General features: G+C 44.9%; 4 protein-coding genes across 6 annotated transcripts in view; 2 read left to right on the forward strand and 2 right to left on the reverse strand.

Moving 5' to 3' along the window:
- slc25a35 (solute carrier family 25 member 35) overlaps positions 1–728 on the reverse strand; it is a 31,816-nt gene extending 31,088 nt beyond the window's left edge. The window contains exon 1 of the mRNA XM_073048737.1: positions 306–728. Coding sequence (XP_072904838.1) covers positions 306–677 — 372 coding nt within the window. The 5' untranslated portion in view covers positions 678–728. The remainder of the gene's footprint in view (positions 1–305) is intronic.
- Positions 729–16,459: 15,731 nt separating this feature from the next.
- Positions 16,460–142,729, forward strand: LOC140729221 (arf-GAP domain and FG repeat-containing protein 1-like). 3 transcript variants are annotated; one of them, XM_073048738.1, is made up of 13 exons: positions 16,460–16,765; positions 41,176–41,269; positions 92,532–92,647; positions 96,042–96,195; positions 103,062–103,203; positions 105,217–105,339; positions 113,968–114,177; positions 123,799–123,943; positions 127,957–128,024; positions 128,302–128,382; positions 135,904–136,137; positions 139,689–139,783; positions 141,500–142,729. In XM_073048738.1, the coding sequence occupies exons 1-13, from the start codon at positions 16,599–16,601 to the stop codon at positions 141,557–141,559; spliced, it is 1,689 nt and encodes a 562-aa protein (XP_072904839.1). In that variant the 5' UTR covers positions 16,460–16,598; the 3' UTR covers positions 141,560–142,729. The 3 variants fall into 3 exon arrangements, with proteins under 3 accessions (XP_072904839.1, XP_072904840.1, XP_072904842.1); XM_073048739.1 differs by lacking the exon at positions 128,302–128,382; XM_073048741.1 differs by lacking the exon at positions 113,968–114,177.
- A 15,119-nt stretch (positions 142,730–157,848) lies between these two features.
- Positions 157,849–194,512, reverse strand: LOC140729223 (rhomboid-related protein 4-like). Its single transcript, XM_073048744.1, has 7 exons — positions 194,421–194,512; positions 186,148–186,475; positions 170,192–170,674; positions 168,263–168,392; positions 162,728–162,894; positions 160,984–161,150; positions 157,849–157,963 (listed from the first exon to the last, which is right to left on the reverse strand). The coding sequence occupies exons 3-6, from the start codon at positions 170,604–170,606 to the stop codon at positions 161,098–161,100; spliced, it is 765 nt and encodes a 254-aa protein (XP_072904845.1). The 5' UTR covers positions 170,607–170,674; positions 186,148–186,475; positions 194,421–194,512; the 3' UTR covers positions 157,849–157,963; positions 160,984–161,097.
- Positions 193,894–222,182, forward strand: part of LOC140729802 (insulin receptor substrate 1-like) — a 136,759-nt gene continuing 108,470 nt past the window's right edge. Inside the window, 6 exon segments of the mRNA XM_073050016.1 lie at positions 193,894–194,694; positions 214,402–214,610; positions 214,612–214,674; positions 214,677–215,297; positions 215,300–215,503; positions 215,505–216,705. Coding sequence (XP_072906117.1) covers positions 194,178–194,694; positions 214,402–214,610; positions 214,612–214,674; positions 214,677–215,297; positions 215,300–215,503; positions 215,505–216,705 — 2,815 coding nt within the window. The 5' untranslated portion in view covers positions 193,894–194,177.

Consider the following 222,182-nt stretch of genomic DNA (forward strand, 5'->3'; position numbering starts at 1 on the left):
GAGGATACTGGCCACAAGCTCCCACGGGCTGACCAAATGGGAGCATAGAACAAAGCGGGTCGCGCTGGTATGGACCATCGTCGGGTCGGTATGGACCGGTTGCCTCGCTGCAAGACTCAATGGGCAGTGGTTAACACCGCTGTTAACGGCATAATTATGGAGCCAGGGCCCCTCATCCATGCCTACTAAGTAACCTGAGCTGGTTCCATCTGCTCACGTTTGTCTATCCCTGTTTGTCCCTCCTATCTAAAGAAAAATCAGATCCAGTTTCAGAGCTCATAGTCCTTTATGACAAGGGCACTCACCATGTAGACGGGACTGGCCATAAGCGGCCCCAGTACTCCGGCCAGCGCTCCGGCCACCGTGCTCTTGACCGCGCTGACCCGGCCTCCTGTCTGGGTGTAGCCGGCGGACTCCAGCATGGCATAGGAACCCAGACGCACGCCGTTCATGCAGAACTGATAGAGGAGGCCGGGCATTAGCCCCTTTTGCAAGGCAAGCACGCCATCCGTTTTCCAGATGGTGTAAGTGGCGTGGAAGACGTTGCGGTAATGGACCATGTAGGAGCCCCGTCCCTTTAGCTCCCCCTGCAACTGCATTCTGGTCTTAACCACCTCTAAGGGGTTGGTAAAGATGCAAGCTCCGCAAGCGGCCAGCCCACCCAGGAGAAAATCCATCTTCCCCCCGGTGCTCAACCCGGCTCTGTGCCCCGGCAACCAGCCGCACCATGTATCGCACAGAAGCCCCGCCCACCTGCCCGCCAGCGGACCAATTGGCTGCGGCGGAGCTCCGAGATACTGATGCGACTGGTGCCTGGATCCCCAGGCGCCGCGCGGCTGTCCATCATCCCCGGTTGTCAAGGTGCCCGTAACCCCTGGACGTCGCGCGGCTGTCCATCATCCCCGGTTGTCAAGGTGCCTGGATTCCCCCGGGCGCCGCTCAGCTATCCATCATCCCCGGTTGTCAAGGTGCCCGCATCCCCCGGGCGCCGCTCAGCTGTCCATCATCCCCGGTTGTCAAGGTGCCCGCATCCCCCGGGCGCCGCGCGGCTCCCAATCACGTGCCGCTGTCAGTCACCCTCCCGCTTGTTTTTCCTTAGAACCATCTTAAACAGAGACTCGAGACTCTGTAGACGCTGGATACTGGAGCAACAAACGAGATGCCGGAAAACCAGCTTGCTAAAAACTTACAGGCTGGGTTTTGTCACCTACACCACTCTGCAGACAGACAATGTTCCCATCTCCAGGTCAATTGGTAGTCTAGACCAGACAGTAGTCCCATTTCCGGATCAGAGAATAGACCCTTCTTCACACACCAGATGTGACAGTGTTCCCATCTCCAGACCAGAAAATGTTCCCACCTTCCAACCAGATTGTGGTTCTATCTCCAAACCAGACAGCGGTCCCATCTGCAGTCCAGACAGTGGTTCCATCTCCATATGAGAGAGCGGGCCACACCTCCAGACACCGGACTAGATAGTGCTTACATTATCGTCAGAGCAGATAGTTGTCCCATCTCCAGGCCATACAGAGGGCTCACCTCCAGACTACAGAGTGTTTCCATCTCCAAATCAGACAGTGCTCCCATCTCCATATGAGAGAGCGGGACACACCTCCAGACAGCAGACGGGTCACTGGTCCCTTCTTCAGACCAGAAAGACGTTCCATCCCCAGACTCCAAACATGGTTCCTTCTCCAAATACACCTGCCTCCGTCTCCCAACCCCATACCCCCCTCCCCCCACCTGGCCGGAACTGCCCTTCATCCTTCACCCCTCCTAGCCCCACCAGTCTCCTCTGGCCTCAGTCTCACCCTTCCCTTCTCCTCTCCATTTTGGAGACGGGGCGTGAGCCCATGATCGGCTCCACTCGTCGAGGTAGACTGAAATCTTCAAGGCGAGTGTGTGTTCAGCGTCGTATACCAGTCTCCCGCTGGCTGCGTGTGACAGTCTCTCTGTATCTCTCTCTCTCTCTCTCTCTCTCTCTCTCTACATCTCACTCACTGCTCCCGAGGGAAAGTGTCTGCGTGTGACACTCTCTCTGTCTGTCTCTCTCTGTCTGTCTGTCTGTCTGTCTGTCTGTCTGTCCTCTCTCTCTCCTCTCTCTCTCTCTTCTCTCTCTCTCTCTCTCTCTCTCTCTCTATCTCTCTCTCTCTCTCTCTCTCTCTCTCTCTCTCTCTCTCTCTCTCCACATCTCACTCACTGCTCCAGAGGGAAATTGTCTGCGTGTGACAGTCTCTCTCTCTCTACATCTCACTCACTGCTCCCGAGGGAAAGTGTCTGCGTGTGACAGTCTCTCTCTCTCTCTCTACATCTCACTCACTGCTCCCGAGGGAAAGTGTCTGCGTGTGACAGTCTCTCTCTCTCTCTCTCTACATCTCACTCACTGCTCCCGAGGGAAAGTGTCTGCGTGTGACAGTCTCTCTCTCTCTCTCTACATCTCACTCACTGCTCCCGAGGGAAAGTGTCTGCGTGTGACAGTCTCTCTCTCTCTCTCTACATCTCACTCACTGCTCCAGAGGGAAACTGTCTGCGTGTGACAGTCTCTCTCTCTCTCTCTCTACATCTCACTCACTGCTCCCGAGGGAAAGTGTCTGCGTGTGACAGTCTCTCTCTCTCTCTCTCTACATCTCACTCACTGCTCCCGAGGGAAAGTGTCTGCGTGTGACAGTCTCTCTCTCTACATCTCACTCACTGCTCCAGAGGGAAACTGTCTGCGTGTGACAGTCTCTCTCTCTCTCTCTCTACATCTCACTCACTGCTCCCGAGGGAAATTGTCTGCGTGTGACAGTCTCTCTCTCTCTCTCTCTCTACATCTCACTCACTGCTCCCGAGGGAAAGTGTCTGCGTGTGACAGTCTCTCTCTCTCTCTCTACATCTCACTCACTGCTCCCGAGGGAAAGTGTCTGCGTGTGACAGTCTCTCTCTCTCTCTCTCTACATCTCACTCACTGCTCCCGAGGGAAAGTGTCTGCGTGTGACAGTCTCTCTCTCTCTCTCTCTCTCTCTCTCTCTCTCTCCACATCTCACTCACTGCTCCAGAGGGAAAGTGTCTGCGTGTGACAGTCTCTCTCTCTCTCTCTCTACATCTCACTCACTGCTCCCGAGGGAAAGTGTCTGCGTGTGACAGTCCTCTCTCTCTCTCTCTACATCTCACTCACTGCTCCCGAGGGAAAGTGTCTGCGTGTGACAGTCTCTCTCTCTCTCTCCACATCTCACTCACTGCTCCCGAGGGAAAGTGTCTGCGTGTGACAGTCTCTCTCTCTCTCTCTCTCTCTCTCTCTCTCTACATCTCACTCACTGCTCCCGAGGGAAAGTGTCTGCGTGTGACAGTCTCTCTCTCTCTCTCTACATCTCACTCACTGCTCCCGAGGGAAAGTGTCTGCGTGTGACAGTCTCTCTCTCTCTCTCTCTCTACATCTCACTCACTGCTCCCGAGGGAAATTGTCTGCGTGTGACAGTCTCTCTCTCTCTCTCTCTACATCTCACTCACTGCTCCCGAGGGAAATTGTCTGCGTGTGACAGTCTCTCTCTCTCTCTCTCTCTCTCTCCTCTCTCTCTCTCTCTCTACATCTCACTCATTGCTCCTGAGGGAAAGTGTCTGCGTGTGACAGTCTCTCTCTCTCTACATCTCACTCACTGCTCCCGAGGGAAAGTGTCTGTGTGTGACAGTCTCTCTCTCTCTCTCTACATCTCATTCACTGCTCCCGAGGGAAAGTGTCTGCGTGTGACTGTCTCTCTCTCTCTCTCTCTCTCTCTCTCTCTCTCTCTCTCTCTCTCTCTCTCTACATCTCACTCACTGCTCCCGAGGGAAAGTGTCTGCGTGTGACAGTCTCTCTCTCTACATCTCACTCACTGCTCCAGAGGGAAACTGTCTGCGTGTGACTGTCTCTCTCTCTCTCTCTCTCTCTCTCTCTCTCTCTCTCTCTCTCTCTCTACATCTCACTCACTGCTCCCGAGGGAAAGTGTCTGCGTGTGACTGTCTCTCTCTCTCTCTCTCTCTCTCTCTCTACATCTCACTCACTGCTCCCGAGGGAAAGTGTCTGCGTGTGACAGTCTCTCTCTCTACATCTCACTCACTGCTCCCGAGGGAAAGTGTTTGCGTGTGACAGTCTCTCTCTCTCTCTCTCTCTCTCTCTCTCTCTCTCTCTCTCTACATCTCACTCACTGCTCCCGAGGGAAAGTGTCTGCGTGTGACAGTCTCTCTCTCTACATCTCACTCACTGCTCCCGAGGGAAAGTGTTTGCGTGTGACAGTCTCTCTCTCTCTCTCTCTACATCTCACTCACTGCTCCCGAGGGAAAGTGTCTGTGTGTGACGGGCTCACTCACTCCGTCTCACTCACGGTTCCCGCTGTTCGTGACAGTCTCACTTGCTTGTCCCGGAGGAAGGTCCCTGAGTTCGAATCCATTCTTTCATTCTCTCTCACTCTCACTGTCTCCCCCTCTGCCTCTCTCTCTCCCCTCTCTCTCCCCCTCCCCTCTCTCTTGCCCCCTCTCTCTCCCTCTCTCTCTCCTTTCTCTCTCCCCTCTCTCTCCCTCTCTCTCTCCTTTCTCTCTCCCCTCTCTCCCCTCTCTCTCTCCTTTCTCTCCCCCTCTCTCCTTTCTCTCCCCCCCTCTCTCTCTCCCCCCCTCTCTCTCGCTCTCTCTCCCTCTCTCTCTCTCCCTCTCTCCATCCCTCTCTCTCTCTCTCTCCTTTCTCTCCCCCTCTCTCCTTTCTCTCCCCCCCCTCTCTCCCCCTCTCTCTCTCGCTCTCTCTCCCTCTCTCCATCCCCCCCCCCCCTCTCTCTCTCTCTCTCTCTCTCTCTCTCTCTCTCTCTCGACCTGATGAAGAATCGGAGTTGGCCAAACTATCACTGCTCATAAATGCTGCCTGACCTGCTGAGTTTTGTGATTGATTCAACAAGGGCCAGATCCTGTGCTGTAGTGTTCTACGGTCTGTGTTCTAGAATGGTTCCTTAAGGTTTTTATAGCAGGGGGTGGTAGTGGGGACAAGCTCCCACTAGCTATTAAATGCTCCCAATGCTGTGCACTTCAAATAGCCTCTGACAACCAAGTCCAGCTCCTGGCCTTCATGTGTGGTTTAGCTACTGAGCCCAACTGGACCGATTGTACCGACAGGAGATGGGGCAAAGGCAGGTTACTGGAGCCTTAAAACCAGTGGCTTCGGGCAGATGGGGCTTGTGAACCTTGGTTGGTAGCTTATCGGAAAACTCTGACCTCAAACTGGCACTGCCCTGCGTCTATACCCGCTCATGGGAAAGGCTTTGGGAGTAAGCCCCTAGGGAAAAATCCAGAGCTGGAGTCCCTATGGAAGTCCTACTTTGAGCTCAACACCTCCTGCTTTGCCGCGGGTGCCAGAGTGTATCGGTTTCTGCCCTTGCTTTGGACTCATCAGATGCGTGGAGAGGGTAAGCCCGCCACAGGGGAACAGCTCGCTCTCCATATCGTACCGCCCTGGCTTGTGTACCGGCTTGCATATCACGTACACAGCCTGGACGCAGCATCCATGGACGACCCTGACCAATGGAGGGCCTCGATGTTCCAGTGCGTGAGGTGGTCCATTGTGAGAAGGTTAGGATTATACAGGTTGGTTCAGGAACCAGAAGTTGCTGTTTTTGTACCTGATGGTGTGGGACTTCAGGCTTCTGTCCGATGGGAGCTGTGAGAAGATGGTGTGGTCCGGATGGTGGGGGTCTTTGATGGTGGATGCTGCCTTTTTGAGGTAGAGTCTCCTGTAGATACAACCGATGGTGCCAGGGATGTACTGGGCTAAATCCGCCACTTTCTTCATCTCCCTAATGTTCCAGTGCAATCGGATTCAGCTGTTTCCGCCGTGGAAAGGGAAATGTTGATTGTTTTCCTTCCACACGTGCTGACTGGTCTGCTTAGCATTTCCAGCATTTCTGTCTTTAATTTCAGATCTCCATTGTGTGTGTGTGTGTGTGTGTGTGTGTGTGTGTGTGTGTGTGTGTGTGTGTGTGTGTGTGTGTGTGTGTGTGTGTGTGTGTGTGTGTAGAATTTGTCTCAGTCCATAACATTGACTCTGTAGTCCCCTCCATAGATGCTGCCTGACCTGCTCATTTCCTCTAGCATTTTGTATGTGTTGCTCTGGATTTCCAGAGTGTGCACAATCGCTCTCGTTTCTGCCATCAGGATTATGGTCAGTGGTACAGGAGCCTCAGGACCCACACCACCAGGTTCAGGAACTGTTACTACCCCTCAACCGTCAGGCTCCTGAACCAAAGGGGATAACCACTCAATTTCACTTGCCCCACCACTGAAATGTTCCCACAGCCTATGGACTCACTTTCAAGGATTCTTCATCTCATGTTCTTCTTGCTTCTTCTTCTTCTTCTTCTTCTTCTTCTTCCTCTTCTTCTTCTTCTTCTTCTTCTTCTTCTTCTTCTTCTTCTTCTTCTTCTTCTTCTTCTTCTTATTATTATTATTATTATTATGATTACTATAATTATTACTATTCTTTTGTATTTGCACAGTTTGTTGTCTTTTGCACATTGGTTGTTTGTCTATCCTGTTGGGTAATGTCTTTTGTTTCTGTCTTCTGTTGTGTTTCTTGGATTTACTCTGTAGGCCTGCAAGGAAACGAATCTCAGGGTTGTAAAGCAACACACAGAAGATGCTGGAGGATCTCAGCAGGTCAGGCAGCATCTATGGAAATGAATGAACAGTCGATATTTTGGGTCCAGACTCTCCTTTAGGACTGGAAAGGAAGGGGGAAGATGCCAGGATAAAAAGGTGGAGGGAGGGAAAGGAGGCTGGCCGGAAGGTGATCTGGTGACATATATGTACATTGATAATACATTTACCTCAAACTTTTTGAACTTTTCTGGTCTACATTGCCCCCTATTGTTGCTCAGGTGTCAATGCAGAGACCTGATTTTAATTAGAAGCCTTATTGACCAGATTTTAATTTGTTCCTTTTTCAGGATCTGAGGGCCGGTGAAAAACCAACATTTATTATTCTTCCCAAATTGCCCTTGAACTGACCAAAAAACTGAACTGGAGTAGTTGTATACACAAGTGAAGTCAAATCAAGTTATTGTCATGTGTAAACTCAGATAACTCCATTATGGGCACTCGCTTCCCCAACACTGAGGACATCTTCAAAAGGCGATGCCTCAAAAAGGTGGTGTCCATCGGTAAGGACACGCTTCACCCAGGTCATGCCCTCTTCTCATTGTTACCATCAGGGAGGAGATACAGGAGTCTGAAGATGCACTCTCAATATTTCAGGAACAACTTCTTCACCTCTGCCATCAGATTTCTGAATGGACGTTGAACTCATGTACAAAACTGTATTACAAAAGTCTCAGGCACATACATAGCTGCAGTATCTAAAATTTTTGCACAGTACTGTAGTAATTTTATGTATTGCATAGTACTGCGGCTGCAAAACAAGTTTCGTGACATATGTGTGATGATAAACCTGACTCTGATATGGATCTCTATTGTGGACTGAGAGTGCTGAGGGGGCAGGGAGAGGGGAGGGAGTGGGAAGTCGCACAGAGCCATTCTGTAAATGATTAATAAACCAATTGAAATCAAATGACCTTGCCTGGAGTCTCAGGTCTGGGTGTGTCAGCACAACACCCTGCCCCCGTTACTCCTTCTCTGCCACCTGTCCCACACCCCTCCCATGGTGCTCCTCCCTCACCATTCCCAACATCCGTTACTCCCGACAGATTTACAAACTCGCTCTCCACCCCACATTGACAAATACAATACTGTGCAGAAGTCTTAGGCACCTTAGCTATATATATGCCTAAGACTTTAGCACAGTAATGTACACTACCTCGGTACTTTTTTGCCCTACTTATTGTGTGTGTGTGTGTGTGTGTGTGTGTGTGTGTGTGTGTGTGTGTGTGTGTGTGTGTGTGTGTGTGTGTGTGTGTGTGTGTGTGTGTGTGTGTGTGTGTGTGTGTGTGTGTGTGTGTGTGTGTGTGTGTGTGTGTGTGTGTGTACACACTGCAATTATATATATAATTGTAGCTTATAGTTTGTTCTATGGCGTATTACAATGTACTGCTGCTGCAAAACAACAAATTTCACAACATATGTCAGTGATACTAAACCTGATTCCGATTCTGACAAATATGTGAGGTACAATGCAAAACTTGTCTGCAAAAGCATCTCAAGGGTGTGGGTACAGACAAATTACGCATGAATTATGCAAGTTATATCACACAGTGAAACAAAATCCTGTGTACATGGGACCTTTGTGCAAAGAGTTAGTAACACTGTTGAAGGCAAGTCCGTGAAGGCGGCTCTGAAGAAACTCACACAAAATGCTGGAGGAACTCAGCAGGTCAGACGACATCTTTAGAAATGAATAAAGAGTCGATGTTTCGGGCCAAGACCCTTCTTGAGGACTGAAATGGAAGGGGGGAGATGCCAGAATCTGAAGAAACCTGTCTGAAGTGCTGGGTTATAGTCTGTAGTTTTGAAGGACTCTGGATCAAGGTCTCTTTCAGGGAGGGGGCTTTTGCATGGTGGGGAGGGTGGATGGGGGTTGGTGCTTCTGCTGGTGCAAGTGGAGAGTGGTTGATGCTCTTGCTGTTATTTGTGCGGGGGGGGTCTTTGGGGCTTCAGTGTTTCCATTTTTCATTCTATGGGTTTTCCTGTTTTATGGATGTCTGTGAAGAGTCAGAATTTCAGGCTGTATACTGTACGCATTCTCTAATATCAAATGAACTGTTGACCCTTTGAAGATCTTCAATGTATCCTGAATGCTTTTGCCAAGCCAAGTAGTGTTCTGGTTTGTGTATTGAATATACAAAAGACATGGGTCTTTCATATCACCTCTGCCCAACCAGCCATTTATCCAGCCCTCCATAAAAGTTATTAATGTCACCCTTGAAATTGTAGACCATTTTCCCTGCCTTGGAAGTGCTCTCTCCTCAAAAACAGACATTAAGTCGGTGATGCACTTAGGGCTGGAGTGCCCAGATCGGATTGCCTGGAGGTTTTAGAGGGTATCTGAGGATGAATTTTTACACCTGGAGTGGAGGGATTGAATCTGGAATGCTCAGCCAGAGGGTTGGAGGAGGTAGAGACTCTCACAATGTTTGAGAAGTATCTGGGCAAGCACTTGAATCACCAGGTATGGAAAGGTGCGGTCACAGTGTTTGTCTTCTCTATTTACACAGTTTGTTGCCTTTTGCACACTGGTTGTCCATCCTGTTGGGTGAGGTCTTTCACTGATTCTATTGTGTTTCTTGGATTTACTGTGAATGTCCCAGGAAAATGGATCTCATGGTTGTCTATGGTGACATATATGTATTTTGATGTGTTGGCATGTGGCCAAGTGGTTAAGGTGTTTGTTAGTGAACTTAAGGTCGCTAGTTTGAGCCTTGGCTGAGGCTTGTGTGTGGGTCTTTGAGCAAGGCACTTAACCGCACATTGCTCTGCGACGACACCAGTGCCAAGCTGTATGGGTCCTTCCCTTGGACAACATTGGTGGCGTGGGGAGAGGGGAGGACTTGTAGCTTGGGCAACTGCTGGTCTTCCATAACAAAAAAACCTTGCCCAGGCTTGTGCCCTAGAAACTTTCCAAGGTGCAAATCCATGGACTATCGAGAGTAACGGAGGCCTACACATACGTATTTTGATAATCAATTTACTTTGAACTTCACTCACCCCCAACTCTAAACAGATTCTGCAACCTATGGGCGCCCTTTCAAGAACTCTGTATCTTATGTTCTCAATATTTATTATTTAATTGTTTTTTTCCTTTTTGTATTTGCAGTATGTTGTCTTTCTAACATTGGTTTATCCATCCTGTTGGATGTGGTCTTCCATTGATTCTATTGTGTTTCTTGGATCTATTATGCCACCACCATCATTGTGACATCATTGTCATGTTCTGTGCCATATGACATCATCATTTTGTGCCGTATTGTGTGACGTGGTGATCGTAGTCTTTCCATGATCATGATTGTTCTTGGTAAATTTTTATACAGAAGCGGTTTGCCATTGCCTTCTTCAGGGCAGTGTCTTTACAAGACAGGTGACCCTAGCCAGTATCAACACTCTTCAGAGATTGTCTGCCTGGTGTCAGTGGTCGCATAACCAGGACTTGAGACATGCCTGCATGAGGATGAATCTCCGGGTGACGTGTATGGACTTTGATAATAAACTCACTTTGAACTTTGAAGATTCAAAGATTCAATGTATGTATGCAGTATACAACCTTGAAATTTGTCTTCCCCTCAGGCAGCCTCGAAACAAAGAAAACCATGGGACCCATTTAAACAAAAACATCAACCCTCTCCAACGGGTGGGGGAAAAATCACGCAAATGGCAACAAAACAAAAGCGCTGGCAAATGGGATGTTTTTATTTATTTATTTATTGAGATACAGTGCGGAATAGGCCTTCCTAGCCCTTTGAGCTGAGTCATTCAGCTATCCCCCGATTTAACCCGAGCCTAATCACGGGACAACTTGCACTGACCAATTACCAACCGGTACGTCTTAGCGCTGTGGGAGGAAACCAGAGCACTCGGGGGAAACCCATGCGGTCACGGGGAAAACACAGAAAATCCTTACAGACAGCGGTGGGAATTGAACCCAGGTCACTGGTACAGTAAAGCGTTGTGCTAACTACTACACTACCGTGGAACATAAAATCAAGGAGCTGATTATTGACTTCAGAAGAAGGAAACCAAAGGTCCGTGAGCCAGTCCGCATCGGAGGTGAAGTCAGTTAGCAACTTTAAATTCCTCAGTGTTATCCTTTCAGAGGATCTGTCCTGGGTCCAGCAAGTAAGTGCAATTATGACGATACTCTAAAATTGGCCTCACCAATGTCATAGATTCATAGAAACAGACCCTTCTGTGCCAAATCACTTAAGCTGCCTACTTCCATCGACCTCACCCGGACAATAGCTGTCCATACCCCGACTATCCATGTACCTACCCAAACTTCTCCTAAACATTGAAATCAAGCTCGCATGCACCACTTGCGCTGGCAACTCGTCCCACACTCTTAACATATGTTCCCCCCTCATGTTTTCCTTAAATTTTTCTCCTTCCACCCTTAAGGTCCAATCTCTATTTGTTGTCCCACCCAACCTCAGTGGAAAGCACCTGCTTGCATTTACTCTATATATACCCCTCATAATTTTGTATACCTCTATCAAATCAACCCTCAATCTTCTGTGTTCCAGCGAATGAAGTCCTCACCTATTCAGTCTTTCCTGATAACTCAGGTCCTCCAGTCCTGGGAACGTCCTTGTAAATTTTCTCTGTACTCTTTCCACTTTATTTACATCTCTTCTGTAGGTTGGTGACCAAAACTGCACACAATATTCCAAATTAGGCCTCACCAAAGTCTTAAACAACTTCAACATAACATCCCATCCCCTGTCCTCAATATGTTGATTAATGAAGGCCAATGTGCCAAAAAGGTCTCTTTGTGACCCTATGTAACTGTGACGCCACTTTCAAAGAATTATGGACCTGTATTCCTAGATCCCTTTGTTCTACCTCACTCCTCAGTGCCCCACCGTTCACTGTGTAAGTCCTACCCTGGATGGTCCCACCAAAGTGCAAAACCTGCACTAAATTCCATCTTCCATTTCTCAGTCTGTTTTCCCGGCTGCAGGCCATGGTAGTCTTCCTCACTGTCCACTCCACACCCAATCTTGGTATTTATTTAGGGATACAGCATGGAGTAGGCCCTCTGGTCCATTGAGCTGTGCTGCCCAGCAATCCCCCGTTTTAATCTGAGCGGAATCACGGGACAGTTTACAATGACTGGTTAACTCACCAACTGCTACGTCTTCGGACTTTGGGAAGAAACTGAAGCCCACGCGGTCAAGGGGAGAACGTGCAAACCCCATACTAGCAATGGCAAGAATTGTACCTGGGTTGTGCTAACCACTATATTACTGGTTTATTTTTAGAACCTTTCCTGAACAGCAGAACAACATTAGCTATCCTCCAGTCCTCTGGTACCTCACCTGTTGCTAAGGATGATTTAAATATCTCTGCCAGGGTCCCGGCAGTTTCTGCACTTGCCTTCTGTAGGGTCTGAGCGAACACCCTGGGGGTTTATTCTCCCCTAATTTGCCTCAGGACAGCAGATACTTCCTCCTCTGTAATTTGCACAGGGTCCGTGAAGTTGATGCCACTTTGCCTCATCTCTGTCCATCTCCTGAGTAACTACAGATGCAAAAAAAATTATTTAAGATCTCCCCCATTTCTTCTGGCTCCACACAAGGATGATCATTCTGATCTTCCAGAGGACCCATTTTGTCCTTTGCAAACCTTTTGCTCTTAATGTTTCTGTAGAATCTCTTAGAATTCCCCTCCACCTTGTCTGCTAGAGTAACTTCATGCCTTCTTTTAGCCCTCCTGATTTCTTTCCCAAGTGTTCTCCTGAATTTCTAATACTCCATAAGCACCTCATTTTGTTCCTGGCTGCCTATACTTGCTATGTACCTCTTTGTGTTTTTTAACCAGGACCTCAGTATCTCTTGAACACCAAGATTTCCTACACCTGTAATCGCTGCCTTTTATTCTAACTGGAACATGGAAGCTTCTGAAGGCCTCCCACTTACCAAGTGCACCTTTGCCAGAAAACAGCCTGTCCCAAGATGGAATTTGCCAGATTATTTCTGATACCATTGAATCTCAACCCACAGATCTATCTTTTTGCATATTTACTTGGAAACTAATGGCATTGTGATCACTGGATGCAAATTGTGTCCCTACACAAACTTTTGTCACCTGCCCTGTCTCATTCCCTAATAGCAGATCAAGTATCGCAGACTTTATTGCGGAGCACACTTGATGGGCCGAATGGCCTGCTTCTGCTCCTTTGTCTTGTGAACTTTCTCGCTGGGACTTCTACGTACTGACTAAGAAAGCTTATTCATACCCAACTGATATCATGGAAAAAAAATTAGGTTTAAACCCTTATCAGAAGGGTTTAATAACAACTATTTATGATATGATTATGAAAATACCAGTCAGGTATATCAGATAAAATTAAGAATGAATGAGAAAAAGAACTTCAGCCTTCCTTACCTACAGAGAAATGGGAGAAATTTTTTCAATTAGTTAACTCCTCCTCTATATGTGCTAAACATGCGTTGATTCAATTTAAGGTGGTACATAGGGCCCACATGTACAAAGGCAAGCTCGCTCGTTTTTGCTCTCATATAAATCCTGTCTATGATAGATGTCATTCAGAAGTAGCCTCTTTGACTCATATGTTCTGGTCTTGTCCTTTTTAATCCTCCTACTACATTCAATTATTTTCCCAAACTATATCTTGTTTAAATTTTAAAAAAATCAGAAGTGCCATTTTTGACCCTTCGGTTAAATTTGAAGAAACCTGGAGGCCATTTATTCAACACTTTCATATGACGTAACTCGACCTTTTCTGAATCCTTTTTATTACCCTTAAATATCTGGATAGGAGTGGAGTTATTGACATTACTGATTATATCCATCGTAATATAAAAGCCCAGCTTTGTTTAGTTTTTTAAAATTTCTAATTTGGGGTCTTTTTTTTGGTATGTTTTTTTCTATCATGTTAAATACATCATGAGTTTGGGAGGTTTAGTACATTCATGTTATCTACAGCTTATACTTGTATATGCTGTTTATTAACTATGTATTCCCAATCTCTCCATATTACTATTGTTATTATGTCTATGTTTGAAAATTAATAAAAAGATTTAAAAAGAAAGAAAGCAAGCTTACCTGAACATGTTTGACAAACTCTATCCCATCAAGTCCTTTCACTGTATGCAATGTGTGGAAAGTTAAAATCACTTACTATCACAACCTTATGTTTCTTGCCACAGTCTGTGAACTTTCTACAAATTTATTCCTCTAAATCCCTCAGACTGTTGGATGGTCTGTAATATAGCCCATTAATATGGTCGTACCTTCCTTATTCCTCACTTCCATCCATAATGTCTCACTAGATGAGTTCTCCAGTCTGTCCTGACTGAGCACTACCACAACATTTTCCCTGATTAGTAATGCCACCCCTCCTCCTTTAATTCATCCTGCTCTGGGTGGTGGGGTAGAGATGCATCTCTACCAAATGAGGTGCAAGGCGCTCCTTCCATTTGCTAGCCTGCAGATCACCCTTGGACAAGGTGTTAGACTCTCAAATCAGGTTCATGTGAAGCCATTGGAGCAGATGGTGGATGGCCCTACGAGCTGTGCCATTAATTTAACCCCAGCTTAATCATGGGATAATTTACAATGACCAGCTAACCTACCCAGTAAGTCCTTGGACTGTGGGAGGAAACCGGAACACCCAGGGAAAATCCAGGCATTCCATGGGGAGGACTACAGGGCCTCCTCACAGAGGATGCTGGGACTGAACTCCGAACTCTGGGAAGCCCTGAGCTGTAATGGCGCTGTGTTACCTACAGATGAAAAAGTGAGAGCTGTGAGAGAGCGGGGAGAGGCTGCAGTACATCATCTGTCTCAAGCAAAGAGGCCCCATTCTAACTGGCTGCATCACCGTCTGGTACAGAGGGGCCACTGCACAGGATCAAAATAAGCCGCAGAAAGTTGTAAACTCAGCCAGCTCCATTATGGGCACTAGCCTCCATAGTATTCAGGACATCTTCAAAAGTTAAAATTAAAGTTAAAGTCTGTCCCGGTTTCCGTGGCATGAAGTGACTGAGAGTACAAGACAAGACTCCCCCCCCCCCCCCCATATAGGACTCCAGTCTATAATGAAGTTAACCCCCAGTATTTTGCCAGTACCCATTTTCAGCTGGGTGGACTGGAACAATGTGTAGTTAAGTTCACTTTTTAAGTTCTAAGTTCTCTCTTCTCATTGCTACCATCAGGGAGGAGGTACAGAAGCCTAAAGGCACACACTCAACGATTCAGGAACAGCCATCGGAATGGACAATGATCCCATGAACACTACCTCATTACTTTTTGGCACTATGGTTACTTATTTAATTTTGGCACTATGGTTACTTATTTAATTTAACTTTTATATTTTTTTATTGTGATACAGTGAGGAACAGGCCCTTCCAGTTCTTTGAGCTGCACGGCCCAGTAACTCCCAGTAACTAGCTAGGGCTGATTTAACCCTAGCCTAATCACGTGAAAATTTACAATGACCAATTAATCTAACCACAGGTGCATTTTTGGACTGTGTGAGGAAACCCACGTGGTCACGGAGCGAACGTACAAACTCCTTACAGACAGTGCCGGGAATTGAACCTGGGTCTCTGGTACTGTAAAGCACTACGCTACCATAAAGCAGCAGCGAGAAGAGAACATGACCTGGGTGTTGCCTCTATGAATTACAGAGAAATGAACATGGATAAGTTTTTAGAACAATATGAAATACTATAAAAACTTACAAATTAACATGTTAATGTTAATGAAGAGAAATGCCATAGATAATCTGATAATTGAATGTTTTCAAGATAATGAAAAAGAATCAGAATCAGGTTTAATATCCTTATGTCCTGAAATTTGCTGCTCAGTGGTAGCAGTAAATTGCAAAACTTAATAATAAAACTGTAAATTACAGTAGATATATTAAAAAGTTAAATTAAATAAGTAGTGATTAAAAACAGTGAGGTAGTGTTCATGGGTTCAATGTCCATTTAGGAATCGGATAGCAGAGGGGAAGAAGCTGTTCCTGAAACACTGACTGTGTGCCTTCAGGCTCCTGAACCACCATCCTGATGGTAACAATGAGAAGAGGGCATGTCCTGGGTGATGGGGGTCCTTAATGATGGATGTAATGTTGAGACTTTATAAGGCACTGATGAGGCCTCACTTGGAGTATTGTGAGCAGTTTTGGCCACTTATCTTAGAAAGGATGTGCTGAAACTGGAGAGGATTCAAAGGAGGTTCACAAAAATTATTCCAGCATTGAATGGCTTGTCATATGAGAAGCATTTGATGACTCTGCGCCTGTATTCACTAGAATTTAGAAGAATGGGGGGAGCGACCTCATTGAAAACTATCGAATGGTGAAAGGCCTTGGTAGAGTGGATGTAGAGAGGATGTTTCCTACCCTGAAATGTATCTCAGCAACTATAGATTCAAAAGATTAAAAGTGCATTTATTATTAAAGAATGTATAAATTTTACATCCTTGAGATTTGTTTGCTTACTGGCAGCCACAAAGCAAGAAACCTGAAAGAACCCAATTTGAAAAATAAGGACCAATCCCCAATGGACACAGAAAAAGTGAAAAAAAACAAATCAAGCAAACAGTGTATAAATAAATATTTTGAAAATTATTAAAGAGAAATATTGTACATGAGCTTATAAATTAATATTTTCAAGGTTATGAAAGAGAAATTAACAATGAAAATCGAGTAACACTCTATTTTAAAATCTCCATGAAGTAGTGATTTTGCACCCACGTGGTGTGTATATTTCGAAGTGGCGGTCGCGGTTTTGACGGCTGCCGTCTGCCGCCGGCTCGCCGTAGACCCGCCCCCGGCCCATGATTGGCAGGTAATGGCGGCGGTGAGGAGACGCGGCTGAGGGGAGGAGGGAAGGAAAAGCTGATCGATCGCCCGAGTCGCCGCCGCTGCTTCTCTCTCTCTCTCCGCCTACGGGGCTCCGGCCGCCGGCATGTCGGCCACGGCTCGCCGAAAGCAGGAGGAGAAGCACCTGAGGCTGGTGCGCGAGCTGGGCGCGCGGACGCACAACCGGCAATGTTTCGAGTGCGAGCAGCGCGGGCCCACCTACATCGACATCACGGTCGGCAGCTTCGTGTGTACCTCCTGTTCGGGAATCCTGTGAGTAACCCCGGGAGTGGGGAGAGAGATCCCGGGCGTGGGGATGGGGGAGCAGGGTCCCGTCCCCCCCCCAGGGGTAGGGGTTGGGGAGTATGTGTGTCTCCCAGGGGGTTGGGGAGTATGTGTGTCTCTGGGGGGGGGGGGAGGTGGGCACCTACATCATGTTCCACATGTTTGGGCATCCTGTGAGTCCAGTGATGTAGGGTGGAGATCCCAGGAGGGTGTGAGCCAGGGCATGGGGAGGTGAGGGTGTCATTCTGTGAGTTGGGGGTGGGGTAGGTGTGTTATACTGTGTCATGGGTAGGGAATCCTGGGAGGAGGTGGAAGTGAGTCACAGGGTTAGAGTGAACAGGCTGTATCTGTTGGGTAGTAGGATTTTCAGGAACATCTGGCCAAATAACCAGAAGTGGGACACTGGATAGGACCTGGGGAGATTCAAGTGACAAGCGGAGCTGATAGCTTGCTAAACACCTGGTGGAAAGCATGTTGGGGCTAGGATTGTACACAGATTGGTTTATCGTACAAGTTGAAGTTTATTGTGATCTGACTGTACACACATACATCATTCCTCCAGACCACGATGCACCCACACAACATATATCACACCCGTCACATTATACAAAATATACAACATGTAATCAAATAAAATATATTTTAAAATGCACGTAGTGAAGCACAGCACAGGTAAACAGTAAACGGCTCACTGTCCTAGTGACGAGACCTCGGTGGTGGCAGGGTATTCATTAGTCTCACAGCCTGTGGGAGAAGCTCTTACCCAGTCTGGCAGTCCTAGCGCTGATGCTCCTGTACCCCCTTCCTGACGGTAGTGGGTCAAAGAGATTGTCTGAGAATATCGGGCCAGAGCGCGGCATATACTGAGGTTAGGCAACATCCCATGAGGGTTATGTGAATTGGAACGGGGTTGGGGGGGGGAGGAGAGGGAGTTCTCGTGGGTGACGTGCTTGTGTGAAGGATCAGCAGTGGATAAGAGTTGCAATCAATAAGAATGGGGGCAGTGTGATGGGACACCTTGGGGGTTTCTCCATCCATGGCAATCTCTCAGGATTGAGGATGATTTTGCACCCACATCAGTTTTGTAAGTTGACTGATGAGAAAAATGTTGCATCTGAATACTCCCACACAGATGTGGCGGGTGGGTGGGTGGTTTGTGTCTTTTGCAGAGTCTCTGTGCTCCTGAATAGACTTCCAGATATACTTCCTCCATTTCTGAGTGTCGTGGGCTTGCAGTTTAAGAGGGTGGCTCTGGGCACACCCTTTCATTTGTCGGCCTGATGATCTCTCACTGTTACAGAGCACAGAACAGGGGCTCTGTTTGGTGTCTGGCATGTGAATGGTAGAGCCTACTGACTAGCTTGGGCATCGATGCTGCGAATGTTGGCCTGGGAGAGGATACTGAACTTAGTTTGCTTATCCATCCACTGGACATGGATTGGAACAGCACAGGGCAGGCTCTTCGGCTCACGATGTTGAGTCAAACCAATAAAACTAGTAATTAAATGTCTTTCTAAGCTAATCCTTTGTGCCTACACAATGCCCATATCCTTCCATTCCCTAGCTATCTAAACACCTCTATTGTATTGGCTCCTTTGAGCCCAGCAGTGTATTCGTGTGTGTGTACTTAAAAAAAGAAAACTAGTTCCACACATCTCCTTTGACCTGACCCCCACTCGTCTGAAATTCATGCCTTCTTGTGTTAAAACATTTGGACTCTAGGAAAAAGATACTTGCTGTCTATCTATGACTCTCACAATCTTGTGAAATTCTTTCAGGTCTGTCCTCTGCCTCCACTACACCAGAGAAAGCAATCCAAGTTTGTCCAACCTCTTCTCATTGCACGTGCCTTCAAATCCTCTTCTGCATCCTCGCCAAAGCCTTCCTAAAACGGGGCGACCAGAACTGAATCAATTCTCCAGATGCAGCCTAACTAGAATTTCATAAAGCTGCAGCATAACTTCCTGACTTTTGAACTCAGTGCCCGGAGTGCTAAAGCAAGCGTGCCACATGTTGCCTTTACAGCCTGTGCAGTTGCTGTGGACTTGGGATCCCAAGATCCCTCTGTACATCAGCACTCTTAATGATTTTGCCTTTAACAACGTACTGGCCCTTTACAGTTGAAGGATTTTGTAGGGATTTTGTCATCAATGTCTTTCAGATAGTTGACTCCTGACATCTGGAAAGTGGTCTATGTTTTTCAGGAATATGCCGTAGCCCTTTGTAAGAGAAGCATAGTTAAAAAAAATCAAAATGCTTGAGGAGGAATTAAGTGTATCTGCATGAAATAGTGTTGTAGGAAAGCAGCATCCATCATTAGAGATCCTCACCACCCAGGACGTGCTCTTTTCTCACTGCTGTCATCAAGTAGAAAGTACAAGAGCCTTGGGTCTCACAGCACTAGCTTCAAAGACAGTTACTACCCCTCAACCATCAGGCGGTTAAACGAAAGGGGATAGCTACACTCACTTGTCCATCCATTGAGATGTTTCCACAACTTAAGGGCTCTTTATCTCATTATCTCATGTTCGCATTATTTATTGCTATTTATTTATATTTGCTTTCGCACAGTTGTCTTCTGCACTCTGTTTGATCTTTCATTGATACTTCTATAGTTTGTATTCTATAGATTTGCTGATTATGCCCACAGGGAAATGAATCTCAGGGTTGTATGTGGTGACATATATGTACTCTGATAATAACATTTACTTTGAACTTTGATCAGTGGGTCAAGCGACAGCTTTGAGGGAAATGGAGGCAAACATCTATTTCTCTCCATAGATCCACAGAGTTCCTCCAGTGTTGTCCAGCTTCCAGCATCTGCATTCTTCTGTTTCTTCATAGTTCATGGAGTGGGGTGGGGGGCATATTCGTGAAGGACCTTTGACTTGCAGATGTCAAGTGGCAGGAACATGCTGTCACCTGCTTCAGCGAATGAGTCAGTGACAGCTTGGAACTTGGTATTTAAACGTGGACAAACATGTGCATCTTCAAAGTTCAAAGTACATTTATTATCAAAGTATGTATACATTATACAATCTTGAGATTTGTCTCTTAACAGGCAACCATAAAACAAAAACCCCCAGAAAATTAAAAAAAAGAAGACGATCAAATACCAAATGTGCAGAGAAAAAGAATAACGTGAATAATAAATGCAAGTAACTAGCTTTTTAAACTGAAGTCCACAGAGTCTGTTCCTTGTCCCTTAGTGGAGCAGTGAGCTGAACAGGCCTGTCCTTCGCATCTGGTCCCACAATCTGGCCTGGTGCCTAAATCATCACCCAAATGTCAGGTTGAGTTGCCCGGAGCCTAGACCACATTCTCCATTCTGCAGCCCCACTGACGTTTGGCTGACTTTGACTATGTTTATCAGGAGATGACACCTCATTAGTTCTGAAGATTAACTTCACCCTTGCAGGAAGTTTCTTAAATGTGAAGTGCTGCGCTCTGACGATTGAACAGTGTTTGGGTAGTGACGCAGTCTTGCACCGCGTTTGACTCTTCTGTAGATCTGTCGGCTAGAATTTGATCATCTAGAAGCAAGCATAAGATGACGGATTTCTGTATGTGGGCAAAATTTGATGGGATGCTCTGCAGATGGATCACTATGGCAGGAATGATCTCTCCCCCTCGTTAGTGAGAGAAAGGGCCTGTTAAGATGTTGAAGTGTTGGGATGTTTTTTGTTGATGGTTTGGAGATCATGGCCTCTGGGGGCTTGCTACTGCTTGTGCATGGGGGGAGGGGGGCTTTGGGGGTTTTAATATTTCTGTCATTCATTCTTTGGGGTTTTTTCTCTGCTTTGTGGATCTCTGCAAAGAGCAAGGATATCAGATTGTATACTGTATACTTCCTCTGACATTAACTTGAACCTTTGAGTTGCTCCCAGTTGGAGTCAAAGGCTTTCATGAGGATGAAAAAAAACTAGATATTGTGATGATACTACTCTTGGAGTTGGTGTATAAGAAAGATTATGTTCACTGTGCCTCTAGACCATGGGTTCCCAACCTGGGGTCCATGGACTCCTTGCTTAATGGTATTAGTCCATGGCATAAAAAAAGGTTGGGAGCCCCTGCTCTAGATGAACAGAACCTACGCTGCTTTCAGGGAGGAAATTAGAGGACAAGGATTGAGGAAGACAGGTGATATCTTTACCTATGGCAGGCTGGAGAGAGATCCATCTTGTCATTACCACATTCAGAAGATGGTTTTGATTGTAGCATTGCAGGTATGTCCTCTTTTTGTGGAAGAGGGTCCAGTGATCTGTGATTGAAGATCTTTTCACTGCCAAGTCCAATAACTTCTTGATGATAACACACATGGACTCTACAGATGCTGGAAAACAAAAGGAACTCATACAAAATGCCAACGGAGCTCACCAGCTCAGGCAGCATCTATGGAAATAAATAAATGGTTGACGTTTCAGGCTGAGGTCCTTCTTCAATACTGAGAAAGAAGGGGGAAGGCACCAGAATAAAAAGATGGGTGGTGGGGAAGGGGTCTAGCTGGAAGGTGATAGGTGAAGCCAGGTAGTAGGAAATTTAAAGGGCTAGAGAAGATGGAACCCTGTAGGAGAGGAGAGTCGACCATAGGAGAAAGGGAAGGAGTGGGGTACCCAGGGGGAGTTAATAGGCAGGTGAGAAGCCAGAGTGGGGAATGGAAGAAGGAGGAGGTGGAGAGAAATTTTTGTACTGCAAGGAGAAATCAATATTCACGCCACCAAGTTGGAGGCTACCCAGATGGAATATACAGTATTGCTTCTTTACCCTGTGGGTTGCCTCATCTTCACAAAAGTGGAGGCCATGGACCGACATGTTGGAACGGAAATGGGAATTGGAATTAAAATGTTTGGCCACTGGGAAGTCCCACTTGTGGCAGATGGAATGGAGCTGTTTCTATGATGATGACATTTGTTCCTTAGGCTTTTTCTTTTGGTTGAAATAAAGTCAGGTGCCTGTGTGTGCTGAGGATGTTCCCAAACAGTTGTTATAACCTGTTTCGTCTATTTGGGTTTCTGTGCGTGCCATTTGAGCTGAAAAATGCAGCACGGATTTTCCAGAGACTAATGGACTTAAAAGGCTTAGATTTCCTTTTTGCTTATCTAGAAGCCATACTTGTCACCAGCACACTCAAAACCAAACACATCATATCTCCACACAATTTTTAAGTGCTTTGGCTAACATGGGCTTGATTATTCACTCTGCTGATGCCAGTTCGTGTTGTCTACTATTGACTTTCTCAGCCATCGCATCTTCACAGACAAACTTTCAGTCAAAAGTCGCCGCTATATTATGGACTTTCTACTGCCCCACGCTACCAAAGCACTGCAAGAGATTTTAGGTATGGTGAATTTCTAACACCGTTTCATTCCACAAGCTGCTGAACTTGTTCTCCCCTTGTTTAGTGCCCTAAATGGCAGTGTCCCCAATCACATGCTTGAGTGGTCAGTAGATGTGACCAGAGCATTTGCCATATCACCAAACGAGCTCTTTGTAATGTGACCCTACACATCTAGCCATCACTGCTAATGCCTCAGACTATGCAGTGGGTGCTGTGCATGAATAGTTGGTTGGAGACATGTGGCTGTCACTCCCCTTCTTCAGCCGGCAGCTCTGCTGCCCCCCCCCCCCCCCAGACCCCGAGAGGAAGTACAGCACGTTTGACAGCCAGCTTCTCTGTCTCTATCTGGCCATCCACCACTTTCATTTTCTACTGGAGGGTCGGCATTTCACAGTGTTCGTTGATAATAAACCCCTCGTGCACGCATTGGCCAAAAAAGCTTCATACTGTTGGTCTGCACAGCAGCAACGCCACTAAACCTACATTTTGAAATTCACAACTGACGTACAGCACATTGAAGGGAAAAGTAACGCTGTGGCTGATCGCCTCTCACGGCCTGCCGTTGATCCCATACGTATCAGTGTTGACTACGCTGGCATGACAGCCGATCAAGCTACCGACCCAGAGGTCCAGGCTTACAGGAAAGGAGTCACGGTTCGTAGACGTCAAGATCAGGGTTGCAAGAGTTTCTCGCTTGTGTGATGTCTTACTGGAGGCCCTCGCCCATAGTGTCAGCAAACTGGAGGCGGATTGTATTTAACTCCATTTGTGATGTCTCACATCTGGGTGGGAAGGCTTTATAGGAACTGGTTGCTTTAAAGTTTCTGTGGCGCAGCCTTGGGAAGGAGGTGCGAGACTGGCATGCAGCCTGTATTGTGTGTCAGAGGACAAAAATTAACCATCACATTCAGGCATCATTGGCTGCTTTCGAGGTCCCTGAGCGATGGTATGACAACATTCGTGTGGACCTTATTGGTTCTCTTTTCCCCCACCACCACTGCGGTTTCACGCGTCTCCTTATCATGGTGGACCATACCCATATCATCAAGTGGTCAGAGGTCGTCCCTCTAGTTTCAGCAATGGCAGTGGACATGTTTTGGGTGTTCATCAACACCTGGGTTGCTTGGCGGGGCCCCATCCGATATTTCTTCCGACTGTAGTCCCCATTTCATGTCTGACCACTGGGCTGCAATGGCCCAGAACCTCAGCATTAAATTGCATCACACCATGGTGTATCAAATCCATTGGCCAGAGCGAGCGGTTCCACTATTCCATAAAGGCTCACTGACGGAAGAGTGTTGGCACGATCGTCCACTAAGGGTCTTGCTGAAGCTCAGAACAGCTCCAAAAGAGGACCTGCAGTTCTCTGCAGCTGAGTTGGTGTACGGGTACTGCGTGATTTTATTCCTGATGCCACAACAACCTGGTGGGATTCTCAGCAGCGTTCTCCCCTCCTCAGTAAACTCAATTCTTTTACACCTATTCCTGCCTCCCATCGTGATATACAGCACTCTTGGGTTCCAGTTGACCTACATTCTACCTCATTTGTTTTTATCCACCATGATGTACATCAACCCCCTTATGATGGCCCATTCCATGGTTTCGAATGGGACGAAAAGGCTTGTAATGTAAATAGGAAGGGTAAACCTGAAGTATTTAAACTGATCCACCAAGACGTGGTGGTTCCGCTACCAAGAGCATCGTGACATGACTGTGTGCATGTCAGATACCCCTGAACAATCTAACGGCACCTGCTGTTGTTCCAACCAAGGCACCTAGGACCCTGGCTGGGCTGCTCGTAGGAGCTCCGGACAGACTGTCAATGCTAGTTTTGGTGAATTGGTAATGCAAAGGGTGACAGATGATACATACTGTTCATAATAGAAATTGTTCTGCATATTCACAAACACCGCCATTGAGTTCACTTTAAGAGGATATCTGACATAGTGATATCAGTGGAAGGTGACTGCTTTTTATTTGTTCATGATGGAAGTAAAGAACTGTGGCTTTCACATGTCTTATTCACAAAATCCTATACTGTTCTTGAATCTGGTTGCCTGAGATTTTATGCTCTTGTTTCTTTTCCCAGAAAACAGAAGATAGAAAAGAGAATGACTAAGGGATAGATGTCGAGAGGGAATATACACACAGTGGTTAGTACCAACCTGAGGGAAAGAAGGTGCCAAGGTGTGTAGTTTTCCAGTATTGGACCATTGGATATCCATATGGATATGCAACCTTGCACTCAGTGGCAGGAAGAGCAAAGAACTGATTGTGGACTTCAGAAAGGGTAGGAAGAGGGAACACACACCAGTCCTCATAGAGGGATCAGAAGTGGAGAGAGAGCAATTTTCAAGCTCCTGGGCATCAGTATCTCTTGAGGATCAACTTGGACCCAGTATTTGATGCAATTGCAAAAACAGGCATGACAGTGGCTATATTTCATTAGGAGTTTAAGAAGATTTGGTATGTCTCCCAAAAATACTCAAATTTCTACACATGTACTATGGAGAGCATTCTGACTGGCTGCATCACTGTCTGGGATGTGGGGCTACTGCACAGGGTTGAAGTAAGCTGCAGATAGTCGTAAACTCAGTCAGCTCCATCATGAGCACTAGCTTCTGTAGTATCCAGGACATCTTCAAGGAGTGGTGCCTCAAAAAGGCAGCATCCATCATTAATGACCCCCATCACCCAAGGCATGCCTTGTTCTCATTGATACCATCAGGAAGGAGGTACAGGAGCCTGAAGTCTCATACTGAATGATTCAGGAACAGCTTCTTTCCCTCTGCCATCCGATTTCTGCATGGACATTGAATGCATGAACACTACCTCACTTTTTCCCCTCTATTTTTGCACTACTAATTTAATGTACTATTTAACATGTATATATTTACTGTAATTGAGTCTTTTCTCTATTACATATTGCGTTGTGCTGCTGCAGCAAAGTTAACAAATTTCATGACATAACGCTGGTGATATTAAACCTGATTCTGATTCTAAATAGTAGGCAGGGTGTATATGCAACATTGGCTTTGTATGAATGTGGTTTATTTTTGTGATGTGTATGGGGGTAGAGTGAAAATCTTTGTTTTGCATGTTATCCATACTGACCATTTCATTATAACAGTGCACTGAGGTAATACAAGGGCAAACAATGACAGAACGCAGAGTAAGGTGTTGGAGGAAGTTCAGTACAGGTGAGTGTGTGTGTAGTGTGCAGCATTGCAGGGGATGTGTGAAAGGATCATATAATATCCAGGCAGTGTATACAGGGGAGTACTGAGATTGGAAACTCTGCAGTATACATGTGGAATGTGTGCACGTGAAGTGTACGGAGATTGTAAATGGGGAACATGGCGCAAATGCAGTGCAGTGATCAGGTGCAGAGAGCAAGGAGTGTACACAGTGTACAGAGGGGAGAAGTTATGCAAGGTAGAGTGCAAAGAGTGAGTATAATGGCTCAGTTTACAAAGTACCCAAGTGTATTTACAATGTGCACTGTGTATGTATAATGATTATACAATATACAGGTAAGAGCGATCTGGTGACAGTTCCCCACATTGCTTTTGCCCACAATTCTGATTCCCATTCTCGTTCCAACATGTCTGTCCATTGGCTCATCTTGGAATAAGAGGAGACCACCCTCAGGTTGGAGGAGTTGCACCTTGTATTCGATCAGGGAAGCATCCAAGCTGATGATATGAATGTCGATTTCTCCTTTCCCCCCCCCACCTTTTTATTCGGATGTCTACCCCTTTCCTTTCCAGTACGACGTGGCATGTAACAAACGACTGAACTAGAAGGAATAATTTTAAGATGGGAGGGGGAAGTTCAAAGAAGATTTGTAAGGCTATTTTTTTTACACGTTGTATGGTAGCCTGGAGTATTGTCCCGGGGATAGTGATGGAAGCAGAGGCTTTTAGATAGACATGTGAATATGCAAAATGGAAAGATATGGATCATGTGTAAACAGAAGGTATTCATTTAATTTGGTCTGAAGATCCTGTTCCTGTGCTGTGTCTTTTCGTGTTCTATGTACAAATAACTTTCTCCCCTCTTCCCAGCCCAAGTTCCATGGAATGTCTAAAAGTTTTCACTGAATCTAACTATATTTGTCAGCCCACAATCCTAGCATTCTCTGCTTTGGTAATGTTACGTAAATTTCAGATATAATGTGACATATATGTATGTAAAAATTGAAATTAAAAAGTAGTAGTTGTTTAATAGCAGTAGCAGTCCTGATGAAGGTTTTTGGCCTGAAATGTTGACTTTTTATTCATTTCCATAGATGCTGCCTGACCTTCTGAGTTCCTCCAGCACTTTGTCTGTGTTGTCATTGCAAAGAAAAGTAGTGAGGTAGAGTTCATGAGTTCAGTGTTCATTCAGGAATCAGATGGCAGAGGGGAAGAAGCTGTTCCTGAATTGCTGAATGTGTGCCTTCAGTTTCCTGTACATCCTTTCTGATGGTAGCAATGAGAATGGCTTAGGTGATGGGGCTCCTTAATGTTGGGCACTGTTCCTTGAAGATGTTCTGGATATTGCAAGTTCCCTCTGCAATTCAGTGAAGCAAATAGGTGCAGGGATTCCCAACTTGGGGTCCATGAACCCCTCGGTTAATGGTAAGGTCCATGGCATAGAAAAGGTAGGGAACCCCTGGTTTACGGTAAAGTCATGGAGGGACGCACTCAGGGTCTGTGAGCGAATGGGAACGGTGTAGTGGCATCTATAAATACTGAGTCCTTGCTTGCATAAGTATAGAGGTCCTAAATCTTGCATTAACTGTATAGTACATGCTGTATAAAGGCATTACTTCATGTAGGGAGTGAACATTGGAAGTGATTGCCCATGTCTGGTATGGCAAGTGCATGTCATGAAGTTAAGAGATTGTCTTCAACTCTTTCAATTCTCCCCTGAATGCCCCAGTATAGTGATATTTGGAGGGTATATTTTGAGCTTCATAGTAGGGCAGCGTATAAATGGGTATGGGGATTCCAGCAGTGGGTGGGGCAAATGAAGGGATTGAAGAGAGTTCTTCAGTTTTGTTTGTTCATTTGTTAAGTGCTGTGTTGTGTGACATGGGCAATCATAGTCCTTCTGTAACCAATGTAATTCTTGGCAAAGTTTTTGACAGAAGCGGTTTGCCATTGCCTTCTGGGCAGTATATATAGAAGACAGATGATCCAGCCATTATCAATACTCTTCAGAGATTGTCTGCCTGACATAAGTGATCACATCACCAGGACTTGTGATATGCACTAGTTGCTCCTATAACCATCCACCACCTGCTCCCATGGTGTCATGTGGCCCTGATCGGAGAGACTAAGCAGGTGCTACAACTTGCCCAAGGCTAGCAGAGGGAGGGAAAGCCTTACACTTTCTTTGGTAGAGACATATCTTCACCCCATCAGCCTTCCTTCAGCTTTCCATATCTATGTTGTCAGTCAGGTACCCAGTTCAACTCATTACCCAGCACTTTGTTCATTGCCTCTATGACTTGGTGATTCAAATGGTAACTTAAAAATTCCTTGAATTTTTCTGAGAATCTCTGCACTCGCTAATTTCTACAGATGTACTGTGGAGCGTATTCTAACTGGCTACATCACCATCTGGACTACAATTCTCTGTGTGGAATCTTTAATGTTTTATAAAGTTGTACTTTAACCTTCCTGGCTAATAAAGGGCAGCATTCCTTAGTCTTATTTACCCCTTTGTCTACCTTTGCTGCCACCTTTGTGTTTCATTGCCTTTAGTAAAGGGCATTTAGAACACTACACCATCTCAGACACATCTTACACATACCTTACTACCATTTTGTAATGGTTACGTTTACTGCTGAAGCTAAATCAGACCACAGTTCTTGGTTATATTTGTCAATGAACCTACTTCCACCGCTATAGATTTGCACTTATTGCATTTGTCCTCGCCTTCCACCTTCCCCTTTTTGATGTTGTAGTTATTAACTGTCCTTAGTGGAAACACTGCACTGAATTTTTCATTTTATATCAAAATACAACTTTTCTGTTGCTCTCTATAAGGAGTTCGTATGTTCTCCCTGTATCTGTATGAGTTCCCTCTAGGTGCTCTGGTTTGCTTCCACATAAGCAAAGAAGTGTGGATTAAGAAAGCTAATTGCATGCTGGCCTTTATAACAAGAGGAATTGAGTATAGGGGTAAAGAGGTCCTTCTGCAGCTGTACAGGGCCCTGGTGAGACCCCACCTGGAGTATTGTGTGCAGTTTTGGTCTCCAAATTTGAGGAAGGACATTCTTGCTATTGAGGGAGTGCAGCGTAGGTTCACAAGGTTAATTCCCGGAATGGTGGGACTGTCATATATTGAAAGATTGGGGTGACTAGGCTTGTATACACTGGAATTTAGAAGGATGAGAGGGGATCTGATTGAAACATATAAGATTATTAAGGGATTGGACACGCTGGAGGCAGGAAGCACATATGTTCCCACTGATGGGTGAGTCCAGAACTAGAGGCCACAGTTTAAGAATATGGGGTAGGCCATTTAAAACAGAGATGCGGAAAAACTTTTTCACCCAGAGAATGGTGGATATGTGGAATGCTCTGCCCCAGAAGGCAGTGGAGGCCAAGTCTCTGGATGCTTTCAAGAGAGAGTTAGATAGGGCTCTTATAGATAGCGGGGGTCAAGGGATATGGGGAAAGGGCAGGAACAGGGTACTGATTGTGTATGATCAGCCATGGTCACAGTGAATGGCGGTGCTGGCTAGAAGGGCCGAATGGCCTACTCCTGCACCTACTGTCTATTGTCTATTAATAGGTTAATTGGTCACATGGTTATAATTGGGCGGCATGGGCTCATTGGGCCAGAAAGGCCTGCTACTGTGCTTAATCTCTAAATAAATAAATAAATAAAATGAAAAATAAAACTATTTTATTAAATGAAAACAAAACTATAGAAAATAAATATTTAAAAAGGGTTCTAGAAGTAAGCCTAGCAAATATAGACCTGTCAGTTTGACATCAGTGGTGGGTAAATTAATGGAAAGTATTCTTAGAGATAGTATTTATAATTATCTGGATAGACAGGATCTGATTAGGAGTAGCCAGCATGGATTTGTGCATGGAAGGTCATGTTTGACAAACCTTATTGAATTTTTTGAAGAAGTTACGAGGAATGTTGACGAGGGTAAGGCAGTGGTTGTAGTCTATATGGACTTCAGCAAGGCCTTTGACAAAGTTCCACATGGAAGGTTAGTTAAGAAGGTTCAGTCGTTAGGTATTAGTGCTGGACTAATAAAATGGATTCAACAGTGGCTAGATGGGAGATGCCAGAGAGTAGTGGTGGATAATTGTTTATCGGGATGGAGGCCGGTGACTAGCGGGGTGCCTCAGGGATCTGTTTTGGGCCCAATGTTGTTTGTAATATACATAAATGATCTGGATGATGGGGTGGTAAATTGGATTAGTAAGTATGCCGATGATACTAAGGTAGGAGGTGTTGTGGATAATGAGGTGGGTTTTCAAAGCTTGCAGGGAGATTTATGCCGGTTAGAAGAATGGGCTGAATGTTGGCAGATGGAGTTTAATGCTGAGAAGTGTGAGGTTCTACATTTTGGCAGGAATAATCCAAATAGAACATACAGGGTAAATGGTAGGGCATTGAGGAATGCAGTGGAACAGAGAGATCTAGGAATAACAGTGCATAGTTCCCTGAAGGTGGAGTCTCATGTAGATAGGGTGGTGAAGAAGGCTTTTGGAAAGCTGGCCTTTATAAATCAGAGCATTGAGTACAGAAGTTGGGATGTAATGTTAAAATTGTACAAGGCATTGGTAAGGCCAAATTTGGAATATTGTGCACAGTTCTGGTCACTGAATTATAGGAAAGATATCAATAAATTAGAGAGAGTGCAGAGACGATTTACTAGGATGTTACCTGGGTTTCAGCACTTAAGTTACAGAGAAAGGTTGAACAAGTTAGGTCTCTATTCATTGGAGCGTAGAAGGTTGAGGGGGGATTTGATTGAAGTATTTAAAATGTTGAGAGGGATAGATAGAGTTGATGTGAATAGGCTGTTTCCATTGAGAGTAGGGGAGATTCAAACGAGAGGACATGATTTGAGAGTTAGGGGGCAAAAGTTTAAGGGAAACACGAGGGGGTATTTCTTTACTCAGAGAGTGATAGCTGTGTGGAATGAGCTTCCTGTAGAAGTAGTAGAGGCCAGTTCAGTTGTGTCATTTAAGGTAAAATTGGATAGGTATATGGACAGGAAAGGAGTGGAGGGTTATGGGCTGAGTGCGGGTAGGTGGGACTAGGTGAGATTAAGAGTTCGGCACGGACTAGGAGGGCCGAGATGGCCTGTTTCCGTGCTGTGATTGTTATATATGATTAAAACGTCTGTGGTTTGAAAGAACGCCGGAGTGAAAGCAGCAGTTTTACAACCTCTGTGACTGGATCTGTCAATCAGTATCGAGAAGCAACAAACCGCAGATGCCAGAAATCTGAAGCAAAAACAAATTGTATTGGTCCTTCACTGGTCAGGCAACATCTATGGAGGGAGAAAATGTTAATCTTTCAGACTTCTGACTTTTCATCAGAACTATGAAAAGACCATAAGACATAGGAACAGAATGAGACCATTTTGCCCATTGAGTCTGCTTGTGCCTTCATGTCTGATTTATTATCCCTTTCAACCCCATTCTCCTACTTTCTCCCCATAACCTTTGATACTCTTACTAATTAAGAACCTATCAACTCTGATTTAAATATACCCAATGACTTGGCCTACACATTGTGGCAATGAATTCCACAGACTGACCACTTTCTGGCTAAAGAAATCGCTCCACATCTCTATTCCAGGGGTTCCCAACCTTTTTTTTTTATGTACCATTGACCCTCTACCATTAACTGAGAGGTCTGTGGACCTCAGGTTGGGAACTCCAGCTCTATTCTGAGTCTGTGCCCTCTGGTCCTAGAGTCACTCACTATAGGAAACATCCTCTCCACGTCCATTCTAATATCAATTTCAGTATTCGATAGGTTTCAAGGAGAACCCCCCCCCCACCCCATTCTTCTAAACTCCAGCGACTGTACTTAGAGCCATCAAAGTTTCCTTGTGTGTTAACCCTTACATTCCATGATCACTTGTGAACCTCCTCTGGATCCTCTCCAATGCCAGCAGACAGTTTCTTAGATAAGGGGCCCAAAACTGTTCACAGTGCTCCAAACGCAGTCAGACCAATGCCTTATAAAGCCACAGAAAAATGAGAAATCAAACCTGTTTTAAGCAGTAGAGAGAAGGGGGAGGGCTGGAGAGACCATGGAAGAAAGAGAGCCTGAATGCTGTGTGTTGGTGGTGAGATAGAGAAGTGCAACAGTTTAGATATGGGAACTGAACTGGTGGCTAATGTTTAGTTAGATTATTGTCATATACATCAGAGTACAGTGCGATCTTCTGTAGCTTGAGGTAACGGGGAGCAATAGGGGCATTCAACTGCGTTAACATAGGTTTACAGTGTGATGCTGTTAGATGTGTGGGTAATGACCAAAGGAAAAATGCTGGAGTTGCTTAGTACTTTAGTGCAAGGGTGTTTACCAGGTGTGACAAAAATCAAACCTGCAAAAATAGTGAAAAGAATGCTGCCAATGTTTACAAAAAGCTATTTATCAGAAAACAAAATAACAACTTCAGTGCGTCCGGAGTGAACTCCTAGCAGCTCCTTGGCGTCACCAACATCTTGTACATAGCATCTTATCTCGTGTACTCAGTACTTTGATTTATGAAGACCAATGTACCAAATTTATCAGGTATACATAAAACCATACAGTGAAACCATACAGATTTGCGTTAACAACCAACAAATCTAAAGATGTTCTCATGGTAGTCCACAAGTATCGCTCACATTCCGGCATCGACATGCTTGATGCCCATAACATCTGAACACATAACAAAACAAGTCCTGTTCCTCTTTACCACCCTCCCTCTCAATCACACACACAGACGGTCCTCCCGTCTCCAAGCTTCGGCCATCAGGCTATCAATCAGAATCAGGTTTAATATCAGCGGCATGTGTCATGAAATTTGTAACTTTGTGGCAGCATACAAAGCAATCAATACATGATAATATAATAAAACTGTAAGTATATATGTATATTAATTAGTTAAGTTAAACAAGTAGTGAGGTAGTGTTCATGGGTTCAGTATTGGATGGGAGATGGGAAGATGTTCTTGAATCCCTGAGTGTGTGCCTTCAGGTTCCTGTACTTGCTCTGTGATGGTAGCAATGAGAACAAGGCGTAACCTGGGTGATAAGAATCCTTAATGATGCACCACTTCTTGAAGATATCTTGGATACTACAGTGGCTCTTGCCCATGACTAATTTGACATCATTCTGCAGCTTACTTCAATCCTGTGCAGTAGCCCCCCCCCCCCCCCCCAATACCAGATGGTAATGCAGCCAGTTAGAATGCTCCCTATCTCTGCTTATTCTGAATTTGGGTTTTATTTACTGCTTCCTGAGCTGAGTGGATGCTTTGCAAGTGTAGAGTACACTGTGCAGCTGAATTCTGAAAACACTTGCAACCAATGTCTGCAATGTACAGTTATCTCGGGAGGTAATTTAATTAGTTCACAATATGACTCAAAGTATTCAGCTTTTGATCACAGTGCTTTTTAAAACCGCATGTTGCTAACAATACTGGTAGGACAATTTCTGCTATTTACGATATGTCGGTGGTAATTTCCCTAATGAGCTTCTAGCATTGTCTGGCAGCTTCAATACAGTCATTTCTCCCCTTCGATGGTGTGCCATGTTGATAGACATTAATTGTCCGAAAATGATCAGTTGGGAGTAGGAAGTGTACCTTTCTTTTTCTTGATGAGTTAATTCGGAGAACAGTGTACAGAAGGGTATGGTCTGGGTGCAGGAAAATGGCAGTATGGCTCAACACAGACTAGATGGGTCAAATGGCCTGTTTCTGATGTACTTTTCTATGACTGAATGGTTCAGTCCCATCCATTGTTCAATTCCTCTCCCCATTCCTAACTCATCAACACTTCAGTCACAGTTTCTGTCTTATCCATGTTTCAATCACAGGATCGATTCTGATTTCAGTCTTTGACCTTTACTACCAATGCATTAGTCATTGAACTCTGGGTCGCTTTGATTTTGTCAGGAGAGTGATGTGATGTTTGTTTGTTGTGTGTTGCAGCTGAGAACGGGTAAAGTGTTTCTTGATTTATATCTGGCCCCCGTTCTCAGAATGGGTGAAAGACTTAAACTTGTGGACAAGGTTGTTCTTCCCTTGCTGCCAATGGCAATGAATTCCACAAATTCACCGCTGTCTGGCTAAAGAAATTCCTCCTCATCTCCGATCTGAAAGGATGCCCCTCTGTCCTGAGGCTGTGTCCGCTGGTCTTAGTTTATCAGTTAATGTTTTCATAGCCTTCAGCCTGATGGCATGAATATCGATTTCCCCCCACTTCTGTTTTAAAAAAAAAAATTCCCTCCCCCTTCCCTCTTCCTCTGTTCCCCACTCTGGTCTCTTACCTCTTCTCACCTGCCTGTCACCTCTCCCTGGATCCCCCTCACCCTTCCCTTTCTCCCACGGTCCACTCTCCTCTCCTATCAGATTCCTTCTTCTCCAGCCCTCTACCTTTCCCACCACCTGGCTTCACCTATCGCCTTTCAGCTGGTCCTCCTTCCCACCATTTAATTCTGGCGTCTTCCCTCTTCCTTTCTAGTCCTGAAGAACGGTCTTGCCCTGAACATGATTATTCATTTCCATCGATGCTGCCTGACCTGCTGAGTTCCTGCAGCAGTTTGTATGTGGTGGTTTGAATTCTGTTTCCTGGATTAGTAGCCCAAATATCAATACTGATATTCTGACAACTGAGCTCCCACTAATATTGATTTTGTTCTTCTTCCCCCTCTCATTCTCTTATTGTGTGTATTTTTTAAAATCTTTCTCTGGTTATTTTTTTCCACCCATTTTCCTTCACCTTCAAAGCTACATTTTTGCCTAGGCTTTTGATTACTGCCCCTTCCCCTACCTCAAGGAAGCAGAGTAGCACACTCTTGGGTTTGATGTCTTAAAAGTCCCAGAGAACCAGTTTCAATGGCTGAAGTTTGCATGTTGTGTTTGTGACTGCGTGTGTTTCCCCCCATGTGCTCTGATTTCCTCCCACATCCCAACCACGTGCAGGGTCAGTGGGCTAATCACTGTGCAATGCCCCCCACATCAGTTGTGTGGGTGGGGAGTGGAATCCAATGAGGACTTTGGAAGAATAAACTAGGGTTAATGTAAATGGATTGCTGATGGTCAGTGTGGACTCAGTGGACCAAGAGGTGTTCTAGATTTTCATTCTACTTCTGTGCAAAGATGAAAATCACCCTAGAGCAGGCGTTCCCAACAAAGGGTCCACGGTCCCTTCAGTTAATGGTATTGTTTCTTGGCAAAAAAAAAAGGATGGGAATTCCTGCTGTAGAGAATGTTAGCCACATTTTGCTACGTTTGAAGTGCTGTATTGATTTATGTAGAAGAAATGAATTCTCACTGCTATTCCTGATTGCACTGGTTATCCACTTGCATGTGGTTTGTAGCACAATGTCAGATGACTGGATGGTGAGTGGGAACTTCTTGTCGAACTTTCATCCTACCTTAGCCAAGAGTCACTATCACTCTTCTTGCATAGCCTTCAGATGAAGTACTACTCCATATGGATTTCCCAGGACAATGCACATCTCCACCTCTATTCCCCCTTCCCATGTATAGGTGATGGGGTTGGGGGAAATTAATTCGTTACCTTGTTGTTCACAGCTTTACCGTTTCTTGCCAGAGCTTGAAAGAGCAGGAAATATCTTTGACCATGTGTTGAGCACATGGTTCACTTGCAGGAGAGAGCTCAGCTAGCGCCTGGTTTCAATCACCCCGCCCTCTCTCCCAGACTCCATGTAATTCTGCCTCGTCCCACAGAGCAGCTGAGTTGGAAGTACCAAGGATCAATGTTCTCTGCGGTTTCCTGCCAAATAAACCGTGTATCTAATCACTCCGGATTGATGTAAAGGTGGATTTGATTGTGGAGTAGGTTATTCCAACAAACAGCCATGCATCATCAATTTAAAATAAAGTAATATCTGGCTCTTTTTATTAATAGTGCAATAGTTTTAGTAGTTTCACGAAAGTTAGGGAGTTGTAACAAATCTAGCCCAGACTTGGAATTGAAATTGGTTTATTAATGTCATATGTACCGAGGTGCAGTCCATCCATAAGATCTTTTCAAAGCATAGATACACCGAGGTAATACAAAGAAAAACAATGACAATGCCGAAAATAATGTTAGTTACAGAGAAAGTGCAGTGCAGGTTGATAATAAGGTTCAGAGGTTCATTTAATAACAGTATGTATACAGTATACAGCCTGAAATTAGCAGTCTTCACAGACATCCACAAAACATGAAGCCCTATAGAATGAATGATAAAAGCACTGAAGCCCCGAAACCACCTCCGCCTTCACACAAGCAGCTGAAAAAGCATCATCCATCCTCCCCCATGTAGCAGCACCATAGACACAGAGCATCATATCAACAATACTCACTGGAAAAACAGGGGTTAAACCTGGAAGTTCTTTGAGGATGTGATTGAAGGTAGAGCAGAGGATGTTGTATAAATCCATGTATACAGGCATTCAACGAAGGCTTGCATGGTAGACTCATCTAGAAAGTTAGGATACATAGAATCCTAACTCAGCTGATTGGACCCAAAATTGACTTGCCTGTAGACTGCAGAGGGTAGTGGTGGATGGACCTCTTGTGATTTGTGATCACTGATGTTCCTCTGGGAGCTCTATTGCTTGTCATCCCTATACGTGATTTAGATGAAATGTGATTGTGCGGGTGAGTAAGTTTGCAGACAGTTGGTGGTCCTATGATTTGCATAAAAGGTTACTCTGTAGTATCCAGGACATCTTCAAAGAGCAATCCTCCAAAACGTGGCGTTCATCATTAAGGACCCCCATCACCCAAGACGTGCCCTGTTCTCGTTGTTACTATCAGGAAGGAAGTACAAAAGCCTGAAGGTACACTCTCAGCAATTCAGGAACAGCTTTTTCCCTCTGCCATCCGATTTCTGAAAGGGCATTGAACCCATGATTACTATTTCACTACTTCTTTTATTTCTATTTTTGCACTGCTTATTTAATTTACTTATTTAATATGTATTCCTTAATTCATTTTTCCTCTATTATTATATACACTCAGACCCCGCTTAACGCTGAGGATGCATTCCTTGGAGGTGGAGTGCAATGCGTGGTCATTATAACATTACGTAAATGGACATGTGTGCCTGATTTAAAAAAAAGTCAAACTTGAGATATATTATTTTATGTATACACAGTAATTCGAGGAGTGACAAACACACAAATAGGCCTAACCTGTACATCAGTGGAGCAGCAACACATCACAGCAGCAGTGGAGGGAAGTGGGTGGTTGTTACATCTCAGAGAGGACCAGACTGTGGGTCCTCCTCTAACTTTGGCTTCTTCTAGTGTACATTAAGATTTGACTGCCTTCTCTTAAGTCTCTTCTTATGAAGCGGTTCTCAGTAGCAAAAAATCATGTCGTGAACACCTCTCTTTGCCTTATTGATTCTCTCCCAGTCAGGGTCACTATCGATGAACTGGTCCATGATTTGTGGTGATGCTAGAGCTGGATAATTTTGTGGTGAGGTTTCTTGCTGGTGTTTCCTGCTTTCCATCAGTGTCCTCAGATTCACTCAGGATGCGTTGCTCTGCCAATCTTCGAAGCTCTTCGTTATTGAGGCTCTCACTATCCATGCTAATGCTTTTCCTAGACATCTTAGATGTGTACACTCACTAGAAGTTGCAGGCCGTTTTCCAAACATTATGGGTGAAAGAAATGGAACAAATTGGTGAAGAAGCAATTGACTATCAGAGCATATGTAAAGCACTTTGATTGGCTGATTGAATGTTTACTGTAATAGTAGCAGCTCTTGAGAAGTTTTAAATGTTGTTTAGAAGGTATTTTTGTCATTTTCAAAATTTCAATAAAGAATTGAATAACTGCATTGTAATGAATCAGCGCTATGCTGGGTCTGAGTGCAAAGTAGCAAATTTCACAATTTATACCAGTGATATTAAATCTGATTCTGATTTAAATGATTCAGTGGGATATGTATCAGTTGTGGATAATGGGTGGAGAAGTCGAAGATGGAGTTAAATCCGGGCAAATGTGAGGTGGTGCACTTTGCAAAATCCAACATAAAGGGGTGTACAGTTTAAATGACAGATGCTTAACAGCATAGGTGAACAGAGGGATCTTGGGCTGGCATCCTAAAAGTGGCTGCAGCTTGATGGGATGGTAAACGAAGTGTATGGCATGCTGCCTTTGGTTGTTGAGGAGCCATGATTCAGAAGTGGAAAGGGTTTCTGGGTATCAGCATCTAAGTATCTTGGCCCAACATATTGATGCAGCTGCAAAGAAGGCATGGCTGTGGCTGTATTTAATTTGGAGTATGAGGAGACTTGGTATGTCACTAAAGACACTTGCAAATTTTGACAGATGTACCATGGAGAGCATCCTAACTGGCTGTATCACCATCTGGTATAGGGGTGGGGCTACTGTACAGGATCAAAATAAGCTGTAAAGAGACGTAAAATTAGTCAGCTCCATCATGGACACTAGTCTCCATAGTATCCAGGACACCTTCAAGGAGTTGTGCCTCAGAAAAGTGGCATCCATTATTAAGGACCTCCACCAGCAAGGACATGCCTTCTTCCCATTGTTACCATCAGCAAAGAGGTGCAGAAGTCTGAAGGCACACACTCAATGATTCAGGAACAGCTTCTTCCCCTCTGCCATCCACTTCTGAATGGATCTGAACTCATGAACAGTACCTCACTACTTTTTTACCCTTTTTTTTGCCCTACTAATTTAGTTTAACGTTTTAATATAAGTATATATTTACTGTAATCACAGTTATTGAGTATTACAATGTACTACTACCACATAACAACAACTTTCATAATGTATGCCAGTGGTATTAAACCTGATTCTGATATGCTGCAACTTTATAAAACTCTGGTTAGATTACATTTAGAATATTGTGTTGAATTCTGTTCAGGTAGGGAGGACGTGGGAACTTTGCAGAGGGGGCAGAGGCAGTTTGTCAGGATACTTCCTGGTTTGGAGGCCGCACTATCAGGAGAGGTTTGACTAACTGGGCAAGTTTTCTCTTGAGCAGTAGAGGCTGAGGGATTATTTGATGGACATTTATAAAATGACACAGGTTATAGATTAGAATAAATATCCAGTAGTTGGTAGATTAATTGGTCATTGTAAATTGTCCTGTGATTAGGCTAGGGTTAAATTCATTGCTGGGCAGAGTGGTGCGGCTCAGAGGGGCAAAAGAGCCTATCCTGCTTAGTGACTCAATAATTAAACAATATTTTTCGGGACTGAAATATCTAGAGGCATGTATTTGAGGTCAGTGGAGGGAACTGCAAAGGCATTTTTTACATTGATAGTGGTCTGGAATGCAGTGCCGGGATGGTGGTCGAGGCTTCTAACAAAGAGGCTTTTAAAAGACTCTTAGATAGCCACACACACAAGTATGCAGAGGAGGGAGGGATATGGTCAATGTGCGGGGAAGAGGGGTTAGATTAATTAAGTGTCATTTGTTGAATTAGTTCGACAGAACATTGTAGGCTGAAAGGCCTGTGCTGTACTGTTCTATGTTCTAAATACAAATTATACAAATTGATTTTACAAGAAAGAACAAAGAATAAAAAAAAGTTAATTGCAGAGCAAAGTGGTAATAGAGTGGCTATATTGAGGTAGTGGTGAGGATTGTGTTCTTTTGTTCAAGAACCAAGTGGTTGAAGGGAAGTACCTCAGCTGTTTTTGAACTTAGGGCTTCTGTACTTCCTGCCTGTGGTGTGACATTCAGCATCTTCTAATCATTTGGACCTGCCCAGAGTCCAGAGAATTTTGGGTAGCTGCACAAAGATATGGCCTAGATCTTTAAATGTTGCCCTCTTGAGACAGAGCCTCTGTAAATATCACCGATGGAGGGGAGGGATACCCATGATGTATGGGCAGAGTTCACTACTCTCTGCAGCTCTTTGTGTTCTTTTATGCGGAGTAGGAGTGCCACATACTGTAGATGCAAGGCCCATCTTTTAGAAAGGTGTTCAGAAATACATCTATTATCAAAGTGTTTTTATATCATACAACCTTGAGATTCGTCTTCTAACATGCAGCCACGAAACAAAGAAACCCAAAAGAACCTATAAAAAATAACAGTCAATAAGCCACTGCGCAGGGAGAAAAAAACAAAGCATACAAACAATAAACACAAACAAATAGAGTTCTGAACTGAAGTCCACAGACCCTTATTTTCATTCAGAGACGAGCCTAAACTGTCAACCATACATGGGGTTCAGTTGCTTCGACACGCTCTGGGACTTGGGCCCCACTGCCTCTGTTCAGCTTGTACCTGACCGTTCCAGTTTGGCTCAGTGCCTAAATCGATTGAACCTTGGGTCTTCCTTGTTCTTGGTGATGGACCTGCTACCTCACCTCACCTCGCTTCTGCCACATCCAGTTGGCTCTGAGTCCAAAGGGAAGTTACAGATTATTGTTTGTGATAATCAAAGAGCCCTACCCAAGTTTGTTAAAGATCCCTTTATTTTAAGAACAACCTGGGTATCTTGAGTTCAAAAATGAGGAGAGACCTTGCAATTGCAAGATGGATTCTTAACCTCATAATCTCTCTCGATTTGATCTTGTACTTTATTGTTTACCTGCACTGCACTTTCGCCATACCTTTTTTCTTGCTGTATTCTGCATTGCTATTGCTTTACTTGGTTCTACTTCAATACCCTGAGTAATGATTTGATCTGTATAAACTGTATGCAAGATAAGCTTTTTACTCTATTTTGGTATACGTGATAATAATAGACCAAACCAATAATGAACCCAATACCAGTTCATTTCAGTATCTTGGATAACCAGCAGCAAACCAGATTAACTGGTTGTACATGTATCCCAGCTCCTTGCTAGTTTTATTGCCTAAACAACAACATCATGGAGATTTGGCCATGAAATTTGGAGTTTGAAAGGCCATTATATCTTAAACACAAGTGTACATCTCAGGTGACATGGAAGTGTGTCAATAAGTTTTTGAATACCCTGGGCTTATTTAAAACACTTCCTCTCTCTACAAAAAGGGAAAAGAAGAACATGCTTGCAAGTACATATAGTCTTACATATGCTAAAATATCTTGCAACTGTGGAAATACTTCCAAAATGCTGCTTTAATAGAATCATAGAAAAGTACGGCACAGAAACAGGCCTTTTGGTCCATCCAGTCCGTGCCAAACCATTTAAACTGCCTCATCCCATTCATGTGCCCCGGGACCATAGATTTCCATACCCCTACCATACATGTACCTATCCACATTTCTCTTAAACATTGAAATCGAGCTCACATGCACCACTTGCGCTGGCAGCTCGTTCCACACTCTCACCACCATCTGAGTGAAGAAGTTTCCCCTCCTGTTCCCCTTAAACTTTTCAACTTTCACCCTTACCCATGACCTCTGGTTGTGTCCCACCCAGCCTCAGTGGAAAAACCCTGCTTGCATTTACCCAATCTATACCCCTCATACCCTATTTAATCTCTGAAGTGTTACCTCAGTTGGGCACAGTAAGATCCCACATGCAGTGTAAAATAATCAGATAAAGTATGACGCCAGCATGCTTTTGGAGGTGCCGATGCCGTATTCAGGCTCAGAGAGAGATTTTGATAGTGATTCTTATTGCAGATATATAGACTAACACACCATCAGCAGTGTTGGGAGACAGAACAAGAATTTAAACAGGATGTTTTCTAGAGCACAAGCTGAGAGTGGGAAAAGAGCAAAGATTGGACAGTTGTGAGGGTCTGTGTGTATTACTAAATGCAGTGTAAGGTGATTTTCAAAACTCTTGGAAACAGCTTTGGTGACCTTTTCTCCCATGAGCTGATTATGTAATACATTTCTTGAAAGGTCTTTTTTTTGTGTTTGTAGGAGAGGCCTCAATCCCCCTCACCGAGTGAAGTCCATCTCCATGACAACCTTTACTGAACAGGAAATTGAATTCCTTCAGTTGCATGGCAATGAGGTGAGCACAGAACGTGGTGGGAGACCTCTGCGATCATTTAACACGGCTGGGGGAGGGGCGTCATAGGTTTGTGATCATTAAAAACAGAAGAATGTAAATCTCCCCAGACTGGGTGAACCATTGCACAGTATCAAGGAATAATCAGTCCTCCTGGACCATGAAGGCAGGAGTTTCCACTGTTTCGACTCTCACCAAACATTAATCAAGGGCAGGACCTTGATTTTGGAATTCGCAGTTTGCTAATGAGCTGATCTTTCTCCCTCTGCAACATTGACCCAGTCTGCTCCCAGAGTTTGCCTTGATGTATGAAATGGCATAGTGAGTGAGGAACACAGGGAAAGCGGGAACTCATTCTCTGTCTCTACTTGCCTTGCTTGTTAGACTATTGCCAGTATAGTTCCAGCTTATGGATTTGTAGTGGCAAAAGCTAATCCAAAATCAAAACAGAACTAGCCTGCAACCGCCACGGGATTGATACACTTGAAGGACGCACCCTCAGCTGCAATGAAATGATTGCTCCAAAGAGTCAAATTCCTTAATTTGATCCTTTATTAGCAATTGGCGATATTAAGTGGTCATCAAAGTGGTCCCAAGCCACAAACTGCCATGAAATAAGTAAGCAAGAATGCATGACTTATTCCCTTTGGTTTTAGCTTGCACCCACTAATGTGACTAGTTACCACATAAATGTGTAACGCAGAATGCAAAGGAAATAGAGAACAGATACATGGCTCCTACAGGGTTGATTCACTGACCAGTGATAACCAATGGAGTATGTGCGTTCTCCCTGTGGATACATGCGTTTCCTCCCCTGTACCAAAGGTGTGCATGTTGGTAGGTTGATTAGCCACAATAAAATGCCCCTGTTGTGTACATGATTGGTAAAATCGGTTAATTATAAAGTCATTGATAAGTACAGCACAGAAACAATCCCTTCGGCCCATCTGATCCATGCCAAAACCATTTAAGCTGCCTACTTCCATCGACCTGCACCAGGACAATAGACCTCCATACCCCTACCATCTACATACCTATCTGGACCGCTTAAACATTGAACTTGAGCACACTTGCACCACTTGCTCTGGCAGCTCGTTGCACACTTTCACCACCCTCTGAGTGAAGAAGTTTCCTCTCACGTTCCCCTTACATTTTTCATCTTTCACCCTTAACTCATGACTTCTAGTTGCAGACCCACCTAACCTCAGTGGGGGAAAAAAATGCTTGCATTTACCCTATCGATACTCTGCCTCTATCAATCTACATTCCAGGGAATATAGTCCTAACCTATTCAATCTTAACTTATACTTCAGGTCCTCCAGACCTTGCATCATCCTTGTAAATTTTCTCTGTACCTTGTCAGCTTATTTACATCCTTCCTGTAGGTAGGTGACCAAAACTGCACACAATACCCCAAAATAGACCTCACCAGTGTCTTGTATAACTTCAACATAACATCCTATCTCTTGTACTCAGTACTTTGATTTGTAATGTGGAGAGATTAAAATGGAATAAATGTAAGATTAGTACTTTCGTCATGATCTTGGAGGTGTGATGTGTCTTTTTGACCATAAGACATGGGAGCAGATCCAGGATATTTGGCCCACTGAAACTGCTCCACCATTCATCATGGCTGATTTATTATCCCTCTCAACCCCATTCTCCTGCCTTCTCCCTATAACCTTTGACACCCTGACTAATTACAAAATATACCCAATGATTTGGCCTCCTCAACTGTCTGTCAGTGAATTCCACAGATTCATCACTCTCTGGCTAAAGAAGTTTCCCCTCATCTCTGTTCTAAAGAGATGTCCTTCTATGGCTGTGCCCTCTGGTCCTAGACTCGCTCACTATAGGAAACATTCTGTCCACGTCCACTCCATCTAGGCCTTTCGATATCTGATAGGTTTCAATTAAATACTTTTCTCCCCCCATCCCCCCATTCTCCTGAACTCCAGTGAGTACAGGCTCTGCTGTATTGCTTTCAGTCCTACATTTCAGGTTTTTCAATATTCACTGCAACCCAAATTTGGTTTTGGCCAGTGAGAAGTTCAAAGTACATTTATTATCAAAATATGTATACGTTATTCAACTTTGAGATCCATCTCCTAACAGGCAGCCACAAAACAAAGAAACCCAAAAAACATTTTAAAAAAGGCAGTCAAACACCCAATGTGCAGGGAGAAAAAACAAGATGATGTTGGAGTGGAAAATTTGCTTCCTGACATCCTCCTGAATGGATTGATGTCCCAGTGCTAAAATCGTGCAGCACAAAAAGTAGCTCATCAAATCCGCACTGACCATAAAGCAACCATTTACACTAATCCTGTGCTAATCCATTCTAATACCATGCCCCGAAGCTGTAGTTTCTTTCCAACTAATTTAACCTTCAATCAGATCACCTTCAATGAGGATAAGTAATTCTAATCCCTGTGAGGATGCCTTCACGGTTTTAATCGTGGTATTTTCCTACACTCTGCCTGTGAGTCCGGTCTATCCCTTATAGAGATGCAAGAGGAGACTATTTGGCCCATTACATCACATGTAATCATACCTTTGCACGTCAGGAGAGCACAGAGTTTGCGTGTTCTCCCTGTAACCACCTTCCTCCCACATCCCAAAGAGGCAAACTCCATTCAGTGTTGGAAATTGTGATTGATTCTGGAGCACGACCTGCTGTGGTACAGTGTTGATCCATTAGGAATAAGTGTTCCTCCGCCTCTCTTCGGAAGGCTCTCCTGGATGCTCTGAAGATGTTATCAAAATTCTGAGATTTATGTGATTGTTAGTGTTGTTCAAACTAACTGGAGTTCACACTGGTCTCCTTCAGTTTTCTGTGTTTCCTTTCTTGTTGCTGTTTCTCCGTGTGGGTAATATTTTTAGTTTTTTGTGTGAGAGAAGGGGTTGGAGTTTGATGTTCTAGTTGCTATTTTGTTGTAGTTTTTTTTGCGAGGAAAGGGTTTGCGAGTTTTTGTTTTTTTTAGTGTGGGTGGAGGTGATGTCTTTTTCAACGACTCCATGGTTTTCTTTGTTTTGTGGCTATCTGGAGAAGGCTAATCTCAGAGTTGCATAATGCATGCATACTTTGATAATAAACCGAACCTTTGAATAAATGTTGTTCCATTGGGAATAAATGGTTAGGCTTTAGATTGCCTTAATCTTTTTTTTCTTTAGAAAGACATTTTAATCCTTAGAGTTCACAGAGCTCCCTAAAAGGAATTGTAGATCTAAATTTTCTGCATTTCCTAAGTTCCTGTACAGAATATAAAAAATATTGGACTGGAATATAAAAGCAAGAATGTAATGCTGAGGCTTTATAAAACACAGGTGAGGCCTCACTTGGAGAATTGTGAGCATTTTTGGGCCCTTATCTAAGAAAGGATGTGCTGACATTGGAGAGGGTTCAAAGGAGGTTTGCAAAAATGATTCCTACATTAAGAGGCTCATCATATGAGGAGCGTTTGATGCCTCTGGGCCTGTACTCTCTGGAATTCAGGAGAATGATGGATGACCCCTTTGAAACCTATCGGATGTTGAAAGGCTTCAATAAAGTGGATGTGGAGAGGCTGTTTGGTATGGTGGGGGAGTCTTAAGACCAGAAGACACAGCTTCAGAATAGAGGGAGGTCCTTTTAGAACGAAAATGAGGAGGAACTTCTTTAGCCAGGGAGTGATGAATCTGTGGAATTCATTGCCATAGGTGGCTATGGAGGACAAGATTGCAAGATTCCTGATTTAGGGTATGAAGGGTTATGGGGAGAAGGTAGGACATTGGGGCTGAGAGAGAAAATGGATTAGCCATGATGAAATAGCGGAGCAGACTCAATGGGCCAAATGGGCAAATTTTGCTTCTATATCTTATGGTCTTAAATGTCCCACCACTTTAGGGTCTGTGGTCATAATTAAGTATTTGACATATTTATATCCAATTTATTTGTTCTTTTTACAATATAATGGTTTAAATTTCTTGAAAATATTATTTCATAAAGGTATATTTTGCAAGCTGTTAATCTTATTTGCAAGAAGACCCTACCTGTATATCACAGAACTATGGTCGATGGATAGCAAATGAGACTAAGCCAAAATCATTTCAGGACAGTTGGCATCTGCTCATTGCAAGAGTCCACCTCAAACAGGCAATTCTTATTTTCTGATAGCCGAATCTCCTTGTCTTGTTGAAGTGATACCAGTCTTGTATTCCACCCCCCCCCCCCCCCCCCCCAACCAAATGTCTGAATAAGCTGCAAAATTCTCTGGTCTTGGGCACAAAGGCTGAACCAAATTTATTGATTACACTGAAGTTGGTGGTTTAGAAACATCACCATTATTATATACCGTAGATTCTGGACTACAGAGCGCACCTGATTAAAAGCCGCTGGCTCTAATTTTAGAAATAAAATCAATTTTTTACTTGTACAGGCCGCACTGGATTTTAGGCCGCACCGGATTTTCGGCCGCAGGTGTCCCACGTTGTAATATGAGATATTTACACAGAAAGATATTACACGTGAGGATTTTTTAACTTTTAATTAAATCCATATGGTAACAAACAAATATATATTGCAAATGCTTTTTTTCGAACCGTGCCTGTAATACGGCTACTTTTAAATATACATACGTATCGGTAACACAAATTACGTTGCATATACTTTTTTACTGAACAGCACGAACAACATTCCAATATCTCCTAGCGACTGGTAAAAATATATATACTGCAGCCTACCAGGAAAAGTTATTGATCGCCTTTAACTTAAAAGCAGCGTTTTCGCTCGGGTCTGATGTGCTTGGGTCTGATGAGCTCGCGTAACGCGATCGGGTCTAATGTGCTCGGGTCTGATGTGCTCGGGTCTGATGAGCTCGCGTAACGCGATCGGGTCTAATCGGGTCTAATGTGCTCGGGTCTGATGAGCTCGCGTAACGCGATCGGGACTAATCGGGTCTAATGTGCTCGGGTCTGATGAGCTCGCGTAACGCGATCGGGTCTAATCGGGTCTAATGTGCTCGGGTCTGATGAGCTCGCGTAACGCGATCGGGTCTAATGTGCTCGGGTCTGATGTGCTCGGGTCTGATGAGCTCGCGTAACGCGATCGGGTCTAATCGGGTCTAATGTGCTCGGGTCTGATGTGCTCGGGTCTGATGAGCTCGCGTAACGCGATCGGGTCTAATCGGGTCTAATGTGCTCGGGTCTGATGAGCTCGCGTAACGCGATCGGGTCTAATCGGGTCTAATGTGCTCGGGTCTGATGTGCTCGCGTAATGCCCCCACCTTCCCGTTTATCGCAAACCGGTATCCCACAAGACGCGGCGAAACCGGGTGTGACGTCATAGCATCCCGGGATGTAGTACAGAAAACAAATATAGTTAAAACACTTCTAACTTTAACTAACAAATGAATTACTAAGCGAAAATATTATAAACTAAGTAACTGCCATAAAGGCAGCACAATGCTTTTCTTCGAGTGTTTTCCATGTTGATGAGGGTGAGTACAAATGACTGATTTACAATAATTTAATTGTGAAAGTGCGCTTGATTTATCGTACAATTTCATTGGACCTCTGTGAACTACTCATCAATTTTATTGGTCTACTGTTACGAGGCAAAATGTTTACGAGGCGGCATGAAAAAAAACCATGTATTAGCCGCTCTGGATTAAAGGCCGCAGAGTTCAAAGCTGTTCAAAATGTGGGGAAAAAGTAGCGGCTTATAATCCGGAATCTACGGTATATCATTCTGGACTCAGCACGTAATGCAGTTACGAAGAAAACATGGCAGTGCCTCTACTTCCTCAGGAGTCTGTGGAGTTTTGCACAACATCTAAAACTCTGATAAACCTCTATAGTTGTGTCATGGAGAATGTATTGCTGGCTGCATCACAGCCTGGTGTGGAAACACCAATGCTTTTGAATGGAAAATTCTGCCAAAGGTAGTGGGTTCAGCCTAGTGCATCAGGATAAAGCCCACCCAACTATTGAAAGCATCTACATGAAATGCTGTTTTAGGAAAGCAGCATCCATCATCAGAGATCCCCACCACCCAGGACATGCTCTCTTCTCACTGCTGCCATCAAGTAGAATGTACAAGAGCCTCTGAACACACTGTCAGGTTCAAGAACAGTTATTACCCCTCAACCATCAGGCTCTTGAACCAAAGGGGATAACTAAGCTCACTTGCCCCATCATTGAGATGTTTTCTGCAGCCAATGATCTCACTTTAAGGACTCTTTATCTGATTATCTCATGTTCTCGTTGTTTATTGTTATTTATTTCAATGGTTCAATTTAGTATAAGAAATTGTATATATTTAATTCTTTACTGAAATTCTTACTCTTCACAGGCATCCACAAAATATAAAAAAATGAATGACAGAAAACGTTAGAATCCCAAAAGCCCTCCCCTCTCCTCTCCCACATAATAGCAATAGCACAAGCAATCGCCCTCACCTTTACACAGTTTGTTGTCTTCTTCACTCTGGTTGATCTTTCATTGATCCTGTTATAGTTACCATTCTATAGATTTGCTGGGTATGCCTGCTGGAAATAGAATCTCAGGGTTGTGTATGGTGATATATTTTATGAGAAATTAATGAAGAAAACCAGGTAATTGTGAAGGGCTCACAGACTTTTTCTTGCATCTGTAAATGCGAGGCCTAGCTTTCAGCAAGGAGTTCTAAGTACATTTACTCTCAAAGTATGTATAAATTATATGACCTTGAGGTTCATCTCCTTAAGTAGCCACAAAACAAGAAACCCGAAAGAACCCAATTTTAGAAAAAAGACCAACACACAATGTGTAGATGGGAAAAAATCACAAATCACGCAAACCATAAAAGCAAGCAAAAGCATTCAGAATGAAAATGAGTCTATAGACACAAAGCCCACAATCTTAGCTTCAGTTCAGCACACAGTGGAGCAGATCGTCACAGAGCTTGCAGATACGAAGCAGTGTTGTATATGGTGACATGTATATACTCTGATAAAAATCTCCTTTGAACTTTTGAACTTTAATGACCATAAATTGCTGGAGGAACTCAGCAGGTCAGGCAACATCCGTGGAGAGAACTGGATGGTTGATGTTTCAGGTCAAGACCCTTTATTTGGGCTGCGAGGTAGAGGGGAGATTGCCGGTATAAAGATGGAACAGTAACTGGCACACGAAAGGTGAATCCAAATGATAGCAGGTGGAGAAGGGTAGAGTGGAAATAGAGGCAGAGGCTGGGAGGTGACCAAAGACTAAAGGCCATGGGGGAGGTGAATCATAGAACCAAATAAGGGAGAGGCAAATGGGATCAGTAGGGAGAAGGGGCCCAGTAGAAGGAGTGAGAGAGTGAGTGTGTGTGTGTGTGTGTGTGTGTCTGTCTGTCTGTGATGACCAGGACCCCATGGAAAACACCACTTCCTTCAGTGGTGTTCCATAGCATCCACACCAAGCTGACAGGGCCTCAGAGTTAAACATTGTAAACCTAAATGGCGACTGTAGCGTTGCTAGTTCTTCCTGAGTATTGCAGTGGGACAGTCCTCTTGAACTTTGTTCTGAAGGGCAGAGTAAGGTTTGAACACTCTTTAATGAATATGATAGCCATCTCTCGAGTGAGAGTATCCTCTTCTGGTTGGAGCAGCCTCATTTGAATTATTTGTGTCATTAACTGACTCTGTGGCTTTGGTATCGGATTCTGTAAGTGTACACCCAGGGTATGGTTTCACATTGTTGTGTTTGGGATTGTAATTTTAATACAGTATCAGGAACCCTCTGTCAAGTGGCTTCTGGTGACACATGCTCATTCACTTCGCCTGACTTCAACCATTTCTGAAGCTGTGGCCATCCTCTGGCAGGTCTGGAGGTAGGAGTTACTGATTTAATGCCTCTGTTTTCCTTTGCCTCCCTTTTTGTTTGTTTTGGGGATGGTGCTGTTGGTCCTGTGGGTCCAGTACTTAAATGCCCATCTCCAGCTCGGAACTGGTTGGCTTGTATCTGAAGTCAACCACACTGAGAGAGAAGGCTGAAAGGAGACTGGCTGGTGGGGTGAGAGTGGGGTTGTTGAGCAGAAAGCAGGAAAGTTTAAAAATGACAAGTAGAAAATTAGAGAGAGGATGTTTTGCTGTCTTTGGGAGGCTACAGGAAAGGTAAGAGGGAGTCCAACAATGTGTTATGGATATAACAGATGGATAGTGAACACACACGGGAGTAACATATTTGAGCTTAAAGGGGCAGGAACAATATTGGTTGCATGTATGCAGACAATAGAGAATCAGATTGATTATTACAGTTCAAAGTAAATTTTATTATAAAAATACATATGTCACTATATACAACCCTGAGATTCATTTTCCTGTGGGCATACTCAGCAAATCTATAGACTAGTAACTAAATAAGGATCAATGAAAGATCAACTTGAGTGCAGAAGACAACAGTGCAAACTTAAATAAAAAGCAATAAATAATGGGATCATAATGAGATAGAGTCCTTAAAGTGAGATCACTTGTTGTGGGAACATCTCAATGGATAGGCACATGAGTGTAGTTATCTTCAAAAGCCTGATGGTTGAGGGGTAGAAGCTGTTCCTGAACCTGGTGGTATGAGTCTTAAGGCTCTTGCACATTCTATCTGATGGCAGCCGTGAGAAAAGAGCATGGTCTGGGTGGTGAGAATCTCTGGAGGTTGCCTTCTTTGAGGCAGCATTACCAATGGAGAGTTGATGGTGCAAAGCTTCCACCTGTGGGACCATGACTGAAATTTGAATCCCATCTGGGCATAACTGCAGTAATAATTTTGGTGAATGTTGGATGCTCTTGGTGCCAGTAGTGGATCTTGCACTACAGACTCAGTATCATTATGTGCCATGCCATTTAACGTGGGAAATTGTGGTTTCATGACCATGATTGTTCTTGGCAGATTCTTCTACAGAAGCGGTTTTCTATTGCCTTCTTCTGGGCAGTGTCTTTACAAGACACCAGCCATTATCAATAGTCTTCAGAGATTGTTTGTCTGGTGTCAGTGGTCCCATAACCAGGACTTGTGATATGCACCAGCTGCTCTTACGACCATCCATCACCTGCTCCTGTGGCTTCACGTGATCCTGATTTGAGGGCTAAGCAGGTGCTACACCTTGCCCAAGGGTGACCTGCAGGGAAGGAATCCTTACACCTCTTTTGGTAGAGACATATTTCCACACCACCACTACATATTAGCCTTCACTAAATTGTATGCTGTTTACTCTTTTGACTATCACTTCTATTCTACTTTTTTTCCACTTTGCAGGAATTTGCAAGCAATCCTGACTTGACTAAGATCCTGATCCACCTCTTGATCTACAGCTTGCCAAGTCCCTTATGCATGCCACCATTGCCCAACTCTTGTGTTCCTCTTGCATTCTTATTGCACATGGGGGTCAGCTGTTAAGCCAGCTGATAACTTTCCATGTAACTGGTCACAATACACTTACCCCTCCCTCGAATAACCAGCTGTCTGTCTTTGTTCTTTAATGGACTTAAATCCGACAACTAATCCCTCCCTGTTCCTGATAAATTCTGTTGTTACACTTCCCCCTATACTTTGTTGAGTGAATGAGTGGCTTTTCAGTTCCTGCTGTGAAGCTGGAGAATAGCCCAGCGCTTGCTCAGTTAGTTTGGTTTGGCTGATGCGAGTGCTTATTGAGCCAACATTGGCAGTTCCAATGAAGTGAGTCTGGCTGAGAAGTGTGTATTAGGACTGCATAGATGGAGGCCTTCAGCTCATTCTCCCAACCTCCTCCTCATTCAATTTCCCTTGGAAAACCTTTTGAATCTGCATGAAGCACCCAATAGGATTCAGAATCAGAACAGGTTTAATATCACTGGCATATGTCGTGATATTTGTTGTTATGCGACAGCAGTATAATGTAATACGTAATAAACTGTAAATTACAGTAACTATGTATATTTGTGTGTTTGTATATAAATATACATGTGAATGTATATATGTTCATTCAGAAATCTGATGGCAGAGGGAAAGAAGCTGTTACTGAATCATTGAGTGTGTGCCTTCAGGCTCCTGTACCTTCTCCCTGATGCTAGTAATGAGAGGGGGACATGTCCTGGGTGATGGGAGTCCTCAACAATGGATGTTGCCTTCTTGAGGCATCGCTCCTTGAAGGTATCCTGGAAGCTGGGGAGGCTGGTGCCCAAGATGGAGCTGACTGAGGTCATATTGGTATTACACTATAAATCCCAACTAGTTGTTGAGTTGTTGACTTCACCTGCGAGTCGGCTGGTGTGGTATAGTGCGTCCGGTGCTCCCGGTGCGGCCTTTTATATATTGGTGAGACCCGATGCAGACTGGGAGACCGTTTCGCTGAACACCTACGCTCTATCCGCCAGAAAAAGCAGGATCTCCCATTGGCTACACATTTTAATTCCACGTCCCATTCCCATTCTGATATGTCTATCCATGGCCTCCCTTACTGTCAAGATGAAGCCACACTCAGGTTAGAGGAACAACACCTTATATTCCGTCTGGGTAGCCTCCAACTTGATGATATGAAGATTGATTTCTCTAACTTCCATTAATGCCCCTCCTCCCCTTCTTACCCCATCCCTAATTTATTTAGTTTCTCCTCCCTTTTTTTTCCCCTCTCTCTGCCCATCACTCTTTGCCTGTTCTCCATCTCCCTATGGTGCTCACCTCCCCCTTTCTTTCTTCCTAGGCCTACTGTCCCATGATCTCTTCTCCAGCTCTGTATGCCTTTTGCCAATCACCTTTCCAGCTCTTGACCCCACCCCCTCCTGTCTTCTCCTATCATTTTACATTTCCCCTTCCCCCTCCTACTTTCAAATCTCTTACTATCTTTTCTTTCAGTTAGTTCTGATGAAGGATCTCAGCCCGAAACGTCGACAGTGCTTCTTCCTATAGGTGCTGCTTGGCCTGCTGTGTTCCACCAGCATTTTGTGTGTGTTGTTTGAGCAGAATGGAGTTGGTTATTTGGCCCACTGAGTCTGCTGATCTTCCAGCACCTATTGTAATAATCCTAATCTAATCCCATTTCATTCTCCCCACTTTTCCACCAATTTGCTCCAGATCCTATCATTCCCTAACACCCTGGTAGCAATTTGCAGTGACTGATGAACTTACCAACCCACACATCTTTGGGGTGCGGGAGAAAACCAAGTGGAAGGGAAATATGCAATCTCCACCAGGTCAACAATGCATCCGGGTCTCTGAGGCCACGAGGCGGCAGTTCTGTCAGCAGCAACACTGTGCTGGCCACATATTTCCCTCAGCTGTTTTCACAATCACATTAATTTTTTTCCACTCTGATTATTAAATATTCAGCTAGTGGAAACTGTTTCCTTTCTTTTACTTCATGATATTATAAACAGCACTATCAAATATCTTCACATCACTTGGCTGTAATGAGAGCCCCAGCTTCTCCAGTCTGTCCGTGCACAATAAATCCTAATCCCAGTGGAAGGCATTGCCTATGCAGAGCTTTGGAGGGCAGGTCAGGCTTTGATTCATCTCAGCTGAAGGATCTCTGAAAATTCATTTCTGCTGCATCAGGGGAGTTGGCTTGTGTTGCTGGCCTACAGCTTGAACCCATGACTATTCTAACTCAGAACTGAGAAAGGCACCAAGTGAATCAAGCTGACAGTTGGATCCATCGTATCTGCAGATTCTGGAATCTGGAGCAGGAAACCAGTCTGCTGGAGGACCTCAGTGGGCTGAGCAGCATCTGCAGGAGGAAGCAAATTGCTGACATTTTGGGTTGATTGCAGGGGTGGCCAACCTATGGCATACATACTTTTCTTTGCATTCGGAATGAAGTGCTGCTCCTTGATTTTTTTAAAAACCCCAACCATAATTAAAAAGATGCATAATGATTATCTTTTCTGCCAAAAGAAGGGTAAATGACTTTTTACAAACCAAGAGTAGATGATGAGTATCTTTTTCCCAGGGTAGAAATGTCTAATACCAGGGGGGGACACATTGAGGGTGAGAGGGGGCAGGTTCAAAGGAGGTGTGAGGGGTAAGTTTTTTACTCAGAGTGGTGGATGCCTGGAATGTAGTGCTGGGTGTGGTGGCAGAGGCAAATACATCAGAGGCTTTTAAGAGATGTTTAGATAGGCACATGAATATGAGGAAGATGGAGGGATATGGACATTGTGTAGGTAGGAAGGATTTGTTTTTGGGCTCTTTTTGATTGACTTTATAGCTAGTTCGGCAAAACATTGCGGGTCAAAGGGCCTGTTCCTGTGCTGCATTGTTCTTTGTCTAAGAGCAGTTAGATGTTTTCACAGGAAACACTAAGCACCAGCTAGATAATTGCAAGAATATGACATTGGATGATACTTTGATCTGGTGTGCACATCATATTTGGGTAGTAAGTGGTTACAATAACAATACTATTTAGGAATGATGTTACTTATCAATTGTCCTTTCAAAATATTAATTTTTGAGCTGGTTATCTGCCAGTGACTAGTGGTGTTCCGCAGGAGTCGGTGTTTGTACCTGTGTCGGCTGCAGAAGGACTTGGATAGATTAAGAGAATGGGCAAGAAAATGGCAAATGAAATACAATGTTGGAAAATACATGGTCATGCACTTTGGTAGTAGAAATAAATGTGTAGACTATTTTCTAAACGGGGAGAAAATCCAAAAATCTGAGATGCAAAGGGACTTGGGAGACCTTTTGCAGAACACCCTAACTTGCAGGTAGAGTCAGTAGTAAAGAATGCAAATGCAATGTTAGCATTCATTTCAGAAGGTCTAAAATGCAAAAGGCTTTATAAGGCACTGGTGAGGCCTCACCTTGAGTATTGTGAACAGTTTTGGGCTCTTCACCTAAGTTGTGCTGGCTTTGGAGAGGCTCCAGAGGTGGTTCACAAGGATAATTCTGGAAATGAAAGGGTTGTAATATGAAGAATATTTGATAGCTCTGGGTCTGTACTTGCTGGAACTTAGAAGGATGATCTCATTGAAACCTTTCGAATGTTTTAAGGCCTAAGCAGATGGTGGGTGAGTCTTGGACAGGAGGATACAGCTTTAGGATAGAGCGATGTCCCTTCAAAACAGATGCGGAGAAATTTCTTTAGTCAGAAGGTGGTGAATTTATGGAATTTATTACTTCAGGCAGCTGTGGAGGCCGGGTTGTTGGGTGTATTTAAGGTAGAGCTTGATAGGTTCTTGATTGGAAATGCCGTCAAAAGTTACAGGGAGAAGACCGGGGAGTGGGGCTGAGGAGGGGGAAGAATGATTCACCATAATTGAATGGTGGAGCAGACTTGATGGGCCAAATGGCCTAATTCTGCTTCTGTGTTTTATGGTCTTATCTGAAATGCTGAATACCATCTGGCTCTGTTATACTTTTATTAATAGTAAAACAATAAATACATATATTTTTCTTGAAGTCCATAAATGCTACTTATCAATGATACTGTGTGTTCATGACATGCAAGAGAATCTTTTAGGTTATCGTCAATTTGCGTATACTTTCTCAAAAAGGTTCACCACACCCTGGTGTGAGGTTTCAACCTAAAATGTCACCAAATCCTTTCCTACTGCTGCTCCTCAACTTGTTTCCTATCTGACCACCCCTGTGCCTGCCTCTATTTCACCCAGATTGTTTGATTTCCTCAAACTTTTGGTCTTTTTCACCCCACCCTAATCTTTTGCTCTCACTCTCTGCCCTTCTGGTCGTTACATAATATCCTACTTCAAGTCTTCACAAGAGCAGTCATCTTTCTGTGAGCAGTTTAATAATATACAATCTAAAGCTGGACTAGGCCTAGTAAGATAATATTTCAGGGAGACAAGAATGTGTGGTTAGCTGTGGTAACTTCTTGCTTATCTTTACTTTACAAGTATTTAAGACCTCAGCTCCCACCTCTCTAAAGGGAAGAGTGTTCCAAATTTTATGACTCTATGAGAGAAAATATTTTTAAATTTGGCATGCTGTTTGGCAAAGTCATCATTAAGTGAAGTTCCTGTTCTGTGTATGTCTGCCTTAAAATGGCTGACCTTTTTTTTTCAAAGTGACCCATAGTTCTGAATTCCGTACAAGAAGAAGCATCTTCTCCACATCTGCATATTGTCTGCAAACTTGGTGACAAAGCCATCAATTCCATCATTCACATCATTGACATATAACATAAAAAAAAGAAGCAGTCCCAACTTCGACCCCTGTGGAACACCACTTGTCACTGGCAACCATGCAGAAAAGGCTCCCTTTATTCCCATTCTTTGCCTCCTGCTAATCTGCCAATGCTCTATCCATGCTGGTATCTTTCCTGTAATACATGGGTACTGGGTTAACTAAAGCAGCCTCGTGTGGCACCTTGTCAAAGACCTTCTGAAAATCCAAGTACACGACGTCCACTGATTCTCCTTTGTCTATCCTGCTTGTTCTCCTTTGCCATTACTTCCCTTCTCCTTCCATCTCTCTTATGGTCCACTCTCCTCTCCTATCAGATTCCTTCCTCTCCAGCCCTTGACCTATCCCACTCACCTAGTTTCACCTATCACCTAGCTAGCCTCCTTCCTCTCCTCCCACCTTTTTATTTTACTGTCTTTCCCCCTTTTTTCCCCACTCCAAAAGAAATGTCTTGGCCTGCAATGTCAACAAACATCTTTTCTATAGATGCTGCCTGACCTGCTGAGTTTATCCAGCATTTTCTGTGTGTTCCATTTCACCTTTGTAAACTCTGGCAGATACAAGCACCTCCACCACAGAGTTTTTCCCGTCCACTAACACACAGCCAGTATTGTTTAATATTTTACATTGCCAAACCTGTCTAGCTGAATTCCTTTTGAGGTCACCATGGGCTCCACGAGTTTCTGGATTCCAATTTAACCTAAAGAATAGTGCCAAGCTGAAAAGTCTATTTTTAAAATAAGAGGAAAATCCTGGGAAAAAATATTTGTTTTGTTGAAGCTTCTGATTTAAGGGATGTTAAGCTTGCATACTTGTTTAGGCAGGTTATGAGACAGTGCTCATGCAAAGTCAGTGCTGTGAATATTCAGTCAACAATGTAAGTGTTAACATCAGCAAATAGTGGTGGCATAATGATTGTAAAATGTCTTACAGGGCTCTGGAGAACTGTAATAAGATTGTAAGATATAGGAGCAGAATTGGAAAAAATTTAACTCTGAACAATAGAAACAATTAAGGCAAGGGATAGAACTTGTTAGGGAAACATTACGTATGACTATGAGATATAGGAGCCGAATTAGACCATTTGGCCCATTGAGTCTGCTCTGCCATTCCATCATGGCTGATCCATTTCTTTTCTCAGCCCCAATCTCCTGCCTTCTCCCCTATTCCTTCACGCCCTGACCAGTCAAGAATCTGTCAATCGCTGCCTTAAATGTACCGAACAATTTGGCCTCCACAGACATCTGTGTCAACAAATTCCACAGATTCATCACTCTCTGGCTAAAGAAATCCCTCCTCATCTCCGTTCTAAAAGGATGGTCCTCTATTCTGTGTCCTCTGGCGTTAGACTCCCCCCCCCCCCCCCCCCATAAGAAACATCCTCTCCACACATCTATCAAGGCCTTTCAACATCTGATAGTTTTCAATAAAGTCACCCTGCATTCTTCTGAATTCCAGTGAGTCGAGGCTCAGAGCCATCAAATGCTCTTCATATGAGGAGCCTTTCAATCCCAGATTCCTTTTCATGAATCTCCTTTGAACCCTCTCCGGTGTCAGCACATCCTTTCCAAGATGAGGTCCGCTTCAACAAGGCAAGTGGGAGTTGTCACTGTTGAGAAAGTGCTGGCCAAATGTACACTACTTTGGGATTCCAATTTGGTTGGTTAGTTGAGAATGATCCTTATAGTTTTCCGCCTCCTCCTCATTGTCTTGTCGTCCTCGTCCTTCTCTTCTCCCTCTTCACATCTGCTGGCTTCTGACCTCTCCAAACCCTTGAGCTTTTGCGAAGCAGCATTCTTTCATGTGTGTCACCCAGATGTTACGAGGGGAGGGGTGGGATAGGTGATGGTGGATGGAGGTTGATCCATTGCATATGTCTTTCCAGTGGCAAATATAGACTATAGGTTAAGGGAATTACCTCCCTATTTATTGATTTATTGAGATACAAGTCCTTCTGGCACTCTGAGCTGTGCTGCCCAGCAATCTCCTGATTCAATCTGAGCATACTCACAGGACGGTTTACAATGACCAATTAGCCTACCAACCAGTATGTCTTTGGACTGTGGGAAGAAACCGGAACACCTGGAGGAAACCCCAGTGGTCACAGGGAGAACGTACAAAGTCCTTACAGGTAGCAGTGGGAATTGAACTCCGGTTGCCTGTATTGTGAAGTGATGTGCTAACCACTACACTAGTATGACACAGTGGGTGGCGGGATGGAAATGTGTCTCTACCAAAGGAGGTGTAAGGTGCTCCTTCACTTTGCTGTCCTGCAGGCAACGTGTAGCACTTGCTTAGTCTCCCACTCTGATTAGGGGTGAAGCCATTGGAGCAGGTGGCTGATGGTGGTATGAGCAGTTGGTGTATATCATTAAGCCCTGGTTATGTGACCACTGATGCCATGTAGAAAATCTCTGAAGGGTGTTGGATAATGGCTGGGGTCATCAGTCTTGTGAAGACATGGCTGAGACAAAGGCGATGGCAAATCACTTCTATGCGAAAATTTTGCCAAGGACAATGATAATCAAAGACCATGATCACCCATGACATACGCTATGGCACATAATAATGTTTATAATGCAGGAGGGCATCTCACATTAAAGCAATTTCATTTGTCCCTTTTCCTCAGCCTCCTCCTCTTTTACCTCTTACCTCCCAGCTTCTCATATCATTTCCACCTCCCTCACCCTCCCACCTTGCCCCTCACCTCTTACCTCCCAGCTTCTCACGTCATCTCTACGTCCATCACCCACCCACCTTGCCACCTGCCAGCTTCTACTTCTCTCCCTCCCCTTTTGGCTTCTACACCCTTCCAATCCTGATGAAGAATCTTGACCCAAAATGTTGCCTGTTTATTTCCTTTGCATGTTGAGTTCCTCTAGCATTTTGTGTGTGTTTTCGACACTTCCAGCATCTGCAGGATCTCTTGTGTCCCATTTCTACGTTCAAGTTTATTATCATCTGACTGTTCATGTATGCACCCAAATGAAACCAGTGTTCCTGTGGACTATGGTGCACCCACAAAACAAACCAAAATATTACCATAAACAAGTTAATACAATATAATTCAAAATGCAGGCACAGGTAAGCAATCCTAGTGTCAAGACCTCGCTGGTGCCATGGTATTCATTAGTCCCACAGCCAGAGGGACGAAGCTGTCACCCAGTTACATGCATCTCTGCAACTCCTATGTCCATTAACTCTCTTTTGATCCCTGTACCACTTGCCCTCCAAAGGGAAGCTTTTCAGTAGCCAGTTAAACTGCTGGTACTTCATTGGGATGTGGGAGGGAACTGCAGCATCCTGACGGGAGAACTGTGTGATCACAGGGTGGACATGCAGTCTTCTCAATGTCAGGATGGGAATGGATGTGAATCACTGGAGAGGTGAGGTTGCAGCACCATGTCACTGACACTGCCAAACATCACTAGAAACTCTTAGGTCAGACTTGCTCAGGTGGGAGAAACAAATCCTTCCACTCTTCTGAAATTTTACATTAACCTGCCTTTAACGTGTAGTGTGGGTTAACTTTGTAATTTACTTTTTACCACATTGGTAGTTAATAGGCCACTGTAATCTGCCTAGTGTGTAGGTGAGTGATAATCTTTGTAGGTGAATAAACACAAGTGGGATTATTGTGGATGGATATTTGACAATCAGCAGGAACCAGTGGCTGAAGGGCCTGTTTCCATGTTGTTTGGCACACCATCTGGTTCAAGAATAGCTACTTCCCGCCATTTAATTCTTGAACTATTTGACGAAAACCTAATCACCACAAAAAGATCTAGTGCTTTTCTGGCGTATATGATGAATAAACACTTCTCAGGCTTCCAGCTGTGTAGAGTATTGATGGCTCTGATGGGTGACGTCACTGAAACACAGCAAATGTTGAAGGGTCTCGATAGAGTGGATGTGGAGAGGATGTTTCCTATGGAGGGGGGGAATCTAGGATCAGAGGGCACAGCCTTAGAGTAGAGTGACATCCTTTTAGAATGGAGATGAAGAGGAATTTCTTTAGCCAGAGAGTGGGGAACATGTGAATTCATTGCCACCAGTGTCTTATGATAGCCTTGTCATTGGGTATATTTAAGGCAGAGGTTTTATAGATTCTTGATTAGTTGGGGCTTGAAGGGATATGGGGAGAAGGCAGGTGATTGGTGCTGAGAGGGAAGTAGATCAGCCATGATGAAATCGCAGAGCAGACTCAATGGGCCAAATGGCCTATATCTTACGGTCTTAATTTGCTTTTCTTCTGAATATAGTGTATCTGATGCTATGTACCTGTGTACGTGACCATAAATTCAACCTCGACTCTCTAATTTCCCGAACTCCTGCCCTTTTGAGCCCTGTGTTCTCTGATTGTCCCCATGCGGTCTTGTCCTGCAAAGCAGGATCTGCTGATAACACAGGGTTGTCTTGAGACCATCTTGTCTTGATCGCTGAGCAGTGGCTGAAAGAAGGTCATAGTTAGGAGCTTAACATCTAACTAAGGATACACCATGTATTGAAAGGGCAGGCAGGTGGGCAGAGGGGTTGGGGTGGCGCTATTGGTAAAAAAAATGAAATCAGATCTTATAAAGAGATGACATAGGATTGGAAGATGTAGAATCCTTGTGGGTAGTGTTAAGAAACTGCAAGGCTGAAAAGACCCTGATGGGAGTTGTATTCAGGCCCCTGCACAGTAGCCAGGATGTGGTATATAAATTTCAATGGGAGATAGAAAAGACTTGTAAAAAGCCAATGTTACAATAGTTATGCGGGGATTTCAATATGGAGGTAGATTGGGAAACTCAGGTCAGTGCTGGATCACGAGAAGAAATTTGTAGAACGCCTTTGAGATGGCTTTTTAGAGTAGCTTGTGGTTGAACCCATGAGGCTAAAGGTAATTCTGGATTGGATGTTGTGTATTGAACCGATTTCATTAGGCAGCTTAAGGTGAAGGAACCCTTAAGAGACAGTGAACATATGACTGAATTCACGCTGCAGTTTAATACAGAGAAGATAATGTCATATATGTCATTATTACAGCTGAGTAAAGGGAATTACAAAGGCATGGGAGAGTAACTGGCCAAAGTTGATTGGAAGGTGCAGGGTAGATACATCCCAAAAATGAAGCAGTATTCTCAAGGGAGGATGGGGCAACTGTTGGGTAATAAGGGAAGTCAAAGACAGCATAAAAGCAAGAGAGAGGGCATACAATAGGGCCAAAATTAGTTGGAAGTTAGAGGATTCAGAAGCTTTAAAAATAAACAACAGAAGGCAACTAAAAAACCATAAAGAGAGAAAAGCTGAAATATGAAGGTAAACTAGCCAATAATATAAATTGGATGCCAAGAGTGAGAGTGGATATTGGACCACTGGAAAACGATGCTGGGGAGTAGTAATGGGGGACAAAGAAATGGTGAATGAACTTAATAAGTATTTTGCATCAGTCTTCACTGTGGAAGACTTCAGCAGTATGCTGGAAGTTCGGAAGTGTTAGGGGCAGAAGTGAGTCTCATTGCTAAGCAGGGGGTGTTTTTGGAAGCTGAAAGGTCCGAATGTAGTTAAGTCACCTGGACTAGATGGACTGCACCTCGGGGTTCTGAAAGGGGTAGCTGTTGAGATTGTGGGGGCATTTGTAATGATCTTTCAAGAATCACTGGGTTCTGGAGGACTGAAACATTACAAATGTGACTCCATTCTATTAGAAGGGAGGGAGGCAGAAGAAAGGAAATTATAGGCCAGTTAACCTGACCTCAGTGGTTGGGAAGATGTTAGTGTCCATTATTAAGGATGAGGTTTTGGGGTACTTGGAGGCAAATGATAAAATAGACCAAAGTCAGCATGGTTTCTTGAAGGGGAAATCTTGCCTCACAACTCTAGAATTCTTTGAGGAATTAACAGGTAGGATAGACAAAGGAGAGTCAGTGGATATTGTTTATTTGGATTTTCAGAAATCCTTTGACAAGGTGGCACACATGAGGCTGCTTGGTAAGGTAAGAGCCCATGGTATTAAAGGAAAGATACTAGCATGGATAGAGCAGTGATGATTGGCAGGAGTGGGAATAAAGGGGAGTCTGTTGGCTGCCCGTGACAAATGATGTTCAGCAGGGATCAGTATTGGATCAGCTTCTTTTAATGTTATATGTCAACGATTTGGATGACAGAATTGATGACTTTTTGTGGCCAAGTTTGCATATTATACCGAGATAGTTGGAGGGGCATGTAGTGTTGAGGAAGTAGGGAGGCTGTAGAAGGACTTGGACAGATTGGGAGAATGGGCAAAAAGTGGCAAATGGAGTACAGTGTTGGGAAGTGTATGGTCATGCACTTTGCTGGAGTGAATAAAGGCGTAAACTATTTTATATAATTCAGAAAATTCAGAAATCAGAGGTACAAAGAGACTTAGGAGCCCTTGTGCAGGATTCTCTTAAGGCTGGTACGGAAGGCAAATGCAATGGTAGTATTCATTTGGGAGGACTAGAATATGAAAGCAAGGATGTGCTGCTGAGTTTTTATAAGGCACTGGTAAGGCCTCACTTGGAGTATTATGAGTAGTTTATCTGGGAAAGGATATTCCTGGCATTGGAGGAGGTTCAGGGAAGGTTCACAAGAATGATTACTGGATAGTAAGATTAATATATGAGGAGTTTTTGATGGCTCTGTCCCTGTACTCATTGGAATTTAGAAGAAAGCTGGGGTGGTGGGGGTGGGGAGAGACCTCATTGAAACCTATCAAGTGTTGAAAGCACCAGAAAGAGTGGATGTGAAGCGGGTCGTAAAGTGGGGGAGTCTAGGACCAGGGAGTACAGCCTCAGAATAGAAGGACATCCATTTGGAACAAATGAGGAATTTCTTTAGCCAGAGGGTGGTGAATATGCTGAATTCATGCCAAGGATGGCTGAGGAGGCAGTCACTGAGTATCTTCAAAGCAAGTTTGTAGGTTCTTGGTTAGTAATGGTGTCAAAGGTTACTGGGAGAACGCAGAAGAGTGGTGTTGAATGGGATAATAAATTAGACATGATGGAATGGAGGAGTAGATTCAGTGGTCTGAGTGGCCTAATTCTGCTCCTATGTCTTATGGGCTTATCATCTTTTTAAGCCTGTAAGCAGATGTACTGGATATTTGCCACCATTTCTGGCTTTTTAAATGCCTGGCTTACCCATCCTCCAACTCCTTTGCACAGTGAGGCCCGTTGATCTGTTTTTCTTAACAACTGGTAGCACGATGTCCCACCTCCTGCTGCATTATTTACAACTGAATGCTGATACCTGGGTTTTGCACTTAACTTGCCAGAAGCCAGCCATATCAGGTTCTTTTGGTCTTTGCATACGATACCATAGCAGTTAGCTAAGGAATTTAAAGTTGCTAACCCACTGCTCCCCAATGAGATCTGGCTTGTGGACCTCCAGTTTCTCCTCCTGTAGTCAATATTCAGCTTCTTGGTTTTACTGACTTTGAGAGTGTAGCAACGGGTATAATTATAATTTTCAATAGACATTTGTACAGGTACATGGATAGTAAAGGTTTAGAGAGATTAAGGGTCAAACACCAGAAAGTGGGACTAGCTCAGAGATGCATCTTGAGTGGCACGGACAGGTTGGACTGAAGGGCCTGTTTCTGTGCTGTATGACTGACAGACTCGAGTTTAATATCAGTAATGTATGTCATGAAATTTAACTGTACACCCCTTCCACAGCACTGCAGTCAGTACGTTCTTCTGGGCTTGCTCAGGTCTTGAACCAGTGACCTAATGGGAGCGGTGTGCATCTGTCATCTTTAGCTTGCTGTGATTGATCCAGTTACGAACTGTTCCGTCTTCTCATTGCTGCCATCAGGAAGGAGTGCAGAGACCTAAAGGCACACAGTCAGGAACAGCTTCCATGAACACCATTCTTGTTCAGTGTTTTTCTTACATTGGACACATGAACAAAGACTTCAGCAAGTTCTAGGATTTCTGCAGGTCACTTGCTGTTACCATTGGGCTCTTTTTCACCTCCTTCACTATTGCATGTTGTCCTCTTGGTGTGATCTTTACAGGATGCCCACTTCTCAGGAGGAGCAACAGTACTCCATTTGTAGACATTTTCTTTTACTGTGGACTGATATACACTCGCGTCTTTATAAATGCTTTTGTTGCTTTTTCCAGCTTCATGCACCTCTACAATTCTTATAGAGATCTCTGAAGTTGGTTGATTGAGGCGTGGTGCACGTAAACAGATCTTTCTTGAGAAGAGCAGGCTCTGTCAATAACCTGACTTCGTGTGTCTTTTTTTTATAGGGCAGGTGCCCTACAACACACACCTCCAATCTCATCTCATTGATTGGAATACCTGACTCCAAATGGCTTTTGTAGAAGGCATTACCCCAAAGGTTCACTTACTTTTTTGAGCCTAGACTGTCATTGTTTATATCAGGGGTTACCAACCTTTTCTGCACCGTGGACTGGTTTAATATCGACAGTATTATTGCGGATCGGCTGATCGGGGGAGGTGGGGGAGAGTGTTAATCATGACTGGAATATAGGTGATAAGTTAACTATAAGTCACTTATAACTGGCTAATACACTCAATTTCATTTCTAAAAGGGTTTATCTAACGAATTTAATATTAAACACTGCATATTTTCTATGAACATATAAAATCATTGCACCACACCAGTGAGAGGTCAAGGTAAGGGCCGGACGACGGTCACAGTTCGGAGAGAGCGGCCGACCGAGCGAGGAGTGCGACAGGGCACGCACCCCTTGTAGGTAGGTAGGATCTATCGGCCAACAAAAGTTAGGCTCGAGGGATGACTTTCAGTAGATCGCAGCGAGGTAGCTGCTCTGCTACTTACGAAACCCTGAGCCCGAATTAGGTCATCTGTGAATATTTTAGCACCAGGTTCCCCACGAACATTCGGTGTGCTAAACTGGTTTAGAGGTGATGCCCATCTGTCCGCGCTCCAGGCCAGTAGCAACAGTACTTTTTGCTGGATGCGCAAGGTGGCTGGTTACCCGAGGCCAACCATTGATCCCTGGCACTAGGGTATCACTGCGTTTAGGCGACTGATGATCTCGCGTGCATTCAAGTTCAACAGTGGGTGTGACAGGGAATGAGGAAAGGTGCAGCTGACTCAAATCGTTTCATATTGACAAATTGTATCGTTTCCTCGTTGGGGACCACTGGTTTAAATGGTGTACTCAGCACTGAAGAGAAGTACAATTGTTTGAGAGTCCTTAGTTTAGGCAGATTGTGTTTGTATTATTGTGATTCGGAGGACGATCAGACCACATTTTATGAATAATTTATGCAAATAGCCAGGTATTTGCCAAAGGTTCAGAAACTTTTTCTTGCAACTGTGTGTTTATGTGTGTGTATTTTTTTTAACTGTATTTTGCAGTTTTTAATTATTGTATATTGCAATGTAGTGCTGCCACAGAACAACAAATTTCACGACATATGCCTGGCTTTGAAACCAGTTGAAACAGCTGGCTGGAATTAGCTGACTCACTGCAGACTGGTGTATAAGCTGCTGGCCTTGTGATCTCTGACTTCAGCACAGGAGAGGGAAACCGTGGAATGGGTGTGTCACAGTCGCAAAGAACAGCCTTTAAAAGAGGAAGCTCTGTTGAAACCTTTTACAGGAGAGGAAATTTTAGCTGATGCACATGTTGTATTTTGTGCACAGATTGGTCTCCTCCCTCTCTCATTTTCTAATGCAATTAATGATGTTGCAATTCCCAACCCCTGAACCACATCCATATATAACGTCAAGGGGTAAGGTGCACGTTGTCTGATTTAAATGCTGTTTAATAGTGAGTGTTTTTCTCTGGGATTGTGGCTATACAATGAGAGAAACGTTAAACCGGCTCAACACTGAACCCAGTACGGTTGGAAAGCGTGCAACGAGATTCGAACCTGGGACCACTCCCTTCAAAGTCTGGTACAGCTGCCACTACACCACTACCCGGCTGTCAGTTGTGGAAGTTGTAGACTTATACAGCATGGAAGCAGGACCCTGGTAACAGTACGCTTCATCAGCCTCATGGTAACAGTATAGCACTCAGGCTCTGCTAAAGAATACTACTTGGGTAGCCACTGTATTAGATACAGGAGCGGTCTGCTGCTGCTGTCACCCATCCACTTCACAGTTTGATGTGTTGTGCATTCAAAGATGTCATTTGGACATACTACTTTTGTAACATGTGTTTATTTGAGTTGAAGGCTCCTGTCAGCATGAATGTGTCTGGCCATTCTCTTCTGACCTCTCATTAACAAGCTTTTTTGCCCACAAAATTGATGCTTGCTGGATATTTTTTGTTCATTGCACCATTTGCTGTTACCTCCATAGCAGGGGTTCCCAACATTTTTTAAACTATGGACCCCTACCATTAACCATGGACCCCAGGTTGGGGACCCCTGCTCTAGAGACTTGTGTGTATGAAAATTGCAGATCAACAATTTCTGAGATACTCAAACCACCATGTTTGACACCAACAATCATTCCACAGTCAGCATCACTTAGTTTGCATTTCTTTCCTGTTCTGATGTTTGAACTGAACCTCTTCACCATGTCCGCATGCTTTTGTGTGTTGAGTTGCTGCCATGTGATTGGCTGATTAGATATTTGCATTAATGGGCTGGTGTGCAGGTATGCCTAAGATGGCCACTGAGTGTATGTACAGAGTGCATGGGCTTTGCTAACTTATCCACAGTTGCAGACAACTGTTTTTGACACCGTCTGGAATTTTGCCACAGCAAACCAGAATGTTAATACTTGGACAATTTTGCAAATCCTATTTAGAGATGCTCTGTCCCAGCCAGCAATAGTTGAGAATGTTTCAAACCATGTCTGCAGTAAAATCTTTTAAAAGGATGTAATTATTAACCCAGAATAAGCTCAGGATAAATTTATTAATATAGGCTTTATTGTTAAAAATGGCAAAACAAGATTTAAAATGCTTTCCCAGCCTTTTCTATTCCTGTGGGACAGTCCACCTCTGCAGGCATCCTTCTGTTGTGTGGGAACTCTGTTCGTGGCTGCTTTTCTGCTTTGCCAACAGTTCTTAAGAATTGGACCCTGCTGTAGCCTGGAGAGGAGCCGTACATTCATCCTGCTTTAATCTCCCCACATTCCCAGCTCTGTCTTTCAAAAGGGAGTGTTCTGTCTACTTAACATTCTGTGTGACCTCACTGTGTCAAAATATCAGAGCTAAGTACAACTATTGTCATGATTCCCGAAAACTACTGTCAATTTGTGTACTGTGAGCCCCCATGGACAGTCCTATGACAATGAAACCGGGCAATTTTTGTTGTATTATTTGATAGAAGCATACTAGTAAAGACTTGGGAAAGCTTCCTTAATCCTCTTAAAATAATCTCAAGGGGTACTTGATTTAACTGGTGTCTTCAGTGAGCATCTTGGTTCATGCTGTAGAGTGGAACTTAACAGCACTGTGTTCATTGGGGGATGACCTTATAGAGGTGTATAAAATGATGTGGGGGTATAGATCAGAATCAGGTTTAATATATTTCCATATGTTTGTGAAATTTATTGACTTGCTAGCGGCACAATGCAATACATAATGGAGAAAATAACATGATTTACAGTAAGTTTTCATGGGTTCAATGTCCATTCAGAAATCTGATGGCAGAGGGGAAGAAGCTGACTCACTGAGTGTGTGCCTTCAGGGTCCTGTACCTGATGGTAACAATGAGAAGTGGGCATGTCCTGGTTGATGGGGGTCCTTAATGATGGACACTGTCTTTTTGGGGCATTGCTCTTTGACGTTTTGGATACTACGGAGGTTAGTGCCCTTGATGGAGCTGACTGAGTTTATAACTCTCCGCAACTTACTTCGATCCTGTGTAGTAGCTGCGCTGAACCAGATGGTGATGCAGCCAGTTAGAATACTCTCCATAGTACATCTGTAGAATGGGTTGGTGTAAATTCAGTCTTCTCTCTGGGGCTGTGAATCAAGAACCAGAAGGCAAAGGTTTAAAGTGAGAGGGGAGAGACTTACAGGAACCTGATGGCACCTTTTACACCCGGATGGTAGTGGGTATATGGAGTGAGTTTGCCGAGGAGGTGGTTGAGGCGGGTGCAATAACAATAATGAAAAGGCAAGTGGATAGGAATGAACTTGTAGTCCATGAACCCCTTGGTTAATGGTAAGGATCCATAGCATTAAAAAAAAAATGGTTGGAAACCTCTGGTTTAGTGGGAAAATGTTGCCATCTTAGATGATTATCTTGGTCAGAATGGACAGGTTGAGCTGAAAGACCTTTTTCCATGCTTAGTGGCTCTAACCACCTAACTAAACCTGGATTTCCATATCTTTAGTGATCCCTGGAATCTTGAATCAAGATTTTGATGCTTGTTTTGCAAAATACTACTGAGTGCAAAGAACATGGGGGAGTTAAAAATATTGATACAAATGATCAATGATATCAGATTACATTGGAAAACTAAATTTTTCAGAAGTGTTGCTTCCTCAATTTTTTCTATTTATTCTAGACAGCTTGAAGCTGAACACATAATTTCAGGCTACTTGTATCACATAGGAATTTGGAGAAACGATAAGTTAACATATTGAATATAATGAGTTTAATTGCATAATGGTGCTGACACTTGGCAATAGTTCAACTAAGCTAAAAATGTTTCGATAATTTTCATTTGTATTCAGTTTCTGAGGCTTCTTGCTTAAGTGTCCAACAATAATCAGCCAGCATGGATGGATTCCAGTTACTCTGATACCGTTTTTCCGAACCTTTCACCATGCTTGTCACTGACAGCACCCAAGATTTGTGGGGAAGAAGTCTAAATGGGAATGCAGGAAATGAATCTTTAGTGACATGCTGCACTTTATGGTTTTGTATGCTTGAGGCATGTTGTCAGCCAGCTGTATGTAGTTTGATGCTCTGTAATTGCCAAGAAAATTTTCAAGAACATCTTTGAATATCTTCCATGCAATTTTCTCTGGTCCCACTAAAAGTTCTTCGAATTGCCTGTCTTTGATGACCTGTTTGATTTTTGGGCCAACAAAAATGCCTTCCTTAATCTTGGCATCAATTATTCTGGCTTGAATTATGAATTGAAAGAACAAATGTAGGCAATTTCACAAAATGATGCATGATAGGGAAATTTCATGGCGAATATTCATGATTGGCAGCCCAAAATTCGTAAGATGCACCCAAAAGTATTTAGGAAGCACAATCTTTGTTGTCTAGTGTTAATGGGAAGATCTTGCATTTATGTAATGGTTTATAGACTTTGCAACTTTTACATTGATTTTACAATGATATTGTTTTTAAAGGGTTACATTAAATTGTGGTTTGCTGTTTGGTGTTCTTCTTAGCTTCTAAAGGACAGTCTTGCCTAAACCACATTCTAGCTGGCCTCCTGATTTATATTCTTTTTCCTTTATGTTGCTGGACTAGTGATCTATGCACATGACAGATACATTTTGACCTAGCATTTGGCAAGCATTATTGCAACAGGCTCAATAAATCTGTGGAGTAAAAAGACTAGTTTCAGTAATATTGACTGTGCACCTAATAATTGCAGTAAAATCACATCTGAACACCGTTGTGCATATGCTAAAGGACATCTGTCCTGGATCAGTTTGGCCTCTATGGCTATATTCACAGGGTCATCTGTAAGTCAGCAAGGCAGGAAGCAAAAACAGTTGGGTTGCATTTACTTTGCTGAAACTCAATCCAAGGAAGGGATGGGACAGCCAGGTATGCATAACAAGATCCCATACACAACAGAAGTCATGATCTGAAATATTGACTGTATATTTCCCTCCACAAATGCTGTCTGACCTGTTGGGTTCCTCCAGCATTTTCCCCCCCCCAGCACCTGCAATCCCTTGCTTCTCATTCCTATTTTGACTTTGTGTCACAGAAAGAACACATGGGGGACAATGGGAGACCATTGAAAATTACCACCACTTCTGTACCAATCATCGATCCCCTATTTGTACTAATGCCACTTTATTTTCTCCGTGCCCTTGTCATGTCCCACCAGAGTCTACCACTCATTCACACACCAGGGCAAATTTGGCTGGCTAATTAACCTACCCATTGCCACCAAATACTGAAAGACCTTGGGAGAGTGTGTGTAGAAAGGAAGTTTCCATTACTTGAACAGTGTGGGATTTGAGGGCACAGCATCAGAATAAACAGACAGCCCTCTAAAACTGAGATAGGGAGGAATTTTTACAAAGTTCAAAGTAAATTTATTATCAAAGTACCAAGTGATTTAAAGCAGAGATTGATAAGTTCTTGATCATTATGGAGAGGGAGGAGGAGATTAAGAGTTACAAGGATAGGGAAGGGCAATAGGATTCAAAATCAGCCATAATTGAATGGTGGAACAGACTCGATGGGCCAAATTTTCCTCGAGAAATATTTATTCAGAGGAACAGCATAGAAAAGGCCCTTTCAGCCTTTCGAGCTGTGCAGCTAGCAACCTACCAATTAACCCTAGCCTAATCAAGGGACAATTTACAGTGACCAATTAACTGACTAACTGGTACATCTTTGGACTGAGAGGAAACTGGAGCACCCAGAGAAAATGTGCGTTCCGCAGTACAAACTCCTTACAGATGACATTGGAATCGAACACCAACATTCTGAGGTGTAATAGTATCATGCTATCAAAGTACCCACATCTTATGGTCTCTGGGATGTGGGAAGAAGCTGGTTACGTGGAGAAATGCATACTTCATGCACAGTCTATGCTGGAGGTTAACATTGAAACTGAACCACTAGAGATGTGAGACACATTTCTAGTGCAATATGTGCTGAACAGCTTATGTTTAAAATTGCAGCCTCCCAGTATGAACAGCTTTACTTTTGTGGGCAACTGTGCAGCATCCATCATCAGGCTAGAAACCTGTCAAGATGGCACTGTAGATAGAGGGAGGGAAGGTCTTGTGTGATTCAGAGTGCAGAGCTCTGACTCCATGCAGTGAAGTTATAAACAGGAGGTCTGTCATTGTGGAAATGCATGGCAGATTCCCTCCAAAATGGCAGTAACTTGTGAGTCTAAGGTTTCAGCAGTTAGAATTTTGCAGGCAGCTGTTCCACCTTGTCACAAGAGACACAGAAACTCGAGTTGGTGACTGCACTTAATAATGACGAAGTGTGTGACAGATGGGAAGTTCTTGTTTCACACATCTTCAATTTCTGCTTCAGGTTATTAGTGAAGATGTCTCAACAGGGCTCAAAGGACAAATTTAAATTTGGCCCCTTTTGGAGGTTAGCTTTAATCAGCTCAATATGCACACAACATTCATATATATAATGTGCTAAGTGATGGTAGGTGGTGAGGCTGTAGGGGACTCTTCTCTTGTTTGGGGAGCACCCTGCCCTGTCCCTATGGTGAACCAGTGTGGAAAAGGTGACTGGCCAGAGGTTTGGGAGGAATGATCTGAAAGCTATTTTACGCACCAAGAACCACATACCTCCAAGACTCGGCCTTCAGGCCCTTTAATGCAAAAACTGTGGGATCTAAAAATAGGAAATAAAAATAGGGGGGGGGGGGTATCTTTAGCAAGCAAGACATTTAACTTTTTGAGTTGTAACTGATACCTAGCAATCTCCTATCGTATTTATTTTGAGGACTGGACTATCAAAGCGTGATGTCCTGCTGAGGCTTTATGAAGTGTTGTCAGATCGCATTCGAAATATTATGAGTAATTTAGGCCCCAGTATCTGAGGAAAGATGTGTAGGCCCTGGAAGCTTAACGTATGAGGAGCGTTTGATATTTTGATTACAGGCCCAGAGTACAGGAGGCCATTCAAATCTTCTGGATACTGAAAGACTATTTAGAGTGGACATTGAGATGGACATGGAGTGGATGTTTCCATCAGTAAGAATCAGATCAAGTTTAATATCACTGGCATACTGAATTGAATTGAATTTCACTTTATTGTCATTTTGAAACCACATATGCAATGCAGTTTAAAAAATGAGACAACGTTTCTCCAGAATGATATCACAAAAGCACATGACAAACAGACTACACCAGAAAATCCACATAATGTTTGGCAATCCCCAGTCCAGAGTCTGGAGAGACTGCTGCGTATTAATATCGCGCTACCATCTTAGCACGTACCCCGGAAAGGAGCTCCAAATCCACCAGACAAAGACTACCCAGACACACCAAGTCAGGAGACCAACTCTACCACCCAGCAAACCAAAAACTAAAGCTACAAGACCTACACAAAAGCATATAGTTACATATAGTCATGAAATAGTCGCATATGTCGTGAAATTTGCTGTTTTGTGGCAGCAGTACATTGCAATACATAATAAAACTATAATTTACAATAAGAAGTACATTTAAAAAAGAAAATTAAGTTAAGTAAATAGAGGGGAAAATACTGACAAGTGTTCATGGGTTCAATATCCATTCAGAAATCTGATGGCGGAGGGGAAGAAGCTATTCCTGAAAAGTTGTGTGTGTTTCATCAGGCTCCCATATCACTTCCTTGTTGGTAGTAATGGGAAGAGGGCCTTAGGACCTGAGGGCACAGCCTCAGAATGAAGGAATGTCCCTTTAGAACAGAGGTGAGGAATTTCTTCATTGCCACAGAGGGGGGTGAAGGCCAAGTCTGAGCATATTTAAGGCAGAGATTAATAAGTTCTTAATTGGTAAGGGGGTTAAGAGTTACAGACAAGATCAGGTTTATTATCAGACATGTGTCATGAAATTTGCTGTTTTGTGGCAGTAGTGCAGTGCAAGACCTGTATAAAAAAAATTACTATGTTACAATTAAAAGAAATACATAATGGAAAAGAGGAATATTGAGATTAGGCTGAATGGCCTAATTCTGCTCCTTTATTGATATAGGAGCAGAATAGAGCAGGGGTATAGGTAGGGCTTTTCCCACTGAAGTTGAGTGGGACTACAACCAAAGGTCGTGGGTTAAGAGTGAAAGGTGAAAAGTTTAAGGGAAAATTGAGGGGAAAATCCTTCACTCAGAGGGTGCTGAGAGTATGGAATGAACTGCCAATGTACGTGATGAATGTGATTTTGATTTCAATGTTTAAGAGAAATTTGGATAGGTATGTGGATGGGAGGTGTATGGAGGGCTATGGTCCTGGTGCAGGTTGATGAGGCAAGGTAGTTTAAGTGGTTTGGCACGGACTGGGTGGGCCAAAGAACCTGTTTCTGTACTGTAGTTTTCTATGACGCTGAGTCTATAAATGTAATGGCAGAGAGAAGCTGCTCCTAAAATGTTGAGTATATGTCTTCAGGAATGATTGAATGGTGGAATACACTTGATGAACTGAATGGCCTAATTATGTTCCTATACCTTATGGTGTTTAAGTAATTTGAGCAAAGTGGCCGGGTAAAGTAAGAGGAGAAAGGGTAAATGTAATAAGGAGAATGTGAGGGGTGATTTTGAAAACATTTTCAAAATGTTTCAACCAAAGGCTTGTCTAGGAAAGTCTTGGAGACTGAGACCCTCCTTTATATGGTGATCTTGAGGATTTCCATTGGTTAGTCTGAAGAAAGTAGTTATCTTAGATATGGGAGATACGAGAGAACAGAATTCATGCAATTCCAGAGCACAAGCAGCATGGTAGGTTAATGTGTGTCAGAGTATTTGGGTTGAGGATTGTCGAGTGAGGGAAACCAGGCTGTGCAACTGGTGGAACGTGAGGTACCGCAGTGTGTGAACTTCGGATGGCACTTATATTGCTGAACATGGGGGTGGGGGGTTTACAATGAGGGACATAGGGGTGGATGGGTGTTTACTGAAGGAAAAGGGGGGTTCATAGAGTAGTGCATAGATTTGGAGGAGATTTACATTAAGAAGTGTGGCTCGAGGAGGTTTATCCAGAAGGGACATGGGATTAACACTGAGGGATGTGGGGGTAGAGGAGATTCACATTGGGGCGCAGAGAAGGTTCACTGAAGGATGTGGGACATGTACTGAATAACGCAGGATGGTGAGGGGTGGGGGAGATAGGTTTACATTGAAGTTCTTGTGGGAAGAGGGTGTTTTTACTGATCAGAGTTTGGAAATGGGTTTCCTCAGAGGAAGAAGCAAAGCAGGGTGTTTGAAGTAGAGCTGAGCAGATATTGAATTATATGGGTAAACAGGCATTAACTTTCATGAGGAATATAGAACTGCATCTTATATCTTTGCTTGTTTATGGTTGAATGGTAAATGTGAGTCTTATACCTCCTGACAAGAGCCCCTGTTTTTTTTTTATTCCATATTTTCTTGCAACCATAGAATGAGTTAATTTCAGTCCATTGACTCCATGCTTGCTGGCAGATCAGTTCCACTCACCTATTAATGTCCAATTGCAAATTTCTACAGATGGACCGTGGAGAGCATTCTAACTGGTATGGAGGGTGGGGGAGGGGGAGCTACGGCAGAGGATCATGGTAAGCTGCAGAGAGTTGTAAACTTGGTCAGCTGCATCATGGCCACTAGCCTCCCTAGTGTCCATGACATCTTCAAGGAATTTTCACCCCCCCCAATAGTTTTCATGTTTTATTGTTTTACATTGAATCACAGTAGATTTAATGTGGCTTTTTTTTATACTTATCAACAGAAAAAGACTTTTGTGTCAAAGTGAAAACAGATCTCTACAAAGTGATCTTAATTAATTACATATATAAACACAAAATAATTGATTGCATAAGTATTCACCCTCTTCAAGTCAGTATTTAGTAGATGCATCTTTGGCAGCAATTACAGCTTTGAGTCTATGTGGATAGGTCTCCATAAGCTTTGTACATCTGGACTGCAATTTTTCCCCATTCTTCTTTACAAAACTGCTCAAGCTTTGTCAGATTGCATGGTCCAAACCACAAATTCAATTGGATTGAGGTCTGCACTTTGATTTGGCCACTCCAGGGCACTAACTTTGATTTTAAGCCATTCCTGTGTAGCTTTGACTTTATGCTTGGGGCCATTGTCTTGCTGGAAAACAAATCTTCTCCTAAGTCACAGTTCTCTTGCAGACTGCATCAGATTTTCCTCCAGGATTTCCTTGTATTTTACTGCATTCATTTTACCCTCTACCTTCACAAGCATTTCAGGGCCTGCTACAGAGAAGTATCCCCACAGAATGATGCAGCCACCATCATGTTTCATAGTAGGGAAGACACATATGTTCAAGTGCTGTTCATAGACTTCAGTTCAGCATTCAACACAATCATCCCTTAGAAACTGATGGGAAAGCTGAGCCTACTGGGCCTGAACACCTCCCTCTGCAACTGGATACTAGATTTCCTGACTGGGAGACCTCAGTCAGTCCCGATCGGAGGCAGCATCTCCAACACCATCACTCTGAGCACAGGGTCCCCTCCAGGGCTGTGTGCTCAGTCCACTGCTGTTCACTCTGCTGATCCATGACCGTGGTGGGTCTCATCAGCAAGAACGATGAGTCAGCATACAGAGAGGAGGTGCAGTGGCTAACGGACTGGTGCAGAGCCAGCAACCTGTCTCCGAATGTGAACAAAACAAAAGAGATGGTTGTTGACTTCAGGAGGACATGGAGCAACCACTCTCCACTGAACATCGATGGCTCCTCAGTAGATATTGTTAATAGCACCAAATTTCTTGGTGTTCACCTGGCAGAGAATCTCACCTGGTCCCTCAACACCAGCTCCATAGCAAAGAAAACCCAGCAGCGTCTCTACTTTCTGCAAAGACTGAGGAAAGTCCATCTCCCACCCCCACATCCTCATCACATTCTTTGTATTGAGAGCATCCTGAGCAGCTGCATCACTGCCTGGTTTGGAAATTGCACCATCTTGGATTGCAAGACCCTGCAGTGGATAGTGAGGTCAGCTGAGAAGATCATCATGTTCTCTCTTCCCGCCCCTACAGACATTTACACTGCACGCTGCATCCGCAAACAGCATTATGAAGTACACCATGCACCCCTCATACAAACTCTTCTTCCTCCTGCCGTCTGGGAAAAGGCACTGAAGCATTCGGGCTCTCGCGACCAGACTATGTAACAATTTCTTCCCCCAAGCTATCGGACTCCTCAATACCCAGAGCCTGGACTGACATCAACTTACTGCCCTCTACTGTGCCTATTGTCTTGTTTATTATCTATTGTAATGCCTGCACTGTTTTTGTGCTCTTTATGCAGTCCTGGGTAGGTCTGTAGTCTAGTGTAGTTTTTTTTTCTGTGTTGTTTTTATGTAGTTCAGTGTAGTGTACTGTTTCATGTAGTACCATGGTCCTGAAAAACGTCTCATTTTTACTGTGTACTGTACCAGCAGTTATGGTCGGAATGACAATAAAAAGTGACTTGACTTGATGAGTTTTTGAGGTGTGGTATTTGGTTTATGCAAAATATAGTGTTTAGTCTGATGGCCAAGAAGCTTAATTTTGGTTTCATCAGACCATTGAACCTTCCAGCTGACTTCAGAGTCTCCCACGTGCCTTCTGGCAAACTCTAGCAGATACTTCATGTGTATTTTTTTCAACAGTGGCCACTCTCCCATAAAGCTGCCCTGGTGAAGCACCCGGGCAACAGTTGTTGTATGTACAGTCTCTCCCATCTCAGCCACTGAAGCTTGCAACTCCTCCAGAGTTGTCATTGGGCTCTTGGTGGCCTCTCTCACTAGTCCCCTTCTTGCATGGTCACTCAGTTTTTGAGGACGGCCTGCTCTTGGCAGATTTGCAGCTGTGCCATATTCTTTCCATTTCTTGATGATTGACTTAACTGTATTCCAAGGGATATCAGTGACTTGGAAATGTTCCTGTATCCATCTCATGACTTGTGCTTTTCAATAATGCTTTCGTGGAGTTGCTTAGTTCCTTTGTCTTCATGGTGTAGTTTTTGCCAGGACACTGACTCACCAGCAGTTGGACCTTCCAGATACAGGTGTATTTTTACTGGAATCCATTGAAATACCTTGACTGCACGCGGTGATCTCCATTTAACTAATTATGTGACTTCTAAAACCAATTGGCTGCACCTGTGATGATTTGGTGTGTCATATTAAAGGGGGTAAATACTTATGCAATCAATTATTTTGTGTTTTATATTTGTAATTAATTTAGATCACTTTGTAGAGCTTTGATTTCACTTTGACATGAAAGAGTCTATTTCCATTGATCAATGTCAAAAAAGCCAAATTAAATCCCCTGAGATTCAATTGTTGTAAAACAATAAAACATGATATAGTATATTGTATGTAGATATCATTATAGGATTATGAAAGGAGATTGGTAGGAACAGTTGTCCTACTGAAAGGACACTGAACTGGATTGCAAATGGGGAAACAGTGTTTATAGTGTAAATAAGCTGCTTGGTGAATTGTTTACACAAGAAGCTGGTCAGAGGATTTGTCCTGATGTGGATGTTATACCAACTGACCGCACAATGTCAACAGGAACAAAAAAACGAACAGGAGAACTGCATTTGAGCCCTTGAGTCACCTCTGCCATTTCACAGTATCAGGACTTCTGTCTCGATTAATTTCCCTGTCTTATCCCCATATTCCTTCACTCCTGTAATATCCAGAAACCTGTCGATATGTTTGATATTCTACATGTTGTCAACTTGTCTTTTGCCATTTGTGCAATGTTTTCTTTCATTCATTTGGGTGTTTTTTTTCTCGTAAATGATCACCATAATCAATAGCCTCTAGCTTCCCTTTGGACTTGGAGGCAATATAATGTGGTAGAACTGAGCCAAGGCAAAGCTGAGTCAAAGCAAATGGAGGCAAGGCAGCAGGCCTGTCACCAAGAGCGAGGAAAGATCTGAGGTTTGATCGATTTAAGCGCTAGGCTGAATCGAGGCACCGAGGTCCGGCATATCAGAGTAACTGAACCGGACGTTTGGAGAGTGGTTTAAGTGCCGGATCAGATTGAGAAGTTCAGGATGTCCAGGCTACAGGTGAGGGACAGTCCAGTTTAGCTCACTGCTCCGTGATGTTTACTCAGTTCTGCACTGAATTCCAGCCGTGGCTTTGTGTCTATACGGACTTCGGTTTAGAACTCTTATTTGCTTGCTTTTATTGTTTGTACAATTTTTTTCTCTGCACATTGGGTGTATGACTGTCTTCTTTTTTATAATGGGTTCTTTTGGGTTTCTTTGTATCCTGGCTGCAAGTATGACAATGAATCTCAAGGTTGTATATAGTATATATACTTTACATTAAACTTTTTGAACTTTGAACAGGTTCCATGGTGTTTCTTTGTTTTGTGGGTTCCTGCAGGAGGGCTCATCTCATGGTTATATTCTGTATACATACTTTGAATTGAATTGAATAAATGTACTTTGAATCTTTGACCTCTGTTTTGAGCTTCCATAGCATACTTTAGGAAGACATTTCTGAAAATGTAAAACTGAGGAAAGACATTAGAATGAGAATAAATTTACTCCTGACTTTGAGAGTGTAGACCTTAGCTCTGGACTCTTCAGTCAGGAGAGTATGCTTTCTGATCTATTCTGATAAACCCCATCAGAATTTTTAAGCATTCCAGCTATTGCCTCTGAACCTCAGAGTATAGAGGCCTAGCCTACTCAATTTCTGCTTGTCTGAGAAACCTGCTATCTCAGAGACCAGTCTACTGCATGTCCTCTTTAGCAAGTGTGTTATTCCTAGGTAAGGCTGAAATTGTACACCATACTGTGTCTGTGGTCTATCTTGTAGTCGAGGCCTACGTGATATATGCTTGTTGAACGTGGATGTCATCTGTCGACGACTTGTGTAAATAATCATCCAGGTCTCTTTGAACATCAGCATTACTGATCCCTTCACCACATACAAAGTTATTTAGCATATCATTTCTTCCTCTAGTGAAGTGGATCATCTTGCGTGTTACTACATCTCAGAACAGAACATATAACTGTTTGTAGGGCAGTTCGCCGAGCCTGGAGGTTAGGTCGCAAACGTTTAGTCACCAGTCAAGATGACATCATCAATGTGCAGTTGAGTTTTGTTTCTGCCGAGTGCTCACATTTATATTGGTCCGACACCTTGTTCTGATCGGTTGGCTGTCGTGCTGGCTGCTAATCCCAGCCAGCCGGATAGCTGAGTGATCTTCTTTGGCCCACAAGACTACATGAACATCAGCTAGCTGTAAGAAGACGTGATCCTCTGTCACTCATCTCAGTACATGAAGACGAAGTTCATCTGGAAAACTACAAAGCTTCTGACAGAATCACAAAACAAGAAATCAAGAGAATTCTTGGAAGCAGGCTTTGACAAACTTCTGTAGATGTGTAGTGGAGGGTATATTGACTGGCTGCATCACAGCCTGGTATGGAAACACCAGGGCCCATGAATGGAAAATCCTACAAAAAGGAGTGGATACAGCCCAGTACATCACGGGTAAAGTCCTCCCCACCATTGAGCACATCTACATGAAACTCTGTTGCAGGAAAGCTGCATCCATCATCAGGGATCCACCATAGTGGACATGTTCTCTTCTCACTGCTACCATTAGGAAGAAAGTACAGGAGCCTCAGGACTCACACCATCAGGTTCAGGAATAGTTACTATCCTTCAACCAGCAGGCTCTAGAACCAGAGAGGATAACTTCACTCAACTTTACTTGACTCATCATTGAAATGTTCCCACAATGTATGAACTCACTTTTAAGGAGTTCATGTTCTTGATATTTATGCTTATTCATTCATCATCATCATCATCATCATTATTATTATTATTATTATTATTATTATTATTATTATTATTATTATTATTATTATTATTATTATTATTATTATTATTATTATTATTATTATTATTATTATTATTATGATATTCTTTTGTATTTGCTCAGCTTGTTGTCTTTTGTACATTGGTTGTTTGTCCATCCTGAAGGGTGTGGTCTTACATTGATTCTATTGTGTTTCTTGTATTTACTGTGCATGGCTGCAAGAAAATGAATCACAGGGTTATATACGGTGACATATAATTACTTAGACCACAAGACATAGGAGCAAAATTAGACCATTTGGCCTATCAAGTCTTCACTGCCATTTTTGAACTTTGAACCTTCCCTTGCTGTTGAAATTATAATGTGCAGTGTGTAATACTTTGTCAGACCTGCTGGAGGCAGGAACAATGCGGTGAGGTACTGGACCAAGCTGAACACTCGGCACTTGTAGAGCCACTTCCTGTTGCTCCAGGAGAGCCTGACAATGGCACCAAAATATGAATAGACTTTACATAAAATCTGCAAGGTTGGGGTGGTGCATGAGGTAAGAAGCCAGTCTAGATATTGAGTCTTAAACCCAAAACATCAGCAGTCCACTTCCCTCAACAGATGCTGCCTGACCTGCAGTTCTTGTTTATCTCTAAATTCCAGTGTCTGCGATCTCACTGCATTTATTTCTTCGTGCTTGGTATTTCAGACGTTGATGTGAGCTGCAGTTTGTGGAAGGAGCTACCAATCTGTAGGAAAGGCAGAACCCTCTAGCTGTATTGCCCTATGCATAGCACTTGTCCAGCACAATCCTAAAGAATCAGAATCAGGTTTAACATCACTGGCATGTGTCATGAAATTTGTTAACTTTGCAGCAGCAGTACAATGCAGTAAATACTAGAAAAAAACTGAATTATAGTAAATATATTTAGTTAAATTAAATAAGTCGTGCAAAAAATAGAAATTTAAAACAACAGTGTGATAGTGTTGATGGGTTCAATGTTCATTCTGATGGCCAAGGGGAAGAATCTTTTGAGTGTGTGTGTTCAGGCTTCATTGCCTCCTCCGTCGTGGTAGCAATGAGAACAAGGCATGACCTGGCTGATGGGGATTCTTAATGATGGATGCCGCCTTTTTGAAGTATTGCACCTTGAAGATGTCCTGGATACTACGGAGGCTAGCGCCCATGATGGAGCTGACTAATTTTACAACTCTCTGCAGCGTTGCCACCCCCCCCCCCCATTCCAGATGGTGATGTAGCCAGTCTTTCCATGGTACATCTGTAGAAATTTGTGAGTGTCTTTGGTGACATACCAAATCTCCTCAGACTCCTAATGAAATATAGCCACTGTCATGCTGCCTTTGTAGTAGCATCGAATGGTAGTGCACTCACTGACTGTGTTAGCTACTTCACCTCCCAGTAAAGCAGCTGATCTTCTGATGTGGTATGACTTCTGTCAGAGAGGTAACATTACTACTGGAGAGTGTGAACCATTTCAATTCTACTTTCCATTCCCACATGTCAGTCCATGGCCTCCTCTACTGCCACTCAGGTCTCTAATCTGACAGCATTAACATCAATTTCTTGAACTTCTGGTAACTACCTCATCCCCTCTCTTTCACCATTCCCCATTCTTGTTTTCCTCTCTCACCTTCTCTTCTTACCTGCCCATCACCTCCCTCTGGTGCTCTTCCCCCTTCCCTTTCTTCCATGGTCTTCTGTCTTCTCCTATCAGATACCCCCTTCTCCAGCCCTTTATCTCTTTCACCTGCTACCTTGTACTACTTCTTCATTTTCCCTCCCACCTTCTAATTCTGATTTCTTCCCCTTCCTTTCCAGTCCTGATGAAGGGTCTCAGACCAAAATGTCCACTGTTTATTCTCGTCCATAGATGCTGCCTGTTCTGCTGAGTTCCTCCAGCACATTTTGTGTGTTGCTCTAGCTTTGCAGTACCTCTTGTGTTTGGAGATTGTGAATGTCATGTAAACAAAAACGGAGTGACCTTGGAGTTCAGGTAGACATTTCCCTGAAAGTAGTGTAAAGCACGCAAGCCTTCATCAGTCAGAGCACTGAGTGGAGAAGTTGGAGGTTATGTTGTACTTGCACAGAACATTCTGGTGAGGGCACATTTGGAATGTTGTGCTCAGTTTTGTAACAAAGCAAAGTGTAAGTCATGTACATACGTGCATAGGTGCAAAGAAGGAAATTCCCTGCAGCAGCATCGCAGAACATAATAACATCATATAAGTATTTAAAGACTCAAAGTACATTTATTATCAAAGTATGTATGCAGTACTATACAACTCTGAAATTCATCTTTCCCACAGAGAGTCACGGAGCAACAAACAACCGGAGGCTGAGTCCTCCACCTTAGAAAACATCCTCTCCACATCCACTCTGTTGAGGCTTTCCCCTCTCATTCTTCTGAATTCCAGTGAGTAGAGGCCCAGAGTCATCAAATACTCCTCGTATGACAAGCCTTTCAATCCCAGAATCATTTTCCTGATCCTCCTGTCATCCCACTCCAATGTCAGCAGATCCTTTCTTAGGTAAGGGGCTCAAAACTGCTCACAATACTCCAAGATAGGATATGGGCCAGATGTGAGCAAATGGGACTAGCTTGGATAGGCATTTGATCAACAGGGACCAGTTGGGACAAAGGGCCTGTTTCTGTGCTTTTTGACTTTTAAGTGCAGCTAATTTTGAAAGGACATAATGGGGGACAGGCTGGTGGGGTAAACTCTACTATGCAAACTGAGGGACAGAAGATGTGTAGAGAAGGTAGATTGGGAAGATTGTTAAGGATGTGGTACTTGAAGGCATTTGATAAAATAGGCCAAAGTCAGCATGATTTCCTCAAGGGAAAATTTTGCCTGACATATCTGTTGGAATTCTTTCGGAAACAATGAATAGGATAGACAATGGAGAATTGGTGGATGTTGTACTGTTGGAATTTAATGTAGTCAAGTGTGAGGTTTTGCACTTCAGTAGGGCCAGTCAGGGTAGGTCTTACACTGTGAACAGTAGGGCCCTGAGGAGTATGGTAGAACAAAGGGATCTGAGAATACACGTCCATAATTCATTAAAAGTGATGTCACAGATAAAGAGGGTCATTAAGAAATTTTTTGGCATATTTGCATAAATCAATGTATTGAGTACAAGAGATGGGATGTCATGTTGAAGTTATATAAGATGTTGGTGAGGCCTAACTTGGAGTATTGTGTGCAGTTTTAGTTACCTACCTACAGGAAAGAGGTAAACAAGTTTGAAAGGGTACAGAGAAATTTTACAAGGATGTTGCAAGGTCTAGAGGACCTGAGTTATAAGGTAAGATTGAATAGGTTTGGACTTCATTCCAAAGAAGATTGAGGGGAGATTTGATAGATGTATACAACATTATGAGGGGTATAGGTAAATGCAAACAGGCTTTTTTCCTACTGTTGTTGGGTGGGACTATACCCAGAGATCATGGGTTAAGGATGAAAGGTGAGAGGTTTAAGGGGAACATGAGGGGAAACTTCTTCACTTAAAGAGTCGTGAGAGCGTGTAATGAGCTGCCAGTACAAGTGGTGCATGCAAGTTTGATTTCAATGTTAAAGAGAAGTTTGGATAGGTATGTGTGTAGTAAGGATATGGATAGCTATGGTCCCGGTGCAGGTCGAAGGGAGTAGGCAGTTTAAATGGTTTTGCCATGGACTAGATAGACCAAAGGGCCTGTTTCTGTGCTGGACTTCTCTCTGACTCTACATGGATTTTCAGAAGGACTTTGGCAAGGTGCCAATCACGAGGCTGCTTAACAAGTTAAGATCCCATGGTATTACAGGAAAGGTACTGGCATGGATAGAGCATTGGCTGATTGGCAGAAGACAAAGATTGGGAACAAAAGGAGTCTTGTGATTGGCTAGTGTTTCACAGGGTGTGTTGATTCTACGTCTTTTTACATTATGTGTCAATGATTTGGGTGAAGGAATTGATGGCTTTGTGGCCAAGTTTGCGGATGATGCGAAGATAGGTGGAGGAGCAGGTAGTGTTGTGGAAGCAGAGATCCTGCAGAATGATTTAAACACATTAGGAGAATGGGCAAAGAAGTGATAGATGGAATACAGTGTTGGGAAGTGTATGGTCATGTACTTTGGTGGAAGAAATAAAAGAGTAGACTATGTTCTAAATGGAGAGAAAATTCAAAAATCTGAGATCTGCTTCCCTCAGTTGTTGCTGACTGAAAATCAGAGACATAAGCTAAAAATGATCTGCCCCCTCTTTGAAGAGGCTATGTAAATTCCATCTCATTCACTCTGCCTTGTGTAGCTGGATCCTGGACTTCCTGTCAGATCATTGTCAGGTGGTAAGAGTAGGCTCCCTCACCTCTGCCCCTCTGTCCTTCAACACAGGTGCCCCTCAGGGCTGTGTACTAAGCCCCCTCCTTTACTCTCTGTATAGCCATGATTGTCACTACCCACAGCTCCAATCTTCTAATTGCTGATGATACAACACTGATTGGCCTAATCTCAAATATTAATGAGGCAGCCTACAGAGAAGAAGTCACCACCCTAACACAGTGGTGTCATGAGAACAACCTCTCCCTCAATGTCGCAAAAACAAAGGAGCTGGTTGTAGGAGGAATGGAGACAGGCTAGCCCCTATTGACATCAATGGATCTGGGGTTGAGAGAGTGAGCAGCTTTAAGTTCCTCGACATTAACATCACTGAGGATCTCACGTGGTCTCTATGTACCGGCTGTGTGGTGAAAAAGGCACAATAACACCACTTTCACCACAGACAGTTGAAGAAGTTTGGTGTGGGCCCCCCAAATCCTAAGAACTTTCTATAGGGACACAATGCATCCTGACTGGTTGCATCACTGCCTGATATGGGAACTGTATTTCCCTCATCGCAGGTCTCTGCAGAGAGTGGTGTGGACAGCCCAGCGCATCTGTAGATGTGAACTTCCCACTATTCAGGACATTTATAAAGAAAGATATATAAAAAGAGCCCAAAGGATCATTGGGGATGCCAGTCACCCCAACCACAAATTGTTCCTGCTGTTACCATCTGGGTAACGGTACCACAGCCAGGACCAACAGGCTCCAGGACAGCTTCTTCTACCAGGCCATCAGACTGCTTAACTCGTGCTGACACAACTGTGTTTCTACGTTATGTTATATTGACTATCCTATTTATTATAAATTACTATAAATTGCACATTGCACATTTAGACGGAGACATAACGAAAAGATTTTTACTCCTCATGTATATGAAGGATGTAAATAATATTGTCAATTCAATTCATTGACCAAAGGGCTGTTCATTATGTGTCCTGATGTCTGTGTATCTGGCTTAAATGTAGATGTGATCTAATGGAACACTGTGAGAGTGTTTGCTAAATAAAAGCGAGTTGTTGATACAGGATTTCACAGGTGGAAATACAGAATGAACGAATGGAGAGATTCTGGTGTAGTAACCACATGAGATCATCATCTCGGGATAATTGTTTTGTGATATGTCTAAAATGGTACACTGTTAATTTAAACAAATCTGATTCTCCTCGGGACATTGAGGAACTTTACTTCACTGCGTTCATCCAGGGTTCTAAACCTATAGTTATATGCTCATATAGCATGGAAACAGGCCTTTCAGCCTTACCAAGATGCCCATTGGCCCATTGGCCCACATCCCTCTAAACCCCAGGTTCACAACCCCTGTTCTAAACCTTTCCTATCCGTGTATTTTTTAATGGTGTTATTGTATCTGCAATAGGTACCTGCTATTGTCCATCTTGTGGCAATTCGTTGTATACACTGACCAATCTTTGTGTGAAGAGGTGGCTCCTCAGGTTATTCTCCCCCCTCACCTTAAACCTATGTCCTCTAGTTTTTCATTCCCCAATGCTGGCAAAACAATTCCAAACTCTAGCCTCACATCCAACTCAAAGGAATTCGACATTTCAATCTTTATTGACCTTTAAGGATGTCCGAATCATGTGCTGATCACTTTGTGCTGTAGTGCTTCCTGTTTTCTCATTTTTTTTTTAACTTGCTTTCAGCCAGTTTGAACCAAAATTACTTTGTGCTGTTTGTAGTTTCTGGTCTGTGTACCTCAGCATTATTTCTATCCAGCTTTGCAAGGCTGGTGGGCATCAAGTTTCTCTCAAAGTCTGAAGCTAGCGGATCAGCCAACAATATGATCCAAAAGTGTAGTGAGCCACTGGAGATTTGAGCTTGGTCAGTTACTTTCTAGAGATGAATCCCAGTCTGTTTAGTCCTTATTTAATAGTCTACAGGTTCTTTCTAAATTTAGAAAGTAATGTTAGATTGGGTAAAGGAGAAGAATAAGGCCATGAGTTGGGCAGTGAGTGTACTTGTGGCTGTGTCACGTAGGATGCATGGGTGGGGATGAGTTTGTGGACTTTCTAAACATCAATTTGATTCGATTCAAGTTTAATTGCCATTCAACCATACTCATGAATACAGCCAAACGAGACAGTGTTAATCCGGGGTCCAAGTGCAAAACACAGTACCAACAGTCAAACACAGCGCAAAGCACACATAGCTCTTATAAGATAGAAAGATACAGTCACTCGATAAAAGAGTTCTAACTCAAGCCCTCCAATGCCACTGAAATCTAAAGAGAGCCTCAACAGAGATTGTCTTCTGCCAAGCAAGCAGTGGGGTGGGGAGGAGGTGTGCATCACAGACTCCAGCCTGGATGCCGCACCTCAGTACTCAGTCACAGGGTTGTACAGCATGGAAACAGTTCCTTCAGTCTACTGAATTCACGCTATCAAGCGCCCATTTACATCAATCCCATATTACTCCTAGGCCAGTCCAGACTCTTCACACCAGGGATATATTCAGGGCACAAGTTGGACTGTGGGGTCATTTGAAAATGTAATGACAGAGTGCAAGTGAAAGGTGGTTGACTGAGGAAATCAAAGGCCCAATGTCTGGTGTGTCACCTGGTGGCCAGAGATAGCTTGTGCTGGAGTTGAAAGACTGTCTGTGTGAGAGTATGGAGCGGGACTTGTTCTATGGTTGTTACTTGTGTTGTTCTGCTGAACAATGTGGGCATGCTCTGTTGACACCAAAATGTGTAGTGATACTTGGGAGTCATAGTCATAGAAAAGTACAGCACAGCACGTCAGGCAGCATCTGTGGAGGGGATTAAACAGTTGAAGTTTCTTACTTCCTCCAGCACTTTGTGTGTGTTGCTTATGAGGGATATTTTTTATACAAAGTGGTGGTTGCCTGGAGTGCAATGCTAGGGTTGTGACTGAAGCAGATGTGTTAATGGCTTTTAAGTGTCATTCAGGAACAGGTGGGGAATGCAGGGAAGTGGGTCATGTGCAGGCAGAAATGATTAGTTTAATTTGGCTTCATGGTCAGCATTGTGGGCCGAGGAGCTTGTTCCATATACTATTCCTAAAACGTGGAGCTTTAGCTGTCTGCTCTCTAGTCCACCATCCTACCTTTCTAATCCTGCTCCTGCAGCAGCTTGTGTAAAATTCCGGGCCTCCCTTATGCAAGACAGGAGGAGGTGAGAGAGACTGCGCCACATGGCGATTCATGGAAGCCAGGGTACAGAAGGACCTCCTGGATGATGACCTCCTCAAATGTTTAATCACTTTGCTCACTTACTGGTGACCATTGCCTGTCCATGGCATGATTTCAGGGCTTTTAACTTTCACGCTTGGCAGCCTGGGACAAGCTGAAAGTTGCACAACCTCATCCCGAGGAGTTAATGATCAAACACTTTAAAGACATCCCAGCAATGCACGCACTCCAAAATCACTTCAAGTCCTCACTGAACCAGAACTGATTCCTGCTAAATCTCTCTATTATTGTTGATTCATATCATTGCCCTTTGAGCAGTTACTCTTGAGGATGTAAATGGATACCCCTATGCAAACTGGCTGGTAAACAAGAATTGGAATGAGCATTTTGCTAAATGATTTCTTGGGCCTTTGCCTTGAGTGATTGCCATGATTCTGAAATCAAATTGAATGGGTCACAGTGAAGTACAGCACAGAAACAGGCCCTTCTATCCATCTAGTCCATGCCAAGCTATTTAAATTGCTTTCTCGCATCGACCTGCATACTCCTACAATCCATATACCTATCCAATCTTCTTTTAAATGTTGAAATTCAATTTGTGTGCATCACATGCACTGGCAGTTCATTCCACACTCATACCTCTCTGTGAGTGAAGAAGTTTCCCCTTAAACTTTGCACCTTTCACCCATATCCCATTGTACAGTGCAGGCAAAATGGCAGATATGCATTGGAATGCTTCTCCTGTAGGATGTGGGAATTCGTGGAACTTAATGGTTTCCTTGATGACTGCTTTATGGAGCTGGAGGTGGATGAACTAAGGATCATCCGGGAGGCAGAGCAATTGATAGATAGAGCTTTTGATTACACCCGAAGTGCAAAATTCGGGGAGTAATGGGTGAACACCAAGAGAGGTAAGTGGTCAAAGATATCAATGCAGGGTCTCCCTGTGGCCTTTTCCCTCAGCAACATGTATTCCCCTTTGGGTACTGCTGAGGGGGATGACCTATCTGGGGAAGGCAGCAGCAGCCAGACCAATAGCATTGTGTTGGCTCTGAACCTCAGAAGGGTAGGGTGAAGTCAGGTGTAACAATAGTCATAGGGGACTCGATAGTTAGGGGGATAGATAGGAGATTTTATGGCATTAAAAGAGAATCAAGGATAGTGTGTTGCCTCCCCTGTGCTAGGATCCAGGATGTCTCTGAACGGTTGCAGAGTATTTTTGAAGGGGAGGGTGAGCAGCTAGAGGTCTTTGTACATATTGGTACCAATGACATAGGCAGGAAAGGGGGAGAGGTCCTGCACAGTGAGCTTAGGTGCTTAGGAAGGAGGCTGAAGAGCAGGACCTCCAAATTGGTAATCTCTGGATTAGTCCTGGTGCCACGAGCTAGGGAAGGTCAGAACAGGAGGATGGTGCAGGGGGCAGTGTTTCTAGTTCTTGGATCATTGGAGCCTTTTCTGGGGAAGGGTGATCTTTTCAAGTGGGATGGGTTGCATCTGAACTGCAGGGGAACCAATATCCTGGGAGTGAGGTTTACCAATGCTGTTGGGGAGGGTTTAAACTAGATTTGCAGGGGAGTGGGAACTGAAGAGAAGAGGCAGAGGATGGTGCGGTTGGTGCACAAGCAGAAACAGCTAGTAGGGAGTTTGTAAGGAAACGATGTTAAGAGTGAAGATGCCCTTAGCCAGATGGTTTGAGATGTGTCTGTATTTTGCGTGGGTCAGTACGTGGAAATATGATGGTGTGGCCATTACAGAGACTTGAATGACTCTGGGCCAGGAATGGCTGATAAGTGGGCCAGGCTTTAGACGTTTCAAAAAGGACAGGGAGAGGCGGGGGAGTGGCATAGCTAATCATGCCTACAGTAAAGAAGGAAGTAATGGAGGAATTGTTTATTGAGTCATTGTGGGTGGAAGTCAGAAACAGGAAGGGGGCAGTAACTCTACTGGGTGTCTTTATAGATCCTGCCTTCCCCCCTCCCCAAAATAGTAACAGACATTGAGGAGCAGGTAGGGAGGTAGGTTCTGGAATGGTGCAATAATAATAGGGTTGTTTGTGATGGGTGATTTTAACTTTCCTAATATTGACTGGCATCTCCTTAGAGCAAGGGGTTTATAAGGGGTGGAGTTTGTTAGATGTGTTCAGGAAGTTTTCCTGATGCAATATGTAAATAAACCAACTAGAGGAGAGGCTGTACTTGATCTGGTATTGGGAAATGAACCTGGTTAGGTAGGAGGCAATTTTGGAGTAGTGGTCACAGCTCTATCTCCTTTACCATAACGCTGGAGAGGGATAGGAGCAAACAATTTGGGAGAACTTTTAATTGGGGGAATATGATGCTATTAAGCAGGAACTTGGGAACATAAACTGGGAGCAAATGTTCTCAGGTAAATGTACGGCAGAGATGTGGCAAATGTTCAGGGAACATTTGCATGGCATTTTGCATAGATATGTTCCATTGAGGCAGGGAAAGGATGGTAGGGTAAAAGAACCATGGTGTACAAAGGATGTAGAAAATCTAGTTAAGAAGAAAAGAACTTATGAAAGGTTCAAGAAACTAGGTACTGATAGAGCTCTAGAAAATTACAAGGTTGCTAGGAAGGAACTCAAGAATGAAATTAGGAGAGCTAGAAGGGGCCATGAGAAGGCCTTGGCGATCAGGATTGAGGAAAACCCCAAGGCATTTGACAAGCCTGTGAAGAGCAAGAGGATGAGCCATGTGAGAATAGGACCAGTCGGGAGCGATAGCAGAAATGTGCATGGAGCCGGAGGAGGTTGTGGAGATACTTAATACTTTGCTTCAGTATTCACCAGTGAAAAGTGCCTTGGCAATTGTTGGGATGACTAGAGGACTGCAATGCTTGAGCATATAGACATTAAGAAAGGATGTGCTGGAGCTTTTGAAAGGTATTAAGTTAGATGAGTTACTGGGACTGGTTGAGATATACACCAGGCTACTGTGGGAAGCAAGGAAGGAGATTGTTGAGCCTCTGGCGAATATCTTTGCATTATCAATAGGGACAGGAGAAGTACCAGAGGATTGGAAGGTTGGAAATGTTGTTCCTTTCTTCAAGAAAGGGAGTAGAAATAACCCAGGAAATTATAGACCATTGAGTCTTACTTCAGTGGTGGGCAAGTTGTTGCAGAAGATCCTGCGAGGCTGGATTTATGAGCATTTGGAGAGACATAATCTGATTAGGAATAGTCAGCATGGCTTTGTCAATGGCAGGTCATGGGTTATGAGCCTGATTGAATTCTTTGAGGATGTAACAAAACACATTGAAGGTAGAGCAGAGGATGTAGTGTATATGGATTTCAGTAAGGCATTTGATAAGGTTCCCCATGCCAATCTCATTTAGAACGTAAGGAAGCATGGGATCAAAGGAGACCTTGCTTTGTGGATCCAGAATTGGCTTGACCACAGAACGCAAAGGGTGGTTGTAGATGGTTCGTATTCTGCATGGAGGACAGTGACCAGTGGTGTTCCACAGGGATCTGTTCTGGGACCCCTCCTGTTTGTGATTTTATAAATGACCTGGATGAGGAAGTAGAAGGGTAGGTTTGTAAGTTTGCTGTTGACACAAAAGTTGGGGATGTTAGTATTGTTAAGAAGGCGTATGGTGTGATGACCTTCATCAGCCATGGGATTGAGTTCAAGAGCCGTGAGGTAATTCTAAGCACTTTCTAGGTAGGGTACATGATCAGCACAACATTGTGGGCTGAAGATCCTGTAATGTGTTGTACATTTCTATATTCTTAACCATGAACTCTGGTTGTAGTCCCACCCAACCTCAGTGGAAAAAGCCTGCTTGCATTTACCATATTTGCACCTCTCTTAATTTTATATACCTCTATCAAATCCCATATTTACATGCAACAAGTGACTTTATAGTCCATAACACTCAAAGGCCATTGGCAAGCCGAGGCGTAACATTATTCAGCTGCACCATGGCCCTCGGAAGGAGCTGTTTTTCAGTCTTGTTTTCTGGGCTAAAATGTTAGGAGATTGAACAGACGGTGAACGGGGTGGGATGGGTCTTTAGTGATGTATTGAGTGTGCCATAGGCATCGAGAGTTGTAGATTGTCTCCAGGTTTGGTTGAGTCCCAATGATGTGCTGATCTGTCCTAATCACCTATTGGATTGCTTTGTGATCTGGGTTGCTACAGCCAGAGTACCACACTGTCAGGATATTAGGATGCTCTCTACTGCAAATCTATAAAAGTTGGCCAGCAAAGTTTGGGGCAGATGAACTTTCCTTTAGCACCTTAGTGTAGTTGCTATTCTGCTTTCCCTGCTATTGAGGTTGCGTTGGTGGACCAAGAAAGCTCCTTGGTGATGTTCATCCCCAAAAACTTGAAAATGAAGAACCTTTCCACTACTTCACCACTTATGAATAGTGGGGATTGTTTGGAACCTTCTGCCTTCCTGAATCACAATCAGAATCAGGTTTAATAGCACAGGCATGCAGGTTTCCCCTGCAACCCTAAGGTAGAGCGTTCCAATGAAACCATTTGTAAACCAAAATGTCATAAATCAAAGAAGCAATTACCATTAATTTATATGGGAAAAATTTTTGACCGTTCCCAGACCCCAAAAAATAACCTACCAAATCAAAGCAAATAATACACAAAACCTAAAATAACACTAACATATAGTAAAAGCAGGAGTGATATGATAAATATACACCCTATATAAAGTAGAAATATTGTATGTATGGTGTAGTTTCACTTATCAAACTCGGGAAGACAGTGAGCCAAAATCAATTTGGAGAAAAGAATCTGCATGTACACGCATGCACAAACAACTGCCCGCACAGGGCTTCACAGTCATTGTTGTCTTTCTCAGGGTAAACACACGTATAAAGCGGACGTCTTTTTTTTGTAAAAGTGAAAATCCTCTTTGGTTAGTGAGAACAGGTACTAATGTAGGTCTTTCGTAACAGCGAGTTGTCATAAAGTGAACGTTCAAAAAATGGGGGCCACCTGTATTTGTAAAATTTAACAGTACAATGCAATACATGATAATCTAGAAAAGAACTGTGTATATATATATATGTATCTGTGTGTGTGTATATGTATGTATATATATATTTATATGAAATGTATCAAATAGATAAATAAATAGTGCAAAAACAGAAATAAAAATGTAGTGAGGTAGTGTGCATGGTTTTAATGTCCATTCAGAAATTGAATGACGGAGGGGAAAAGACTATTCTGGAATCTGCTTTCAGCCTTCTGTACCCCCTTCCTGATAGTAACAATGAGAAGAGGGCATGTCCTGGGTGGTGGGGGTCCTTAATGATGGATGCTAACTATTTGAGATGCTGCTCTTTGAAGATGTCCTGGATACTACGGAGGCTAGAGCCCATGATAAAGCTAACTGAGTTTAAAACTGCAGCTTACTTCCATCGTGTGCATTAGCCACCCTCTCTCCGCCACCCCCCCCCCCCCCCCCGCCCTCCATACCAGACACTGATGACAGATAGACAGATACCAGACAGTTAGAATGCTCTCCACGGTACATCTGTAGAAATTTTCAAGTGCTTTGGGTTACACAACAAATCTCCTCAAACTCCTAATGAAATATAGCTGCTGTTGTACCTTCTTTGTAACTGCAACAATAGGCTGAGAGCCAATTAGGTCCTTAAAGATATTAATACCCAGGAACTTGAAACTGCTCACTCTCTCCACTTCTGATCCCTCTATGATGACTGCTGTGTGTTCCTTCACCTTGCCCTTTCTGAAGTCTATTATCATTTATTCTGTCTTCTTGATGTTGAGTGATAGGTTGTGGCTTCTACACCAATCAGACAGTTTCAGCATCTCCTCTCTATGTGCACATTTGTTATTCTCTGCAAAGAAACAATGAAGTCTGCTGATCGAGAGCAGGAATCCTAGTTAATATGATGTGACATTTTGTGCATTGTATCTGCATAAAGATAGCTTAATTCCTCTGTTTGCTTCCTGTGCAGGTATGTAGGCAGATCTGGCTGGGCCTATTCGACTCCAGATCAGCAGTTATCCCGGATTACAGGGATCCTCAAAAAATCAAGGAATTCCTGCAGGATAAATATGAGAAGAAAAGATGGTGCGTAATTATATACTATATAGTTATTACAGTCAAGGTCATGCCAATAATTCCAGTTCCTGGCTAGGGTCACTCCTCTTTGCTGAGCTTGCTGCTGTTTAAATTGACCAATAAACCATGGAGCAGAATTAGGCCATTTAGCCCATCAAATCTGTTGTCCATTTCATCATGGCTGATCCATTTTCCCTCCAGCTACAATCTCCTTCCTCTTTCCCATATCCCTTCATGCCCTGACTAATCAAGAATCTACCAATTTCTGCCTTAGGTATACCCAATGACTTGGCCCCCACAGCCACCCGTGGCAATGAATTCCACAGAATCTCTACTCTCTGACTAAAGAAATTCCTCCTCATCTCTGTTCTAAAAGGACACCCCTCTATTCTGAGAATGTGTCCATTGGTCTTAGACTCCACCATAGGAAACATCCTCTCCACATCCACTCTATCGAAGCTTTTTAACATTCAATAGGTTTCAGTGATGTCACATCTCATTCTTCTGAATTCCAGTGAGTAGAGGCCCAGAGCCATCAAATTCTCCTTGTGTGACAATCCTTTCAATCCTGGAAACATTTTCGTCAGTCTCCTTTGAACCCTCTCCAATCTCTGCACAATTTAGCATTGGGTGAAATGTTATTGCCTATAGAAAAACCTACAAATGGATCTCAGCCATATGTTTTTGTATACCAGCAGGCTTTCCCTCGAGATCTGAGAGTGCTTCTTTTATCCTCAAGTAAATTTTTTTAATGAGTGCAGACAGTTATTTGACTGCAAGCTTCCTGTTTTTATCCAATTATAGGTATGCAGAGCGTACCTTCCAGCAGCCAGCACTGGAGAGTGAATGAGGATTAGGAACATAGGTTCTGGCAGATTCTCACTTTCACACCCTCTGTCACTGTCCTGAATATTTGGTCAGCTAATCACCTCAGTTCAGCACAGACCAGCAACTGAAGCTGAAGCCACTCTAACTAGACATACTTTTTGAGCATAATCAGAATGGTTTTACACTTTAACTGTAAGCATAAGAGATTCTGCAGATGCTGGAAATCCAGGGCAACACACACAAATGAGTTTAGGACCAGAGAACACCTTCTCAGAACAAAAGGATGTCCCTTTAGAACAGAGGAGGAATTTCTTTAGCCAGAGAGTAGTGAATCTATGGAATTCATTATTAAAATGACTGTGGAAGCCAAGTCATTGGGTATATTTAAAAGTGGAAGTTGATAAGTTCTTGGTTAGTCAGGGTGTTAAAGCTTACGGGGAGAAGACAGGAGAATGGGGTTGAGAGGGATAATAAATTAGCCATGATGGAATGGTGGAGCAGACTCAATGGGCCAAATAGCCTAATTCTTCTCCTATGCTTTATAGCCTTATGATGTTAAAATGCTGGGGGTACTCAGTAGGTCAATCAACATTGATAGAGAAAAAGGAGATTCTGAAACATGAATTTCTAGGCAATAGTGCCTAAAATGTCTCAAAGCACTTAGTATTTGAAGCACAGTCATTGGTTGTAATGTATAGAAACACATCAAGTGATCTTTGTACAGTAAAGCCAAGATAACAGTGATGAAATAAATAATGAAATAACCTGTTTCTGTTTACGATGGCCATTTCTGAGAGCTATTACTGATCATTCTTTGAATAGTGATATATTTACAAAAATGTCCTGTTGATGCTTTATCAAGGCACTGGTGAGGCCTCACTTGGACTATTGTGAGCAGTTTTGGGCCACTTGTCTAAGAAAGGATGTGCTGACATTAGAGAGGGTTCAGAGGAGATTAACAGAAATGATTGTGGAATTGAAACATTTATCATATGAGGAGTGTTTGATGGCTCTGGGCCTGTACTCACTCAAATGCAGAAGAATGAAGAGGGATCTCATTGAAACATATCAAAAGGCCTGGAAAGATAGGTGGAGCACTGCAGGAGAGGTGTGGGACAGCTGGCAGAGAAGGAATGCCAGGGCAGGAGAGGGTGTTGGCACGGGTGCAGATACACACAGCACTGAGATACCAGGCAGGGTCATTTGATTCCAAACAATTGGATTACTGATCATCATAGAATGTCTCTGTGGTGCTTCCCACTCCCTCCCCTCTCCTTTCCCCTTTTCCCAACCATGATTCCCCTCTCCCTGCCCCCTTCCCACTCTCAGTCCACAACAGAGACCCATATCAGAATCAGGTTTATCATTACTCGCATATGTCATGAATTTTATTTTGTGGCCGCGTTAGAGTGCAATACATAAAATTAACACAGTACTGTGCAAAAATCTTGGGCACCCTAGCTATATATGTGTGTCTAAGACTTTTGCACAGGACTGTATGAAGAAAAGATAACTAAGTAGTGCAAAAAATAGTGAGGTAGTGTTCATAGTTTATTGTCCATTCAGAAATTTGATGGCAGAGGGATAGGAGCTGTTCCTGAATTGTTGAGTGTCTGTACCTCCTCCCCAGTGGTAGTAACATGAAAAAAGCATAGTTTGAGCAGTGGGGGTCCGAAAGGATGGATGCTGCCTTTTTGAGGTATTGCCTTTTGAAGATGTCCTCGTGACTGGTTGTTATGTAATAGATTGTAGTAATTTGGAGTGAATAAATGTGTGAAACAAAAGAGAAGAAAATCAATACATACTAAGCATCTAATGTAATTCTGTTTTTAGATTCTCGTGCAACTACCTTGTTATTAGAACCATTTAAAGTTGAAATAGAACAGTACCATGGATTCCGGTTAACTGGGACACATTGGGACCAATTAGTGGCTACCCCAATTAGCTGAAGTTTCATGGAAATTATTAAAAAGGTATAAAAAAGACAAACTACTGTTTTAACTGAGCATTTAAATGAAATCCAGAGCAAATTAGAACACTACCAATATTGCTTAAGTACTATAAAATTGTGTATTGGTTCCTAATAGTTATTGACAGAGGAATTCATCCAGTGTACGCTGCCGTGTTCCTTTGATTGACTCTCACCAACCATCAGCAACAAAAATCACTGCTCTTTGAAGACAAAAACAGGCAACTGGTGTTATTTAAAACTGTTTGCTCTAAGTATGGTGTTGCGTCTAACAGCCACACAAGTGCACGCGACTGAACTAATTAGAAACAGTTCGGCAACAGTCTCCTGTCCTAGCTGAGTGGCATAGTACCCAAAATAAATGAAGGGAATCCTAGCTATTTTCCCGATTATTTTTTGTTCGTCAAATATTTGTCCCAAGTAAGAGGCTGCCCTGATTGGCTGATGTTCCAATCAAGTGGAATCCGCTGTATTTTCAACGTTGAGCAATTAAGGAGAGCTGGTACAAAAGAGCCACGGTCAGGCTTGAAGGGCACAACAGCCTACATCTGTTCCTGTTTTCTTGTGGTACGCTCTGGTGTTAGTTGGTTTTGTCTGTACTTACAGGTATATTTCTCCAGAGCGCGTAAAGGTGTCTGCAGCCACATCAGCCACCACCTCACTCAGCAGCAGGAGCAGCACGCCTGACATTAAGCCACTGAAGAGTCTGGTGGGAGAATCAACTCCGGCCCTGAACGTTACCAAAACCGTCGGCAGTCAGGTACAGGCGGTGTGGTGAACAGCATTGAAACTTCATAATTCAAGAGCAGCAGCAATTTAACTTGAAACACTAGAGTTTGCCAATGCTAGAAATCAGAAATTATTAGAACGAGGCATAGACAGTGCCCTTTTCCCAGGGCAGCAAAGGCTACTATGAGAGGGTGTAATTTTAAAGTGACTGGAGAAAAGTATGGGGGGCAGTGAGAATGGTAGAGATAGTTTTGTTTTTACCCAGAGTGGTGGAAGCATGAAATGTACTGCTGGGGTGATGGTAGAGGCAGATATATTAAGGACGTTCTGAGATAGCCCCGTGTGGGGAAGAAAACTGGAGACTATTGTGGGAGGGAAGTGTTAAATTGATCTTTATAAAAGGTTGGCACAACATCACGGACCAAAGAGCTTGCTCTGTGCTGTACTGTTCTGTGTTCTTCTAAATGCACAGTAGATCAGGCAGCATCTGTGGAGCGAGACATTGTTTGTGTTTCAGGTTGATTTTTAACAGGAGGAGAAAATGCCAGAAATCAAATGTGTTTGAGGTATGGTTTGTACTTCTCTGTTATCATTTCTATGACATGTCTTGAATGCTTTTCTGTTTTCATTTTGGTTTTGGTCTGTTGAAAATCTACCATTCTGTTGGACCTTACAGAGAGAGGGGGTATTTATTCAGGTGATCCTCCAATTTTCTACATCAACAAATTGGGTAAGGTAAAAACCTGTATATTGCATTGGAGGAAAGTTAGCGTAGCACTTACAAAGGGGATGAATACTTTCTCAACCTCACAATTTTGGTTTTTAATTGTTCTGTAAATTGTTGACAGGCTTTGGATTTTTTCTTTTGATTTGACATGATGCATCTTGTAGATTAGATAGATAGATAGATACTTTATTCATCCCCATGGGGAAATTCAACTTTTTTTCCAATGTCCCATACACTTGTTGTATCAAAACTAATTACATACAATACTTAACTCAGTAAAAAATATGATATGCATCTAAATCACTATCTCAAAGTATTAATAATAGCTTTTAAAAAGTTCTTAAGTTTTTAAGATTAGCTTAAAAACTCCTACTTCAATATGGTTCCGCTCAGGCCAGATGGGCCAAAGGGCCTGTTTCTGTGCTGTACTTTTCTATGACTCCAAAATACTTTAAATTTAGAAAATGAGACAGTAAAATGTAAAAATAGTTGTGTGGGGGCTGAATACTTTTTCAAGGCACTGAATATACTTACTGTAATTTATACTTTATCATTATGGATTGCTCTGTACTGCTGCCGTAAAACAATAAATTCCGAGACATACATAGTCCAGTGATATTAAAGCTGATTCTCATTCTATTCCCCCTTCCCACAAACACACACTCACTACTAAGTTCATCCGGCATGCTGTTGCTTCAGATTTCTGCATCTGCAGTCCCTTGTGTATAGATCTCTACACAAGTGTCTCACTAGGGTATTTCTTTCCTTGCACTGTCTCATAATTTCACCGTTTAACATAGGATCAGCTGAACCCCTGAAATTTTGTAACAGAGACCAAACCTCCTTTGTGTTTCTCTGTGTCAGAACACGGTTCTGTGGTGACAAGGAGTCCCAGAGAGATGGTAAAGGCTGGTTGAGTTCTCTGCAGATGAGTTGTGTAGATGTAGCAGATGGGTTCACCAGGAAACCACTCAGAAGCTGGAAAGCTGCAACTTAATGGGTATGAGCTTCAGGAGATGCTACCAGGATTTAGAAAATCCATTTAAATTGACCTAATATTTGCTTGTCTTGTAACAGGGAATAATAAGTATGGAAAATGTATTACAGTGAAGAGGATAACTAGTGATGGAGGCAAGAGTAGAAGGAGATAAATTATATACCAGGAATGGGAGTTTCACTGGAAAGATATTATAGTTACAGAGCCCTATAGAAACAGGCCCTAAAGCCCATGTAATCTATGCCAGACCATTTAAGCTGCTTAGTCCCATCAGCCTGCACCCAGACCATAGCCCTCAGTACCCTCCCATCTGTATACCTATCCAAGCTATTCTTAAATGTTGAAATCAAGCCCACATCCACCACTTCCTCTGGCAACTCATTCAATACCCACAAGACCCTCTGAGTGAAGAAAACATTCCAGCTTTCCCCCTTAACCCATGACATCTAGTTCTAGTCTCACCCAACCTCAGTGGAAAAAGCCTGATTGTATTTACCCCTCATCATTTTATATACCTCTATCAAATCTCCCCTCATTCTCCTACACTCTAGGGAATAAAATCCTGACCTTTCCCTGTAGCTCAGATCCTCAAGTCCCAACAACATCATTGTAAATTTTCTCTGCACTTTTTGAATCTTATTTCCATATTTTCTGTAGGTAGGTGACCAAAACTGCACACAATATCCAAATTAGGTCTCACCAACACAGTGGTTCCCAAAGCAGTAAGGCTGGTTAATAGCCACCCACTCACTCCACATATATCCTGTCAGTCACATTATGTACAGCCTAATGTCACTTTATTGTCATTTCAACCATAACTGCTGGTACAGTACTTAGTAAAAATGAGACAATGCTTTTCAGGACCATGGTGTTACATGACACAGTACAAAAACTAGACTGAACTACGTAAAAAAACAACACAGAGAAAGCTACACTAGACTACAGACCTACACTGCGTAAAATGCACAAAAACAATGCAGGCATTACAACAAATAATAAACAGGACAATAGGGCAAGGTGTCAGTCCAGGCTTTGGGTATTGAGGAGTCTGATAGCTTGGGGGAAGAAACTGTTACATAGTCTGGTCGTGAGAGCCCGAATGCTTCGGAGCCTTTTCCCAGATGGCAGGAGGGAGAAGAGTTTGTACGAGGGGTGCGTGGGGTCCTTCACAATGCTGTTTCCTTTGCGGATGCACCGTGTAGTGTAAATGGCCGTGATGGTGGGAAGAGAGACCCCGATGATCTTCTCAGCTGACCTCTCTATCCGCTGCAGGGTCTTGCGATCCGAGATGGTGCAATTTCCGAACCAGGCAGTGATGCAGCTGCTCAGGATGCTCTCAATACAACCCGTGTAGAATGTGATGAGGATGGGGGGGGGGGGGGGGGGGGTGTGGGTGGGTGGGAGATTAACTTTCCTCAGCCTTTGCAGAAAGTAGAGACGCTGCTGGGTTTTCTTTGCTATGGAGCTGGTGTTGAGGGACCAGGTGAGATTCTCCGCTAGGTGAACACCAAGAAATTTGGTGTTCTTAACAATCTCTACCAAGGAGCCGTCAATGTTCAGCGGGGTGTGGTTGCTCCATGCACTCCTGAAGTCAACAACCATCTCTTTTGTTCACATTAAGAGACAGGTTGTTGGCTCTGCAATCAATCGATCATTGTATATTTTATATATTGTGTGTGTGTGTGTGTGTGTGTGTGTGTGTGTGTGTGTGTGTGTGTGTGTGTGTGTGTGTGTGTGTGTGTGTGTGTGTGTGTGTGTGTGTGTGTGTGTGTGTGTGTGTGTGTGTGTGTGTGTGTGTGTGTGTGTGTGTGTGTGTGTGTGTGTGTGTGTGTGTGTGTGTGTGTGTATGTTACCTGGCGTGAGCGGGTGCCTCACACTGAAATACTAGTAAAGACCAACTGCAGAAGTATTGAGGCCATGATCACCCAGCGTCAGCTGCAGATGCTGGGGCACGTGATAAGGATGCCCCCATGTTGGCTACCCCACAGAGTGTTATATGGCCAGCTACATCATGGTCGACGCGCAGCTGGAGGGCCAAAGAAGCGCTATAAGGATCAGATGAAGAATGCTTTAAGGAAGTGGAAGATCAGACCCGAGGACCTGGAGGATGCTGCTGCTGACCGTACCACTTGGTGACAGCTGTGTAGGGACGGGGTTCGTATTCCGGAGATGGAAAGAACAACCAGAAGACGGCAGAAGAGAGACAGGAGAAATGCAGCCATGGTTGCCATCACTACCACCACTACCACATATAGTCGGCCCTCCTTATCCGCGAGGGATTGGTTCTGGGACCCCTCACGGATACCAAAATTCACAGATGCTCAAGTCCCTTATTTAACCTGTCTCAATGCGGTGGATCTTAGGATCCAGCTGAACCCCAGACCTTATTTAACTTGTCTCAGTGTGGTGGATGTTAGGACCAGGTGGCAGAACTCTGAATCCGCAATGTTTCTGTTCACAAAAATAATCACGATCACGATTGAAAATAAAGTGGAAATAATAAAGTGATCGGAAAGAGGTGAAACTCAATTGGTCATTGGAAAAGCGTTAGGCTACAGTTGGTCAACGATCGGAACAATTTTAAAGGATAAAGTGAGAAAGGCCCTGCCCCGATGAAAGCTACAATTATTACTAAGCAACGCAGTGGTTTAATTATTGGGTTTTGGGGTTTTGGGTTTTTGATCCTCCACATCAACCAGTCGCAGATGGAGAGTGCGCTCAAAAGTGCATCTGTCACTGGTTCCCGAGCCCGGCACTGAAACATACATTCTTAAGTGTTTTATATGCATAGAAAGGTAAAATATATACTATATATTAAGACAAATGTTTGACTAACTGACGCTAAATAATACTGGATGTACCTGTTCCGACTTACTTAGTAAGAGAACTTCAGATTTTTTTCGATCCCGATCCATGATAACCCACACACATCCTCCTAGGTACTGTAAATCATCTCTAGATTATTTATAATACCTAATACAGTGTAAATGCTATGTAAAATAGTTGTTATACTACATTGTTTAGGGAATAATGACAAGGAAAAAAAAGTCTGTACATGCTCGAACAACAAGTGCTGGAAGAGCATTTCTGGGTTTTCGCGATTCGCGCTTGGTTGAATTCGCACATGCGAAATTCGCGGATAAGGAGGGCCGACTGTAGACATGTCTCACCTGCAATAGAGCTTGTGGGTCCAGGATAGGACTGTATAGTTATCAAAGATCTCACCGTTAAAGGAGTGGACGTTGTCATCGGATTTCGATGGACAACCGAAGAAGATGTGTGGGGGGGGGGGAGGGGTGTGTGTGTAGTGGAGGGAAGAATCTATTTTTTTTATTATTGAGATCTTTATCTTTTGCATGTGTTTTTGTGCTTCTTCAAAATCAGAGTAACAATTATTTTGTTCCCCTTACACTTGTGTATAGGAAATGGGTGGCAGGGTGGAGAAACGTCTCTACCAAAGGTGCACCTTCCCTCTGCTAGCCTGCAGGTCACCCTTGGGCAAGGTGTAGAACCTGCTTAGCTCCCCCCCCCCCCCCACCGATCAGGGTCATGTGAAGTAGGTGGTGGATGGGTTGTATGAGCAGCCGGTGCATATCACAAGTCCTGGTTATGTGACCACTGATACCAGGTAGACAATCTCTGAAGAGTATTGATAATGGCTGGGGGGTCACCCGTCTTGTAAAGACACTGTCCAGAAGAAGCCAATGGCAAACCACTTCTGTAGAAAAATTTACCAAGAGCAATTATAGTCATGGAAAGGTCATGATCACCCACAGAATACAACACAACAAAGTTCAATATATATTTTATTATCAGAGTACATATATGTCACCACATACAACCACATACATCTTTCATCTTCCTATGGGCATACTCAGCAAATCTGAAGAATAGTAACTCTTCACAGGATCAGTGAAGGATCAACCAGAGTGCAGAAGACAACAAACTGTGTAAATGTAAATATAAATAAATAGTGATAAATAATGAGAACATGAGATAATGAGATAAAGAATCCTTAAGGCGAGATCATTGATTGTGGGAACATCTCAATGGATGGGCAAGTGAGTGTAGTTATCCTCTTTGTCAAGGGGTAAGGAGTAGTAACTATTATTGAACTTGGTGGTGTGAGTCCTGAGGCTCTTGTACCTTCTACCTGATGGCAACAATGAAAAGAGAGCGTGGCCTGGGTGGTGGGAATCTTTGATGATGGATGCTGCTTTTCCCTTGATGTACTTGGCTGAATACCTTTTGTTAAATTTTCCATTCAAAGGCATTGATATTTCCAAGCCAGACTGTGATGCAGCCAGTCCATTACACATCTATAGAATGTAGAAGGCACATGATGATGATGATGATGATGATAGGAAATAACATTAAACAATCTTGAATCTATGGAGAGAGAAAGCAGGATTAAATATTATAGGTCATTTAGCTGAAACATTAGTCCTGTTCCTTTCTCTGTAGATCTCGTTTCACCTGCTGATTTTTGCCAACATTTTGTGTTTTCAGCATTTGCAATTTTTTGTTGTGTTTCAATTATTCCTGAACTTTCTGGAATTTAGCTGTTGTTATAGCAAGGCAGGCTGTTTATATATCGAGTGGTGTAGAAACATTCATCAAATTAGTAATGAAGATTTAATAGTATTACATGGGACATCAATTTTTTTCCCCAAGTGTTGCTTCGTCAGAATTTTTTGTTTATGATAGACTGCTTGAAGTTGAGCACAAATACAATTTCAGACTAATTGTATCACGTAGGAATTTGGAGAAACAAGAAATTAACTTTTGTTGAATATAATGCATTTAATTGCATAATGGAGCCAATGCTTTACAATAGTTCAACTAAGCTAAAAATATTTTGTTGATGATTTTCATTTATACTCTGTGTCTGAGGCTTCTCGCTTAAGTGTCCAACAATAATCAGCCAGCATTGATGGATTCCAGTTACCTTGATACCGTTTCTCCATGACCGCAATGTCCTGGTGAAACCTTTCACCATGCTCGTCCTGGTGATTTTCATGATCAGCAGCCCAAAATCTTTAAAAATAAGTAAATAATCAAACAAACAAACAACCAAAAAGCAAAATCTTTGTTGTCCAGAACACCAGGAAAGTGCCATTGTTTCCAGACCATAAAGTACAGAGATATAATTGTTTGTTTTTCTGCCGCACAGCCTGTGAGTCAGCCACAGATGCAGCAGCCACAGCAGCAGCAAGCAAAGAAGTCACAGCTGGATCTTCTGGCCGATATTGGGGGTGACCCTTTTGCCACCCCTGCACCCCAGCAGGCTTTTGGTGCTTTCCCTGGCTTTGGAGGTAAGCTTGTAAAACTTTAATGTTCATTCCAAGGAAGTTGGCTTCACTGCTTAAGCCGGCATATAATTGCCTATCCCCAGTTACTTGTGAGGGTGGTGGGCTGCCATCTTGAACTGCTGCAGTCCTTGATGTGTGGGTATGCTGTTAGGGTGGGAGTGCAAGGATTTTGCCCAGCGATATGTTTCGATGTCAAGATGGTGTGTGGCATGGAGGACAACTTCCAAGTGCTGGTATGCGCCATGCCCTTGCCTCTTGTGCTTGTTTACAAGGTGCTGTCTCAGTATTCTTGGGGTGTTGCTTCAGTCTGTGCTGAAGATGGTACACACTGTTGTACACTGGTGATAGACTGAATGACTTGTTCCTGTTGATATACAAGAGCTAAAGCAGCTTCCTGTTTTCTGCAGTCCCATCATCACTACAAGGTATTGTTTTTATCCTGAAGGTGCTGACTGTACACTTCCACAGTCATAGACCAGTTTCTTGGACTGAGGACAGTAAGTGTTGGCTGACTATTATCTGCACAGGAACAATCTAAGCCAAATCTCCTTTAGTTGCCCGTGCACCTGAAGTGGATGACAGTTTAAAACTAAATCTTGCTCAGACCCAGCGTCCCTCCCATAGTCAAATAAGATGAACAAGCTGAGCAATTTACAAAATACTTCACTATAGATTGTGAATATCCTACTGAGTGCAGTTTTCAATTTTGGTCATGCAAGGTGTTTCACTTTGGTAAGTCTTATACAGTGAACAGTAGGGCATTGAGGAGTGTGGTAGAAGAAAGGGATTTGGGAAAACAGGCCCATAATTCATTGGAAGTCATATCATGGGTAGATGGGGTCACAAAGAAAGCTTTTAACACATTGGCCTTTATAAAACAATGTATTGAGTACAGGAGATGGGATATTACGTTGAAGTTGTATAGAACATCGATGAGGCCTAATTTTGAGTATTGTGTGCAGTTTTAGTTACATACCTACAGGAAAGATGTAAATAAGGTTGAAAGAGTACAGAGAAAATTTACGAGGATGTTGCCGGGTCTGGAGGACCAGAGTTGTAAGGAAAGATTGAGTAGGTTAGGACTTTATTCCCTAGAGCACAGTTTCTCAACCGGGGTTCTGTGAGAGGTCACTAGGGATTCTGCGAGCAGTCATAGTTTAAAAACACATAATTTTTTGAATTTTTCACTGTGCTGGCACTCGCAGTGGTGAGCAGTGACCAAGTAGCCCTGTTAGCAATCTCAGCCCAGTATGGTAGTGTGCAGTGGGACCATCTCTATTTGGTCGAGTCCATTCTCAATTTTGCTGCGAGATAGGGGCCGTTGATAATTGGTGAGCGCTGTATTGCACAGAGGGGAGGACGGTAGGCTGATTAGTGTGAAGTACGTTTTCCGAGCATTGAATGGACTCGTCCAACTTGGGCTGTGATATCAGCCTCTCCCTTCCGAATCACCTCCCCCAACTTCATAGTTCATAGAAAAATGAGACTGTTGTTTAATAACCCATGTCCTGTTTACATGGGTGACCCAACCAAGAGCTAAAGCATTAAGCCCTGACTCCAGCCAAGATGGCTCTCTGGGTCATTGAGGCACGCAAGCCTCCTAAAACTACTGCAAGGTTGTGTTCCTCTAGGATCTAGGTGATCTGGATTATCAACCGTCTGGATGATAATGTAAACTGTATCAGCAAATTTGGGGATAACATTAAGATTGGGGGTGTAGTAGACAATGAGGAAAACCATCAGATTGCAGTGAGATCTTAATTGCCTTTAGAACTACAAAGATTTTCAATCGACAGACTCTTTCCCTTCCACAAATCATTTTAATGTAGGGATTTGCTTTTTAAATAATATCACTGCCAAACATGAAACAGTCCCAACCATAGAAATGTGTCATGAATAATAGAGATTGCCAGTTTAGTATTTATAACTATCAAATGGAAAAAGGTTTAAGATTGTACTTTAAGGGTAAGTGTGGCATTGTTCCCTGCGATTACACCAGCCATTTCTTTTATCCAGTCCAGCAAGCTGTGCATACTGGTTTTCCGGCCTTCAATGCATTCGGTGGCAGTGGAGCTACAACTAACGTCGGAAGTTTCCCTTCAGCCAACCAAGCCCCGTTCCAGGCCCAGTCTACAACAGGTACGGTATCTGGTGATATTTATTGAGATTCTGCTACCTGGCTTCCCTGTAGAAGCGCCATAGAACTTGACAAGTGCTTTTACACCCGGATGGGGCGTCAATGCTAGAGAATTCTAAGTGTAGTGACCGATCGATCCCCTGGGGATTTCAGAAGAAATTTCTTTCGTGGAGAACGGCGAAAATATGAACATGGAGTAGCTGAAGCAAATGGAATTGACACACTGAGGGGGAACAGGGATAACCGCATGAGGCAGGACGTGTTGGAGGATGAGGCTGGTGTTGTTTATAAGATACTGGCATTAGCCTCTTTGGCCAAATCTCTGGTCTCTGTACACCGTGTTCCATGATGCATGCAGTCCCTTGGTCATACATAAATGTCTCCCCTCACTTCCCTCCACAGCCTTGCCATTTACAATTGCACACCTACTACCATGATGGTATTGGCTACAGATGTTGAGGTGTCAGAGATGAATTACAGCTGATGTTTCAGGTCAAGATGATAGTTTTTTCCCCTCTATAGATGATGCCTGACCCAAAGAGAGTAGCAGTCTCATCTTTATGGGGTGCAGCCTGTTGCCTTAGTGTACACTCAGATAATGGAGTGATTCTACATGCTAAGTATGCACGGGGTTCAATATAAGCATCTTGAAAATTATAGAGCAACACAGAAAATGGTGGAGGAACTCAGCAGGTCAGGCAGCATCTATTGAGGGGAATAAACAGTCATCGGGACTGAAAAGGAGGCAGAGTAAGAAGGTGGAGGGCAGAGGAGGAGTACATGCTGACAGGTGGTAGGTGGTGATGGGAAGGTGAGTGATTGGGGGAGGGGGAATGCAGTGAGAAGGGGAAGGTGGGTGGGTGTGGAAGGGAAAGAAGCCAGGAGAAGAGAAGGGAAGGAAGCCAGGTGAGGGGAAGGTGGATGTTTGGGGAAAGGGGGAATGAGATGAGAAGCTGAGGGAAGATGGGTATAAAAGGTAAAGGGCTGAGGAAGAAGGGATCTAACAGGAAAGAATGGACTATGAGAGAAAGGGAAGGAGGAGCGCATCAGAGGGAGATGATGGCCAGATGGGAAGAAGGGTAACCATAGTGGGAAATGGGGGGAAAATTGAGGAGGAAGGAGTGAGAAATAAGCAGATTATGAAATGAAAAAAAGCGAAATTTGGGGGGTGGGGAGTGGAAAGGAATTGCTAGGTTAAAAAAATTGATGTTCATGCTATCAGGTTGGAGTCTACCCAGGCGAGTATGAGATGTTGGTCCTCCAACTTGAGAATGACCTCATTATAGCTGTATGGGAGAACATGGACTGACATATTGGAATGGGAATGGAAAGTAGAATTAAAATGGGTGGCCACTGGGAAATCCCGCCTGTTGTGTTGGACAGGGCGAAAGTGATTGACGAGTTTTCTTTGTTAGACTTGGAGAATCTTTTCATTCGTGGATGTCTAGACTGATACGATGTGCCTGAATGTTGCTGTCACAAGAGCCGTTTGAAATGAAGCTTTAATTCTCTGAGGGATGCTTGATTTCCTGCACAAAGCAGAGAGTTGTGTGATGATACTGTAATGACCTAATTAGACAGGCTCATGGTCCACAACTATGGGCTGTGGTGCAGGTCAATAGGAACAGGCAGTTTAATTGGTTTGCATGGACTAGATGGGCTGAAGGGCCTGTTTCTGTGCTGTACTCTGACAGTAGTACATTGCAATATATAATGAAACTAAATTACAGTAATAAATACATATGTGTATAGATATAAAAATATATATATATATAGATATTTAAAAAAATATAGATATCTATATATAGAGAGAGATACGCACATACACACACGCACACTTGTATGGAGTTTACACATTCTCCCTTGGTGTAGGTTTCTTCAGGATGCTCTGGGTTCCTCCCACATCTGCAAGTCTTGTGGGTTGGTAGATTACATAACCTCTGTAATGTGTGGGTGAGTTGTAAATCTCAAAGTAGATTTATTATCAAAGTGTGTATACTTCACACAACCTTGAGATTCTTCTCCTTACAGGCAGCCATAAAACAAAGAAACCCAATAAAAAAAGACAGTCAAACACCCAATGTGCAGTAAAAGAAGACAAATCCTTCAGGAAAGTAAGTCCAGACACAAAACCGGGCATCACTGCAGCCAATTCAGGAGCAGGCCACAGCCCTCTCGCAGCAAAGACCAATATACTGTTTGCTTTCTTAATTAACTGTTGTTTCTTTGTGCTTACATTCTGCAACTGTTGGACCTTCACACCTAGGTTCTGCTCTTATCCACTTCCTGTTGATGTGGACAATCTCATAGTTTTCCCTCTACCGCCCTGTCCCTCTGACTTAGCCCATCCACTTCCTTCTGTAGGACGTGTGTTCCTCACAACTCACTTCCCCAGTAAGCTCAGTATACATCAGCAAACTTGGGGATCTTGCACACTGCCCTGTCATCTCATCCTGTACAGCTGAGTGCCAATATTGATACCGGTGACGGTCTGCCAACTTGAAATGGCTGGGTAATTCCTACACTCTGCTTTCTCTCCTTCAACCAGTCTGCTTGATACTGTGGGCTTATATTTTAATAGATCCAAAGAATGTACATCTCAGAAACGGACACTTCAGTCCACTCCCCATATTCTCAACAATTTCTTCCAGCTTCTACCGCTTTACCAACATGCTAGGGGCAATTTACAGAGCCGGATTAACCTGCACACCTTTAGGATGTTCAAAGTTCAAAGTAACTTTGTTATCAAAGTACATGCATGTCACCATATCAACACATGCAAAGTGCTGGAGGAACTCAGCAGGTCAGGCAGCATCTATGGATGTTTCGGACCAAGACCCTTCATCAGGACTGGAGAAAAAGGACCATGGGATCATAAGATGTAGAGGCAGACTCAGTGACTTGGCCTCCACAGCCCCCTTTGGCAATGAATTCCACAGATTCACTATTTTCTGACTAAAGAAATTCATCATTTCTGTTCTAAAAGGACATCCTTCTATTTTGAGCCTGTATTTTCTGGGGACTTAGACTCTCCCACCATAGGAGATATCCTCTCCACATCCACTCTATCAGGACCTTGCACCATTCAATAGATCTCAGTGAGGTAACCCCTCATTCTTCTGAATTCCAATAAGTAGAAGCCCAGAGCCATCAAACACTTATGGGGAGAATGTGCAAACTTCATGCACGCAGCACCAGAGGTCAGGTTTAACTGTGAGGCAATGGCTTTATTAGATGCATTATCATGTCACTCCATTGTTTTCTGTGAGCCATTTTGATAATGTCTTTTAATAATCCAGGTACACTAAATTTAGCACTTCTCCCTTGCTCGTTAACTGCTCAAAAGAGATCTATTAAACTTATCAGCACTGATCTACCTTCATAGAACCTGCTCATTAAGTGGTTTCCGAGATGAATTGTTACCATCAAAACAAAGTATGCAGATGCTGGAAGTCCAAAGCAACTCTTGTAAAATACTGGAGGAATTCAGCAGGTCAGGCAACATCTATGGAAATGAACAAACTGTTGACGTTTTGGGCCGGGACCCTTCTGACTGGAAAGGTAGTGGGGGAAAGATGCCAGAACAGAAAGGTGGGAGGAGGGGAAGGAGGCTCGCTGGAAGGTGGTAGGTGAAGCCAGGTGGGTGGGAAAGGTCAAGGCTGGAGCAGAAGGAATCTGATGGAGTGGAGAGTGGACAAAAGGAGAAAGGGAAGGAGGAGGGGACCCAGGGAAAGGTTTTTGGCATGAAATGTTGACTCTTCACTCTTTGCCATAGATGCTGCCTAACCTGCTGAGTTCCTCCAGCATTTTATTTGTGGTGCTATGAGTTATTACCAAGTTCTTAATAGATCCCAGAATTTTCTAGCACCTGTTGTTGTGGGAAGTGCTGGGCCAGTGTTGTTCTGCTCCCTTGGGGGGAGATGTCAATAGATTTTGTTATATGGAACAAGGCACCTTCTGAATTCAAAGTACCTGTTCTGTCTCTGATGCCTATAATTTTCAATGCCAGCTTCTTTGGATCTGCAAGGAATTAAGTTCTGAGTTCTGGGTGTATTAGAAATTATGTCAGAATGTCAAAGTCAGTATTGGGAAGTGTTGACCATTCATCAGCGGAACTAGGTTATATAACTCACTAGGCAACTTGTAATTAATCGAAGCTTGCACTTTGTTGTCTCTGCACAAATAACAACGTAAAATATGTTAACCCCAGGACCAACAACTTAAAGCCTGAATTCTACTGTTCCCTTTGTATCAATACTCACTCAGACCACTTTCCCAATTGTAACATTAAAATAGGAGATCTCTGTTGGCCGGATGAACAATCCTTTCTTCTCCCAGCCCCTGGCATGGGCGTTCTTCCTTGTTATGGTGGGTCTCTTGAGAGCATTATCGCTGATAGACTGGAAGCATCCACTTATATATTTGATTAGGAATAGTCAGCATGGCTTTGTCAAAGGCAGGTCATGCCTTACGAGCCTGATTGAATTTTTTGAGGATGTGACTAAGCACATTGATGGAGGTAGAGCCATAGATGTAGCCATAGCGAGGCATTTGATAAGGTACTCCATGCAAGGCTTATTGAGAAAGTAAGGAGGCATGGGATCCAAGGGGACCTTGCTTTGTGGATCCAGAACTGGCTTGCCCACAGAAGGCAAAGAGTGGTTGTAAATGGGTCATGTTATGCATGGAGGTGGGTGTGCCTCCGGGATCTGTTCTGGGACCCCTACTCTTCATGATTTTTATAAATGACCTGGATGAGGAAGTGGAGGAGTGAGTTAGTAAATTTGCTGCTGATACAAAGGTTGGGTGTGTTGTGGATAGTGTGGAGGGCTGTCAGAGGTTACAGCAGGACATTGATAGGATGTAAAACTGGGCTGAGAAGTGGGAGATGGAGTTCAACCCAAGTAAGTGTGAGGTGGTTCATTTTGGCAGAATATAGTATTAATGGTAAGACTCTTGGCAGTGTGGAGGATCAGTGGGTTCTTGGGGTCCGAGTCCATAGGACACTCAAAGCTGCTGCGCAGGTTGACATATGGTGCATTGGCCTTCATCATTCATGGGATTGAATTTAGGAGCTGAGAGGTAATGTTACAGTTATATAGGACCCTGGTCAGACCCCACTTAGAGTGCTGTGCTCAGTTCTGGTTGCCTCACTACAGGAAGAATGTGGAAACTGTAGAAAGGGTGCAGAAGAGATTTACAAGGATGTTGCCTGGAATGGGGGGCATGCCTTATGAGAACAGGTTGAATGAACTCGGCCATTTCTCCTTGGAGCGATGGAGGACAAGAAGTGACCTGATAGAGGTGTATAAGATGATGAGAAACATTGATCGTGTGGATAGTCACAGGCTTTTTCCCAGGGCTGAAATGGCTAACACGAGAAGGCACTGTTTTAAGGTGCTTAGAAGTAAGTACAGAGGAGATGTCAGGGGTAAGCTTATTATGCAGAGAATGGTGAGTGTGTGAAATGGGCTGCTGGTGACGGTGGTGGAGGCGGATATGATAGGGTCTTTTAAAAGACTCCTGGATATATACATGGAGCTTAGAAAAATAGAGGGCTGTGGGTAACCTTAGCTAATTTCTAAGGTAAGGGCATGTTTGGCACAGCTTTGTGGGCCAGAGGGCCTGTATTGTGCTGTAGGTTTTCTATATTTCTATGTCTGTATTCATTCCTTATCAATTCAAATATTGATTATTAGTATCATTGGCTATATGTTACCTGATTAACCTTTAACACCTTTTTATTGGCTCTGATCCAGAAGTGACAAATGGTAATTTATGGCTCTTTGTTCTCTTCAGTAACCAGCTGGAATCACTCCAGGCAGGCACAGACCACAACATTCACAAACCTGCATGTTATATAAATACCTCACAAATAACTTCTTATTTGGAAATTATCTCTAGTCCAGCAGATTACCTAAGCATAATTGTGTCTGCTTGAAAACACAGAATACCAAGCAACTTAATTTTATAAAATGGAGGATGTAAAACAGTTCCAGTAAATGGCAACCTCCATCTCCAAATCATGTCAGGAACAAAGGAAATTGATCTGTCTGCTTCCATTGTCCTTGACCCGTTCGAGTTTGATGCTTTCTTCTATATTTTAAGTCCGCCATGGCCAACAGGAAGTTTATTCACTTCCTTCTGCTTTCATTTTGTGTAAACATTTCCCTTCTCAGAATGGTTTTCATCTAGTTGAAGATAGTTTGAATGACTGATGAACTACCTTGTCCATACAGGAATCATTAGATTTTAAGGTTAGGGTCTACCAGTAAGATGGCGGCGCATTTGGTCGCAACGGCATCTATGGGGTCAACAAAAGGTGCTACTGTCGTATTTAAATGTATTTTAATAAATGCAAGATCCTGCTATACTTTAAGAACTTAAAAGTACTGCAGGTCTACCCCATCAGCGGGTTGCTTGCTGGCAGAGAAGGTGGTAGAAGACAAGCTCTGTCATGATCGTCTGCAGATTTTGGCAATGTTGGATGACTTGAGTTTGAACTCTTATATTGAGTGGCTGTATCTTTTCACCTTGTGTTTGCTATGTGTGCTTTGTGCTGTGTGTGACTGTTGGTATTGTGGTTTGCACATTGACTCCGGAGTAACACTGTCTCATTTGGCTGTACTTACGAGTATTCACGTATGAGTGAATGGCAATTAAGCTTGAAATGAAATGAATTGAATAGCTGTGCTACCCCGATGGTGTGTGCTAAAGGGCAGGGGCCACCTCAAAAGCAGGAGAAAGAAAAGGATCGGTGGGCAAAATGCCGGAGACAATGTACCAATATGAATCAGCGCAGTGGGTGAAATATTTAGCTTTGCTCTTTCATAATTGGTCAAAGGTTCAGTGTTTTGTCTCGTAATTTACTGAACTCTAAGCAGCTGGTTCTCAGTGTTCAATTTCTCAAAATTAGTTTCAACCTGATCCTTGCTGCTTTGCTTCTTCTCCCTCTAGATGAAGTAATATTACTTAAGTCAAGTCAGAATCAGAATCAGGTTTAATATCACCAACATGTCGTGAAATGTGTTAAACTTGCGGCAGCAGTACATTGCAGTACATGATAAATATAGGGGCAAAATGGAATCACAGTAAGTATAGATATGTATATCAAATAGTAGTTGAATTAAAATGAGTAGTGCAAAACCAGAAATTTTTTAATAAAGCAGTGAGGTAGTGTTTATGGGTTCAGTGTCCATTCAGAAATCAGATGGCAGAAGGAAAGAAGCTGTTCCTGAATCATTGAGTATTTGCCTTCAGGCTTCTGTCCCTCCTTCCTGATGGTAGCAATGAGAAGTGGGCATGTTCTGGTTGATGGGGGTCCTTAAAGATGGGTGCTGCCTTTGTGAAGCATCACTTCTAGAAGATGTCCTTGATGCTACGGAGGCTAATGCCTATGATGGAGCTGACTAATTTTACAACTCTCTGCTGCTTGCTTCAATCCTGTGCAGTAGCCCCCCCCACACCCCCATACCAGATGATGATACAGCCAGTCAGAATGATCTCCATGGAACATCTAGAGGTTTTTGAGTGTTTTAGGTGACAAACCAAATCTCTTCAAACTCCTAATGAAGTATAGCAGCTGTCTTGTCTTCTTTATAGCTGAGTTGATATGTTGGGACCAGGTTAGAAACTCAGAGGTGCAGACACCCAGAAACTTGAAATTGCTCAAGTTTATTATCCTTTAACTATATACATATATGCCATCAAAAGAGACAACGTTTCTCCAGAGCAGGGTGTAAAGCACATTTGTACATAAAACACACAATAACTTAAAGTAAGAATTAAATCTACAATGGAATTACGCACAGATAAACAAAGTGCATAAATTAAATATTGTAGTGTACAGTACAGGTTAACCGGTGACACTTGGAAAGCTATGCAGCGGGGAGTTCAGAAGCCTAATGGCCTGAGGGAAGAAGCTATATCCCATCCTGACCATTCTTGTCTTTTTTGCATTGGAATCGCCTGCCTGATGGTAGAAAGTCAAAGAGGATGCTGGATAGATGGATGGGTGGGATCCTTGATAATACTGAGGGTCCTGCGTACACAGTGCTCTTGATAAGTGTCCCCAGTGGATGTTAGGGAGACCCCTATGATCCTCTCGATCGTTCTCACAGTCCTTTGTAGGGACTTCCAGTCCGAAGCCCTGCTGCTGCCATTCCAGATGGAGATGCAATTTGTCAATGGTGCTCCTATAAAATTCAGTTATGATGGGGGAGGGAGGGAGCCTTACTTGCTTCAATCTCAGGAGAAACCACAAAACTGCAGACAGATACACGGCCCATGTATATCTGTCTTTTTAAGTCATGTATGTGAATTCATTATGTCCCCTACCCCCAGCTGCTGCTGAGGACCAGACCTTTGGTTAGCGTGAAGTCTGTGTCTAGCTATCCGTTAAGCTGCTGCTGAGGGCCAAGTTAGCACAGACCCAATTTGATTCCACACCGTTTCAAACTTGTAGTTTAGCTACAAGTATCAGAAGAATTAGAGTATCCAAACATTGCCAGGCTACACAAAGCCCCATGTAAACATTGTTTGGTTCTTGTGTCGATTTATTTTGTTTTTTCAGTTTTATTTCTGTTTAGTTTTTTTCCTCCCATTCCTTTTTTTTTCTCCATTTGCAACAGGTGGTTCGAGCGGCGCTAACTTTGCAAACTTTGATACCTTCCCAAAATCTTCCAGCACTAGTTTTGGAGTGTTCACTAGCCCTCCCGTCTCCTCTGTGCCCGCAAGTTCAACGGCTGTCAGCTCCGGTAAAAATGCCACTTCGCAAGCCGACAAATACGCAGCGTTGGCAGATTTAGAAAGCATCTTTAATGCCCCTAAATCCACTCCAGGTAAGCTACAGTGAAATGGCGGTTAAGGGAATGGGGTGAGAAATGACAAGACTTGTAGGTATTCTTCAGAATCAGTTTTAATATCACTGACATATGTCATGAAATTTGTTGTTATGCAGCAGCAATACATTGCAATACTATATAATAAAAATTATAAATTATAAGAAATATTTTTTAAAATTAATTTAAATAGCTAATGCAAAAGGAGAGCTTGAAGTAGTGTTCATGGGTTCAATGTTCATTCAGAAATCTGATGGCAGAGGGGAAGAAGCTGTTCCTAAAATGTTGAGTGTGTGTCTTCAGGCTCCTGTGCCGCCACCTCAGCGGTAGTAATGAGAAGAGGGTGTGTCCGGGGTAATGAGGGTTCTTAATAATGGGTGCTGTCTTTTTGAGGTATCACCTTTTGAAGATGTCCTTGATGCTGGCCAGGCTAATGCTCATGATGGAGTTGCCTGAGTTCCCAGCTTTCTGCACTTTTTTTCCTGATCCACTGTAGTGGGAGGGTAGTGCCGAGTTAAGATGCTCTCCACAGAACATGTGTAGAAATTTCCAAGAATCTTTGGTGTTGTACCAAGTCTACCCAAGCTGCTAAGTGCTCTTGTTCGCACTCTTTCTTGCTTGCTCTCCCTCATCCACTCCCCCTCTCTTGCGCTCTGTCTGTCTTACGCTCAAAAGTATAATCCAGTGCTCTTAAAGCCACTTGAGGCAGACATGACCTGTATTCACCATGGGGTGGGAGGTCTACCTTTGATCAGTACTCGAATCCAACATTGATAGTCCAGCAGCTTCTACTGTAGTTGTTTAGACCTGAGAGGTTTAAAAAAAGCGGGCAGTTCTGATCCATAATCCAGGCATAATCTACTTGGACCAGTTCAGTAGGTAACACCACCTCCCTTTGGTGTTAAACCAGGCAAGCAGGAATGCTACCTGGCATTAACAGCACAAATCTACTTTGCTGCACCAATTGCTTTTGGGACTGCCTGCGACCACCTGATGAAGGAAGCAATTGAAATAAAACAAGATAAAAAGCATCTTAACAAGGACAAAAGTCTCGTTGTAAGTAAGAACTCGAATTTGATTGTGAACAAGGTGGGACAGCAGAAACCTGATTGCCTGATTGGATGAAGACTAACCAATTAAGAGGGACGGGCGATAGATCACTGGACTAGGATTGCCCAGGCATCATCCCTGATGAAAATGGCAGAGTTTGTCATCGAAGCGTTAGTTAAAATTGATACCTGTACCTGGGTGGAAGCCCGAGAAGAGTTTATTCATCGTACATACCGGGAAAGTATTAGATTGTTTTTCACCAACTGGCATAATTCCAGATTGACAGGGCAGATGCTGGTAGCTGTGATTCCAACTGGTTTGGCTTTCAGATGATTTAGAGAGAGCTTTAGTCTGCATGAGGAGAGGTCTCTCTAAATCATCTCAAAGCCAAAACACAGTTGGAATCACAGAGGCTTTTCTCTTTGGAGTGAAGGAGTTTTGGTGGCAATTTGAGAGAGATTATGAAAGGTGTAAATAGAGTGGAGAGCCATTTCCTTTTTCCTAGGCGGCAATGGCTAATACCAGAGGACATCCATTTAAGGTGAGTGGAGGAAAGTTTAGGGGAGATGTCAGGAGTAGGTTTTTTTTACACACAGAGTGGTGAGGTCTGGAAAGCACTGCTGAAGATGGTGGTAGAGCATGATGCTTTAGGGACATGTAAGAGACTTCTCAATAGACAAACAGATGAATGAAAAATAGAGGCTGGTAGGCTGTGTGGGAGGGAAGGTTTAGAATCAAACCTTTTTTATGCCTTGGACCAATATCAAGGGGTCCATGGATCCCAGGTTGGGAACCCCTGGTTTACATTGACCGGGCAGTAGGTTAAAAGGTAAGCACAACACCATGGGCTGAAGAACCTGTATTGTACTCTACTGATCTGTGTTTTGATCTGAACTGTCCCTGCCCTGGGGGTGTGCCATGGGACAATATAGAGGACTGACTTTACTTCTCTAGGAAACAGAATAGTCATAAAATACTGTTAGTTTTTGCATGAATATCGATTTCTCCTTCTGGTGAACAAATTCTCCCCTCACCTTCCTCTATTCCCCACTCTGGCCTTTCACTTCTTCTCACCTGCGTATTCCTTCCCCCTGGGTCACCTATTCCAGTCAGGTTCTTTCTTCTTCAGCCTTTGAAATTACCCACCCACATGACTTAACCAATCACCTTCCAGCCAGCCTCTCTCCCCCCCCCCCCCCCCCCACACCACCTCAGTCCTGAAGAAGGGTCTCAGCCCGAAACTTCAACTGTTTATTCATTTCCATAGATGTTACCTGACCTCCTGAGTTCCTACAGCATTTTGTGTGTATTGCTCTGAATCTCCGGTATCTTCAGACTTTCTTGTGTTTGTGTGTGTTTTCTCACCTTCCTGTGAGCTGACTTTATTAAATTCATTTCAGTCAATTGAACTTTTCATATCCATACCCTGACCTTGATACTTTTAATTGGAGTAGTTCACTTCAGGCAACAGATAGGATTTCCCTTGCTATAGATAATTCTTCTATATACATCCTATTTCCCCACCTCACTCAACCTGCATCACCCGGTTTCTTCCTATTCCCCCCCACCACTCCTGTATTTGGTTCCATGCTCCACCTTCCTCTCCCATCTGATCCTACTTTTTGTTGCTGTCTGCAGCTCTTTGTTACCTTCACCTATTAACTCTGAGCCTCTGTTGCTATTTCCACTCTCCCTCCATCTGTCTGTCACCTCTACTCGCCTAGACCTTGCCCCACTCCCCTTCTTTCCTCTTTATACTCTTTCCCTCGACTTTTTCAGTATAATAAAAAGTCTAAATAAATAAAATAGTCTAGACCCATAATAGGGTGGCAGGGTGGAGATACATCTCTACCAAAGGAGGTGTGAGGTGCTCCTTCCCTCCACTGGCCTGCAGGTCACCATTGAGCAAGGTGTAGCACCCTGATCAGGGTCATGTGAAGCCATGGAAGCAGGAGCTATGAATGATCGCATGAGCAGCTGGTGCACATCACAAGTCCTGGTTATACGACCACTGACACCAGGCGCACAATCTCTGAAGAGTATTGATAATGGGGACACCCATCTTGGGGGAAAAGAAAATTGCCCAGAAGAAGGCAATGGCAAACCATTTCTGTAGAAAAATTTGCCAAGGGCAGTCATGGTCATGGAAGGACAATGATCACCCATTTCATACGACGTGACACAAAACAAGTGGACAGTTACTTTATTAGGTACACCTGTTCACCAGCTTGTTGTTATTGTAAATATCTAATCAGCAATTGTGGCAGTAACTCAATGCATAAAAGCATGCAGACAAAGTTTAGTTGTTGTTCAGACCAAACATCAGAATGGGGGAAGAAATGTGATCTAGGTGATTTTGACTGTGGAATGATTGTTGGTTCCAGGTGGTGTGGTTTAATTATCTCAGAAACTGTGATCTCCTGGGATTTTCACACATAATGGTCTAGAGCAGAAGTTCCCAACCTTTTTTTATGCTATGGACTCTTACCATTAACCAAGGGGTCCTCGACCCTCAGTTTGGGAATCCCTGCTCTGGAGTTTACAGAGAATGGTGCGAAAAAACAAAAAGCATCCAGTGAGTGGTAATTCTGTGGACAAAAATCCCTTGTTAATGGGAGAAGTTAGAGGAGAATGGCCAAACTGGTTCAAGCTGACAGGGAGGTGACAGTAACTCAAATAATCACACGTTACAACAGTGGTGTACAGAAGAGCATCTCTGAATGCGCAATATGTCATTGTTGCCAGTGGATGGCCAGAGTATCAGAAGACCACAAACATATACTTAATAATTAAGAGTGTAAGAGTACCCAATAAAGTGACTACTGAGTTTATTGCATGAATCACAACCCACACGCATTGCTGACATTACTAAAGTACATTGCCGTCTGGTTCAGGCACACATCACGTTAAATGTAACGGTTTTGTTCAAGAAAGGTAGTGAATACAAAACCAAGATGGATAAATACAGTGGGTTCCAGTGGAACCCCTGTTCATCCTGAAGGCTTGTGTAATATGTTAAATTATCTAAGCAGAATGGGATTCTTTGTGGTTTTTATCAAATACAATTACAGTGGATGACAGTTAATTGAGACACATTGGGACCAATATGTTTTGGTCCAGTTAAGGGACTGCCCCAAACATATTTAAAAAGATATAAAAAATGACAAGCTATAGTTTAACTGAGTAACAAAATTATATATATAAATGAAATTCAGAACAAATTAGAACACTACCATTATTACTGCAGTATTTAAAAACTGTATTAGTTCCTAATTCAATTCAAGTTTAATTGTCATTCAGTCATACATGAATACTCATGAATGCAGCCAAATGAAATAGCGTTACTGTCTTCTTAAAGGTTATCAAAGGAAGAATTAATTGCGCAAACATGAGGAAATCTTCAGATGCTGGAAATTCAAGCCACACACACAAAATGCTGGTGGAACACAGCAGGCCGGGCAGCATCTATAGGAAGAAGTACAGTTGACATTTTGGGCCGAGACCCTTCGTCAGGACTCTTCCGTCCTGATGAAGAATGAATTGCTACCATTTTCACTTGATGGGCTGTAAATGAACAAAATCAGCGTGGACACCTAGTGTAGATAATAGACTTCCTTCATTGCTTTCCTGCAGAAAGGCAAAATAAAAAACAAACCTATCAAATATTGCTGAGAGTTGAGAGTTAAGGGGGAAAAGTTTAGGGGTAACACGAGGGGAAACTTCTTTACTTGGAGATTGGTAGCTGTGTGGAACGAGCTTCCAGTAGAAGTGGTAGAGGTAGGTTCAATTTTGTCATTTAAAAAAAATTGGATAGGTATATGGACAGGAAAGGAATGGAGGGTTATGGGCTGAGTGCAGGTCGGTGGGACTAGGTGAGAGTAAACGTTCGGCACGGACTAGAATGGCTGAGATGGCCTGTTTCCGTGCTGTAATTGTTATATGGTTATATTGCTGCATTTTGAATTGGCATCTGTTGGCTCAAATGGATAATCTAGCACAAGCACGTGTAACTGACACTGTTTAACAGCTGTTCACTCCATGTTGTCTTAATGGCTGTTTCTTTCATCTCTAAGCCTGAATGCTTGAAACTACAGTGAGCAAAACAGCTCTGAATTTATTGCTTATTTCTCACTATCAGTGACAAAAATCACTGCTTTTTGAACATAACCACACAATTGACACTATTTAAAAATCGTTTGCCTTAAGCAAGGCGTAGTGTCTTCACAGCTTCACAAGTGCATGTGATTGACACTAGTTAGAACCTGTCTGGCAATAGTCTCTTACCCATTTAAATGGCATAGTGTCCCAAATAAACAAAAGGAATTCTGGCTATGTTCTTGATTAGTTTTTGCTCTTTAAGAGTTGTCCCAAATACAAGCAGTCCCAATTAACTGGAATCCACTGTATTTATAAGTTTTCATTGCAGCTTGTAGTTGCAAATTTTTGGTTGCCAGGGCTGTGGACATATCTGCCCCAGCTTTTGTCAGTACTGCTCTTTCTTCATCAAATAATCCAAATTTATCTGTGCTCCATTGCCCGGACCTGTGAATCCAAGTGAAGCTTATCAAAAGATAACCTTCTGCACCCACTCACCAGCTCAGCTTGCCTCGTCCTCCCTCACTGGGGAAGCTACGGCTCTGGGTCAGGTCTCACCACAGGTGAACGTTGAAATCAAATCCGATTATGTTCAGGCCTTTTGTGGGCTGGCGCCAGAACAAAATGACTGAAAGATGGTAAAGCTCCAGGGAAGTTGGGGGCTGCCCTTGCAGGCATGTGTTTCTCTACTTGATCAGTTCCCAGTACTGTCTCATTGCCTGCTTTTTGTGCTTGGTTTGATAAAACAGCTGTGGAGGCCAGTAATGCCATGATCACTGTCTTGTATCTGCCCAGTTCTCAGGTAATCAGCTGCAGAATGAAGATGTCCAGCTGTCATTGGTCTCTAAATCGGGGTTTCTGATTTTCTTCGCTGCCTTCCCCCCCCAACTAGTCACTGCATAGGCTGATAGTCTCCTCTGGTCCGGCTGATCATTTCAAACATGTAAGATCCAAATGAAGCTGCAGACAGGAATTTGAAAACTTGGTAGAGAACCTGCACAGTGTCCTGGATGCAGTTGGGAAGGGACTGGACAAGGGGGAACAGGATAAAGTCAACGTGAAGATGAGGTGGTGGGTCCCAGGGATTTAAATGTTGTTTGAGTGTAGTTTTTCACTGATTCTGTTGTATTTCTTTGTCCTACTGTGAATACCTGTAAGAAAATGAATCTCAGGGTGACATGTACATAAGTTTTCTTTGAACTTTACATTTAAAATGAAGATTAGGTAGGTTCAAACCTCCACCTTTCACGCAGAACCCATCCTTAATCCTTCCTGTTGTGTAGAATGCCAAAGGATTAAGCCCCTTCCCGTTAATTCCTATTATATAGAATTTCATCCCATTTATTCCCATTGCATAGATACCAGTGGATCAAATTTCTGTTGTACTCAATTCCCTTCCCTCACCTGTGTAGAATCCTGAATGGGTCGAAACCCTTCCACTTCATTCACACTTGAATAGAATATTGGAGTCAGAAAAGGTTGAATATCAATGGCATATGTCATGAAATTTGTTTACTTTGTGGCACCAGCACAATGCAATACACAATAATACAGCAAAAACTGCATTAAAGTATGTGTATATACATTAAATAGTTAAATAAGTCGTGCAAAAAGCAGAAGTTTAACAAAAGCAGTGAAGTAGTGTTCATAGGTTCGATGTCCCTTTAGAAATTGGATGTCAGAGGGGTAGAAGCTGTTCCTGAATCACTGAGTGTGTGCCTTCAGGTTTCTGTACCTCCTTCCTGATGGCAGCGGTGAGAAGAGGGCATGTCCCGGGTGGTGGGGGTCCGTAATGGCAGACGCTACCTTTTTGAGGCATCACTCATTGAAGAGATCTTGAGTACTACAGAGGCTAGTGCCCGTGATGAAGATGACTAATTCTACAGCTCTCTGTAGCTTGCTTCAGTCCCATGCAGTAGACCCCCCCCCCCCCCACCTCCGATACCAGACACTGATGCAGCCAGTTGGAATGCTCTCCACGTACATCTGTAGGAATTTGTGAGTATTTTAGGTGACATACCAAATGTGCTCAAACTCTTAATGAAATACAGCCACTGTCCTGCCTTCTTTATAGTTGCATTGATATGCTGGGAGCAAGTTAGGATATCAGCGATGTTAACCCCCAGAAACTTGAAATAACAGGAGTTGTCCATGTTAATTTTTAGTAAATATTTTTACTGCGGATGTACCAAATTCTAGCTCTGATCCTTCTGAGGTGTCTGTCAGTCAGGGTTGATCATGGATGTTGCATCCTGGCTGTCTAGATACGCAGCCCAGGCCAGTACAATTTGGAGAGCAAACTCCCCTTCTCAATGCACCTGTTGAATCCAAAGGAACTGCAGAGACCCAGCGGCATTGCAGGAGTTGAACTCAACATAGGACAGCCTTAGTGACTCCAGCTCCTGATTTTTCCCTCGGTTTACTCCTAAAGTCTTCCCCTTGAGTGGGTATAGCTGCAAGGCAGTGGAGGTTTGGGATCAGAGTTTTCCTTCTAGGTGAGCCTACAAGCCCCATCTGACTGAAACGACTAATTTTTAGTTGCCAGTAACCAACCCGCCTTTGCCCCTTCTGTCAGTAGAAACGGTTCTGCCAGGCTTAGTAGCTAAGCCACACGTTGAGCTGGACTTGGTTGTCAGGGGCTGTTTGAGACGCATGTCATTGGGGTTATTGTTATCCCCATTACCTTCCCCGGCAATTGTTATCCCCATTACCTTCCCCAGCTATAGCAACCCGAAGGAACCAGTTCTGATTTTTTAACCACCTAAGTATTAATAATGTCTATGCTAAACTTGCCTTCCATGGTGCAGGGTAGCAATCTGGATTCAATAAATGACTGATTGTGTGGTGATTCATCTTCAGTGTAATTCCTTTTATGACAATTCTGGCACCTCTCTGCATTCTTTTCTGGAGCAGAGCATGGATTTATTAGTCACAGTTTCTAAAGTAAATGTTATTATCCAAATACACACATGTCACCATATACGACCCTGAGATTTACTTTCCTGTGGGCATACTCAGCAAATCTATAGAATAGTAACTATAATAGGATCAATGAAAGATCAACCCGCGTGCAGAAGATAACAAACTGTACAAATGCAAATATAAATAAATAGCAATAAATAATGAGAACATGAGATAATGAGACAAAGAGTCCTTAAAGTAGGATCATTGGTTGTGGAAACATTTCAATGGATGGGTAAGTGAGTGCTGTTACCCCTTTTGTTGTGCTTATTCCCATTTGCAAGAGGTAGTAACAGTTCTTGCACCTGGTTGTGCGAGTCTTGAGGCTCTTGTACTTTCTACCTCAGCTTGGGTGCTGAAGATCTCTAATGATGCATGCTGCTTTCCTACAATGGTGTTTCATATAGATGTGCTCAATAGTTGGGGGGGGGGGGCTTTACCTTGATGTAATGGCCAAATCCATTACTTTTTGAAGGATTTTCCATTCAAAGGCACTGGTGTTTCCATACCAAGCTGTGATGCAGCCAGTCAATACACTCTCCAGTACACATCTGTAGAAGTTTGTCAGAGTTTTAGATGTCATGGGGATTCTCCACAGACTCTGAAGGAAATAGAAGTGCTGTCGTGCTTTTCTTTGCAATTGCACTTACATGCTAGATCTCTGAGTTGTTTTGTGCCCCTTTCTATGAAATCATTAAATTACCATCCCATACAAATCCTGATTCATCTCACACCCTCAACCTCTGATTCAAGCCTATTCCAAACTGCTTGCCTCCTTCCCACCATTTACCTTTTGTAACTTGAGTTCATCCATAACCTGATTACACATCACTCTGAATTCTGTTCATCCTCTGCTGTCTATGTTTACTGTTCCTCATCTGACGATGTCTTTTCAAATCCCTGTGTGGCCTTACCCTACCCTGTCTTGGTATGGTGTGGTGCCAACCTCCCTCATCTCAGATTCCCATCATTGTACCTTTAGTTGGTCTTGCTTTCAGTTCATTGGGCCCCAGGTACTGGAATTTTTTCACTAAACTGCTTGCTGTCTCCCTCCACCTCTGTTAAGATGCTTCATTGGACCTATCTGGTTTTGCTTATGATCTTTATTTCTGGTTATGTGAGTCAGGGTACAGATTTTGTTAAGGTTTCTGTGCAATGTCATGGGATATCTTGCTTCATTAAAGAGTTTTTATAAGCACAGATTTGGCCCTGACTTGGATATTCTCCTGATCAAGGTTGGGGAGATGGTGGATATCCAGTTGTTTGTGCTGGAATAATAAACTTCAGGAGTGAGAGGAGGGAGGTTTCAGATGAAGGGATGGTGGACCTGTTCCCTCCCATCCTTTCCAATCCTGTAAGCGCTTTCGACCTGGTGCCATTGATTGAGGTTCATTGCCTAGGGGCATGCAAGTACGTTTAGAGGAGAAGTGATGTATGTGGCATTACATCCCATTTCTTTCGAAGGAAAAGAAGAGTGCATAAGTTATATTTTCCTGTACCCTTTCTGAGCTGCAGGTGGTCAGATGTCCAGCTTCAGTTTCACCTCTTCAGTCTCAACCGGCCAACCTACAGTCTCATCGAGCCAATATGCAGGAGCCGAGTATAGCAGTGTCTTCAGTATTGGAGTGCCTTCAAGTCATGCCAGTGCTGCCACTAGCAGGTAATGTGTGAAGATTACACCTCCCTACCTGCCTTCCATTTCTTGCCGTCATCATGTTTGTTATATTGAGTGCTGTACCGTTCAGCTAGGTCTTCTAAATATACAGTAACAAACTACAACAAACTTGAGTGGATCAAGTTATAAGAGCATTTATTACTTGCAAGGGAAAGTCTACATCCATACGTTAAGTCGTCGCTAGGTAGCTTCAATCTTACAGCTCAAAACAGATCATTTTTATATGTGTACAGAATCCAGTAATTCATCTGCTTCATGCCTCTGAGGTCATTCCATCCCTTTGTTGCATTCCCGACTTATCTTGCATCCATCTTGAATGAATGGCATTTGTCTTTGAGGCTTCTCCCCAACAGGTGTGTCCTGTTTTTCTCTGCTTTCAATCATGTATTGTCCAAACACTCCCTTCTATAAGTCACTTTATCTTTGCAAACAACTTCTCCCAACAGCAAAACACTCTGGGATCACACAGGATCCATTTTGTCACATTGCATTTTACAAAAGCTATGGAGTCATTAAGACTTAAGGGTTACAGATATTTCCACAATCAATGCAAAGGGATCCAATACCAAGTTATTGGAATTTACTGAACTGTAAAAGCAAGTCGGCAGCCTGTGTTATGTTGCTGTTTATATTTCTGTCTACAGTTTGCTGCCTTCTTGACTGCTGTTCTCAATTCTCTCACAATGTGCTATTCCTTTGAATTGTCAGTACCAAAGCTTTCTCAAGCATGTTTGGCAACCCGTAGTACAGACTAAAGCTCCTTTCTACTCTGTCCCAATACACACTTCCAGGGCAGGGACATCATGTGTTAGATACAGAGTGAAGCTGTCTCTTCACTGTCCCATCAAACACTCCCAGAGTCAGAAACAGAGTGAAGCTCCCTTGACAGTGCTTTATAAAGTCTCAGCGTTACATCCTTGCTTTTATAGTTCTTGTCTTCTTGAAATAAATCCTAACATCGCAGTTGTCTTCCTCACTACAGACTCAACCTGCAAATTAACCTTTAGGGAATCCTGCACAAGTACTCCCAAATCCCTTTGCACCTCAGATTTTTGTATGTTCTCATCATTTAGAAAATAGTCATACTTTCATTGTGCACGACTATACACTTTCCGACACTGTATTTCATCTGCCACTTCTTTGCCCATTTTCCTAATCTGTTTAAGTCCTTCTGTAGCCTCTCTATTTCCTCAAAACTACTTCCCCTCCACCTATCTTTGTATCATCTGCAAACTTTGCAACAAAGCCATCATCATCCAAATCATTGACATATGTTGAAAAAAGAATCGGTCCCAACACACACCCCTGTGGAACACCACTGGTCACCGGCAGCCAACCAGAAAAGGCTCCCTTTAATCCCAATATTTGTAGAGAGGATTGTGTACAAGGAGTATGAAACTCTTGAATTCATTGGCCAAGGCATTAAGTGCAGGACTGTGTTGATGTTGTATAAAACATTGGTCAGACTGCACTTATTATCCTGTGCATAGATAGATAGTCATGCCACAGGAAAGATGTTGAGATAGCTATTCTAACAAACTGATGGATCGTTATATTTGTATGACATGCTCTCCAATCACTCTAATAATGATGTTCGAAAAATCAAAGAACAGTATGTGATCCTTTTTAGCAACTAACAATCATGCAGTCTTAAAGCAATGAAACTTAAGCATAATTAAGTGTAAATTAAGCTGTAATGAAGCAGTCAACAAAAGATATGATATCCGTCCATCGCCAGCCCAAACTGCCCAGAACAAATCATGATTATGTGACTTATTCCCTTTGGTTTTCCCACACCTCCACTCATGGGACCAGTTACCATTATAAACATAATAAATGTGCAACACAATACAATGCAGATAGAGAATAGATACATGGCTCTGACAGATGTGATTGTTAAAGAGGGTGCAGAAAAGTTTTACATGCATGTTTGCCTGGTTTGTGGAAGAGAGATATGGGATAAGGGAGGTCTGTTTTCCCTGGAGTGGAGGAGGCTGAGTGATGTGTTAGAGGTTCATAAAATTATACAAGGCATAGATAGGGTATATAGGTTTCCAAAGCTGGGGTGTCTAAAACTGGAGGGCATAGTTTAGGAGAGCATTCAATTATGTTGAACTCAGCAGGTCAGGCAGCATCTATGGAGAGGAATAAGCAGTTGAAATTTTGGGCCCTTAATCAGGAATGAGCTGCCAGACAAGATGGTGGAGGCAAGAGCAGCACAACCTTTCAGGGGCATCTGAATAGGAATCAGAATCAGGTTTAATATCACTGGCATATGTTGTGAAATTTGTTGTCTTGCGGCAGCATTACATAATAAAAACAGTAAGTTAAGGTAAGAAGTATATTTATGCACTCAGACCCCGCATGACACTACTCTGCATAGCGCAGATTTGTTACAATGTGGTTATTCAATTCTTTATTGAATTTTTTTAATTACAAAAATTCATTTTAAGCAATACCTAAATCTTCTCAAGCAGCCTCTATTACAGCAAACATTCAATCAGCCAATGAGAGTGCTTTACATATGCTCTGAGCCAATCATGTATTGGTTCCGCTGCGGCTGTAAACGTTCATGCCCCTTCGCCAATTTATTCCATTGTTTTCCACCCGTAATGTCTGTAAAATGGCCTGCAACTTCCAGTGAAGGTAGTATATCTAAAATGTCTAGGGAAAGCATTAGCATTAATGTGAAACTTCAAGTGATACACCACGAAGGTGTTATGGTGGTGATGTTGAAGTTAGTGCATTCTTATGGTGAGAGCCTCAATAACGAAGAGCTTCGAAGATTGGCAGAGCAGCGCGTCCTGAGTGAATCTGAGGACACTGGTGGAAAACAGGAAACACCAACAAGAAACCTCACCACAAAATTATCCAGCTCTAGCATCACCACAAATCATGGACCAGTTCATTGATAGTGACCCTTACTGGGAATGAAGCAATAAGGCAAAGAGTGGTGTTCACGACATGATTTTCTGCTACCGAGAATTGCTTCATGAGAAGAAACTTAAGAGAAGGCAGTCAAATCTTAATGTACACTAGAAGAAGCCAAAGTTAGAGGAGGACCCACAGTGTGGTCCTCTTTCTGAGATGTAACAACCACCCACTTCCCTCCACTGCTGCTGTGATGTGTGGCTGCTCCACAGATGTACAGGTTAGGCCTATTTGTGTGTTTGTCACTCCTCAAATTACTGTGTATACATAAAATAATACCATATCTCAAATCTGATTTTTTAAAAATCAGGCACACATGTCCATTTATGTAATGTTATAATGACCCTGCATAGCGCTCCACCTCCGAGGAACACATCCTCAGCGTTAAGTGGGATCTGAGTGTATTAAAAAAGTTAAATTAAATAAATAGTGCCAAAAGAGGGAAAAATGTAGTGAGGTAGTGTTCATAGTTTTAACGTCTTTTCAGAAATCTGATGGTGGAGGGGAAAAATCTATTCTTGAAAGTTGAGTGTGTATGTTCAGGCTCCTGTACCATCTTCCTGATAGTAGCAATGAGAAGGGGATATGACCTGGATGATGGGTGCCCTTAATGAGGGATGAACAGGGGTTCCTAACCTCTTTTATGCCATGGACCAATACCATTAAACAAGAGGTCCATTTCCTTGCTTAGAGGGAAATGGAATTAACATGAGCAGGAGCAGTTATGGTAGAAAGGCATGACGGGTCCCATTTCTTTACTGTCATCTCTATGACTGTTCTGTTACATATAGGTTCTGTACAGAGTAAAGCTCCTTCTGGACCATTCCATCACACAGTCACACACCGTGGGACAGCACAGTTTAGATGCAGCTAAACTTTCCTCTACATACACACTCCGAGGGCAAGGACTGCAGGGGTTGGACCCTAAGTAAAAGTCCCTCTACACAATCCTATCATAGTTCCCAGGGCCGGGTTTCCTGGCGTTGAATGCAGAGTAAATCTCTCTTTATATTGTTTGAAGGTGTCGGCAGTCACTAAAGGATCTCCTGTTCTCATTTGGTTTTTAGTATCTCCGGGACTGGAAGCCAAGTGCCTACACAGCAATCCACACCAAGCAGTGCATCCAGCTTTGGAGGTAACTTTTATAAACAAGTTCACCTTGAATTTCCCTACTTTACTTATAACCGGTACTCCTGGTATTCCTCCCTGTTCTGATGGGTAAACCCGCTTTGCTTGAATGCTGAGAGGGAGGGAGTGTTACTATTTGTAAAGGTCCTTGACCTGCTGGGATATCTGGGCTCATGCCTTCCTCGGTGAATTGTTTTCCACAGAGCATTAATCAACTCTCTCCCTTGTGTTTTTTTTTCTCTCTCTTTCTCTCTTTCTCCCTCTCTGTCTGCCCTGCATTTCAGCTTTCAGTAATCCATTTGCTGCTCCTGTCGCACCGCAAGCAGCTTCTACCAATCCCTTCCAGACCAATGGGATGGCGCCAGGTGAGTGTGTAGCCTGTGTCTGATTGGCAGAAAAAGAAAAACACTACTTTTACTTGCATTCCCACCTGTAGGAGCCGTGAATCTATTTTCAGTCTGTATTGTATTTTGTGTTGCACGGTTATTATGGGTAATTTGTCATTTGGGTTGGGGCGTAGTAGAAGCGAATGAGTATAGTTATGTAGTCAAACTTTGTCTTGGTTGGTTTAGTTTAGTTGAGAGGGAGTGACCACAGGGTGTTTTTCTTAATCACTAATTTGAATACAAATTACTCTTGTATTGCTAGTTTAGTTTTGTTTGTTTTTTATTGCTACATAAGATTGTTCGTCTTTGCTGGCTTCATAATAAATGATCAAATGTACTTTTCCAACTTGGAGCTTAGTTACAGTTGCAAGAAAAAGTTTGTGAACCCTTTGCAATTACTTGTTTTTCTGCATTAATTGCCCATAAAATGTGGTCTGATCTTCATCTAAGTCACAATAATAGACAAATATAATCCACTTAAACTAATAACAAACAGTTGTACTTTTCACATCCTTATTGAACACATTGTTCAATCATTTGCAGTCCAGGCTGGAGAAAGTATGTAACCCTTTGCATTTGCTATCTGGTAAAACCACCTCCAGCAGCAATAACCTCCCAAGCATTTCCTGTAGCTGCTGATCAGACTTGCACAACGGAGAAGAGGAATTTTAGACCATTCCTCCATACAAGGAATTTTTCAGTTTGTCAGTATTTCTGGGATATATTGCATGAACAGCCCTCTTCAGATCATGCCACAGCATCTCAGTTGGGTTACGGTCCAGAATGTGACTGTTCATTCCAAAACACAAATTTTCTTCTTTTTAAAGCATTCTGTTGTTGATTTACTTTTGTGTTTCAGATCAGTGTCTTGTGGCATCATCCAACTTCTATTAAGCTTCAGGGGACAGACCACTACCCTGACATTATCCTGTGAAATGTCTTGATGCAATTTTGAATTCATTGTTCCCTCAACGATTGCAGGCTGTCCAGGCCCCGAGGTAGCAAAGCAGCCCCATGATCCTCCTTCCACCGTGCTTCACATTTGGGATGAGATTTTTGGTATTGGTGTGCAGTAACCTTTTTCTTTCCAAACATAGCGGTGTACAATTCTGCCAAATAGTTCAATCTTAGTCTCATCCGTCCACAGAACATTGTCCCAGAAGTGCCATGGAACATCCAACTTTGAGATGTGCAGCAGTATTTCTTTTTGGAGAGCAGTCATTTTCTCCGTGGTGTCCGTCCATAGACACCATTCTTTTTCAGTGTTTTTCTTATAGTGGATAGAGACTTTGACAAGTTATAGAGAGTTCTAGAGCAGGTCTTTTGCTGTTACCCCTGGGTTCTTTTTCACCTCTTTCAGCATTCATTGATTGGAGCACCTGACTGCAAATCACTTTTGTAGAAGGCATTACCACAGAGGTTCGCATACTTTTTTGAGCCTAGTCTGATTGTTTAAATGGTGTACTCAACGTTAACGAGAAGAAGTACATTGCTTGTGAGTTATTAGTTTAGGCAGATTGTGTCTGTCTATTATTGTGACTTGATGAAGATCAGACCACATTTTATGAGTAATTAATGCAGAAAACCAGGTGATCGCAAAGGGTTCACAAACTTTTTCTTGCAACTGTCATTAAAACGATATCTTTGCAGCACAGTACACACTGGGTGGGCGGGTTGTAGATACATCTCTACCTTCCCTCTGCTAGCCTGCAGGTCACCCTTGGGATAGGTGTAGCTGTGGGCTATGGGAACTTGGCATCTGGTGACCCTTTTATCACTCAGCAACTCGATCTCAATTGTCAGACAGGAGGCTTATTGCGTTATTTGACTTTGAGTGCCAGAGGTATGTGTAGAATTACTAAAATTTGGTAATGTCTGCTTAGACAAAACAGCAGATGTCTAACTCCATTTGTTGTACAGAGGGACCTTGGGGTCCAAGCAACACAAGCAAAATGTCCAGCAGGCCAAGCAGCATCTATGGAAATTAATAAATAGTGGACGCTTTGGGCTAAGACCCTTCATCAGGACAGGAAATGAAGGGGGAAGACGCCAAAATAAAAAGGTTGGGGGAGAGAAAGGAAGATGATAGGTGAAGCCAGGTGGGTGGAAAAGGTAAAGGGCTTGTGAGGAAGGAATCTGATAGGAGAGCAGAGTGGACTAAAGGAGAAAAGGAAGGAGGAGTGGACCCAGGGGCAGGTGATGTGATAAGCAGGTGAGAAGAATTAAGAGGCCAGAGTGAGGAATAGAAGGTGAGGGGGTGGTAATTTTTTTTACTGGAAGGAGACTATCTATCTTCATCTAATCAGGTTAAAGGCTACCCAGTTGGAATATAAGGTATTGCTCCTCCACCCTAAGGGTGGCCTCATCTTGGCACAGGAGGAGGCCATGGATCAACATGTCAGAATAGGAATCAGAATTAAAATGTTTGGCTAATGAGAAATAATGCTTTTGGCAGATGGAGGTGCACAGTGAAGCAGTTCCCTTGGGGTTTAAGTTCATAGTTCCCTAAGAGGGGCAACGCAATAGATGGGGATAGTAAGGAAAGTGTATGGCGTGCCTTCATCACTAGGAATGTCAAGTCCAAGAGCCAGGAAGCCATGTTACAGTTTGGTTAGGCCGCACTTGGAGAATTGTGGGCTGTTCTGTTCATCCTGTTGGAGAAAGGGTGTGAAGTCTTTGGAGAGAGCGCTGAAGAGGTTCAGCAGGATGCTGCCTGGATTGGAGCGGTTGAGGAGAGGTTGGACGAAGTTGGTTTCATTCCTCTGGAGTTGTGGAGGCTATGGTAGAGGTTTATAAAATTATGAAAACACAGGCAGCACAGTAGAGTAGCATTTGGCGGATCCCTTTACCATGCTAGTGATCGCCGATTGGGATTCAATTCCTGCCACTGCCTGTAAGCGGTTTGTACCTTCATTCAGTGACCATGTGGGTTTCCTCCAGGTGCTCTGATTTCTTTCCACATTCCTAAGATGTACGGGTTAGGGTTAATGCTATGTTGGCGCCAGAAACATGGACACGCTTGCAGGCTGCCCCAACACAGTCCTCATTAACTTACCTTGACGTTATGTGATGCATTTTAATGTATGTTTCAACGTATGTATGGCAAATAAAGCTAATCTTTAGATAGGATAGATGGCTGGTATCTTTTTCCCAGGGTTATAAGGTCTAATACTAGAGTGCATGCACTTAGGGTGAGGGGGAAGCAAATTCAAAGAAGATGTTCAGGAAATCAGAGAGCGATGGGTGCCTGGAATATGCTGCAGGTGCAGATATCACAGGGACATTGAGAGGTTCTTAGGTGAGAACGTGAAATGTGCAGAGTACGGAGGGATATTGACCATGTGCAGGTGGAAGATATTAGTGCAATCAAGCATCTTTAGTTTAATTAGCTTGGTTCAGCATTGTGACCTGGTGCTGTACCATTCCATTATCCATCCTCTCCTTGACCACCTCCCCACATTCAATTCTCAAACCAATGGTCACACACTGATGCAAATTGCAAAGCATTGGTTGAGGCACCAAAATAAGAAAAGTGCCGCCAGAGTAATAAAATGCATATTTCAGCAGTGAAGGCTTCATGCAGGTAATCCCTGTAAGGCTGTAAGGACACTGCAAGGAATGATAGTACATACTCAATGGACCGAATGGCCTCATTCTGCTCCTATGTCTTATGGTCTAATAGTATTAAAGAAGGAAGAAGTGGTAGTCAAAAGATTCAAAGTATATTTATTATCAAAGTATGTATAAATTATACAACCTTGAGATTCATCTCCTTACAGCCACAAAGCAAGAAAGCTGAAAGACCCAATTTAAAAATAGACTTAACATCGACTGCACAGAGAAAGAGAAAAAAACAATTCATGCAAACAATAGCAGCAAGTAACAGCATTCCAAAGCAAATTGAGAGAGGTTTCGAGGGACAGTTTCAAAGCTTATAGCCAGCGGTGAAATAAGGAAATCAGATTACTAATCGGGAAGGTACTTTAGTGATTAAGATACAAATATCCAATTATCTGCTTGCTATTATTAACGATGTGAAGTGGTGGCATCTTGCCTGATGCTCTTAAGATCTTTATAAGTTCTTCAGACCACCTAACAACACAATGTGTGTGTTGGTGATTGATAGATGTGCTTTGTCCTCTGTGCCCCAGTCTTTGCCATCGTAATGATGGTGAAACTACTAGCATTCGCCATTGTCACTTAGTAACTCCGACAGGAATCAGCAGTGTGCGCAGCGGCAATTTAAATATGGAAATCCAGATGCCTGCTGTCAGTGATTTCCTGCTCCTTTACAGGGTGTGATCTTTTTCAACCTTCTCCAGTATAATCTTCGGTATTCAGTGATCTTTTGAGAAGTTCAGGTATTTATTCTTGCTGCAAAGTTCCCTGAACGTGTTCTGCTCTGTTGCATGAGGTGTGGTTCAGTTTTTAATGGTGTACTAAACATAATTACTGCTTAGCTCCCTTGTGGAATCTAAAAAATAAACTAATTTAAATGTGTAGATTTTAATTCCCTCATAACTACTTCAAATTTTACTGATTTTAAAATAGTATTTTTGCAAGGGATTGATATTTCAGCTTCTAACAATCATATATGTTCCGAACTTTATTTTGTATGTTGTGTGATGTTTAAAGTGTACTGTGGTATCTTTCCTGTCTGTCCAAAGTCTTTAGTGCCTTTATATCATCATTATAGCTGGTCCTCAGGACTTCCCAAGAACTGGTGCTTGAAAGCAAATGATGATGGTTATAGTCCTTCCCACAAAAATGCTAAATCCTTGTTTGGAGGTCAGCGTGAAACAGCGCTGTCATCAGAATCCAGGTCTTTTTGGAAGAAGGTAGCTGGCAGAGACTTGTTAATGCAGAGGCAGCTAAAATTGCTGCTTGCTCACTTAGCAGTGGTCACTTGAACAGTTTACAGGAATATAGGGTCTGATGCAGTGCTGGAGGAGTTCAAGTTTATTGTGATTGGCCTGCCCAGGTATAAATGCCAATAAAATAACACACACACAACGCTAGGGGATCTCAGCAGGTCAGAGACCTACACCTGACCTACTGAGTTCCTCCAGCATATTTTTGTGTGTTACCCTGGATTTCCAGCACCTTTTGCATTTACAATAATGCCATTAAAATGATATCTTTGCAGCACAGTACACACTATGGGTAGCGTGGTGGAGATACATCTCTACCTTCCCTCCACTAGCTTGCAGGTCACCCTTGGGCAAGGTGTAGCATTTGAACTGAGGTTTGGGGCTCAATTGTCAACTCTACTCCAATCAGGGTCACGTGAAGCCATGGGAATAGGTGGTGGGTGCTCGTATGAGTAGCTGGTGTATATCACAAGTCCTGGTTATGTGACCACTGACGCCGGACGGACAATCTCTGAAAAATATTGGTAATGGCTGAGATCACGTGTCTTGTAAAGACACTGCCCAGAAGAAGGCAATGGCACACCAATTCTGCAGAAAAATTTGCCAAGAACAATCATGATCATGAGACCACGATCGTCCACGTCATATGACACAGCACATGATGATGACATTATAACATGACAAACGGAAACTTAAAACTTACACAATGCTTAAAAACAAAATGAAACAGAATGGCACAAGAGTATGTTGAGGGAAATACAGTGTGAGGTTGTTGTTCCTTTCCACGCCTTGTGGAACATCGGGTGACAATCTTGCCGCTTCTTTAGCATTTTTGTCTTTTTTTATGAGGCCGAGTTGCTAGCTCAATGCTCAACCCAGTACAGATGGAAATTATGCAAGGAGCTGGCGTGGTTTGAACCCGGGACCACTCGCCTTGAAGTCCGGTGCAGATGCCACTACACCACCATAGTCTGAGGTCATGCTGTAGTTTTTCAGGTGGGTTCAAGAGCCTGGTGGCAGTGGGAAGAAGCTGTTGTCATACCTTGAGGTGTGAGTCTTCAGGCTTCTATATCACCTGCCTTGATTGTAGCATCAAGAAGAGGGTGTGACCCAGATGGTGGGTCCCTAATGATGAATGTGCCTGTATGGCACAAAGATCGATCCACTCTCTCCAAGCCTTGGCTTCAGACAGACCAAAGAGACAACGTGCTGTACTGTCATTCTGTTTCATTGTTGTGTAAGTTATGTGAATTTGCGTTTCTATTTATCATGGTGCTGCAAAAAGATGAATTTTAATGGCATTCTCATTGTGACGAAAGACCTAGCTGTGAATGGTTGGGATTCAAGTCCTGGCTGTAGTAACTGAGACTAGAATCAAGACAAGATATGAGACCGAAACGAGGACAGGGTTCAAACTAGATTGATTTGGTTTAGACAAGAATCCAAAGTAGAGCTGATGATTGAGCTCCAAACCTCAGTTCAGGTGATCCTTAAATATTAAAGTCCTGGCTCCAAAACATGGCTGCCAGGACTTTAATATTTAAGGATCAAAGCAGGCCGAATTCCTTAAATGGGCTGTGCCACCTATCCCTATTCCGGAGTCAGAGTCTAAACCCCGGAAGTTGGAGCAGTCAGGTGTGGGTTGTAACATCATAAACACAAGAGATTCTGCAGATGCTCGGAATCCAGAATAACATGCAAATAATGCTCGGGGAACTGAGCCGGTCAGGCAGCATCAAATGAGTGAAAGTCATAACTTCAGAAGCTGGAAATCTCAAAAAAACCCAGAAAAGGCTGGAAATACTCAGCTTGACCTGTAACATTAGCTGTCTTCTCATCCCACAGGTGTGTGGCCTGACCTGCTGAGCTTTTCCAGAATTCTCAGTTTCTGTAAAAGGGATAAGGCACTCAGCTTTCCCTAGTGGAGGGAACTAGTTCTTGGACTATGGGATTCATCGTCTTTTTCCACAAGGCATTCAGGGGTGTCTCATTGAAACTTAACAAATATTGAAAGGCCTTGATAGAGTGGATGTGGAGAGGATGTTTCTTATAGTGGGGGGAGTCTAGAACCAAAGTGCACAGCCTCCGAATAGAATCCCTGTAGAACAGAGATGAGAAGGAATTTCTTTAGCCAAAGGGTGGTGAATCTGTTGAATTGTCACAAATGCCTATGGAGATCAGACCATTAAAGCGGAGATTGATAGGTTCTTGATTAGTCAGGGAGTCCAAAGTTATGGGGAGAAGGCAGGAGAATGGAGTTGAGAGGGAAAATAAATTAGCCATAATTGAAAGGCAGAGCAGACTCAATGGGCTGAATGGCCTACTTCTGCTCCAATGTCTCACGGCATTGTTTTGCTATTAGAATGCAGTGTGGTAGTTGGGTATGAAGGGATGAGACAACATCACCTAAATGAAATAGAAACTAACAGACTTGCAGAAACAATCGTATTTTGGGTTGGAAGTCATAGCGGGTTTGTACCTTCTCCAAGATCAGCCCAGTCCAAAGTATGCCCTTAAATATCATATTGTATTCAGTGATGTTGGAGTTCCCAGTTACATGCAGCATTGAGTCTTCTGGATCCAGGTGATTCTGTGCCCTGACGCTTGTCCCTTTTCCCCCTTGCTCCAGTGTATGGTGGAGTGCCGGCTGGGTATGCGTCGGTCCCAGCCACCTCGGTCCCTGGGAGCTTTGCAGGATTTCAGCAGCACCCGTTCCAGCAGCAGCAGCCCCAGCAGCAGCCGCAGGTCTTTGCTCAGCACGAGCAGCCATTCGCAGCCCAGCAGGGATTTGGCCAGCAGCAGCATGCGTTTGTCCAGCAGCACCCCTTCCTGCAGCAGCAAGCCTTCAGCCAGCAACAGAATGGTAACAAGCAGCACGTGGATCTACCTCGTAGAGTACACGCATCTCCTTAATGTAGTATACCTGCATTTAAAATCATTTACACTGCTGGTAGAGAAACTAATTTCTGGAAGGTTACTGTATTTACTATAAAATGTTCCCATTTAAAGTCAAGGATGTTGTTTTAAAAACGAAGGAGGTTCAAGGGATTGGGTTGTGAGGTGAGGTTGGGCAGGTTGGGACTTTATTCCTTGGACTGTTGGAGACTTGAGAGGTAAGCTGTATAAATTCCTGAGAGGCACAGATAGGATAAATAGCCATAATCTTTTTCCTAGAGTTGATAGAGATGATAGCCACAATTGTTTTCCAAGAGCTGAGGAGCCAAGAGGGAAAATGAAAGGGGGGAGGTTTAATTTGAAGCTGAGGAGCAACTTTTTCACAGAGAGGGTGATGTGTATAGAACAAGTTGCCAGAGCAGGGGTTCACAACTTGGGGTCCACAGACCCCTCTGATAATGGAAAATAAGGTTAGGAGCCCCTGTGCCAGAGGAAGTGGTTGAGGCAGGTACAATTATAAAAGGAAAAGTGAAATTTAGTGATGGCCAGTCAGATGAGATTAGTTAAGGGAAGAACATGACTGACTGAATTTTTTTGGATGAGATAACAAAGAAGTTTGGTGGAGTGATGTATTTGATGTTTTCCACATAGCAATGCTGTTGATGAGACCCACGTTGCAGGCTGGTCAAAACAATTTAAAAAATCACCAGATATAAGGGAGAATGGCAAATTGAATCTATAATTGGCTCATTGGAAAGAAGCAATGAGGGCAAGTTGTTAATAAATAGACACAAGAAACTCTGCAGATGCTGGAAATCCAGAACAGCACACACAAAATGCTGGAGGAACTCAGAAGGCCAGGCAGCATCCATAGAAATAAATAAACAGCTGACATTCTGGGCTGAGACCCTTCTTCGAGACTAAAAAGGAAGGGGGAAGATGCCAGAATGGTTAATAAGTGCTTTTTTTTTGCAACTAACAGACTGTCAATAGTGGTATTCCACAAGTCGTGGTGGTTGGAGCCTTGCTTTTTGTGGTCAGTACTAATGATTTAGTCTTAAATTAGAGAGAAAGATTAAAGATAGTTTGTAGCTTTTATAAAAAAAATAGGTGATTAATGAAGGTGACAGGCAGGTCACCTAGGCAGAATGGTGGCAAAAGTTAAGATGTGAAGCAGTATGTTTGAAGATAAGTAGCAGCAAATAATGAACCACAAGGTGACAAACCTCATTGCACTACCACTGCTGTCTTGGGTTTATATGAATGCAGGTTACCAGAATGAAAACACAGTGCAGGCCAATTCAGTCCATGTCTTGACTTTTCCGTTCTTCAGTGCCAGTCACTCTAATCCCATTAACTACTTAGTTTCTGCTTTCTGATATCCCTGGGCACAGGTCCATAACCCTGCGACTTGCTGTGTGAGGAATTCTCCCAATCTTCTATTCTGAAACTCCTGTATCAGTGCTGCCAACTGCTTTTCCATGCTTTTTTAAAATATACACCCAGCGCGAGCCTCACCCTTGCCAGTTTCCATTTCTGCCACCCTTAATGAGATTCCAGCAGCCAGTGAACCTTTCCCTTCCCAACAATCCGAAGAAACTTAGAAACATAGAAAACCTACACCACAATACAGGACCTTCAGCCCACAAAGCTGTGCCAAACATGTCCGTACCTTAGAACTACCCAGACTTACCCATTGCCCTCTATTTTTCTAAGCACCATGTACCCATCCAGGAGTCTCTTAAAAGACCCTATTGTTTCCGCCTCCACCGCCGCCGCCGGCAGCCCCTCGCCACTTTCTGAGTAAAAAAACTTACCCTGACATCTCCTCTGTACCTACTTCCAAGCACCTTAAAATTATGCCCTTAAAACAAAAAAAAACAAACTATGCCCTCTCGTGCTAGCCATTTCAGCCATGGGAAAAAGCCTCTGACTATCCACACGATCAATGCCTCTCATCATCTGATACACCTCTATCAGGTCACCTCTCATCCTTTGTCACTCCAAGGAGAAAAGGCTGAGTTCACTCAACCTGTTCTCATAAGGCATGCTCCCCAATCCAGGCAACATCCTTGTAAATCTCCTCTGCACCCTTTCTATGGTTTCCTTGTCCTTCCTGTAGTGGGGCAACCAGAATTGAGCACAGTACTCCAAGTGGGGTCTGACCAGGGTCTTATATAGCTGCAACATTACCTCTCGGCTCTTAAACTCAATCCCACAGTTAATGAAGACCAATGTATTGTATGCCTTCTTAACCACAGAGTCAACCTGTGTCCTGTGGACTCGGATCCCAAGATCCCTCTGATCCTTCACACTGCCAAGAGTCTTACTATTAATGCTATATTCTGCCATCATATTTGACCTACCAAAGTGAACCACCTCACACTTATCTGGGTTGAACTCAATCTGCCACTTTTCAGCCCAGTTTTGCATCCTATCAATGTCCCGCTGTAACCTGTGACAGCCTTCCACACTATCCACAACACCCCCAACCTTTGTGTCATCAGCAAATTTACTAATTCACCCCTCCACTTCCTCATCCAAGTCATTTATAAAAATCATGAAGAGTAGGGGTCCCAGAATAGATCCCTGAGGCACACCACTGGTGACTGACCTCCATGCAGAATATGACTTGTCTACAACCACACTTTGCCTTCTGTGGGCAAGCTAGTTCTGGATCCACAAAGTAATGTCCCCTTGAATCCCATGCCTCCTTACTTTCTCAATAAGCCTTGTATGGGGTACCTTATCAAATGCTTTTCTGAAATCCATATACACTAAAAAGTGACCCATCCCTCTGCAATTCCCTGGCCTATTGCTTTAAATCTATCAGCCTTTCTGTAGGACTTTTCCATGCAATCAGGCTGTCTTTCCATCAGAAGCAAACATCCACTTGCACTCAAGCTCAATTTGGTCTTCTCTTTGTGAGACCACTTCATATCAGAGTATGCCTCCATTCAGGGCACTAGGGTAACCGTGAGCTGGTTGAGCACCACAGTAGCGTAGTGGTTAGTGTAATGCTATTACAGCTCAGGCATTAGGATTTTAATCCCAGCCATCTCTGTGAGGAGTTTGTACATCCCCCTCATGCAATGGATGGGTTTTGTCCCAGTGCTTCAGCTTCCTCCCACGGTCCAAAGATGTAACGGTTAGTAGATTCATTGGTCATTGCAAATTGTCCTGTGATTAGGCTTGGATTAAATTGGGGGATTGCTACGCAGTCCAGCTGGAAGGGCCTATTCCACACTATATCTCTAAAGAAATTAATTAACAACATTTGGATAGGTACATGGATAGGAAAGGTTTAGCAGGGGTTCCCTACCTGGTGTCCACAGACCCCTTGGTTAATGGTCGGGCCTATGGCATAAGAAAGGTTGGGAACCGCTGGTGTAGAGGGATGCAGACCAAATGCAGGCACATGGGTACTAGCTTGGACAGCATTATTGAGTTGGGTCAAAGATCAGTTTTAGTGCTGTATTTGTGACTCTTTGCTGAATGTTTTGTCTCCTTTGTGTGTAGGATCTGGATTTGGTGCCTTCGGGCAGCCCAAAGTAATGGCGCGACCAATGGGGCCGTTGATTCAAGGAGGTGGAGCGCCTAGCAACCCATTCATGGTATGTGCCCTGCCGACCATCCTGGTGTAGTGGTAAGCTGTGTGCCTTCTCTGAGAGAGTGGGCCCAGTGCACAGTACAGCGGAAGCAGCACTGAGCCAGCACATAGGGAGTCGAGTGAAATTGGATTTAAATGACAGCAACCCTTAAGAGTACTGGATTTGTGATGAGAGACCCTGCTGACCCACTGTCAGCTGCTCTCATGACCATGAATGCCTTTGGAAGTGACTACTTGTTTGGAGGGATTCTGCAGGAAGCTGGGTGATTTGTTTCCCTTCTCACCATCTGCCAGGAAAGAGTCATTGAAGCATCCACCCTAAGTGTAATAACAGGAGCACATCTGACCCTTCAGTATAGCACTGACTTTTGATATCAGAGCTGATCTTATTTTGGCCATTTTCCAAAGCCCCCATGTGCATATGTACGGCAAAGGACAGGTACAAAGAAAAATTTGTTTTCAGCAGCTTCGCAGGCAAGTGGGTTCAGACAACATACAGAACATAATACCAGACAGTGAAGAAAATAACAATTGTGCAGTATAAACACATTGAGAGACAAGTCCTTAGTAGTACAAGAGGTGGTCCGTAATATTCCCCTGCTGAGTTGCTCGATGCCCCTATAAATCTGTCTACTTTTGTCCATGAACATGGATGGCTCTGTGAAGTAGACACTTTCAAACTTTTCCAAGGGAAGAAATTCCTCCTCACTTTAAATGAATAATCTCTTGTTCTGGAAACATTCCCCTGGGCATCTACCCTGTCAAACTCTTTCCTACATGCCTCAATCAGGTCATCTCTGACTGAAGTGAGCATAGGCTCAGCAGAGATCCCCTTCATGGACCAAGTAAATTCCAAACAATGGAAATGCATTTCTTCAGTAAGGGGACTGAAACTCAGCGTTTTATTCTAGGCATGGTGTTGTTAATACTCTGTTCAGGGTTGTCTGGATTTCCCTGTAAATGCCAACATTCCCATTCGTTGGCAGTGCCTGTATGTGGACTTTGTTCTTTATCTACACTCAGTGGCCTCTTTATCAAGTACCATCCGTACACCTCGTCAACGCAAATAATCTAATCAGCCAATCGTGGCAGCAACTCAATGCATAAATGTGTGCTGACATGGCCAAGGTGTCCAGTTGTTGTTCAGACCAAACATCAAAATGTAGAAAAAATGTGATCTAAGTGACTTTGACCACGGAATGATTGTTGGTGTCAGATGGGGTGGTTTGAGTATCACAGAAACTGCTGTTCCCCTGGGATTTTCTCGCACAACAGTCTCTAGAGTTTGCAGAGAATGGTGCGAAAAACAAAAAAAAAACATACAGTGGGCAGAAATACCTTGTTACTTGAGAGAGGACAGAGGAGAAGACAGATTGGTCAAGGTGACAGTAACTCAAATAACCACACGTTACAACAGCGATCTGCAGAAGAGCATCTCTGAATGTACAACATGTCAAACCTTGAAGTGGATGAGCTAGAGCAGCAGGTCACCACACTGGGTTCCATTCCCGTACCTAATAAAGTGGCCAGTGCGTGTGCAGGGACCCAGTTCCAATGAATTTGAAAGTCTCCATTGCCACTTGAGTGAAATAGTTGTGAGGACTTGGCTAACTCTGGGTCCTAGGAAGTCTTGGGATGGATTGGGGAGGGGAGAGTATAGACACGGAGGACTAATTCCTGTATTTTTCTCTTTCTTTCTCTCTCTCTCTGCTTCCTGAAGAGCGGAGCCCCACCTGGACAGTTTGCAGCAGGAAGCGCATCCACCAACCCCTTCTTATAGTGACCTGTAGTACTTCCAGCATGTGGCTCTTCCAGAATCGCCTTAAACCACAGGAGTCAACCAACAGCTGTAACATACGCGATGCCAGTACACACACGTTTCTATACTTCGGTGGTGGGTGGGAGGGGGGGAAGAACCTGAGGGTGGAAACGGAGGTGTTGAAATATTTCTATATCATAGCCGTTCGATGTATTAGCAACCAAATACCAACGCAGGCTATCTCGGGTCTCTTGACGCAGCTCTGGACACTCGAGGGAAAGGGGCGGGGGGGGGGGTGGAGAGTGGAGAGCCAAGATAGTTGCAAGCTGCATCTCACTCAGGCACCATCTATGCAGAGGAGATTTTCACATTGCAGGCAGATGAGGCAGTGGAAGGGTCAAGTAGCTGTGGGGCGGATGAGGAGAAAAATCTCTGCACTCAACTCAGGCTGGGTCATGTAAGCCTTCATCCCAGTGACATTTCGTCCTTTATTTTAGCACATATGTTAATACCAGGCCATTACACCCCCCCCCCCCCCCCGAGACGCCAGTACTGCACAACCTGTGCTTGACACTCCCATACACCCGTGCAAATAGAGCCAGTTTTTGGGTAGGCGGGGGGTGAAGAGGACCCTTTCAAAAGTGGGACAGGGTAGCTCTTTGACAATCCATTCTTGAAGCTGGGCAAATCACCTCTCAGAATCCTCAGACGGCATTCTTCCAAGGAACTGGAACCTCTCACTCATAAGTGAGCAATGGGGAGGGTGCCTGGCCGGTGGTTCGTAGGAGAGGTACTCTCTCTCTACTTTAAAGCTGAGGGAATATACCAGCCTTCTTGAATCTGCTGCAATAATGACATGGTTTCTCATGGTTGCAGAAGCAGGGACCTTGCCTGACCCCTCTGCTGATTTGGTCCCCAGTGAGGGGGACAGGCAGGCTGTCACACCCTTTGCCTGCCCTCACCCCTTTTCCATCCCCACTCCCCAAACAGACCCCTCAGATATTTAATCCCACCTCCCCTCCTTCCCTTTGCATCATTACTTTTCCCCAGGGCCACTCTCTTCCCTTCAGTGTGGGCTGCTGTATTAGGATCTCGGGCTTGTTTCTGTGTCTTTTTATTTTTTAAAATTGTTACACCAATTCTGCTGTGTTCTACTGTTCATTCAAAATATATATTTTGTTCATCAATCGATGCAGGTTGCACCAATCCTCTTGATTCAGCTCAGTCTCCAAGTCTGTGTGTCACGTGCACAGATGCACAGGCTCAGCCGCATTGGCATGGATACGCGGACATAGACACACACACTGACACTTACATGTGCACACTTACACATGCACAGGCACCTGAACGCGCACTGACACTCACATGTGCACTCTCCACACGCACACCTTGTAAAGGTGCAAAAGTTGTTTCCTGTCTGTTCCAACAGACGAGAAAGGTTCTGATGGATTATTGTGAGTGTAAAAAAGTTCCTTCTGATGCAGCAGAATGCTGTCACTGGCACGTTACTCTGAGGATGCCTTGTCCACTGCCCTTCATTGCTTCTCAGTGCTGCTGGGGCAGTGAGCAGGAGATGTGCTTGTGGGTGGCCTTACATTTGCTTTTTGCCTCCTCACTTTTTTTCTTGTTTTTTTTGTTGTGTGTGTTTCATCCTGATCTGGCACTTCCATTGCCAATAGGAAAATGAGAAGACTGAGTCACTCAGCAGGTTCACTGTCGAAGCACACTCTGGTCATATCTCCAGTCCCTGTGTAGGCCGGCTCCTCTCTCAGCCAGTGACTGACTGGGTGCAACTCTCTCGTTCGCCCATTTATGTAGTACGGGTCAGAGCCACTAGTATGATCCCATTAAATCGGGCAATTGCTACAATTCCCTCTATTGGTAGATCATCCACAGTGTAAAGATTCACATCAATCCCAGCAAAGCATGTCTTAAGAACAAGATTATCATCCACTCTTTTCACTTTTTATTTAAAAGCAAAAATGCTTCCTTCCAAATCTCTACTATATTTATTACTGTTACAGTTGCTCAGTGCATGTGTCTGAACCTCGCAGTCTCCCCTTCATTACATCCCAGTGTTTGATCGGTTGTTTGAACTCGCTTAAGCCTGTGGTTGGGTTGAGAAATTTCAGCCACTCTGCCTGCTCAGGGTTGCTAAACCATTAAGCCCCTTGCCCTACTTACTGTCCCTTGTTGAGGGCAAAACTCCCCATCATAGCATACTTATAACACAGATTGAGGCCACTTAGCCCATAGGAGCATGCCAGCTCCAATTCCCCCGTTAGCCCTTGCGAATTATTCCTTCTTGCCTGTCCATCAACACACACACGGGGGGGGGGGGGGGGGGGTGCGATTAGCCTACTCATTCTGCACATTGGGAAGTGTGAAGAAGAAGGAGCATACAGGGGAGCCCTAACGGTCACAGGGAACGCATGTAAACTACACACACACCAGTGAGGGCGAGATCGAGTCCACATCCCTGAAACCATATAATAGTGGCTCTACCTGCTGTGCTCCAATGTTCTGCTTAGTTCGTAGCCTGAGCTGATTTGGCCTTTGCCCCTTAGCATCCACTGGGGGAGGGCTAGATTTCTGATGCAGTCCATGGGTCACTGACATCCCAGTGGTCATGGAACAAGGCAGGAGGTTCTGGCCCAGTGGCCCTTCAGTTGCCCTGCTCCATCACAAACCAAGCCTTGCTCAGGACTGTTGACGCAGTGGAAAGCATTCCATGATTTTGATTCTTGTCATTGAAACCCGTCCCTGGATCAAAGTAACATTGAGAAGGACGTAGGGAGGGAGGGGGATATTTTTGCAGAAATCTCTGAGTGTGCCTGGACTTGAAGCCAGATAATGGTCCTGTGGACACCCTGACAGAGACTGTTTAGAATGACCTTCTAAGTAAAAAGGTGGTGATAATAAATGCAATCCTTCTGTGAGATCACGACCTTCTGTGGAGATGGTGACCATTGCCCTGTGTTTTGCTTTGTCCTAATCGCCATGGAGACAGACCAGGCCTGGAGTCACAAGAAGCCTGCAACGCTCACCCATGGGTGCTTGGGTCTTGTCACAGTTCCCACCACACTTGATGTTGTCACAGTTATGGCCCAGTCCACAAGAAATACTACGTTTGTTGTATGGCATGGGCGCAGTGTGATAGAAGCAGCTGTTTTTGTTTTACAAAAGTTTGGAAGATGGGATCAATCCATGCAAGCTGTGTGGAATAATAACTTTTTGTCCCCTAAATTTAATGGAATCTTCCATGAAAATTGAAGCTCAATCCTTTTAATGTATATTCCTCAGAACGAAAGAAAGACATTGAATACTGAAATATTCAAATTATTTAAAAACAACTCTAAACATTCATGTCTAATGCCGACAGTCACAACTAGAGGTTAGGACCATGTTGGAGAGATGGGAAAGGGTTAATTTCCAGATATGGGCATTGCAGTCAAGGCTGATGTTTGGCTGCTGGGTTTAATGTGGTGGTTATGGGCTTTTCGGTTCTTTGTGGTGACATTGAAGGGACGGGATGAAATGGTGCATGACTCGGGAGGGATAGTGCAAGTTCATGCATTTTGTTCAGCTCCCATCCCACCCCACTCTATCTGAATCTCAAACCTGGCCTGTTTGTATTGGGTGCTGCTTGGTCATAATTATAGTGAGAGTGGGGATTGGCATTCAGGGATGTCTGCAAGGTAATGCACAGTATAAAACTGTCACAGTGTAGAAACAATCCACGGCTGATTGCTGGGTTATTTCCTCACCCACTTTCTTGCCCTCTGCTTTCAACTCCAAACCATGAATGACTTGGCCCAGTCCTACCACTGCTGGTCCTTGTGACTTGCTGATCCTGAACCGCTTACAGGTCAGGCAAAAAGCAAGTTGCTGAAAGAACCCAGTGGGCCAGGCAGCATCTGTGGCAGGAAATAGACAGTCAATGTATTGGTGCATCTGTGGAAGTCAATGTTTCAGGCTGAGCCCCTTCATCAAGACTCTCCATCCTGATGAAGGATCTTAGACAGAAATTATTTACTGAGCCTTTAGCTCCTAAGCGGAACATAGGCCATTGGTTCCCTCCCGTCTCCATCGTCCCATTATCGATGGTGTGGTTGGAACTCATCAAAGCTTCTGCAATCCATTGCATCCGCTGTACAGGGGATTGGCCTATACAGCTCCACCAGAGTCTTGTTGGCCGGCATTACCCATTTCCACCTGTCATGATGGAGATGTAGGATTGGACTTTGAGAGGCCTCAGACGGAAGTGCTGACTGTTTATTCCCCTCCATAGATGCTGCCTGAACTGTTGAGTACCTCCAGAATATTGTGTACCTTGCTCAAAATTTCCAGCATCTGCGGAATCTTTTGAGTCAACATATTGAGTCGACACCCTTCAACTAGACTCAAAGATAAAGGGTAATTAAACAGCTCTGTCTCCACCACTTCCCTTTATCTCTTTAGACTGTCTATTCTCCCCTCTACTCTTTCAGTCTAGATGAAAGGTCTTGCCTCAAAATGTTGATTGTCCATTTCCCTCCCCAGATACAGCCTGACCTACTGAGTTCATAGAGTCATAGAAAAGTACAGCACATAAAAGGGCCCTTCAACCCTTCTAGTCCATGCCAAAACCATTTATCCTGCCTCCTCCCATCAACCTGCACTGGGACCATAGCCCTCCATACCCCTTCCATCATTAAATATTGAAATCGCGCTCGCATGCACCACTTCTGTTGGCAGCTCATTCCACACTCTCAATACCCTCTGAGTAAAGAAGTTTCCCCTTGTGGTCTTCTTAAACTTTTCACCTTTCACCCTTAACCCATGACTTCTAATTGTACTCTCACCCAGCCTCATTGGGGTAATAGCCTGCTTGCTTATACCCTATCTGTATCCCTCATAATTTTGTATACCTCTATCAAATCGCCTCTCAAATCTTCTACGTTTTAAAGAGTACCGTCCTAACCTATTCAATCTTTCCGTATAACTCAGGTCCTCCAGACCCAGCAACATCCTTGTAAATTTTCTCTGTACTCTTCAGCTTTGTTTGCATCTTTCCAATAGGTAGGTGACCAAAACCAAAACTTCCTCCAGCTTCTTATTTTTTTATGCTTCAGATTCCAGCATCTGCAGTCTCGTGTTGCCAGTTTACTGGTGAGGGCAGTTGGATAAGCAGTGGTGTGGGGTTGTGGGCAGCACCATAACAAGGCGGCCCACATTAGCTGACAAGGTGGGTGCCCTGTCATCTACCAGCTTACTCAGGTAGATTTGATGCTCAGGTGATGGGTTGTTGGTGATATGGGTGTAAAGCCAATGAGCCTGCCCTACATTTGCAATGGCCAGAGTGTGGCAACATTGCTTCTTCCTTTCCAATTCTCCCCTTCCCCCATCAGTGGGAAGCAAAAGTACAGTAATAAACCCAAAGACCTGTAAGGCAGGTGTTCCCAACCTGGAGTCCACACACCCCTCTGTTAAGGCTAGGGTTCCATGGCATAAAAAAAGTTGGGAACCCCTGCAGTAAGGGATTACGCTACCCTGGGGGAAAATTCCCCACTGCCTTAGGTGGCTCAGGAAGTCCCATAGATGGTGTGCTATCTTCTGCTCCTGTCAGAAGACCAGGGGTTACTAGGTGATACAGCTCAAAGGGACTCTTCTATATCACAAAATAAATTTCTCTCTTCTTGCTTTAAATTTGTGCCCTCCAGTTTTAGACTCCCTGACCCCAGGTAAAAGACTGATGATCCACCTGATCTATGAACCTCTGTAGGGCCATCCCTTCAGCTTCACTTTAGTGGAAGCAGGCCTTGTCTATCCTTGTAGCTCAAGCCACTCCGGTCCGATCAATATACTGTTCTGCACTGTCTTTAGCATAATCAAACCCTTCCTATAGCCAGTGAGTAGAACTACCCATAACACTTAATGTGGTTTCACCAATGCTGGGGCTTGTAAATTTGGAACAGATGATCTGGATTATTAGGCACCACGCTAATGTGGTTAGCGTGACACTATTGCAGCTCGGTGTGTTGGAGTTGGGAGTGCAATTCTGACGACCTCTGTAAGAAGTTTGTACTTTCTCCCCATGGTATGCGTGGATTTCCCCCAGGTGCTCTCACAGTCCGAAGTTGTACTGTCAAGGTTGATTGGGCACTAAATTGTCCTGTGATTAGGTTAGGGTTAAAGTATGGTTGTCAGGAGTTGCTGGAGTGGCACAGCTAGAAGGGCTGGAGTGCCTACTCTGCACTGTACTGCTGAATAAAATTTTAAAACTGTTACTCTGATATTAGCCACAGCAGTAAGTGCTACAGTGTACAATCTATCATAGCTGGGACATTTTTTCCTCCTCCTGCCCACAACTCTTGCCACTCATTAGATTTTCTCCTACCTTTGTTGGTGTTTTATTATGGATCCCTTTTCCCTTCGTGTCCTGCTTCCTCCTCTTCTCATACCCCACTCCTATTTCCAGCTTCCTCCACTTACCCCTCCTGTCAAGCTTCAACCTTTCTCCCTCAGCATAACATCCAGTTATTTCCACTGTGTAGGGACACAGTAAAAACACATTTTTATTTGGGATAAACATTAATTTATTGATTGAATGATTAAGATACAGCACAGAACGTGCCCTCCTGGTCTTTCGTGCCACGCTGCCCAGAAATCCCCCGATTTAATCTGAGCCTAATCATGAGACAGTTTACAATGACCAATTAACCTACCTACAAGTACATCTACCAACCAGTACATCTTTGAACTGTGGGGGGAAACCAGAGCAGCCAGAGAAAACCCATGTGGTCACAGGGAAAACATACAAACTTCTTGCAGGTAGCTGTGGGGATTGAACCTGCTACCATAAAGCGTTTTGCTAACCATACGGTAACTATGCTACTGTGCCGCCCCATCTAAGATTGCTTTTACATAAGCAATGAATAACATGGGTTTCCGTCATACTTTTAGTGAACTTACTCTTCTTGCCGGAAGATCTATTTGAGGATTGCCTGCACAACGTCCAATTTCTTGTTGAACCGTCTTGCAACCAAAGTTCCTCAAGCAACCATTGCATCTTACAGACAGAGGTGGGATAAATGGCTCTGAAATATGCAAGGCAAATTTGACAGTAACCCACCTCTGCTTCATAATGGGTGTTGGGAGGTAGTTTTGAGATCTGTCCTTGGATTGGAGGTCTTGCTTACTTCTGGTTTGAGATGGAGGTGCATGCAGAAGATAAATGTTTGAGCTTTGTATCATTGGATGAGAGTAGATAACAGCACAGAGAAAGTCCCTTTGGCCCTCACTTGTTCATGCCCTCTTGAGTCATATATTCAGGTTAATCCTTATTCCGAACATGTCTGGCCCATATCCAAACTTTTGTCATCCACAAATTTATATATTTAATGCACCAACCTCAATCACTTCCTGGTTCCATATACCTACCACCCACTGTGTATAAAATTAAAGGCACCTTAGGTCAAAATGAATCTTTCACTTCAAACGTTAAGACTATGTTCTCTAAGCTTTCAATTTTGGGAAAAAAGGAGCTTCATGAAAATGATTCCGGGATTGAAAGGCTTGTCACATGAGCATTTGATGGCTCTGGGCCTCTATTCACTGAAATTCAGAAGAATGAGATGGGACCTCACTGAAACCTATCAAATGTAGAAAGGCCTCGATAGTGCAGATGTGGAGAGGATGTTTCCTATGTTTGGGGGGGGGGGTGGTTTCAAGACAGCCTCAGAATAAAGAAATGTTCTTTTACAATGGAAATGAGAAAGAATTTCTTCAGCCGGAGTGTGGTAAATCTGTATAATTTGTTGCCACAGGTGGCTTTGAAGGCCAAGGCATTGGGTGCATTTAAGGCAGAGGTTGGTAGATTCTTCATTAGGGCATGAAGGAATGCAGGGAGAAGGCAAGAGATTGGGGCTGAGAAGGGAAAATGGCTTAATTCTGCAATTGTATCTTATGGTCTCTGCAAGAGGGAACATGTATACTTCAGAAATGTGTTTCTCCTTTCCAAATTGCTCTAGAGAATCAGTGCCGAAGAACATTTGCACACGATGCCAGATTGTTGCTAAGGTGCACTGGTCACTTTTTGTGATCAGTTCCCATTCCAAAGGCATGTACATTAGCCAGACCAATGCACATAAATGGAAGCATCTTGAAAGAGTGCACCCTGTCAGTGTGTTATTTGGACGAGATGTTAACCCCACGGTCTTGTTCATCACTCTGTTTAACCCTAGGAGTGTGTGATAGGACAAACACCCACCATTTTAGAAGGGTTGAAATTACGTTAGTGTTCTGAAAAAATCTGAGCTGCTTCTGCAGTATACTGGTGTTGGAATTTAATAATCAACATTGTATGACCGTTCTGTGCAGAAAATCATTGCCCTGTATTTGAAATACAGGTTCCTGATAGAAGTTCTATTGGGCATGCTGAATGACATGGTAAAGATGTGTGCAATCTCCCCGCATTCTCACTGTATTTCATCCTATACTTAAGGCCGGGATGGTGGAGGTGTACAGAGTATTAGGTTCTAGTGGTAGTTTGGCTCAACTGCGCACAGAATGATCCCAAATGTGAGCCTTATTGGGAGAGACATTCGTTCAACAGCATGCCAGTTCATGCTTTCCACTGCCTCTTACATCCCTGACCCTGGGAGTGTGTGGATGGGACGGTGTGGAGGGAGCTTCACTCTGTGTCTGACCCTGGGAGTGTGTGATGGGACAGTGTGGAGGGAGCTTCACTCTGTGTCTGACCCTGGGAGTGTGTGATGGGACAGTGTAGAGGGAGTTTCACTCTGTGTCTGACCCTGGGAGTGTGTGATGGGACAGTGTGGAGGGAGCTTCACTCTGTGTCTGACCCTGGGAGTGTGTGATGGGACAGTGTAGAGGGAGCTTCACTCTGTGTCTGACCCTGGGAGTGTGTGATGGGACAGTGTAGAGGGAGCTTCACTCTATGTCTGACCCTGGGAGTGTGTGATGGGACAGTGCAGAGGGAGCTTCACTCTGTGTCTGACCCTGGGACTGTGTGATGGGACGGTGTGGAGGGAGCTTCACTCTGTGTCTGACCCTGGGAGTGTGTGATGGGACAGTGTAGAGGGAGCTTCACTCTGTGTCTGACCCTGGGAGTGTGTGATGGGACAGTGTAGAGGGAGCTTCACTCTGTGTCTGCCCCTCAGAGTGTGTGTTACTGGGCTCTTGAAATAGAAAGAGTTCTTTATCTGCTGCATCTACATTCCTTCCTTTTGATGAGCACAAAGTGTAAATCACCCAAACCAAAAATAGAGGGCATTGGACAGAAATGAATGGAAAGATTTTCAGTTAATTACTCTGTTGAAATTGTTAATTTCTTGCACCAATGGACAGACTTCTTTGGAACTTCTGTGCTTAATCTTTGATTTAATCTATACAATATATAAACTTTTTTTTAAAGAAGCATGTAACTTATATGAAGTATTACCTTTGGGGTAACAAACAAGTTCAATTACAGGAACAATTGTTGAAAGATTGGTATCTTTTGCCTATTTTCGAACAAATTACTTTTATTTTTTTCTCACTGCAGTAACAATAAATATATTCGATGATGCATCGACCCTGGGTAATCTTGTTTAAAATTTGTAATTCGTGTCTGTTGCAGACAACAATCATCTTGTTGATTGTAGGCCACTTTTAGCACCTCATAGCCAAATCCCTGAGCAGTTGTGTAGGAGGGGACAGTTACAGAATCAGAATAAGGTTTAATATCACTGGCATTTATGAAGTTTGTTAACTTTATGGGAACAGTACAATGAAATACATGATAAATATAGAGAAAAAACTATTTAATAGTTAAGTTAAAATAAGTAGTGCAAAAAAAAAGTAGTGAGGTAGTGTTCAGGGATTCAAAGTCCATTTAGAAATCAGATGGCAGAGGGGAAGAAGCAGTTCCTGAATCATTGAGTGTGTGCCTTCAGGCTTCTGTCCCTTCTACCTGACAGTAATAATGAGAAAAGGGCATTAGGTGGTGAGGATTCTTAATGGTACACACTGCCTTCTCAAGTCACCTCTCCTTGAAGATGTCTGATACTACAGAGGCTAGTATCCTTGATAGAGCTGACAAATCTTACAAGTTTCTGCAACTTACTTTGATCTTGTGCAGTAGCCCCCATACCACCCCACCCCTCATACCAGACGGTGATGCAGCCAAGATAGAATGCTCTCCATGGTACATTTACAGAAGTTTTTGAACGTTTTAGTTGGCAAACCAAATTTAGTCAAACTCCTAGAATGAAATATAGCTGCTCTCTTGCTGTCTTTGTATCTGCATCGATATGTTGGGTCCAGGTTAGGTCCTCGGAGATACTGACAGCCAGGAACTTGAAATTACTCACTCTCTCCACTTCTGATCTCTCTATGAGGACTGGTGTGAATTCCCTCATCTTACCCTTTCTAAAGTCCACAATCAGTTCTTTGGTCTTGCTTAAGTTGATGCAAGGTTGTTGTTGCAACACTACTCAACTAGCTAGTAAACCTCACTCCTGTACGCCCTTTCGTCACCATCTAAAATTCTGCCAACATTGTCAGCAAATTTATAGATGCCATTTGAGCTGTGCCTAGCCACACAGTCTTGGGTGTAGAGAGTAGAGCAGTGGGCTGAGCACGTATCCTTGTGCTGCACCAATGTTGATTGTTAGTGAGGTTGACATGTAATTTCTAATCCACACAGATTGTGGTCTTCCAGTTGGGAAGTCGAGGATCCAGTTGCAGAGGGAGGTAGAGAAGCTTCGGTTCTATAGTGTTTCGATCAGGGCTGTAGGATTGATGGGAGTTAAATGCTAAGCTATAGTCAATAAACAGCAATCAGACATAGGTGATTCAAGGCAACATGGAGAGCCATTGAGATTGTGTTGTGGCAATAGGCAAATTGCAGTGGATCCAATTCCTTTCTGAGACAGGTGTTGATTCTGGCTATGACCAACCTTTCGAACCATTTCATCACCATAGATGTGAGTGCTGATGGATGATAGTTGTTAAGGCAGATCACAATGCTCTTCTTGGGTATAATTGTTGCCCTGCCTGTATCAGTCAGGCCGAATCACTTCTGTGCTGGAGAGTCCAGAGGCAATCCCAGGACTTCAGCTTTGAGGAGAGATTGAATACCCTGTGCTTGTTTTTTCCCAAAGAGAAAAAGCTTGAGGCAGTGATGAGATTGGTAAAGCTATGTGAAGGCGTAGTTTGATGTGCAGTTTTGGTCACCTACCTACAGGAAAGATGTAAATAAGGTTGAAAGAGTACAGAGAAGATATACAAGGATGTCGCCAGGTCTGGAGGACCTGAGTTATATGGAAAGATTGAATAGGTTAGGACTGTATTCCTTAGAATGTAGAAGATTGAGGGGAGATTTGATAGAAAATTATGAGGGGTATAGATGGGGTAAATGCAAGCAGGCTTTTTCCACTGAGGTTGGGTGGGACTACAACTAGAGGTCATGGGTTAAGGGTGAAAGATGAAAAGGGCAACAGGGGAAACTTCTTCATTCAGAGGATCATGAGAGTGTAGAAAAATTTGCCAGTGCAAGTGGTGCATATGAGCTCGATGTCAACGTTTAAGAGAAGTTTGAATAGGTACATGGATGGGGGGTGTATGGAGGGCTATGATCCAGCTGCCGCTCAATGGACTAGGCAGTTTAAATGGTTCGGCGTGGACTAGATGAGCTGATGCACCATGGCAAGAATCTTTTGCCCATGTACAAAGAAAAAAATGGAGGGCATAGGTTTAAGGTGGGAGGAAGGGATTTCAGAGAGGATTTGATGGGTACATTTTTTGATGCACAGAGTGGTTAATATCTGGAATGTGCTGCCAGAGGAGTTGATGGAATCTGATCCAATCACTTTGTGTACGATATGAGACATAGATGATGTGGTCAGCCAGCACTTTTTACCCAGGGCCACAATGCCTAACACAAAAGGGCATGCTTTTAAGATGATTGGAGGAAAGTATAGGTGATGCCTGAGGTAGGTTTTTACAGAGAGTGGTAAGTGCATGGAACATACTGCCAGGGGTGGTGGTAGGGGCAGATACATTAGGCACATTTAAATTCAAATTTAAAATAAATCAAGTTTAGCTATCATTCAACTGTACATGGATACAGCTGAATGAAACGGTGTCCCTCTAGGGTCAAGGTGCAAAACATACACAGCACATTCAAAATAGCAAGCAAAAGTATAGTCATGCAAGAAATAACATATATTGCTCAAGACCCTGAATGACATGTCATGCAAATTGATGGTATAGTTCCCGGTACTGTGTGGACACACACTATCTAGCCTGTCATTCCACTGATGTGTTAAGAGTTAGGCACATGGATAAATGCAAAATGGAGGGCTATGTCAGAGGGAAGGGGTGTATTCATCTTGGAATAGGTTAAAAGGTTGGCACCACATTGTGGTCTGAAGGGCCTGTACTGTGCTATACTCTAATGAAGAGACATTCAGATGGACACTTATATAGTGAAAGTAAATAAGGGTATTGACCTGATGCAAGCATGTGCCTTTAGTGTTGACAGAAAAGTGTCAGCATGGACCTGGTGGGCTTGAAGGTCTTTTTCTGCAGCATCTGCTGGAGGAACTCAGCAGGTCAAACGGCCTCTGTGGTTGGAATAGTTGATGTTTTGGGTCAAAAGCTTTCATCGGGTTAAGAGTGGAGAGGAGATACAGTCAACAGAACCAGTATGGGAGTGCAGGACAGGAGCCTAAAGTCATTATTGAACTGAGGAGAGGCAAATAATGAAGGACAGTTTACACTGGGGAGGAGAGAGGTGTGGTGGATGGCCTGGAGAGGTCCATCTAATAGGTGGTAGACAAAGAGCAATACAGATTGATCAAAATCATACAGGGTGACCAGTGCTGCACTCTACGCAAGAAAGGTGAGAATGGAGGAGAGGTGAATGGCAGATGGAACCAGAACCAGATAGGGGAGAGAAGGGCGTGGAGAAACCTGTGGAGGAACTGCCTGTTCATGGCAGATGGAACCAAGATAGGAGGGGGAGGAAGATGAGTGATAGTGATGTGGAGGGGGGTGGGTGGATTGAATAAAAGAAAACAAATATTGGAGTATTGAAGGGGGGGGGCCACTGGAATGAAGGGTAGCCTAAAATTGGAAAACTCAATATCTGGGCTAGCATAGTCTGACTAGGGATAGTCGATGTGTCTTTGTGGGGAAAAGTCATGCTTTAGGAGGCTGATTGAATTCTTTGAGAATGTGATAAAAGCACATTGATGAAGGCAGAGCAGTAGATGTGGTGTATATGGATTTTAGTAACACGTTTGATGAGGTTCCCCATGTAGGCTTATTTAGAAAATCAAAAGGCATGGGATCCAAGGAAATTTGATTTAACCATCAAAGACAGAGGGTGGCAGTGGATGGAGTGTATTTTACCTGGAGGTCGGTGACCAGTGGTGTTCTACAGGGATCTCTTCTGGGGCCCCTGCTCTTTGTGATTTTTATAAATGACTTGAAGAAATGAAGTGTGTGTTAGGTTTGCAGATGACACAAAGGTTGGTGGAGTTGTGGCTAGTGTGGTGGATTGTTGTAGCTTGCAATAGGACATTGATGGGATGCAGAGCTGGGCTGAGAAGTGGCAGATAGAGTTCAACCCAGAAAAGTGGTGTAGTTCATTTCAGAAAGTCAAATTTGAAGGCAGAATGCATGGTTGCTGGCAGGATTCTTAGCAGTATGGAGAAACAGAGGGATCTTGGGGACCAAATCCATAGATCTTTCAGAGTTGCCACACAAGTTGATAAGAGTTGTATTGCCCTCAGTAACTGAGGGATTGAGTTCAAGAACAGCTCTATAAAACCCTGGATAGACCACTTTGTAGTCAGTTCTGTCACCTCATTATAGGAAGGATGTGGAAGTGTTAGGATGCAGAGGAGATTTACCAGGATGCTGCCTGGATTAGAGACATGAGGGAAGGTTGATCAGGCTAGAGATTTTCTCTTTGGAGTGAAAAAGACTGAGAGACAATTTGATAGAGGTGTACAAAGTATAGAGAGTATACCAGAGATAGGTTCTTTAGACAGAGTGCTGGGTGGGTGGAATGCTCTGCCAAGGGTGATGGTAGAGACATTAAGGACATTTAATAAACTCTTGGGCACATGGATGATAGAGAAAGGGAGGGCTATGTAGGAGGGAAGGGTTAGATTGATCTTAGAATAGGTTAAAAATTCAGCACAATATCATGGGTAAAAGAGCTTGTATAGTGCTGTAATGTTCTATGTTCTATAAGATTGTAAGAAGCATAGATGAGTATTTGTTTCAGAGGGTGGCAGTGGCCAAAACCAGAGGACAGAGGATACAGCCTCAGAATAGAGGGGGTCCTTTTAGAACAGAGATGCGGAATTTCCTTAGCCAGAGAGTGGTGAATCTGTGGAATTCTTTGCCACAGAGGTGTGAAAGCTAAATTTTCATGTATACTTAAGGTAGAGGTTGATAGATTATTGATTGGTCATGACATGAAGGGATACAGGGAGAAGGCAGGAGATTGGGTTGAGAGGGAAAATGGATCAGCCATGATGAAATGGCAGAGCAGACTTGATGGGCCAAATAGCCTAATTCTGCTCCTATATCTTTACGGTCTTATGGCCATCCGTTTAATGTGATTGGAGGAAAGTTTATGAGAAATATCAGCGGTAGCTTTTCTTTACATAAAGTGGTAAGTATCTGGAATGCACTGCTGGGGTGGTGGAGGCTAATATATCAGGAAAATTTAATGACTCTTAGGCACATGAATGAATGAAAAATGGAGGGCTATGGGCTGTGGAGGGAAGGGTTAGATTGATCATGAATCAAGTTCAAAAGTCAGCATTGTGTCCGAAAGGCCTGTACTGTACTGTTCTATGTTTTAAGTAAAACTTCCTCTCTCCGTAGTGGCTGCCTGACCTGCTGACGGTTTCCAGTCTTTTCTGTTTTTCTTGCCAGATCACACCTTGGAAACTACTATAGATTGAATTGATTGCATAATGGCCATGGGGTTTAGGTCTTCTTGCCCCGACTATTGGCTTGAACCTGACGGAGGTTATTCAGAGACCGGAATCTTAGTGATTTCTGGGGTCAACCCAGAACTAATTCTGGAAGCATTCCCCCTCTCTCTCTGGTCCTGTATCTGTCTATCCCACTGTCCTGCTGACCTCGCAGCACTCAAAAGTTCGTAGTAAATTTATTATCAAATTACATGTATGTCTCCATTTTCTTGTGGGCATACACAATCCAATAACAATAATAGAATAATTGAAAGATCACACCAACTGGGTATACAACCAGTGTGCAAAAGAGGGGTAAAATTGCAAATACAAAAAGAAAGAAACAATAATAAACATCAAGAACATGAGATGAGGTGTCCTTGGAAGTGAGTTCAAAGGTTGTGGGAATAGTTCAGTGTTGTTTCAGCAGTGAGAAGAGAGCATGTTCTGGGAGATGGGGGATCTCTAATGATAGATGCTGCTTTCCTGCGACAGTATTTCATGATGTGCTCAATAGTGAGGAAGCCTTTAGGTGTGATGGACTGGGTCATATCTACTACTTTTTTAAAAAGTATTTTCTGTTCTAGGGCATTGGTGTTTCCAGACCAGGCTGTGATGCAGCCAGTCTAATATACTCTCCACTACACTTCTACAGAAGTTTGTCAAAGTTTTAGATGTCATGCCAAATCTCTGAAGACTTCTTAGGAAATAGAGGTGCTGCTGTGCTTTCTTTGTAATGGAACTTATGTGCAGGAACCAAGACAAGCACCCTGAAATGATAACATGGAGGAATTTAAAGTTGCTGACCCCCTCCACCTCTGATCCTCTGATGAGTACTGGCTCATGGACCTCTGGCTTCCTCCTTCTGAAGGCAATAATGGGCTCCTTAGTCTTGCTGACATGGAGTAAGAGGTTGTTGTTGTGGCACCACTCACCAGATGTTCAATCTTCCTATATGCTGATTCATCACCATTGCTACCTTGTACCAGTCCCGCTGCCCTGTGCTCTCCCCACAGCCCTGAATCGGTCCTCAAACTAATCCCACTGCCCCGAATCAGTTTCCAAAATAATTCCATTGCCCCGCTCTCTCCCCACAGACCTGTATCAGTCCCCAAACTAATCCCACTGATCCACTCTCTTCCCACAGCCTTTTTACTTTCTAAGAATCACTTCTGCAAACTTTAAATTATGATTTAACCCCAACCTCCCCCTACTTCCTTGCTGAAATTACAAACAGTTCAAAATACATTATGGTTTAAACTACAGGGGTTGAATCTTAAGAAAATGGCATTTTACTTGAAACAAGTTAATTGATCAATATTTTCTGCAGTAATAATCTTTATTAATTTAGTTTCAATGGCAATGAATTCTTTGATTAAGATAATCTTCCATTTCTTCCACTCCGTTGACATTTCATCAGCTTCAGAATCATCAGAAGTCACTTAAAAACAATTTGAAAAAAGATTTTTTTCAGAAATACCATTTAAATGTGGGCACAATGCACAATTTAAGAACTTTCATTTATGTGGTACCTGTCTTAACTTCAAGCCAATTCAAAGTACTGAGGCTCCAGTGAAATCCTGTCAAGGTGAAGCCACTCTTGAAGATTCAGCAAGTAATGAATTCCAGTAAGAATAAAGAACCCAAAATAGGAGTAGGCCATTTGGCCTCTCCAGCCTGTCCTATTACTGCAAGGCTGGTCCACCCCGGGCCTCATCTCCCCAGTTCTCCCTGATCCTTAAAAAAAGATTATCTACACTCAGTGGCCAGTTTAGTAGGTACACCTGTTCAGCTTGTTAATGCAATAATCTAATCAGCCAATCGTGAGGCAGCAATTCAAAGCATAAAAGAATGCAGACATGGTCAAGAGGTTCAGATGTTGTTCAGACCAAACATCAGACTGGGGAAGAAATGTCATCTAAATGACTTGACCATGGATTGATTGCTGGTGCCAGATGGGGTGGTTTCAGTTTCTCAGAAACTGCTGATCTCCTGGGATTTTCATGCATAACAGTCTCCAGATCAGGGGTTGCCAACCTGGGGTCAATGGGCCCCTGGGTTAAGGGTAAGGGCCGTGGCATAAAAAAGGTTGCTCTAGAGTTTACAAAGAACAGTGTAAAAAAAAAACAAAATTAAAAATATATGGTCCAAAGCTCTGAGTCCATGGACGTTGAAGCAGTCTGCAGATGAACACAATACAGCATGTCATGGGCCGACCAAACACTGGGGGCAGCACTCCAACGCCTCTCTCCGTGGCTGTAAACAAGCAACACCGCATAAACTCAACGCACAGAAGCATGCAGACATGGTGAAAAGGTTCCATTGTTGTTCAGACCAAACATCAGAATGGGCAAGAAATGAAGTCACTTTGTCCATGGAATGATTGCTGGTGCCAGATAGGGTGGTTTGAGTAGCTCAGAAAATACTAACTTCCTGAGATGTTCATGCACAAAAGTCTCTAAAGTTTACTCAGAATGCTGTGCAAAACAGAAAAAACCCCAGTGAGTAGCACTGTGGGCAAAAATGCCTCCTCAACGAGAAAGGTCAGAGAGGAATGGCCAGACTGTTTCGAGCTGACAGGAAGGTGACAGTAACTCAAATAACCATGTGTTACAACAGTGGTGTGCAGAGGAGCATCTCTGAATGTGCAACACGCCAAATCTGGCAGCGGATGGACTACAGCAGCAGAAGACCACACCGGTTCCACTCATGTACCTAATAAAATGGCCACCAAGTCCATAACCACTTGTAATGAACAAGTCTCCACAAACACCCATGTAGAGAATTGCAGAGATTCATCACTCTCTCTGTGAAATGACCACCCCCTAATGCTGTAGCTCTGTCCTGTCAGTGGAGACTGCCCCACTGGTGGAAATATTTCCACAGCTGATTCAGGATTTTGATTTGAAGTATCAACCACCATCTACACTGCCTGACCTACTGTGTTTTTCCAGTGGTTTATTATTCTAGATTCCAGCATCTGCAATATCTTGTGTCTCTGAATCGACCCTGTCGTATCCCCTTTGGACCTTGTATGTTGTAATAATATCACCTCTTATTCTTCTAAACTCTGAAAGAGAACTCCTGGAGGAGGCAGCAATGAGAAAGTTGGGCACATGTTTTATTTGAAGTATGGGACCAATACTGGCCTCCAACCACCAGGGGACCTCGCTTGCTCTTGTTTAATATGCAAGCAAAGGGCGATGGTGTATGCGAGCCTAAGATAGTGGAGTAGGGAGGTTGGGGGAGGGATGCATCAGTTTAACATTTCATTTTACAGGGGTTCCTGCTCCAGACTGGCTTTTCCTATACACTACTGTTGGAATATTGGAATTTTCCACATCCCAAAGACTTTGGCATTGGGTCAGAGCACGGCAGTCCTTTGGCCCACGTAGGTGACCAAAACTGCACACAATACTCCACATTCAACCTCTCAAACATCTTATACAACTTCAACCTTACATCCTAACTCCTGTACTGAATGCCCTGTTGTATGAATGCCAATGTGCCAAATGCTTTCTTTATGACCTTATATACTTGTGACACCACTTTCAACGTGTAATAGACCTGTATTCCCAGATCCATTTGTTCTATCACACACCCTATGCTCACTGTGTTAAGACCTATCCTGGTTTGTTCTGCCAAAGTGTAACACCTCGTACTTGTCTGCGCTAAATTCCATTTGCCATTTTTTCAGCCCATTTGCCAGCTGGTCCAGATCATGCTGCAAACTTTGATAGCCTTCCTCACTGTCCATTATATCTCCAATCTTGCCACTGTAAATCCTGCAAATTATCATCATCATCATGTGCCATATCATATGTCGTGGGTGATCATGGTCTTTCCATGACCATGATTTTTTCTTGGCAAATTTTTCTACAGAAGTGGTTTGCTTTTGCCTTTTGGACAGTGTCTTTACAAGTCAAGTGACCCCAGCCATTATCAATACTCATCAGAGATTGTCTGCCTGGTGTCAGTGGTTGCATAACCAGGTCTTGTGATATGTACCAGCTGCACCCATGGCTTCACGTGACCCCAAACGGGGGGCTAAGCAGGTGCTAATCATTGCCCAAGGGTGACCTGCAGGCTAGTGGAGGGAAAGAGTACCTTATCTCCACCCTGCCACCCAAAAGTCTCAGCCTACCTTTCTAACTCAAGTCCCCCACTCTCAGCAACATCCTTGTGAACCTTTTCTGCTCTCTCTTCAGCTTAATGACATTTTTACTACCCGGGGGCAACCAGAAACGCACTGCCTCACCAACGTCTTGCTCAGCTGCAACATGACCTCCCAACTTCCGTATTCGACACTGTTGCTGGATGAGGTCACGGTCTAAAACATTGGTCCTTTAGTTTCCTCCCCTGGGCTGACAATTAGATAGTGCGAGAACCTTCCTAATCCTAATGCCACAGGTTCAGAGAGGCACTCAGCTCAGAAAACTGTTGGGCCTATGCTACACTCACCTGATTTCCAGAGCACTCTGTCTGGGTTGGCAGGGAGCTGCGCAGGCTTGGTCTGTGGAAGCCCCCGGGAGGCAGAGGGGGTGTTGTGGGGAATAGGGTGGAAGGTAAAGTCTTCTAATGCCTCTTGCGTTGTCTCCGGTGCCTGGGTGGAGCCACCAACTCATACTCTGCAACACAAGGTAAGAATCAGCAAGACCATCTCTGTCTAATGCCTGACGAAGCTTCCTCCTGCCTCCCCAGACAATAAAACTCTGATAATCCGTCACACTCTGGGATGTGGTACTCGCGAAGAGCAGATTTTCTCCACTGCTGGACATTATTCCAATACGTCAGTTTTAATTTTGATGTCACTCAAAATCAAAAGTGACCCCGCTAACTTTAAAGGGAAAGAAAGAAACGGGGTCATGGTGGGTTTAAAGGGAGCAGGAGTTAAGGTTTTTGGAGGGCTTAAAGAGCGCAGGGAACAGGTGGGTCTTAAGGGAATGGGAGAAGCGGGACCAGCAGGTTTAAATGAAGTGAGGAATAGGGTCCCAGTGGGTTTGAAGGGAACAGGAGATAGGATCCCAGCGGGTTTAAAGGGAGCAGGAGATGGGGTCCTGGTGGGCTTAAAGGGAGTGGGAGATGGGGTCCCGGCAGATTTAAAGGGAGTAGGAGACAGGATCCTGGTGGGTTTAAAGGGAGTGGGAAATGGTGTCCCAGTGGACTTAAAGGGACCGGGAGATGGTGTTCCAGTGGGTTTCAAGGGAGCAGGAGACAGGGTCCTGGTGAGTTTCAAGGGAGCGAGAGAGAGTGGGAGATGGGGTCCTGGTGAGTTTAAAGAGAACAGGAGACGGGGTCCCGGTGGGTTTAAAGGCAGCAGGAGAAGGGGTCCTGGTGGATTTCAAGTGAGTGGGAGAAGGGGTCCCAGCAGGTTTAAAGGGGGAGATGGGGTCCCAGCTGGTTTAAAGGCAGCAGGACACGGTCTCAGCAGGTTTAAAGGAGTGGAAAACAGGTTCCCGTTGGGTATAAAGGGAGCGGGAGGTGGGGTCCCAGAGGGTTTAAATGGAGCGGGAACCAAGGTCCCAGTGAATGTAAAGGGAGTCTGGGACATGGGGTCCTGGTAAGTGGGAAGGGAGTGCAGGATTTGGAGCCTCCGACAGTTCAAATGGTACCATACTACTGGAATTTCATATCGGTTGGACAGTGAATTATTGGCGTTTTACAGAAAAAATGTATCAAGCCACACCACCGTGAAGTCCTTGCTGCCCACCCTTGAGCTCCCTGTCCAGCTGGAGTGCCCATTAGCATTGGTCCAGAACCAAAAGAGGCCATTCGGCCCTGTCCCAGACCCTTCCAGCTCTGCTACCCTGCCCATGAAATTAATTATATTTTATTCACTCCCTACTCTCCCCAAAGATTCTCCCACCAAAACCACACTCTCGAAGGGGAACTTACGGCAGGTGATTCACTTAAGTCGTTGGGATGTGGGAGGAAACTGGAGCTTCTGGGGAAACCCATGTGGTCATAGTGTATGTGGACATAACTACATAGAGAACATGCAATCTCCACATGAAGCACGAGTCTCTAGGGGTGGTGTGACAGCAGCTCTACCCTCTGCACCACTCTACCAGCCCTGAGGATCAAGGAATCACGATCCACCCATTGGTCTGGCAGGTGGTAAACTCAGAAAATGCCCCAGGCCTCGTAAGGTATGCAAACTCTCCATCATGAAGCAGTGTGAAACGAACAACATTGATGATCCCACCTCTGATAGGCTCCTGGTCCAGTCGGAGATTCTGCACGAGGCAGCACTCTGAAAATCGCACATTAACGTGTTCTTTGCCCATAAACCAATTAATGATCATTCTGAGGGGACCTTTCATATAAGCTAAACCAACCAAGATGCCTGCTAGATGGCCAACAAACGAAGATCTGGACACAAAAGAGAAAAGAGTCTCTACAGTTCATTTGTAACAATTCCGGTGCCGTCTAGAGCAGAACAATTCAACGCTCTGCAGATATTAAATTCAGAGACAGTAAGTACAGTGACATGTATGGTAAGGGACTTGAGAGTTATGTTGTTAGTAGACATATAGAGACAGATCCATTCTCCCGAGCCCATTGGTACCGTACCCCAGTGTTATACAGTAACAACACATTCCCATCAGTACCGTACCCCAGTGTTATACACTGACAGACCCGTCCCGACCAGTACCGTACCCCAGTGTTATACAGTAACAACACATCCCCATTGGTACCGTACCCCAGTGTTATACAGTGACAGACCAGTACCGTACCCCAGTGTTATACAGTAACAACACATCCCCATCGGTACCGTACCCTGGTGTTATACAGAGACAGACCCATCCCCACAGGTACTGTACCCCGGTGTTACACAGTGACAGACCCATTCCCACTGGTACCGTACCCTGGTGTTATACAGTGTCAGACCCGTCCCCACCGGTACCGTACCCCGGTGTTATACACTGACAGACCCGTCCCGACCAGTACCGTACCCCAGTGTTATACAGTAACAACACATCCCCATCGGTACCGTACCCCAGTGTTATGCAGTGACAGACCAGTACCGTACCCCAGTGTTATACAGTAACAACACATCCCCATCGGTACCGTACCCTGGTGTTATACAGAGACAGACCCGTCCCCACAGGTACTGTACCCCGGTGTTACACAGTGACAGACCCATTCCCACTGGTACCGTACCCCGGTGTTACACAGTGACAGACCTGTCCCCACTGGTACCATACCCTGGTGTTATACAGTAACAGACCTGTCCCCACCGGTACTGTACCCCAGTGTTATACAGTGACAGACTGGCCCCACTGGTACTGTACCCGGGTGTTATACAGTGACAGACCCGTCCCGCCCCACCGGTACTGTACCCAGGTGTTATACAGTGACAGACCCCTCCCCACCGGAACCGTACCCCGGTGTTATACAGTGACAGACCCATCCCCATCGGTACCGTACCCCGGTGTTATACAGTGACAGACCCATCTCCACTGGTACTGTACCCGGGTGTTATACAGTGACAGACCCCTCTCCACTAGTACTGTACCCGGGTGTTATACAGTGACAGACCCGTCCCCACCGGTACCGTACCCCAGTGTTACACAGTGACAGACCCGTCCCCACCGGTACCGTACCCCAGTGTTATACAGTGACAGACCCGTCCCCTCCGGTACCATACCCCAATGTTATACAGTGACAGACCCGTCCCCACCGGTACCGTACCCCAGTGTTATACAGTGACAGACCCGTCCCCACAGGTACCGTACCCCGGTGTTACACAGTGACAGACCCGTCCCCACCAGTACTGTACCAAGGTGTTATACAGTGACAGACCCGTCCCCACCGGTACCGTACGTACCCCGGTGTTATACAGTGACTGACCCATCCCCACTGGTACCGTACCCCAGTGTTATACAGTGACAGACCATCCCCACCGGTACTGTACCCTGGTGTTATACAGTGACGGACCATCCTCACCGGTACTGTACCCCGGTGTTATACAGTGACAGACCTGTCCCCACCGGTACCGTACCCCGGTGTTATACAGTGACAGACCTGTCCCCACCGGTACCGTACCCTGGTGTTACACAGTGACAGACCCGTCCCCACAGGTACCGTACCCCGGTGTTACACAGTGACAGACCCGTCCCCACTAGTACTGTACCAAGGTGTTATACAGTGACAGACCCGTCCCCACCGGTACCGTACGTACCCCGGTGTTATACAGTGATAGACCCATCCCCACTGGTACCGTACCCCAGTGTTATACAGTGTCAGACCATCCCCACCGGTACTGTACCCTGGTGTTATACAGTGACAGACCCGTCCCCACTAGTACTGTACCAAGGTGTTATACAGTGACAGACCTGTCCCCACTGGTACCGTACCCCAGTGTTATACAGTGTCAGACCATCCCCACCGGTACTGTACCAAGGTGTTATACAGTGACAGACCCGTCCCCACCGGTACTGTACCAAGGTGTTATACAGTGACAGACCTGTCCCCACCGGTACCGTACGTACCCCGGTGTTATACAGTGATAGACCCATCCCCACTGGTACCGTACCCCAGTGTTATACAGTGACAGACCATCCCCACCGGTACTGTACCCTGGTGTTATACAGTGACGGACCATCCTCACCGGTACTGTACCCCGGTGTTATACAGTGACAGACCTGTCCCCACCGGTACCGTACCCCGGTGTTATACAGTGACAGACCTGTCCCCACCGGTACCGTACCCTGGTGTTACACAGTGACAGACCCGTCCCCACAGGTACCGTACCCCGGTGTTACACAGTGACAGACCCGTCCCCACTAGTACTGTACCAAGGTGTTATACAGTGACAGACCCGTCCCCACCGGTACCGTACGTACCCCGGTGTTATACAGTGATAGACCCATCCCCACTGGTACCGTACCCCAGTGTTATACAGTGTCAGACCATCCCCACCGGTACTGTACCCTGGTGTTATACAGTGACAGACCCGTCCCCACTAGTACTGTACCAAGGTGTTATACAGTGACAGACCTGTCCCCACTGGTACCGTACCCCAGTGTTATACAGTGTCAGACCATCCCCACCGGTACTGTACCAAGGTGTTATACAGTGACAGACCCGTCCCCACCGGTACTGTACCAAGGTGTTATACAGTGACAGACCTGTCCCCACCGGTACCGTACGTACCCCGGTGTTATACAGTGATAGACCCATCCCCACTGGTACCGTACCCCAGTGTTATACAGTGTCAGACCATCCCCACCGGTACTGTACCCTGGTGTTATACAGTGACAGACCCGTCCCCACCGGTACTGTACCCCGGTGTTATACATTGACAGACCTGTCCCCACCGGTACCGTACCCTGGTGTTATAGTGACAGACCATCCCCACCGGTACTGTACCCCGGTGTTATACAGTGACAGACCCGTCCCCACCGGTACCGTACCCTGGTGTTCTACAGTGACAGACCTGTCCCCACCGGTACCGTACCCTGGTGTTATACAGTGACAGACCATCCCCACCGGTGCCGTACCCCGATGTTATACAGTGACAGACCATCCCCACCGATACCGTACCCCGGTGTTATACAGTGACAGACCCGTCCCCACCGGTACCGTACTCCAGTGTTATACAGTGACCAACCAGTCCTAAGCACTCAGTGTTACCTGGATGAGCAGGAGCCTGCCACACCATTCCTTAACCTATCTGTCCACGTTCTCATTTCCCCTTCTGTGCCAGTTCCCCATCACCTGCATTCCACCAATCTTCATAAAGTTCCCGTCTTTTTATTTACACCTCCCAGTTATCCGGCTTCCACAGCTCCCAGGGTGTGGAGTATCCCAGCGATTCAGAGGTTCCTGCACACCTCAGTGATAAGTGTCCCATTCCGTAACTTTGTCCCCACATTCGAGAATCTCCCACTATAGAAAATATCTCCATATCGATCCTGTCACATCCCCTCAGGGTCTGAGGTGTTTCAGTCAGAATGTTTCTCATTCTCCTAAACATTAAGGAATTACCCAATTTCCTTTGAAACTGGAGTTGGGACAGGGGTCTCTTTCCATGTTTGAGCCAGTAAATTTCCCTTGGACCATCTCCAGTGCCAGAGTATCCTTACTTACAGAACAGGATGAAACATGTGTCCAGACTCCAGATGTGATCTCTTAAAAAACTGCACCTCTGCTTGGTACAGAAACTGCACTGCAGCGGACAGGAAGGCTTTATGGACATACAGTCAATCTATGTAGATAAACTATCTTAAGTATTTGTATTTATTATGTTTTTTATTGTTGTGTTCTTTATCTTACTGAGTTTTTTGTGCTGCGTCAGATCCAGAGTAACAATTACTTTGCTCTCCTGACACTTGTGCACAGGAAATGACATTCTTGAATCCTACCGTATCTCTGAACTCCAACACCCCTGCGATAAAGACCAATATACCACTTGACTTGTTTCCTACCTGGTGAACTTGCCTGCTGACCTGTGATTTAAGCTAGATTCCTCATAACATCACTCAGCTCCAGGCTTTCCCCTTTAGATGATAATAATACTCCTCCCATTGGCTCCTCTCCCCATTTCCCTCCTATCCCACACCTTCCCACTATCACTTGTGTTATGTAACCATATAACAATTACAGCACGGAAACAGGCCATCTTGGCTCTTCTAGTCCGTGCCGAACGCTTACTCTCACCTAGTCCCACTGACCTGCACTCAGCCCATAACCCTCCATTCCTTTCCTGTCCATATGAATGTCTCTATACTAAAATCGTTATAGTCATAGAGACATCATCATCATCATCGTTATGTGCTGTGTCATGTGATGTGGGTGATCAGGGGCTTTCCATGACCGTGACTGCTCTTGGCAAATTTTTCCACAGAAGTGGTTTGCCACTGCCTTCTTCTGGGCAGTGACTTTACAAGACGGGCGACCCCAGCCATTATCGATACTCTTCAGAGATTGTCTGCCTGACGTCAGTGGTCACATAACCAGGACTTATGATATGCACAGGCTGCTCATATGACCATCCACCACCTGTTTCCTTGGCTTCACGTGACCCTGATTGGGGTGGGGGGGTCTAAGCAGGTGCTACACCTTGCCCAAGGGTGACCTGCAGGCTAGCAGAGCAAAGGAGCACCTTACACCTCCTTTGATAGAGACGTATCTCCACCCCTCTGTCCACCCTAGAGAGATAGAAAGCACAAACAGGCCCTTCAACCCATTGATTCCATGCTGGCCATTAACCACTCATTTACACCAATCACGGTTTATATTCTCCCCACATTCCCATCAACTTTCCCTACCCCCCCCCCCCCCACCCTTAGATGCTACCTCGCCTTCATACACTAGGGGGCAATTTACATCGGTCGATCAACCCACCCGCCCTGCACATCATTGTGAGGTGGGAGGAAAGCAGGTCACCTGGGGGAAAGCTCATGCAGTCACAGGGAGAACATGCAAACTGCACCATGCACGTACACATTCAGTGCCAGAGGTGGGGGTCTCGAGCTGGGAGGCAGCGGCTGTGCCACTCGTCACTCCTCCAGTTCTGGTCTCCTGAGAACTTCTCCACCTCCCGCCTCCCAGCAATGTCCTCCTGTCCTCCATCCCGGTCACTCCCACCTCCCAGCAATGTCCTCCTGTCCTCCATCCCGGTCACTCCCACCTCCCAGCAATGTCCTCCTGTCCTCCATCCTGGTCACTCCCACCTCCCAGCAATGTCACGTGTGTGTAACCCACATCCCAGTCACTCAGGGCGACACTTTACCTTGGAGAGAGTAAGTGGATCAAGACGAGCTCTGCCCAGCAAGCGTCTCGTTTCTTGATCTGGAATGGCCCTGGAATGTTTCCATCCGAACAGTGGCCATTATTAATCACCTTTAGAGCAAAAAGGATTCCTGTTGGAGAAACAAGAGGAGGCCAATGAAACTGTTGCTGGGCATTCCCTCTTCTCCCCTCTCCCAAAGGGCAGAAGATACAAAAGCCTGATAGCTTGTACTACCAGGCTCAAGGACAGCTTCTGTCACTCACTCTGAGGACCTCCATTGGTTGGGGTCGACCATGGATGTTTCCTATGTGATATGCAAACCAGGACAGTAGGATATGGAGAGCAAGCTGTTACCCATGCAACAGGCTCCCCCTCTCCACACAGCTGATGAATCCAAAGCTATGGCAAAGACCGAGACAGTTTGGAACCAGTGGATTCGCAGGAGTTGTCAGTCAGTGTTGAACTCAACTTGCTTTCGGGACTCCAGCTCCAGATTTACTCCTGAACCCTTCCTATCAGTGGGTTTAGCCGTAAGGCAGTGGAGGTTTGAGATCAGAGTCTTTCTTCTCCTCAGTGAGCTGCCAACCATGATTGTTGAGCCCCATCTGCCCAAAGAAATATGGTTTAAGGCGCCAGTAATCCGCCTTTGCCTCTTCTGTCAGTTGAAACAGTTCCACTGGGCTTAGTAGCTAAGCCCCATGTGAAGGCCAGGAGATGGACTTGGTGGTCAGAGGCTGTTTGAGGCGCTCCCCAATGGGAGCATTTAATGGGTAGTGGGAGCTTAACCCCATTACCTCCCCCATGTTATAACAACCTGAATGAACCCACTACCCCACTATTAGAAGAGTATTCTAGTATGATAAGACCTCACAATCTACTTGGTTATGGACATTGTACACTGTTCGTTCTCTGTCACTTTAACACTCAGTTCTGTTATTGCAATTCCCTTGTGCTATTGCAACATACTGATGTGATGGAATAGACGGCATATTTATTCCCCTCCATAGATGCTGCCTGACCTACTGAGTTACTCCGGTATCTCATGTGTGTTGTTCAAGAATCTCTTGTGGACCTTGGTTCATGTGAAAAATATTAACCAATTTATCAATTGACTAACTTTAATCTGTTTCTTGATGATTGAATTTCTATTGAGGTGGAGTGTGCTTTCAGAGTCCGAATTATTCAGAACGAGGATCTCTATTGGAAAACAGGCTCTTTGGCCCATCAAGTCTGTGCCAACCGTCACCAACTCCTCCACACTGATCTCATATCAATTCCCCCCAGATTCTACCCCTCACCCACACACTAAGGGAGGGCAATTCACAGCAGTTGATTAGCCCATTGACCCTGCACGACACTGAGATGTGGGAAGGAACTGGTGTACCTGTGGACCAAGGGGAAACTCACAAAGTCAGGGTGAGAACGTGCAAACTGCGCCCAATCTCACACACACACTCACTCTATCTCTATCTCTCTCTCTTTCTTCCCTCTCATTCTGCCCTTCCCTCACTCCCCTCCTCCCTCTCCTTCCCTCTTTCTCTCTCTCTCTATATCTTCCCCTCTCTTTTTCCCACTCTTTCCCTTTATCTGTCTCTCTCTTTCTCTATCCTGCTCTCTCCTTCTCTCTCTCCTTCCCTGCCCCCAGCCTCTCTTCCTCTGTCTCTAGCACTTCCTCTCTCCCCCTACTCTCCTCCCCCTCCTAACCCTCCCCAAACCCCACCCAACCCCATGATTTCCTAGATACCCATTGTATCCTCCTCCCGCCACCCACCCCCACCCCCCCATCCCGGGTCAATGGTCACAGTCACCAACCCGCACTTCGGCCCATACCACCTGAGAATCCCACAGCTAGGTACCCATTGTGACCTTCCCCTCCCAGACCCCGGGTCAATGGTCACAGTCACCAGCCCATGCCGGTGTCCGCAGTACCTGAGAATCCCACGGCGCAGTCTGTGTTGAACGTTTCGTTGAGCAGGTGGGAGAGGCCGGCCTTTATGGACAGGTAGATGAGGCCGGTCAGCAGGCCGAAGACGCAGACGGAGATCATGAAGCGGGCGCTGCCGATCCGGCGCTCCAGCCTGCTGCCCTTCCACACCAGTGAGACCATGTTGAAGCCCAGGTGATCAATGTCGATATGATGCAGGGGGGCAAGGAGCAGCCGCTGCCACTCGCGCCCGTAGATCGTGGTGGTGACGCTGAGGCAGACGTCGCCCACGCTGAGTTCGGGCGCCAGGAAGATGAACATGTTAAGAATGATGAGAGCGAGGGTGGCGGGAGGGATTCCTTTGGTTTCAGTGAAGAGCAGGATGAGGAAGATGATGTAGCTGCCCAGAAATTCCTCCATCAGTCATTTTCTGGAGCTGCCTGTCCTCCTGGTGCTGAGTACCTCTCTCCCCGTGCCCTTTGCAGTCCCTGCAACACCAGGAGATCAGAGGAAGCTAAGTAAGGTGACAAAGATGATCGAGAAATTCAAGTTCCTAGGAGTGAACATCAACAATAAATACCCTGTCCTGGTTCTACCGCAGCCAAAAAAGCTCACCAGTTCCTCCAGTGCTCGTTCTAATATTTGTTTAGCTGGGGTTCCCAACTGTTTCTATGCCACAGACCTTTACCATTAACTGAGGGGTCCGTGGACCCCAGATTGGGAGCCCCTGGTTTACAGATGCAACATGGTATCAGGCCCTTTGAGCTCTTACTGCCCAATTCGGTAGGACCAACCAGGGCAGGTCTTACACAGTGAGCGGTAGGGCACTGAGGAGTGCAATAGAACAAAGGGATCTGGGAATTCAGGTACTCTACATAACTCATTGAAAGTGGCATCACAGCTAGACGGGTAAAAAGAAAGCTTTTGGAGCATTGGCCTTCATAAAGTATTGAGAACAGGATATGAGATGTTATGTTGAAGTTGTATAAGACATTGGTGAGGCCTAATTTGAAGTATTGTGTGTAGTTTTGGTCACCTACCTCCAGGAAAAATGTAAATAAGGTTGAAAGAGTGCCGAGAAAACTTACAAGGATGTTGCCAGGTCTGGAGGACCTGAGTTATAAGTAAAGATTGAATAGGTTAGGACTTTATTCCTTGGAATGTAGAAGATTGAGAGGAGATTTGATAGAGGGATACAAAATGATGAGGGGTACAGATAGGGTAAAAGCAAGTAGGCTTTTTCCACTGAGGTTGGGTGTGACTACAATTAGAAGTCATGGGTTAAGGGTGAAAGGTGAAAAGTTTAAGATGAGCATGAGGGGAAACTTCTTCACTCAGAGGGTGGTGAGAGTGTGGAACGAGCTGCCAGGGCATGTGAGCTCGATTTTAATGTTTAAGGAAAGGGTAGATAGGTACACGGATGGAAGGGGTATGGAGGGCTATGGTCCTGTTGCAGATCGATTGGAGCAGACAGTTTAAATGGTTTAGCATGGACTAGATGGGCTGATGGGCTGGTTTCTGTGCTGTACTTTTCTATGACACTATATGGTGTGTTATCAGGCCTGACCGGCCCAACAAGCACCATCCAGACCATTTGTGTACCATTGTGTACACAAATATTTTGAGGTATTGTAAAGCAAACCAGAATGCAGAATAGAATGTTACAGTTAGAGAGAGAGTGCAATGCAGGAAGACAGCTGCAAGGGTCATGATGAAGTAGACCAGGAGATCAAGACTTCATCTTTTTACATATTCGTTCGTTTTGTGCCATGTTGGATGACATGGGCAACCATGATTGTTCGTGGAAACTTTTTCCAGAGAAGTGGTTTGCCGTTGCCTCCTCCTGGACAGTGTCTTTACAAGACGAGTGACCTCAGCCATTATCAATACTCCTCAGAGATCGTCTGCCTGGTGTCAGCGGTTGCAAAACCAGACTTATGATATACGACCATCCACCACCTGCTCTCATGGCTTCACCTGACCCTGATTGGTGGTGGGGGGGGTGGGGCTAAGCAGGTGCTACACCTTGCCTAAGGGTGACAGACTATTAAATGGACCTCTTGCATGATAAAATGAAATGTCTGATAAGAGCAGGGCAGAAGCTGCCCTTGAGCCTGGTGGTACATGTTATCAGACTTTTGTATCTTCTGCCCGATGGGAAAGGGGAGAAGAGATATGGCTCTACCAAAGGAGCTCCCTCCCTCTGTTAGTCTGAAAGTGCTGTGTCTCTGCACTGCACTTTCTCTGTAACGATTAAACATTAGCTCTATTTGTCAAAAGTGCTTCGAAACCTTAGCTTCCTTCAGGTTGTTCTAGCCGGGGTGGTAATGGGGACAGGCTCCCACTACTTATTAAATGCTCCCAATGGTGTGCGCCTCAAGTAGCCTATGACAACCAAATCCAGCTCCTGGCCTTCGCATGTGGCTTAGCCTGGAGGAACCATTTCTACCGACAAGAGCAGGGGCAAAGGCTGGCTACTAGCACCTTAAAATCAGTTGCTTTGGGCAAATGGGGCTCATCAACCGTGGTAGGCAGCTCATCTAGGAGAAGAAAAACTCCGATCTCAAACCTCTGCTGCCTTGTGGCTATACCCACTCATGGGGAAGGCTTCGGGAGTAAACCCTGCAGGAAAATTGAGCTGGAGTCCCTAAGGCAGTCTTACATTGAGTTCAACACCTGTGAAGCCACTGCTGCCAAACTGTATCAGTCCTTTGGGTTCATCAGATGGGTGGAGAGGGGGAGATTGCTACATGGGCAACAGCTTGCTCTCCATATCTCCATAAGATATAGGAGCAGAATTAGGCCATTTGGCCCATCAAGTCTGCAGCACCATTTCATCATAGCTGGTCCATTTTCCCTTACAGCCCCAATCTTCTGCCTACTCCCTGTAAACCTTCATGCCTAGACTAATTAAGAATCTATCAACCTCTGCCTTAAGTATGCCCAATGACTTGGCCTCCACAGCTGCCAGTGGTAACAAGTTCCACAGATGAAGAGAGAGAAGTGGATGTAATGTATAAGGATTTCAGTAAGGCATTTGATAAAGTTCCCCATGCAGGGCTCATTCAGTAAGTACTGAGGCATGGGATCCAAGGAGATCTTGCTTTGTGGATCCAGAATTAGCTTGCCCACAGAAGGCAAAATGTGGTTGTAGATGGTTCGTATTCTGCATGGAGGTCGGTGACCAGTGGTGTTCCACAGGGATCTGTTCTGGAACCCCTCCTCTTTGTGATTTTTATAAATGACCTGGATGAGGAAGTGGAGGGTGGGTTAGTTAGTTTGCTGGTGACACAAAGGTTTGGGGTGTTGTGGATAGTGTGGAGGGCTGTCAGAGGTTACAGTGGGACATCGATAGGATGCAGAACTGGGCTGAGAAGTGGCAGATGGAGTTCAACCCTGATAAGTGTGAAGTGGTTCATTTTGGTAGGTCAAATTTTAAGACAGAATATAATATTAATGATAAGACTCTTGGCAGTGTGGAGGATCAGAGAGATCTCGGGGTCTGTATCCATAGGACACAAAGCTGTTGCACAGGTTCACAGTGCTGTTAAGAAGGCGTATGGTGTGATGGCCTTCATGAACTGTGGGACTGAGTTCAAAAGGCGTGAGGTTATGTTACAGCTATACAAGACTTTGGTCAAACTCCACTTGGCATACTATGTTCAGTTCTGGTCGCCTCACTACAGGAGGGATGTGGATACTATAGAGAGAGTGCAGAGGAGATTTGCAAGGACGTTGTCTGGATTGGAGAATGTTCCTTATGAGAATAGGTTGAGTGAACTTGGCCTTTTCTCCTTCGAGTGACGGAGGATGAGAGGTGACCTGATAGAGGTGGATAAGATGATGAGAGGCATTGATCGTGTGGATAGTCAGAGGCTTCTTCCCAGGGCTGAAATGGCTAACACAAGGGGCATAGTTTCAAGTTGCTTGGATGTAGGTACAGAGAAGATGTCAGGGGTAAGTTTTTCACACAGAGAGTGGTGGATGCGTGGAATGCACAGCCAGTGACAGTGGTGGAGGCGGATACAATAGGGTCTATTAAGAGACTCTTAGATAGGTACGTGGAGCTTAGAAAAATAGAGAGCCATATGCAGTAGGGAAATTCTAGGCAGTTTCTAGAGTAGGCTACATGATTGGCACAATATTGTGGGCTGAAGGGCCTGTAATGTGCTGTAAATCTCTATGTTTTATTCACCACTCTCTGGCTAAAGAAATTCTTCCACATCACTGTTCTAAATGGATATCCCTTTATTCTGAGGCTGTGTCCTCTGGTCTTGGACCCCCCCCCCCCACCATAAGAAACATCCTCTCCACATCCACTTCATCAAGGCCTTTTAACATTCAATAGGTTTCGATGAGATCCACCCTCATTCTTCTGAATTCCAGAGAGTAGAGGACCAGAGCCATCAAACGCTCCTCATATGATAAACCTTTCAATCCTGGAATCACTTTCACAAACCTCCTCTGAACCCTCTCCAATGTCAGCACATCCTTCCTTAGATAACTGGCCCAGAACTGCTCACAATAGTCCAACTGAGTCCTCACCAGTGCTTTATAAAGTCTCAACATTGCATCCTTACTGCCCTAGCTTACATACCTAGACAGTTAGGATGCAACGTCCATGGTCAACCCTGACCGATGGGGCCCTCAACAGCATCAAAACATACAGTGAAACATATCATTTGCGCCAAAGACCAACACAGTTCGAGGATGTGCTGCGGATAGCCCATGGGTGTCCCTATTCTTCTGGTGCTAACATAGCATGCCCTTAACTTCGTATCCCATACGTTTTTGGGATGTGGGAAGAAAACTGGAGTACCTGGAGGAAACCCACATGGTCACAGAGAAAACGCAAAAATTACTTGCAGACAGTGGCAAGAAATGGACTCCAATCATTGTAAAGCGTTATGCTAACTGTACATTGCCATAGCGCCCCTTCTGAAAAACTTGATTCCGCAATGCGTTATTGCTTATCCAGTGTACGACCTCAATCTTCTGATTAGAACCAAAACCAGAATCGGGTTTAATATCACTGGCATATGTCGTGACATTTGTTGTCTTACTGGCAGCAGTACAATGATAATATATGAAAAATTGTGAACTACAGTAAATTATATATATTTACTGTAATTCACAATTTTTTTCTATATTATTATATATTACATTTTATATATTGTGTGGTTGTGTGTGTGTATTTAGTTAAATAAATAGTGCAAAAATAGAAATAATAAAGTAGTGGGGTAGTGTTCATGGGTTCAATGTCCATTTAGGAATCGGATAGCAGAGGGAAAGAGGTTGTTTCTGATGCGCTGAGTGTGTGTCTTCAGGCTCCTGTACCTCTTCCCTGATGATAGCAATGAGAAGAGGGCATGTCCTGGGTGATGGGGGGTCCTTAATGACGGGCACCACCTTTTTGAGACATCGCTCTTTGAAGATGTCCTGCATACTACGGAGGCTAGTGTCCATGATGGAGCTGACTGAGTTTATAGAGACTGAGTTTTTAGAGAGCTGACTCTCTGCAGCTTATTTCGATCCTGTACAGTAGCCCCCCCCCCCCACAATATCAGACCGTGATGCAACCAGGTAGAATGCTTTCCATGGTACATCTGTAGAAATTAGCGAGTGTCTTTAGTAACATACCAAATCTCCTCAGATTCCTAATGAAATATAGCCTCTGTTATGATTTCTTTGTAACTGCATCAATATGTTAGGTCCAGGTTAAATCCTCTGAGATGCTGACATGCAGGAATTTGAAAATGCTCACTCTCTCCACTTCTGATCCCTCCATGATGACTGGTGTGTGTTCCCTCATCTTACCCATTCTGAAGTCCACAATCAGTACTTTGGTCTTCCTGCCGTTGAGTGCAAGGTTGTTATGAAATAATCTGTATGGACACCCCCCCCCCCCCCCCGTCAAGCGGAAGGCACAAAAGCCAGAAAATACATAGCATCAAGGTAGGACAGCTTCTACCCCACTGTTATAAGACTATTGAATGGTCCTCTCATATGATAAGATGGACTCTTGACCTCACAAGTGATTTAGTGATTTGGTATGTCACCAAAGACACTCACAAATTTACTGCTGAGAGCATCCTAACTGGCTGCATCCCCCCACCCCCTCCCCCCGATATGGATGGGGTTGGGGGCTACTGCACAGGATCGGAATAAGCTGCAGAGAGTTGTGAACTCAGTCAGCTCGTCAGCTCCATCATGGGCACTAGCCTCCGTAGTTTCCAGGACTTCTTCGAGGAGCAATGCCTTAAAAAGGCAGCATCCATAATTAAGGACCCCCATCACTCAGGACATGCCCTCTTCTCATTGTCACCATCAGGGAGGAGGTACAGAAGCCTGAAGACACACTCAATGATTCAGACACAGCTTCTTCCCCTCTGCCATCCAATTTCTGAAAGGACATTAAACACATGAACACTTTTGCATAAATTAATTTTACTATTTAATATATGTAGTTACTGTAATTCACAGTATTTTTTCTATTATCACGTATTGCATTGTATTGTTGCTGCAAAGTTAACAAATTTCATGACGTATACTGGTGATATTAAACCTAACTCTGATTACTTGCAGGTACAGACAACACACACAATATGAATTATACATGAATTGAACAAGGTAGTGAAGGGAAGACTGTGTCAAAGGCACGCTCAGGGACATATCCATGGCAGTGCAAGAAGTGCTCCATTGCTGAGGTTGGGTTAGAGTCAGGATTTTGACCATTTTCTGAACATAGCCATATCCGCTTGAAGTGTCCTCAAGTCCTCTTCACTGTTGATCTCCACCTTTCTGCGTGTCACGGAGTCATTGAGCATCACTGCACAGAAACAGGCCCTTCAGCCCATCTACTGCATATCAACTGGTTTTCTGGCTGGTCCCATCGATCTGTACCTGGACCATATCTCCCCATAGCCCTCCCATCCATGTACCTATCCAAACTTCTCTTAAATGTTATAACTGAACTCGCATCCACCTCGCAGCTCGTTCCACACTCACATAAACTTCTGAATGAAGAACTTTCCCCTCAGGTTCCCTTAAACTTTTCACCTTTCACCCTTAACCTATGACCTCTAGTACGAGTCTCATCCAAGCTGAGGAGGAAAGGCCTGCATGCATTCACACTATCTGTACCCCTCTTAATTCTTTATTCCTCCTTATGATCTCCCTCATTCTCCTGCACTCTTGGTCTTAAATTCCTAACCTTTGCAACCTTTCCCCATAACGTAGGTCCTCCTTGCAAATTTTCTCTGTATTCTTTCAAGTTTACTGAAATCTTCATGGGGATAGGTGACCAGGACTGCACAGGGCAGAATAAATTTGACCCCACAAACTGGCTGGAGTGTTTTCTGAGATATTTAACCCCTTGCTTCGGCAGTCTGAGGTATCCAGCTGCTTCAAGCAGGCTTCAATTATACCGGTGTCTAAGAAGAACATGTTAACCTGCCTTAATAACTATCATCCAGTAGCACTTACGTCCACTGTGATGAAATGTTTTGAGAGACTGGTGATGAAACATTTCAACTCCTGCCTGAGAAACGACTTGGATCTGCTCCATTTTACCTACTGGCACAACAGGTCCACAGCAAGATGCCTTTTCATTGGCTCTTCACTCAACACTGGAACATCTGGACAGTGAAAATGCATTCATCAGTATGCTCTTTATCAACTACAGCTTGGCATTCAACACTATCATCCCCTCAAAATCAATCAATAAGCTTCTAGACCTTAGCCTCAATACCTTTTTGTGTAATTGGTTCCTGGATTTCTTCGTGTGCAGACCCCAGAGAGTTCGGACTGACAACAACATCTCCATGATCTCCATCAACACGGGTGCACCACAAGGCTATGTGCCTAGCCCCCTGTTCTACGTACTTTACACTTATGACTATGGCTAAGCACAGCTCTAATTCCATGTTTAAGTTTGCTGATAACACTACTGTCATTGGCTGAATCAAAGGTGGTGACGAATCAGTAAATAGGAGGGAGATTGAGTGGTGCCACAACACCAACCTCTTACTCAATGTCAGCAAGACCAAAGAGATGATTATTGACTTCAGGAGGAGGAAATCACAAGTCCATGAGCCAGTCCTTAATGGGGGATCAGAAGAGGAGAGGGTCAGCAACTTTAAATTCCTTGATGTTATCATTTCATAGGACTTGTCCTGGGCCCACCATGTAAGAGCAATTATGAAGAAAGCACACCAACATCTCCACTTCCTTAGAAGTTTGCTAAGATTCTGCAAGACATCTAAAACTTTGACAAACTTCCATAGATGTGTGGCAGAGAGTATATTGACTAGTTACAGCACAGCCTGTTATGGAAACACCAATTCCCTTGAAGGGAAAATCTTAAAAAGTAGTGGATATGTCCCAGTCCGTCACAGGTAAAGCCCTCCCCACCACTGAGCACATCTACATGGAAAGCAGGTAAGCAGCATCCGTCATCAGGGACCCCCACCTCCCAGGTTCAGGAACAGTTATCACCCCTCAACTATCAGGCTCTTGAACTGGAAAGGATAACATCACTCAACTTCACTTGCCCTATCACTGAAATGTTCCCATAACCTATGGACTCACTTTCAAGAACTCTTCATCTCATGTTCTCGATATTTATTGCTTATTTATTATTATTATTATTATTATTATTATTATTATTATTATTATTATTCCTCTTCCTTTTTCTTTTGTATTTGCGTGGATTGTTGTCTTTTGCACTCTGATTCTATTATAGTTGTTGGATTTACTGAGTATGCCTGCAAGAAAACAAGTTTCAGGGTTGTATATGGTGACATAGATGTACTTTGATAATAAATCTAGTTTGAACTTTGAAGCAAGCCCTACACAACCCCAACGCAACATCTGAACTCTTGCACTCCAGGTGACGTTGAGAACTACCATTAGGAGTTCAGGTACAAGGTTCCCTCAGAGCAGTGTCACAGGTAGGCAAGATGGTGATGGGGGGCTTCACACATTGGCCTTCATCAGTCAGGGCACTGAGTACAGGAGGTGGGAGGTCACGCAGCAGTGGGACACAACATCAGTTAAGACTGCACCGGGAGCATTGTATTCAGTTCCACCAGCCCTGCCACAGGAAAGAAGGAATTAAGATGGAAGACTCCAGAGGAGATTCACGAGGATGTCGCCAGGACCCAAGGGACTGAGTCACGGAGAGCGGCCGGGCAGGTCAGGAACACATTCCCTTTTGCCCAGGAGACTGAGGGGTGACCTAACAGAGATGAACAACATCATGGGAGCACAGACAGGGTGAACGTGCACAATTCCCTCCCCACCCCTGCACCCCCAGAAGCAGAGGACATAGGTCCAAGGTGATGGGGAGAAATTCAATGGGGGTCCAAGAGAGAACCACCCAGATGGCAGTTCCCTGTAGGATGAGCTGTCAGAGTAAACGGTAAAGGCAGGTACATTAACGTTTGAAACTTGGACTGGTATATGAACAGAGGGCAGGGAAGGTTCACAGGGACATGGGCCAAACGTGCTGTCCTCAGCAACCAGACCTTCAGCAGCTTCATCCACTCTCGCACAGCGAATGAAGTTGGGTTGTTGACTGTGTTTAAGAAATCATCTAGATGATTAGGGATGGGAGGCTATGCTCCATGTGCTGAACATGGAATTTCTGCGGAAGAGTTGAATGGATAAGTTGGACTGAACAGCCTGTTTCTTTGCTGTTCGGTTCTATTTTTCTGGCTGTGAGATGAGATTGTAGCCCACCACTGCCTCTGTCAGAGGGTTTGACATTGGCTACACTTCGTTAGGAGTTTGAGGAGGTTCGTTATGCCCACCAAAGACTGTAGCAAGTTTCTACAGATGCACGGCAGAGGGCATTCTGTCTGGGTGCCTCACTGCCTGGTATGGAGCCTCCGATATGTAAGATTGAGAGAGGCTTCAGAGGGCTCCATCACAGGCACAAGACCCCATCATCAAGGAAGTCTTCAAGGGGTGATGCCTCAAGAATGAAGTGTCCATCGCCATCCAGAACATGCCCTCTGCTCATCACTACCATTAGGGAGGAGCCGGAAGACCCACGCTCGATGTTTAGGGGACAGCTTCTTCCCCACCACCGGATTTCTGAATGGTTCATGAACACTACCTTACTATTCCTCTTAGATAGATAGATAGATAGATAGATAGATACTTTATTCATCCCCATGGGGAAATTCAACTTTTTTCCAATGTCCCATACACTTGTTGTAGCAAAACTAATTACATACAATACTTAACTCAGTAAAAAATATGATATGCATCTAAATCACTATCTCAAAAAGCATTAATAATAGCTTTTAAAAAGTTCTTAAGTCCTGGCGGTTGAATTGTAAAGCCTAATGGCATTGGGGAGTATTGACCTCTTCATCCTGTCTGAGGAGCATTGCATCGATAGTAACCTGTCGCTGAAACTGCTTCTCTGTCTCTGGATGGTGCTATGTAGAGGATGTTCAGAGTTTTCCATAATTGACCGTAGCCTACTCAGCGCCCTTCGCTCAGCTACCGATGTTAAACTCTCCAGCACTTTGCCCACGACAGAGCCCGCCTTCCTTACCAGCTTATTAAGACGTGAGGCGTCCCTCTTCTTAATGCTTCCTCCCCAACACGCCACTACAAAGAAGAGGGCGCTCTCCACAACTGACCTATAGAACATCTTCAGCATCTCACTACAGACATTGAATGACGCCAACCTTCTAAGGAAGTACAGTCGCCTCTGTGCCTTCCTGCACAAGGCATCTGTGTTGGCAGTCCAGTCTAGCTTCTCGTCTAACTGTACTCCCAGATACTTGTAGGTCTTAACCTGCTCCACACATTCTCCATTAATGATCACTGGCTCCATATGAGGCCTAGATCTCCTAAAGTCCACCACCATCTTCTGCACATTTTAAAAATTGATTTACTTGTGATGTATAATCATTTTTATGTCTTGCACTGTATGACTGCCACAAGACAACAAATTTCATGACATGTGTCAGCGATAGTAAATCTTCCATAACATGATCGCGTTGAGGTTGGCATAAAGAAAGATTCATTATCAAAGTACATGCGTCACCATATACAACCCTGAGATTCATTTTCTTGTGGGCAGACTCAGTAAATCCATAACAGAATCAACGAAAGGCCGCACCAACTTGGGTGTTTAATTTGTGTGCAGAAGACAACTATCTGGGCAAGCACAAAAATAAATAAGTAATAAATAAGCAATAAATATCGAGAACATGAGATGAAAAGTCATTGACAATGAGTCCATCGCTTGTGGGAACATGTGGGGCAAGTGAAGTTATCCCATTTGCCAGTAAGGTGCTGGGTAGAAGAGGACTCATTCCTCTGCGTTTCAGCCTGGCTTTTGTATCCCCCACCCACTCCTGGCCATGAACCTTCACCCTCTTAAAACCCACAGAATATCGCCGAAGATCGCCACGCCATTTTTACAGTGTCAATGATTGGGAGATCTGGTTCAATTTCTGCCGCTGTTTGTAAGAGTACATTCTCCCTGTGACCATGTAGGTTTCCTCCCACATTCCAAAACGACGGATTCGCCATAGTTAATTGTGGGCATTTTATGTTGGAACCGGAAGCAGGGCAACTCTTGTGGGCTGCCCCCAGCACATTGCAAACTACATGTTCTGATGTACCTGTAACAAATAAAACCAATATAAAAAATAGATTTAACTTTTGATCCTGAACTTCCCATCTCGGTGCAGTCTAATCTTCTAGTAGATGTTCCTCACTCAGCCAGCAGGGGGAGGTATGGCCTGTTTATCCAACTGTGCTCCAGCCACTGACATCACAATGTTTTGTGAGATGGCTCGCTGAAAGTCTTGCCCATATTCCTATCGTTTCCCGCTGTTGAAAACGTCAGGCATGCAAAACCTTTGTCAGATTCATAGCCAATTGGCCCTGACTTCGACAGGCAAGGAATCTTATAACCATCGTAATACTCACAAAATGCTAGAGGAACTCAGCAGGTCGGGCAGCATCTATAGAAGTGAATAAACAATCTACGTTTTGAGCTCAGACCCTACTTCAGGGTTGAGAAGGAAAGGGGAAGATGCCAGAATAAAAAGGTGCTAGGAGGGGATGGAGGCTAGCTGGAAGGTGATAGGTGAAGCCAGATGGATGGGAAAGGTTAAGGGCTGGACAAGAAGTAAGTTGTACATCTGCTATATGGGACAGAATTTTACCATCAACTGAACCAAGAATCCTCAATCCCAATCACCCTCCATGTGATCTATTTAGGGGAGTTAAGGTTTCAAGGAGCCATCTTAAGCATACTTCCACCTCAACTTTCATAAATTTATTGCCCCTCCATGGACTGTCTATACTCTCACTGCCTCGATAAAGCAGCAGCATAGTCAAAGACCCCTCCCACCACAGATACTCTCGCTTCTCCCCTTTCCCGAAAAGCCCGAAAGCACGTATTATGGATGTCGACAGTAACACCGTGTGGGTTATGGATTGAGTGAAGAGCCAGTGTCTTTTTCCAGAGTGACAATGGCTAACACGATAGGAAAGGTATGGAAACACCACTGCCCTTGACAGAAAATCCTACAATATGGCCCAGTCCATCACCATTGAGCACATCTACATGAAACACTGTTGCAGGAAGGTAGCATCCATCAAAAGGGACCACAACCACCCAGGCCATGTTCTCTTCTCACTGCTGTCATCGGGAAGAAGGTACAGGAGCCTCAGGAACAGTTACTACCTCTCAAACATCAGGCTCTTGAACCAAAGGGAATAACTTCACTCAACTTCCAAATAATCTGTAGTTTTTATTATGCATTAAATATACTGCTGTTGCAAAACAACAAATTTCACGACATATTATAAGGGGTATTGATAACATAAATGCAAGCAAGCTTTTTGCACTGAGGTTGGGAGGGACTACACCAGAGGTTATGGGTTAGGGGTGAAAGTTGAAAAGTTTAAGGGGAACATGAGAAGAAACTTCTTCACTCAGAGGGTTGTGAGAGCGTGGAATGAACTGCCAACACAAGTGGTGTACACAAGTTCAATTTCAACATTTAAGAGAAAATTGGATAGGTACATACATGGATGGTAGGTTATGGAGGGCTATGGTCTGGGAGTAGGCAGTTTAAATGGTTTGGGACAGACTAGATGGGCCGAAAGGTCTGTTTCTGTGCTGCACTTTTCTATGACTCTATATGCCAGTGATATTAGGGTATGCCGCCTAGCACCGCCATCTCCAGGAATGGCCCTAAAGACGTGTGGCCCCATCGAACTAGAAACGGAAATGTAGAAAACCTCCAGCACAATACAGGCCTTTCGGCCCACAATGCTGGGCCAAACATGTATTTACTTTAGACATTACCCATTGCCCTCTATTTTTCTAAGCTCCATGTACCTTTCCAAGAGATTCTTAAAAGACCCTAACGTATCCGCCTCCACCACCATCGCCAGCAGCCCATTCCACCCACTCACCACTCTCTGAGTAAAAAACTTACCCCTGACATCTGCTCTGTACCTACTTCCAAGCACCTTAAAACTATGCCCTCTCATGCTATCCATTTCAGCCCTGGGAAAAAGCCTCTGACTATCCACACAATCAATGCCTCTCATCATCTTATACACCTCTATCAGGTCACCTCTCATCCTCCATCGCTCCAAGGAGAAAAGGCCGAGTTCACTCAACCTATTCTCATAAGGCATGCTCTCCAATCCAGGCAACATCCTTGTACATCTCCTTTGCACACTGTCTATAGCATCCACAGCCCTCCTGTAGTGAGGTGACCAGAACTGAGCACAGTACTCCAAGTGGGGTCTGACCAGGGTTCTATATAGCTGCAACATTACCTCTCAACTCCTAAATTCAATTCCATGATTAATGAAGGCCAATACACTGTATGCCTTCTTAACTACACAGTCAACCTGTGCAGCAGCTTTGAGTGTCCTATGGACTCAGACCCCGATATCTCTCTGATCCTCCACACTGCCAAGAGTCTTACCATTAATATTATATTCTGTCTTCAAATTTGACCTACCAAAATGAACCACTTCACACTTATCAGGGTTGAACTCCATCTGCCAGTTCTCAGCCCAGTTTTGCATCCTATCAATGTCCCACTGTAACCTCTGACAGCCCTCCACACTATCCACAACATCTCCAACCTTTGTGTCATCAGCAAACTTACTAACCCACCCTCCACTTCCTCATCCAGGTTGTTTATAAAAATCACGAAGAGAAGGGGTCCCAGAACAGATCCCTGACCCAGTTCCTTGCCAATTTTGCCAAATGAAGCTGTGTGAGAGACTGAAGTATTTCGACAGCAAGTGGTGTGTTTGCTAATCACCGGCTGCCATCAGAAGCCGATCCCTGCACTCAAGCGATCCCCCTCTCTTCTGACAGTGAGTGAGAACCTGTCAATCAACGAGAGAGGGGGTGGTGGATAGAGGGTCTCGGAGAAGCGACATAGAAGGTCGTAACATTGGAACAGGGAGTTGCTGCTTTGCTCTCATCTCTCCCTCCCTCGACAGAAAGAGCCTGTCTGAGATAGCAACGTGCTGATTTATGCACTGTGGGTTTGATGGACTCTTGATCAAGGTCTCTCTGGTGGCTTTTGATGTTGCTAGCATGGTGGGGTGGTCGGTTGGTACCTCTACTGGCACGTTAGTGTGGGGGGGGGGGGTTGATGCATTCGCTGCTGCTTGAGTAAAGGGAGGGGGAAGGGGGTTTCAATGTTTCTGTCATTCAAGGTTCTTGTTTGCGAAGAGTGTGAATTTCAGGTTGTATACTGTATGCAAGTCCTTAAGGTCATTATAGCCAGGAGTGATCATGAGGACAAGCTCCACTACCTATTAAATGCTCCCAGTGGTGTTCAACTCAAACAGCCTCTGACAACCAAGTCCAGCTCCAGGCCTTCACATATGGCTTAGCTACCAAGCCTGGCGGAACCATTTCTACTGAAAAGGGGCAAAGCAGGTTACTGGCGCCTTAAAACCAGTCGCTTCGGGCAGATGGGGCTCGCCAGCTGTGGCTGGCAGCTCATCTAGGAGAAGGAAAACTCTGATCTCAAACCTCCGCTGCCTTGCGGCTATTCCCACTCACGGGGAAGGCTTCGGGAGTAAACCCTGAGGGAAAATCCGGAGAAGGCAGTCCTACGTTGAGTTCAACACTGACTGGCAACTCCTGTGATGCTGCTGGTGCCAAACTGCATCGGTCTCTGCCGTCCCTTTGGGTTCATCAGATGCACTGAGAATGGAGCTTGTAAACATGGGCAACAGCTTGCTCTCCATATTATATTTCCCAGGGTTGCTGATCTAGACAGCCAGGACGCAACATCCATGGTCGACCCTGACCGACGGACATTTCATCACTCTGATATCAAATGAACCTTTGATATTAACCCTCTCTCTGACTGTGATTCTGATAGATCGGTTTAATATTGTCACATGTACTGAGACACTGTGAAAAGCTTTTTGCCAGCCACACAGATCATTTCATCACAACAGCAAGGTCCGGTGTGTAGCAGTATGGACAACACACCAAATTCAGCTTATACATAACATTCAACAGGTTAGGACTTCAATCCTAAGAAAGTAGAAGACTGAGGGGAGATTTGATAGAGGTATACAAAATTACGAGGGGTATAGATAGGGTAAATGCAAGCAGGCTTTTTACACTGAGGTTGGGTGGACCCACAACTGGAGGTCATGGGCTAAAGATGAAAGGTGAAATATTCAAGGGGAACCTGAGGGGAAACTTCTTCACTCAGAGGGTGGTGAGAGTGTGGATGGAGCTGCCAGCACAAGTGGTGCATGTGGGGGTCGAATTCAATGCTTAAGAGAGGTTTGGATGAGAGGAGTATGGTCTGGTAGCAGCTAGGTGGGACAAGGCAGAAGATGATGTCTTCAAGGACTAGATGGGCCAAAAGGCTTGTTTTTTTTTTGTGTTGGAGTGCTCTACAACTCTATGACTCTACCTTACCTTCCTTCTGGAAGCTTTGTCTTCATTGAGAATGAGTGCGTCTCCTCTACCTCGACACAGTGCTTCCCCACCATGTGGTGATGATGTACAATGGACAGTGAAATCACCCCTTTGTTACATCACTTATGACGGCTCATGAAGTAAGCAGGCTTTGTCCATCCCTCCCCACTTCTGGACCTCCTGCTCATCCACAAGGAGGCCATTCAGCCCATCAAATCCCTGCCTGCCCCTGGAGCAATCACCCGCAGAGGAGGCAGGAGGAACTGCAGACGCTGGAATCTGGAGCAACAGATGATCTGCTGGAGGAACTCAGAGGGTTGAGCAGCATCTGTAGGGGGAAAGGAACAATGCACATTTCAAAGATTCAAAGTACATTTATTATCAAGCAACACACACAAAATACTGGAAGAACTCAGCAGGCCAGGCAGCATCTGTGGAAAAAATTTCAGTCAATATTTCAGGCTGAAACTCCTTGACAGGACTTCCCAGCTCTTTACTTCATCCCTTCCCCTCCAGGTTTCACCTACCACCTTGTGTTTCTCTCTCCCCTTCCCCACCTTTAAAATCTACTCCTCATCCCTTTTTCTCCAGTCCTGCCGAAGGGTTTCAGCACGAAATGTCAGCTGTACTTTTGTCCATTGATGCTGCCTGGCCTGCTGAGTCCCGTGTGTGTGTGTGTGTGTGTGTGTGTGTGTGTGTGTGTGTGTGTGTGTGTGTGTGTGTGTGTGTGTGTGTGTGTGTGTGTGTGTGTGTGTGTGTGTGTGTGTGTGTGTGTGTGTGTGTGTGTTGGGTTCCCAGCATCTGCAGATTTTCTCTTCTTCATTTATCAAAGTATATATACAGAATACAACCTGGGATGAGTCCTCCTGCATCACAGAACGCTGTGGAACCCGTTCAAGAAAACATCAAACATCCAACGCGTGAAAAGAAAAGAACGTTTTGAGTTGCAGCTCACTTCAGGGCTTTTGACCCGAAATGTCGACAGTTGTTTTCTCCCTGTAGATGCTGCTTGACCCACTGAGTTCCTCCAGAAGATTGTTTGGTCTGATTTGCCCACAAACTTCCCCACTCGCACATTCTTCTCTCTCCAACAACCCACCAGGGATCACTTACAACAGTGATTAACCCACCGACCCATGATTCTTCCCCTCTGTCCTTTTTTTCTCACCTCCTGATCTCCTCAATTCCTCCTACACACACCCTTCCCCTCCCCCACCCACTCCATCTGCCCTCCCACCTCCCCTATTTGGTTCCAAGCTCCACCTTCCTCTATCAGATCCCACCATCTGCAGCCCTTTGTCACCTCCACCTCTCATCTCCCAGCCTCTGTCATCATTCCCACTCTCCCCTCCTCCATCTGCCCACCTCCCCTCCTCACCTGGATCCACCCATCACCTCCCAACCTCTGTCACTATTCCCTCTCTCCCCCCCCCTCCATCTGCCCACCTCCCCTCCTCACCTGGATCCACCCATCACCTCCCAACCTCTGTCATCATTCCCACTCTCCCCCCCTCCATCTGCCCACCTCCCCTCGTCACCTGGATCCACCCATCACCTCCCAGCTCTTGCTCCACCCCTTCCAGTCGCAACTTTATACTGACTCTCTCCCCTCAAACTTCTAGTCCAATGGTAGTTACTGGACCAAACCGTTGACTGCCCATTTTCATAAGACCATAAAACACAGGAACAGAATTAGGCCATTCAGCCCATCAAGTCTCCTGCACCATTCCATCATGGCTGTTTTTATATTCTCTCAATTCCATTCTCCTACCTTTGCCCTGATGAATCAAAAACCTATCAAGCTTCTTCCACAGATGCTGCCCGACCCACTGAGTCACCCTGTGACTTACTTGTTGCTTCAGGCTCCAGCATCTGCAGTCTCCACAATGCAATAGTGTTGTGGCCAATGCACCGACCACCCTTACAGGCTGTTGTAAAATTTGCATGTTTCTGTGGTGTACTGTGTAGATGTAAGATGTGTGAATCGCAGTCATACACTTGGTGCCGCTGGATGAGGGTTCACTTTCTGCCTCAGCACCTCCTGCCTGTGTGAACACACTTCCCTCTCTTCAACACAAGAGGATCATCTGCAGAAGAGTGAGCATGGAAACAGGCCATTAGTCTCATTGAGTCTGTGCTGACCCTTTACACCAATCCTAGTGTCAGACCCGTCCCCACTGGTACTGTACCCCGGTGTTATACAGTGACAGACCCGTCCCCACCGGTACCGTACCCCGGTGTTATACAGTGACAGACCCGTCCCCACCGGTACCGTACCCCGGTGTTATACAGTGACAGACCCGTCCCCACCGGTACCGTGCCCCGGTGTTATGCAGTGACAGACCCGTCCCCACTGGTACCGTACCCCGGTGTTATACAGTGACAGACACGTCCCCACCTGTACTGTACCCCGGTGTTACACAGTGACAGACCCGTCCCCACCAGTACCGTACCCCGGTGTTACACAGCGACAGACCCGTCCTCACCGGTACTGTACCCCGGTGTTATACAGTGTCAGACCCGTCCCCACCGGTACCGTACCCCGGTGTTACACAGTGACAGACCCGTCCCCACCGGTATCGTACCCCACTGTTACACAGTGACAGACCCGTCCCCACTTGTACCGTACCCCAGTGTTATACAGTGACAGACTGGCCCCTACCTGTACTGTATTCCAGTGTTATACAGTGAAAGACCCATCCCCACTGTTCAGGTATCAGTGTGGATTGGAAATCAATAAACTGCAGACACTGTAAATCTGAAATAGAACTGGGAACGTTGAAGGACACTGGAGGTCAGGTAGCCCCTGTAGAGTGGAAGACGGGACAGTATTGTAGATCAGAGACGCTGCATCAAAAGCGCCTGTGAATTGTCCCTACAACCATTGCACACGAGTGAACTGCGTTGCTTGTAGCCTGGCGTGTGTAAATGGGCTAAGGTGAAACACCTACTCTTCTTGGGAAAAGTAACGTGCCCAGTTTGATAACTGTGTGGAAGTGTCTGGCTGGATTTCCAAGGGCAGCTGCCATTGGCCCAAGCTCAGCAGGTTTGGTCCATTAGGAATGCAATAGGGAGCCAGATTGGTTGGCGTGGCAGACTCTGCCCTCCCTGCTGCTTGTATTTGCAGACAGGGCGGTGTCGCTGGGTCCTAGTGCTCCTCCAATTCCCAGGCTCGTTGGACGGATTTACCCGAGTAGGCTGGTACATCTTCACAAGTGCATTAACAAAAAAAAAAAATACGATGGAAGTATTCAGCAGGTCACGCAGCAATTATGGAAAGAAAGTAGTGAACGGTTAACGTCCATGAATGACTTTTCATCAGAACACAACTGTGGTGCCTGTATCCCAGCAAAATCTTGCAGCTTTTTAAAACACTGGTTAGCTAAGCCACATCTGGAGTTCTGGTCGCCCCACTACGTACAGGAAGGATGTTGAGGCTTTGGAGAGGGTGTAGAAAAGGTTTACTAGGGTGCAGAAAAGGTTTACTGGGATGCTGCCTGGTTTAGAGGACATCTGCCGTCAGGAGAGGCTGGATAAACTTGGGCTGGTTTCTCCGAAGCCCAGAAGGCAAGAGGGGAGATCTGACCGAGGTTTATAAGATGATGAGAGACACAGGTAGAGAGGACAGGGAGTATCTGTTTCCCAGGGTTGAAATGTCTAATACCAGAGGGCAAGCATCGAAGGTGAGGGGGGTAAGTTTTTTACTCAGAGTGGTGGATGCCTGGTATGGTGGTAGAGGCAAATACATTGGAGGCTTTTAAGAGACGTTTAGACAGGCACACGGATGTGAGGAAGATGGAGGGATAAGGACATGGTGTAGGTAGGAGGGATTAGTGTTTGGTTTTGCTTTTTAGGTGATTTGGCACAATGGCCTGTTCCTGCACTGTATACCTAGTAAGAAACAAATTCAAAAGGGAAGTTTGCACCTTGTGGGAGCCTCTGATTGTATGCCCTCCATGTTTCCAATAGTTGCAGTGTTGCGAAGAGGCATGTGGACTGGGGGGGGGGGGGGTAGGGGGAGACAATGTAGAAGTTCGTCACACAGGTGTACAGACCCTTTGGCCCAACTACTCCATGCTGCCCAAGCTGCCTGTCCGATTGAGTCCTTGCACTTGGCCGACATCCTGCCAAACCTTTCACTCTCTCTTTTCACATATCTTCCCTCCCATGTTCTTCGGTTTCCTCAGCCCCCACTTTATTTGTCCTACCCCTCCAGCTGTTAAAGGCATAACCCCAACTTTTTAATTTTTTTCATAGAAACTTTCAGCCTGGACCATCCTGCATCATCCAAACTTCCAAACATCTCTTAATTGCTCCCTGTGTCAGCACAACTAAACTGCAAATGTTTCAGTATTTCTGATAGAATAGACACTTAAGCAGCTTATTGTCTTATTTGAGATGGCAATATATTATGTCACAACATAGAAGGAGGCTATTTGGCCCATCAAGTCTATGCTGGTCCACAAAACAATCCTTTGCTGACAAATTTTTCCTATTACCTCTTGTCTACACATTCCAATCCCACCAAACTGGAAACAACTCACGTTAATCCAGTCACCCCACACCCAGAGCACCCCGGGGGAAACCCTCATGGTCTCACAGGGAGAAATCTGCAGACTCCGTAAACACACACTCAAAGTTCAAGGTAAACTTATTATCAAAGTCCATATATATCACCATATACAACCCCGAGATTCATTTTCTTGTGGGTGTTCACAGTAAATCCAAGAAACACAATCAAATCACTGAAAGACTGCCGCACCCAACAGGATGCATAACCAGTGTGCTAAAAAACCCACAAGTGCAAAGTGGGTGCAAAGTGCAAATACCAAAAGAGAAAAAATAAGGAATAAATATGGAGAACATGAGATGAAGGAACTTGAGAGGGAAGAAATTACCCCTCAGATTCTCCTCAAATATTTCATCTTTCACCCTTAACCTATGACCTCTAGTTCTAGTCTCACCTAACCTGATTCTCTCCCTGATAGGCTGGAGGGGTTGAGAACAATTGACAAGTTTGGATCTGGGATGGGGTTGCTTACTGCAAAACATAGAGTTTATGTGATCAGTGGGTTAGTAGGTTGGAGGGGCTGAATGGCTTTCACTCCTATGTTCCCGAGGAATCCTCAACTCCCGTCTTTAGGATCTGTGGTAAGAGATGGGTTGGCCTGACTACACCAATATCACCAGTCTGTTTAGTGCCTTGTGGAGACATATTCATCCATTATGTGCTGTGTTGTATGACATAGCCGATCATGGTCTTTCCGTGACCATTATTGTTCTTGGCAAAATTTTCTGAAGAAGTGGTTTGCCATTGCTTTCTTCTGGACAGTGTCTTTACAAGACGGGTGACCCCAGACATTATTAATACCCGTCAGAGATTGTCTGCCTGGCGTCAGTGGTCACATAACCAGGACTTGTGATATGCACCGGCTGCTCATATGACCATTCACCCCCTGCTCCCATGGGTTCACGTGACCCTGTTTGGAGGTGCGGGGTGGTCTAAGCAGGGTGACCTACAGGCCAGCGGAGGGAAGGAGTGGCTTACACCTCATTTGGTAGAGACGTATCTCCACCTTGCTACCCAATGTGGAGACATGAGGGGCTGCAAATGCTGGGAGCATGACACCAAATGCTGGAGGAACTCAGCAAGTCAGTCAGCATCTGTGGAAGGAAATAGACAGCTGATGTTTCAGACTGAGACCCTTCATGTTCACTTAAGAGTCTTGATCTGAAAGATTACCAGTCCACTTCTCTCTTAAGCCTTAGCTCATTACATCACAGAGTGAGGTCTTTGTCGGTGGGATCCTGGTCAATACCGACACAAAGTTCAAAGTTCAGAGAGGTGGAGACAGAAGTGACGACAGTGCTGGAACCTGTGTAAATAAATAAGCTGCTGGAGGAACTGAGTGGGTCAGATGCTGGCTGACTTTATCTCTTTGCTGGCACACCTAACGGCATCAACAATCCCAAAAACACGTGCAATCAGTCCTAAGCACTGTTCTTCAGCTCCTGTGAAATGCTACAATGGGTGAGCAATTGCTGGCTTTACAGAGTGTTTTGGATGGGAAATAAAGTGAGAGAGATACAGGGGAAGAGAGGGGAGAGAAAGGGGGAGGGAGGGAGAGAGGGGGGAATGACAATGAAAGAGAGAAAGAAGGAAAAATGGAGACAGTGAATGTGTGTGTGAAAGAGAGAGAGAGAGAGAGGAGAGCGAGAGAGCGAGAGAGCGAGAGAGCGAGAGAGCGAGAGAGAGAGAGAGAGAGAGAGAGAGAGAGAGAGAGAGAGAGAGAGAGAGAGAGAGAGAGAGAGAGAGAGAGAGGGAAAAGAGAGGTTCAAGATGATAGTTCCAGGACCTGGGAGTTGGAGGTCTGTCCTGCAATTGGAGAGACTGTCCATGAGAGACTCGGGGTGGGGAGGGGGGGGGAGAGAGAGGAAGTGTGTGTGTATGTATGTGTCTGTGTGCATGAGTGTGTATGTGTGTGTTTGTGTGTGTGCTCGCATGAGTGTGTATTTGTATTTGTGTGTGTGTGTGTGTGTGTGTGTGTGTGTCTGTCTGTCTGTCTGTCTGTCTGTCCGTGTGGGGGCATGGGAGGGAGGAACGGGATTTGTTTTGCTGATGTTCTTTTGTTGCTCGTTGTATTCTGAGCATCGTGGACACGCTATGGTGGCGCCGGAATGTGGGGCGACACTTGCGGGCTGCCCCCAGCACATCCCTGGGTTGTGTCGGTCGTTTCACTGCATGTTAACGTGAATGTGTGAGAAATCCGAATCGGAGTGGGGCAGCCGAGAACATCCCGACAATAGTGGTCCAACATTAGCTGTGGTTGCGCAGGGGTGCGGGAGAGGGAGAGGGAGAGGGAGAGAGAGAGAGAGAGACAGAGACTTTAAATCGGGGTTCCCATTTTGGGATCCACGGACCCCACGACTCCATGGCATAAAAAGTCTGTGAACCCTTGCTTTAAGGGGTGCAGCAATCTCAGAAAGTTGCCGGGCTGCAGGGAGTCTGAACGAGAAACCGTTCTAAGTACAACAGTGGGGCGCAGGGACTGCTGGAGATCCAGTATGAATGGGAGTGATGGGCTTGGGCAACACATTTTCGAACGGGCCACTCGGCCCGTTGTATCTGCTCTCCCGTTCAATGATGTCACAGATGGTCGTTGACTCAAGCCCCAATTCTCTGCATCCAAACAAAAAAATCCTGCATCTTGAACAGTGACCCAGTGAGTTGGGTAGAGAACTGCAAAGACTTCACTTTGTATGTCTATTCTGCAGCTTGGCCAGAGGAAACAGCTCTCCTCTAGCTGAGCTTCATCAGAATTTTGTAAGTTTTAATGAAAATCCCTCATTAAAAGTTAGAAGAGTTTCTTTTAATCTCTAGAGCTCTTCCACGAACCCATTGTTTAATGGTATTGGTCCATGGCATAACAAAGGTCGGTAACTCCTGGTCTAGAGGGTACCTGGGCAGTAAAAGGGAGTTAGTTGTGTATTAGAACTTGGGAGTTACCGAATCAGCGAACTATGTATTTTTGGGAGCGCATAGATCGTTCTTAAGAGCATTTTTTTCTTTGCACAACGGCGGACGCTAGGACCCAGGTTGCGCAGACTTTATTTTTCTCTCTATGTGTGTGTCTGTGGGTCCTGGCTCCCTATTTAGAAATGCAAATCTACCCCAGCAGTTAAAAAAATCCACATGCACCCGAAATATAGTGTGTATGTGTATAAATCTGCAAACGGACCGGTCAGAGGCGCTTCTTCAGAAATTAACAGCAAACCAGGAGCGGGGTGGCAGGCAGATCGCTTGTGTGGGGAGGTGGAGAAGGGACAGCGATTTAGAGAGAGAGAGAAAAAAAAACATTATTGCAAAGTTTTATTTGCAGTACGGGGAGGGGTGTGTCGTGTGCACAAATTAATCGGGAGCAAAACCAGGAGGCAAGCAGAGCGAGGAATGTGAAGGAAAAAATCGGGGCACGGGGCGGGAGAAGGACTGATTTTTTATTTTTGCCTGTGATATATATATATTTTTTGCAATGGCGAACCCTGCAGAGGATTGCCTGGACGGCGACGTGAGGAAGTGCGGGAATCTCCGCAAGTGCAAGAGCCTGCACCGCAGGTACTTCGTGCTGCGGGCGGCGAGCGAGCGCGGCGCGGCCCGGCTCGAGTACTACGAGAGCGAGAAGAAGTTCCGACGCGGGGGCGCGGGCCCGAAGCGCGCGCTGCCGCTTCACAGCTGCTTCAACGTTAACAAGCGCGCCGACTCCCGCAGCAAGTACCTGCTGGCCATCTACACCCGCGACGAGTGCTTCTCCGTGGCGGCCGACAGCCCGCAGGAGCAGGACAGCTGGTACCAGGCCATCGTCGAGCTGCTGGCCCCAGGTACGGTTCCAAATATTTTTTTTAAAAAAATAGCGCGACGCTTCGGCCCGTCGGGCACCGGCACGCCCCCCACCGCCTCACCGCCGCCGCGCACCCTGAATCCTTCCGCCGCTCCCGCGCACTTCGGTGCACATATCACTCACTCAAACTCTCAAATATTCCCTCCGTCCCTCAAACCCTCATAAATCTCGAAACTTCATCGCGGCGTCCCACTGTCACACAAACCCTCATAACTCATTCCTTCCCTCATTACCACGTCTCTCAAATATCCTCTTCGACTCTCAGACATTCATCCCTCCGTCCTTCGCACCTTCGACCCTCCGGTCCCTTGCACCTTCATCACTCTGTCCCTCATACCTTCCACCCTCCGGTCCCTCGCACCTTCCACCCCCACTGTCCGTCCTTCCCTCTCTGTCCTTCACAAATTTGTCACTTCGTCACTTCATCACTCAGACCTTCATCATGCCGTCCCTCTGTCCCTGGCAACTTCATCCTCCGTCCCTCCACTCCCTCACCCCTCCGTCCCTCACGCAGTTGTCCTTCCGTCCCTCACATAATCATCATATCGTCCCTCACACAGTCGTCACACCGTCCCTCTGTTGATCAAACCTTCATAACTCCTTTCCTCTCTCATTATCCCTCAAACCTTCCCTCCATCCCTCATACTGTCATCCCTCCATCCCTCATACTGTTATCCCTCCATCCCTCACACCTTCGTCACTCCATCCCTTGCATCTCCGTTGTCTATCCCTCACACACTCATTACTCCGTTCCTCACACCTTCGTCACTCTGTCCTTTCGTCCCTCAAATCTTCTCTCCAGCACTCACAACTCATCCCTCCATCTATTAACCGCTGTCACCCTGTCCCTCACACCTTTGTCACTCTGTTCGTCACTCCGTCATATCCTCCCCCTCCATGACTCACACCTTCCCTCCATCCATCGCTCTGCCTGTCTCTCCCTCGCACCCACCCTCCTTGCATCACTCCCTCGCACTGTCTCTCCCTCCCTCCATCTCTCGCCTGCCTTCTCTCCCTTGCATCTTTATTCCATACTTGCATCTCTCCCTTCCCATCTCCCCTCTTCCCCTCCATGATTCATGCCTCACCTCTTAGATCTCCCTTCCCTGTTTCTTCTCTCCCACCTTCCAATATTCCCCTCCCACACTACTTTCCCCTTCTTTCCCCTCCCCATGCTTTCTCCTTTATCCTCTCCTCTTTCACCCTCTCCTTCCCACCCTCTTTCTCCCCTCCTTCCAACCAACCTTTCCCCTCCTGTCTCCCCATTGCCAACGTCTCCCCATTGCCAACTCTCTCCTCCCTTCCTCTCAATCAGTTTCCCCATTCACTCCCTCCTTCTCCCACTCAGATTACCTTTCCGCCTTCCAGCTTCCCCCCCTCCCCCATCATAATTGCAGCACTGCTAATCGCCAACTATCCTCCTTCCCATCTGTCCTCACTTTCCGTCTTCTCTATCTCCTTCCCACACTCCCACACACCACCTTCTCCACCTCTCACCTCTATATTCACTCTTGTTCACACACGTACACCTTTCTCAGCTTCTGCCGTGCTCTCATCTTTCCTATCTCCATCACTACCCCATGTCCTATCTGCTCTCTGTCTCATTCACAGGACCACCCTCCTTGTTATGTACACATTGTCTTCTGTGGTTTAGTTTTCCCTTTATCTCATCCTCCTCCTCATCTGGTATTCTGCCAAGTCTCTTTGTGCCTCCGAAACTCTTTGTTCTGGGTTTAATATTGTCATTTATCTGCTCCTCTCCTTACTTTCTGTCCTTTTCCTGTTAGCTTATAGCTTGTCTCCCTCTCTGTGTGTACCATTTTATACATTTGTGAGACAATCTTACTTTATACTGCAGAGCAGGGGTTCCCAACCTGGGGTCCACAGATCCCTTGCTTAATGGCATTGGTGGTGGCATAAAAAGGGTTGGGTACCCTTGCTGTAGAAGGAAGGGTGCAGCATTTATTAGGTCTCACTGGGAGAATTGTGTGCAGTTCTGGTCATCCTGTTATAGGAAGGGTGTTGAGTCATTGGAGAGGGTTCACCAGGATGCTGCCTGGTTTAGAGGGTATGAGTTTCAGGAGAGGCTGGACAAACTTGGGTTGTTTTCCATGCAGCATTTGAAGCGGAGGGAGACCGGGGTTATAACCCATGAGACAGGTAGATAGGCAGAAAGCTTTCCCCAGGATGGAAATGTCAATTCTAGAGGACATTTAGAAGGTGGGGAGAGGAGAGAGGGAGATAGGCAGAGAGCTTTCCCAAGTATAGAAACGTCAATTCTGGAGGACATTTTGGAGGTTTGGGATGGGTGTTTAAAGTTGACGTGTGGAGCAAGATTGTTCGTATTGAGCAATGAGGGACTGGAACATGGTCACAATAGATTCCACAGATGCTGGAAATCCAGAGTAACACACACAAAATGCTGGAGGAACTCTGCAGGTTTGGGTCAGGCTGCATCTATTGAAAGGAACACTTGACATTTTAGGCTGAGCTCTGATGAAAGGAATAAAGATAGACTCTTTATCTTTTCTATAGATCAGAAGCTCCCAACCTGGGGCCCCGGGACCGCTTGCTTAATGGTATTGATCTGTGGCACAAAAAGATGTTTGAGAACCCCTGCTGTAGTAGTACAGCAAGTTAATGCTTTGTCCTCATACCTCCCACACCCAAGGTTCAGTCCTGTTATCCGTTGCTGCCTGTGCAGAATTTGCAAGCTGCCCCTGCGAACACACGGATGTAGGTTTCCTCGAGTTGCTTTGGTCTCTCCCCGCACCTCAATGATGTGTGCTTTGGTTCATTAGTTCAGTCATTTGGCTCTGTTCTGTAGGGGAGTGGCAGGTAGTATAGTGGTTATCACAATGCTTTATAGTACCGGTGACCTGGGGTCAATTCCCACTACTACCTGTAAGGAATGGGTACATTCTCCACGTGACTGCATGGGTTTCCTCTGGGTGCTCTGGTTTCCTCCCACAGCCCAAAGACGTACCGGTTGGTAGGTTAATTGGTCATTGTAAATTGTCCTGGGATTAGGCTAGTGTTTAATCAGGGGTTGCAGAGCAGCATGATCAAAGGGCTGGAAGGAACACAGCAGGCCAGACAGTATCTATGGAGGGGAATAAACAGTTGACGTTATGGGCTGAGACCTTTATTAAGAAGTGCCAGTGAAGGGTCTCAGCTGAAAACACCGTCTGTTTATTACCGTCCATGGGTGCTGTCTGACCTGCTGAGATCCTCCAGTACTTTGTATGTGTTTATTCAAGATTTCCAGCATCTCCAGAATGCTGTTATTGACTCTGCTTCAACCACTGTCTTTCAGGTACTCACCTCTCTCTGGGTGAAGAAGGTCTCTTCATATCTTGTTTAGCAGGAAAACACAATAGAAACTTGTTTATTCTCTTCCAAAATATGTTTAGTTTAAGGGATGCTGTAGGCAACACTTTAGGGAACTTTTTAATTCTGCAACTGCCCCCCTTCAGGGTTGGTGATGTGAGACATTGATATATTAAACATCTAAGTCTGTGTATCCAACCATTAAAGAAGAATTTATTTAGGCAGAGAGTGGTGAATCTGTGGAATCATTGGGTATGTTTAAAGTGGAGGTTGAAAGGTTCTTGATTTGTCAGGGCATTAAAGGTAAGGGGAGAATGGGGTTGAAAGTGATAATAAATCAGACGCGCTCAATGGGCTGAACAGCCTGAATCAGTTCCTATGTCTTGTGGTCTAAGATCCAAACCAGCAGTCAGAAGCCTAAGCTAAATAGCCAAATTTTTGCAGTATGGTGGAAAGGGTTCAATTAAACTGTTGTAACAACAATGATCAGTATCACAGAAGCAAGCTAAGATTTTATAGGGGCACTACCATTTGTTACACTAGTTCGCTCATATTTCTAACAAATCTGATGACTTTCATATGTAACTGCAGGATGAGGTATCTGGTAATTCAGTGCGTTTATGTTGGACTGACAGAATTTCTGGAATATTGGATGTTCATGTGCAGTGTCGTATAATGTGGCTGATCATGGCCTTTCCATGACTGTGATTGTTCTTGGCAAATTTTTTCTACAGAAGTAGTTTGCCATTCCCACCTCTGAGCAGTGCCATTATCAATACTCCTCAGAGATTGTCTGCCTGGCGTCAGTGGTTGCATAACCAGGGCTTGTGATATGCCATAGCTGCTCATCCAGCCATCTACCCCCTGCTCCCGTGACTTCACGTGACCCTGATTGGGGTGGGATGGGGGGGGGTTGCTGTGCAGAGCTACACCTTGCCCAAGGGTAACCTACAGGCTAGCAGAGGGAATGAGTGCCTTACATCTCCATCGCCACCCATGTTAGTCCTCAATACTCCAACACATTTTTAGTTCACAGTTTGTAAATGTCATCCAGTAGTACAATAGAGTTTAGATGTAGGGCAGGAGACAAGGCTCCAGAGAGATCAAAAGGAGCATGAGAACAGACTCTTGGTGAGTTCTTAAAGGGAGCAGTAAACAGTAAGTGTAAAGGGTGATTTTGAAAGAGGACCTGGTAACCAGATGCTGAAGCGTCAAGGATTTCCAAACAATCGCTTAGCCTTTCACTAATTCCTTTACCAGTGTAGACACAACTAGGCTAGCTGTCAAGTGTTACCCAACCCAAGCCTGATGAAACCTGACCATGTGTTTCATGTTCTGATCTGGTTGGCTTTGACGAAAATATAAGTCCTTGGGCTTGGTTCATATCAGACTGTGCTAGTTTTTTTTTATAAATAAATCAATCAAAGTGCCTCTGCTGTCAATTTGAATGCTGGCTAGTGGCCTGCATTCTAATGATACAGTCATAGAGCACTACAGCACAGAAACCGGCCCTTCAGCCCATTTATTCAGTGATGAACTATTACTCTGCCAAGTCCCATCAACCCACTCCTGGACCAGAGTGCTTCATACCCTTCCCATCCATGTACCTATCTAAATTTCTCTTAAATGTTGAAATCAAACCTGCATCCACTATTTACGCTGGCCTCTCGATCCACACTTGCATCACCCTCTGATTGAAGTAGTTCCCTCTCACGTTCCCCTTAAACATTTCACTTTTCACACTTAACTATTGACCTCTAGCTCTTGTTTCACCCCACCTCAGTGAAACAAGCCTGCTTGCATTTAGTCTATCTATACACCTCATACTTCTGTATACCTCTGTCAAATCTTCTCTCAATCTTTTTACAGTTCAAGGAATAAAGTCCTAACCTATTCAATCTTTCCATATAACTCAGTTCCTCCACATCCAGCAACATCCTTGTAGATTTTCTCTGTACTCTTTCAGCCTTACAGGAAGGTGACCAAAACTTCACACAATACTACAAATCAGGCCACAGCAATGTCTTAACCAACTTCAACATAACATCCATCTCCTGTACTTTGATTTATGAAGGCCAATGTGCCAAAAGCTTTCTTTACTACCCTATCTAGCTGTGACCCCACTTTCAAGAAATTGTTGACCTGTATTCCTAGATCCTTTTCTTCTATTACATTCACTGTGTAAGTCCTGCTGTGGTTTGTCCTCCTAAAGTGCACCACCTCGCACTTGTCTGCATTAAATTTCATTTGCTATTTTTCAGCCCTTTATTCCCACTGCAAGCCGTGATAGTCTTCCTCACTGTCCACTGCACCCTCAGTCTTGGTATCACCTGCAAATTTGCAGATCCAGTTAACCATATTATCATCCAAATCTTTGATATACTGTAATGACAAACAACAATGGACTTGGCAGTGATTCCTGCAGCACTGCATGAGTTACACCTCCGGTCAGAGAAGCATCTCCTACCACTGCAAAACCAATGTCAAGTCCAATTTAGCACAATATTCTGAATTCCAGCTTGACCAGCTTCCCAAGTGAGACCTTGTCAAATGCCTTGCAAAAATCCTTATATTGTAGACAACATCCACTGCCTTTCCTTCATCAACTTTCTCGAAAAACTCTACAAGATTGGTTAGACACAACCTACCACGTACTTGATTGGGACAGCCCAATCAAGTATCCAAGTCCACACCACCTAGGGCATTCAAGTCTCTGAGCCTGTCTGCTGCCAAATGGAAAATTGAAAAGGGAAGGCCGAGTAGCAACTTAAGTGTCCTTAGAATGAAGGATAGTTCTATATATGATCGTCCAAATGTGGGTCAAGGATGTATGGTAAGGAAAAGGGAATCCAAGAGCGAAAAATCAATACGACCTGAAATAGACAATTCAACTTCTCAAGGCTGGTCTGTGAATCAACAAAACCCTAGATGATCTTCCACCTGTACTCTGATTTCCTACTCAGTGCTTGTATCTCTCATTTGCAGAGGTTCCCAACTTGGGGTCCATGGACCCCTCAGTTAATGGTAAAGGCTCACTGGAATAAAAAATATCTAATATTTTGAAGTCTGCTATCTTTTAGTGCAATGACTGGGCACCTGTAGTTGTCTGGGATGTAGGATTTCAATGAGCCAAAGAATTTCTCACCAGTTCTGTCCTAAATGGTCTTCTTCTAGAACCTTCAACCAGGGAGAATTCACCCCATAGCCCTATAGCCTGCTGGAAGACCTCAGTAGGTCAAGCAGCATCCATGGAAGGAAACAGAGAGTTGATGTTTCAGATCTATGGAAAAGAGTAGTCAACCTTTCAGACCAAGACCCTTCAGCAGGACTGAAGAAAAAAAGATGAGTAGATTTAAAAGGTTGGGGGAGGGGAGAAAGAAACACAAGGTGATAGGTGAAACTGGCAGGGGGAGGGGTGAAGTAAAGAGTTGTAAAGTTGATTGGTGGAAGAGATACAGGGCTGGAGAATGGGAAATTCTCATTCCCATTCTGATATGTCAATCCATGGCTTCCTCTACTGTCGTGATGAGTCCACACTCAGGTTGGAGGAGCAACACCTTACATTCCGTCTGGGTAGCCTCCAAATTGATGGCATGACATCCTCCCACCCCTCACCCACCTATTCTTCACCATTCACCATCCCCTTTGCCCTCTCTCACGTTATCTCCTTGCCTGCCCATTGCCTCCCTCTGGTGCTCATCCCCCCTTTTCTTTCTTCCATGGATTTCTGTCCTCTGTTATTAGATTCCCCCTTCTCCAGCTCTGTATCTTTTTCACCAATCAGCTTCCCAGCTCCTTACTTCACCCCTCCCCCACCCAGTTTCACCTACCACCTTGTGTTTTACCCTCCCCTCCCCTCACCCTACCTTTTTAAATCTGCTCCTCATTTTTTTTCCTCCAGTCCTGCTGAAGGGTCTTGGCCTGAAACGCCAGCTGTACTCTTTTCCATAGTTCCTCCAGCATTTTGGGTGTGTTGTTTGGATTTCCAGCATCTGCAAATTTTCTCCTGTTTATGTTTCAGATCTGTTAAGGTCCGCCAGTAGCTTGTTATTTTGTTTGTTCCAGATTCCAGCAATTCCAATTTCTTATCGTTCTGAAAATTATCCCTGTTTTGCCCCAATAATATGTTTTATATTTTAATGAGGTGATGTTGTACTCTGCTAAACCCTCGAGAAATAGATGCTAGTTAACTGCTCCTGATATGATAGACCACCAGTCTCAAGAACCAGACTGGTGAACCTTCTGCATGTCCCCTCTTTAGCAAGGGCCTCAATTTTTTCAATAAGGAGATTAAAGTTCTGCATAACACTCCAGTTACAATTGCACCAGTGCTCCATATAATTGTAATGTAACATCTTGAACCAGAGATCGGTGGAAATATGTTGCTTGCTCACAATTGATGGCTGCAAATGGCATGGGTGCCTTCAGGGGAAGTGAGAAGTTAATGACACATGAACAGAAAGATGTGGTGCTCGGCTGAAATGAACAACAGCCCCTTGACTTGAATGGACTTTTGATGTTGTAAATAGCTGTTTATGTATTTGACCATTCTCTGATGCATTTTTCAAAAGTTCATTTCATTTTCTCCCTCAGTTGCTTCCATGTGACAAACTTGTTTGCTGATTTCGTTGCTTTTTGTATAAATCAGAGAATGTTGTCACTAATTGATTGATCTTTGAGGCTGTGCAGTTGGATATTGATCCTGTCTCTGCCTGGTACAAGCTTGTATTGACTAGTGCCTGTTTTTTTATGGGTGTCGGTGTCTCCATGCCAACTCATCTGTATTCTGTCTACAAATTGTAAATGCTGCCTTTGGACTAAAAGCTGGGCACAGGGGATAGGAGTAATTGACGTGCTGTTGTGATATACTATCCCTGTAATGGGACAGTGTATATGGAGTTTCACTCTGCATCAAATCCATACTGTCTCTGCCCTGGGAGTGTGTGATGGGACAGTTTGGAAGGTGGTTCATTCTGTATCTAACCCATGTTGTCTCTGACCTGGAGTGTATGATTGTACAGTATAGAGGGAGTTTCACTCTGTATCTAACTCGTGCTGTGTCTGCTGTGAGAGTACAGAGAGAGATTCAATCTGTAACTGATGCTGTTCTTGCCTTTTGGAGTGTGTAACAGGATAGTATAGAGAGGAAGTTTTAATTCTCCATCAGACTTTTCCTGCTCCTGCATTGGGAATGTGTAGCTACACAGAGGGAACTTTACTTTGTGTCTTGTCCTGAGGGATGGGACAGTGCAGAGGGAGTTTTCTTTTGCATCTGTTTGATGATATGTACGGAGTTAACAATGGTTACCAGTATGCATGGTGTTTCCTGCAGCCTATAGTTCAAAAAGTAGGAGGAGTAATCTGGAGGGGCAGAGTATTTTTTTAAAATTACAGTGATTATTAAAATTACAAAATTACATAAATTGTACATTAACTCCGAGGAAGGACAGAATAAGATACCTTTAAAAGGTTAGGACAACAGATCTATTCATTAGGAAAGCAGTAGCCTTATTCTGAGATACCCCACTCTGTGACTGTTGTACTGATTTGTGACAGAAGTTCAAGTGTTTTCTTGAGAATCAGAATCACTGACTGACGTAATTACTTACTACCTGTTACTCCACGGGTGCTTAGGGCATCAGTGAAGGTCCTCCATCTCTGGCAGTCTCAGGGCTTCCTTCATCATGATAGCAGCTTCCTCACGGTTTTCACTACTGTCGGTTTTGCAAGTCCCAGGTGGAGACTCGTGAATACCATCACATCAGCTATAGAAGGGTTCTTCATTGCTGTTTCTGTAACAGTTATGTTTGACCAGTCAGGGTTGTTAGCCCTCAGCTGAACCCCAAACTTGGAGAACTGTTGGGTCACTCTTAGTCTGGCCTCTATTTTTTAACCTGTTTAGCATGGGTGACCCTACCAAGAGCCAAAGCATAAAACCCTGACTGCAGGCAGTATAGTTCTCCAGGTCATTGAGGCTCGAAAGCCTCCAAACTCTTCGACAAGGATGTGGTCCTCTTGGAAGTGAATCACTGGCAAATGTCGTGTAATTTGTTGGTTTGCGGCAACAGTATGGTGTGAGACATAAAAGCTCCTATAAGTTACAATAAGAGATATGTGAAAAATAGTGCAAGAAAGCAAAAATAGTGAGGTAGTGTTTTCAGATTCAGTGTCCATTCAGAATTCTGATGGCAGTGGGGAAGTGGCAGCATAATGTTCTTAAAACATTATGTGTACGCCTTCGTGCTCCTGTACCTTCTCCCTGCTGGCAGTAAAGAGAAGAGAGCGTGTCCTGGATGGTAAGGGTCTCTAATAATGAAGGCTGCCTGTTGAAGGTGACCTCCGGTGGAGAGGATTGTGCTTGTGATGGAGCTGGCTGAGTCTCCAGATAGTGAAAAATGGATGGTAGGGAAGGAAAGGAAGAAAACACATTAATAGCTGTGAATATCTCTGAGGACCTAACCTGGTCCCAACATATTGATGTAGCTACAAAGAAGGCAAGACAGCAGTTATATTTCATTAGGAGTTTGAGGAGATTTGGTATCTCATCTAAAACACTCGCAAAATTATACTGATGTAATGTGGAGAGCATTCTAAATGGCTGCATCACCATCTGGTATGGGGGGGGGGGGGGGCTCTGGACAGGATTGAAATAAGCTGCGGAGAGTTGTAGACTCAGTCACTTCCATCATGGGCATGAGCCTCGTAGTATCCAGGACATTCAAGGAGTGGTGTCTCAGAAAGCAACGTCCATCATTAAGGACTCCCATCACGCAGCTCATGTCTCGTTTTCATTGTTACCATCAGGGAGGAGGTACAGAAGCCTGAAGGCACACACTCAATGATTTAGAGACAGCTTCTTTCCCTCGGCCATTCAGTTTCTGAATGGACATCAAAACCATGAACACTACCTCACAACTTCTTTATTTCTATTTTTGAACTACTTATATAAGTTAATGATTTAATTACATATAAATACTCACTGTAACTCAGTTTTTTCTCTATTATTATGTATTTCATTGTACAGCTGCCGCAAAGACAACAAATTTCACGATATATGCTGGGGATATTAAACCTGATTCTGAATCACTTTCTGATTTTAGAATTTCAAAACATTGCGAAGAGCTTTTAAGTGGTACAGGAAGTATCCGAGTAATCTCTCCTCACCCCACCACATTACACTGACAAAGCATCTGTGAAATCTTTTTGCCTGGCTGAGTTCACCTGAATATCACTTCTCTATTCCACCCACCAACCACGCACAATACAGTACTGGGAGAAATCAGTACGACAGGATATTTGGGCAGATAGTGAGATTTTGTCTGGAGGCTGAAGCCAGCTGTTTGGATCCAGTTCAGCAAGTGACAAGAGAGTGGTTTGAAAACTGAGGAGCTAGAAGAAGCTACATTCCATCACTGATTTGAGGGCGTAATCACAGAATAATAGGTTCACATAATATGTTGGGAAGTGTGGGGTCATGTACCTTGGTAGAAGAAATAAAAGCGTAGACTATTTTCTAAATGGAGAGAAAATTCAAAACTCTGAGGCGTAGAGACTTGGGAGTCTCAGTGCAGGATTCCCTGAAGGTTAATTTGCAGGTTGAGTCAGTGGGGAGGAAGGCCAATGTGATGTTAGCATTCATTTCAAGAAAACTAGAATACAAGAGCAAGGATGTAATGTTGAGCAACACACACAGTATGCTGGAAGAACTCAGCAGGCCAGACAGCATCTGTGGAAAAGGATGAACAGTCGGCGTTTCAGGCTGAGACCCTTCATCAGGACCAGAGAAAAGAGATGAGAATTCACAGTAAGAAGGTGGGGGGAGGAAGAAATACAAGGTGATAGGTGAAACTGGCGGAGGGGTGAAGTAAAGAGCTGAGAAGTTGATTAGTGAAAGGGATAAAGGGCTGGAGAAGGGGGAATCTTGTAGGAGAGAACAGAAGGTTATGGAAGAAAGGGAAAATGGAGGAGCACCAGAGGGAGGTGATGGGCAGGTGAGAGGTGGTAAGGTGAGAGATGGAAACAGGAATGGTGAAGGAGACGGGAGGGGGAGGGCATTACCAGAAGTTTGAGAATTTGATGTAATGTTGAGGCATTATAAAGCAGTGGTGAGGCCTCACTTGGAGTGTGGTGAGCAGTTTTGGGATTTATCTAAGAAAGGATGTGTTGACATTTGAGAGGGTTCAAATGAGGTTCACAAAATTGATTCTAGAATTGAAAAGCTTGTAGTATGAGGACTGTTCAATGGCTCTGGGCCTCAGAAGAATGGTGGTGGGGTGGGGGAATCTCATTGAAACCTATCAAGTGTTGATAGGCCTTGATAGAGTTGATGTGGAGAGGATAATTCCGATGATGGGGGAGTCTAGGGCCAGAGGACACAGCCTCAGAAAAGAGAACTGTCCATTTAGAACAGAGGTGGGAAGGAATTTCTTTAGCCAGAGAGTGGTGAATCTGTGGAATTCACTGTCACAGGCAACTGTGGAGGCAAAGTCATTGGGTGTATTTAAGGCAGAGCTTGATATACATCAGAGCATGCAGGGTTATGGGGAGAAGGCAGGACATTAGGGCTGAGTGGGAGAATGGATCAACCATGACAAAATGGTATAGCAAACTCGATGGACCGGATGGTATAATTGTGCTCCTATATTTTATGGTCTTATAACTATTTGATTGACTAGTTAGTAACTGCTTGTGGTAATTGGTGGGTGACAGAAAATCTCAACTATTCAGATTGGGAAATTGGGGAAATGCTGCTTTATTTATTTTATATGATCTGTGGAAACCTCTATGTGTGAATTTCAGAAAGATTTGTTAAACTAATTCAGGGTGAAAAATGCCCTTAAAGAATTGTTGCTTTCCTTTGCTACACAACAAAAAAAACTGATCATCAGCTGTTGTGGTAACTCTAGATTTGTGGTTTGCCTGTAGTGTTCTCTGACTGAGTTGGAATGTGAATTTCAGTTTAGACTTCAGCCTTAAATTGGTTGTAGTCTTGGAGAGATGTTTTCATCTAGGGGCTAGCTCATGGTTAATTGTATAAAGTTTTTTATCGAAAGGCAGCACTTCTTTTTAAATCTTCTTTAGAAACAAGATTTAGAAACAAGGGTTATCATGTTTATATAGAAAAATGACTGACTTTCTTTGGTTAATTTTAAAAATCTTTATCTCCTTTGAGAGTCTCACAGGATTGAGGGTGACATACTTCCCCTCTGGTCTTGTGGGTTGTGAGGTGGCTGATAAGGCCACGTGAATTATAGATGGTGCAGGTTGTGCTGGGTGAGTGAATAGTCTCTAAGATGGTACATTCCTTCCAGCATTCGTGCAGGCCTTCTGATGCATGTACCCAAAGTTATCTTTGCCAAATGCTGTTTCTCTGTGGTGTGTTCATGAAATAGAGTTTTCATGGAGTTAGTGGAAATGTTGTATTTCTTCAGGCAGGTTTCAGGCATGTCCTTGAATTTTTCCTTATTTCGACCTGCATGATGTTAGAAAGCATTTCTTCACCCAGAAGAAAGTTACAGTCTGGAAGGTGGGAAGTTGAATTAGACTTGGGGGGTCTGTGGAGATTTGGCATGACATCTAAAACTTTAGTGTAGTGGAAAGTGTATTGACTGGCTGCATCATGGCCTGGTATGGAAACGCCAATGCCTTTGAACAGAAAATCCTACAAAAGGTAATGGATTCAGCCCAGTACATCACAGGTAAAGCCCTCCCAACCATTGAGTACATCTACATGAAACACTGTCGTAGGAAAGCAGCTTTCCCACCACACAGGACATGTTCTCTTCTCGCTGCTGCCCTCAGGCAGAAGGCACAAGAGCCTAAGGACTCACAACACCAGGTTACTACCCCTCAACAAAGGGGGTAACTACATTCACTTACCCATCCATTGAGATGTTCCCACAAGCAATGATCACACTTTAAGGACACTTTATCTTATCTCATTTTCTCGTTATTTATATTTGCATTTAATCTATTTGTTGTCTTCTGCACTCTGATCTTTCACTGATCCTGTTATACAGTAGTTAAAATTCTATAGATTTGCTGAGTATGCCCGCAGGGAAATGACTCAGGGTTGTATTTGGTGACATATATGTACTCTGATAATAACATTTGTTTTGAACGTTAAACTTTGAATCATTGATCCTCCTAGAACAATCCACTCATTTCCATTTACCTCCGCTCTATCCTTGTAACCTTACGATTTATCTTCTTCCTCAAAGTAGGAAAATCTGGAACAGTGCTTTGAAACTAGGTGCCTTCTATAAACTTCAAATCTGCGATGATTAGATTTATGTTAGACAAGAGTGTGAATGGTTACGGAAGTAAAACAAATAGATGTACAGAACGTATAGCTCAGCTTGCAGATCAGACTTGAGGGAATAAAAGTTATTTTTCTTGGTCCAATCTTTCTTTTGCTATTTGCTGTGAACAGAATCTCTCTGTGTATTTATGTGTATATGTGTATTTGTTTAATCTAAGTACTCCTACGCGCCATAGATGTTGAATCAAGGTTAAAATGTCTTAGCCACATCTTCTCTTGCTGCTTTGACTCCCACTATATCTTTTACCGCAAGGTGCAAGGCTGATTTTAAAAAACTTTTCCCATGGGGGGCACTTCAGTTTTTAAGTGGACCGGAAGTGGAATTCTCATCAATAAAGTCAATAGGAAATTTCAGGAAAAATCTTGTTTATACAAGGGCAGTGGGGGTGGTGTAAGAAGAAATATTTGCAATGAAAATATCAGAACTAAACAGTTATAAAAGTCAGGTACACTGGAATAAACTGCAGCTCTTGGCAATAACAGAGGGGATCCAATAATAATCTGAATAGTCTGAGTATCTTTTTCCTAGAGGCTAAAGGGTGGTTTGATAAAGGACCAAACGTGAATGGGGTTGATAAGGTAGACAGTAAAAATATTGACAAAAAGTTGAGTCCAGATTGTGGGGGTGGGGGGGTGATGGTCTGTCGGTGCAAGATCACTAATAAACCACGGTAGCATAACGGTTAGTGCAACACTATTGCAGCTTGGGGCATCAAAGTTTGGAGTTCAATTCCGCTGTCCCTCCCGTGGAATGCATGGCTTTTCTCTGGGTGCTCCAGTTTCCTCCCACAGTCTAGAGATATACCAATTAGTAGGTTAATAGGTTATTGTAAATCGTCCTGTGATTAGGCTAGGATTAAATCAGGGGGTTGTTGGACAGCGAGGCTCGAAGGGGTGGAAGGGCTTATTCCATGCTGTATCTCAATAAATAAATAGTAAACAATCCAGCTGGAAAGGTAACCCTCTTTATCCAGAGGATATGAGGATATTAAAGTTCAGAATTGCCTGCTCTAAGGTGAGGCAAATATCAGAGATGTGTCTACAGAAGCTGAATATGTTTGAGGGTGAAATCAATTCTTATTTGCCCCAAGGTTCACTTGAGCCATTAATACTAACTCACACCTGTTGGGTAAATTCTCTGCTGATGTTAGCTGATATTATTGTATTTTGTAAAATCACTATTTAACTCCTGTCTATGTCCAGCCGTTTAAGGATTCTGTAAGACTGAGTTTTGTGTTCCATGGGCTCGGACTTGCGTACTTACTTACTACCCGTTACGCCTCTGGTGTTTAGGGCAGCAGTGAAGGTCCTCCAAATCTGGTGGTATTCATTGTGAGAGTAGCTTTTTCTTGGTTTTCACTACTGTCAGCCATGTAAGTCCCGGGTTTAGACCCAGGAATACCATCATATTCAGATCTAGAAGGATTCTTAATTGCTGTTTCTGTAACAGTTTTGTTTGACCATTCAGGATTGTTAGCCCTGTGCTCAACCCTGGAGGACCTGGAGGACCAGTGGACCATTCTTAGTCTGGCCTCTACCCTTTGACCTGTTTGGCATGACCCTACCAAAAACCAAAGTATAAAGCCCTGCCTCCAGCCAGTACAGCTCTCTGGGTCTTTGAGGCACACTAGCCTCCAAACCACAACAAGGTCGTGGTCCTCTTGGAGGTTCCATGGGCTGGGAAGGTGAAAATTGGCCAGGCAATGAGGGTTGTAAATTCACATAAGCTTTACAAACTCATTTCCCGCTGACCAAATGCATTGGAAGTTGATGATATATAATCTGTATCCGTTAGTCCTGACGAAGGCTCTCGGCCCGAAACATCGATAGTGCTTCTCCTTATAGATGCTGCCTGACTTGCTGCGTTCCACCAGCATTTTGTGTGTGTTGCTATAATCTGTATAGTAGCTCTGTACCTTAGCAAGTGCATATACCATTAGAGCCAAAAGGGAGAATATATTTGGTGTCTTCCTCCATTGTTAGCGTCGAGCTAACCACTTGACTTCGTAAAAAAAAAGCTGGAGAATGCTACAGAAATGTCACATGATGAGCAATCACCAATAAGATCAGTGCAAAAAACTTGTCATGACGGCGCCCCGATGACTCCAGCAGGAGTTAAGGGCATTCTTCTTCTTCTTCCTTCATTGTTAATCTCACACACCAGGTTTAGGAACAGTTACTACTCCTCAACCAGCAGGTTCTTGAACTAAAGGGGATAACTTCACTCAACTTCACTTGCCCCATCATTGAATGTTCCCACAACCAATGGACTCTCTTTCGAGGGCTCTTCATCTCATGTTCTTGAGATTTATAGCTTATTTATTATTATTCTTTCTTCTTTTTGTATTTGCACGGTTTGTTCTTGTTTCCACTCTGGTTGAACACCCTAGTTAGGCAGTCTTTCTTTGGTTCTGTTATGGTTATTATTCTTTTGATTTACTGATGCCCACAAGAAAATGAATCTTAGGGTTATATATGGTGACATATATGTACATTGATAATACATTTACTTTAAACTTTGATCTATCACCCTTGTGTTCACTGCTTCCTCTGCCCTCCCATCTCTACTGCCCAGTTGAACAGGCCTTGGTTTTTAAAACTTACCCCACCATCCAGGCTCTGTTCTCTGTGCTGCCATTGGGAAGGTATTACAGGAGCCTTAGGTCCCACACCACCAGGCTCAGGAACAGTTGAGGCTTTATGTGGGGAGAAGGCAGGAGATTGGGACTAAGAGCATGAAATGATGGAGCAGACTTGATGGGCAAAATGGCTGAATTCTCCTTCTATATCTTATGGTCTGTTGATTTTATTACCCTTCAGTCATCAGGCTCCCAAACCCTTGTGGATAACTTCACTCACCTCAACACTGAACTGATCACTGAACACAGCCTGTGGACTCATTTTCAAGGACTCCACAAATCTTGTTCTCAGTGCTATTTATTTATTTGTTTGTTTGCAGTTTGTGTTTTGCACATTGGTTGTTGCCAATCAAAATCAGATTTAATATCGCCAGCATATGTGGTGAAATTTTGTCATTGAGTCAGCAGTATAATGCGAAACATAATAATAGCAAAAGATGTGAATTACAGTAAGTATATATTAAATAGTTAAATAAGTAGTGCGGAAATGGAAATAAAAAAGTAGTGAGGTAGTGTTCATAGATTCAATATCCATTCAGAAATTGGAGCAGGGGGGAAGAAGCTGTTCCTGACTTGTTGAGTGTGTGCCTTCTTTGTTGTTTTTCATTGTACTTCTTCGTTCTCTTCTGAATGCCTGCAAGAAAATGAATCTCAGGGTTGTATATGGTGTCATATGCGTACTTTCATAATACATTTACTTCATGCACCCTTCTATCCCTTTAATTGATTAGAGGGTATAGACAAGTGACAATGCTGTTGCACTTAAGAGCAGAGAAGCCTTGGGGAAGTTTCCCGAAGTGGTTCAAAATGTTTTCGTAGAGAAAAGAAGGCAAAACTAGTTCCACTGACGGTGTTTCTACTGAGAGAAGAATACGGTTTTAAGGGAGTAAAAGATCAGGGAGATTTTCTTAGGCTCTATCTCTTCTTCATTATTGGTAACGCATCCCTTTAATAAATGGTTGGAGGAATCAAATGCTGCAGCAACTTTTAAGAAAGGCTTTGGTAAATATTTGAGGGAATATCGGGATGGAGAGGACAAAGAATCTGGGGGTGGGAGGAAATAAGCTGACGGAACATGATAGGCCATATGGCTTGCTTCTGTGCTTCGAGATTAGATGATTCAAACCACACACAAAACAAGGTGCACAAACAAATTTGCTGAGTGACTCAGCAAGTTGGAAAGGCCAGCATCATGACTTTCAGACAATGTTGAGAGTCAGTCTCCTTCACAGAACATTTACTGAGCATGAGCTATATGATCATCATCCAGAGTTGAATAGGTTTATGATCTGAGGGATGGGAGGGGGTTAAATGGGAGATAGGAAGCAATTGGGACTTTACTCCCTGGAGCACAGAAGACGGGAGATTTGACAGAGATATGCAAAACTATGAGGGGTATAGATAGGGTAAATGCAAGCAGGCTTTTTCTGCTGATGCTGGGAGGGATGACAACCAGAGGTCATGGGTTAAAGGTGAAAGGTGAAAATTTTAAGCGGACTACAAGGGGGAGCATGTGGTGAGAGTGTGGAACGAGCTGCCAGCGCAAGTGGTGCATGTGAGCTCAATTTCAATGTTTAAGAGAAATTAGGATAGGTACATGGATAGGAAGGGGATGGAGGGCTATGGGCCCAGAGCAGGCGGACGGGAGTAGGCAGTTTAAATGGTTTGGCACAGATTAGATGGGCAGAAGGGCCTGTTTCTGTGCTATGACAGTAAGTGAGATTAAGTTTTAAAGAATTGGTACTGGTATGATGAGCTGAATTTCCACTGTGTGACTATGACTTTTATTTTCACTTGCACGTAGCTGCTTTCATTGCACAGAAACTGTCCAACACTGAGAGAGGCTGACAATCAATTTAGAATGTTAACTGAGCTTACATTGTTTGTTACTAAGAGTAATATCATGAAGGATCCCACACACCCTACCAATGGACTGTTTGCCCTACTCCATCAGGGACGAGGCTACATAGCATCCATGCCAGGACCACCAGACTCAAAGACAGCTACGTTCAAGCCTCCAGGCTGATCACACCTCCACCCATTAACTTATCACACCACCACTACATCACCTAGTGTCACTTCATGTACATAGAAACAGTCCGTGTGTACAAAGCAAAATGCCAGAGGAACTCAGGACGGAAGAAGGGTCCAAACCCGAAATGTTGACTGTTTATTCATTTCTCTTGATGTTGCTAATCTGCTGAGTTCCTCCAGCATTTTGTATGTTGCTCTGCATTTCCAGCATCTGTAGAATCTCTAGTGCTTATGATTACAACATTTATTTGTATCTCATGTTTTATAGGATTGCTTTTATATTTATTGTGTTTTTTAACTCTTGTTCTTTATGCTTATTTATTTCTTATTGTTTATTTATTGAGATACAGCATGGAATAGGTACATGGAGTCCATCAAGTCACCGGCCGCGCCCAGCTATCCCCCGATTTAATCCTAACCTGCTCACAGACCAATTTACAATGACCAATTAACTTACCAACCGATGCATCTTTGGACTGTGTGAGGAAACTGGAGTGCCTGAAGAAAACCCACACAGTCACGGGGAGAACGTAAAGCTCCTTAGAGGCAACGGTACTGGAAAGCGTTGTGCTAGCCACCATGCCCTAAGTTATTGTTTTTTTTATGCTGCTTCAGATCGAGAGTAACAATCATTTCGTTCTCCTTCACAGTCGTGTACTGAAGAATGATGATAAACGGTCTTGTAACTCGAACAGTATTGAACTAGAAATTAGATTTGAAGTACATTAGATAGGAGTTAATTGACCAAGGCTTAAATATGGAGTAGAGTTTTCTCTGATTGTCCCATCAAGCAGACCCAGGGTAAACTCAGCATAGATTAGATCAGGGGTTCCCAACCTGGTGTCCACAGGACCCCTTGCATAATGGCATTGGCCAATGGCATAAAAAAAGTTAGGAACCACTGGATTAGACTGAAAAGTAATCACTGCTTCTTATTCCCAATTAAAGATTTCTTGGGATCCCCTTGCAAAACCTCCCTGGTATGGGTGGGGGGGGGGGGGGCTACTTCACAGGCTCAAAATAAGGTACAGACAGTTGTTAACTTAGCTCCATTGTGGGTACTAGCCTCCGTAATATCTAGGACATCTTCAAAAGGCAGCATCCATCGTTAGGGACACCCATCACCCAGGACATGCCCTCTTCTTATTGTTACCATCAGGGAGGAGGTACAGGAGCCTGAAGGCACACACTCAATGATTCAGGAACAGTTTATTTCCCTCTGCCATCTGATTCTGAATGGTCAATGAATCCATGAACACTACCTCACTACTTTTTTATTTCTGTTTTTTTTGGCATTGCTTATTTAAATGTACTTACTGTAATTCACAAATACAAGAAATTTCATGACACATGCCAGTGATATTAAACCTGATTATGATTCTCCTACTGCTGTTCCTATATCCAAGAAGAGGCAGGTGAAGCTTTAGAGAAGGATGAAATAGATTATGAATTGCTTTGCCATGCTGCTGTCTGTCATTAAATGTGATGAAAGAAGTTTGTGCTATATCATTAAGTCCTATTTTTTAAATTCCAGGTAAAGGCCACGTGGAGAATGGAGACTCTAACTACTCAGTGGCACCCGGCCCAGCTTTCAAGGAGGTTTGGCAGGTCAACCTTCGCCCTCGGGGCCTGGGCCAGTCACGGAACATGAGTGGCATTTACCGGCTGTGCCTGACTGAGAAGACGATCAACCTGGTGAAGCTCAACTCTGATGCCGCGGCCGTGGTGCTGCAGCTGATGAACCATCCGGCGCTGTGGCCACTCGGACAACTTCTTCTTCGTGGAGGTGGGCCGCTCGGCCGTCACGGGGGCCCCGGCGAGTTCTGGATGCAGGTGGACGACTCGGTGGTCGCCCAGAACATGCATGAGACCATCCTGGAAGCTATGAAGGCCATGAGCGAGGAGTTTCGGCTGAGAAGCAAGAGCCAGTCGTCCAGTTCCAACCCCATATCTGTGCCCACCCGGCAGGGGTACCACCTGGCCAACTTGCCACCCAGCCAGGTGGGCTTCTCCACCAGGAGGAGCAACACCACCTCGCCAGCCCAGCGCAGCAACTCAGCCAGGGCACGGACCTCAAGTGACGGCAGTGGAGCCTCTTCTTCCTCCTCCTCCTCCCGCCCTGCGTCGGCTGATGAAGTCCCTGCCAGCCCGTCCCCTGGTGCTGGGCTGGTCCCCAGCCGGCAGGGGATGAACAAGGCCCACCCACCACTAGGCCAGACCAGGTCTACCCCTGACCCCTATTCCCGGCGCTCTCCCTGTGCCACAGGTCTGGTTTTCGGTTTGACTGCTGACCGCGGCCTCTCGTCCCCCTCTGCCTCCTCCTCCCCGCCATCCTCATCTGATGGCGAGGGGGGAGTTAGGCTCCAGCCCTGCGCGCTTCCCACTGGATGGCCCTCCCCGGGACTACGTGGCGCTGTGCAGGCCGGCTCCCGCTGAGGCAGGTGCCCTGCCGCGGGCAGGTCCTAAGGCGAGCTTGCAGTCAGGGCGAGGAGGAGGTGGGGGAGCGTGGCCCGAGCAAGCAGGCCTTAGCAGGCAAGGGGAATTGGCGAACCTCCAGAACACCTGAGCCAGCAGAGAGAGCCTGCAAGGATGTTGTAGACAATGGGTACATGGCCATGCTGCCCGGGGTGGTGCCTGCTCAGGGCCAGGGAGGGAGATTATGTGGCCATGAACCCAAAGGGTGCCTCGGCTCCTCAGCAGATCCTGGGCCCCCAGCCTGATGACCGCTGTGGGGGGGGCTACATGCTTATGTCGCCCAGTGGGAGCTGCTCCCCCGAGGACTGGTCCCGAGCGATCGATCGCAAATTGGGCTTGGGAGACGGAGTAGGGGACTATATGAACATGTCACCCGGCAGCCGCTCGGCCTCCAGTACACCTCCGGAGAGCCCCCATGCCCCAATCCCTCCCCGTGTGGAGCAAGGCGAGCTACCGGACACCTCTCGCCATGGCTTCCGCTCGCTGCCCCGCTCCTACAAGCAGCCCGCCCCCTGCAGCCAGCTCTCCTGCTCCTCTTCCTATTCCACAGGTGGCAGTAGTGACAGCCTGGGGGAGGTGGAAGGGCGCCGCCTTTCCTCTGTTTCTGCATCTGGCCAGCAGGCTCACAGGCTGGGTAGGAAGGGTGGGTGCCGCCCGACTGGTCTCTCTATTGACGTGGCCAAAGCAAATACCTTGCCACGTCGGCGTGAAAGCCCAGAGCCTCAGAGTCCAGGGGAGTACGTCTGCATTGAGTTCCGGGCTGAGACCCGCACCACCCGGGCTCTGCCCAGTCCTGGATGCCGAGCTGGCGTTTTCCAGCACCTGCCGGCGGCAGCCTCCGAGTACGTCAATGTGGAACCCAGCAAGGCACCCGCGCGGGGATCACACCGTCAGCCCTTCTCCCAAAAGCACCCTGGAGCCCGCCGGTGTGTCGGAACTGAGCCCCGACTGCCACCGAGGAGCCAGAGTGATCCGCGCCGATCCTCAGGGGGAGGCGACGCCACTGCTCCCGAGACCTTTTTGCCCACATCTCCTGCCCCTCCTCCCCCTGTGCCCTCCGCCGACCACGTGAAGCGCTGTGGCTCGGCGTCCTTTGAGAATGTTTGGCCAGTGGAAGAATGCAGGGGTAGGAGTGCCGCCGAGGAGCCATGCACGGGAATGTCTCGTCACATGTCGATTGGCTTTGAGAATGGCCTGAACTACATAGATCTGGATCTGGGTACAGACAGCAGCCAGGCAGAACCATCAACCGCACAGCAGAGGCTTTACGCACAAGTAAACAGCAGTCCTGTGTTGAATGCTTATGCCAGCATTGACTTTCACAAGTCAGAGGAATTACGAAGCCATAAAAGTAACAAAGAAGGTAAGTGATTTTCATGCAACTAATTTCATCATTTGGTTACAATTGATTAATCTTATTAAGTTTGTATTTTTACAAATTTCCCATTTAAAGTTGTAATAATGCATATGTATACTTACTGCTGGTGCTTAGAGCAGCAATGATGGTCCTCCATCTCTGTCTGTATGGAAGGATTCTTCATTGCTGTTCCCATAACAATTTTGTTTGACCGGTCAGGGTTGTTAGCCTTGAGCTGAACCCCTGAACCTGGAGGACCAGTGGGCCACTCTTAGTCTGGCCGCTACCCTTTGACATGGGTGACCCTACTAAGAGCCAAAGCATAAAGGCCTGACTCCAGCCAACATCGCTCTCCGGGTCATTGAGGCACGCAAGCCTACAAACCCTACAACAAGGTCTTCTTGGAGGTGCATATCTATAATAAAACTGTTAATCTGGCATGCATGGAACTTTGGTGGAGCTGGAGTGGCAAACTTTCAGGACTAAGTGCTATTCTGATTAATATTCCAACATGTAGTAGTTTCAGTTCAGATTTTTTTTTAGGTGTTCTGTGGTTGGATGATAAAATTTTCCAATGAAGTTGAAAGGGAGTGCAAGAAACAGAAACTAATGTGCTTCAGCAGAACATGAAATCAGGGCCTTGCCGTGTTGAGGGAAGCATGGGAGAGCGGGGAGTGTAGGAAAGCTGGGTGGTGTACGGGGGGGGGAGGGGGTGTAGGAAAGCTGGGTCCCACTGTGTACGGGGGAGGGGGTGTAGGAAAGCTGGGTCCCACTGTGTACGGGGGAGGGGGTGGTAGTAGAAGCTGGGTCCCACTGTGTACGGGGGGGAGGGTGTAGGAAAGCTGGGTCCCACTGTGTACGGGGGGGGGGTGTAGGAAAGCTGGGTCCCACTGTGTACGGGGGGGGGGTGTAGGAAAGCTGGGTCCCACTGTGTACGGGGGAGGGTGTAGGAAAGCTGGGTCCCACTGTGTATGGGGGGGGATGTAGGAAAGCTGGGTCCCACTGTGTACGGGGGAGGGGTGTAGGAAAGCTGGGTCCCACTGTGTACGGGGGGGGGTGTAGGAAAGCTGGGTCCCACTGTGTACGGGGGGGGTGTAGGAAAGCTGGGTCCCACTGTGTACGGGGGGGGGGGGGTGTAGGAAAGCTGGGTCCCACTGTGTACGGGGGGGGGTGTAGGAAAGCTGGGTCCCACTGTGTATGGGGGGGAGGGTGTAGGAAAGCTGGGTCCCACTGTGTACGGGGGGGGGGTGTAGGAAAGCTGGGTCCCACTGTGTACGGGGGGGGGGGGTGTAGGAAAGCTGGGTCCCCACTGTGTACGGGGGGGGGTGTAGGAAAGCTGGTCCCACTGTGTACGGGGGGAGGGGGTGTAGGAAAGCTGGGTCCCACTGTGTACGGGGGGGGGGTGTAGAAAGCTGGGTCCCACTGTGTACGGGGGGGGGTGTAGGAAAGCTGGGTCCCACTGTGTACGGGGGGGGGGGGTGTAGGAAAGCTGGGTCCCACTGTGTACGGGGGGGGGGGGGTGTAGGAAAGCTGGGTCCCACTGTGTACGGGGGGGGGGGTGTAGGAAAGCTGGGTCCCACTGTGTACGGAGATGGGTGTAGGAAAGCTGGGTCCCACTGTGTACGGGGGGGGGGTGTAGGAAAGCTGGGTCCCACTGTGTACGGGGGGGGGGGGGTGTAGGAAAGCTGGGTCCCACTGTGTACGGGGAGGGGGTGTAGGGAAAGCTGGGTCCCACTGTGTACGGGGGGGGGGGTGTAGGAAAGCTGGGTCCCACTGTGTACGGAGATGGGTGTAGGAAAGCTGGGTCCCACTGTGTACGGGGGGGGGGGTGTAGGAAAGCTGGGTCCCACTGTGTACGGGGGGGGGGGTGTAGGAAAGCTGGGTCCCACTGTGTATGGGGGGGGGGGTGTAGGAAAGCTGGGTCCCACTGTGTACGGGGGGGGGGTGTAGGAAAGCTGGGTCCCACTGTGTACGGGGGGGGGGGGTGTAGGAAAGCTGGGTCCCACTGTGTATGGGGGGGGGGTGTAGGAAAGCTGGGTCCCACTGTGTACGGGGGGGGGGGTGTAGGAAAGCTGGGTCCCACTGTGTACGGAGATGGGTGTAGGAAAGCTGGGTCCCACTGTGTACGGGGGGGGGGTGTAGGAAAGCTGGGTCCCACTGTGTACGGGGGGGGGGGTGTAGGAAAGCTGGGTCCCACTGTGTACGGAGATGGGTGTAGGAAAGCTGGGTCCCACTGTGTACGGGGGGGGGGGGGTGTAGGAAAGCTGGGTCCCACTGTGTACGGGGGGGGGGTGTAGGAAAGCTGGGTCCCACTGTGTACGGGGGGGGGGGGTGTAGGAAAGCTGGGTCCCACTGTGTACGGGGGGGGGGGGTGTAGGAAAGCTGGTCCCACTGTGTACGGGGGGGGGTGTAGGAAAGCTGGGTCCCACTGTGTACGGGAGGGGGGGGTGTAGGAAAGCTGGGTCCCACTGTGTACGGGGGGAGGTGTAGGAAAGCTGGGTCCCACTGTGTACGGGGGGGGGGGGTGTAGGAAAGCTGGGTCCCACTGTGTACGGGGGGGGGGGGTGTAGGAAAGCTGGGTCCCACTGTGTACGGGGGGGGGGGGTGTGGGAAAGCTGGGTCCCACTGTGTACGGGGGGGGGGGGTGTAGGGAAAGCTGGGTCCCACTGTGTACGGGGGGGGGTGTAGGAAAGCTGGGTCCCACTGTGTACGGGGATGGGTGTAGGAAAGCTGGGTCCCACTGTGTACGGGGGGGGGGTGTAGGAAAGCTGGGTCCCACTGTGTACGGGGGGGGGGGGGTGTAGGAAAGCTGGGTCCCACTGTGTACGGGGGGGGGGGTGTAGGAAAGCTGGGTCCCCACTGTGTACGGGGGGGGGGGTGTAGGAAAGCTGGGTCCCACTGTGTACGGGGGGGGGGGGGTGTAGGAAAGCTGGGTCCCACTGTGTACGGGGGGGGGTGTAGGAAAGCTGGGTCCCACTGTGTACGGGGGAGGGGGGTGTAGGAAAGCTGGGTCCCACTGTGTACGGGGGGGGGGGTGTAGGAAAGCTGGGTCCCACTGTGTACGGGGGAGGGGGTGTAGGAAAGCTGGGTCCCACTGTGTACGGGGAGGGGGTGTAGGAAAGCTGGGTCCCACTGTGTACGGGGGGGGGTGTAGGAAAGCTGGGTCCCCACTGTGTACGGGGGGGGGTGTAGGAAAGCTGGGTCCCACTGTGTACGGGGGGGGGGGGGTGTAGGAAAGCTGGGTCCCACTGTGTACGGGGGGGGGTGTAGGAAAGCTGGGTCCCACTGTGTACGGACGGGGGGGTGTAGGAAAGCTGGGTCCCACTGTGTACGACGGGGGGGTGTAGGAAAGCTGGGTCCCACTGTGTACGGACGGGGGGGTGTAGGAAAGCTGGGTCCCCACTGTGTACGGACGGGGGGGTGTAGGAAAGCTGGGTCCCACTGTGTACGGGGGGGGGGGGTGTAGGAAAGCTGGGTCCCACTGTGTACGGGGGGGGTGTAGGAAAGCTGGGTCCCACTGTGTACGGGGGGGGGGGGGGTGTAGGAAAGCTGGGTCCCACTGTGTACGGGGGGGGGGTGTAGGAAAGCTGGGTCCCACTGTGTACGGGGGGGGATGGGTGTAGGAAAGCTGGGTCCCACTGTGTACGGGGGGGGGGGTGTAGGAAAGCTGGGTCCCACTGTGTACGGGGATGGGTGTAGGAAAGCTGGGTCCCACTGTGTACGGGGGGGGGTGTAGGAAAGCTGGGTCCCACTGTGTACGGGGAGGGGGTGTAGGAAAGCTGGGTCCCACTGTGTACGGGGGGGGGTGGTGTAGGAAAGCTGGGTCCCACTGTGTACGGGGGGGGGTGTAGGAAAGCTGGGTCCCACTGTGTACGGGGGGGGTTGTAGGAAAGCTGGGTCCCACTGTGTACGGGGGATGGGTGTAGGAAAGCTGGGTCCCACTGTGTACGGGGGGGGGGGTGTAGGAAAGCTGGGTCCCACTGTGTACGGGGGGGGGTGTAGGAAAGCTGGGTCCCACTGTGTACGGGGGGGTGTAGGAAAGCTGGGTCCCACTGTGTACGGGGGGGGGGGGGTGTAGGAAAGCTGGGTCCCACTGTGTACGGGGGGGGTGTAGGAAAGCTGGGTCCCACTGTGTACGGGGGAGGGGTGTAGGAAAGCTGGGTCCCACTGTGTACGGGGGAGGGGGTGTAGGAAAGCTGGGTCCCACTGTGTACGGGGGGGGGTGTAGGAAAGCTGGGTCCCACTGTGTACGGGTGGGGGGGGGGGTGTAGGAAAGCTGGGTCCCACTGTGTACGGGGGGGGGGGGGGTGTAGGAAAGCTGGGTCCCACTGTGTACGGGGGGGGGGGTGTAGGAAAGCTGGGTCCCACTGTGTACGGGGGGGGGGGAGGGGGGGTGTAGGAAAGCTGGGTCCCACTGTGTACGGGGGAGGGGTGTAGGAAAGCTGGGTCCCACTGTGTACGGGGGGGGGGGGTGTAGGAAAGCTGGGGTCCCACTGTGTACGGGGGGGGGGGTGTAGGAAAGCTGGGTCCCACTGTGTACGGGGGGGGGGTGTAGGAAAGCTGGGTCCCACTGTGTACGGGGGGGGAGGGGGTGTAGGAAAGCTGGGTCCCACTGTGTACGGGGGAGGGGTGTAGGAAAGCTGGGTCCCACTGTGTACGGGGGGAGGGGGTGTAGGAAAGCTGGGTCCCACTGTGTACGGGGGGGGGGTGTAGGAAAGCTGGGTCCCACTGTGTACGGGGGGAGGGGTGTAGGAAAGCTGGGTCCCCACTGTGTACGGGGGGGGGAGGGGGTGTAGGAAAGCTGGGTCCCACTGTGTACGGGGGGGGGGGTGTAGGAAAGCTGGGTCCCACTGTGTACGGGGGAGGGGGTGTAGGAAAGCTGGGTCCCACTGTGTACGGGGGGGGGGTGTAGGAAAGCTGGGTCCCACTGTGTACGGGGAGGGGTGTAGGAAAGCTGGGTCCCACTGTGTACGGGGGGGGAGGGGGTGTAGGAAAAGCTGGGTCCCACTGTGTACGGGGGGAGGGGGTGTAGGAAAGCTGGGTCCCACTGTGTACGGGGGGGGGGGGTGTAGGAAAGCTGGGTCCCACTGTGTACGGGGGGGGGGAGGGGGTGTAGGAAAGCTGGGTCCCACTGTGTACGGGGGGGGGGGTGTAGGAAAGCTGGGGTCCCACTGTGTACGGGGGGAGGGGTGTAGGAAAGCTGGGTCCCACTGTGTACGGGGGGGGGGGGTGTAGGAAAGCTGGGTCCCACTGTGTACGGGGGAGGGGGGTGTAGGAAAGCTGGGTCCCACTGTGTACGGGGGGGGGGGGGTGTAGGAAAGCTGGGGTCCCACTGTGTAGGGGGGGGAGGGGGTGTAGGAAAGCTGGGTCCCACTGTGTACGGGGAGGGGGCCGGTGTGGGGTAGGAAAGCTGGGTCCCACTGTGTACGGGGGGGGGGTGTCGGAAAGCTGGGGTCCCACTCGTGTACGGGGCGGGTGGTAGG

The sequence above is a fragment of the Hemitrygon akajei genome, chromosome 6, assembly GCF_048418815.1.
Source record: "Hemitrygon akajei chromosome 6, sHemAka1.3, whole genome shotgun sequence".
Taxonomy (NCBI): Eukaryota; Metazoa; Chordata; class Chondrichthyes; order Myliobatiformes; family Dasyatidae; genus Hemitrygon; species Hemitrygon akajei.

Bases quoted from the DNA above. Each gene is read 5' to 3' on its own strand.
- LOC140729223 (XM_073048744.1), bottom strand. From the start codon at position 170,606: ATGGAGGAATTTCTGGGCAGCTACATCATCTTCCTCATCCTGCTCTTC. The intron at 162,895-168,262 runs GTAAAGTGTCGC...TTTTGTGTCCAG, and splicing joins ATCCACTTACTCTCTCCAAG to ATCTTCGTTTGTTGGCCATC. The intron at 161,151-162,727 runs GTGGGATCATCA...CTTGTGTTGCAG, and splicing joins GGACCAGGAGCCTATCAGAG to AGTATGAGTTGGTGGCTCCA.
- LOC140729221 (XM_073048738.1), top strand. From the start codon at position 16,599: ATGTCGGCCACGGCTCGCCGAAAGCAGGAGGAGAAGCACCTGAGGCTG. The intron at 103,204-105,216 runs GTAAGCTTGTAA...TCTTTTATCCAG, and splicing joins TGCTTTCCCTGGCTTTGGAG to TCCAGCAAGCTGTGCATACT. The intron at 105,340-113,967 runs GTACGGTATCTG...CATTTGCAACAG, and splicing joins CCAGGCCCAGTCTACAACAG to GTGGTTCGAGCGGCGCTAAC.